At 51.3% G+C, this 272078-nt stretch overlaps 30 protein-coding genes across 37 annotated transcripts; 17 read left to right on the top strand and 13 right to left on the bottom strand.

Moving 5' to 3' along the window:
* Window positions 1-25258: 25258 nt before the first annotated feature.
* LOC128273534 (uncharacterized) lies at window positions 25259-26302 on the top strand. Its single transcript, XM_053011524.1, has 2 exons — window positions 25259-25351; window positions 25427-26302. Exons 1-2 carry the CDS (start codon window positions 25331-25333, stop codon window positions 26282-26284), a joined length of 879 nt encoding a protein of 292 aa, XP_052867484.1. The 5' UTR covers window positions 25259-25330; the 3' UTR covers window positions 26285-26302.
* Window positions 26303-26583: 281 nt separating this feature from the next.
* Window positions 26584-27855, top strand: LOC128272495 (cytoplasmic 60S subunit biogenesis factor ZNF622). The gene has a single exon (XM_053010317.1). The coding sequence runs from the start codon at window positions 26683-26685 to the stop codon at window positions 27841-27843; it is 1161 nt and encodes a 386-aa protein (XP_052866277.1). The 5' UTR covers window positions 26584-26682; the 3' UTR covers window positions 27844-27855.
* Window positions 27856-30092: 2237 nt separating this feature from the next.
* Window positions 30093-68412, bottom strand: LOC128269798 (serine/threonine-protein kinase minibrain). Its single transcript, XM_053007202.1, has 10 exons — window positions 67750-68412; window positions 66495-67659; window positions 47826-47947; window positions 47600-47731; window positions 40577-40745; window positions 40323-40490; window positions 39991-40164; window positions 39201-39313; window positions 38531-39110; window positions 30093-34408 (listed from the first exon to the last, which is right to left on the bottom strand). The coding sequence occupies exons 1-10, from the start codon at window positions 68410-68412 to the stop codon at window positions 33141-33143; spliced, it is 4554 nt and encodes a 1517-aa protein (XP_052863162.1). The 3' UTR covers window positions 30093-33140.
* A 10278-nt stretch (window positions 68413-78690) lies between these two features.
* On the top strand, window positions 78691-82046 carry LOC128269797 (small G protein signaling modulator 3 homolog). Its single transcript, XM_053007201.1, has 2 exons — window positions 78691-78747; window positions 78812-82046. The coding sequence occupies exons 1-2, from the start codon at window positions 78691-78693 to the stop codon at window positions 81161-81163; spliced, it is 2409 nt and encodes an 802-aa protein (XP_052863161.1). The 3' UTR covers window positions 81164-82046.
* A 290-nt stretch (window positions 82047-82336) lies between these two features.
* LOC128273371 (DNA-directed RNA polymerase II subunit RPB7) lies at window positions 82337-83157 on the top strand. Its single transcript, XM_053011316.1, has 3 exons — window positions 82337-82414; window positions 82484-82942; window positions 83016-83157. The coding sequence occupies exons 1-3, from the start codon at window positions 82403-82405 to the stop codon at window positions 83064-83066; spliced, it is 522 nt and encodes a 173-aa protein (XP_052867276.1). The 5' UTR covers window positions 82337-82402; the 3' UTR covers window positions 83067-83157.
* A 50-nt stretch (window positions 83158-83207) lies between these two features.
* LOC128272401 (60S ribosomal protein L32) lies at window positions 83208-84235 on the bottom strand. Its single transcript, XM_053010201.1, has 3 exons — window positions 84155-84235; window positions 83703-83806; window positions 83208-83623 (listed from the first exon to the last, which is right to left on the bottom strand). Exons 2-3 carry the CDS (start codon window positions 83793-83795, stop codon window positions 83312-83314), a joined length of 405 nt encoding a protein of 134 aa, XP_052866161.1. The 5' UTR covers window positions 83796-83806; window positions 84155-84235; the 3' UTR covers window positions 83208-83311.
* A 1480-nt stretch (window positions 84236-85715) lies between these two features.
* Window positions 85716-91119, bottom strand: LOC128271723 (axin). Its single transcript, XM_053009345.1, has 9 exons — window positions 91030-91119; window positions 88946-89982; window positions 87568-87702; window positions 87230-87341; window positions 87009-87143; window positions 86703-86925; window positions 86292-86619; window positions 85926-86219; window positions 85716-85854 (listed from the first exon to the last, which is right to left on the bottom strand). The coding sequence occupies exons 1-9, from the start codon at window positions 91117-91119 to the stop codon at window positions 85728-85730; spliced, it is 2481 nt and encodes an 826-aa protein (XP_052865305.1). The 3' UTR covers window positions 85716-85727.
* Window positions 91120-95832: 4713 nt separating this feature from the next.
* On the top strand, window positions 95833-117221 carry LOC128269796 (odorant receptor 94a-like). Its single transcript, XM_053007200.1, has 9 exons — window positions 95833-95839; window positions 108456-108718; window positions 110226-110396; window positions 110511-110675; window positions 113601-113958; window positions 115891-116611; window positions 116674-116776; window positions 116839-117099; window positions 117162-117221. Exons 1-9 carry the CDS (start codon window positions 95833-95835, stop codon window positions 117219-117221), a joined length of 2109 nt encoding a protein of 702 aa, XP_052863160.1.
* A 267-nt stretch (window positions 117222-117488) lies between these two features.
* On the top strand, window positions 117489-118205 carry LOC128274003 (uncharacterized). Its single transcript, XM_053012087.1, has one exon. The coding sequence runs from the start codon at window positions 117489-117491 to the stop codon at window positions 118203-118205; it is 717 nt and encodes a 238-aa protein (XP_052868047.1).
* Window positions 118206-118359: 154 nt separating this feature from the next.
* Window positions 118360-122006, bottom strand: LOC128271939 (actin-related protein 1). Its single transcript, XM_053009630.1, has 4 exons — window positions 121778-122006; window positions 120968-121032; window positions 120000-120873; window positions 118360-119938 (listed from the first exon to the last, which is right to left on the bottom strand). The coding sequence occupies exons 1-4, from the start codon at window positions 121823-121825 to the stop codon at window positions 119795-119797; spliced, it is 1131 nt and encodes a 376-aa protein (XP_052865590.1). The 5' UTR covers window positions 121826-122006; the 3' UTR covers window positions 118360-119794.
* Window positions 122007-122340: 334 nt separating this feature from the next.
* LOC128273620 (uncharacterized) lies at window positions 122341-123654 on the bottom strand. Its single transcript, XM_053011629.1, has 3 exons — window positions 123488-123654; window positions 123234-123406; window positions 122341-123144 (listed from the first exon to the last, which is right to left on the bottom strand). The coding sequence occupies exons 1-3, from the start codon at window positions 123563-123565 to the stop codon at window positions 122697-122699; spliced, it is 699 nt and encodes a 232-aa protein (XP_052867589.1). The 5' UTR covers window positions 123566-123654; the 3' UTR covers window positions 122341-122696.
* Window positions 123655-123887: 233 nt separating this feature from the next.
* On the top strand, window positions 123888-126285 carry LOC128271300 (BRCA1-associated protein). 3 transcript variants are annotated; one of them, XM_053008759.1, is made up of 4 exons: window positions 123888-124208; window positions 124304-124601; window positions 124677-125663; window positions 125747-126285. In XM_053008759.1, exons 1-4 carry the CDS (start codon window positions 124037-124039, stop codon window positions 126093-126095), a joined length of 1806 nt encoding a protein of 601 aa, XP_052864719.1. In that variant the 5' UTR covers window positions 123888-124036; the 3' UTR covers window positions 126096-126285. The 3 variants fall into 3 exon arrangements, with proteins under 3 accessions (XP_052864719.1, XP_052864721.1, XP_052864720.1); XM_053008761.1 differs by having other exon boundaries at window positions 123888-124217; window positions 124310-124601; XM_053008760.1 differs by having other exon boundaries at window positions 123888-124217.
* An 87-nt stretch (window positions 126286-126372) lies between these two features.
* On the bottom strand, window positions 126373-127296 carry LOC128273416 (deoxyhypusine hydroxylase). Its single transcript, XM_053011372.1, has one exon. It carries the CDS (start codon window positions 127294-127296, stop codon window positions 126373-126375), a length of 924 nt encoding a protein of 307 aa, XP_052867332.1.
* A 402-nt stretch (window positions 127297-127698) lies between these two features.
* Window positions 127699-128954, top strand: LOC128272079 (COP9 signalosome complex subunit 5). Its single transcript, XM_053009810.1, has 2 exons — window positions 127699-128335; window positions 128415-128954. Exons 1-2 carry the CDS (start codon window positions 127777-127779, stop codon window positions 128882-128884), a joined length of 1029 nt encoding a protein of 342 aa, XP_052865770.1. The 5' UTR covers window positions 127699-127776; the 3' UTR covers window positions 128885-128954.
* Window positions 128955-129253: 299 nt separating this feature from the next.
* Window positions 129254-129965, top strand: LOC128274765 (tubulin-specific chaperone A). The gene is made up of 2 exons (XM_053013067.1): window positions 129254-129619; window positions 129691-129965. The coding sequence occupies exons 1-2, from the start codon at window positions 129411-129413 to the stop codon at window positions 129824-129826; spliced, it is 345 nt and encodes a 114-aa protein (XP_052869027.1). The 5' UTR covers window positions 129254-129410; the 3' UTR covers window positions 129827-129965.
* Window positions 129825-131661, top strand: LOC128274764 (uncharacterized). The gene has a single exon (XM_053013065.1). The coding sequence runs from the start codon at window positions 129961-129963 to the stop codon at window positions 131113-131115; it is 1155 nt and encodes a 384-aa protein (XP_052869025.1). The 5' UTR covers window positions 129825-129960; the 3' UTR covers window positions 131116-131661.
* Window positions 131268-136291, bottom strand: LOC128269795 (protein AF-9). The gene is made up of 2 exons (XM_053007199.1): window positions 136111-136291; window positions 131268-136035 (listed from the first exon to the last, which is right to left on the bottom strand). The coding sequence occupies exons 1-2, from the start codon at window positions 136289-136291 to the stop codon at window positions 133175-133177; spliced, it is 3042 nt and encodes a 1013-aa protein (XP_052863159.1). The 3' UTR covers window positions 131268-133174.
* Window positions 136292-138589: 2298 nt separating this feature from the next.
* Window positions 138590-139114, top strand: LOC128271464 (cytochrome c oxidase assembly protein COX16 homolog, mitochondrial). Its single transcript, XM_053009000.1, has 2 exons — window positions 138590-138767; window positions 138846-139114. The coding sequence occupies exons 1-2, from the start codon at window positions 138646-138648 to the stop codon at window positions 139039-139041; spliced, it is 318 nt and encodes a 105-aa protein (XP_052864960.1). The 5' UTR covers window positions 138590-138645; the 3' UTR covers window positions 139042-139114.
* Window positions 139112-142566, bottom strand: LOC128271463 (BLOC-2 complex member HPS5 homolog). Its single transcript, XM_053008999.1, has 4 exons — window positions 142147-142566; window positions 141698-142072; window positions 141486-141632; window positions 139112-141411 (listed from the first exon to the last, which is right to left on the bottom strand). Exons 1-4 carry the CDS (start codon window positions 142237-142239, stop codon window positions 139447-139449), a joined length of 2580 nt encoding a protein of 859 aa, XP_052864959.1. The 5' UTR covers window positions 142240-142566; the 3' UTR covers window positions 139112-139446.
* A 791-nt stretch (window positions 142567-143357) lies between these two features.
* LOC128269794 (E3 SUMO-protein ligase RanBP2) lies at window positions 143358-152569 on the top strand. The gene is made up of 8 exons (XM_053007197.1): window positions 143358-143426; window positions 143843-145039; window positions 145107-147131; window positions 147177-149648; window positions 149724-149866; window positions 149936-150822; window positions 150885-151874; window positions 151939-152569. The coding sequence occupies exons 1-8, from the start codon at window positions 143358-143360 to the stop codon at window positions 152244-152246; spliced, it is 8091 nt and encodes a 2696-aa protein (XP_052863157.1). The 3' UTR covers window positions 152247-152569.
* Window positions 152570-155572: 3003 nt separating this feature from the next.
* LOC128269793 (uncharacterized) lies at window positions 155573-160646 on the top strand. The gene is made up of 6 exons (XM_053007196.1): window positions 155573-155671; window positions 155741-155851; window positions 156309-156483; window positions 156552-158926; window positions 159075-159941; window positions 160246-160646. The coding sequence occupies exons 1-6, from the start codon at window positions 155573-155575 to the stop codon at window positions 160408-160410; spliced, it is 3792 nt and encodes a 1263-aa protein (XP_052863156.1). The 3' UTR covers window positions 160411-160646.
* A 333-nt stretch (window positions 160647-160979) lies between these two features.
* LOC128273107 (thiamine transporter 1-like) lies at window positions 160980-163692 on the bottom strand. The gene is made up of 3 exons (XM_053011024.1): window positions 163553-163692; window positions 162331-162463; window positions 160980-162266 (listed from the first exon to the last, which is right to left on the bottom strand). The coding sequence occupies exons 2-3, from the start codon at window positions 162454-162456 to the stop codon at window positions 160980-160982; spliced, it is 1413 nt and encodes a 470-aa protein (XP_052866984.1). The 5' UTR covers window positions 162457-162463; window positions 163553-163692.
* Window positions 163693-164299: 607 nt separating this feature from the next.
* On the bottom strand, window positions 164300-167748 carry LOC128272232 (uncharacterized). 3 transcript variants are annotated; one of them, XM_053010003.1, is made up of 4 exons: window positions 167160-167748; window positions 166806-167090; window positions 165401-166448; window positions 164300-165314 (listed from the first exon to the last, which is right to left on the bottom strand). In XM_053010003.1, exons 1-4 carry the CDS (start codon window positions 167655-167657, stop codon window positions 165259-165261), a joined length of 1887 nt encoding a protein of 628 aa, XP_052865963.1. In that variant the 5' UTR covers window positions 167658-167748; the 3' UTR covers window positions 164300-165258. The 3 variants fall into 3 exon arrangements, with proteins under 3 accessions (XP_052865963.1, XP_052865964.1, XP_052865962.1); XM_053010004.1 differs by having other exon boundaries at window positions 166833-167090; XM_053010002.1 differs by having other exon boundaries at window positions 165401-167090.
* Window positions 167749-168279: 531 nt separating this feature from the next.
* Window positions 168280-174412, top strand: LOC128274980 (methionine-R-sulfoxide reductase B1). 3 transcript variants are annotated; one of them, XM_053013343.1, is made up of 4 exons: window positions 168280-168373; window positions 168544-168774; window positions 171374-171667; window positions 173765-174412. In XM_053013343.1, the coding sequence occupies exons 2-4, from the start codon at window positions 168564-168566 to the stop codon at window positions 173920-173922; spliced, it is 663 nt and encodes a 220-aa protein (XP_052869303.1). In that variant the 5' UTR covers window positions 168280-168373; window positions 168544-168563; the 3' UTR covers window positions 173923-174412. The 3 variants fall into 3 exon arrangements, with proteins under 3 accessions (XP_052869303.1, XP_052869301.1, XP_052869302.1); XM_053013341.1 differs by having other exon boundaries at window positions 173732-174412; XM_053013342.1 differs by lacking the exon at window positions 168280-168373 and having other exon boundaries at window positions 168513-168774; window positions 173732-174412.
* A 317-nt stretch (window positions 174413-174729) lies between these two features.
* LOC128269792 (structural maintenance of chromosomes protein 6) lies at window positions 174730-178546 on the top strand. Its single transcript, XM_053007195.1, has 6 exons — window positions 174730-175014; window positions 175089-175317; window positions 175387-176245; window positions 176317-177789; window positions 177854-178055; window positions 178145-178546. Exons 1-6 carry the CDS (start codon window positions 174730-174732, stop codon window positions 178544-178546), a joined length of 3450 nt encoding a protein of 1149 aa, XP_052863155.1.
* Window positions 178547-182283: 3737 nt separating this feature from the next.
* LOC128271915 (serine/threonine-protein kinase Pak) lies at window positions 182284-217337 on the bottom strand. The gene is made up of 8 exons (XM_053009598.1): window positions 217202-217337; window positions 216471-216625; window positions 191877-192048; window positions 186285-186556; window positions 184131-184368; window positions 182728-183584; window positions 182442-182660; window positions 182284-182367 (listed from the first exon to the last, which is right to left on the bottom strand). The coding sequence occupies exons 1-8, from the start codon at window positions 217335-217337 to the stop codon at window positions 182284-182286; spliced, it is 2133 nt and encodes a 710-aa protein (XP_052865558.1).
* Window positions 217338-225520: 8183 nt separating this feature from the next.
* On the bottom strand, window positions 225521-227337 carry LOC128272199 (GILT-like protein 1). The gene is made up of 5 exons (XM_053009959.1): window positions 227143-227337; window positions 226938-227069; window positions 226047-226208; window positions 225841-225981; window positions 225521-225766 (listed from the first exon to the last, which is right to left on the bottom strand). The coding sequence occupies exons 1-5, from the start codon at window positions 227218-227220 to the stop codon at window positions 225677-225679; spliced, it is 603 nt and encodes a 200-aa protein (XP_052865919.1). The 5' UTR covers window positions 227221-227337; the 3' UTR covers window positions 225521-225676.
* Window positions 227338-227785: 448 nt separating this feature from the next.
* Window positions 227786-228898, bottom strand: LOC128273601 (uncharacterized). Of its 2 annotated transcripts, none has more exons than XR_008269266.1 (3): window positions 228788-228898; window positions 228414-228725; window positions 227786-228343 (listed from the first exon to the last, which is right to left on the bottom strand). XR_008269266.1 is itself a non-coding variant. In XM_053011604.1 (3 exons), exons 1-3 carry the CDS (start codon window positions 228846-228848, stop codon window positions 228333-228335), a joined length of 378 nt encoding a protein of 125 aa, XP_052867564.1. In that variant the 5' UTR covers window positions 228849-228898; the 3' UTR covers window positions 227786-228332. The 2 variants fall into 2 exon arrangements, 1 of the variants encoding a protein (XP_052867564.1); XM_053011604.1 differs by having other exon boundaries at window positions 227786-228337.
* Window positions 228899-229189: 291 nt separating this feature from the next.
* LOC128275245 (ras-related GTP-binding protein A) lies at window positions 229190-231041 on the top strand. The gene is made up of 3 exons (XM_053013677.1): window positions 229190-229625; window positions 229720-229819; window positions 229902-231041. The coding sequence occupies exons 1-3, from the start codon at window positions 229614-229616 to the stop codon at window positions 230942-230944; spliced, it is 1155 nt and encodes a 384-aa protein (XP_052869637.1). The 5' UTR covers window positions 229190-229613; the 3' UTR covers window positions 230945-231041.
* A 2100-nt stretch (window positions 231042-233141) lies between these two features.
* On the top strand, window positions 233142-234524 carry LOC128272722 (beta carbonic anhydrase 1-like). The gene is made up of 3 exons (XM_053010589.1): window positions 233142-233234; window positions 233307-233579; window positions 233642-234524. The coding sequence occupies exons 1-3, from the start codon at window positions 233142-233144 to the stop codon at window positions 234041-234043; spliced, it is 768 nt and encodes a 255-aa protein (XP_052866549.1). The 3' UTR covers window positions 234044-234524.
* Window positions 234525-272078: the final 37554 nt, after the last annotated feature.

Genomic DNA, 272078 nt, shown 5'->3' with positions numbered 1-272078 from the left:
GACTTCAAGATACGGAACGGTCGCGGTGTTTGACTATTACCAACACTTACATTGGGCCAACAACAATATGGTGGCAAACGTCAGAATGGATTGGCGGCGTGTTTGGGGTGAGATTGTTTGAGAAGCGTCTACTATGAGCTCTATTTGTTTAGTTCGAAATTCTAGGACCTATGGGAAGTAATCGCCTAGCAACGGCTCGGTTGCTAGCTAGTGTCCTATTCTTAGACTCAAGGAATGGTTCGCCAGGGGCAGGTTGATTATAGGATTTTCTCATTGGCATAGGCCAGCCTTAAATGTACAACAAAATGGACTCCTTATGAAATGGACTAACAATAACGCACCAAAACTTGACCACCATTGGCCGCCATTCACCACTTAAAACTGAAACTATTTTTCCGTTGGACGTCAACGCACCAGATCGATACCTCGAACACACGGCCCCGTCGGGTACGATCGGATCCGCACCGTCATAACACTTATCTGACTTCTATCACCAATGCCCCGTTTCGCCATTAAGTTAGATTGTTCAATTAACATTCATCATCATTCGCCAACACAGAGAGATCAAGAGGGAGCCATTCAACGGTGGCCATTCGACGGCCACCTTTTCCCAAACTTTTCCATCGAAATCCAACCGTTTTTCTTTGCTTCTCGATTCCCAACGATTTGGCCCATTTTTTTTTTCTTACTTTCTGGCACCAAAATTTTTCATCTTCCTGCGCGCATCTTGGAGACCATTCCGGGCCCGGGGCTCCCTCCCCGGTCCGCTATCAATTCCCAGGCGCTGGATCGTTTGGATCGGTGGAAAACGTTGTCTTCGCTTCGCAGCTACCCGTCTCGGTCCAAGATCCGATTATGGCGGCGGGGGGAGCCGGGACGCAAAGCACGCGGCCGCGTGTTCCATTGTGAAGTTGCGTACAGCGCACAGGGAATCACGATTTTAGCATAAACTTTTCACTCACTCCCAAACCGCTTCCGCCGCCGCCGCCACGCTGGCCCTGCCCGAACGTCGAAGTGGTCTGTTGTTTTCCTCGGTTCGGTCCCCAATCACGGTACGGCGGGAGTCGCCAAGGCACGCTTTTCATCGACACGCTTGCATGACGATGAATATGATCCCGGGATTTCCTGCGCCACTTTCGTCGTCGCCCAACCGATTACGATTACTTTCCGTTTGCAGTGTGTAACGACCGGGCTTGGTGTGCCTCTGGGCGGTCTGCACGGCAAAGGGCCAGCCCGACTTCAGAGATTAACGGATTATGGGCGAAAACTTTCTCGCAAGATTCCGTTTTTTATTTCCCGGCCGGGGACTGCTTCTGGTTGGCAGCCGTGTGCTGAGGCGAGTGACTTCTGGGCGGGCGCCCATGATGCCGATTCCCGTGTGCCGTGTGCGCAATGTTTTATTATGTAATTTCCGCGACTTTCCGAGCGGAAGCCACTCGCAGGACGGTGGCGGCGCATTTATCTCTCTGGCGGTTTGTGATTACATTTGTGCTCAACCTTGGCCCAATGTTCTGGGGTCGGTTTATTACGTACCTGGCTGACGAAGCTAATTAGATCGTTCGCTCTCAAGGGCGCCCTCATTTCGCATCAGTTTGATGGCCACCCCACCGGAGGGATTGAACTGCAATCGGTGCGCGGTTGGGAATGGTTCCCAGCCCAGCACGGACACGGAGGCTCCATTAGGTCCGTTTTCGAATGAAATATGGTTTGCAAATTGTCGGATAGCTCCTTCCGGCTCCAAGGCTAAGGATCAGCCATCCGACGGGTTGCGGAAAACCTTTTCCGAAAATCGCACAGCATCGCATCAAACAATTGAATTTATGTTTGCCGTGGGCGTAGCGACGGTGAACCCATTTTTTTTTCTGCCCGCTCACAAGGCTCTGACCTCCTCGCCAGTGTCGACGGGGCGGGAAAGAACTTATCCCCGGATCCGGATCTCACTCAACCGTGCACGATGGCGGCCGCCCCGGGTGTACCTGGTGGTGGCTTTGATCTTCGGTACTCGGTGGCCACCGAATCTTCCGAGGAGCCCCGCGGAGAGCGGAAAAAAGCTTTTTCCTCAGCTGTCAGCAGCAGATGTAACGTGGTTCCGGCGCACCGTAGTGTGCCAAAAAGCGTCCGGTGGAGAGAGAAGAACTTGTTACGTTAATGACCATCTCAGTAATGACCACCGCACCCGCTTCCAGCCGGTGGACCGGTGGGACTGCAATAACTTTTTGGTCAAACTTTACCAATTTCGGCAGCCAATGGCCGCCCGAGTGGTAGAGTCAAGCCGGGGAGGAAATGGACAAGGTTTTAAAACGACACACAGTGGACAGACAGACACATTACGAGGGAGGGGGGCCACCACCGACCATTGTTTGCGACCAACAGCTTATCTGTTTTCTCGGTCTTCGGTTAGAGGGGGAACATTAAAAATCTAGAGACGGAATCTAGAAAGGGTCCAGAACTTTGTCAGAGGCAAGTCAGTGGTCGCTTGGGAGCGAGATGGAACGGATGGTACATACATCTTGGATTTGGCCGCCGGTACTCGTCGTGCGGTGCGGTCACAAACTTTGGCCGTCGGTGTTGTCCCCCGTTCTGACACCGGGGAACTGGCTTATACTGGTTTTATACACCGGGTTGCACAATGTATTCACTGTCCGGTCCACTCCGGGAGGATTGCCACACTAAAAAACTGGAGCCTGTGTCAATGTTTCATTTGGCATCCACCTATTTGGCTCTATTCGATCACTCTTCACATCAGTACGTGGTCCCCGGACGAGGCACTCCGACACCGTTTGACACCAGTTGCGCCTGTGATATGGCGCGGCCTGCTGCTGCTTTGTATTGTGCTTCTGTCAAGGTCTTTCTGACAGCCCGTAACGGGCCTACTTCGATCGAATATCGAGCTATCGGTTCACGCTTTCCAATCCAGTGCTCACTCACTCGCTCACTCGCTATCGGCTGTCACCTGTGAGGCGGTGAGGGTTAATGAATGTGGCTTCTCACTCGACACATTTTGCACTAACACGCATCACTAGCTGCTGTCCGATGGGGAACTATCTCACCGCCGCTAATCACGCCACGGTTACCCTAATATCTGCTTTTCGATTACACAACCACACACACACACGCGGGTGGTGACTTTTGGGCTTCGCGAGACTGGCGCGTGCTGGTGCCGGCTCAGGACCTTCGGACGGTCAGACGGCCTTCACGCGGCGGACAAAAGGGAACCCGAAGCCGCCGTGCTCACTCCGATTCGCCAACACCCGCACGGTACACGCGCACCTTCTTCGGGTTGGGTCTGGTGGTGTTCGGGTTGAGGTCCGCCGAGCGCTGTCCTCCGTACGCGACTGGGCTCGAGCGCGCCACATAATTTACTTTTATATCCTGGCCCGGTGGAAACGCGCAACAGGAAGCCCCCGACCGACCGACCGACCGACCGGGGACGACGCACGAGCGCACCGGATACGGTGCGGCCGCCGCCCCCGGAGAAGCGCACGCATTGCGCAACAGCCGCCGCAGCGCCCGCACACACACACACGCTCCCAGACTCGGATCGGGCGCAACAGGGTGATAATCGGGCGCACCTGTTGTGTGTGCTCGGTTCAGATTCGCCCCCCACACTCACACACACACACCCGGGCTCGTGTTTCGCGTGCTCACGTGTTGAGGCCGAGCGTGCGAACCGGGAGGCGATGAACTCGGCCCGAGTGTGGCCCGACGGAAGCGAGAACGCGGCCAGCACGCGGCGCACGCAACTGGTTGCTGGTTGGGAGAGCTTTCGCGTCAGCTTCGTGCCGTGGCTACGGGGAGCTTTGGCATCGTTCGATCGACGTCATCAGGACGACGACGTGCCGTGCAAAAGTCTCCCGGGAAAGTGCCGAACGGTGTGCTTCGGCTTTTCGGGCCGGGTTCGGGTTACGGTTCGGGCCACAAGGACGAAGCTCCGGACGGGCGTGCTACACGCACACACGCACACACCCATACGCCTGCCAGCCTGTTGAGCGTGGCGGAGATCAAGGTACTAAACCCGCGCCATTCTGCACACGGCTGCCTCTGCACACTCGCACGACGCGGGACGACCATGAACTAGTCAGCAGACGAACCCCGGGGCCCGCACCGCACAGACTCTGGCCGGTCCGGGAGTCCGGGCCGCCGCCGCCGGTAGGCTTGCACCGCGTCACGTGAACCGCGACCGCGCACCCACCATCGCCCACCCGGGGGACACACGGTGCAAGGACAATTTATCTTCGCATGACCTTCGGGTGCAACAGGACGCCGCTTTTAACTGGGCCATCAGCAGCTGCAGCAGCAGCGACCCCGGGATACCCATGCCGTTACGGTGTCCAGATTTTTCCAGGTCACTCGGACCCGGACGGAAGTTACAGTTACGTCCCCCATTTTGCGTGCGAACCCCGGCCAACGGTGGCCAAGTTGAACGCTGATTTCATTCCGGCCGCACTGTGACACATTGCTTGCAGCTGCTGTTCGTCAATTTATGGTTATTATGCACTGGCGAAAGGACGCAGAACCAATGGAAATCGGCCTATCGCTCGTTGTACGGCGTAATAAAGCAGCGCCCGGTTTAATGGACCACCGTTGTAGCGACTGACGAACGGGATTTTCCCAGATGCGAATGGAAATCATTTAATACTAATACTACACTAAATTGAAAGGGGACTTTTTGGTCCTTTTCCATCGTCGACAGGAACATTGCTGTGAGTGGAGTTTACTTGAATGAACTTCACAACACGTCCCCAAACTCAATCTGAAGCTTACCTGGTGCCTGGACCAGTAGAGTAGCAATTCATGAAAACAGTGAAGTGGAACACTCAAATCTGTACAAAACTATCCAAGTTTATTTTGTTACGTGGGTACACTCTTCATATGAACGCATGTGAAGTTTCATTTCAATCTGTCAATTCATTCTTTGTCAGCCACTTAGTATCGACATGTCACAGTATTTTTTACAATGGAAAAAGTTAAGTATCGTACAGCGATTGGGTTTTTATTTTTGGATGGTTTAAAAGCAAAGGAAATCGTCGCGTGACTGAAAGAGATTCAGCAGAAGCCCTAGGCATCTCATTGGGCAGGTGATGTTTTTCTTATCGTAGCGCAAAACTTATTGTAACGTTTTAACGTACGTTTAAGTGCCTTCCAAATTAGGATACATTTTTCTTAGTAATCCGTGTTATGATCAACTATACAACTACTACTACTATACCGCTACTACTACGAAGATGGCTATGACATTGATTTAGTAGAAGAAATAAACACTCTTTGAACAACAAACTCTCGTTCTATCTGAACGCAGTAGCGACATTTCAACAACCAAACCCTAAAAAATGTGTTGTGAGTTTTCGAGCAACTGAAGACTTGGCAATCTAGACAATTTTTGAAACTGAAAACAAAGTTTTGTTTTCGAGCTAAGTAAAGTGGAAAGCGAAAAATTTGTTCTTCAACCTACGAATCCAAAAGAAGTACACTTGTAAAATTGCCCACTGAAACGAGTAAATTCCTTGCGAATGATTGTCAAACTGATGGGTTGCGTTGAATCGACACGAAACTCACATCATTTGATCAGCCAACATTCAATCAAAGCCTTCGGCAATTGCTTCGACAAAGAAATTGAAGCACGACTGCCATGACAACGAGCTAGTTACCACCAACAACGGGCCCGCTCTGCGACGGGGACTACGGATGGCAGCACGAAGAAGGGCAACCCGAATTCAAATATCAGTCGATTTTCAATTCCGACGGAGTTTTGGTCCTTTTGCACCGGCTCACACATAGCCCGGGTGCAAAAGACCGAGCGATTTAGACTTGAGTGCCACAGCGTATTAACATCAATTGAATTAATATCAATAAAGTCGATTCGGATAAGAATGTTATCAAACAGAACGGCAGACTCTGCTTAAGACGTAGCAAAACTCCATTCAAACCAGACACCACCAGGCTCAGTCTACTGAAAATTTTACAGCTCCCCCTGCCTGCTTGCGGTGGGCGAGCCAACCGGCCGGGCCGGGCAACCTACCGACCCACCCACCGACCGGCTAATGTCAGTTCCATCATAGAAATATGAGTTTGCTCTTTGACACCGACGCGCAGCTGGTCTCGGGCGGAGCCGGCAACTTAATTCACGAACCCGGTGCCACCGGCAGATGGGATGCGCCCGCAACAAACCCACTGTCGGCCACCACCCGGCCAGTTGCTGGCCGTCTCGAGCCGAATTTTTATGGGCCACAAATTACGACACTGAAATCAAGTAAATTTGCGGTTTGCCGCACAAAAAAGGTGGACATTGTCAGCAGCGGACGTCGGTGAAAGTAGCGCCACACGCCGAGTTCCGGAAAACTCTCTGATTTGACGGCCCAACGCCGACGGCCACGCGCCATTTTGTTCGACATGACGACATTATTTGATTTTCGTTTCCGAGACCGGGAGCCTCAGGTGCGCCCGGGCCAGTGTGCGTATATAATGACTCGGTCGAGTCGCAGGAAAACTCCCAAAAGCGTCCCGAGAGTTCGGAAGCGACACCGAGGGGGGAAGCACGGGTGGGGTGTAGTAATTTCGCTACAATTACCGATCGGAATTAGATTAAAAACGCGTTTTTCCTCATTATTTTGATATCGTTGCGGTCGTGCGGGCGCTCCGCCCCGGTCCTGCCCGTCCACTTCCAGCAGGCCATCAATCTTGTCACGTTGTCCACCCTCTGTGCCCTGCCCGCCCGTGTCGGGACTCTATTATCCTGCGCGCTCGCCTGGCAAGCGAGGTTTGTCCCTTTTCCGTATCCGGTATGTCATCCATCAGCTTCAGCCGACGCGGACCCTTTTGATCTCGAACGATTGGCAAGGAGAACGGCGGACCGGAGGCGGCTCTACGGAGACTTCTCAGCGTCGGCGGTTGCGTCAAATGACGCAGCGTCACCCCCCGTTTGTAACGGGGACACGCATTCACGGGTCCCCCCGATGAGAGCGCAGTTATGTTCACTTTTATGTTGCGCGCCTTCGCAAATCCAAATTTTAGTCAAATCCGACCTCGGCTGGTTCATGCAATTTTGTGTCCGACCGGAACAGAAATCCCATAAAAAAATATTCCGTTTCCCGTGGGTCCCGTCGAGAACCGTCGAGTCGATCTCGCCAGTCACGCCGTGGATCCCGGTCCCGGATCATAATTCGGAAATAAGAATCACCCGGACAAACGGGGCCCAGTGGAGCCGGCGCTAAATCGAAGTAAAATGAACCTAACCCACCGACGGTGACACTACCGCTTCTTCCAGCGTCTCGCCCGGAAATCGGTGGTCCCTGCCCAGGTAATCATAATTATTTGTTGATTAAGTTAAAAATGAAAAACCTTTTCGGAAGCATCGACCGAGTCCCAATTGCGGCCGGCTAAGGACCGGAGTTCGGGGGGCCACCAGAAGAGTGGAATTTCATTCGAAACGATCTCTTAACCGACTTTATAATTTGTTTTTCGTTCTCGCTCGCTGCCCCGCGGAGCGTCTCGGAGGAGGATCGGCATAAATTCGGCGGACCGAAACGTTTCAGGTTACCGCCAAAAACCCCTGTGGGTGAGCCCCCCGCAACGAGGGTATCTTATAATTGTTCCTACGAAGCACGAGTGTGTCGTTGCCGCTGATGCGAATTTCATTCTGTTGGCGCAAGCCAGAACCACCATTTTCTTTTCTTCTGCCAGCATCGTCTTCTCAATCTTCTTTAATGGAAATTTTGTGCGTTTAAACGACACACCGCCATGTTGCCGAAATGTGTGCCTTCCCATGGGCCAATAAAGTCAACAGGTCTCGCCAGGTGTGTAGGTCTCGCCATTCCGCCGGCGGCCACTGTTACCAAATTGCGGATTGGAACACGATACGATTGGCCCACAGAGCACTAGTGACAACATTCAGCAACCATCCTTGTGATGGCCGTCGGTAGCCCATAAATAGATCATCCGGTGGCGGTATCGTTACGGCATCGACCTACGGATGTCGATTCGTATCCGAGCGCCCGAAACGATGTTTATATCAACCGCCGACCGGTTGGATCGTAGTTTACGTCCCACGGAAGTAATTAAAAGGATATTCTGCGAATGATGAGAGTTTCGATCGTATTGAAATGCGCAAAAACTTTTCCACTTTCCAGCTTTGCGCACCGATCCCGCCTTCCTGGGCGGGCGAGTCTAGAGCTGGTGCCTCTAATCTAAAACTTGCTGCGCCTTCTGCTGACGCGGTGTTCCCGTGGACGAAAATGTGTGACACATCACCCGGAGACAGAAAACCCGGCCAATGCAAAGTCGGGCAAGCCGGAGCGGCACACGGCTTGCCGTTAAAGGGGCAAGTTTTTAATTAACTTTCGCCACCGGACAAAACTCCGGCCCGGCAGCCATTCGAAAGTCGGCCGGGACAAAAACAGACCGATTTATCGTGGGCCAACGCAACTCCAACGGTAGGAATCATAATTAATAGCCGTTAGGAGCGGTAACCTCATCCGCGGAAACATAACGTTTCGCGCATAATTTCCGTGCTCCGGGCCACGGCGCCGTTAGGTCGATCGTTTATCGGTAGCTTCCCGTTTGCCAACAGTAGAAGCGAAGCGAGAACCGAAATTCGGTCAAATAAACTAAATCAAGCGGGCCGTAACCGGATCATAACCGGTGGAACCCGGGGCCAAACATCACTCATCCATCGATGCATCCCATCGGTTGCATTCCGCGGCTCCGAGGACCCTTGGGGCACTGCACTCCATCCGTTGGGAGTGGCCGATGCCATCATTACCACCACCAAAACCGAGCAACCCACAGGGACGCAGGCCGGAGTTGCTGTAGTTGCTGCACCACCGTACACATATTGACGACGATTATGGGGTTGTAAATTTAATACCTTCTCAGGTGAGCCCGCCCTATGGTCCCCCCGGGGAAATTGAACCGGTCCTGCTCGGTGGCTTCGGTCCCCCGTAACGGAGATTAAATGCCAAACGCATACGATACTGCGTGAACCGTTAGGCCTTTAATAAACACTAGCCCTCGTCCTTACTCGTTGCTCGGAGCGGATATTATTTCCGTGTTTTTTGTTGCTGTGTTCGTTTCGATGTGTTTTGCATTATTAAATCTGTACAAAAACAGTAACACATCAACGGGCGGGAACCTTTTACCGGGTGAACGTTCATCCCACCGAAAACTCGTTAGTGATCCGCAAACGCACCGAAAAAAAAGGAAAAAGTTAACGATACTGAAATTGCTCTGGCACACAGTGTTCCTGGGGCTCGCTCGGTGCAACTAAACCGGCAGCAACATCAAAGCACATCAAAGAACACATTAGCACTTGCGCAACGTTTGCATCGTCCGGAAAAACGGTGCCCGTGAAATCAATAATTGTCGCGCGTTCGTTCATCGACAAGCCAATGCGTGCCGAGCGCGGAACTGCGATAGCTACGTCCGGAAGCGGAATCGAAGGCCACCGTCCGGGCTCACCCGGGGCTCACCTTGCGTAGCATGCAGCGGTCGGTGCAACAACGATAACGACATGATGGAAGTGGTTTCTGTGGTTGTAATCATGCTGTCCGCCGGGCCCCGGCCGCAGCCTTCAGCAGTGCTGGAATGGAACCCACGGTTCCATTTCTCTACCCCTCGAAAGGGGTTGCAGATTCGGGTTTTTGTGTTAATAACCACTTTAACAAGCCAGCCACAAGTTATTCAAAAGCTTCCAATAAATTAGTAAGGCTAATGTAATTTATTAAAACAATGATGCGAAATGCGCGAAGAACAAAGGATTGTCGCATGAATTTTCATAACATTAGTATTTCGAAAAGGCAAAGTAAACTGTAAACATCTAGGACATCTCTTTCAGTCACTCGACGATTTTGCAACACAAAGTCCTGTATTTTTTCTACGATTTCGGTTGTTGTTGCTGTTTTTGGACGGCTGTCCTTTGACGTGAATCGTCTTCAAGGCTTGACCATGGGTAATTTCAGCAAGCCATTCTTTTGTATTAATCCTACGGTATCCTACTGTATTAATTGAAGGTGAAGAGTCCTTATACACTTTCAAAATTGGTTCATAAATTTCCTTCGCTTTTAAGTCTATTATTGAATCGCAAAACGTATTAAACAACACAGTATTTCACTAGTACAGATTCGAAACGCTGCAGAATGTCACAGAAATGTAGGGTGAAGCCAACGCCACCGTGAGGTTCAGTCCCGTCTGTCTTCCTATCGGCTACCAACTACCGAAACGCCCGGTCTCACTTTGCAACCAGCCAGACCTGTAGTGGCTTGCCGAGGTTTCATGTTATGCATGATGATATCGGTATTGGGGTGCGCGAAGAATTGACAAGCCATAAAACACATAGCGTGGGAACACACGCTTTTGAGTTCAATTGGAAGAAAACCAGGGATATTCCATTTGGCAGCCATTCGGAAAGGGAAGCCTCCAACAGAAGGAAGCATTAACTTACTCATCAGGAGAGCGACACGCTCAAAACACGCTAAACAAACCGACACAAACCCACAGGTGATTTACCTCCTTGATCAAAAAGTTCCCGGAATTTATTTAATGAATCTCGAACGGTCTCGGCTTATCGTTAAAAATCGATTGATCCAGTCTAGTCAAAACATTTCGGAAACTCAATGAAACTTGATTCGAGTAAACAGAAAGAAGTCACAGGGGGCTAAATCTGGTGAGCTGATATTCATGTTGTTTTCAGGCCAAAAACTGGCACCGTGGCACTAACGATGGAGAGCATTGCCCTCTGTTTTCGACTGGAAACGATGCGGTTTTCTTGATCTCGGCTCATCCGACGTCCACGTCTCATGTCCAGTAGTTGAGCGTGAGATGAAAGTTGTGCGTAGGATGGTCAGAATCAGCCATCTAAGTCATGTCCTTCTTTTGTATGAAATTCAAGTCTTTGGGCACCAACTTTGCAACAAAAACGACGGAGACCCGTCCCGTGGACACCAAAAGTCCGGATTTGATCCGGATCCGTAAAGTCCTCGTTTGTCTCTCCGATTGTTAACTTGCGGTTGTTGGTCAAGATTTCCTTTACTTTGTCAACGTTTTCTTCGGTTTTCGATATCATGAAAAATACTGTTTTGTTGTGGAAACACTTTCCCAACATTGTCAAGGTTTGCGACATTGGTCTGAAATAGTTTTTAACACAAACTCGTTATTGTTCAATCAAATCCATTCTTAAAATTCTAAAAAATCGTCGGCACGCTCAGAAACACAACTCGACGTAAGTTTTACAAATGATTATAAAATGTCGAGTGCTAGGAGCGCCGCACGGCGATCGTTCTGGCAACTTTTTGATCAAGATGGTAGCAAAACCAGGACCAACCGGCAATAATAACTCTTGATGTGATAATCCTTCACGTTTGTTTAATAATTGAACCATTGAGCATGTCAACAATCAACTAACAAATGTTCGACGTTGCATGGCGTAAGGATTGGGGCGTATGTTATGCTGCAAGCGCATCCAGCAGCATCCAGGCATATAATCAATGCAAATAGTAAACGCAACGTTAGAGGCCCATCAAAAGATCCGGCTACAGGCTGACAGGTACCATATTGTTTCCTGGTTCCCATCGCCGGAAGACGATGGATGTGAAAACAATTTATATCGGATTCCTGGCCGATATGAATCACTTATTTTCCCCCATCGAAATGAGTATGTGCTTCACGGATTCTTTGGAAAAGTACAAATCTGCTACGTGGCACCGGGACACAGTTTAAACGGCACCATAACAAAATGGGACGCAACGGTACCTGACATACCGTCCCGTGTTCCGTCGGTCGCTCCCTCAGTCGGTTTTACCGTCTTTGGCCCCCGATTGGCTACATAAATATTGTTGCATTCTGTTCGCTGTTTTCTTTTGTACAACTCCCTGCCATAGCGCGGCTACCACCGAAGACGAGTTGGGCAAGAAATTCCTGGCGATGCAACATGGAATGTAGTCGGAGCAAAATATTGTATCAATCGCATTGAGTAACCGGGTATTAGAGCCCCGGCTTCCCATCCCGGTTGATGGATTGTTGGAACGGGAAATGAAACAGGCCGGCGTCGTAACAAGATGCAGATTCCATTTTGGTCGCGGCATCCGGACGAAGGACAATCCGGTGACACAGTGGTGGTGGTAGGCAGGATAAAGTAGATTGAATCGCCAAGCCAGACACCGGCATCTGTCACCTGGCCTGGCCTGGGTTGATAATCCTGCCTATTCCCTAGTCCACCCGCCGGCCGGCCAAGTGCATTGGACTTCTTCTCGGTGGACCTTCGGAGGACCTCGGCAAATCACACACACACACACACGCATTAGCACCATATGGCTAATGAGTTTCGCAATCCGCCTTTCATTGTGCTTGATGGGGCCCTTCTTTTCGACCACCAGATCCACCACCCGACACCGATTTCTACGCTGGACGCTGCAAAGATCAAACGGAAACCATGGCACAGTACCACATCCTGTTTGAGTGCCTTCGACCCAAGAAGCTTTACGAAGTGACACATTTCTTGGCCCACAGAGTTGGCCCCCGAGGCAGCCGAGGCCTTGCCCCGCAGCAACAGTTACTTTTCCAGCAACAGAAAAGAAAGCAACCCCACCCTTGGCTACCCGTGGCTTCCGGTACGTCCAGCGCACGCTGGCCACACGCTTAATGAAGAGAGCTAATTTAAAACAGCGAGAAAGTGAAACCCTGGGTGAGTGCCGTACCATGGCACCCACCTTCCAAGTCCGCAGAAAGCGAACTTTGTAACCCCCCCGGAAGTCAAGAGTTAATTCTCGGGCCGTGCACCGGAAGCGGGGCTCGTGGTTGGAAATAATTTTACGTTTCACTAAATACACCCCGGCCGACCGGACCGGACGGGAATGATTGCGAGCTTTCGTGGAGCCGGATCCTCCCAGGAGCAGGATCATCAGCACTAGCTTTTCTTTTTTTCCTTGCCTTGGGTTTCGTTTCACCCAACACAGGCACCGACACACACACACACACACACAGAAGTACCAAGTGCACCGGCCTATCCGGGGAATCGGTGATGGCATTTTATGAAATTAAATTCCTGCCGCTGACCGAACAGAGGGAGCTGAGGGAATTTAATTAAATCAAAAAGGCGCTCGGGAGCCCGGGGTTCGACCGGAGATCGGAGGGTAACGTACTCTCCCCCGGAACCCCCACCCGGAAGGGGCGACCAGGCGATGGCGCTCGGCCATTTTTAGCCAATTTCAACCCACCCGGACCGAAACAGGGCCACCGGAGTGACGAATGTGCTGCACTGAATGGAGGCTGCACTGATGCACGGACCTTTTCGCCAGTCACCACCCTCGTTCGGCTCGTTGCGGCCGCTCGGAGTGCAACAACCGGGCGCACCAACCGCCCACAGGACCAGAACCGGCTGGGTGGCGAAACCCCCGGGTGGCGAAGGTATTCGAACCAGCAGTAAACTAATTGGGGTAGCCATTTCGATTGGCAATGCAGCCCGCTGGGGAGATGAGGGGGCGAAGACAGAGGTAGGCGGGTGCACAAAAATGTATGACCAAACAACTGGACCGGACACCGGCGTCATCCGATTACAACGGTGCTACCTGGAATGGATGAAATATTTCCACTGAATTGTTTCGATCGGTTGATGCTGGTGGGTCAAAAATTCGATTCCCTTTGTCCGAGTGGCACGGCCACAGCAGGCGTTGAACGATGTCATTCGTTACGTGCACATATTAGGTTCGTGTTCGGGGTGTGCTTTATAATTAAACGTAATATGGTGTTCCCGTTGTTCCGATGAAAACTGTCAAATTACCCGTTACAGGAGTCAAATCAGAGAAATCGGACAAACCGGAACTTGAAAAATAAGCAACTTTCAATCGATAATTGCCAGATAAGTTAATGTCACTAAGTTTCGATCCGTCGCCCTGACCGCCCTGAGTGTGCGTTACGCTTGCTAGATTGTAGCAGGCTAGGCCGACGTTTATAGAAACTAGTTCATTACTGCCACATTTAATACTTCCTTCGAAGGGTTGATGATGGATAATTGTTGATTGTGAACAGTGAGAATTATTACGCTATATTTGACAGATAGAAACACCTTTTCTTCTCACTGTTTGGCCTATCGCGACCAAGCAGCTTCTTGGGAACGTTCTATTTCTACAACGCAGCACATTCCTAACAACTATGCAGCGCATAAACGTTGACATTCACATCAAGGCACTCTTCAATTGCTTGGCAAACAATCGTCTACGCCTCTTTCGGAAGTTGTACTTTCATACTCTTAAAAAAAGACATCCAAACTCCATCCTGTATTCCCAATAGTTTTTTGGGAAGGACGCTCTGGTGAAAAGATGAAAAGTTTACTTTACATTACAAAGTTTTGACACGCTCTATGACCATTTCCACAAGCTACCAATTTCATCTCTTTCCCCAACTCCAGTCTCACTGTTTGCAGTAGCAAAAGCAAAACCGGTCCACCAAGCAGCGACTCCGACCGAGGAATTACACCCGAACATTCAACAGGTACCAGCCGACCCCAAGCTTGACTGATGTGTCGAAAGCCAACCAACCTACCGCAGCACGTTCGCAATACTATTTCCGTCGCCGCCGCCAGATAAAGATAAAAGCCTAGGACGGGGCCTGAATAATGAACGCGTCTTCGATGTGGCCCACGGTATCTGCCGGTGCCTCGGCTAGTTGCCAATTACTTTCGTCTTCCGCTCAAGCAAACAGCCGCGGGCCAACGCGCATCCTTGGGGTCGTGGAAAATCAATCGTCATGCTGCTGCCCGACAGGCTCGACCGGGCCAGCATCGCAATGGACGGCAGTAATTATAACCACTGCGGGCGGACCACACCGTTCCTTGCGCCGTGCAGCGCGAAACCAGATACCCTCTGCAGGGCCGCCGGTTTTGCAACGGCGGCCATCCGATACGTCGGCGTGGCCGGGCGGGCGTGTCTTCGTCCCGCGGGCGTAGCACAACATCGGGACATTGCTAAGAAACGGGACCCCAAAAAAGTCGCCGACCCGCGACGACGACGACGACGACGACAAATTAGCCGACGGGATTGTCAGTCACAACGATGACAGCGTAATTAAATTCACAGTCCCGTACGCCGACCGCCCCAAGGTGTTGGCCAGTTCCGATGGATGCCCCGACCGGGACAGCGACAGCAGCTGTTTCTTCAACGGCACCGCACCGCTTCACCGTCCAGGGCAGTAGGCCCGTCCCGACCGGCTCGAGTTGTCTTTGCAAGGTAGCGCCCCAAAGGGAAGCAATTTTTTTCTGTCCGCCACCATGCGCCTCCATTGCGTCGATTTCTTCGACGCAACGCTTCGCCGACCGAGTCGCTCTCGGTTCCGCGGAATGCAGGGGAAAATGGACAAAAAAACCCAATTAAATATGCTTTATGAAGCGCACTGAATCATTTATTGCGACTGCTGATGCGATTTTCGTATTTTTCTGCGGAAAAACGCAGTTTACGCGAATCACCATGCTACACCCGAACGTGCGCACGGCTGGAAATGTTTCAACGGCCCCCCTCCAATTAGATGACCTAGTTCTGGGTACCTCTTGAGTACAAAAAGAACATCGGGACGGAATCTTAAGTTGAACTTTTTACTAACCCTGCGAAGGTGCTGTGTTATCGATTAGTGGAACAGTGTCGAACGGAACAAAACGCTGGACCCGAAGTCCGTCCCAAAAGTTCCATACTTCATACGGTTAACTTAAAACTGCGGTGCACTCGAAACCCGATCGCAGCGAGTATATTAATCATTTCCGCTCTCGCCCCTTCCAGCCGGCCTACTGACAACCGATCATCTGATTACACGTATCAATTAAAACTTTCACTCGTTTTCCCACACGGCTTCGCCCTGGGGTGCACCAGCACCGCTTCTGCCAAACTGCAACCGTTCCACTGCAGGCTCACCGTCACTCGTAAGATGCATCCTCCGGATGGTGGCCGGATGCACCCGAAACCGGCAACAAACCGGCCTGCACTAATGGTACACGGAGTTTTGAAAACTTTACGGGGCCGGCCGAGGCCCGACCGGAGGGCTCCTTAAAGCCAAGTGGCTCGCCAACTTGCGCTTGCTGAACTTTGAAATTATACAGTCGCCATTTTTGTGCAAACACCAAGCACAAGTTTGTGGCCAATGCTTTCACCTTTTGCTACTCACCGTTGACTGGGGTTCACTCATTTCAATTCCAACCGGAAGACGGTTCGGAAGTTTCATCAATTTTCTTCTACTGCTATGTGATCGCTGTTTTTGCAGCTCGCTCGCAGACCTGATGCGTCTGATTAGTTGGTCAAATGGCCAAGTGACAAGTAACAAAGTAGCACCCCATTGGCTGGCCGCCGGCATTTGATTGCAATTCGAATGCAATCAACAAAATGGTGCTTCTCTGCTACTCTCTGCTTATTAAGCCCGCTCGCTCGCTCGCCATCTGCTTCGTATAAATCATGAAACTTTTCGAAAGCAAAAATAAAAACATTTGAAGACTCTCTCCTGTTGAAAAAAACGGGAACTTTCAAGGGCGCACCGGACAGTTTCAATCTTTCAACAGCGTTTCTACGCTGGCCAGTGCCACTGCAAACGGTCCGGCGAGGTTTATAACTTAAATCCGTGTACCCTGTGTGTGAATTGCGCAGCATGTCCCCTTTTCTGGCCCGGAGCCTAGTTGTTTTGCCCATGCTGTTACGCCTCCTCCAAAAATGTTGTTCCCACGATACGGCGCGAAACAGTCCGGCGAAACCGTGTTTGCACTTCATTCACCTGTCCCTTTTCTGGAACCGATCGGTTCGTTTCGGTTTCGTCGTGGGATTTTATCGGATCCTACGCCACCGAAATGGCGGAGAGTTTGTAAAATGGTGCGCCTCCACCTCGGTGCGCGGGTTGCCCACAAGCGATTGACTTTCTGCGCCGTGCTGTTGTATCCCGCCTAGTTACTACGCTTCTCGGTAGCCTCACCGGAACCTCCTGCAGCTCAACTACGCTGCGCACTGCGCTAATAATAGACGAGCCACGCGTACCGTCTTCTGTGGACACCGTGCAAGATCCGCATCAGTTATCTCGCCTTTGATGTTTCTTTCGGTTCGTTTTGGCGTTCGTTTTCTTATCATTTAAATTTCTTTATTAACGTCTACGGTTGCTGTTGTATCACCACCACAGGGATTACTTTTTGAGCGTCGGAAGTCCCGTTCCCGAGGTCACCATTAAAGGGCCTTTAAAATAACCATATCGTTGGCACGATGTGGTTGGCTTTATGTTCTTTATTGAAATGAAATACAAATAGTCATCACGACCATGTTTAAGGCGGTTATCAAATATTGTGGACGACACAGCCAACCGTAAGTCTCCCTCAGGTGACCCCAGTCATCGAACCAGTGTGTCCCTCGAATAGGCTCTAGCCAATGTGAGGCAAGGTGACGAGATCCCGGTTCCGGTTTCACCGCGCACCGCGAATTTGGTGAGCCGAGCGGTAGGCTACGCGTCGCTAGGATACCGTCCACCACCGGAGCACTATCTCGCGTCCGCGTCAGCCGGTTGGCGGTTTGCTCCGGTCGTTTGATCTTCCCCGGACACACACACACACGCGCACCCGGTCACGATTCTGGTGAATCCTTTTGATCGCTTACCGCGCGCTCGGGCTTCGGCACGACGTGGAATGAACGATTAATACGAAAATTGGCCAGGCGCACAGGGCTCGGGCTTCGAACTATCATCTCCACGCCGTTCATCCGTTATCGGCACCAGGTGATCCGTCAAAGTAACGGTGGCGAGCCAATGCACCACGAACACGAACGGGTGCACAAAATGGCGGCACCTGTCAAACGGCGGGTACGGAGAGCGCGCGAGGCGATGCAGCTCCCGGACACACGAACGCGCGCATAATTGCGAACCGAGCCGTAATGCAACGAGATACCCCGAGCACCGAGATCTGGGCGCGATATTGATGAATGGAGATGAATTGAGATCGATCGCCAACTGTGCCGAACGAACCCTTTTTGTGCTGTCACCAGGATGCTGCGTCGCCTGCTGTGGTGTAATTTAATATTTCAGTCCCCGTTTTTGCAATAATCTGTCGCTTTTCGACATTTCGAGCACATTAGCTCTGTTTGGTTGGTTGCTTGGTTGATTGAAGAGAGAGAGGAATTTTTTTTGTATTCATCATCACACAAAGCGAGGAAAATAATTAAAATAATTATTACGCGATCACGATATTAGACTGGAATTCGTGTCGATAATGTTGATGGGCGGCGCAACACAAATATCGTATTTACATTTCACCATGTTGGGTTTTTGATGGGCGATACAAAGGAAATTATAATGAAACCAATGGCTTTCATAGAAATATTCGAGCTACCGTTCGAGATAGATAAACTAAAAGCGGTCATAATCTGTTGTAAAAGCGGACGGATCGGCCAACTAGACACGTGGCCTACCAACCAGCCCAACCAACCATCAACCTGTCCGCCACAGTGGCTGTCAGTTCCGGTGAGCAATCAAGCCGCTATGTACTCTGGCAGTGCAGTGTAACCATGCAAGTATTGCTCGAACGAACGAGAGCTATATCGGAGAATGTTTTCCCTATCAAAAACTTTTCTCCTGCAAGCCTCGGTCCGCTATGATCCTGGGACGATCCAAGCATCCGACCCCGTAGCACGGAGACGGCCGGATCACCCGGGCTCCGACCGTTTGTTTGCTTATCCGATTTGAAGCTCTCAGCGCAAACGATGCAGCACGAAATTGACGAGACTGCCAACGGATTGTGGCCAAGGCCGAGCCAGACCGGCACAACGGATTGCAACGAAGGAAAATATTTCCCCCGACCCTGCACCGCGCCGCATCGTCGTTGCTAGATGTTACGATTTTGGGAAAATAATGGAACACTTACGTCGTTCACCGAGTTACTACTCCGGATCGCGTAAGCTTCTTCCGTTCGAAAACAAGCAAACGGGAGAGCGCGGCAGGAACATGGTTCGATCTTGTAATCTCCCACCGCACGTGAAGCTTTTCTATTCAGACCAAACGCACGGGCCACGACCGTAAGCGGCCGAAGATTTTTGGTTCACTGACGACGCAACGCAAATCGGCAAGAAAATCGTGCCACGCAAGAAGACGTTTATAAATAGATTCTTTTCCAGCAAGTTCCCGCGGCCAGAACTCTGATGTCAGCTGTGAGTTTATCAATATTGTTGAATATTATCCAGCATTTTTAGAGAACCGTTTTACGGCGCGACTAAGACGCTGTGTTGCTGGTTGAAGGATATGTTTTCCGTCGCCAAAAGAATTAGGATTGGGTATGACGTTTCGAGGTGAGTTCAATTAGGTAGTAGTTAGTCCGTGCCGTGTGCTGCGGTAGCAACCTTCCCAGATGCATGACATCATACGGGCGCGCTGCGGTTTCATCCATAATTCACTAATTATTTGGAGTCTCTCGGAAGTTATCCTGTTTATGAATCTCTCTCTATCACTGGGCTATACTCTCTGTCTTTTACTGTCGCTCTGTCTCTGTTGCTCTATTCCGGTGGTGATTATCGCAATTCACTAAACTGCCATTACTTTCAAGGGCCCTGGGATTTCCTGGGGTTTTGAGCAGTGCGTCGGAATTTAATTGAAATACTCTACCCTAGAACGAGGGCGCTGAGTTTTGTGGCAATCATTTGTGGCTTACACGCTCCTTTTCCACGCTCTGCTCGAAAAGATATCGCTACGACGAGGAGCTGAGTTTTTTTAACTTTGTAATTTATTTAGAGAACGAGCACTAAAACAGATGAGCACGGTGTAATCGGTTTCTATTCCTCGTATTGACTCGACTGTCACCGATGAACGACCAATAGTACTCGCCCGTATTCATGAACCAGCTAGCTACGTACCTGTAATAGGTTGTGTACCACATAAACAAGCCCATTTGCTGTTCCAAAACGGCAGTCTCAGGCTTGAGCTCACTTTTATGCTAAAATTGGGTACGTTGGGTCCCTTCCCAACGGTTGGTATTGGCACCACTTTCATCCGAACAATCAACCTCCGTAAACTGAAGCCATTTCTCACCCGAAAAGTGCTCCTTCCCCCCCGGCGCGCAAATCAACACCCGGAGCCGGTGTGGTCGAGTTTGGAACACGGACCAGCACACGGAACGCACCACCACGGTTCAACGGAGCGATCAAATTTCCAAAAAACCGTTGAAATCATGGTTTGCTTACTTTAAAAATTGCTCATCACAAGCGACCGAAGCGACCCGGGTGAACGGCGAACGGAACGGACGGAAGGCCAACAAACAGAGCAACCGAGCAACCCGAGCTGGGAAGCAAAATGAAAACAGTACAATGAAACCGAACGGGACGGAAAGACAAACAGTGGCCCGGAAACTAGGTGGTGGTCCGGCGAAAAATGGGAAGCAGCCCGAAAACGGAACGGCACGCTATCGCCCGAAAAGCGACCGCCGGAACTTTGGAGTGTACTTGATCTAATGGCTAGCGGAGTGGTGACAAAAAAAGGCAGCCTAAGCACACACACGCACCGCTCTTCTGGAGGAATGTCCTCGGACGGCAAATGGCGCACCAAATTGCTCCCCTCGTACGGGGCCCCCGAGAGAGAGAGAGTGTGGCCGGTCTAGCAACAAGTGCCGGTCTAGAAGGAAGGTGCGTTGGTCACATCTCAAACCCACATGCTGTGTGTGCGTGTCTGTGTGAAGTATTTGTTTTCTCGCGTCCCCCGGGCTTGTTGGGGAGAGAGCAGTTTGTTCAAACACACGGCACGCAACCGAACCGGTGGCCAACAACTCCCACGGGGACTGGTTGGTCCCCGGCTGCAGACGTCCGGCGATGCTGCGGTGACCCGTACGGGCCATCCTCAAAGGATTACCGGCCCCAAAAAGAAGCGAAACATTCCACCGGAACGCTCCGTCGTCGCAAATCTGACCACATACACACACACACAGGAAAATATCAATATCCGGCCGAGGGGCGGACAGACCAAACAGGAAATTCCGATTGGCAGCGGACGTAGTGCGTACGGCAGGCTACAAGGAACGGAAACCAACGAAAAAAGAAAGAAGCAAATCCCCCATCGGAATCGGAATCGATTATGGCTTAAGGTGACCCCGGAAGGTTGTCGGTGGACGGACCGAACCTGCATGGAATGGAATTCAAAAACCATCAGTTTAGCGGAAAGTATGTTAACCTGTGTACTGTGTAAAGCTAATATTTTGAAATTTAAAACAGTCCGCCTAGATGCAGGCAATCTGCATTCCACTATGGTTTCACGCAAACTACGCCTGAAGGTATGCAAACTGTAATCGCTGGTATTTGTTTTAAACAAAATTCAAACCCAGCGCATAAGCGATCTATGTTTTGCCGAGTTGCCACGGAACAAAAGGCGGTTGATGGTGTTTTTTCCCGATTGTTTTCTTTGCCTTTTGGCAACGTTCTGCAGCTGCAAATCAGGTCAAACTATCCTATCTCTATTTCTCCCACTGCACTGCTTTTGTGCCCGTTCGTTCCTTCGTTCACAACGGCCACCAACGACACACTCCAGCCATTTGCTGTTGCGCTTTTTGCTCGGGTTTGGTGGCCCAAAAAATAAATTTTATTCTCCCTGTTTTTTTTTGCCCTTACCGAAGATCAACTCCTTCGCTGCAGCGCCGCTCTGTTGTCGCGCCGGGTCCTTTGAGTCCCTTTGAAACCCGGAGTGAATGTTATTGTTTGTTGTCCTTCGGTCCTCCACCGGGCGGGCACCGAGCACCTGGATCCCGGGCCTGGGCGATGCTTTTCCTTCCAGCCGGAGACTCCGGTGACTCCTATGTCGGCTGCGAAACGAAGATGCCGCTTCGTTAAACAAGGACTTACAGGGTGGCCACCGCCAAGGATGCAACGACGAAATGGCACCAACAAACAGACAGCAACAACGATCCCTTCAAGTGTCCCAGTGGACAGCTCGCGAGACGCGGTTACTTTCAGAGACCGGGACAGTCGGATGGGGGGCAGTGTGACACTCAGCGGCTACGTTTCCGTCACGACCGTCAGTTGGGAAGCCATTTCAAGCGAGCCAGCGCACTGCGTGGCACCAGCCAATAGTGGAGAGGATTATAACCTCAAAGCTTTGTTTAGTTCCGTCCGTAGCGAATGTGGGGAACCATACTTTCACCGCCAGACGGCATCGCCTCAATATTTCATAGCCGGAGCGACTTTTTAAAACTTCCCAACGCCACACTAAAAGGCTAAAAGCTTCGTAATGAGCTTAACCCATTTTTGGGCGAAGAAACAGGCGGACAGCGGCGGGCTTCGAAGCCGGACCAGCGCAAGGAACCCGCCCGGTACGCCGGTTGCATCCTGAGGCCACGCCACTCAAGGTGGGCAATGATAATCTTATTTTTGCTTCATCCCCATCCGTCGGCGTTCCAATTTTCCGGGACCGTTTTACTTCACTGCAAGTGAAACCGCAAACGATGTCCGTACTCTCGATGCGGAGTGCCCTAATCAAATGAGATGCTGCTAATTTCGCGTACCGGACAATGTGATTATGTAAGGCTGTGCCAACGCAGGCCATCACGCAGGACGCAGAGCTCTAGGTGCTGGTAAAGCAGAGAACCGTTCTTTAACTAGCCAACAAGATTCAGTAAAGTTCGCATTACGCCACGGTATGAACCATTTTTTGTACGACAAACTCTTGGCTTGCTGCGCTTCTTTCAATTAAAGCCGCGCCAGGTGTGCACCATGGAGCAAGAGAGTAGCTTCAGGAGCAGAGTTAGCCTCACTTTATGTCTCCACCGGCCGCGTGCTTCTAATGGCTTAATTATCGTAGCAAGCTCACTTCCACTATCGCTTGATTAAGAATCATTAACAGTCCGTTTGCCGCGGGCCAAGGTTTTCCTCCGTGGACGGCCGTCCGGCCAAACGGACTGCAAAGTGAAACACGCTCATCATAACAAGATTCCTATTAAAAGCGTTCAGCAATTTAGAAGCAGCACGATGCTTGGTTTTCCACTGTCCACTCCACGGCTCAATTTACCACTTTCGCCAGAGCCGCGGTCAGGTCGACCGATTTTCCAGTTTGCCATCTTGCAGGCTCGGAAAATGGATGAGAAAAAATCGTTCATCACGGGGGCTTCTAATTTCAATCAATAATCTCCTTTTGTCGTAAATCTCTTGATCCTATTACGAGCGCTCGGGCATCGCGACCACCGTGGACCGTCGGCAATTACCAAAGTCCGAGCCACGCTACGGCGAAGCCACGTGCCGCAACGCAACAGCAGCAGCAAGTGTTTTGAAGGTGTACCCCGAAATAAGCGGCAGGACATTTGAAAGAACCGGATGGAACCTGGGGCAACAAAAAAACTCGAGCCACGAAAGCCATGGCTTAAAACCAGGAAGCTAATTTGGTTAACAAGATCCGCGCATCAGCGACCAGGAGAGTCATTAACGAAGTAGCAACGCGTGAGAAAAGGCCAATGCAAACAAAAAGGGGCAGAGCGAGAAATTGAAAGAGAGTTTTAAGTGAGTTTGGGTAGACTGTAGCGTAAGTAACTCTCTCATTAAGGACCACAATACGGCTCTATCGCTGCACACTAATACTGCAACTAATGCAATGGAACACAAGTAATTCATGGTGCTGGTGTCGAGAGTCGACCATGACCGCAGGGAAAACTAATTCTCCAATTACGCATTTTCAATTTTCCCAGTTGGCCGATAAGCATGGTCAACTAAACGTGGGAGCATGAATAAATTAAAGTGTTCGCTTTGGTTAGAGTTTCCGTATCCGACTGTTTCCGTTTTGGTGACAATTGCATGTGATTGAGTTGTACTCTTTGGCCCTGGAACAATGTGTACCTTTATTTTCAAAAATCAACTTAAATGCGGAACGAGCGAACAATTTGATTGTTACAGCAAATGTTATACCGTTTAAAGTATTACCATTTCATTGGGGCTTTGTTACCGATTCTAAAATAACCTCCTCGATGAGCCGAACCGATTCCTCCTCGATGAGCCGTTATGCATGACGCCTTGAACACTTCAAAAACACCTTAAAAATTCATTCCTTTTCCAGCGTAAAGCCAGCAGATGGGTTCCCCAATGTTTTTCCCATTCTCGACCCAAACTTGACGTAAGTCCGATCCGGAAAATCCCGGGCGGGCGGCCAAATCCGATATCGTACGCTGGGGTGTACTCTTCATTGAACACGATGTAGTCAAGCACAACGCAGCCGATAAGCCGTTCCGTATTTAGCACGGTCCCTTTACTTTTTTTACGATTTGCATGAGCAAAAAGCAATGGCCCTTTAATCCTTCGGCAGGCATCTTCGGAGAGTAATAATCCTTCATAATCCCCGGGCACCACCGACACAAAGTGTGGTAGTAATTAGCCAGCAAGGCAGCTGCACTGCTGGGCTAATGGTGCTGGGCCTTTCGGGTTGGCGGCAATGCCCCTGGAAACTGTTAAAGCTGAACAGTTTTACATGCAAATTGACACACACAATATTAGTGGCAAAGTCAATAATGAAGCATTTCGGTTGACACGGTCGGTTATTAGCGTAATACAACGGAACAGCATCGGATTCCGATTTGATCTCCGCAACGGACCGCGCCATTCCTATCCTCCCCCGGGAAGGTGGTTCATTTTCATTATTTAATTACAGATCCCAACCCGATGGATCCCGATGTCGTGCCCGTTGAATGATGGGCTGCTTTGTCGTCGTGCCCAAAAGTGCAACCAAAACAGGAACACGAAACCTTGAAACTCGAGTGTCGGACGAACGAACCACCATCAGAGCTCGCCACTTCAGTTCAGGTCTGCGCAAACTATTGCGCCTATGAATGGTTTTGTGTTCGTTTTGGAAAGAGGAGGTTTGTGGTCGTCGGGTTTTCCAAGCCCCACAAGTACGTTTAGAAAGGATTTCCGTTCCACATTCGAGACGCAGGACAAAAAAAGGTCTGGTTGGACATTTGGACATTTTTGCTCTATCTTTGTATCAACAGGTCACTTTTTTCTCAGATCAACGGTTACGCATAAAAATAGGCCAGGTTTTCAATCTTCGCATTATTCTTTGGCCGAGATTCATCAATGAGATCAGTGTTATAAGTACACTACAAATGTAATCATGATTTTAAGAAAAAACTGGGTTTATATTGGTGTTAAACAAAATACGCTTTTCGTCCAGCGGTAAATGTTTTTTCAAACGATCAAAAACATCGCCAGGGTTTATTTTAAAGCCGTGACGATGTTTTCGGTCTTTGAGGCAACCCTATGGAGCTGTCATTGGAGTTTGTTTACAGTTTGCGAAACATTCCGATGCGAAATTTGGTTCATGCGGCTTATTTACCACTTTCTCAAAAACGGTTGAATGCCTCCGTTTGTTTGCCCAATCGGACAGAATGGATAAAGCGTCACAGGCCGTAAGTTTGTTCAAGCCAGGCACACTCCACAACCGAATAATACAAAGCTCGTTTACTATTCTAATTACCCTGTAGGCAAAACGTAGGCAAGATAAGCACCACAAGAAGGTTCCACCACCGAAGCCGGCTAAGGCCAAACAGACGGAGAAACCGAAGGCACCGGATGTACAGCACACGGCCCCACTCGTTGTTGTCGAAGCTCGCTATTCGAAGCGCCAAATTGAGCAGAATTGGAACGAAAAGCGAGATTTACCTGCGGGCCACGACGACGGTTCCGACGACGAACAGCTCGGAGCGGCTGATTTCGAAAAATTGTTAGAACTGCCCGCCTCGTCCGGTGGTCACTTTCTGCTCAGCTCCGAAAAGCATTGGCTCGAGCCGGACTCTGGCCTGCCGGGGGCCGACGAGAAGAATCGCTTCGGTGAGTACTTTCACATCGACACCAAGCAGCTGAGAGCCAGCCTCGGTGCCATTCCCTTCTACCAGCGGTACGGATACGACGAAGCGCTCTTTGGTGCGCGGGATTTGAATTTAATGCGACAGAAGGCGGAAATGATAGCGCAAAAGTTGAAGCACACCAACACAAATACGAGCAGCTTCACGGATTCTCAAAAGGGCAAAGAAACTACGACCTTACTGGAGAAACCTCGACCAACACCATGTTTGGTGGGAAGCATGGCACTTCCGAAGGAAACAACCGAATCTTCCGAGCTGGGTAACGTGACACGGGAACTGGATGTAATCGTGGAGAAGAAATTTGACGCACTTACCATTGAACCCAAAGTAACACCAGTAACGACGGTGGAAACGGTACCTGAAACTTCTATCGCAAAATCAGAAACCAGTGGGAAGTCCGTGCCAACGAGTTCACCTTCATCGAATGACACGAAAGAAGATATTCAGCAATGGTTGGACGATATACTTGAACTGTAGGATGTGAAAGTAGATTCTGCATATACCTTATAAGTTGTTTAATGAATAAAAAATATCGCTACCGTAGTTGAACTATTCGCTAGAATTGCACTTATCAGCGAACCACATTTCAATTTTACTGATTTGAAAAACAAATGGTTCCATTTGACGTACAACGTAACGAAGAAAATTCGAAGCACTTGAACTGGATTCGAGTCAATTTCAAATATTCATCCAGATGTGTATTCTCTCTTTGACAACAGACCAAACGTCAAAGTGCACTGTGCACGATAATTTCACAACATTGGCGCCCGCGAACAGAAAGTGAAACACGTTTTAATATTTTGCCACAAAGCGAAAGAGAAACCATACTCCTAGAAACGGACATTGTTCGTCTACGCAAAAAGAGTTCCGTTGAAATGTCCAGCTTTACGTGCCTCAACTGCGGCGTACGCTTTGCCACGGCAGACATGCAGCGGGAACACTACAAAACGCACTGGCATCGGTACAACCTGAAACGCAAGCTGGCCGAGCTGCCTCCGGTGACGGTGGAGGAGTTCGAGAAGCGCCTGACCCAACAGAAGTCGGACGATGCGGCCGCCCAGGAAGATCAATCGCTCTACTGCAAGGCGTGCCGGAAGGTGTTCAAATCGAAAAACGCACACGACAGCCACCTGGACAGCCGGAAGCATCGGGAGAATTTGAAGAGCTTCCTCGAGGAGAAGACCGATGACTCACCGTCCACGGCAGCGGACGCGATGGAAGGGCAGACGGAGGAAGTGTCGGTCAAGTCGACCCGTGCATCAACGCGCGCCGCACAAGCCGAAGCGGAAGCAGAAGCCGACGAAGACATGGAGGACGTGGATTCGGACGAGTGGGAAGACGTGGAGTTTGAGAATCCGATCGAACGGAACGGTTGCATCTTTTGCCCGAAGCAAAGCGAGGATTTGCTGTCCAACATTAAGCACATGTCCGTGGCACACTCGTTCTTCATCCCGGACGCCGAGTACTGCGTCGATCTCGAGGGCCTGTTGGCGTACCTGGCCGAAAAGGTTTGCCGCGACTACATCTGCCTGTGGTGCAACGAGCGTGGTCGGACGTTCTACTCGACGGACGCCGTACGGCACCACATGACGGAGAAGGGCCACTGCAAGATGCTGCACGAGGGTGCCGCCCTGGCGGAGTACGTGGAGTTCTACGACTACAGCGCCAGCTACCCGGATCACGCGGACGGTATGGACGTGGACGCCGAACTGGACGCCCCGCAGGCGCTCGATGGCGACGAGTACCAGCTGGTGCTTCCGTCGGGCAACGTGATTGGCCACCGGTCGCTGCTGCGCTACTACAAGCAGCGGCTCAATCCCAACCGGGCCGTGGTGGTGAAAAAGTCAACGCAAAAGCTCCACAAAGTGCTGGCCCAGTACCGATCGTTGGGCTGGTCATCCACGCAGCAGGATGCGGCCGCCAGGAATGCACGCGACATGCACGTCATGAAACGGCAACAGGCCAAGCTGATGCAACAGGTTGGCGTGAAAGCGAACAAGCTCCAGCATCACTACCGGCCGCAAGTTAACTTCTAAGCCAACGTTCTGGTTGAGTTCCAATAAAATCGACCCCTTTTTTGATGTTGAAGTTGATTAAGGATTCAGTTTTTTTATCCGAATACGCCTAAGGCAAGTGTCATCAAACAAAGCCCTTTTCTGGCCAAGAAAATACGTGCGACGCCGCTGGATTATTTTTCAAAATTTCTTTACCATTGTTTTACTTCATTTTCCACTTTCATCCATCATCTAACGCGATCGCGTCCATTCCGTTCACGACTACCCGACACGACAGCGCAACAGGGTCTGTCTTCGTTTTTTGTCCTTGCTCACGTTTTTCCGCTTATTTTTTGACTCCGAGTACCGAGTGATCCTTTAACCGTTTCACGTATGTCTCACTTATCGTTTCTTTTTCTTTTTGCTGCACACATTGCATTCCTTTTTCGCATCTTCCTCTGGAGTTGCGTGCCGCTACCGTTAAAGTAGCGCCACGCCGTACCGCCCGCGACTGCGCGACAGGATTTGGTAGCTTACCGGCGCCATGCGCCGTGAAGAAGATCAACCCTTCGGTCGCTCCGTTTCGTTCACTTGTGGGTCGCTTGATCCAAAAAGCAGTGTTCGTTTCAGTTCGTTTTCCGATTCGGTTTCCGAGGGTACTTCAGTTTTGTATTCGCTTTCCCTAATCGCCGCACCGCACACCTTTGTCACTTTATTGCTCTACGCTTCGCACTGCTGGCGCTGCACAAATGAAGTTTGCAGTTTCCTTGAGTGGCAGATGCGTGTGTGTGTAATTCGAGGCCTTCCGGAGGCCCCTTGGATTTTCCCGCCAAGTGACCATCATGTAGACGTTTCGCTTACGTTTCTGTTTATTTTTTGCTGTTAGTAGCGAAAAAAGGGTTTTTGTCTTTTGCTTTTCATAGCTCCACACACACACACACCGTTTGTCGCCATTTTTGTACCACCGCCTACACTAGCATTCATTTCCGAAACGTGTGGCTGTTCTGGGCTCGCTTCCGGTTCAGGACACCCCGCGGGGGGCCTGTGCCAATTTAGGCTGCTCGAAACGGTTTGTTTTCGCGTGTCCACTTTGAAGTTGCTTCTTTTCTTTGCTTTTATTGGAAAATGTCTCTCCTGCTCCGTTCGTCGCCATTGTCTGCTTGAGTCAGTTTTCCTGTGTAGAGAGTATAAATATATTAATTCATGCCTTACCCTCGTTGACCGCCCTATTGTTTATCGGTTTTTCTTTTTGTTTCGTCTTACTTTTACTGTGTATGCAGATTTTTTGTGTTCTTTTTACGTTTTACTCTTTTGTTTTTTTGGTTTGCTGTTCGCTTCCGCTTAACACATTACTATTTAGCCCCCCCGTCTCAGAGCCGGGAGGCGGCCATCCACCGCCACCCAACCGAACGGGGGTCTGTTTCCTACGATTCTCCCTCGTGCATCCGGCAGTTATCATTTTCATGTGGGATTTTCTTGTTTGTTTTCGTTTGTTAGTTTTTTTTCACTTATTTGTTTATGTCTTCCTAATGTTTAAACAGTCCTGTCTCCAGTGATCACCTGCCCTTCGTCCTTTGTCCCTATTGGCGTGACGCACCGCCACGCGGCGCAGCGCATCACAAGTTCCTTCGGTGCGGAGTTGGTGAATTTACAAAAATGCTCATCAATGCACGCGAACGATCGACGCGATCACCACGCCGTAACTGTGCCGTAACCGTCGGTCGGACAAACCCGTACAATCGAGTGTTCCTGCACAGGGTGCTCAATCTTTCTCCGTTCCCATGCGTTTGCCGTCCCTGTTGGTGGCCGAATTCCGAATTGTGTCCCCAGCCTGTGCCCGATCGGTTGCGTGCTTCCTTGACAACCGCAATCCCTTGAACCGCCTCCATCATTTGGCGTATTCGATCTGTTCCGGATCGGGGATGCAAATGAAGTGGACAGCCAGCGAGAGACAGAAACACCTTTGGGGAAAACAACGAAGCAAATAACAAACTAAAACGCACTCTTCTTAAACGAAACACGAATCACAAACGAATCAACCATCCCAGTCGCATGTTAAACAGACGCCGAAACCGAAAAGAAACTGCAAATTAAAGCAATGAGTACCAAAACGGGTAGAACAACAAATTGACGACACCGGAACCGATCGTTGATCAACTTTACGGGACAAAAACCCAGCACAAAACAAGCTGCTACAACAAACACGCGACCGAGAACGATCAGAGCCCAACCAAAACGCGGGGAAATACAAGGATAGCGACGACACTTTCGGTGCACGCACGTTCCGGGGCCAACACCATCAAAGACACACACACACACAGTACCATTTCGCCCACACTGGCCCACACCCAATCTGAGGTTCCCAAAATGGAAAGGTGGAATTGTGTTTTCCTGTTTCTCTGTTTGTGTCTTTACTTCATCATCTATATTGTATTGTAGGTGTGGTATTTTTGCTGCTTCTTATTACACGGGTACAGTAAAGCGCTAGATTTACCATAGCTAAACACATTTTCACACCGTCCGGGGCCAGCCGGCACCGCGGCATCGTCGCGCCCCGTTATCGAACTTCACGCTAAGAGAGTTACTCGCTACGCTTACCATTTCACTATTATCAGTTGCGTTGGTTTGATCTACAATGTGTGTGTGTGTGTGTTTCTTTTTCCCTCTCTCAATGTTTCATTTGTGTCTAGTCTTCGTTTTTACCTGGCATTAGCATACCGATTGTTTTTGTGGTTTTTTTTCTCTCGTTCTTTTTGTTTTCACTCTTTGCGTCGCGCCGATTTGTTTTTTCAATGTTTTGAACCCTTTTTTTCTTCGTCTTTTTGCCTCTTTCACCTTTTCCCCATTTCTTTTCTCTACGCACGCACGCGCGCGCGCTTTGTTTGCGTACACAGTTTTTGTTTTTAGTTTCATTAATTTAATTAATTTATATTTCTTTAGTTATTGATCTATTACTTTTCACTTACTGTCCACGCCCTTTTTTTGTGTTAGTTTTCTGTCCCGTTTTTCTTACTTAAACGTATTGTTTTATTCTGCGGAGTCCTCTGCTAACCCTACACACCGCGCGCGGCACGCTGCAGCCGCGTTTCGTCGCTTGGCGCTTCACATTTTCTTCTCTCCGCCATATCAGTTGCCGCCATTGCGGGGTCGTTATTATTAATAATATTATTACTTTAGTTATTGATATATTATTATTATTATTAATATTAATATTATCATTATTTTTGCCATTAGCACTAATCAGTTAATATGTACAGGTTAATGTTCTTCGCGCCACACACCCAGCCACACACGTTCGCTTGCGCTCTCTTCCATTCATACGTATTCCCTAGGCCCAACGCGCGACATCGACGTCCACGAAAGTCATCCTTTTTTTTCGCCCCCCTTTGATCTCGTCGGTTCTCAATTTCTTTAGTACATCTTTGCTCGCATTTGCTCTAATCTTTTTTATTTTGTATACCGGTTCCCTCGCCCTTCCGAAGCCAGCTCGCCGAATCCATCCGCCAGCCTATGGCGCTCCACTAAGTGCGGCCTGTACTACGGCAGCCTATCATGTAGAATCATGCGCGTCATGCCACCTCACATTCGTGTTTTTTTTTTATTGAAACTATTGGTTTGGTTTGCTTTTCCTCTGAGTCCGACCAACACATCCTCTCCTCGTTTGTGGAAATTAATTTATTTAAATTAGCTTTACTTAACAGTCACTCTCTCCGTTCCAGTGCGTCGTCGTCATCTCCCCTACTGTCCCCCTACGGCTGTAGCTGCATCACCGATGACTTCTGCCGACGGATTTCAGTCCTTTCCCAAACTCTGGCACCGTCACGTCGGTTCGAAGCGATTGGATTGTTTAACAATTCCTCTGTATCTCCTCTCGGCAACGACTTGGTCCGATCCCAGAAACAGTCCGGGAGAGTATCAGATCTCGAAGGACCGCGTAAAGACGTATCACGCCGCCGTTCTGGAAAAGCGCAAAAAATGGGAAGCAAACCGCCATTACGCAAATTCGAAGCCAGATTACGAAGCATGATCCTCCCCGCCTTGTGACGGAATCGGTGACGGACATATCGGAGCGTGTTGTAACAGCGTGAGGTTGGTCGGATTTGTAGAAAAACCAATTGTTTGCCAACAAAAAATGTCCACACTCGGAACACAAAACACTATCCTCTCGGTCTCGCTCTCGCTCTCCGTTGCTTCGGTACGATTCGACAGACAATTCCATCAGTTACACTGCGTGCCCCTTTTGCTGGGACGAAAAGTGGACGATATAGCCACCCGAGGACCCGGAACGCGTCGCGCCACCATCACCATCTACGTCTACCATCGCGAAAAAACCAACAAAAACCCCGGTCGAAAGCGTGCGTAACAGAAGAAGTGGCCCAACGGCCAACTCCCGCAGTGCGCAGTGCGTAGTACACGATCGCCTCGCCGGAAGAACACGACACTGGTAGTAAGTTAGGAATTCTTAAACCCGCCCGCCACAACGGGGGCCGCCTGTCGGAACACATCTTACTCTCGGTTGCTGGACATTCTTGTTCCTGTTTGTTCGTCGCGGGTCACCCCCGTCACAAAAGCCCACCGTGCGACACACACACACACACTACTAAGCCCTTAAAAAATGTGTCTCAATTAATACCCTGTCCTAAGCGCGGTCACCACGGTTCTTACTTGAGTGCGTTGTAAGTGAGCGAGTGTCGTCCAAACGACCAAACCGATTGTGTTTCTTGGCAGTACCATTAGCAAAACGTCTTTTATGTGTGTGTGTGTTTCGTTTGTTTGTTTGTTTAGTTTGTATTGTTTTCTGAAAAACATTTGGTTTCTTGTTTATCTCTCTCTCTCGCTCGGGTTCTAGCACACAATTGTAAGTGATTTCTACGGAGTGCTGCTCAAAGGTCTCCGGAAGCATCTAAAAAAGGGCGCTTCCGCAAACCAACCGCAACACCAACCATCACGACACGCGGACACACATACGCACACACGCACACCTATCCGGTCGCAAAATGGAGGATTGGCCTCCACATTTGCACCCTCTCTCATTAAAAAAGCAGTCATTATTGTTTGCTACTCTCTTTTGGCTAATCGAATCGTATTTGCGGCTCACCGAGTGCGGAACCCGGAGTTACATAGGCAATCGGAACTGACTGACTTTTCTTTTTCCCCTTCCCTATTGGCTTATCCCCGGACCCAGACGGATCGCCAGGAGGAGGGAAATGAGGATGATCGATGTATGATGAGCGCGCCGCCGTGAGCCGTGGCCGCAAAAGGGCGATTGAACGAGCTGGTTTCAATCATAAAACGATCGAAAATGGGTACCATCATCAGCATCATCATCATCATCAGCGTCAGTGGATGATGACTGGACTTGGTTGGACACAAACGCCCACCATCGGTGAGGACTCGTCCCGTTCGTTCGTCGTCGTCGCGCCCCGTCCGTGGCCCTTCGAACTGCCGCCGCTCGACACGCCACCACCCGCTCCGCCGCCATTGCCCGACCCGGCCACTCCTCCGGTTCCTCCTGCACCGCCGTTCGTACTGCTACTGCTACTACTACCGCTACTAATGCTGCTACCCGTGCCGCCGATGAGATGATGGCTGCCAATTCCGCTGATACCGGTGGCTGCGGCTGGCGACGAACCGACCACAAGCGATGCTGGACCACCACCGGCCGAGATGCCGATCGGTCCGCCGATTACGCCGAGACTGTTGCTACTGATCAGGCCACCACCACCGGGGCCGACTCCGGCTGCACCGGCCGCTGCCATCAGCATGGCGTCGTTCATCGAGAACGGTGCGTACCCGCCACCGGACGAACCGGGCCCTCCGCCCATCGGAAGACTGTGCGCCAGGAAGCTGCCCGACATGGCGGCCGCGGCGGACAGTGCCGCGGCGTGGTGATCGGGCAGAATCAGGCCGCCGAGCGATGACGCCATGTGGCTGCCGAGGTCCAGTGGTAACGAAGCGGGTGCGTAACTTTTGTGACTGCTGCCAACCATCGCCATACCGGAGGTCCCGGTGACCAAGTGGGACGACGCTATGGAAGGTTGGTGATGCTGGCCCGGCTGCTGCTGCTGCTGCTGCTGCGCCAGGTACCGATTCCGATGGTAGTGCGAGGAACCGGTGGCTGCCGTCGATGAACCGCCTACCGTGGTGGTGGCGGCAGGATATCGAGCACCGGCCCCGCTGGATGATGACGGCTGGTGCTGTGACTGATGCGGCTGGTGTGACTGGTACGTGCTCGAACTCACCGGCGGATCACAGTCCATGGCCATGGGCGGGTAGGACAATGAGGTGAGGGAGGTAAGGGAACTGACATTGCTATTACTGCCACCAGCAACGATCCCACTACTGCTGCTGCTGCTCCCGACGTTACTTCCACCGTTCCCGCCGGTTCCACTGCCGGTGGCGGCGAGGGCGCCACTAGCGAGACCACCGCCGTTCGAACCAACGATCGCGGATGATGCTGCCGTCGTCGGTTGAGCCAGCAGCGCGATGTTTTGTGATTGTGACTTTGGTTGTGTTTGCTGCTGCTGCTGCTGCGCCTGTGGCTGTTGTTGTTGGTGACTGCTCTGTGATTGTGACGACTGTTGTTGCTGAAGTAATGATGGTAGACCTGCGGGAATGCGGAAAACCAATGGTTAATCGTTGCTATAGCAAATGCGCAAATAAAACACGAACGATGGCAGGCTATCGAAAGGTCATGCACAAAATATAACGGCGATCAATAGGGGCGGGGGGGGTCAATGCGGGTGGGTAAAGGAATCATAATGTAGGGGTCAAAACAAGGCAGTCAAAGTATGATAATCACATGGTGTTTAGAAACAATTAAAAGCAAAAAAACAAAACATAAAACAATAAACACATGAAAGGACTCGACCAAAAGCATGCAACAGACTCTATATAAGCACCTTTGTTAGTAAAGCGAGGACATTTACCTAAATATTAACTAGTAGAGTGCGGCCTTCTCCTACGTTCTCCTGCCTAACTGCATGCCTTCTCTTTTTCTTTCTCTTTCTCCCTCTCTCTCTCTTTCGCCTGCGCCATGCCAGAAAGCATGCAAACGTGTACGACACTTGAAGCTGGTTATTACAGAACTGGGTCTGGGGGTTTGAGTTTCGGTTTGCGTTTCGGTTTGGCATTTTGGTTTTCATTTGATTCTCCGCTATTGCTTCCATGGCCTACTGTCGAGCGTTTCTCGAACTGCTCCTGCTCTATGCGTTACCAACGCATTTTGTCGCCCAACACTTCCTGTGTTTACCTTCACTCTCTGCCTATACAGTTATGGTACTCTTATATCAGGTTTGGTTCTGTTAGTTTATCGCTTCAAGTCACTATAAATGTGAATGTGTGTGTATGGGATGATGTATTTCATCATGGAGATGTAATCATAACGGTAGGGATAGCTTTTCCATTCCGGGCAAAAATACTGATACCGAGACACACAGGCGCATCACACACTGCCCAAAGAGAACATGCTGCACACAAGGAGAACAGCTACTTTTAGCTACAGGTTTGGCCATCTGAGTCGAAAAAACGTATCGCATTCTCCGCCACAGCTTGTCTTTCATACTATTGTAAAGAAAATTAATGTGTGTGCTCGGCGCGCGTTACTTTGAACCTACCAGAGTTCCGTTCAGGATTCATTGTACTGTTTCGGGTTGTCGTACTCATAATTTACTAGTTATGCACATTCTGCACGACGTGGTTGTTTAAGAACTGTGTTACAAACAAACGATACATGGTTTTAGCTGGCATAGCTTTTAGTACAAGTGTACTAAAAACGACGAAAACAGAAACATTATGATCGTAGTAGCCAAAGCCTACGATTCATCGCAAACAAGGTTCGCCATTTTGTAAGAAACCAAATACTGAAAAATCGTTCACCAAAAACGTTTGTTTTTGGTTGTTGCACTTCTGCATCGTATGGCTCTGTTTTGCATTCTTTTGTCCTAATCTTACCGATCAGATTGCTGTCCCTAAATATATTTTGTGATGCTTTCACCTACTACAATCTAAGGTATTCTTCTGGTACTTGGGTCGGTTTGTATGCACCTTTTTTTTAATGTGTGTGATTCTGTGTTCCGCCAGTTCGGTTTCCATCTTTGTTGTTTGTATGATTGCCGAGTGTTGGAGTGTGTCGATATGGTATCGATTGCCCGTAACTCTGCTCGTTGTTCCGTGTCTCGTCTTGCGCATCAGCCATCCCATTTGCCCGTTTTCAAATCTTTCATACACGATGAACGATCGCAGCGGATGGCTGCTTTAAATTCCAATTTGGCCTGTGTCTCTGTTTCTGCTTTACTTTCTACGTTTTTGCACCCCGCAGTTTTCGCGGTTGTGTTTTGTGGTTGTGACTCTAAATATATGCTGACTTTCTATGCTGCTGCCGCACGATGACGCGCGCCCTTCCCTTTTTGTCCGTTCCGTATTATTACTATTGTGTTTTGTTTGTTTGTTATTTGTTTGTTTGTATGTACTTCTTTACTTTGTATTATATCGGTTCAAAAAAGATATCTTGACACCCATTCAGTTTTTTGCAGGTAAATTAGCTCTTCGTAGTTATTTAAATCGTACTCTTTCGTTCCATGCAAGTGTTGCCGCTGTGTACACAAGTTCCTTTTGACACCATAGGTTACCGTCAGGTTCATTTAGCTTTGTTTTGCTTACTTAATACTCTTCGAATGTAGCTCCCCTTTCTGCGGCTCAGTCAGCTACAATCCCTATCCCTACCTCTGCCTGCTGCTCTGTGGTAAACACAAAACCAAAATACTGTTCTGTGGTGTTTTAACTCAAAAACAAGAACCAAATAAACAACAATCGACACGAATACACAGTCACAATCACACACACACGTATGGAAGATCGGAATGAACGAACGAACGAATGAATGAATGGCGGCTGATGTGGTTGGTTGGAGGTCTAATGTCTATGTTGTTTTCTTTTCGCGTTTTACGGACCACACGGCCCCGGCTTGGCCCACACCAACACAGCAGCGTGTGTGTGCCATCAGCCGCTGTCTGTTTATTGCTCTGGCGCTTTTGCTTCTGATATCAAACTCGCCCATTCTTCCTACACTTCTACCGGTGATGGTTCACAAATTAGGCTGACGAGAGATTGGCCTCTATTGGTTTGGTAAGAAAAAAGAAACAAACGTCCTGTGCGTCCTCCCTACTACATACACTAGAACGCGAGATCGTGTGCTGATCGATGATGATCGTGTGAATCGTCGAATGATGATGATTTCCCGGCTTCCTATCCTATCCGGCGCTTAGAACGGTCAAAATTGTCGCATGCACAACACACTCACACACAGGACACAGACAAACACGCCGGTTGGCGGCGGTTCGGACCCGGGGGGCCGTGTTGCATGCTGCCGTCGTTCCTGACAACTCACGCAGGAGAGGGGCGCGCGGGTTAGTAGTAAACGTGTGCAAAAGTGGCGCAGCACAAGGTGTCCTCCTCTCTCTGTGTGTCCCGTCTATTTATTACTGTTATTACGGTGCACTACCGGAGGAGCCGTCGGTTGCGGTTGCGATTGCTGTTGCCGGCTGTGGTCCTCCGATTCGAGTCATCGACGCTCGTCGGTGGATGCGGCTGACGGTGATGTGATGTAAGTAGAGGGGTGGGTAGGCGCGCGCGCGTGTAGGCGGGCGATCGAGTAGAGTAGTGGCGGATGCATTGTTAATTGTTAGCAAGCAATCGAGGAAAGTGGTAAATGCAGATAAAAAGAGAAAGAGAGAGAGAGAAAGAAGAGAATAAAGAGAACCATAAGGCATCGGTGTGGTAAGGGGGTTACGGGGGTCCACAACACACGGGCTGGCAACTTCAAAAAGGGACCCAAAACAAGTTATTGCGGGAATGTAGGTTTCGGGGGCTGCCAACTGGCGAGCTGCTTCGGGTTTCTTTTTTCCCGTGGTGGCTCTCGCGATACTACGATCCGAAGGGGAACACAAACAACAAAAACACCGGTCAGTCGGTTAGTCGGTCGCAAGGCTCAAAAATCATCCGCAAGGTTACGATCGCGCATCACACGTAGGAACTCGCGGAACAGCAGTATCATCAGTACCTGCGCCATCAGCAGCATCGAATCGGTGCGCAGAGAGACCTAGGCGCCGTTTGTGCGGTGAGGGTTAGTGATTAAAACTACCGCCACCACCAGGGGGACCGGGCGACTACTACTTGCGCTGAGTAGTGGACGCAGCAAGCAGTGGCTTCCCATCGCCACGTGGCGGCACCGGCTGGTGGTGCACGATGTGTATCTTCTTCAAGCGATCGCCAAGCTCTGGATGGCAAAGATCGCTTGCCGAAGCCAGTGGAAAGCGCGAAACAAATGCTCCGCCGTGGCGGACGACGCCACCACCACCACCACCACCGGGAGCTGACGATGACGATGATGATGACGATGATGCTGTGGTAGTAGATGAACCCGATGCAGATGACGATGATGAGGATGACAGTGGAGACGATGAGTCTTTCGTCAGGGCGTGGATGGCGGCGTTTGGTTTCGGTTTAACGTGCGCTGGCGGCGGCGGGTGTTGGTGGTGGTGTTGGTGAATGCGATTAGCGTGCGGTGCGCTCGACGACACCGACACCGATGGGTGATGGGATGAATGGGAATGGGACGTGTTGGAGGAAGAGGCCACCTTGGGTGGTAGCTGCAAGCCGCGGTGGCGTGGCTGCTGCTGCTGCTGCTGGTGGGGCTGTTGCTGCTGTCGCAGGCCCCCCGCGTACTCACCGTGACTCGGTTGGTCCTGGGCGCCGACCGACGGGCTCGTGCTGAGCGAACTGATCGTGTTGGCCGTGTTCGTGCTCTCGTCCGACGTTCGCTTGAAGAAGTTGTGTTGCAAGGCATAGTATGGTGTGATCCGCGTCTTCGGGTCATAGTCCAGCATTCTCAGGATGAGGTCCTTAAACTTAAGATAGTCCGACACGCTGTGGCCGGGCTCACCGTGCCGCCGGCCACCCGGCCCACCCGTCTCGACGCCGAGGATGTCGTGGAGCTTCCGCGAGCCGGGCGGTTTGTATTTGCGCTGGTTCTGCGTTTTGCGCAGCACCCAGCTACCGTCCGACGGGAGCTTCTCGAAGAACTTGCGAGTTTTGTGGGCCTGATCGAGAATGTGCTTCGGCGGCATGCCGAGCACCTCCACGATCCGGTTGATCTGGTCGGTTTCGTTCGAGCCGGAAAACAGCGGCTCGCCGGTGTGCATCTCGACCAGAATGCACCCGAGCGACCACATGTCTATTGCTAAGTCGTACGGGATCCCCAGCAGTACCTCCGGCGATCGGTAGAAGCGTGATTGTATGTACTGATATATCTGCGGAAAAGAGAAGGCGACCGTCAGGCTAAGATTGATTGTGCGCGGCCCAGGTTATTCGAAGATTGCCACCCGACCCGACTGACTTACCCGCTGTCCCAGCTGACAGGAGCTGCCAAAATCTACTATCTTAATTGCTGATCGTTTTGGATTACATAGTAGAATATTTTCAGGTTTTAAATCACAGTGTATGATATTTAATTCTGCAACGAAACGAAACAGAGCGATATGAGGAGCGGATCTTCACCAAAACCCGAAAGCGATTAGCGACTCTGTTGGTCCTGTCCATAAACGTCCCGAAACTGCGGGCTCTCATTCCTACCGTTACAAGAAGCGCCAAGGGCACTGCAACGCGTATGTAAAATGCGCATATACACGCGGAAACCATGCGGACCCGGCACCGGGCGGCACTGCAATACGAAATTGGCGGTTTGGAAAACAAATAAAATGCACCTAAACTGTTGCCGCTCGGTGCGCTACAACAACACGGCTAACGGGTGGTCGGCTAATGGTATATTTTAAATTTCCCTGTCCGTCTCGGTATGGTAATAAAATGCAAATTAAAGAGCTATTTACGGGTACCGTGCACCGTGCCCAAGTTTAGCACAGAAGTGGTTCTGGTTCTCACGTCCTCGCTCGCCGTCCGAGGTACAAAAAATTAAGGACACCATTTGCAGAACAGGCGCGTACCAGGAGGAGCGCCAGTGCATCAAGGAATAGGAATATAATTAAAATTACACCATTTGCCAATTGCGCCAGACCGAGGCTAGTTTTGTTGAGTACAAACGTGCGAAGCTACGCAAGATGCAATGAATTTTAAGCGAAAATTCCCTCCTCCCGAGTGCCGCACAAACTGCACCAATTCCCAGCCCCAACTTACCTGGTGTACTTAAAAATAATAACGCCGTGCACAGCTGCTGGGCAAATTTCTTCGTCAGGTTCAGTGATACGCCGCGGAAGTTTGTATTGCGCAGTAGATCGAATAAATTATAGGATAACAGTTCGAATACTAAACATAGATGATTCCGCCACATAAAGTGCCGTTTTAGCTTAACTAAAAATGCAGAAGAGAAAAGAGGGAACGGAGAAAAGCCGGTCAGTGTGTCGATCGCAGTGTGTGGTTGACTCGGCCTCGCGGCGTGACACCCGGTGTTCCGAAAACAGGGCACCACGGGGAAGAGGTTGCCCCCACTGGTCGTTCGTTTTGCCTACCGATATAGTACTTATTTTCTGCATCCGCCCGGTTCATCATTTCCAGCAGCTTCACCTCGATTTGTGCTTGGTTTAGGAAGGGTTTCTTGTTCTTGATGATTTTGATTGCCACCTGGCAGTACTCCTCGTGGTCGAACGCTTTCACCACCTGCCCGAAGCTTCCCTTACCTGTCGTGTGTGATGGGAGAAAAAACGGAATATCATGTTAGTTAGCAGGTTTGCTATTATGCTGCTGCCGAAAACCGAAGAATTACCGATCAGTGAATCGATCTCGTATCGATCGAGAAACTTCTCGCCATTCTTAATGATATAGTCATGATTCTCGTCGTCGTAGCCGTCGTTGTACAGCTTCCGCTCCTTCTTGTGGGATGTGTCTTCGCCTTGCGTCTGTTGAGCTCTTCGTTTCTTTTTGGCATAGTAAACCTGGCACAGGGAAAAGAAATGGAACAGAGAGAACAAAAAAGTTACATTAGTCGACCGGCTGGCCCTAACTAAAATGCTGAAAGATCGGATCGCGTGGATGCATAAGTTTGTGGCATCGGCCATTTTGTAGTTTTTCAGTTCAGGCTATCCAGCCACCACACCAGCCGGTTTACGTTGCTGGGGTTGTGCCGGATTCTTGTTGACTGTCACTTGCATTATGTTGCAGAGCGATCGCGAACAAAAGAGCCAGTGGCCAGGGGGCGCGGCTGCTGTGCGGAAAAAGAAGCCGTCGCTGCCAGACATCCGGTGTGCCATGATACACCCTGCCATGGCCGCACCCCCCAAGCCATGAGTTGAGGCGAACAAAGAGCTTCTTTCTTTCGAAGCATCTGACACAATCTCTGACTGCGGCGTGTGCATAAGGAGAAGGAAGGAGCTCGCTCAGGACAGGGGAGGTCCTGGCGGCCATTACTGTATCTCCTCTCGCTGTTAGACGTTGTTATATTTTTTCCGTTCCGTTCCGTTCTTCCCCAACATCCGAGCGCTTCCGAGAGCGGTGTCGGTATTGGATGTGACAACACTCAACAGCTGAACCACTCCGTTGGGAAACTTAATTCATTTCGGATTAGACGTCCGTGCCAGCAACCCACCCCCGCCCGGCAGCAAAGCAAACACACGGCCAAGACGACCCAACCCGATGGGGCGTACTCGATTGGAGGAAGAAAGCTCAGGATCTCCTCGAGGTACTGTTTCAACGGAGTTTCTTTAAAATAAACAAACGGCCTGTATTCTTGCGGGCCAGAGTAACAGGAGAGCATACAAGACAAAAGCGATGCGCCAGCGATGTACATCCTGTAACGGAGTTAGGTGACCTACAAGGGCTGGTGTTTGGAAGCAGCAGCAGGTCCCCAAATGGATCCAAAAAAGCTGCCATTTTGGGGGTCCTAGCGCGCGCTACTTTTCGCTACAGACCCCCAGCGGAACAAGTCCCACTCCGACGGAATGGCACCAACACAGCCACACACAGCCACCGGCGGGCGGGCTTGTAGAGCAAAGCCCGGAAGGAACTGACCTGCTGCCAGTACTACTGCGGCGGGGCCTCTCTTTGGCTCTGGCTCTCTCTCTCTGTCGCTCAGACGAGGGATTCATTTGATGGCATTAAAAATCTCTCGACCGACCGCCTGTATTGGAAAGGCGTAAGTCGGTGAGTCCCGTAACCCGTCCGCCGGAACGATTAATCTCCGTAAACCGTACCGTCTGTCTGGAGACGGTTCTGGCTGACTTAATTTCCCTGGCATTGGCGGACACTCCCATCATCATCAACGACTTCTTCCTCCAGGGCCCCCGCGGGGAGCGCCCCGACCACGAGCGACTGCCGCCGTTGCCTGGGAAGCCTTTCTGACCTTTCCTAACCTAACCGACTGCTCTCGGGACTCTCTCGTTCGCTCTCTCGCTAGAGCGACAACGAACACCAACACCACCACCACGAAAAGAGTTGGGCGCTCCCGTCTGGAATAAAACGGGACACACGTCGGGATGGTGTGGTCTACGGATCCTGCCCCGGCCCCCAATGTTACCGTTGCCGCCGCTGCTGTGTCTCGGCAGGACCTATTGTCGCAGAGTCCTTTGCACCCGCCGTCTGGAATCGGCAGCGCTGTCAGTGTTGGTGCCACCGGGACGCTCTGCACGCACACCACGGCCGGGCAGCCAGACTGGGCGGGCAGACCGAGCTAGGGGGCGGGTGGACATGTCTGCGACAGCTTTTCGGGACGCTGTGTGACCGTTTGGGTGATGTGATGCCGATGGATACCGCCGAACGCCCGAACACGGGCACGACTCGGGTCTCGGAGCAGCCGCCAGGCAACGCGGCCAGCTGATGAGAGGTGGGTCTAATGCGTGTGTGTGTGTGTGTGCACCGGAGGGATTGGGGCACCGCATATCGATATGAAATGAATTAATTTAAAACACGCTCCACGTGAAATCGCACACTCGGGGCGCGTCGTTCCCAATGGTTGGTGGCGTGGTTTTGTTTCATCCCTTTTTTTTGTTTTAATCCGCTTTTTGTTTGCACCCAATTTCTTCTTCTTCGCCGCCGGCCGCACACTCATTTCGCGGCGCCCGCGTTCCGCTTCCTCGGAACTCGGTTGGTCCCCCGGATTTGCGACAAGCGGAGCGCGGGCGGACAGGTTGGGAGCCGGGATTTTCGCCGAATCGATTCGTACGAAGCGTGCCGTGCCAGACGACGGCACCACCGCCAAGGCATCCCATCACCTTTCCCATCTAAGCGCTGCTTCTGCGGATGCATCTTCCTGCACAGACACACACACCGCTTTCTCTCTCTCTCGCGCGTTGCTCTTCGACCAGAGCGCGACCCCGCAGCGAGCGAGAAGAAGGTGTGTCGGTCGAGTTTGTGGTCTTTTTTGTCCATTTTTTTGTTGCCCTCCGAACCATAAGACATCTCCCGCGCGACTGCCCTCCTGCACACCTCCATCCAAAGAGGATGCACTTTGCTGCCAGACGACGGCGCAGGGCGGTGCGGGGGGGACGGTGGCGTCCATTTCTGCGCAGTTCGTGGGCTAAAACTTAGATATTAGGAGAAAGAAAAACCCAGGTTTTTTGGAAAGGAAGCGAGCACCCCGAAGGATGGGGCATTTAACAATATGGTTGTACCCTCTGCGAAAGCGAAGCGAAGCACCAGTATTAGTTGGGTAAATGATGCAAAACACGGCCCCAAACGGGAAAGAAAACAGAAAACATTTACCGAATGGAGACGCCCAGTACTTGGTGCACTTTCCGGTAAACCTTTTGGGCGCCTCTCTCTCTCTCGCTCTGTGTTTAGAGAGGAACCGCCGACGAGGATGATGCTGACGACGACGATGGCAGCTTCATCGTCATATTAATTTGGAAAACTTTTCCAACCCTTCAACCCGTGGCCAAGTGCAGTGCAACGGCCGGTTGGGGTTAGGAAATGCACCAAAATCGGGCGATGATATTCCCCGATGGCCGCCGCCGACGGGATCGGATCTTGGCGCAAAAAAGTGCTTGGCGCTCGGAGGATCCTAGAATGGCGTGTGCGTGTGTGTGGGTCCCAAGCAGACACGGACACACACACGCGCCCGCACCACTACCAGCGCAAACGAAGTGGACGAAGAGGGCCTCTTCCACCAGACCGGATTTCACACAAGGAGGAACTCAGGCACACACACACGCGGGCGGCGTACAGAGATGGCGGCGGCGACACCACGACACAGACGCCGGCGTTGGGCGACGGTGTGTCGTACGGACGGACGGACGGACACGTCCACCATCACCACCGTCATCGTGGTCCTATCCGGCCACCCGCCGCCTTATGATGCTGATGCTGGCTGTGGCTGGCTGTGGCTGGCTGGCTGGCTGGCCCGTGGCTGGCGGCACTGCCGTCGCGCGGATGGAAGAAAATCGATATCCAGAGAGTGTGCACAGCCACCAAGTGCTCTGTGGAGCGCCGGCCACTACTAACTACACTGCCATGGCGCGACGCGCGGCGCTACCATCGCCAACGCCGGTGGGTCGTGGTAAAAAAAAAGTTCAATCGCCGTGACGCGACTCCTTCGCGATTTGGGGACGGAATCGGACGGATGATATTCGATCCGGAATCTTCTTACGTCAGAGGCCGATTGATCCCTACGCAGTAGGCAGCGCGCGCGTAGGGGCAAAGGAGTCCAGGGAATGGCTCGTTGGGTAAAAGAATGAAAACGGACTGTAATGTATCAGAAATGTGTTTCTGGACCCATACACAGTGTATGGGAAAACTCGGGGTCGAAGTCTGTTAAAAATGTGCATTCAAATTACAAGCATTTGTGGTTCGGGTGTTTTACGAATTCGAACCCCAAACGTGATTCCGACTCGAAGCAAGATCGGAGAGATGCAGGCTGCAGCAAAGATGCTGATTCGAATCCACCGATCGCTTCGCTCTTGCTTCGAGATCAGAAACCAATGTAAAAGACATCGAAGATCGAGAACGAATGGATACGTTCATATGAGGATGCATCTACAATCTACAAACAATTACAATTACAATCTATTAGTTTCTGTGACAATCTGCGTTTCCAGGATTTTAATTTGACACTCAACTTATTGACACTTCTGTCAATAAGCATCTGTCAGTTGACTTCTGTCAAACTGTGGTGCGGCGTTCGGTTTGTGTTCGGAGATCGTAGAAGCCACTGCTACTAATATCACATCTCAGTGACCTCAGTACTTTGGCCATCCGTTACTGTCACAAACAAATATCCTCTATTTTGTAGACGTTATTAGAAAAGCTGGAAACTTGACGAAACCCTGGACGAAGTGTATGCGAAGGAGCCAATGTTGGAAAATAAGATGATTGTCTAATTGAAGTCCTTTTCGAATTCGTCTTCGGCGCGCGCTTACGAAGCGACCTTTTGGCCTGAGGAAACGAAACGCTCCACGCACAGGAAACGCTCCTCGGTCAGTAATTGTTTTGGGTCCAATCCACGGTGGCCCACGATGGAGGCGCCTGGTTGGTTGGCGCACAAACCAAATAGTCGCTCCGCCTCCGACCGGCACCACCAAATGGCGATCGGCAATCGGGGAAAGGGCCGGCCGGTCGACCTCACCAATAGACCACAAGTGGTCAATAATTCGTCATCAATTCGTAGGAAACTGAATACGGACTCCGACCGACCGACAGAAGCGATAAAGGGAAACGAACGAAGAGACACCCGGAAGAATTCAGGCCGGCAAACGGTGCAAGTAAGGGTGAGTAATAACCGGAACGAACCAGCAATAAGCGAACCGGCGAATGATGCGGTGCGGATCGATTTGACGTGGGGCAGGCCCTACTTGAGCTTCTCATTAACTTCGAAACTCGTCCACTCCACTCGTCTGGCAGCACATCTCATATCTCCGTCGTCACCGTCGCCGCCGTTTGATGGAGTGAGCGTTTGTGTGTGTGTGTGCCTGGTGGTGGCCAGTAACGACCCGGACAAGTGTGCCGTGGCCAGGAAGTAACAGTTAATAATGGTCTTCCCCGCCTTCCGGCAGCCTCCGACGCCGAGAGCTGAACCAGATGGCCCACAGTTAAAAGCCAAGGTCCAAGGGCCGATCGATTCATCATCAGTTTTTCTAGCGTCCTCTGTCGGTCACCGGACAATTGCACGGCTCGGTACACGTTACGGGCGATTTACGGGCGGAGGGGTCACACACACAATTGGACACAGTTTTTTCTTCCGGACACTTCCCGACCCCTGGGAACCACACGCAGCACACGCACAGAAGAAAATCCTTTCGCCGGCGATGTGTCCCCGGGGCGACGTAATCGGATCCTTGTGCTGAGAAAATGCGGCGCAAGAATTTACATTAAAATTCCAATAATGAAAGGAGCCGCCCCTGCTGTCACAGTCCCGGACCGGGCCCCGGCACGGGTGGGATGGATCTGCTGCACGCACACCACCACCCCTCCGGAAGCGTGGTGAATTTCAATTTCTTCCGCCGTCACTTTGCGGTGATAAATTGTGCGCGGAATGCACGCGCACAGAATGTGGACCGCGCCGCTGAGGGAAAGCGCCGGCCAACGGTAAACCAATATGTTTCTAACCATTTGTTTGCTTCCGGGTTCCGGCTTCCGGCTGCTGTCAGTCGGCCCGACCCGTCCGGACCGGGGGAAGCGTCCGCCATATTGCTTTCTTCGAGAAGAGGGCGCGCTGCTTGTCATTTTGCAAAATTCACCAAAAAAAAAACAAGTGCGACAATACGGGGAACGACGACTTCGCCGAACTTTCGCTCCTCCGCCGGCGCAGCCTCTTGGCAAGGATCTTGCAAACGGCGCCCGCGTGTGCGAGGTTTTTTATTCTTTTCGAGCGACCAATAAAACAGCTGACCGGTGCTTGAAAATAATTGCATGCTGCTGCTGCTCTCGGAGGACACACGGAAGAAGAAGGTCCGCCGAAGAGCCGAGCCGAGAGATTCGCCCATCCCGAGTGCGACACCACTTGAGCCGAATGATTGGTGATTACTAAACTTTATGGTGCCCGCGCGGGCACTCTCTCTCGCTCTTTCTTTGGCTCCGTTCGTCCATGGTCCTCGTTGTGGGCACCTTTCGGAGCGTCCGTCCGTCCGTTGTGTTCCGGTCGCCATCGGTCGAGGAAGGGACGGACGGACGGACGGACCTCTCTCTAATGAACACGATTCGCCCATTGCTTGCCACGTTCGCTGGATCGTTCCGAGCGCCGGTCGAGCACCACCACCTCCTTAAGACCCGGGGACACAGTGGAAACATTTTTCATCGAAGGCTCCAGTCGGCTTGAAGAATGTCCACCCTTCCCATCAACCTCCCCGCCCAAGACACACGCAATAATCCTCGCGCGGCCTCGGCTCACGTTCGATTGCTGCTTTTAACTGCGTCATGTTGCCGCACCCGGCGTGCCCGGCCAAAACCTAAAACGATCCACTTCCTGGTGGACCCACGCTGGCGCCAACAAATCGGCCGTTGTCCGGTCTGGCCGGTCCGGCCGGCCCGGAGTGGTTCGTTTGTCGTCAAGTGGCAGCGAAGGTTTTTTTTTCGTTCCCCCGTTGGCACTTTTTCTACTTATCCTTGAAGCGAGAGCCTTGCCACCGGTTGACTCATCGCACCGTCCGCGTCCGCTTGGCAACCGATTTAAATGTACGGTACGTGCGAGATGGTTGGCACCATCCTTGGGACTTGCTCTTGCGCTAGCGAGTATTAAGCATTGTGTTCACGCACATTGGCGGCGTCGCGGTAAGACCCCATGGCCACCCTCCTCATGCTGAATGTGGCTGAAAAATATGGGGCCACACAGGAATTCCATCCATCCAGAAAGGATTTTACTCACCTCGTTAATGTGTTTGTAGGTTTTGATCAAATCGACGCTCAGCTTCCGCAGTGGGGCTGTCGCTGGGTCTCGAAAATGCGACGGTATCCGGGCTTGCATCGCCCGAATATCGGTCGATGGACTTATCGAACGCTGAACAAATAAGACGGAAAGAATATGGGTTCAAAAGGAGTTGCAAAGGAGTTTGGGTTGTGAACTCCCCACCGGGCCCGATCGGGCCACTCACCTGGTGTATATCACGATGTACGGCAGGTAAGTGTTCTTCTGTAACCAGTCTTCCGTAGAGCGGCGCATGATGCCTTTGCCGCGTTGAGTCAGGAACATTTCCGGATGCAAATTGTGCTGCTACTGTAAAGGAGAAATCAAAGAAAAGTTTGGTTTTAATAACTGTCAACTTGGTTGAAGACATGAAATTGAACAGACGACTGTGGCCCGCTCTTCTCGGCTTCATGAGACTCTCGGGCCGAGAGCTGACCTTTCGCAGAATCGACCTTTCAATCAAGCAGCTCCTTATACGATTCACTTCGGAGAAACCCACTGGCAACCCGGAGCAGAAGAAGCCAGAACCGCCAGAAGGCAGAGCCATGCATTCCTTTTCCCTCCAAAACATCGCGCCCAAAGTGTCTCGCGGCTTGAAAGATGCCGAACAACAACAACCGGGCAGCAATTAAGCCGGAAGCAAGGTGAACGAACCCCTCTCTGGCTCCTCGGTGTGTGCGCGGCCCGGGGCTTCATGCTTTTTTGCATATGTGCGTGACACACCATAGTGAGCGAGTGTGAGTTCCGCGAAAGCTCGCGAAGATCGAAAGATCTCGCGCAAGCAAGCTGAGCGCTGAGCGTGAGTGCGGCTCGAATCGGAACCCAACCCAGAAAGATTAAGAGGCGAGTTTATCCCGCGTCTTGAGCATCATCTGGCAGCATCTTAATAAAGGGGCTTTTCATTTATTTTTCCTAAAATGTTATGTTCATAAGGCTGCGGATAAAAAAAGGATATTCTGTGAAGGGTCGCCTTCCAATCAATCATAGCGATGCCAGTTGTCGTCCACGGAGCGTGAGTCATTCCTTGGCATGCTTGGCCCCAATGGAGGTACCACTTCCCCAACGGCCAAAGTCGAAACACTTCCACCGATCATCGTTAGCGTGAGAGCGTGAGATTCCCTTCTCACCGTAGCAGCGCTGTTCCATTCTCTCTCGGTTTCTCTCACCGGATCATGATTATCATCATCCGCTGGCGTCATCTCGATCGACCGCGTGGTTACTGATCGCTGCGCTCGCGCTCTCTCAACGGCAGTCGACGAAACGGAACCAGAAAAAAAGCCGCGCGCTTTCGGAGATCGATGATTGTTTCCCCTTTTTTGTTGCCCGTTGCGCCGGCGCAGGTGGGGATCTTTTCTTCCCCTTTTTTTTGTTGGCCTCTGATTTCTCTAATGCCGGGGGTTTGTTGCTAACGAGACACGCCGACCGGCCGGGAGATGACGATCGACAACCGGATCTTCCCCACAACAGAGAGCACACAAGCACACACAAACGTGTAGCCGCGCCGATAGAGATATTAGGCCGGACGGAACCTGCCACGGAACCTTCTCATGCTGCTCGGAGTTTTGTTTTTTTTTCGCTTTGGGTGATTCGGCTGAGACCCGAAGCGGATCAATACGATGATTTATGGTTTTAATTCAGTGCGGCGGTTCGTTTGATGTAAAAGATACAAATAAAATGTAAACGACGGATGTATCTTAGTCACCCGCAATGAAGTAGAGTAGAGTTTTGAGCTATCATCAAAAGTAATAAAGCCCTTTATTTTGTTAGTAAATTAAAGTAAAAAAAACTAAACACGAGAACTCAAAACCTTGCAGATCACATCCGTACGGTGAGAGGATTGTGTTCGCGACACAAACGTGTCAAACTGATTTGCAGAACCCGAAAATTGCCATCGCCGGAGAGACCGAACGCGCGGAAAGCGAATAAATGTTTGGGACAAAAACGAAACCAACGAAAACCAGCGACCCCAAAAACCCAGACCCCACGCGACGGCTGCAGCCCGCATGCCTTCGTCTTGGTGGTGGAGGGGTTCATCATAAGACCACATAAGGAAAGATTTAATACCAGCACGCCTAGCCCAAAACGAAGGCCCAGTTCTCGGCCCGGGGGCCGACGACGCGCGCAGCTGTTGACGTTAGATTGATTTTGGGACCACCCGGGGGACCCGAAACGGCACCCGGACCGCCCGAACGGGTGATTTGCACCGGAAGCCGGCCAGCTGTCGTGGCCAATTTCGCTAATCATTGCACCGAGGCCGCTCGGCGAAGATTTTTCAGCGCAGACGTCCAAGTGGCGGCGTGTGGATCGTGAGTCTTCTTGGGTCTTTTTTTGTTTCCTTACACGTGAGCCTCCCGGCAAACCAAAACAGGGCCACCAGAGGGCCGCTTCTTGTGCTTTCTGTGGGCTCCAAGGGGTCAACGTCGCTCGGGTGCAGCAGATGTCCGGAAGCGAACAAGGTCTAAGAATGGGACACGGGGATTTCTTGAGCGCCTACAGGTAAAGCCATCCAACATCTTAGCGTCCGGACGGGGTGCTTTAAACGTCTAAGCCAGAAGTGACTTTAATAGGAAGTTTTAGGAGTTTATGATCTGTTGATCGATGGTGCAGTTTGCGGAAATCGTCCGCACACAGGAAGAAGGTTCACGTTGTGCGCTGTCTGTGAGAAGGGAAGTCCTGGTGTTTGTGGCCACCTCTTTCTCTCTCTCAAGAGAGAGAGCCCGCGGACGGGCCGGCAAAACGATCGGATCGGATCTCGTTAGCCAAGAGTCACTACTTACTGTCACTCTGTACGGCTTTGCGTTCGCTTTTACCGTGCGGTGCGCGGCCAAGGCAAACCGGTTCCGTGGAATTTCCTTTCTTCCTAGCATCTCTTTCACGCGCTCTCTCTCTCTCTCTCTGTTCGCGGTTCGCGAACCGAACCGCTTCCACTTCCTTATGACCGTCGTCGTGTTCTGGTCGTTGTTGACAGCCAAGAAAAAAAACTGCATCACCTACGTCATCCAGCGCAAAGAAACGGTACATCAGCATGGAGCACGGAGCATGATGATGGTGTCAGCCTGTGCCACGGAGGCCCTCCCACGCCTGCCTGTCCACACCTACGCGCGCGCACCTACGTTTCCTATACCGTCCTCGGGCAGAGGCAAAGGTTTCCCAATGGTTCCCACCGCTCTCTTCGGGCACACAACGCCAGGCCTATTTATACCAGTTGGCCGGCCACGCAAAAAATGGTGTGCCCTTCCTTCCCCCTGGTTGGTCGGGTTTAGGGCGAGAGAGTTTCGCATAGATCGGTGGACCGGCGGTGGGTTGGGCTAAGCCCTCAACCGGCACACGTCATCCACACCACACACTCGGAGGAGAATAGCGAGAAAATGGCTGCTTTCTTTGGCGGCGAGCTAATCTCCGAAACCACCAACGGTCGCCAGACGACCGCGCGACGACACCGACGACAACCACCGGCCGCGGCTGCGACCGCCGGAACGCAACACGACGCAATGTTTGCTCTATTTTTATCCTCATACACCTTCGCGCCCGCTTTTTCGCAACGCACACACACAGACAGGGGACTTCCTATCCCATGCATCCGCCCACCGTCTGTCTGTTCTTCTTCGCTCCGGAAGATCCGACGGCTAGCCACCTCGGTACATTGACCATTTATCTTAAGCCTTGAATTGAATGGTTTTTTACGAATTCGCGAACCATTCACGTTCCACGAACCAAAATGCACCGAAACAGGCCTGCTGAGGTTGCCGACAGTTTCATTTGACAGTTCGTTCTCAGTAAGTGATGAGATGAGAGGCCGCTCACGCTGACTCACTATGGGACCGCCGTGGGGAGACCTTTCTCACTGTGGTGGTGCAAAGTTAGACTCTCCTCGGCGAATTTATGTTGCAAGCGAACTTTGTTACAATAAGTTTTGTCGAAGAAAAAAGGTTTTATATTTCAACAAACGAAATTGGGGTGGAAATGTGCAAAAAATTTCAGTCAATCTACGATCACGTAACTTCGTATCGTATCTCTACCGGAGACTCTTTTAAAATACTTGTAAAATTGTAATTTCAACCCGCCGATCGTATGCAACTCCATCTTCCGCTGCGCCCGACGCTCAACCCAAGAAAAACCCATCCGACTGTGGTCCAGAGACGCTGCCATATGGTAAAAAGCATGCTTGGTCAACATCGGCGGCAGCAGCGTGATGACTAGCAGCACCCTCGCAACCGCCAACTCATCCTGCGCTCGCCTACGCGCTCCAGACTGGGCCACAGACTTGGGCGCTAATGTTTACCAACCCGGACCCCGGACCAACCCCGTGGTGCAAACGCCAAACAATGATTTACCGAGTCTGTGTCCGAGTCTGGGGGCTACGAAAAACCTACTTGTGTCCCCCGCGCGTCACGGTTTCCCACCACTCCGCACGGAACACGCCAGCCAACATAAATCTCTTATCATGTGCGCGCTCTTCTCCGTGCCCGGGAAAATCCTACGAACCGTCACCCGATCGCGACACCCCACCAACATTTTAGCAAAATTCCAACAAAACATTAAAAATGATCGGATTACACAAACGATTTAAAAAAAAATAAGGTAAAAAAATATGGTTATTAAAATTGTAAAACAAACCCGAACCGATCTCAAATCTCTCGCCACCTACTGGGCATTTTCCAAATTAATTTGTCCACCAGTCCAAGCCCCCGCCTTGGGGCATGACGCCACATGGCGTGGTTCGGGGTTAGCGAGGAGAGACAACCAACGTGCGCGCGGTTCGGTGTGGGTGCCAGTGTATGAAGTCACGGGTTCAAAAATAGACTCATAACTCATTCCACTCTCAGCCGGCCAACCAACCGACCGACCGACCGGCCGCCGGCTGGCTGCCCACCACCGGTTCCGTTTCGGGCCAACAACCGAAACGCCGACGACGACACACGATCACGCCGGCTGATGTTGAAATCCATCCACACGATTTTCACGATCCGTCTTAACGGTGACGCGACCAGTGACCTCCAGACGTGGGCGGGTCGGTGCGCCCGTTTCTGTGCCCATTTCCTTCCGCAAGCAAGGATCATTGTCCTGTGCGGCAAATAAGAGACGTGATAAAACTTGGCACACAGAAAGAGGTTCGTAGAATTCAGTTCCCACCGGAAAACAAACGGAAACAGGAGGACCGAAGAATTCATCTCCAAAGAATGTGCCGCCGCCGCCGGCGCGAGTGGAGAGCGCGCTAATAATAAAGGCGAGTTAAAAATACGATGCTCCACACCAACGCGACACAAGAAAAGTGCAACAGCACACGCCGGAAATGCAACACGCCTTTAGTCGCTCTGATGGCCATATCCTTCTTTCTTACGATCGCACAACCCGGAGTAACCCCGGAAGCGGCAATGCTAGGCGAACTTAAAAATGGACCCGCACAGCACAGCACAGGTTGGGAAATCGAACCCAGACAAAGAACTACGACACCAAATCCGTTAGACACGGATCCGTGATTGTCAACGTCATATCCCCCGGGGAGAGGACGCCCAAAACGCTACTAGTCACCGAGTACTTACTGTTCCTAACCTTCAGTTAGCCCACACACATTGGCGGCCACTGACGGTAGCCTGAAACCGGCATCCTACGCGATCCCCACGTCGGACGGAAGTGACCCACGCGGACCTCTTCTGCTACGTGAAGTGTCTCCACCAACCCGAGCCGGTGCGTGGAGCGAAGAACCGATCCGCCGGATTCGGTGTAGGCAGGCGACAACATCACTTTGTCGAACGTTGGCGTAAATGCTTTCTTCCTTTAAATGACTAGGTTGCAGTGGCTTGAATGGCAAACCAAGGCCAACTGAGACTAAGTGAGGGCTTCAAATGATAATTCCACCAAGAAATAGTCATGGATGTCGATGGCTCTTTCGCTCAGAGGTTCTGAGGCCGCTGAGGCAACATCTCCTACTGGCCTACATCACCATCGTCTACTGTCAGTGGCTGTCAAACACAAACCAAACGACGCAACACAATTTGACAGGTGGACAGCTGACAGATGTTTGATCACAGACAGGCCCAGTCACGAGGCTGGAAATGCAGCCTATAGTCACGGACTTATGGATATAGAAGCTTCAATCTCTGGCCGTTTTTACCGCACAGTGCAAGTACATCGTGCAAGAGAAGCCAATGCACCCACAACGAGTGACTGTGTGGTGCGGATTTTGGCTGATTCGTTCTTCGGCTGAGAAGCTGAAGCTGAGAACTTGGACACCCTGTACAACGTGTAATACAAGCCGGATCGGCCGGCCACATTCCGGACCACCCGACGTACTGTACTCTGCTGCGTACGGTTTTTTTTCCCGCCATTCTCTCACGACCTAGCAACAACCAAGCCCCAAAATAGGGGCCGTGAAAGAAAGCGAGTGAGAGAGAGGGTGACAGAAAGGTGGTCGAAAACTTCCGCCCGCCATTGGGACGAATCGGGACGAGTTCCAGAAGAAAGAAATCACGACAAAGACAGGGGGCAAAAGCAAAAACAGACGACGACGACGACGACGACGACGAATGTAATTCAATCAAGTATTTCCGGTTCTCCGGTTTCTTTATCCGTCTAGACAACCGTCCCCCGTCACCCCGCCCCCGGGGATGGTTCATCCATTCCGTCTACAGCATCTTACCATCGTCGCCGCGGTAAGCATCCTCCCCCCGCAGCTAGCCACAACTCCTTCAAGCGGGGGGACGTCGTGCATCACTGAACGTCGACGACAGACGTCGGCAGCCGACGACGACGATCTGCAAACGCCGGATTTCGGTGCTCCCCGGCCGCTATACCTATCGTAGGGTGTTTCCTTTGATTCCCACCCAACAAACCTTTTTTCCCGGAAAATGTTTAGATGGTGATCCGCAATCGAATCTGCAAACCCCAAGCAAGCAAGCCAGCGCCGGCCGCCGGTGTGTGTGTTTTCCGATTCATTTTTCCCGCAAATTATCATCCCAAAGCGTCAAGGATTGGTGACGTCACAACTCCAGTGGAAGAAGGAAGGTGCATGGAATAATTGTTGCTAGACAAGGAGCTGGGAAGACAGCGAAAGGCAGACACCACAGTACTGAATGACCCAAATAAAGAGTAGAGGTGGTTCGTGTCCGCAGATGTAACTGGGAGCCTTGTAACTGATAACGCTGCCCAAGTAAAAGTAATAAAATTATCAAACTGTTGCAATTGATGACGATTATCGAATGGTTCTGTAACTTGGTGTGTTCAACTCAACTCCGACCTCCGTTCTCATAATCGTCACAGTAGCCTTCGCCTCTCGCTTGCCTATTTTCAGCTTCAACCCAACTGGTATTCGACACCGTGGTAAGATATTTTTTGGTACTCCAGCGGCGCATTACATCCTTTCGTCGTTCGTCTTGCCAACGTCATCATCATCAACGACAAGACGGCAATGAGGGAACCAGCGGGCGACACTACCGACACCCGCCACCGGGTGTCTCCATCACGAAGTCGCGAACCCGCGAATCGACAACAGACGGGCTCCGGAAAATACCCACATTGAATCGACCGAGCGACCGACGAGGTGGTACCACATAAATAGAGCCCTCCGTGGGTCTCCTGGTGGGCGCGAAAGTTGAAGACATCAAACCATCGGCCAGGTAGCAGCCTCGCAGGAAGCTCATTTCCGAGCGAAAAAAAACTCTCCGCCGCTCCGCTGAGATCCGAAATCCAAAGCATCCAACAACCTCTACTCTCTGTCGCGTAAGGCGACGTTGGGATCGTTTTACCGAAAGAAACATTGGCCAACAACCTCAGCACACGTGGCGGTGACTAATTTAAATCCTGAAACCGTTACACTTTACCGGGGGTCCAGCATAGTCAAGTCATCGCGCAGCCAAGAAAAACATGATTTCAGCGACACGTACTTACTGCCATGGCCATGGTCGCCGGCGCTGGACAGTCGCGTCAAGGGTCGTTTGATGCAACGAAACGATTTCGGGCAGGATCATTGCTCACGGTGGCTATCATTATGCGGACACCGCGCGCATCGAGCCATCATCATCATAATGTGGAACACAATCATAACGCTATCGATAACACCGACGGCTAACGGCCCCCCGAGAAGTGGACCGCCCGATTCGAAAAGTCGTAAAGTCTTTTTATTATTATTTCGCGCGCTCGCTTGGGAACAACGGAGCCACTCACTGGGTCCCTGTAGCGTCTGCAAACCATAGCTCCCGCTTTCTTATGGCCCCCTTCCCAACAACCCTAAAAGAGCCTCGGGTGGTATCGTGTAAAAATCTAAAACCCTGCGAACTCCCGTCGCAAGAAGTAGCACAGCAGACGTTGGCCGGGCGTTTGAAGGGTCGATGATGATGTCTTGGCCGATGTTCCAAATAAAAGATTCAACCCAGACACAACAACGACCACCGCCCGCGGCGGGCCGGCAGACGACGCTACGACGACGTTTTATGCTACAACAGTCTGTCCACCGTCCCCCGTCGAATCCTTTCCCCCGGCCGAGAGCGAGCACGTTGAAGCGAACCGAGGTCGTCAGAGGCCACCATTTGGGCCGCAGTCTTAGCAAGGTGGCAAAAGGATTGCTGCTGCTGGTCGAGTTTGAAGAAGTTGGAAGGTAAGAAGTTGCAGACGGTCAAACTTCGGTACTCCACTCCGCGCTCCATCTGCGTCGTCCGCAGATGGCCCCGTGGCTCCTAACAGTGACATCCTGAAAAACTATGTCCCAAGCGGGTTCGCGATACTGATATTTTTATTTTTCTAATATTTGTTTACTATAAATCACTCAACGAAATGCCAAACAATGTTTCATTTTGATCCTGTTGGCACAATCCGCCAAACACAATTTGAGCTCGATTCCTTCGAAGGAATTATCCACAGGACGACAAACAACTAACAGATTGTGGTCCTCCTCCAAACACAGGTGTTTTGTTCCGTCCTTCCGTCCACAAAACTACTCACCGTAATCGTCCTGCGACGGCCAGGATTGCGTGAGCGTCGAGGACGAAATGTAGCACAGCGCCGCACTAGTCATCTTTTTGGTTACTTTTTCCACGATTACTCTCTCCGGTGACGTCTGGTCTGCAGTCTCACTGAGGAAGATGATCGCGCACGATATCTCACACCGCAGATTGTGGGCCCCCCCCCGGGGACGGGCTGGACGCCCACCACGCTCACGCGCACGCACCACAGAGCCTGATGATGTTGCACACACAGCAGCGGCTGTCTATTATTATCATGACCCGTGGCACCAACGGAGTCAGCCCAACCAGCCCAGACACTATTGGTTGTTGCGGTTTTCGGTACCTGACCTGTACCGGGAAGGTTGCGATTGCGTTGTGCGTGCTCCTCTCGCGCTCTCTCTTGCTAAAGGTTGCGAAAGAAGGCAAAAACCGCGCGCGCAAGAATCGGCCGCACCACAAGACGCAGACTCCGCCGATGACGACGAGGAACCGAGACGGAGGAGGCGCGCGAGCGACTTCTAATCGCCCAAAGGCTGAGACGCTAAGATCTAGCGTTTATTTTTACTTTCTCACGCCCTCGACGACACGACCGCAGCAGACACACCGAGCCAACGCAATGACAGAAAATTATGCAACCCGCGCCCGCACGTCGGTCGGTCGGCCTCCGATTAAGTAATGCTCTCTCGAGTGGGACTCGCGGTGTAACTGCCACAGTCTGTGCTGTATCCGATTTCTGTATTTTCCGAGGATTTGGGAACCGTTAAGCGAACCGCGAACTCAGGACACTCTGCGATCGTCACAAACTCCAGACAGCGCTCTGGAAACACCCGTGGTTGGCCTCCTCTTGAGGGAAACTTCAACAGAATCCAAGACTTTCGTTCGCCGGCACCACAACACCACGCGGCACGCGATCAGCGATCATTCTGCAGCGCGACGACCGTTCCGTGTTGGACGCGAATCGCGACTGGTGGCCCCACAAAGAGCCTGCTCCACCGACACAACCGGCACCGACACTCGTGCTGCGACACAACCGCGACACCAACAACACGCGGCCCGACCAAGACTCGTTCAACCGTTTCGTTTCGTTGTAGGATTTATTTCGAGAGTGTCACGCGTTCATCGACGCACTCCCCGACCAACAACAAGGCCGAGAGAAAACACGGCCAGGACTGCATTCGTTCCCGGCGCAACGTCTTGAGTTTCCAATTTGTGGCCGCTGATGGGACGAATGGGACAAAGGAAACGCGCGCGCTCTCTCTCCCTCTCTCTGTGTCAATAAAATTGAAGAATTGATCCATGTCCAGACTGGACGACCCTCGTGACAACGCCCACCATAGTGCAGAGTCTGCAGTTTGGCCTCGACCTACCTCGGGCGGCGGGCTTCCTGATTCTTCGCCCCGACACCCCAACTGTCAAACCGATTAACACTCGTCCTTCGTCTTCTTCTTGGCCCTGTGTGCGAATTAGATCGGCGCAGCGCAGCCTCGGTAAGGCCGTTGACATCCGTTCAGGTTATCGGCCTACCCACCGCCAGGCGTGGTTGAAGAACGTTAGCCCTGGATGTCAGCTTTTTGTGTGGTGATCTCATCTCTCCGATCGCGTACTGTGGAACACTGCACATCCTCCTCCCCTTCGAAACAGGAAGTTGTCGGACGCCGTCGCAGTGGGCCGATCCGGTTCAACATCTGTTTGGCACTTGGGTGCACTTCTCGAGGTGCTTTCTTAACATGCGCCTTGTCGTCTTTCAAGGGGTTCTCCCCCTCCATTACAGGTTTGGCTCGCTGAATCACACACAAACCAGAAGGCGGACCGGGCGACCATTCATCACCATTCGGCGGTGATTCGGCCATTGGTGTGTCTACATCTTCCAAAAGCGCAACACACGCGACGCAATAAGCTAATCGATTCTGAGCCATACTAAAAAAAGGAGTGCTGGAATTAAATTGTACACGCAATTGTACAAAATGGCAAAGAGCGAACCAATTTTCCGACTTCCCCTGACCACAATCACACCGTCCGACGCGTGGAGATGCTGTCAAAATTTGAATCCATCGTGGTTCTTCTTCTTCTTCTTCTTTTGGCGCTACAACCGCTGAGCAGTCTTGGCCTGGCACCAGAGACAATGTTAATCTCTGATGCTCTTCTGTAACTTTTAATTTTTTACGGACGGGATTGTTAGCCCCGCGCCAACCCCCCTGTCACGCCGGTATCGGGAATCGAAACCATGACCGGTTGAGTTACAACCGATCCCGGGATTCGAACCACGGCCAGCTGCGCTGACAGCGAAGAGCGTTACCGACTGCTCTATCAGCGGGGGTAATCCATCGTGGTTACCGTGGATAAACACCGTTAATCGTAGCAACCAAAGCTAACCTAATGACATCGTTGTGCCACAATCCCCATCAGTGGGGTCCTTGAGTATTGAAGAAACCTTCTCACGTTTGCCGGTCTTGTTTTAACCTTCTTTAGTTGCCCAGAAAGGAGACAGCCTGGTCACTGGCTTTGAAGGTCGCTGGCCTTGTCGCGAAAGTTCGAGTTGGCACGGATCCGGCGGCGGCGACGGCCATCGATCATTTGCATCGACGCGACACTACATCGACAGCCGAAGAACACGCTCTACACATAATTTGGAAATTTCGCGAAGACACACAACATTAAATTAGATTGATTTTTTTTATTCCAGACGAACCATGGCCATTTGAATGCCCGTAGCAACAAGAAGCGCAGTCCACCAGCAGCACCAGCATCAGCGCAACTCTGGATGCGCTAAAAATCGAGCGTCCACAGCCAAAAATAGAGCATGAACGCGCGTCCGGCAACAGAGTCGCCGCCGCCGCCGCCGCCGCAGAAGACGGCGGAGATCCTGCGCCGGGGCCCGAGAAAAAGCAACACGTTTCCTACGTCATCGGCCTTTCGCGTGTCCGTCTCAAAAATCGCGACTCACTTCCGCGCTCCATTCGCGGGCGCGCACTCTGACTCTGACGCGTGACGGAAGACGAAAACGAGTGTCCGAAAAGGCCCCCCTCAACCAAACCCGGGGCTCCCGATCCCGATGTTCCACGATTAGACCGCCGCAACAACCCACTTTCTTATCTCGCGAAGACATGCATCGCCGTCGCCGCCGCCACCGACGCGAAATACCTGCCCGGAATCCCACCCGATTTAATTTCAGCGCACGTTCACGTGCTGTGCCGTTTGACGTATATGCCCAGCAGCAGCATTGCGGGTACGGACTTGCCCTCGCAACTTGTCATACTCGTGTTGTCATGGTGAACTAGAGAGAGCCGCCGGCAAGATACCGGACTACCGGACTTCAGCAGTACGTCACAGCAAGCCAAACGAAGCCAGATCACGCGCACGCGTTGATTTGTCTCTCAAGTGCCATGACGACGACGACGCGCGACATGACGACGGCTGTAACCAAGTGTCATCGTCGCATCATCATCATCCATCGTATCAGCTCAGTTTTAGGGGTTTTTTTGACCCGCGTAAAGTCTGGCCGTATATTACACAATATGTGCGCGAACCGATAAGAGAGGTGCGAGGCAGCAGCTCCTGATAGGTCCCCGTTATCGGCCGCAGCCGCAGTGTTCGGGTACGCACCTAACAACTACGGTCAGCGGTCAGTCAATGGTGCCCTGCTGCTGGATGCCTTCGCCTGGGCCTCAGCCTATCAACCGACTGAGCCCCGTTGACCTCATTAAATCACACTTTTGGTCGCCCAGTTTCCAAGGCATCATTTTTGGGGAGCTACCGAACGATAAACCGGCCCGGCAGGGGGCCAATAAATTGAACCCCCCGGTGGGGCACAGTCTTCGTGTATTGTGCATTTTGGGACTCTGTACATAAATTGTCTTTGAAGAATTTTGAAAATAATACAAATGTTTTGTACAAAATGCACAACGACTTGCCAAGAGCCGGCTGAGTTCACGAGACTTCGAAACAAAAAGTACGCCGTTTTCCTTATGGGGATATTGAGTGCAGGATTCCATTTTGTTCCGGATTCTTGTCAAAAAGTGTAGGACAGTCCAGTCGATCAATCTAAAAACACGAATTGTTTGCATAGAACTTTAAATGTTTGCTTTCAATTTTTTTTTTTTTTTTTCGAGAATAACCTACAAGAGACAAACTAATGATTAATTTTTCCGACTGATTCCATAACAAACTAACAAACAAATCAGTGGGGAGTGGCCCAAAGTGCGCATCGCTGTGGTCACGCGCATCGTGCAGCGCTGATCATCGAGCGAAACGGGTAAAGCAAACACATCTTCTACGCAACATCCTCCCTGGACCTGGACTACTACCGAAAATACACCGACACTGCGCGGCACGGCGTCCCACCAAGCGCGGTCATTTTGCGTCCAAATGATAACGGGAATGACACTGGGAATAGTGGACCAACCCACCCAACCCAAATAATGGTTATGAAATAAAGCTGCCCTCTTTTGCTTTGTGCGATGCGCCTTAGTACCGCGCGACCGGATCGTGTTTCAGGTCGGCCGAAACCGCGAAGGTGTGAACGAAAGGCGACGTTTGCTTATCCCATTGTAGCGTCAACCGAACGGTCAACTTTTGCCGGCCCGGTTTGACTGTACTTTGACCCGCAAAAACGGCGATCGCCGATCGAGGATCCGTCAATTGTTAATATATGGTGTAGTGTGTTGTTGTGCAATAAAATGGTGCAAATATGGCAAAACATCGAACAGCAAAACATAAAACCGTTTTTTACGATTCTTCTTTGCCGAAACGTTCGATCAACGGGATGCCAACTCGCGACACGAAAATCCTGCGGCGGGCGGGCAATCGGGGCGGTGTGCGAAATAATGTTGTAATTTGTATCACGTTACCCCATAAAAAGCTGGCCCACACCTTCCTGCAGCCACACGCACACGTGGGGCGCCATTAAAAATCGGCGATCAACGATCGCAGATCGTCAATCAATCGCCGGGCCGCCACCGTTAAAGGTTCGCGACAGTGTCGAGTGCTGCGCTGTGCCTCCGTCCCAAACATGGCGCGAGAGAAGAGCATGTTTCCGAATTTAACTCGAAACTGAAGCAGCACAACCGGGAAGCCGAAAAAAAACAGAGAATAGGGTCCCCCCGTTCGGTCTCCCCTCTACAAAGGTGTTGCACTTCCCAGTTTAATTATAGAGGAAGACGCCGCCGCCGCCGCCCGTTGGTTAGAGGCGAACGAACTATGCTTGCCATGCGATCTCCGACGTAATCGACGACGATCGGTCGGGAGTGCGATCGTTGCGATCTGGCGCGAAAAAAAAACAAAAAAAACAAAGAGGGAAACGAAAGAGTTGACCCATTAAGAGGGGGATTTATTTTTGGCCGCAAAGTCTTCTTAAATCGCGCAGAGAGCGCACGCAGCTGTGTTAAAATGGTGGCACTCAAGAAGGTACTTTCTCAAAGAATTGTTAAAGGAATTACTACTGTTTCACAATGCTTAGAGACAGAGAGAGGCACTCGATTGACAGCAGGCTTAGTTTCGGTTATACAGAAGGCACTCGAGAATTAGCCGCAGCCGTATCAGTGGGCTCGGCAAAGGATCCAACCAAATCTAACCCAGGAAGGGTTAGGACCATCGGTGGCAACACATTCCGGGGTGCTTACAGCCTCTCTCTGCTCTCTTCACAGCGACGGAAAACCCGACCTGAACCGGTTCTTCCGGGCATCTCAGTTGTATATCATATAAAAGAAGAAGAAAAAACCCAGACAGTACATTTATGACATCGTAAACTGTGCAAGTGACCGAACGGGGAGCGAGAGAGAGCGCCAGTTAAATTCTTTTCCACGCCGCGTGGCCCTCAAATTGTGTAAATATTTTGAAAGACATCAATCCCGGCCTTAATGGGCCCTTGTACGGAAGAATTAAAATAGCTTTTCCCACCCGTTGCAGTTGCACTTATCGACAATCGACGCGCATACCTTTCCTTGGTGGGCTGGCGGGGTTATTATGATGTCCACCGGTCGAAAATGTTTCCTAATATACTTGCCCGATTGAGCACTGGCTGCTGGCCGAGTTACTTCACACAGCACAGCGGGTAAAATTAGTCGCCGACATGAGGAACATTGCGCAACGTTCACGCTTCCCGACCGGCGAAGATAATGGGTCCGAACCGCCGCTTGTCGCATTGGCTTCGCGTCTTCGCTTTGACCATGACCGACATTTTCTTAGAACACCGCACGTCACTATCACCACGAGCAACCCGGGGCGGCATCGACGGATGATAAGACTTGGAGAGATTCCCCCGGGGCACCCGGCAGCAGCAGTAACGCGTCAGGCGTGCGACGAGGCGCGCTGCATCAGCAGCGCCGACGTACAAGTTGTTAAACATGACAAGGGCGCACTGGCGGGAAAAAATAACAACACCAACTGTTGCGGTCCCTTCCACTCCTTCAACAACATCAAACAGGCAGCGAGACGCAGTGCAACATTGCCACACAGGGTGGTGGCAGCCCTAGTGTGCTGTCACTATCTGATAACAACGTCGCGCACTACGTCACACCGGCGTTCGAACGGCGCCTCATGACCGATCGGCGCCGATCTGCGTATGCGTTGCGTTGCGATAAGCTTCGACATGAATTCCAGGAACAACTACCAGGATGTATTGTCCCCGTTCCCAGAAGGGGCGACTTTTAACACCTAGCAGTCGCAGGTGCTGTGTGGCTATCAAACACAAGAGGCGCCATGCTGCTGCTGCTGCCGCTAAAGCCGGTGAAAAACTGATAAATCTAAATCCGGTACCTGCGGTGCTACAATTGATGCGCCGAAGCTTCGGCGCAAAAGCTGATCTCTGAGAGTTTTCCTATAGGCCTACAGCAGTTTGAGTTGCTCAAAATCCGTATAATAATAAAAATGAACGTTTGTCCGTCTGTCGAACCAAATTCGGCAGGTGGAAGGTTTTGGGAAGGAAAAATATTCTGGCGAATGTTTGATGGTAAATTTCAGCAAAACTCGGATAGTTTTCAAGCAATTTGAGGCATATTCAGCTGGTGCGAGTTTTGGCATTTATCCAACGAGAAGCGAGAAGGGAAGCCGGTCGGATACGTCAATCGTCACGTCACCCGATCATCTCAAAAGGAAGACCAACGGGAAGCGAGAAGGTAAACCGATCGAATACTTCCCCAGGAAGTCCGATCCTCTGAAACGCTGGATAATCGAGGAATGAGGATGAAATGAGGCGTGGTGACGGGCGCCCGGAACAGCTAGTTCTTTATAATAAAAGCGTAATCGTGTCCGAGCGAATTAAATGCAGCAAACATATTCCTAAGCTCAAGCCCAATTTTTTTTCAAAGTTACAGAAAATCGTTCTCCAACATTGTCGCCCTCAAACCATAAAGTACGGCAGAAACTTGAGTTGAGCACTCTGCAATCGCGCAATTTGACTGCTTTAAACCGCCTTTTACAGCGGCTTTCGATTTTCCGATGGAACACCGCGGCGCGACCGACATGTTGTCTAAGTTCCCGGCAAGGTCAACCAGCAGACGCGGAAGCAAACCAGCGAGAGATAACGCAACCGCAGCCGGAATCCTTCAAACATCCGGCAACATATTAAATTATATGACCGCGGAGTACCGCGGATCGGACCGACCGCAACCACTTTTATTGCACACACCCGACTCCGGCCGCCTCACATAAAACGGTGCAGCGACATTGTAAGTGTCCACAGCGGACAGCACGGGCGAACGCGCTGCGTTATGCTGCCAACCCGTGACAAATTGCCAGAGACACGCGCGCCTCGCGTCGTCGAGTGAGTCTATTCTTTTTTCCTGAGCTCATGTGGTTTCTTTTCCCATCCCAGGGCCTCTTGCTTGCTGCACTTTTGGTTGAAGAGGTTGCGCACACAAGCGTTGGCATAAAACAGTTATGACACACCGGGGCAGCAGCATCCGTGGCAGGGCCCACCGAGCATCAACTGCAACACGTTAGGCGGATGCGCTGCCCCGCGGAAGTAGAACAAAAAAGTGACCCCCGAGCGGAGAGATTGCGAAGAAAGTTAAAAGCCCTCGGAAAGCTTCCATAATCTCTTCCCACGCCTTGCCCGAGGAGTTCGGGTCGTCCGGGAAAGTGCCAACCAACCCCGAGCACAGGAACACGGCATACCACGGCGGAGAGCAAGTAAAGCAAACGATCAACTTTGTTTGCAAAAACCGAAAGCAACAATGTTGCGGCGCACTGGGAAGGCCGGTCGGCCGGGGAATCAATCGGAGGAACGAAACAACTCAAACCCGAGACGGGGAACGGAGGGAACAGTCTCTTACCCCAAAAGCTAATGAATTCGACGAAAGTATCAAAACTCTTCTTTTCCGCTGAATTACCGAGCCGAATCATTTGTTTGTCCGAAGTAGTGGCCCCTCGATCGATGCCCGCGCACTTTCCATAGACTGCTCAAGCTCAAATCGTGCGTCAGTAATACTTCAAAGTGTAAGCGCACCAGGATCCGTGTTTGCTGGAACCCACCGCCACCGCCGCTGGGAAGCGTCAAGAAATAATTGATTTCGATCGCTCTTCAACACGGCGCCAAGCTGACAAATGGCCCCGGCGCACCCCCGGTCTTTGTTTCGCCGGAGACCGGAAATCGCGCAATCCCTGGGCAAATAAAGGCAACGAACAACGATGACCGGGCGCCTCCATTCGCCTAGGGATTTCCCTTCCCGGAAGACACTCACACACACCGGCACACACCGCCGTCGTAAGTGCGAATGACGGGGTCCGGGAAAATCGTCTTTTGATGGGGGGGCGGCTGGGAAAACGTCTTGTCCGCAGCATGGCGGCCTGCCTCCACGAAGGACAGCATTGGTGCAGGTTAGTAACCGGGAAAATCCGTCGGAATGACAGTGGCGGAAGCGACGGCCCACCAGCAACGTCGGCAACAAAGAAATGGCAATAAAAAGGGTCCTGGTGATGGGGCTGGGGCCCAACACCTTCCTGTACTACATCTCGATCGATTCGTCCGCCAGGCGGGTCGTGCCCGGGCCGTGCCGGAACAAAGAACGAACCGGGCGAAGATGATGCGTGCCTTTGTTGTTGGGTGGTAGTGGAGATGCCTGAGACGACCGGGGCCGGTACTCTTCTCTGCGTCGCAGGAATAACTCCAGTGACTCGCAGAGAACTCGAAAAGCAACTAAGTTGTAGTAATTTTATACAACTTTAAGTTCCTTTTCACACTGCCCTTTGCGTTACCCGTGGGCCAACCGGATGAGGCACATTACTCCTACTCGAACCTCCAGCCAGAACTGGAGAACTGACCTTTTGAAAAGTGTAACCCAAAAAGGTGCCTACACCTCGGGAAAACCCACGGAACACGGTCCCGTAGCATCTCGCGAGTGGCCGAGCGTGGAGGCGTCCCCCTTTTCAGTGTGCGTTTTAATTAGCATTTACGCGCCTCTTACGCGCGGGCGTAAATTCTCAGACGAGCGTGGGCCGCACTCACCGTTGTGTCCTTTTTTTCGGGGGCCACCCACAAACGGGACGGCCACGGAAGATGGTGGTGGGAACGGTTTCCGTCTCGACAAAGTTTAGTCCGATATCAGCCGACAGCAAGGCCGGCCGCTTTCGTTTTCGGGCCATCCGTAGCTCGAGGTTGTCTCCGGGGCAGATAGGCGACCCGCGAATCAATCCCCATCAACCATCGGGTTTATCAGATTTTCATATTAATTCCTTCCCAGACCCGGTTTGCGTTACTTAAAGGCGGAACACCATTGTTTCTTGAACACGGAGTGGCGCTTCCATCTAATCAGTTCGCACGTCATCTTCGTCACCCAGCCCACCGATCGGATTCGTCATTGCGATCGTTAGGGTTACAATCAAGGACAATCAAGGGTTACACATTCTTCTAGGTCCTCTTTCCGCAGGATCTACGGTGAAGTTTAAGAGAAGCTACGACGGTTAAACGCAAAGGTACTTACATTTCTGTTTTGCTTTGTCGGCCAACATTTTGCTGCTGCTGCTACTGCTGCTGCTTGCTATAATATCCGATTCGACCCAATGGCTGCCAATGTGTGGTTGCTGCTGCTGCAGGGGCTGATGCTGATACGGTTGATAGCCTAGTGACGGGAGGCCACTGCTGGCGGCAACCAGCGGTGATTGTTGCTGTGGCTGAGATTGTAGCGATAGTAAATGCTCCTTTTGCTGCTGTTGCTGCAACAAATGCAGCGAACTCGAGTGGTAATGATGATAAAACGGTAGCTGCTGCTGTTGCTGCTGCTGTTGCTGCTGCTGCTGTTGTTGCTGTTGCTGCTGTTGCTGCTGTTGCTGCTGCTGGAGCTGCTGGTGCAGCTGATAATCGAGCTGACTCTGCAGGTGCGCTTGGCTGACCTTTAGCGACTTGAAGCCATAGATGATGTTGTCGTTGATCAGCGAGTCCAGATCGCTGCCGAACAGCAGATCGTCGATGTTGCGGTTCACGGCAAGGATGCGCTTTCCGCTCCCTCCGCTACCGCTTGATCCACCCTCGTCCTCGGCCGGAAACTCGCCGCGTCCGCAGCCACACTCCGAGCCACCGGAAGACGAGTGTCCCGCAACGCCGGCCGCAACCACCGACGCAACGATGCCGTGGGCACTGCTGCTGGCGGTGCTGCTGCTGCTGCTGCTCGCACTGCTTCCTCCACCACCACCACCACCACCACGGTCACCAGCACCGCCGCCACCCCCTCGGATACCGACACTTTCGACGCTCCGCGAGTTGCTGCTGCTGCTGACGTTGCTGTCACTACTGCTGCAGCCGCCTCCTCCGCCGCTGCCGCCGCCGCCACCCGCCGCGAGGCCCAGTGGCAAGTTGTTGGTCGGAATCGGGATCGGGTTCGGTCGCTGTTCGGTGGTGTCTACGGCCAAGTGCCTACGGCGCCCACTACCCACCGCACCACCGACGTACGTCGTCGCCGGAAAGAACTCCACACCCGCCTCCTCCTCCTCCGCTTCTTCCTCTTCTTGGTCCACCCGCCTGGTACCGGTCCCTTCCCCTAGTAGCCGGTGAGTATTTTCTGCACCACCTCCACCGCCTCCTCCACCACCACCACCACCGCCGCCTGCTATGCCTTCTGCCTCGCCGCTCACGCGTATGAAGCTGGCCGTCTTCGGTGACGAGACGCGCCGCCGCCGCCGCTGCCGATGCCGCTCCTGTTGCTGCCGCTCCTGCCGCTGCTGCTGCTGGCCACTACTGACCCACGTCGACGTCGTGACGCCTGTTGCTGTACCACCACCACCGTCGCCGCCGCCGCAGCCTCCACCGGAACCCGCACTGCCGCCTTCAACCACACCACCTCCACCACCTGCCAATACTTCGGCGGGTGTCTCCGGGGACGCACCACCACCACAATTCAGTCGCGCCGCCGCAAACCACACTCTGCCTCTGGTACCGTTCGTGATGCTTCCGTTAATGTTCCTTCCCCTACCGGAACCGGAACCAGAACCGGCAGAACCGGCGCGGTTTCCGGGTGCGAAGTGATTGATTCGCCACTGGCTCGCAAAATGCCGATAGCCACCACCCGAGCCAAGTTCTGCCAACACACTACTCCGCTCTGCGTCTTCTTCTCCAAACAACGGCCTACTGTTGGGGTGGCTTTCGCTGGCAACGCTTTCGGTAACGTTGTTGTTGCTGCTGCTGCTGTTGATGATGTTTCGGTGGCCACCGATCAACAGGTTGCTGGTGTTGCTACGACTCCTTGTCGAAGCACAATCGATCCGCCCGCTGGTGCGGCCACAAACACCCACAACACGCCGGTGGTAATAAGCTGCACTACCGCCGTCGCCGTTTCCTTCGCCGCCGCCGCTTCCGTTAGTGTAGGTTAGTGTTGAAGGGAGCTGCTGAGGAACGGAAACTATCATGCCCCCGGCAGACACATGACACACCACCTGCTGCTGCCGCTGCTGCTGCCACGCGCCGTTTGCACATCAAATAATGCCGATTGCGGAACCCGGATCCGGGCGGACAACAAACGCACACTACCCTTCACATTCACGCACGCACGCACGGACCCTATACGCGTTCAACGCGTACACAAAACACACTGAAACACACTCTCTCTCTCTTTCTTTTTCTATCTTTCTCTTTGTGAGGAAGCTCCTCGTCGTAGTAGTCGTCGTCGGGTTACACGTTTCAAAAACAAATGGTACAATTTCACTCCGCTCACTACTTTTCACTTTGTGGGCTCCTGGTTGCCTGGTTACTTCTACACACCGCTTCCTTCCTTGGCAGGCCGCTAGCTTCGGCGCTAGGCTTCAGTCGCAATGAATCAAACGGAAAATCGAACACACAGCCGCGGTGCTTGAGGACCTAAAATTATACAAAACAAACACAACCATTAAAGAACACCGCGGAAAACACAGGGGGATGTCAGGAAAGTTTCGTGTCGTGTCTTCGTGAACGACAAAACCTTCCGCGGATCCAATTCCGAGATCCAATCTAACACACATTCGCGAATCGAAATCGGATGCGCTAACTGGCGGGTGGTGGGAACGTTTCCCGAGCACGCGAAGTCACCACAATGACCGTGCGCCGACGGACAAATCATTTCTGCGATGTCTTCCGGTTCCACTCAACGGCGGTCACTGCGATTACCACCGTCCGGAAGCGCATCGCACACACACCGCAAACACACACAGCACGCACGACGGGAAGCCCGATGCTAACGCGACCGCGCGAGTGTGTCACCAGTAATGTTAAGAACCATGTCTGGGGAGAGGAGACACATTTTCGCCACGTCCCCCGTGTGGATTACAGGCCAGTGCGCTCGGGGAACGCTGCTGAATCACACTCGCTACGGCGGCACTGCCAAAGGGGGTTTCCCTATCACTCGACTGGCAGCAAACTGGCCCGTGGCTCACGTGTTGCTGGTGGCGAACTTCCTTAGAAACTTTCGAAATCCCGGGGACGATTTGTGATTTTCTTTCTTCGTCACAAAGAGCGTGCGGTCGTTTGAATCCATTTAGGATCCCGGTGATGATGGCTTCCTCCGGACAAAAAATCGAAACCTGAAATTGGAAAGAAAAAGAGGGTTATTAGTATCGTGTGTTTGATGTGTGAAGTAGTTATTTGTAGGTTATTCAGAAAAGAAGCGAACTGAGAAACAATGAATGCTGCGATGCCAACAAGCTCGTCTCGCTAGGCTCACTTCGATGCTCACACTTGTCTCAGCTCGAACCGAACCATCGAAGGAGTCCGTGATGGACGACAATCAATCGCACCCAGACCCAGCCAAGTATAACGAGCTCAGTCGGATGATTCCGACAGAGTTTACATTCCACCGTTTTGACGCGCATTTAATGCAACCACAACGATTACTAACTACCGCGCCACACGACACTTTCACCCGCCCCCGCCCTCCGCGGGGGTGCCAAATGGCGTACGTGTTGGTGACCGGACACAATGGCGGGCATTGGCATCCTCGGTGTGGCCCAACGACACCACGGATCGGATCGGATCGGATCGACGTCAGCGTGTGTCCAGCGCAGCGAAGTAAACAAACCCCTCGTGGGGACGATCGCACAGAAACGTCAGCGGGAACAACAACAACAATGCCACTCAAACTCGGCGCGGTGAGCAAACAAAAACCCCGTGTCACTAACACACAGACACACACAGCGACTCAGCTACAGTGAAGCGACAAAGGTCACTGCGTTTTGCGAACGGTTATTGCGCCGGACCTTCCGGGGCCCTATCTCTCTCCCTTTCCATCGCAAAGTGTCTTTCTCTGTGTTTCACGATCGATCCTGATCGATGGGGTGCTCAGTCAATTCCAACAAATTCCGTTGTTTATCCGTTAGACAGTAGTGTGGCGTAGCTACCTTCTTTTAGTGTACTAGGTTGTTGTCAATAAGTTCTTGGCCGCTATATGAAAAACACATTTTTATGGTTTGAAATACACTTTATGTGTTCTATTTTTAGCGAATGAGGTACCCATTTGCACACAGTTTTTTGAAACCCAAGACTTTAGTTAAAATATTGGTTATATATGATGAGATGGCTAGGCCTTATGCTAAATCTCTTTCAGTGATTCGGCGATTTTCCAATACGACATCCTGTATGTTTTCTACGATTTCAGTTGTTTTGTCTCTTTTTTGACGTTTTTGACATGGTTCCGTGCTTCGATTCCGTGTAAAGGTTCGCGGAAAAAGACAGAGTCTGCTTCCCCATTCATTCATGGTTTATTCGCGAAATAACAAAAAACAAAACCCACGTCATTGGTAAAGCCACAAATGTCGTCCCAACGTCCCCACCCTGGGGCACTCGGGCGGGCGTATCGTGACCGAGTGTTCATGACGGGTCACCAGTTTTTCCCGTAATCGATCCCATTTTCCACCGATGAGTTTATCTTATCTTTGTCCGACCCCCTGTGCCATGGGCCCCTAGCTTCACCGCCACATTCGAACATTCGAATGCAACGAACAGGCTCGGGGTTTAGGTTGGAAATTGGGTCACCAGATTGCAAACGGACCACCAACCGGACCGGACCGAACCCCCGAGGCCTTCTCCTCTCGCCTCTCGAGACCGTTCCGACGCAACGAGTCGCCATTAATCTAAACCGAACCTTCCAAGGTGTGCAACGCCACTGGTGCTGGTGCTGGTGGTGGTGTCGTTTGCAAGAGATTCTCTCTCTCCCGCAACCCGACGAGAAGGACCAAAACTTTGGATGAATCAGGGTTTACGGAGCCAAAAAACGTCTTTTCCGTTCCGTCCACCGCCATCGAAAATGCACTACGATTTTCTGTCGCCATAGAGCAAAAGAGAGAGAGCGAGAGGACACAATAGAAGTGATCGAGGAACGAAGTTCTACACACATGTCGAAGCCACAGAATGCGATCCGAATCTTGCACCGATACACCGTAATCGATACCCGGCCGGGGGGGGGTTTGTTCATTTTTCATCCCACCAAACGATGTCAGAGAAACATGGTGTGAATTGTACACGTTCACAGCCCAGGACCCACCACGTATCTCGCGCGCGTACTACTTGCGCCACACGATGGTGATGCCGCCGAGGCAATGAATGAATTTCCATGAGCGGCGTCCGAAAGGGGGTTTAGCGAAACGATCCCGCGGATATAATGCGCATGCACTCAAATGCAGCTCTTTAATGTGTGTCCGAAGCGAAAAACGGACCATGCCTGACCAGGATCTGATCACAGGTCGGCCAGGCCAAATGGCACCAAAATGTGTTCAACATCATGAGCACTTTATTCACTGCTTTCCAATTAAAAATACCGTCTGCGGGATCTTGCAGGGAAAAGCAACATTTTCCCGACCTTCTAATGGAGGCGCCCGGTCGTTCGTGAATCGCGCATAAAGGATCCGCTCTGGTACGGTGTGACCGTGAACCGTTCGATCGTGGCGGACGGTGCCGTCACGAGCCACGAGGATTCGGCCGACAGTTGGTGACGCCTAATCTAGCGTAAAACAGTCCCGAATGACCTGTTACATGGATCGTTTGGAACGGAGCCATCAGCGCCAGCAACTGTTGAAAGAAAGACCTTCGCCTGCCCGGAAGGATGAGCAGCGCGTGCCGGGCGACCATTACGGTGGTGCTGCTTCGTTGGCGCGGAGGACGACGTCGTTTTGGAACACAGTTTACACAATAAAACTCAAAACCCCGTAACGGAAGCCCCGTTTTGTTGGTGTCGTTTTGAGCCATTTTTTTCTAATTCTTCCCATTCGGACGAGGAGCGTCACTTGAGGTCCCGTTTCCCGTGCCGACACAGAAGGCGATGTTGTTTCTTTCCGGCTCCGGGTCAGTAAGCAGTCGCGTCCCTTTTTGCGCTATTTCGGAGCTGTAAGCATACAACCTAAACGATCACGACAAATGACGCAGATGGTTTTTTAAATTGTTGTATCTCATACCGGATACCAGAATACCGGTAAAACAATTAGAGAAAATGCTACCGGCGTGGCGAGAGGGGAAAGTCGACAAATCGACCAAAGCGACCAAAGCGAGCACATGGACGGCGGCGGCTCGAGGGCCAAAGGTGAGTCTGGCTCGGTTGGTGATTTATGGTTCCAGACTAGACCGCCACCCGCCGCAAAGGAACGCCACTACCCACCCCGGTGGCACCACACGGCCGGCGGTTGAAGCCGGCAGAATAGAAACAGGAGAGTTGCAGTGGAACCGCAAAAGTCCGTATCTAACCGCCATTCATCTCTCACTGCGCTCACACTCTTTAGTATGCCGAAAAACTTGTGGTACTTCCGCTTGCATCTTTTACAGAAACTGTGAGCGAGAGAGGGACAAACGTTGAGAGAAATGCACGGTAAGGTCAAATGAACCACCGGAGAGCAAGTTGCAAGTTGTAGTGCCGTAGTTGCGTGAGAGATGAGCCGTAGTTGCGTGAGAGTTCGATTCTGAAGCACCCCGTTCCGGGACCTTATTTTTGGCAGCACCAACATCGGCAATAAAACTATTGTTGAACGCACTACTTTTTGCCTCCAAAGATTCTAAATGTGTAGAATCTTCAAATTTAACCTAAAGCCCGGATTTTACACCGGAACAGCGATCGGGAGGACCAAGGATCTCCGGCAGATCTTACACAAACATCCCCGTAAGTTGTGAGCAAAATTGGCCAATTTTTCTCACGCCCTTGAGTTTAATTGCAAAAAAGCGATCATCAATTTCGTCATCGTAATCCAATATTTGTGATTACAACCCGTGATCATAAAGATACAAACGCCAGCAACGGCCAGCCCAGGCCAGCGCCCCCAGCAACAGTAATGGCCCGTTGGCCAGCTTTCTTCGAACATCTCACAACCCAGCCGCTGCTTGGGAGATGGTTTGCCGCTTTCCACACACCATTCGCCTCACAGAGCTTGGGCAGCGCGATAATTAATGGCCGCGCTGGCGGCAAATAATAGACGATTTGTAAATGACCTTGGGAAAAAGGTGTTTGCTTGGCCCGTTTTGGGGCCGCTGGTGTGCAGACAACCCGTGGGAAGTGGGCCACCTACTTTCACACCCAATGCGCATTCAAAGGTGGCCAAAAACCCCCACACCGGGGCTGTGCTGTCGGGGAAAATCATTTCAATTTCATTGCCTACGCCGCCTTCCGTTGCGGGATTTGTGTTTGGTGTGTGATCGTTGGCCGGACGCGATCGCTGGAAACTACGGCTTCGGTGTTCGGTGCTCAGGGGGCAGGCACAACAATAACAACATACGGCCATCATTCCCGGCGCCCTATGACCCCCCGCCGGCACCAGACGGTAGCTCTCACCCGCCGAGTCTCGGTGAGTGCGTTTCGTTCGCGAATCCAGTCATTGCAAATTGGACAAGCGTGCGCACTTGACACTCTCGCCGAAGGTTCTGCTGGTGGCGGGTGGCAAGTGCGATTTCGTTTCCCTTCCGCGCGTGAGTTCTCCTGCAGACGCACATCATCACAAACCATAACCGTGACGATGGTGTGTCGGTTGGTTTGGATTCAAAGGGGTTTCGTACGATCGATCTCACACGAGCTTCCACGCCGCAGGAGGATAGGGCAAGGGAACGGGCCACGGTGGGACAGCATAAACCCATTCGCATACGATCGCACTTGGCCAGCGACATGTATTCTCGTCGTTCGCTCTCACTCCGAGCGTTGATGACCGCGGTCACTATCCGTCTCACTGGAACACGAGGAACTGACAGTGGGTTTGGAGTAAAATTGCTTTAGATCTTCTATTAGTGCCGATCTTCCGATTGCTTCCACGGTATTCCCGAATTCCTAAACAAACAGAAACTGGTAACGATAATTAAACTACTCAATATGGTGCTACCTACCTAATTGCTCTCGTTTGATGGGACGAAACTCCGGTACAACCATCACCATCATCAGGTTCGTTCTTTCGCCATCACTCCCGAAACTCACTTCATTGATTTCGCGTATGACTGGGAAGAACACTCCCGGAAACTTGTTAGCCGAACCGGAGAAGGGTTTCTTCGTTCCCGATAATCCGTGGCTTCGGGTGTCCCGAAAACCCATGCAAATATCCACCAGGAAGCGTTCAGAACCAGGGCCGAATCGTGTAAAAAATGACGGTGAATCCCGACTGTCGATTTTCTTTTCTCCCGCTTTCACTGCGCGGCCATGTTGTTGTGTTTCGGCAATCCCCCTGGCCCCCCGGGCCTTTCCCAATTAAATCTTTCTATCGTAATCCATTCTATGGTACCGCCGCCTGCCAAGTTTGAAATTGAACACAAATCAGGCAGCGCACACTGCAATTTCATCATGGATGACGACGGGTCGTGACGTGATGAACACCATTCTTCACCATTCGGAGCGGACAACGCAGCAGCTCACTTCTCACTGCTCACACCGCACCCGTTTGCATTCGCCCCTCACATCTCACGCGACTGCACTTCACACAGCGCACTGTGGCGATATTTTGCCTCTTTCTTTGAAAAACCAGACACACACACACGCGCGCGCGCGCGCACAGGCAATTAACATGCACCTCCGCCTTCCTGCTGGGGCTTTCTTTTCTTTGCTTCACAAATCACGAAACGCAGCCGATGCACTAACCGATCCCAACATTCCAGAGTCATTCCGTCCTTTCGCTGCACGGCCTGCTTCGTTGCTCACGTAGTCTCAATACCTGTGTCCGGCGTCAACCAGTGCTGGTGGTGACTAGCAACTGTGAAAGTACCAGTTTTTTAGTGTTATTAAATTGCACTCGATCCACACCTCAGGCTTCACTTTCTCACTCTTCCACGCGCGCGCACACACACCAACACACACGGCGGGCGCGCACCATGAAGTTGTGCATTGAGATTAGTTGTCAAGAAGCGAGAAGGGTTTTTTCTTCACCCGACACCGAACCACCGAACGTCCCGTTTGCCCCTCCTGGGGTAGACTATTTCCGCCACCGTCCCTAACCACCCCACTAGCTCGAAACATATACACGCGCGCCTGAAGCGATGAAAGGTGTTTCACCACTTTACTTCCGTTCTGCCAATTTACTAAACACACGTCACCGACACACACACACACACGTCAACGGCGGCGGACGGACGGACGTGTGTGCCCGCTGTGATGCGTGTACACAAAACAACATACGGCACAACACACAGCACAGCACGGATCCGCATCTCACCACAGCTCACGCGAGACGCCCCAAAGTGAGTATAGCCGCTCACTCTCGCGGCCCACAGCGAGTGAGTCACGCTCGCCGCGGGAACAACTCCAGCCTCGGAGCAGTTCAACGACACAACCACCACGTCCCGCCGCGAGAAGGGCCGCACACCAACACACCGCACACCACAAGATCACCTCGCGCGCGGTGGCGTTTGGTTGTTGCTGGGTGCCCCTGTGTGTGCCAAATTCACAACACACTTCGCAACAATTGGCGAGCCAGGGCAAAAAGCTGTGCGAACCGCATCTCCGCCGCACGGCTGTGTGCTGTTTCATTTATCACTGAGGGGTGGGCGCCATTGCCAAACTCGGACAGTGCGCACCTGCCTCCCCCCGAGGAGAAAACACCCCGTCACAACACTATCATATCGCATCAGCTGTGCGCGCTGCAACGCACCATCTGCAGCGCAATAGCGGAATCGATCCGATATCTGTCGGAGCTCTAGAGCGAGCGACACGGCACCATCAAATTATCCCTTTCCGTGCTGTCCAAAACAATATGTCTTTGCGAGTCCAAAGCACAACGGACACACGGCTAGTAGGCGATGCCATCGAGTTTAACCATTCATTGCACATTTTAGAACTTTCATCGAAGCCGAAACTGTGTCTCAGTAGCCACCGCCAGAAAATGTGCGTGAAAGTTTGCTGAACCACCAGAAACAGTAGCGCGAACGTGCGACGACGGTTGGTGTTGCCCCGTTCTTCAACAAAACCTGTACCGTATGGCGACACGGTGCGCTACGCCATCGTCAGCAGAAATGGCGAATGTTCTAATTCACTGTCAACACCAAACAACAATAGGAAAACACTGCGCTGATGCCACCGTGCTTCGTTTACATTCGCGAATTCCTTCCTATACGCTGTTTGGGTCACTCACGGTTCTCGCACACGACGACGGCGATGGCGCGACAACATCGCGGATCGGCGGCGCGGAGCGGACACCCATTTGCAATTCCAATATGCGTGTGCACACACGACGGTCTACCACCACCACCACACGACGGTCTGCCCCACACACATCGACGCGCCGCTGGAAATAAACCACCACCACCATCATGCTGTCTCCGTTCCACACGCGTCCCGTACGCTCATTTCTCTTTCGCCCGCTTCACGCTCGCTCTCTCTTTGCTCGCAGCTCGCAACACACCACGAAAACGCACGCACTCACGCACACTCGCGATACCAATACGCACCGAACGGAGCAGCAGTGAGGCGGAAAAAGGCTTCAACAAATCCAAGAGTGTATTCACCTTTGGCTGCGTTTCGTTGGTCGCTTTGCGCCGTCTCACTCTGTTGGCGGAGATTTGCCGGTGCCCCCCCGCCATAACCGCACTCATTCTCTCGCACGGGGCAACAAGCGCGAGTCTCGTTCGCCGGACCAAAAAAAACGTAAAACAAGGAGTCTGAAAAACTTCTACCACGGCGCGACAACCATTCGCTCGTTCCGTTTAGTTAGTCCAGAATTGGGGAATGCGGTGCCAAAAGGGGGCCAAAACCGATCGTGCTGCTTCACCGAAATTACACTTTCTTCTCCACCGCCAGAGATCCGCACACATCACGCAAACTAACCAGCAATCCGTTGCTCATCTGCGACAATGCAGCACACGCACTGCGACCACCATCTGGTGTTCCGGACCGGAAATTGATCTTGTTTTTGTTTTACTGTCAGCGCGTCGCGCACACTGCACCGCTGCACCGCCGCACCCTGCGTGTGTACATCGCTCGCTTGCGTGTCTCGTCCTGCCGCGGCCTTGCTCACAATCATCCATCGATCCTTTCACTCCGTCGCCTTCTCACCAACTCACTCACTCACGGGTGTTTTTTTTCTGCTGTACCTTTCTCACGCCAGCCTAGCACCGTCGTGTATCCGCGTGTGCATGTGTGCATGTGTGCGCGTGTGTGTGTTTGTGTGTCTGGGCGAGGAGCACCGATAGGAACACCGTTTTTTCTTCTTCTTCTCCACTCCGCCGCCACCGCCGCCGGGTTGAATTTAGCTGATTGGTGCCGGGTTCTTTGCCACAGTTTATGTTTTTCTGTCACATTTCCGATTCGCGCGGCGTTAATCGATCGAAAAAATCTGCTTTCACAGGCACGCGCACACACGATGGTGGTGAGGGGATGATGATAATGAGCAGCGAGTCGAGGGTTCGCCGCCACCGGGAAGCACACACGCACGTACTATAGCAGAGAACCCTGCTACGTACCCCCGCCCTATAAGCCCCGTCTCCGGTCGTACCTGCTGGGTATCTACTACCGCTTTTCGGATGTCCAAAAAGGGTTTTTTCCACGGTTCGCGGTTTGCGTCGAACTCTCCCCGATTCACGCGAGTTGCCGGACCAAAATTCACTAACGCACGCACCGCGCACTAACGCAACGCACCAGCGAATCCGCACACCGCACCGAGGAAGTGAGAAGTGAGCGTTTCGTTTTTTTCGTTTGCTCTTTTCGCTCTGGTGATCCGAGAGAGAGAGATTCACCAATACCAACATGGTTCGGAGAGGAAATCGAATTCGATTCGATGTCTCGGCCCCTTTTTTGCTGCATCGGCCGCTGGGGCGTGGGGCGAAAACGATAAGTGAAATAGCCGTTGGTTTTGGCACTGCGAGTGGTAAATTTAGCCTCTCCGAATCAATTGGTAAATTTTTGGCGATTTTTCTCTCCCTTATTGCCCACAAATCCGTTACTTTTTACGCAATCTTTTCTCTATCCACTGCGCGAGTGAGAAAATGCACTGAGCTGCGAGAAAAATTTCTCCCCACTCATCTCATTTGGTCAAAATGTCAAAACATATGGAACAACACACACACACACACACACACTGCGAGTGGGTGAAGAATTTTGTTTTGATTCACCATCGTCACCGCGACCGTTCCGTTTCAGGGTGTGCAGAAAGTGATTTGTGGGCCGCTGGCGTGGCGTATGCCGTTTCTGCGTCCTTCGAAACGGTCGCCACTTTGCTGCGTCGAAAGTAGCCAATAGCCGCAGCAACAGCAGCAGCATTTCCCGTCAAACGAATATGTCTTTCTTTGGCTCACGCGACCATGAAGGCTACGTTGGCAGAGAGGAACATATGGTAGGCTATGGGTTTTGATTTTGCAACGCTTGCCTCGATGCTTTCATCCGGTACGCTTTCGTAGAGAAAACTGGAATCGGCCAACTCGGAGGACGATGGTGAACTGGTGGAGCTTCCGCTCGGTGGTCTGCATATCGCCGAAGGGGTCCGACCGACGGCCGGTGGACCCTTCTCGGCACTCACACCGTCGATGTGGCCACAGGACATACTGACCCAGCTCGGCCAGCCGGATCCGGACGAACCACCCAGCAATCAGCACCATCAGCTGGACTTCGACGAGTTTGGCTTTCGCGTCGAGGAGGAGGACGGCCCGGAGCCGAGCCCCAACAACAAGCCGCTCAGCACCCCGTTCATCATCGAAGATCCGGGCCCGTGGATCGCACATCTTGAGTTTTCGCACAGCAAAGAAGCGACCGCACTGACATGGGAAGCCGTGGACGTGGTGCTACCGCGCACCGAAAAACTGCGCACCATGGTCCGGGCCGGCATTCCACACTCGCTGCGGCCCCAGATCTGGATGCGGCTGTCGGGCGCACTGCAGAAGAAGCTCAAGTCCGAAACGAGCTACCAGGAGATTGTGAAAGCGTCCACCAACGATCAGCTCATGACGTCGAAGCAGATCGAGAAGGATCTGCTGCGCATCATGCCGACGAACGCGTGCTTCAGTTCGCTTAGCAGCACCGGCGTGCCCCGGTTGAGGCGCATTCTGCGTGGTATCGCTTGGCTGTACCCGGACATTGGCTACTGTCAAGGGACGGGTGTGATTGCGGCCTCGTTGTTGCTGCTGCTGGAGGAGGAGGACGCCTTCTGGATGATGGCCACGATTGTGGAGGACCTGCTTCCCGCCTCGTACTACTCCTCGACCCTGCTGGGCATCCAGGCCGACCAGCGCGTTATGCAAACGCTGATCGGCAACTACCTCACGGCCGTCGACGATACACTCAAGAGCCACGACATCGAACTGTCGCTCATCACGCTCCACTGGTTTCTGACGCTCTTCGCCAGCGTCGTGCCCATGAAAATCTTGCTCCGCATCTGGGACTGGTTCTTCTACGACGGATCGATCGTCCTGTTTCAGCTGACGCTCGGGCTGCTCAAGATCAAAGAGCCGACGGTGAAGCATCTGGAGAATTCGGCCCAAATTTTCAACTCACTTTCCGATCTGCCCGGCGACATAGACAATGTGGAGGCCCTGTTCGAGGTGTCGCTCGAAGTGGCCGGTTCCCTGTCGTCGATGATCATCGAAACGCACCGGCGGCGCCATCTCGCGTATCTGATGGCGGACCAGGGTGGGCTGGTGGGTAACCCGGAGGCGGCCTCGAACCTACCGAAGCAACAGTTGGCCCGGCGGCAGATGAAAAAATCCAAATCCATGCTCCAGACGATCCTGTTCGGGGCGGGCGGGGAGGGCGGCGAGGAACTGAAGTGCAAAAACATTCGCATCACCGAGCAGCTGGTCGATTTGCGGGACGCGATTCTGAAGGTTTCGCGCCACTTTCTAGCGATCGAGCCGAAACTGGCGGCCCACATCGCGCTGGTGGCCGACTACGGGATGGACAGTCACGCCAAAGATCACGAGCGGTACATCAATGTGTCGAGAACGCGCAGTCGGAGGGCGAAAGCGTTGCACGACTTCGAGCGGCACGATGACGACGAGCTCGGTTTCCGGAAGAACGACATCATCACGATCGTGAGCCAAAAAGACGAACACTGCTGGGTCGGCGAGTTGAACGGGCTGCGGGGTTGGTTTCCGGCCAAGTTTGTTGAGCTGCTCGACGAACGGAGCAAGCAGTACAGTTGCGCCGGCGATGATGCCATCTCGGAGACGGTGACCGATCTGGTGCGGGGCACACTGGCCCCCACCATCAAACAGGTGCTGGAGCATGGTATGAAGCAACCCTCGTTCCTGGGTGGGCCCTGCCATCCGTGGCTGTTCATCGAGGAAGCGGCCACGCGCGAGGTGGAGAAAGACTTCGAGTCGGTCTACTCGCGGTTGGTGCTGTGCAAAACGTACCGACTGGACGAGGACGGAAAGGTGCTGACGCCGGAGGAGCTGCTGTACCGTTGTGTGCAATCGGTGAACCAGAGCCACGATGCGGCCCACGCACCGATGGACGTTAAGCTGCGATCCCTGATCTGTCTGGGGCTGAACGAACAGGTTTTGCACCTGTGGCTCGAAACACTGGCCGGCTGCACCGAGGTCGTCCAAAAATGGTATCAACCGTGGAGCTTCGTCTATTCGCCCGGCTGGGTGCAAATCAAGTGCGAACTCCGGCTCCTGTCTCAGTTTGCCTTCAATCTCAACCCAAACTGGGAGCTGCCGGCCAAACGGGAAGCGGGCACGGGAAGCCAGCCGCTAAAGGATGGCGTGCGCGATATGCTCGTCAAGCACCACCTGTTCTCGTGGGATCTTTAATAGTTTGCCAGTCGCTGGTGCCCTGTTTTTAGTTGCAATCGCGCTCTGAGCGTGTCCGAGCGTGTTGTTCCACGATGTGTTTTTCGTTCCATGCACCGTTCCTTTACTTTGTTTTGTTAACATATTCATACTTGAGTGACGATCGTTTTAATTATTTTAGTAGAATTGATTTTACCCTATCCGGCCCAACAGCCGTGTGTGACACGATTTTAAGACTAGAGAAACGTTACGTTTTATTGTGCGCGGTCAACTTAAGACAACCCGTTTATTTTTTACTACTACTACCGTGTTCCGCGTCCTTGCGTGCTGCAGTATTAACCTCGACCCTCGGTTCCTTGCTGGGCGCGCGGGAAGATGTGGAATTTTGCACTCGATGGCACTTCATTCGCTCCTCATTCGCTTAATTTTGTTTTAGAAACGAGCAGCTTCGGCAAACAATTTTAGACATTACGCCATCGCGAGTGTAGAAAGGAAAAGATAAACCAGGGTCAATCATGTGCTCGCCGTCTTTGTGTCGCCAAAAACTATTCCATTACCGTTGCGTACCGTGTGTACGTGTAATCGTGTTCCGCCGGATCATTCCGCGTGTGTTCCGCACACTTTTACTCCACTGTGGGGGGTTTTGCGATGTCGAAAGGATGTGTATGGCGGCCGATCTTAGATAGAATTATGTACAATATTAGGTGGCAAAAGAAGAAACCTCCTTCGCCCGAAAGCCACCGTGGGGGGGAGGCAAGAGACGAAACATTAAACTGATGAGTGCAAAAGTAAACGCTTTACCGCCTTTAACCAAAAGAAACCGCGTGTAGGAGGACAAATCAAATATAGATCATAAATCGCCTCCGCCGCTCTATGCACTACTAAAATAAATAAATACTATCACTACTACTACTGCTGGTTGAGACGTGTGCAGCTTCTTTGGAAAAATGGGCGGAAAACCCCGACACTTGAGTCAGTTTGGTTTGATTCATTTGTTTAAATTTCAAACAGCAAAAGAACAACTCTGCAGTGAGATGACCGTCATGGTGAGAAAAGCGTACCATTTTTCTCACATCTCACGGAGCTCACTGTTTACGTTCCGTTTGGCAGCACTGCCAACGCAAGCGGGCGGCATTTTTTGCGGTCGCTTGTCACATCGTTTGTTGTTCAAAATATTAACGTGAAGCAAGTATTGGACAGCTTGGCGTACCCGAAGTGGATTGGAACTTGGAAATTACTCGCTTGTAAATCACCAGCACCATGTTTTACCACGTAAGCACCGTTTATGGCGAACTCGTTTATGCCTCAAAATGGCGCTACTTACATCTTCCTTCCGTGTAGATATCGCTCGAGCACGAGATTCTGCTCCATCCGCGATACTTTGGACCGCAGCTCATCGAGACGGTTAAGCAGAAACTGTACACCGAAGTCGAAGGCACGTGCACCGGCAAGTACGGGTTCGTCATTGCCGTCACAACGATAGACGATATCGGCTCCGGCACGATACAGCCGGGCCAAGGATTCGTGGTGTATCCCGTCAAGTACAAAGCGATCGTCTTCCGACCCTTCAAGGGCGAGGTGCTGGACGCGACCGTCAAACAGGTCAACAAAGTGGGCATGTTTGCCGAAATCGGCCCGCTCTCGTGCTTCATCTCGCACCACTCCATTCCGGCCGATATGCAGTTCTGTCCGAACGGTGCGCCGCCGTGCTATCGGGCGATGAATGGCGAGAGCGTGATAGCGGCGGAAGACAAGATTCGGCTTAAGATTGTCGGTACGCGTGTCGATGCGACCGGTATTGTGAGTATTCGCGGAACGACGGTGGCCAATGGGCGAGTCGGGCTAACGTAATTCCTCTTAATTTCCCCTCCAGTTCGCTATCGGAACCCTGATGGACGATTATCTCGGGCTAGTGGGCAGTTAGTGCTCTGGTACCATGGAGCACGCTACTTATTTAAGATTTCCTACTTTACGTATCTTTATCGATGAAATATAAACAATGGTTTGCTAGCGTCACAGAAATATGGCCTTTTTGATCCCAACCCGTCAATGAAACACCGGAACACATGATAGCTTTAGCTGTTGTATCTCTTATTATTACTTAAACGGACCGCATCGCCTACTACAGGCGAAAAAGATACGCAAACCATAACCGAGCCCGTACGAGCCTTACTCGAGCTCCTGGGCACGCAGGCGACCGTTCGGGTTCGTCACTTTAACGGCCAGTTGCTTGGCCCGCTCCACGATCGCCTTGCGCTTCTTCGACGACACGGCGTGAGCGATCTCCGCGCAGTACACACGGTTCTGCATCATCAGCACCTCCAGCTCGCGCACGTTGTGGACGAGGAACTTCTTGAAGCCGCACGGCAGCATATGACGGGTGCGCTTGTTCGAGCCGTAACCGATGTTGGGCATCAGGTACTGTCCCTTGAAACGACGACGCACCCGATTGTCGATACCTTTCGGCCGACGCCATGCAGGCTGTAAGGGGAATAAGAATGCAAAGCAACCGGTCAACAAACTTCGCCAGACCTCAAGCCTCAATGCGGCGAACACTTACTGCAAGCTTGTCATAGCGATCCGACTGGTGGCGAATAAACTTCTTCGTCCGCTTCTTGACGATCTTCGGTTTGTATGCCGGACGAATGGCCATCTTTGCGGCTTCTGTGGAGTCACAACGGAGAAGCACAGATTGAGGTTAGAAATCAACTTGATACACACAACAACCGGAACTTCGGTGGCCTTTAGGAACTGTGGCGCGAGTGGTTGTTTGAACTACTTCCGGAATCCATAGACCGTACAACCACCACCGCACCATCCCACCGACCGACCACCACCCGCAGCCATCCGTCGTCGATGGAGTAAACAGGCAACAAGAGATTCGAACCAAACGCAATGTAGCAACCACGTAACGGGATGCCGTTGGTAAATTCTCTTTGCCCATTCTCAAAATACCGCGCACAACACGAAAGGCCACCAAAAGCGTCGACATAAAGTGCAAATATTCCTTACATTTTATCGGAGCACAACACGCGGCAGATCGTTCAATGTGGAAGAACAATCCAAAAGAAGGCTCTTTGACAGTTCGGTTCATGACGGCCGACGGAGGCGATGCTGTCGGTTTGGGTTGGTAGCACTGCGATGTTCGACTGACAGCAGCAACTGGCAGTATGCTTTCGCGGAGAAAATAGGGTCGCATCTTTTCAAATAAGAAACTAGTCGTTTTTGCGCAAAAAGGATTAGGCGACCCGGTAAAGATTCCAAACAAATGTGGTAATTCTTGTTCATTCATCGGTTCGCACAGTTGCAAACGAAAAGAATAAACTTCAATAAAACAAGCTGCGCCGTGGTTTACTTTGTTCGTCAAATAAGCAATTTTATTTCAATTGTTTTCCCTAGCGGTTGCTTTCCCCCTTGTTTTGATGCCGTGTATAACTTACAAATATACATGAATGTATATGTACCTCTCTCTTTATTTTTCCGGTGCTCCACGTTCAATTTCACTTTCGTTGGCGCCATTTTATGATTCCTACGCTTTTATTAACTGCACCAGGCCGGGCTGAATCCTATACGACTATAAGGCTAATCCGAGCAGGCGAGATGGTGTGCGGTTGTTGTGTTTCGATGGTAAACCACCGTAAGCCACAAATAACTCTAATCAACGGGCTATCCGGGTGAAGAAGATGATGAACTAAACGGGAACCGGGTAACAAAAATGGCCATTAGGCAGTACTACCGAGGTGGGCTACTTTAAGTGGCGATTGCCAGGGGCTGAAACCTCGCGCATTGGAAGAACTTGGCGGATAACCCGAAGTGTCCCAATGGGGCCTGGTTATTAAACTTTCCGCGAGGTGGTAGTAAACAGTAAGTGTGTGTGTGTGTCTCAAGTTGGTTGTAAATCAGTAGATGACAGGCTTTCTAAAAAAATCGTACTTATTTGCCACTTTTAGGCCCGGTCGCCACTGTCGGCTTCAATTCATTAAGTTTAAATCAAATCTTGTCCTGAACACACTGAACACCGAGGAAAGCAGAAGAACTAACCGATAAAATATTAATACTTTTGATTTGATTACATTTGCTCCTTTTCTACCTTTTTCTTTTTATTGCTGCCGCCGTGCGTTCCGATTGCCATCACAATACGACACACACAGAGTGTGTGTGGTGATACGTGGGGGCCACCGTTTCGTAACGATTGCTTTCCAAACGGTTCCGTAACGGACTAAGAATTATTTTGACCCCTATCTCTCCGTTGGGGCTTCTATAAAAGGCACTTTTTCATGGTTTCTTTTCTCAAGCAATGATCATTATACGCGATGTTGTCGTGTGTCTGTGGTTTATCCTTAATTTTCTATACAATTTTAACCTTTTCTATCTCTCTCTCTTTCTCACGCTGTACATGCTACCCACAAAGCGGCGAGCACCTTCTTACATACAGACTAACGGAAGCCACATTATTACTTTTCATTTGCGTCCCTTTGCTACGGAAAGTTTGTGTAACACTTTCGCTCTCGTGTTCACTGGCCACGCTCGTGCAGAAAGTGTTCAGCCCTCTGCCTCTCTCTCGTCCATTCATGCCCGTGGTACACTACTCCGACGGTTTCACCGTGCCCATGACTTTGCCCTCAAACAGCGGCAGTGGTTCACTGTCACTGTTGACTTCCTCCTGTATGACCGGATTGTCCATATCTTCGCAGCGCGTTTTGAAGAAGAACCTTTGGAAGGGCGACAAAACATAGGTTAGGTTAAAGCCAGAGCACCCAACGAAACGGGCCAACGCACTTACCGGTAGTTGCCCTTCTTGGGCAGATAGTCCTTAAACTGGCGCAAGGTGGGCGGTTGCGTGCCGGGGATCTTTATCCGATACGGAACCTCCTCGTCGCAGAACGAGTACACAACGATCGTGAACTCGTTCGGTGCCTGGTGCGGTTTGGCCGGAATCGGTGGCGGTGGCATGGTCGGTGGCATGAAACCGAGCCCCCCGAAACCGATGCCCGATGACGACATCGACGATGGTGGCAGCGGTGGTAGCGGCATGTTTTGTATTCCACTCGCCGGCGGATGTTGGTAGCGTTTTGATCTAAGAAAAAAATAACAAATAAAAACGCTGCTGCGCCATCTCCCGACTGCCGGTTGGTTGGGGCATTCTTACCGTCGCGTTTCGTCCTCCAGGCGGCGGCTAGATTCTTGCAGTAACGTTGCCGTGTGCATATCCGCGTGCATGTTGCGCGACAGTGGCCGCGAGCTGCTGCCCATGTTCAGCTCTCCGCGGCTACTGCTGCTGCCTCCGCTGCTGCTGTGCTTCGTGAGCGTGTCGGTCGAAAACAGACTGATGCCACTGTCCGTGTTAACCGAGGGCCACTTGTGGTTCAGCTTGCGCGTCCCGGAAGCCGACACGAGCGAAGCCGGCACCAGTGGCGGGCCCATCGGAGGATAGCCCTCCGGCATCGACTTGGAATGGCGCATCGACGCCGATTGAGCTGTAGGCGGAACAACGTAGAGGAAGTGCACACATTAATGGGTAACGTGCGCGCTAATCTCTCCTCTTGCAATGTCACCTTACCTCCCACTTGCAAGAATCCGGACAGCTCGTGGCGCCGGGTGCGAGAAACTAGGTTCGCCGGACAGGGCGACATCGTGCCCGGTGATAGGCTAGGCGTCAGGTCGGACCACACGCGCGAAACGTGCTGGTCCAGGATGTCCTGATCGTTGTCATCGTCCATCTGCAGCTTCTGCCGGAGAGCGTCGGCCAGCACTGCGTTCTGCGATCGGTCGGACAGTTCTACCTGTGATTTTTGTTTTCGGTAACAGTGTTTAGTCAATTCCACTCTTTCCATTCTTTGTCACTGTCCACTGCACGACCTCTTACCTCCTGTAGCTTTTTACACAGCAACTCGTCCTTTTCCTGGTCCCGAGCGACGGCGTCCAGCTTGGTGATCAGTATTTTAGCAAACTCCGTCGGTGGAAGCGGTTTTTGTGTGTGTCTATGCGTACGAGGAATAATCTAAAAGCACAGGGGAGCACGTTATCAAAACGCATTCTTGGTCGCCACAAATGCCCATTCGCCCTGGGCCATTCTGTTTTACCAACCGAAAAGTGGTCCACTTCCTCGTTGGTTAGGGCGTTTTCACGCATCAATCTTCGCTCGATCGACGAATGGTGATGGTGATGGTGCTTGCGCTGCGAGTGTGGCCTTCCGTCGCTAAAACGAAACACAGAGGCAACGGAACACGTGCTTTACTACATTTGCTCGCAAAAGTGTTGATTCATTCAAGTGTGAAGCACGACACAGTGTGAAAGTTGATGTGAAAATAAAACAAAAATTAAATGTACATAAATACATACATAAAATCATAACAACTGGATGTGGTGAATGGGGAAAACGGGGAACATGTAAATGAAACAAAATAAAACAAATCATAACTTACGTGGAGATGCTCGAGAGTGACATCGTGTCGGAATCGGTACGGCCGGAGCTCAGACTGGCCAGTTCTGAGTCGCGCCGCGATACCGGATTGTAGGGTGCATAGGCGGTGTAAACATAGGCGGAGGTTCCGCGTGTTCTGCATGCGTGTGCAACAAAAAATGGTGGACAGGATAATGGTTGAGGATATTGTTTGGTCGCATTTTTTGTTTGTTTGTTTGAGAAAGGAACATTTTGATTGTGCGGGAAGAAAACACAAACACAAAGTAAGAGATTGTTTGAAAGAAAAACACCAACGAAACGAAACAAACCAAAGTAAAACATTTTTAGAACAAAACCAGTAAAAGAAATGAAAGGTACAATCGAAAGCGGTATATGAGTTACATTTAACATAGTACACAGTGACGAAAGTTGTTGTTTAAAGTTTAACGGAGCACCCAGCGGTATATAGCAACCGGGACCGGGAAGAAGGATGCGCCATCGTCCCCGGCACAGTGGAACGACAGGGATGGCACGAAGTGTAGAACACATTAAAAAATGGGAGGACCGCCCCGTCCCGTGGTTCCGCGGGCACAGGACGTGATTATGACAGACAAGCAACAGGATGGATGGATGGATGATGGACGCGTGAAATGTACGATGATGATGATGATGATGACGATGGCAATGATGGCAATGATGAAGGAACAAGGATAAACGGTATCGTTCAATGATTGGCAAATGGCGTGGACGGTCAGTGGCGCATGCGCAGGATTTTATACACAGTCGGCAGCAGGACGAATGCCGGTAGCGGCGAGACACACAACACAAACGACACAGCGGAGCACGCATCACACGCACACAAGCGCACGCGAGGCGGAGACCGGCAAAAGGTGTGATTTGCATGCCAGCCCCGGTGGTTGCACAGGACCAACAGGCGGTGCGCATCGAAAGTACGAAATCAAAGGAGCACATCGAAGGAGGCCACAAAGATAGAAACGGGAGGAGACACGCAGTGCGCGAATGGAAAGAAAAGAAAAAAAAGGAAAAAGAAAGAAATAGAGAAAAAACATAAGTAAATCACCAAACGAGGGTTAATGAAATGGTTCTGTGAACAAACATTTAGTAAAAGCTAGGCTCGTTTCGGAAGGCTTTTGAATGCGAAGAAGACACCGCGCAGAAAGGGATGCATCAAGCCGCGCGCTTCATGACGGTTACGGTTCAATGGCGATTATTATTCACAAGAGAATGCCATTGTTTCCAATGGCAGATTGGATGCTTTGGTACGCAGTTTGTTAGGGAATCGGGAACTGCTCGAAACTCCTCGATCCTCAACTCCACTTGAAAAGCGGCGGGCGAGTTCGGCACACTCTAGACGCGGGTCAAGCGGATCGCACACTTACCCAGGGGGCCGCATTTCGAGGCGCCGTTTCTGCGTGGCCATCAGTGCGTCCTTCGTGAGCATCATCGGGGTCTTCGAGGGGCCCCCTGCGGGCGGGGGACCCATAGGACCGATCGCACCCGGTGGCAGCTGGCTGGCGAGACTGGCAGCGATAGCAACGCTGTCCAACCCAGGGCCCACGGCACCGTACAGTTCCTCGATCGAATCGGCGTTGACTAGTTCCGAGTCTTCGTGGAGCGTCGGCAGGGCGTAGGAGCAATGTGAGAGTAGTTCCGACGTCGAACTGCTGCTCGTCAACGAACAGGAGGCCGCTGGGCCGACGGAGCCTGCACCGCCGCCGCCGCTCGTTGAAGGGCCAGCACTGGCACCGGCTAGATCCACCGCAGTGTCCGAGGCGGACGCGCTTGAGGCAGTGTCGATGGAAGTACCGATACCGGAAGTGCTTGGTCCGGCCATAGCACTACCCGGTACGGCGATTGACGTGGTGGTGGTGCTAGACGACATAACAACACAAACGCCGCCACCGCCACCGCCACCGCCGGTGGAACTGGCACTGCCGAAACCGATCACACTGCTACTGCTGCTCGAGCTTTGCATGTTCTGCACATACTGTAGGTAGAGGTCGGACTGTAGAAAGTGCGGATAGGTCGTCTCGCCGATGATTTTCATCACATGCGACTGCATCTGGTCGAAGATGTCCGCCGTCAGAATCAGGTCCTTCTTCAGGCCCGCCTTAATGTAGTTGCGCATTGGCTCGTTCACGTACAGCTCCGAGCCCGGCTGGGCCTTCTTCAGGAACCGCCGGTAGATGGCACCGATCAGTTGCGTGATCCGGTCCGGGTCCTTCTGTTGCTTGAGGCCCTCGCAGGCAAAGTAGAACTTGAGCCGATTCGCCGGCACCTCGCCCTCCAGCTCGACGTACCGCTTGAACAGTTCGGCACCGTCGCCATCTTCCAGCAGCTGCGATAGCTTCTGCGCCCACCGGACGTACGAGGGAGGCGAGTCTCGGGTCCGGTCCGAGTGTGCCGCTTCCGTCATCTGTGGGGGCGAGAAGGCAATAAAAATCGAGTTTGTAGTAAAACATTGTTTACAGGCCAGGCAAGAACGGTCTGTTCGCGTCGAGGCGTTTTGATCGGTATCAAAAGGAGTCAAGTAGATGGCGCCATTCTTATGGCATTCACAGCTTTTTCAGGTAATGTTTTAATTTTACACTGCTTCCTGATGGGACAAAATACCGTTCAAGCGAAGCAATGGCTTGAAAAGTGTTATAAGGATTCCGCACCCTCCAAAGTAATAATAAAACGCTGGTGGTTTGGTGACTTCAAACGGGGTCGTAGAGACACCGATGATGCAGAACGCAGTGGACTTCCAAATGAGGCGATAACATCAGGAAACATTAAAAAAAAACCCACAAAATCTTTTTGAATGATCGAAAAGTTAAATTGTGTGAATTAGTTGACATTGTAAAGATATCAAAAGAACGCGTTGGCTTTATGTTGCAAGAGCATTTGACTATGAGAAAGCTCTGTTCAAAGTGGGTGTCGCGTTTAGTCACTGTTGATCAAAAACAAGAACGTGTTGATGATTCTGAGCCGTGTTTAGAGGGGAAATACCATCAACAGTGAATGTTTTAAAGCGTTATTGGAGTGTTTGAAGGACGAAATTGCATAAAACGACCGCATATGGCCAAGAAAATCCATATTCATTGCATTACTGCGTCCGATGGTTGCTAGATGGTTAGGAGCTATAGGGCAACGATTGCTAGAAGAACACAACAGACAGCCAAGGGACCCACCGAAGACGAATGAAGAACTTGAATAGCTTCAAACACTTCCGCCAAGCCACTTTCCAATGTTCGATGACGCATAACTGCACACAAAACGCCCGAAATGAAAAGCGGCAAAGATTCAAAGTCAAGCCCTAAGCAGTCTAGACGAGCGGACCACAAACAGAACGGCACACAGGGGGCCGCCGGTTTTTGGAAAGATTTTGTGACACTATACGAAACTGCAGCCGGGCTACTGAGACGACTCTAAAAGATTATCCTTCGAATGGGCTGCTGCTGCAGAGAGCTTATATGCCTACCTTCCGACGGCTTTCCTCTCCGGGAACGGGTGGTCTGGGTCCACTGCAGGTAAAGTCATCAATCTTATAGGTGGAATACTGCAGATTCATCGATAATCCGTTGTCGCCCGTGGTTCGCTCTACCCGTCGCCAATATATCGTTTCAGGGGTGGTCCAAGTCGTGTCGCGTTCTTTTTAGCCGTCGATGATCCACAGCCACCGCTAAATTTTGAATAAACGCGCCGCTAGGTATGCTTTCTGCTGTTCCGGTTGTTCTAATTGGTCAGCTACCCGGCGTTAGGAGCGCACATTTGCTGGGTTTGTCACATGTATCCACTTATCCAGCGGCCAAAGCTAGTCTCGTTCCTCTCTCAAAGGCAGTCGTCCTGTGTGCCCCTCGTTGGCACCGGTCAAATGTAAAGCACGCTTCTGGAAGACAAGAGATTTAAAACAAATTATTCAAATGTAGCTTAACGTAGGCCAACATAATAAGTCTCCTCATCCGGTGCATTGAAATCATCGATTCCCGTTCAATAGTAATTGAATTCTCAATCAACGGCAGGGGGCGCCCAGAAGTTTTTGGCGCGCTTCTGCGCTACGCACAGCGCACAATCCTATTAAAACGTCAATCATTTTTCGGGACCAAACACGGAATATTCCACGGTTCCGTGCACACGAGTTTCTAGCCCTGCTGCTGAGGTGCCCTCTGAGCCTGAGCCCTTTTGCAGACAGGCACAGCACAAATGCTCAGACAACGGACCGGTGGCCTCGGAGGACGCGTCCTTTTCGATGCTGGGAGCGCTCCCTGGACAAGAATAATAACTTTCATCGAACCGATATTTGTGTCGGACGGGGACTGTCCGCCGCAGATGAGCGAGCGCACAGCCGGACCCGGCCCATTTCAACCCGCTCCGGGGGGGTTGTTAAAATTACTCTAATGAATTTTGCTTATACTTTTTTATGGATAATAGAAATTTCCCTTCACTTCATCGTAAAACTCATGCTCCCAGATATTTGCTCTCCAATCAAAGAATTCAGCTTCGCATATTGCGAAACTCAGGGGCGCAGGAATCAAGACAGAAGCAGCAAATCCATCTTATGCGAGAAATGGCAAAATGGTCGGAGGACCTGTGCCATGTACAAACTAAAAAAAAAAGGGAGAACACAAACACGAAAAGGGATTTAAAAACCGATGCGGTGCGCCAGCAGAGAGCAAGAGCCAACTTTAAAGGGTAGCGCCTGGCCACCCTATGTAGAGAATGTGCGCGGCGCACGTCCCTTCCTATTTCTACGGGGAATCCGAGCCAAAAACGAAACCCGCACTACTCTACTCTCCGCTGCTCTCCGTCTCCGTGAGGGAAACCCAAAGGCGACCTCTTTTTACGCACGCAAGAGGTGGTACAGCCAGCAACCGGGGATTGGACGGTGGAACGAATCGGAATCGGCAGAAACGGTACCTCCTAAAATGGCTGCCAAAGCCCAACAACGAGAACAATCCGTGTGCGCGTTCGCGCTCCTTCCATTCAAGCCACCCCGTCGACATGATGGCGGATCAAGGGCCACCAGGACCTGCCAGCCGCCTGGCCGTCAAGTAGACGTCCTTAAGGGCAACAGCGTCGGCAACGCAGCGCACTAGAGAGCGCGCCCCCGTTCACGGGGCGGATAAATGTTAATGCTTCCATAATTAACATGGCGGATCATCCTGCCATGCTAAATACCGAGGGCTCTCTCCTAAATTCGATTTGCAAACGCTGCAGGATTTGCAACATCACAAATTGCATTACAGTACGGGTAGTACATTACATGCAGTAGTTTAATTTATTACGTCACAAATATATTCTAATGAAAGTTAATACAGATGGGATACAGATGGGAATCCTCACAAACCAGGCCACCAGGCCAAACCCGTTTCTTCAACATAATACAATCGTTGTGCCATTCGTGCTGCGATGTACTGAGTTGAAGGCATTAAACACGGAACACAAAATCGTAACCCTGGCCCCCAGGACAGTGTGCATGCTGTGTGTTTGTGTGGTTATTGTGTTGGAGGCTGGACGCAGGACACGAGGTGGCCACCCAACAAACAGCAAGCTTGCGGCGACGTGGCGTTCTCTTGCGTTGTTGTGTGTGGTAATAAAAATTGGCCCATAAAAATACATTCCCTAGCAACTAGCTCCGTTTTCTGCTTCTTTTATTAGTGCGTCGGGTGGCCAAAAACTTTACATCCGAACCTCTGCATACCATATTCCTACGCCAACTGTGATCGATGTCGACTCGCATCAGTCTTTTTCCTCGCTATTCATTCGTGATCTTCTCGGTCAACGAGCAATCGTGGTACGTGGGGCGGAGTGCAGCGTTAATCGTGATCGGTGGCGGCTTCGACAAAAAGAAAGCTTCGAAGAAGTGCAATAAATAGTACCACCGACACCGGCTCGGAGCACATTCAGTCCGCCGCACTAATCCCGTCCATCAATATTATTTATGATCCTTTTCTGCGCCCTCTCTCTCTCTTGCATCTTCGTCCGGCGTTATGAATATCGATGCTAAAGGCACTGCGTTCTGCACCTTTTTATTACACCGAAGAGATCCAAACGAGGTCCTAAGTGGCCGAACCCTGTCTGGATTGCAGCACAGCTTGTAGGATGTTCGCGCTCGATTTCTCTTTTCCATTGCGAAAGGATTTCTTCGTTGGGACAAGAAACGAAATCGTGGCAAAACTCAATCTTTCTACCAATTTCTAAAATGGTATAACATTTTTAATCGATTTTTGTTAGTAAATTACCGCTGCACGTTCATCAAAAGTCACCCCCTTGTCAGCGGCAACCGAGGGCCCTCGTCAGCGGCGCTAAGGAGTCGTGTGCAGTGATCAAATTATAATTTAGTTGACTTTAATTTGCTTCTCAGCTGGAAGGACGCACATCGGCGGCCATCGTCCCGAGCAACAAGCATAAGCAGCGAGACGGAGCGAGCGTGCGCAATTAGCCACTGAGCGAATTACAAAAAGCGTCAGAGCCCTCAGGGCAGAGACGTAGCACGGTGCCTCGGGCTGGCGGCGTTCGAGTTATGGTGGTGGTTCCTTCGCATTGTGAAACAGTTTTCTCCTTTTTTCCCCGTTCACCCAATCGTACCTCCAAAAATCAATCCGAACCGAAGGATTATGTTTCCACTCGAAGTGCAAACGAACAGGCACAGCACATAACACACCCGTTTCGGCAGCATCGTTCGGTTTCCAAGTCCGCAATCTACTCTGACTTTCTTGAAAACTTCGAAGGACGAATTCACCACCGCTTGCATGTGACAAAGAAAATGGCCGTAGCCGATTTTCATCACTTTCTTAGTGCTCATACTACATCAATGAATCATCGGGCGCTTCGGTTGATGCTTCGCTCGCGGAGCAATATCCTGAAGAGCGTAAAGGAAGTTGAGGGGTGCACGGAACGCGGAGCAGACCCACATATCCGCCGCCTATCTGAAGGTATACACAGATCATAATTTTTATGAAAAGAAAAAGCTGCAACCCTCGCGGCCTTAACCGTAGCCCCCCCCGTGTAGTTCCCGATGCTTCGATCCGTAACCACCGTTAGGTTCGGAGTTGGAAACCCAAAAAGGAGGAAGCAATGTTGCAGAGTCTAACACACAGCGTCAGCGCTGCGCAGAATGGGAAGCAACGAAAAATTAATATGCCAACTGATGGCTCTCCTTGCTTGCTTTATACCTGGTGCGAAGCGTTCCAGGAGCTCTTCTTTTAGTGCAATAATTTTTGGACCCTCGGTGAGCCGTGAGCATCCAGCAGACGGAAGCCTCGTAAGCCTGGTAGTCCCTTCCGCAAGCACAATAATAATAGAAATCGAAAGAGTCTGTATAACTACGATGCTAAGGGGGAAAATATCCGCTGAACGTTTGGACGGTAAGTTCTAACCCTCAGCAGTGTAATAATGTGGTGTCTTCGGCGCGACCAACATACGAAAGGTGCATCCGAGCGCATCGCTTCGATGGGTTTATGATTCACAATCTTCAGAGCGTTTTGGGTAGAGAGAAACGATATTAACAGCGATATTTAATTATTGCACTTCTTATCGGCGGTACGTGCGTCGGAAGGCGTGCAGCGGCAGAAGCCCCGACAAAGCTGGTTGGTGAAAAAATCCAAATTATCGTTGTTGACCGAACGTCCGTCCGGCTTGCTACTGGTTAGTTAGGCAAACTGTAACGATTTGAGATGTGCACAAGCTTTATAGTACTTATATTGTAGGGGACAGATGAATTATCAGTTAACAGTTTTCCATACAGGGAGGCTGTCCTGTCCGTGAAACCATCCCCCAATCAATCTCATTTACCAAATTTCATTCAAAACCATCTTCTATTACCTCGCTTCGACATGCGTGAAACTAAACTTAGAACGATTCCACACCTTTGACGCCCTAGCCGTTGCTATGGGAATTGCCGCAGATGACTTGACGCTGCTCTGATGGAATGGATGAAATGAAGTGAGCCCAAGACTACTCGATTGTACTCGATTTAACATTGAATTACGGTGATTGATTATCTGTTTTCAACGTTCACAAGACACTTTCCTTAAAAAAACAACTGCAGAAGCTCTGCAGAATGATGATTGTCATAACTCAACTTCTGACCGGTTCTGAAAATGGCAAAATATACTAAAAACACTTACTATGATCTGATCAATATGCGAAATCTATTACTTCAATCTATAAACAACGATTTTTTGCATTAAACTCAAATGCAATACTTAAATGAAGCCTTCATTTCTACCAAGGAATTTTTCAACTGTTATCGTCACTCGCCTTTTGTTTTATCATACTGGATATGATAGGTAAGAGATAGGTACGCAAAGCCGTTATATATGAAACATCACCGAAAGAGGCACATTTAACTTTCTTTCGTCCGTTTCATCTTGAATTCTATTCTCATGGTGTTCCTTAATCTTTCAACCTCAATAATAACAAGGAAACCCAATGTTGAACGCAATTGAAACCTCATTAACTGATCATTTTGATCTACAGGTTCTTCGCTAGCCTTTCGGGGCGGACACTACGCGGTGTGACCTTCGCACGATCCGCAACGCGGATTCGAAATGTTGGCACACATGCTGGTAGTGGCAAAAAAAAGAGTTGATAACAACGGTGTGTTTAGGCCATTAACGGAAAATATTTCGTTTCGCATCGCTTCGTTTGAATCGCAAGCAGTTGGAGCAGCGCTAGACAGGCCGAGTTCCGCACACAAAGCCGGACACTGGACCGAAAATGCCGCCGCCGCCGCCGAGATGGTGTTAATGGCACAGTACAACAACATTTTATGATAAGCAACCGTAATCATGCACGCCGTAAGTGCACTACCGAGCCGAGACCGCGAGACCGCAAGTGTGTGGCACATAAATCATAGTAAAAAAACGATGCATATTCCATGCGGCGATAACGGCGGCGGCTACAAACAGACGATTGTCAAGCGAAGACACCGGCACCAGAGACACCGGCCGCCGGTTTTCAGGACTGCCTCAACTGGCCGGACAAGATCACACTTCAAGGGGGTCCTTCTCGTTAACATTACACGAGAACGAGCTCACTAGAAGCGATTACATTTTTAGAGTTTTTCGAAAGCAGCGGTACATGTTCGAAATTATTTTATGTTTCAAACACGTGCGGCAGAAATGGGAACGCGTTGTGGTCGTTGGTTTCTTTATTCTAATTTTAAATTCTCGGTCATGTTTTTCTCAATGAAGAAAGGCTCAATGAATCGTCGGAATTGATTTAAAAAACGCGGAAGAATCTCAACAACACTGCCCCCAGTGAGTTGCCTTTTTACGAACCAATTAAACCCGTTTGAAGATCTTTTCACAAAATTAGGGAAATGTTCGCGGAACGGAATCGCTATCCAATGGGATAGCTGACCATTAGCGCTGACCGAGTCGACATTTTTGCGTGCGACAAGCAGTGCTTCCTTGTGACACACACGACGGCCAACGGCGGGGCCGTGACGGCTAGGGCGCGCGTGTGTGGCGAAATGACTGTCGGAGACGATCTGTCACCGCGGTTTCGACACCGATCGCGCAGCTCTCCCGCACGCGGGGCTGCCAATTTGCACAAGAAAATTGACCAAAGCAAACCTGCGGCCAGCGCGGTCTGAGCCGGACTGGAAGATGCTGTGCCCGCGCCTTGGGTGCGGTGGTCCCGAGCGTACATAAATGTTTCGTTTTTTTCTCCTTTCTCTCCCTCTCTCTCTCTCTCTGTGTCTCCCCTCGATGGAAGGTTAGACAAGCGAAAGAGAGAGAGAGGCACGAGAGATCGCTTTGATCTTTTGTCGGCACAACAAAACCATCTTCGTGCGCCGCGCGGTTGAGAAGCTCGAAGAGCAACTCTTATTGAGAAACCTTTGATGTCGCGACGAGACATCTTGTTTCTTCCCTGTCTCGCCGGTCGGGGGCTGTAGACTATTATTCTTTTTTTTACGACTACTTCTTGTTCCATCCTTCCTGCCTTTCCCTTGTGCCGGAGCGCAGAGAAGTCTCACCGGCAAAAGGTTCCGACCTCGTCGCGGGCGCGCGCTCGTCGCTGATTGCTTAAAGATGCATTCGATTTTTCATACCGATCATCATCAACGGCAGCACCGGCGATCGCTGATCTCACGGATCGCGTTTACGCCGATCCGTTGTGACCGGCTGCGGCGACGGAGATTAAGACCGTGCGTGTGGCCAATGGCAGTGTCGGCTTCTTCCAAGCCAGGGCACACTTCAGGGCACGGGTGCGTGTGGTGGGATCGAAACACGTCGCCAGAAGCAGTAGAGGTGACCGACGTCGGTGGCACACATGTCGACGGCGGCAACGGCCATCCTTTTACGGAGGGTGCGCCGTAAAACATATTTTATAGAAAAATCTGTTCCATTTCTAGCGCCTATTCCGGAGGTTGCAGTCTAGAAGAAGAAGCACAGATCAGAAAAGGCCGACACTGCAGCTACTTTCACACGTCACCTTCTCATTAGTGACACGACGAATCTATTCCACCAAAAGCGGAACATTCAATAAACCGGAGGTTGATGGAAAAACAGAAAAAACTAACGGTGCACTCGAGCTCTCGTAAAGTGTTCTCGTCCGAGGGAACGAGTGTTGGTAGCGACACTTAACGAGTGTCACCGGCAACCTTTCTTCGGTTCCTTCTCTTGCATTCTTCTTCGCAAACGATCCACAATGATCTTTGACACTACAAAGCCCATTCCTCGGTTCCTCCATTCAAGGTCCTTACCGATCGTATCCTTACCGTCACCAAAAAGGACAGCGACAGAAACACAAAAAAGTGTCGCACCCAAAAAGACCGTTCTTCCATGTCCGCATATTGGCTGTGTAATCCGAAGCACGCACGTCACCGTCTCGGTAATGCACCGTTGCATAAGATGATCTCCGAAAGCAAGGCCCACCGGGGATCGGGGTTCAATGACGCGCGACAATCGACCAACAACGAGTGGCCGGGGTTTTAACTTTTAACACGGCACGGCTTCGCCATTTAAACGCAGCACCATTTTCCGGCGACACTCACTTTCCGTTGGTAATCCGATCCGATCGGTTTCGGTCGACAAACTCTTACAGACAAACACACGGCTAAACTGGACGCCGGGGCGGCCAATGTTGTTACGAACTTTCCAGTGTAAGAAAGAATGATTGCCAAAAGAAAAGAGCCAAGACTTGCACAGCAAATGGACGCCGAAATGATCGATGACGCTGCCGGGTGCCCCGGTCAGCATAGGGATAGAATTTGCGAACGAAAGCTCCCATTGCGCTAGGAGGAAGAACGCGGCCACATAGTAGCTGGTCGCCGGAAGGTCGCCAAAGACCCTTTACAAACGGTGTCTTACCTTCGAAGACGTAGTCCTGCGCCGGGCGGACACGTTTTAGCGAACCGATGTGTGTACTACTTCCTCCTGCGTGGTGTGGATAAATTGTCTTCTTTTCTTTTTTCGCGATACCGCGACAACGGGAAACACACTACGTAACAAACACACTAGACCGCCGTGCTGGTCAGCATTCGTCTGCTGGGTGGTCTCCGGTTCGTCCACAAAAACCGCGCATCCGAGGGGCGACCCCTTGCTGATGGTTTACCGCCCGCTCCGCGAAGGCACATAAACATATCGCAGCGCGATCGATCCCACCTCGCGGGGCGGGAGAGCAAGCGAGATGATGTTGTTGCTTAGACTCGGGCAAGATGCGCTCCGGCCCGGGGAAGAATGGAACGAACGAAAAGCATCGCACGTTCGGCACGTTGTGGCACATGCGCACTCACTCGACGGCTGAACTCCCGAGACCCGCCGACCGATGTGGTGCGGTGCGGAGGAGGAAAAGTGCATCTTTCGGGCTCTCGCAGCAGGTTCGACGTTTATGTACGGAGCGCCCTAAACATCTGGCCTGCACGAGCATAGAAGGGGACACGCGCCCCGCGCTGGGTGGTGTTGGTGGGTGGACGCGGGAAGCTGTACTGACGGTATGGCTTATGGTTTGGGGAGGTTTCTGGGGAAAGAGGCTCACTGCGTACCCAATGGGCAACAATCATCGATCCGTTTGTTATCGTAGCTAATCGGAATCAGTCGTTTTGTTTATGATTTTTTTCCATACTTCAAGCAGCGAATTAATTCTTCTCCAATTCATCTCCTAAAAAATAAATATAACAATTACCGAGTGATGAGACTTCTTTTGGGACGAAGAGAATCGATTCGGAACCGCGATCGATAGGCAATCTATTTCCGCCGTAGCACGGAACAAACAGCACAGCGCCTGCTATGAAGCAACAACCACTACAGCTGCATGCAAACTGTGGTTACTGCGATTGAAGAAATGGCAGGAGATTATCCTTCTTCGGCGACGCGTCTGTCTTTGACGGACGCCAAAGGAAACGGAAAAAAAGGATTCGCACGACAAACACGAGAGCCCCATCAAACCTCGCCACTCGATTATCCATCTATTGGGTTCTATTGTCGGATCCGTCGTCTCCAGCAGAGCAACGCAGTAACATTATCTTGATACTCCACCACCCCCGACCGACCGGTCGACCGACAGCGAGCGAAATTTGTGTCCTTCACATCCTGATTCTGCCCCCCGCTGCTAGTTCGTTCATTTTCGGCATATTCCACGGCGAAAGAGTGTGAGAAACGAAGGAAAGCCAACCGAGGCCTGATTGAGTCGCATTCGATTCTGGCCGTTTCTGCACCCCCACCCCTTCTAACCTTTGTATCCATCGCTTCCTCGTGCCCTCTGCCGGGCAAGATGATTTTCTTTTCCTTTGAGTCCTTTCTACTGTCGCCCCAGTGCGGCGCGCATTCTTTCTCCGCACACGCATTCGTGTATAATCGTCTGCCACACTGATTGCCATTGCCGGAACTCGCCCGCGGGGCCAACGGGCGGAGGCGCGTTGATTCAATCATGTCGCCACGGTCCAGTGATCGGTGCAATCTTTGCATGGCTTCCATCGGCGGTAGCGTGGCGGCGGCCACCGGAAGGAAATTCAATTTTCGTCCACCGTACACACACCTGAGTACTTCGTGCGACTGCTACTCCCGTCCCGTAGCTTGCTTCTATCTTTCTTGCCGATAAATAAAATGCTTCCTAAAGAACTCTCATACTTCTTCACAGTATTTCGACTACATCGTTGTCGGTTTGCCGAAAGGAACCAAGCTCCGAAAACGGTCAGGGAGAACGAGCAATTCAGTGGGTGGATAATCCGGAAAGGAAAGCTATTTATTTATCTGCTGTGGACAAAAAAAGACTTCCTGCCGAGCGGTGGTACACCACGGAGGAGTAAATCCGAGCCCAAAACCTCACGTGTCCTTGACCGTCGCCGTAAGTAAGAAATTAATGTAGGGCTACCGGCCATCACAACCATCAGGTCATCGGGGCCAGAGAATATAATCCTTCGCAGGAGCAGGTCATTTTCATACCGATTCCCTTTCTTGGGACAGATCCCGGACGTAGGATTAGGCAGAACGGATAAAATACCGCATACCAATCGGAACCTTCAATGGAAGGAACAATGGGACCACGCCAGATAACCGTACCCTAATAGCAAAGTGCAAATATTGCCGTGCAATGTTTATTTTTCGTTGTCTGTACAAAATATTGTTGAAACCATTTGCAAACCGAACGACTGTAGGAAAAAAGTTACGCGCAATTCCACGCCAGAAAGTGTAAAAATAATCTAGTTTTCTGAGCAGCCAAAAAGTGGGACACGAATTCAGACATCGTATTGGAGAAGGCCCTGATTGGTACTAAAAAGGAATGTCAAATGGGAGAGAACGGTTCTCAGATTAAGCTTAATTTATTTCTTAAAAATACTTACCTCGATGTGATGCCTGTTTCCGTTAAAGCCGTTACAATTGTAACTAATGACACTTATTTGTATACTTCAACAGCGACTACTGTAAACAATTAGCGATTAGTCTTGTGGCACAGAGTGGTTCTGCCGTCTGCTTCTTCACATGTCAACATTGAACACCGCCCGCAGACTTCTAAACCATTTGATTGACACTACAGTCGTTCACAATTGCAATCTGGCGGGTTGCTGATTGTTGACACCGTTTCACTGGCGAGAGGAGTTCACATGATCTTCTAGGCACGTAACTATTGACAACCCAATAGGTCGTTGGTTCGGAATGTCTTCCGTCCGTGTGATGTAGTCTACCGATAACCTGGTTAGGGGCGCTATCCGGCCGCCAACATTGTTTAGCACTGGATCTGGTGACATTCGGAGCAGCGTGCCTGCTAACAGCGACGTGAATGACTCACTGGCTTCATCGCGTAGCGAAACATAATCGGCGTTAGATAATTTAGTGGCGCCAAATCCAACCAAAGCCTTCGGGGGGCCAACGGTCCACGTCCACGGGGGCGTCAAATGCGCGTGTTTACGTTGGTTAAGCTCCGCATCCGGGGCCAAAGATTGAAGCAACCACTGCCACTGCAAGAAACCAAAAAAAGAAGGAAATTAGAATCATACGCAACGATATCGAGTCTTTTCGCAGAAACGATGAGCAAATCGTACCCTGAACCACGGAGCAACAGGCCGTGCATTATTCCCACATTAAAACACCCGTTTTACACTCTACCAATCGCTCGGCCATGGATCGAAGGAAAATCGAAAATCAATTGATACACCGATGCGCGTCGATCTATCCCACCGGCTCCGGGCCCAGGGGGGCATCCAGCAAACGGGTTGCAGAGCGATGGTGCAACACCGCCACGGCGTGGTCCGATATATTTTTAGTTTTAACGATAATCAATTACCGCCCCGCACCGTTCGGTCCGTGGGCAGGGCCGTCTGCTGTAATAGACATTTTCCCGGAATGGGAAATGCCTAAGGAAATTTGGAAACGATTCGAACGAACCACTAGAATCGTCCAAGCGACCTTTGACTGTGCGTGCGTGCAGATACAACAAATTAGTGACATTTGTTGCCATTTGACATTGTTTACTACCCCTCGTTGACAGATGAGCGTGCCGTGTAGCGTCGGTCAAAACAGTTACTAGCAGACTCCACTTAAGAAAAACCTCCCCGTCACAGAGTCAGTAGTAGCTTAAGCACCGTTTTTTAGCCAAACTTCCTGTGAACACATTCTCACCTTGTACATACCTTTGCTTTCGACCTAGCGAATACACTTCCAGCATCATGTTCCTCAATGTTGGCAACGTGGAACCAAGGGATGTTGTGTGTCGGATGCTCTGCCCCGCGATGGTCACCGAAACCGAATCATTTGCTACTCCAGGCGTATTCACTATGTCGAACTGTTGATCGCTGTGTACGATTTGCCGATCATTAACCGACTAATTGGAGGGCACTTGAAGTAAGAAAGCCGCGCTTGTGTTTACACTTTTAGCTGAAATTAGTACACAAAAAAAATTCAAAACACTACTCACAACCGGACCCGTTGGCCACGATATCGGACCGCTAACTGTGGACAACGCACACGGTCGAACTATGCTACTAAGGAAAACTTGTCCAACTGGCGGTTGCTATGTTTCGGGCAACCCTTTCGGCGTCAACAGGCTTAAGCGGTTGCGGGATTCATACAGCAGTTGGCTGGCTTTGCTGGCGCTGGTGAGCCGGACTGTACGGAACCAACACAGAGCCGGGCCTCGCGGTCGCGCTCTCGCTTTCCTTGCCGCAGCAGCCGACGACGTCGTCGGGCAAATATGTTGATGATGATATTGACGGAAAAAACGGAAAAGACGGTTCGCGCTCCTTCTTCTTCTTGGCTGGCACGGTCCGGCGTACGTTTTCTGCTCGATTGTCCACCACCACACTCGGTTCGAGCGACGACGGGTGGCGGGCACATACAGCCGCAACAGTGCTACACTAGCGCGCGCATACGTCTTCGGAGCGGCCCGTCGGTAAACACGCACAGGGCTTAGAGCAGCACACCGCTACACACTCGCTACACATAATCATAGCAAGCCAGCCGCCGCCGCCGTGTGAGCGAGCAGGATGCAGGGGCCCCGTCTCGAGCAGGCGGCAAAAAAGAAACAATGTAACCGCCAGCGGGTCACATCGATATAAAAAAACCTTAAGACAGAAAGAGGGAGGAAGAGGCGCGCAGTCAAAAATTCCTTCGGACACATGAGTGCCTCACGCACACACCACCTGAGCGCAAACGCACACACACACACGCCTCCTCCCGCGCTCGCACGCCACGCACACACGGCGCGGCGACCGTGCAGCGCACTGTGCCACTCTTTCACTCGCACTCGCTTTCTCTCCGTCACACACGCACACACACTGTGGATGGCTACGTTTTTCGTTCCTTTCCTGCGCGCTCTTTACTGGGAAGGTTTCTTTCCTTTTTTTTGATTTCGTGTCGGTTTACTTTTGAACCGATTTCTTCCCACTATTGTGGGTCTTCTTTTTCTGTTGTTTTTCTTTCGCCTCACTTAAGACTCTTGGTGGTATTTTTTCTCTCAAATATTTCCAATGCCCTTTCGGAACAAACTATATCGGTCACCGTACCATTATTATTGGGGGTAATGTTGTTGCTCTCCCAAAAGTTCCGGTTGCCGGACACGGACACACAACAGAGTAGGCACGTACGCACGACAGAGCCAAAGAAAAGCTCACGCTCGCGGTCGGTTCCGAAACCACGGCGACGACGACGAAGAGCAGCCAACCAACGTTCAAAGCCCTTCTTCCACACTGACAGAACCAGTCTTTTGCGCTCGTCACACGGCGGCTGCGATGGCACGCAAGTGTGACAGAGACAAGGCAGCGCGCGCGATGCAAGCTCACTCGCTCTGCTCTGACCGCTCGATGATCAGCGTGTTCCATCAGCCAGAGGCAACGACTACGGTCCGGTTGCTGGCATCTTGTTCTATCTTGCTTACAACAAACGCCTTCCCAACCTGTCAAATTGTCGATTCCGTCGCCCCCACGCACACACTTGTAGCCAAAAAGAACGAATAAATATCAAAAAAGCAAGACGACAACCTGATGGAGTTGAATGATTTTCGTTTGATTTCAAACCCGTCGTTAACGATCAGTTCAGTTACAATGGGAACAAAGGAATTCACCCATTGTTTGTGGGCTGACACTATGAACTTCCTACTCCCAACGCAACAAGTCCGCGTGTGGCAAACTTTAATGGACACGTAGTAATCGTGAATGTTTAAAAAGGATGCGCCTGCGGAAAATGTTTTAAAAGGATGGAAAGGAAAGGATGATCTGGTGGCTGGGCATCCGAAATGGAAATGAGCCTATCGCATACGAACGAAACGTAACATTCCGTTAACGGGTTTGCCGAACGGACGCTTAATCGATTGCCCCTTCCGATCGCAACATCGGCCGCAAGGGTCCTTATTAGTAAACCGCAACGCACCCTCTAAAAGGACGTTTTTCGCATTAGCAATGCACCGGCCCTAACGCAACCGTGTAGAAGGCGCGCATTCTCGGTCTCGGGGCGACTCTGCCGTTCCCTGCGTACGACCTGGAGGCAAACCGGTGGATGAAAAAGGAAAGAGGTCTTGGGTCTACAGTTCCCCTGTTCAAGGGGTCGCCGTGTGGCGTTTCCAATTTGAATACGGCAGTACGCGCGCGCTTCGAAAGGACTCATGCTTGCTTTGTTTTATTGCCACTCGCTGCCATGGCAACGGAAGCGAGGACCACCGGTTTGTTTGGACAGTGCCACCGCGGCGGGGGGGCTCAGTAGAGTCCTTCGCCGTAAAAGGGATACTACGTACAGCGAAGGGCCCAGCGGATAAAAGGTGCCCCGCCGTGGGGCCATCGGTTTAGTTGAACAATATTCGCACGGCCTCTGGCACGCGTGTCGCGCGCAAGTGAAACGGTGGTGCATTTGGTGCAGTAGACATTGACGGCTACCAGACTCATCACACCGAGGGAAAACCATGGCCATGGCTTCGATTCTACCCGCCTCGACCAATGTCGGCGAAAGCGATCGTGTCGTAAGTCTCGTTCTGTGGTTCCGATTTCAACTCCAACGTGCGTGAGATTGCAAAGCTCCGAGTCCGATCGATTCGCCGCGAAAATCGATAAGAAATCAACAGACACACTTTGCGCGTATGGATGTGGCCTTTAATCCTATGCACAGACATAAGACGTTCGCGGGCGACCCTCAGTTTTTGTTGCTTCTGCCACCAAAGAAATGCATATCGCACATTTGCATCGACACGTGGGGCACGTTTTAATTGACGCCCGCCACCGGTTTACACCTATCGATTGTTTTGCACTCATCAATAATTATGCTCGCTCGTCATCGTTTGCCTTCTGTCTCGCCCACCGTTTCCCGGTGGCGAAGAAACATGCAATTACCTTTGCTTGTTACTGTTGCTTCCGATGTCGTCCATGTCCATGTGGGGTGTAATTTGTGGACAACTATCACTCACCGAAAAGGGCGCGCTCCCGGGTGTTTGCGGTTTTCGTTGGCGTACTTGCACTCGGAATCATCAAAACCGCCCATCGGAAAGCGAACCGATGGGTCAGACAGCGCTTTGTCAGGATTAATCAGAAACTAACCGAACCGTTTCACGCACAATTAACGCGAGGTCCTGTTCCGTGTCGTCAGCGTTCACCTGGGTGTGTGACTACGTAGTTCGGTGGCCAGTAGCAGGGCCCAGCATTGGTGCAAGGATATAAACAAACACAACCACAGAGGCCATTCCGTTCGTTTTTTCTCTGTTGCCCCTTCACTTAATGTTACTAAACATTGGCACCCTTCTCGATCGGCCTCGGAAAACCTCAAAATCTCGATTAATTCACACCGTACGCGCCACGTGGAAGGGAATCGCCGAGGCGAACGCCATGTGCACGCCAGCGCGCCATGTGACAATTTTCGCTTTTCCCCTTTTGCGGCCGCCGAATGCTAATGCCCCTCGAGCGCAGCGGCCGATTCGGGCCCTCCGATCCCTTGGGCCGCTTTTGATGTTTGATGACAACGTGCCCTGCCAGGGCCCAAAGCCAGGCCAGTCAGCCAAGCCAGTCAGCCGACGCACCCATTTGGTCCAATGTAACTGGGGGTCGCTTTGCCGTTCCGATTCGTCGACGGTTTCTAAGGTCCGCAGGCCCGAGTCGGTTTCTTCCGAATAGGGCCTCCCAGCAGAAACAGATCAACGGCTCGTATTTCTCGATTAGGCTACCAGCGGTGTGCGCCGCCTCGGGCACCGCCATCCGACACCAACATCCGTGGCTGGCCGAGGCAGCTTGGGCGCCAGATCGGTGTTTTGATCTAATTTGTGTGCTCAATTTTTCGAACTGAAATATGCAATGAAGTGAGTGGGAAATGTTGCCAACCAAACCAGCACCCTACAAATCGCCGATCGCTAATATCGAAATCACGTCCTTCAAAACGAAGATGCAAAAGTTATGAATCGCCCAATATTGAAAGGGGTAAAATAGGTTCTCTTGCTCTTCCGTCCGTAGGCCGTGGGACAAAGTAGGGGTGAAGTAGATTCGGGTTCTTCCTACTCCCGGGGCGGTGTAAGCCAGTTTTTGTCAACCGTGATAGGAAATCTATAATCTGGCGCAATAATTGCATTATGACGGTGTTGAACGTTGGGGAAACAGTTATTACAAGACGTGGCCGCCCTAGGCTGAAGGGTTGCGCCGAAGGGTCGGTATCGATTCACCTAGAGAACTCCTCGTGCTTCGTTCGTGATTCCTGCAGAGCTCGGTTTTGCAAGCTTTACGATTGATACGACCAGCCAACTGAGGAAATGCCTTTTGTTGCCGTCGATTGTTTCTCATCCACCGAACTGATAACTTATGCATGCCCTTTATCCATAACGCATAGTGTCTGAAATCCAATCCACCTCCGTACATTGGCCTGGTAATTGAGTAACTGTAGCGTGTGGGTGATAGGTGGTGGACTGGACTCAATAGGCGATAGACTGAGGTGTTTGGAAGAACAGTTCTTCGTACTGTTTCCCCTTAAACAAAAATATAGTCTTCTGTGATACTTCATTAATTTTACCGCTTTTTCATTTCGTTACATAACATTCTGCTTTGCTAAGGAGAAAGAGCATGGCCTGGTCCGTTTCTCACTTAAAGAATGCTGTCAGTCGCGTTAAACCAGCTGTTCTACTGTGCTGTCAGTGCTGCACGATGCTAAATTTATTTATCTTCCCTGTTTCAGCTACGAACACAATACTTTTCTGTCCTATAAAGCAGCATAAAGATCAGGTTCCCTTCGACTTCTCGCAATTTTGTCACAGAACGTGCAATTGAACACCCAGCCCAACAACCCAACGTGCGTTGCCGAATGCCCTACTCTCGTGTGTTGTTTACCAAAAATACGAAGAAAAAAAGAATCTAAAAAATGTAGTACGACGCCAGGAGGAAGGACACCGCTTCCCGGGGCACAAAAGGACGTCACCCTCCGTTGGCGAGAACCGAAATCGTTAGCGTGCAATTTTTGCGTTTTGCGTTCTCTCGCCTCAACGAGCACCCCACAGAGTGTCGTCGGTTCCGGATTAGAAGTTCCCCTCGCTCTTTCTCTACCTCTCTCGCTCTCCCTTTCTGGAGTTTTGTTGTCACCAACGGAAGTGACGGTAATCCCTGCGACGTTTACTGTTTTCCTGCTCGACCGAAACGGGTCCACACTTTTTAGGTGTCCTCGTTCCCTTCAAAAGAGCCTTGACGATTTTGGCTTTTGCACCCTAGTTTGCCAGACTGTCACCGTTGGCCGATACCACGATAAGGCGCTACCGTTTTTAATTGGCCACCGATCTCCGGTGGCCACCAGCCGGCTCCGGAGGCAGTTCTGCACGATCCCGTAATGAAATTAGCATTAAATTTGGACTTCGACAGCCCGAAGGGCGCCGTGCCCCCAAAGCAGTTGCTGGACCTCCTATGCGTCTGTGTGTGCGAGGCGCAGCAATTGGAAGCTCATGAATTCGTAATTTGATTGACTTGGCACAACTCGTGTTGCCACCACGATCTGCTCGCAAATGCGATCTAAGGATTAGAGGGAACAGCGGGATGCGCATCACTGGGCTGTGGCAATATCCATCCCTTCATTAATACCATCGCCGTCGCTTACTTACAGCTCAAGTCCATGGATGCGAACCGCTACGCAACGAAGAAAACCATCGCCCAGGGCATGCTGGACATAGCGCTTCTGACGGCCAACGCGTCTCAGCTGAAGTACATTTTGCAGGTCGGCGAAAAGCACGAATTCTACGCTCTAATGCTGACGCTAATCAGCATCAGCATCATACTGCAGGTGAGTGCGGGGTGGATAATCTGGAGCAGATTATCGGTCGGCGGGTGGCGAACACCGTTTACTTTCATGTTGCTAACACGGACCATAACTCCTTTTCCCCGTCCCAAACTAACGTTCCCGGGTCGGTTGGCGGATGGTGCTGGTGCTGTGTGGCGCTGATGGTGTTGGCGTCCGTTTCTGTAGGTTGCGATGGGAGTGCTAAATTTAAGCCTGAGCCTGCTGCGGGACTGCCGGCTGCATCTGCCCGAGTACCACCGGTCGGCGAACGTAATCAATTACATCGTCACCGGAACAGCGGTCCTCGTGGCCATGATAAACCTCCTCATATCCGCCTTCGATCCAAAGATTCTGAGCTACACGCTCGAGTAGGGCATCCGGCTGCCCTTCCTGGGCCCTGTTTGGGGTGGGATGGAAAAAATCGATTTTCTCTTACGACGCCGCCATTCAATCTTACCGCCGTACCGAGCGTATCATTATTAGCCGGGGTATTGATGATGGCCAGCGTCGGTTCCGGTTGCCCGACGCCTGGACGGCGTCCACCGAGCTAAGACACACAAATAAAGTTCCTTTCGCCCGAGAGTTCCGCGTTCCTTTGCGTTCTGGTCCAACTGCTAAGCTGCTAATGATCCTTAGGTGGGACTATTGATTTCATTGGTCCGATACGCTGTGTAATTAGGAATTCCATTCACGACCCTCTTTCTTATCGATTGCTTGACCACACGAAGCGCGGAGAGGACTGGGGAGCTGCGCTGGGACTTACTAGGTCGTCCGGTCTTCGCTCTCGGTGTGCAACAGCCGACCCGAAGCCGGAAAAAACCGAAGCTCTTTGCCAGAGCATTTTGGCCATCGGGGTAATCAAATTGCTACCTGTCACTTTGGATCACAGTGTGTCCGGGCCACGTGTCGAAACGAGGTCCCGACACCCGGGTGTCATTCCGCTATCCGCCGCCGGTTCCGATTCCGATCCTTCCCACAGACTCTGCCTCCCTGTCGGTCCGGCCGGGGCCCGTTGGTGTCCATCGAGGTGTCATTTTTCTATTCATCTCCCTGTGCCACCCCTAGATGCTGGTCGGTATTTTGTTTGTGGTGATCGGTAGCTTGAACATCAACCGCAAACCGGACCAAACGGCCGCAATCATATTGAACGATGTAATTCTGGTTCTCATATTCGTCATCTCCTTGCTGAACGTCATCATCTCCGGGTTCGGGATCGAATACGCTTCCCAGCCGTTGCGGCGGCTCGAACGAATAGACCCGACGACACGCGAGGTTGACATCACATCGAGGCAGACTCAGCATAACAATTAACCAGAAGGCCTGTCGCAGCACCGCACTGCACCATCCGCTCGGCTCGCCTTTTCACTCAACTCATCTACAACCTTCTGCCTAGCGTACAGTAGTGTTACCATACCTTGCCACTAACCAGCGCTACTAACCATCAAATCACGCGTCTAATCCTTACCTCCACGGGCGGTGACGGACAATCTCGGACTTGGAATGCTGCAAGGTTTCGGCCGCGATGCTAGCAGTCATTCTGACGCTGGTCAACCTACACGCCGGCACCGTACAGCGGAAAGTGGCCAACATACTGAACCACTTCTCGCTCGGGTTCGTTGTCGTGGCGCTATTTTGCGACGTCATCAAGATGAACTTCGGGCTCGATCCGGCCGTACCATCGGTTCACAACTGAAAACATCTCTGGGGCCTGGCCTAATAGAACTAAACCACCGGTGGTTCCACATTCACCGTCTTATCGAACTGCACTGAAATGCGCTTTTCCAACAATCGCCAGATTGCACAGGGGATCTCCTGCATCCTGCTGGCCAACTACAACATCAACAAAGAGCACTCGCGCGATACGGCCAACGCGGTGCAAAACTTTTCGCTCGGTCTCAACATGGCCACCGTCGTGGTGAACGTCCTAATCAGCGGCATGGAAGTGAAACACATGGACGACGTTGGCCCCGCACTGGGGGCCACCGTCGAGCGCACGACAAAGCCTTTCTGAGCCGCTGCTTGGCTGGCAATGGTTCTAGTTGCAGTCAGGTGGCCGTTTAAGTAACGGGTACCCGGGTTTGGCCTAAGTAGAAAAAACGGTGACAGACAACCAATTATACACAATATAGGGGTTTCAAAACAATTGTTTGTACTTGCGTACTTGTTGTTGAGAAAAGTTCTAAAACATTGAAAAGGTGAGTTGCAACACGCAGGTGAGTTATTATGAATGCCTTCGTCCCAAATCGTCCATACGCCCCAGTTTGCACTAACCGTGATCTAAAGCTAATAAAGCAGCTCTAAGTACTTCGAAAAGAGTCCAGCACAGTTGGATTCTAATAACATAGATCGACCGACACACGTGTTAATTAAAAACGGCCTCCTCCGATGGGAAATTTATCACGCGTCGACGAAACTTTTGCCTCGTGTGTAATTTTTTAGCTTTTCGTCAACCGAATTATATGCGTTGGGGTTTAATTACAAACGGAGACGATGTTGATCTATAGGACGCACTAATTGTCACCCAAGTTCCCATTTCTACATTTATTGACCCAATTTCAGGCGAGTTTCAAATGTTTGTCATATATTGGCCTATCTCTCACAACATACGCGAATCGTGCCGTAGACATTTGATGCACTAAATGTTAGAAGATGCTTTACGCTGCAGGACACAGTATACCGAGTAGGCCATGTTGAGAATCTAGAAAATGGATGGAACAAGCTCAGTGATTGACCCGCGGGGAGTGATTCCCAGAACCACAACGGGCTTACCTTCATAAATGCTGGCAGATTGAAGTGTAAGTAACCATACGTCGTTACCGCAAACGGCTTGTTGGTACGAATCAGAAAGAGTTGAATCTTTTTCCTGTTGCTCCGCTTCAGGTGATACCAGTCGGAGGAATAAATTGCATTCGTTAGCGCGTAGCTTTTCAGTGCCACTTCGTTGCCGTAGTAACAAGGAAGTCCGATTTGTATGATCATAGACATCATGTAGAACACATTCATGAGCTTGCTGAAATCGTTGAGATTGAGCTAAAAAAGGACAACGATACAGGGTTCAGTCCGATTAGGTTCGTTTCAGTATTGCTTCGCGCTACATACCATCGATGCCACCTGATATGCCGAGGCACAGATTGCGAGACCACTCACGCTGAACTGCACAAAGTAGGCAAAGGAAAACAGGTGCACTACACGCTGTAACATCCTGTTGGGGTCACATCGAAAGAATCTTCATATTTCGCTTCGTATACTAAACGGTTTTTATCTTTGTTACCTACCTACGAACCTTTTCATAGTGCAGCACCAACGGAACGAAGGATCTGGCAAACTTTTCGTCCGTGCTCAGATGGTTAAACCGATTTGCCAACAGGTCTAGCTGAAGACCGATCATCTGCAGCCAGTAACATAGCTGCGTATCACTGGCCACATTTAGTAACATGTGAAAGAACATTCCAAAGGTCTGGTAGATAAAAATGGCGTAGTACGCAACTTGGGCTTCTGGGCCGTACGGAACGCCGAAGAACCAGGGAAAGAACGGCAGCCCATATTCGGCACTGAACAACTGAGAGAAAACACCTAAAGCAGCCAGGTGGCTAACGAAGATGTAAAAGTAGAACCACAGCGTAAAAAGACGAAGTGTGCGATCCCGTACGTCCTTCTCGTGTCGGTCCAGTGGTTGAAACGTTTGGCCGATCATCGTCTCGTGCAAACTCCAGACGACCGCAAACTGACGGTAGACGGTCCAGGATTTAAGAGCCATTGAGCACTCAGTCAGAACGATATACATGGTGTAGAACACAAGTTTTTCAAAGGATTGCGAAACGAACAGGTTGAGGGCTAGCGCACAGAGATAAAGTCCCATCACGAAGCTGTAGAACAAGTAACAGTAGACACGATAGGGGATCGACCTCTTAACTGGCGCGTTGAAAATGCCACACCACTTCCACGTGTTCATGGCAAAGCGTATCGGAAAGATGAATCGATTGGTATCGTACATTCTGTTTGCTTGACCAATGCTCTTGCAGTTTGGACAATCGAACTAGAACTGATGGAGCGATCAAGCGGTCACTGATTTTTTGGCAGGACCAGTTGACGCCTTTTTATTCTCTTTCTCGTCTTTGGAAAGCCCCTCAAGGAAGGTGTTAATTATTAGCTTCACCTTAATCATTGATCTATAACCTACCATCAAGGCATCACTGCACGGACGTGAGTAGACCGTGAAGATGCCAAGGTATTTCAACATATATGTTGAACTTTTCTTAAATAGCATAAACTCAATCCAATTTAATGTGGAAGCACACCAGCGCTTTTCAGATGATTAGAAGTTTACAATGCTCCTTCTTTTATGTTATAAGTATTTTAGGTTTACAAGAAAACATGATAACTGGTGATGGTGGAGCTGAAATGGTCGTTTCTCTTTCATCCAAGATTTTCTACAGGTAAAACAATCTTTGTTGACTTCATTTCAAATGCAAGATCCAAGGTTTTCCCTATGAATTCGAATACCTGTGCTCTTGGTGTATAATTTTGTCAACCTGACTGTTAAAATGGTTGGGTTTTACTATAAGAGTGGAAAGAGTTTCACGCACGCATGTATAGAAACTGCATAGAAGGTGTTCTCCCGTCCTTACGACCTACTTCGGGTCAACCCTTCGTTTAGGGGAATTAAACATGAAACATAAACTATAATTAAAAATGCTTCCTTCACACTCGAAGGCTTCAAGTCAAGTGCTACGCGTCCTGCAATTTTAGTTCAATTCTTGACTTGCACTGGCAATAAACAATGGTAGCAAAAGCTAAACGGCTTGGAGAACATTCGTCGGGAGCGGAGGACCTATGTTGGAAAGACTTCATTCTTCCAGTTCGGTTAACCATGTGGACTTGGAAGATCTGTGGCTTGTACAACGAACGCTCAGAATCTCACCTCTATCGGATGTATCGGTACACGTTCAACTTTACAATGGTGGCCGCGTATCTGTTCACGATGACGCTTAACATTTTTGTGATGCAAACATTCGAACAATTGGTGCTCTTTATCATGTACATTTTGTTTACCGAGATCGTGATGCTGCTGAAGGCGTTCATCACATACTACAAGTTTGATCAGATCCGTCGTCTTTACCGCCAGACCGTTGATGAAAGCTTCGAACCGCAGGACGATCTCGAAGCCTCTCTCCATCGCAAAGGTGTCGAATTCATCAAGTACTACTACTATATCTACATTGTGTTGGCCAACGTAGCTCTGGGTACTGCGTTATTGCCTCTGCTACAAAAGAAACGTTTGCCCTATTTTCCCTGGATGCTTGGCGTAGAATATGGACCAGAAAATCTCATTACCTACGGTGTATTCTTTGCTTATCAGTATATCGGCATGTACTTCCACATGCTAGTTAATGTGTCGGGAGATGCACAGTTATGCTATTTCCTAGGCATGGTAAGCACGCAGCTAAACATACTGGCCAAGCGCTTCCAACAACTTCGAACCTCCGGAGACCTTGAGCACTCCTTCGTGGGACTGGTAGAGCGCTATGAAACCGTTCACCGGTAAGAGTTTGCACACGCGTGATGTTTCAAATTTCATCTCAGCTCCTTGCCTCCATTATGCAGAATGGTTCGCGATGTGGAGCAGTTGTACTCGCCAGCATTTTTCGCACAGTTTGTGGTTAGTGGTTTGGTCATTTGTGCAACGGCTGTAAAGGCTGCATCAATGGTAAGGAATTAAATATCCGTGATGATCTTTAACTTCTGATATTTTTGCTATTCAGTACAATACGGGTTTAGAAAATGCACTTCAACATTTGCTCTACATGCTGACGATGATGTACCAAATGTTTCTGCCATGTCTCTTCGGAAATGAGGTCACTCGCAAAAGCAACGATCTCAAAACCGCCGTCTACAGCTCCCAGTGGTACCGAATGAAAGTGAAGGATCGCAAAATGATAATTATGTTGCTGCAGCGTTTAAATAAACCCCTCGCGGTAAAGGCGTATCATTTCTTCAATTACAATCTGCAGGCCTACACCACGGTTAGTCTGGTCGATTGGATTTATGAATCAATTTTCAGGCACATTGGGATTTATGTTACAACTATCATTCTCTCGTTTCGCAGACATTAAACATGGCCTATTCGGTTTACGCCGTGCTGCAACGGAGTACAGAGAAGAAAAATGAGTGAATGATGCATCGAAATCGATGCACACCGAATAAAATCATCTATTATCGCAGTGTTGACTATGATAATCCGAATTTTAAATGTTCATCGTTCCGTGCCGCGTTACGTTTACTATCATCATCTCTTATCAACTTTTCACTCCTATCGGAAGCTGTTCTCAATACCGGGACCCTGCCGCAGCTAGTGTTCTACGGTTCGTCAGTTCGTTTTAATACGCAACGAAGACACTACGGGAAGATTGGCACAGCACAGAGCACAGTAGCCACTTCAAAATGCCAGGACACCATCGCAGATCCCTCCTAGTGGCACAGATTCACCGACGACGTATTTACACAAGTCAATTTTATGCTAACTAATCTTTCATTCGGTACGTCGGTAAACAACAAATGTGTGTATTTTGCAATTCAATTATTATGCTTCCGAGAGATTCATTTCCGTTTCTCTTCTGCACGGCATAACACGCATACGAACATTTGTGTCCTGTTGAATTTGCCTAACGCACTGAACCGCGGGATTGTTGAGAATAAATTTCTGTACAATTGTGATCCATGTTTGAAAGTACATTAGCCCAATTGCTTACATTTTTCGTACACACAAAATCACAATACAAGAAAGACGTCCGAAGTCCGAGATGAAGCAGAATTAATAGCACCATTCAATGGATGCTATTTTTAAATTTGATAAATATTTGATTCAAATAAATGTCGCTGGCTACTATGTAATTTTCTTAACCTATGTTAAAAATATTCATTCTCTAACCCCTTTTCCTTGTCTCTATGGAAAAAGGGGGCTTGGGTGCACGCATGTATAGGACCAGGCGCCTGGGAGACCCGCCACCGTTTAAATGGATTGAACATGTAACAAAAACTGTAATTAAAATGATTTAATCCAAACCCCAAAGCTTCAAGTAAAGTGTCGCAGCTGCTTCGACATCAGTTCCACCGTTGGCCTGCGCCAAGATACACAATGGTGCTAAAAGTTGCGTGGTTTGAGGAAAATAAATCAGAAACTGAGAATGTCGGTTGGAAAAACTTCATTTTGCCAGTTCGGCTAACCGTGTGGACCTGGAAGATCTGTGGCCTGTACGCCGAACGCCCAGAGTCTCGTCTCTATCGGATGTATCGTTACACGTTCAATTTTACGATGGTGGCCGTGTATCTGTTCACGATGACGCTTAACATTTTTGTGATGCAAACATTCGAACAGTTGGTGCTCTTTATCATGTACATTTTGTTTACCGAGATCGTGATGCTGCTGAAGGCGTTGATCACATACTACAAGTTTGATCAGATCCGTCGTCTTTACCACCAGACCGTTGATGAAAGCTTCGAACCGCAGGACGATCTCGAAGCCTCTCTCCATCGCAAAGGTGTCGGATTCATCAAGTACTACTACTATATCTTCTTTGTGATGGGCCACATAGCTATGGGTAGTACGTTATTGCTTCTGCTGCAAAAGAAACGTTTGCCCTATTTTCCCTGGATGCTTGGCGTAGAATATGGACCAGAAAATCTCATTACCTACGGTGTATTCTTTGCTTATCAGTATATTGGCATGTACTTCCACATGCTAGTTAATGTGTCGGGTGATGCACAGTTATGCTATTTCCTAGGCATGGTAAGCACGCAGTTAGACATACTGGCCAAGCGCTTCCGACAACTTCGAACCTCCGAAGATCTTGAGCGCTCCTTCGCAGGGCTGATAGATCACTACGAAAAAGTTTACCGGTAAGAGCGTCCACGCGCGTTAAGATTTTTGCTTAAGGCCCTGAATGTCCAACATCCTACAGAATGGTCCACGAAGTGCAGCAACTGTACGCTCCTGCGTTTTTCGCTCAGTTCGGCGTTAGTAGTGTGGTTATTTGTGCTGCAGCTGTGAATGTTGCATCAAATGTAAGTAAAAGTGTCTCTGTGCTAGTTTGTAGGCGAGATTCACACTATTTTCTCTCGTTCAGTTCAATCTAGCCGAGCCCGGCGTTCTCCAGCACTTGCTGTACATGCTATCGATGATGTTCCAAATGTTTCTGCCATGTCTCTTCGGTAATGAGGTCACGCGCAAGAGCAATGATCTGAAAACCGCTGTCTACAGCTCCCAGTGGTACCGAATGAAAGTGAAGGATCGCAAAATGATAATTATGTTGATGCAGCGTTTAAACAAACCGCTTACGGTAAAGGCGTATCATTTCTTCAACTACAATCTGCAAGCCTTTACTACGGTTAGTTTGAAGATCCGATTTTCCGACGGTGTTTTTCTTCAGTCATTTATTTCTTTTCGCAGACGTTAAATATGGCTTACAGGGTTTACGCCGTTCTGCAACGGAATGCATTGAAAAACTAAGAATGAAACATGCGAAATGATTGAACTTTCACACAACAGATTATTTTGAAAATTGTAATACGAATGATGATAGTTCTAAATGTTCACGGTTTCGTAACCCACATTAGTGCAAACAACTTGTCATGAGCACTTGTCTCTTATCAATGTTCCACGCACATCTCAAGATGCTCCCAAGACCGGTTCCATATGCCTGCCAGCGTTCCACGGTCATCAGTTTGTTTCGATACGTTGTGAAGGCAGCAAGAAAATCACGTCCAACCATCTGTAATGAGTAGTTGGAAGCGCCCGGACACAATTCCGTATCCTTCGGTGTGGCACAGATTCACTGCTCAAACTCCCGACCCAACCAACCAGCCTGTGACATATCTGGTGCAGGATGTTCCCGTGGACCGGTTCGAAGATTGCATCCAGCACATGTGCTCCTACTTCTTGCGAGATGAACCTACGTGCCGCAGCCTTCGCATAGCAAGTGATCCCGCTGCCGTCGAAGAGTTCAGTGCCCTATGGCGCATGGTGCTTTTGCAACGCTGTGCGGTCGTTTGCCTGCGCGAAGATAGTGATGAGATCGTCGGAGTGAACATGCTGCATGTTGCTTCGCGGAACGATTCCAACGCAAATGCTCGCATCCGAAGCCCGGCAATGAAAACTATGGTTGATTGTACACTGTACATGACAGAAAAGGGAAACCTATTCGAACGCTACCCGGTGGAGTGCTTTCTGTCCGCCTGGGGACTATCAGTGCACCCCCGGTATCGTGGACTGGGTTTGGCGAAAGAAATTCTTTACACACGCATTCCACTCGGCCAGGCGCTGGGTCTAAAACTATCGGCGACCGTGTTCTCACACCCCGGCTCGCAAATACCGGCCAGCAAGGTCGGGTTTAGGGACGCCGTGGTAGAGAAGTTCGTCGACCTAGCCGAGAAAGGATTCATACTTCCGGACATTAACGTGGAGTACAACAAGTTGATGGTGCTGGAACTGTGAGGAAAATCATCAAGAGCACAACTCCCACACTGTCACTTCTCTACTGTTTTCACCTATCCATTAGTTTACAACGCATAAGGATATTTCGATAAATTACAGCACTGCATAAGTAGGGAAAAATTTAATAAATCACCAAAGGTTTTGTGGTTTTTTACTTGTTCGATATATTTCTCTTACGCCTTACGCCGTTATCGTTCTCTCGAGGTCTAGTTTCGGTTGGCCTCTGCTCCGTAAAACGGTTCCTTCAGTTTCACGAAATATTCCATTGTGGTTGTCCACTCGGTCCCTTTGTTCGGCTTCTTACTGTGCCAGTACAAGAAAAACGTTGCCCAAGCCACACACCGGGAGCTGTGGCGGTCATAATTACATAATATCTAATCATATTTTGAGAGAGAAAGCGAGTTAAGTTCACTATGTCTCGCTAGTCATACATTGCCTCGGTCGCTATTTTGCAGGGTTCCATTATTTTATTTTCCACTTAATCGTGTTGTGCTGCCATTTCGATGCACTTTTGAGCAGCAGCCCGTACAACGCCTGTGATTCTGTCTTGTTGCTTCCTCTCTAATTACTTTTAGTTATTGAGTATAAATTACTAGATACTAACTTAAGGTGTTAGCGTGAAAGGGTCCCCCTATCTGGAAGAAGCGTTAGAGCCGACCGACTGACGAAAGCGTCGCTCGGCGACGATCTCATTTTACGGGATCAAAAAGCTAGTACACGTTAAAGTTAACACAAGGCCTCTGGGCTTTCCAATGGCGCCATACAGTTAGCAATGGAATGAAGGTTCCTTTCGGCCACCGCAGTGCGGCGGGACAACATACGAAGTGGGGAAAGCTTGATGAAGGAAGCGATGTTAAAAAAGAGGCCATTCATCCTCTAACACAGTGGAACGCAGAACACAAAGACCAACTAGAAACACAAACAAACGATATCGACACAGTAACAATCGAGCTAAATAAGTAACTGTTCTCTGTAAAAAGTGATTAAATATCTCCTTCAAAAGCCACCGCAAGCAACGGACACAGCTAGGGTAAAACATGCATATGTAACCTTGTCCACACAAAGCTATCGAATCCCTATCATCCCTAGCAAATAGTTCGCTTATGCAATGGTATGTTTTTGCTGTGCGTGCGCATTACACGTTACTCAGAACGCCTTTCTACTCTTAGCTGAACACATTGCTTCATTGTTTTCTGCCTATTATTTACCTTAGAAGAACCATCCTCTTGCTCCAAAGCTACAACTAGCGCTGGACCCTAACACGAATAGCGTGTCGATATTTCTCGGAAACAACGCGAAAAGTGTCCCTCAAAGTAGACAACGAAAAACCAACGGAAATCTAGGGTCAGCTCTCCCGGAGCACCTACAGGCCGTACAAGGCGCGGCTTTAACCTGAGAAGAGTGTTTCGCCGGTGTGCTCACGATCATTCTAAAACCCTCCGTTTCACCTCTACCCAGACGCGCGTACTTGTTCGTTTTTGCTTCTTTCGATCTCCCTCCGATCGTTCGTTCGTTCGAACTGATTCTCCGAATCCACAAGACACATTTACACGCAAGGCTCAGCGCAAAGAGAGAAAGGAATACCGCACTTAGAACGTTTTCCGATGGATTGCCCGCTGACCGTCTTCGTCGAACTCTCGCTTCGAGACCCACATCTTTTTGAATGTGTCGAGCGAGGCCAGAATCGAACCACCCATCCACGTTGAGTAGATACGTTCCTGGGGGGCTGCAATCTGCAAAGAAATAGACGTGTCATCCAGCGTGTACAATGATGACGAATGATGCCGCTCTTACTCTGATCTTCATGTCCTTCGCCACATGCTTCCGTATTTCGGACAGCAGTCGATCACCGAACCCCTTGAACAGTGTCGAACCGCCCGACAACACGATGTTCTGGTACAGCATCTTTCGCAGGTCCATGTCCGACTTTTGGATCGAATATATCAGCACCTCGTGGATGCCTTCGCACTCCTCGCCGAGCATGTGAGGGCGGAACAGGACCTCCGGTGCCCGGTAGCAGGCCGGCCCTATCTCGAGCACGTTGCCATCCGGCAGCACGTACTTTGTCTTCTCCGTGTCGACCGTTTCCTCCTTCAGTGGATTCGTCGCGAGCGAGCAGACCTTCTCCTTGATCGAGCGCACTATCTCGAACTCGGCCGTCGTGCGGAAACTGAAACCCTCCTTGCGGATCAAGGTTTTCAGGTAGCGCGTTACATCGCGACCGGCAATGTCCACACGCATGATGCTGTGCGGCATTGCAAACCCTTCGAAGATCGGTACGGCGTGCGTGACACCATCGCCCGAGTCCAGCACCACACCCGTCACGCGCCCCGTCGCGTACAGGCTCAGCACGGCCTGCATCGACACGAACAGTGCGGGCACATTGAACGTTTCGAAGAAGATTTCGGCCGCCTTCTCGCGGTTTTTGCGCGGATTAAGTGGTGCCTCGGTCAGCAGCACCGGGTGCTCTTCGGCAAACGTAGACAGCTCGTCTTTGCTGTAGATGTACGTCCAGATCTTTTCCATGTCGTTCCAATCGGTCACGATACCGTGCTCCATCGGGTACCGGATGCTCAGCAACCCCCGGTAGTCTTCCGCCTTGGGACCGACAAACATGTCCCCTTCGAGGGCACCGGCCATCACACGGACGTGCTTCGGACGCCCCATACTACGGATTGCACAGAAAAATGGAAGCCATTAACAATCGTACCATCGAAGCAGCCTGCGCCCAAACGGACGGACGAAAGCAAAGCAACACTTACTAGTTGGGGAAACGACACTTTGGTATGTGATCGCCTGCGAAGCCCGCCTTAATCATTCCGGAACCCTGCAAAAAAGAAGAACAGATCGGTGTCGGTGCAGATTGGCGTCGTACGGAAAGGATCTTGCACCGGAAGCAAAGAACAAAGCAGAGGACACGATCGAAGATGTACTCCGAGCGTGTGAAACAAATTCGTCGTACGCTGGCGGCGCTGGTGCCTCCGAATCCGCATTTGACCGTTTTCGATCGCGCAAGGATGGCTCAGGTGGACGAGTTTTATCTGCGCTGTCAACAGCAGCGTGACTACTATCGCGACCGCAAGGGGTTGTTGGTGGCGTTGCCCGAATTTCAGCGACCGTTGAAACGAAGCTTCTCTCAACTAACGAACCCGACCGAGGAATACCTTCGCCGGCACCGATGCTCGGCTGACTGAGATCGGAGCAGAACGGAGCGGTTCCATCTTTTTTTCATCTCGTCGGACACAATAAATTGGATTTGTTTTCACTTAAAAAAAAAACAGGGATACGGTGGTTTTTCCTGCCCGTAGACAAGGAAGCTTTCCAACCGGTGATGTCATTGATTCTTTCGAATGTGCTCATCGCGCACACAGTCATGGAGAGGGTGGTAGTGATCGGTTGTCAACGATTTTGTGCACTGTCTGCGACAAGCAGCACCACTTTAACCCGCACTAACAATGCGCCAGGAACATTCAAGCAAGCGGCGAGAGTTATCCTTCCTGTCTCGTACCGCTTGGTAACGAAGTGTCCGGGTGGATGGACCATGGATCCTCCGTCTTCCGTCATCAACTTACATTATCGATGACGACCGGTTGATTCACAATCACATCGTAGGGTTCCATGATGCTGCTGGCGATTATCGACGCAGACGCTGCCGGGGGTGGTGTTGATCAAACTGAACACCGGTGCGCGAGCAGGAAATGGAACTACACCGTAAATACCCACGGAGTGCCCACGTTGCAAACGATCGGAAAGGTTTTGTTTTCACCAATTCGCGTTTGCACCAATAGCCGCAGCAGAAGGCAGCCGTTCTTTTCGGTGCCGTTTTCGACGACCACGACGATGACAGCTCGTACGTGGGAGCGTCCGTCTTTTTCCAACGCTTTCGCCCCAATCTGTCAGTGGTCGGAGTTTTGGCCGGCGTTTTGTAGAGATCCTGAATATGCGAATATGCGTTTCAAATTGGCCCCGATTTGCCAGATGGCCGTTACATTTCGTACACCATCACGAGTAACTCCGTTAATCGATATAAATAAATGTTTTCAATATACTTTTTATTTGTATAATTAGCTAGGGTGGCGACATCGAAGGCCATCGTTATCGCAAATATTTATATACCCGTTACCGGATCCTTTTTAACTTTCGTTGCTGCGTTTTTACTTCCATCAGCAAACGCTACCAGAAATGTTCACAGCGTTTAATTTCTCCATTCTTGCCGAATGTCGAAAGTATAGGGCTTTGAAATGCTACAGCTTCGCAGTGAGTAAAAGTAAAATTCACATAACATTTTTTTGGAACTAGTCGAATTCCACATCTGCTGCTGGAAACATTCTTTGATCCAGCTCAAACTTACTAACCCTTTGCTACGTGTCTTCTATGTCGTACTTTCACCTAAGACCTTAAATAGAATAATTATTTAAATCGATCGTCCTGTTACGGATTATTAAATACGAAGGAAATAGAAAACTAAGAAATTATTGCAATTCTCCTCTCTCAAGCAAACAAGCGACGCATAAATATATACAGAACGACCACCAAAAACAGGGTCAGTCCAAGCCCAAAGAGCACCTTGTCGGTGCAGTTGCGCCGGTTAAGCTTGTCCAGTAGCCAGGCGGACTTTTGAATGTTGCCGGCCGCTTTGAGCAGTTCGTCGCGCGTACTATTCACCGAGGCACTGGTCGCGTGAAGCACGTCGAGCGATGAGGCCGATTTTTGCGTGGCATCGTTCAGTTGCTGTGTAATCGTTAGCATCCGCTGAGTGATTTGCTCTTGCTGCATCATTAGCAAACCCGATTCGTTACCCTTTGCGCGACTCCGTGAAGCTATTGACCGGGCGCGGACTTCGTTTTCATGTGGGCTTAACATGAACAGCTCTTCCCTGTTATCACTTTCGATCTCCCGCATCTTGATAACGTTTGTGCGCCGAAAATCCAGCATTGCGCTGTTGATGAAGCAAAGAAGAATGTGCCACAGCGAGACAAGAGTAAGTAGCGGACACTATCGCACCATGGTTAGGCCCTTTACGCTCACCGGTGGACCATGCTTCGATGCTCTGTGGCCTCGCGGAGCAACGACGCATCGGCGTGAACCTCTGCATATTCGTCCAGCTTCGCGATGCATTGCTGCAGGGCACCCAACTTCTTTCGACCCTCTTCGTTCAGCACTTCCAGTTCCTTCAGTGTGCCGTGGAACTCTTTGATGTCCTGTGGTTTGGGAAAACGATAAAACAACGATTTAGTGTGAAAGTGTTCAGACTTCTAGTCCAGTTTGCGTTCGTTACAAACATTGGTGATTGCATTAAAACGTAGCGTTGCATCGACTATCTCATGCCGTATTCTGGCTAGTGTATCGGCAGAAGCCATTGTCAGTATCCGGAACGAAACGCACTTTCCCGTCGATCTACCGGAATCGCAAAACCCCCAATGGCCAATGGATTTACGATATCTCCGGGACTCGATGATACACGGGCCAGAATTTCACCGATGACGATGACGGAAATGTGTACAGGACTGGCCGCAACGATTCTGTCATTCGTCGCCGAATGGTTTGTTTACTTTCCGAGAGGGAAATTCGCCCGAAGTTGAAACCTACAATCCTGGGTTATAAACGGAAGGACGTTTCTTTGTTTTGATCAGCTGTCACAGTCTGCACCTTCGGAGCTTTGGCGAAGCATTGTTCGTAGTCCCGTCGATTGAGGATTTCATCGGGGCAAATCGCTCGCAACGCAAAACGGACGCAAACATTGTGCAACGCGCCAGCTCTTTTCTTCCGGCCCTTTTTGTGTTTCGCTTTTCGGTGTAATTAGATTATGACCGTGGGTGGTGAGGACATAAATGTCTGTGCTGGTTTCTTTATGCTTGCTCAAGATTGAACTCGTCGTAGCCGACGGAAGCAACAGCCATCATCAGTCGCCTCAGAGTACGATGCTCGGCCCGACGGAATCCGACGCATCCGCCTGCGGCGATGACGCAGCAGCAGCTGCAGGCGGCAGCATTGCTGGCGACGGTAAGGACCGCATTTTAATTATAGCATCACCGTTCGGGAACTCATTTGTCGCTAACTGACGAACAACAAACGATGATTTGCTGTCGCCGAAACAGAGGCAGTTGGCGCAGTATCGACGGAACATCCGAACAATCCGCGGTTACAGCGCGAAATGAGGGGCCAGCGTAAGCCGAAGAAGATTACTATTGAAAGCTACCGGAACCGACTGTTGGATGGACCTGCATCGGCCACCGATGACTATCGTGGCATTCTGCCGAAAAGTTCACGCGAGCCGACCCCGATGGACGGGGTGCTGCCGTCCGGAAAGCAGGAGTTTTCGGGCGAGATAAACTTCTTCTCCGGCAACCCATTCGTCGAGGTTACGAAAGGCATACTGCATCTGTTCAAGAGAAAGTGAGTGTAGCGAGGGTTACGTAAAATCCCAAGAACGCAGCCGTTGGCTAACGACGTTGCACTGCGTCTTTACAGCGAACGTGCCAATATTACGGAAGGTGGTGTTTCGAAGACGATCTGCCTCATAGCCGTGCCGTCGTCGCTGAATTGTCACGACATTCTCAACTTTATCGCACCGTGCCACCAGGAGATCCAGCACGTGCGCATCCTGCGCGATGGATCGCCGAACCAGTTCATGGTGCTGCTCGAGTTCCGGTGCGATGAAGGAGCGACCGAGTTTTACAAAACTTTCAACGGTGTCCCGTACAACAGTCTCGAACCGGACTCGCTCTGTCACGCCGTTTGGGTGTCGAGCGTCGAGTGGGGTCTCGATGGGTGCTGTGCCGCGCCCCAGGGCCACACCGAGCTTCCCATGTGCCCCGTGTGTCTCGAGCGGATGGACGAAAGTGTCGACGGCGTCCTGACGATCCTCTGCAACCATGCATTCCACGCCGGGTGTTTGATTAAGTGGGGCGATTCGACGTGTCCCGTTTGCCGGTGTATTCAAACGCCCGAACTATCCGAACCATCGGTATGCATGGAGTGCGAAGGTACGGAAGCGTTGTGGATTTGTCTTATCTGTGGCCACATCGGTTGCGGACGATACCAGGGCGGACACGCCGCTTCCCACTATCGTGCCACCAACCACACGTACGCGCTGCAACTCGGCACAAACCGTGTGTGGGATTACGCCGGCGACAACTTTGTCCATCGGTTGCTGCAGAGCAAATCGGACGGCAAACTGGTGGCCACGCAATCACCGGGCGGTGCAGATGGCGAGGAAAAGATTGACTCGATGCAGCTCGAGTTCACCTATCTGCTGACGTCGCAACTGGACGCGCAGCGTGATTACTACGAGGAGCGATTGTCGCGACTGGAAGGGGCCCTCGGCGGCGAACGGCAGAAACTGCAGCAGGACAATGAGCAGGCGAAGAAGAAGTACGCCACGCTCGAGACGAAACTTCAAGCGTTGACGAAGGAGAAGAATGGTTTGGAGAAAAAAATCACACAACTGACTAGCAAGTAAGTACGGTGCAGGATGACGGAAATTTGCATTCGAAAACAGGCACGCCGATGGCTAACACAGAGTTCTCGTTGTTCCACAGAATGAACACCGTGACAAAGGAGCTGGCGGAGGAGAAACAGTTCGGCAAAACGCTGCAATCGAACCAAACGTCGTGGCAAACCAAGTTCAGTGAGCTGGAGAAAAAGTGCACCGAAAAGGAGCAGGAAATAGTCGATCTGAAGGAACAGGTGCGCGATCTGATGTTCTACATGGAGGCCCAAAACACGATCGCCGGTTCCGAGCTGAAGCACGAACTCGTCGACGGTACGGTCATTCTGCCGGGCGACGACAGTGCCACGCTGCTGGCCGCGGCTGCCGGCAGTTCCGGAGCCACTGGTGGGAGCGGGGCCAACAAAGCGTCCGCTAGGCGCCGTCAGCGGAAAAAGTAAAGATCTCTCAAAGCTACTCGCCCCGTGTGGTTCCGATCTGCGCGCACAGTTTCAATCTTTCGAGCACACAATTGTTTTTTAAACGATAAACATGTTTGTTTCGCCAATTGTGATACCCCTTCGTAGTCGTTCCGTGCTTTATTTTTGTCTTGCCAACTTTACCGATAAATACATAGCAGTTCCAACGATCCGATGATCGCCCAGGCCGTTGAATGGAAGCACGCGATGTGTATGGGCTTTCGATTCTCTGTTCGCTTTTTTTTATTTACAAATACTTTCAGTGTCCCAACTTCACCAACCCGTCGGCGTACTGGAATTCGGGACTATTTTCGTACTCGCACATGTCCAACGCTACTTCACAGCTTTCCTTCACCACGCGTTTGTCGTCTTTCAAGTACTCGGTAAGCACTCGCGTGCACTCTTCCGTGGCAATGGCCCCGAGAGCTTCCGCACACTCGTGCCGTACCATTTCGTTCTCCAGCGGATCGCGTAGATTTTCAACCAGAAACGGCACACTACATTCTTCCTGCAGCTGGCCAAGTACGAAAGCGACTTCGTGCCGGAACAGGGCGCTCTTGTCCTTCAGCCCACAGGCCAGGGCCAGTGTGGCGTCTTTCGTTTGAAGATTGCGCAGTGCAAACATTGCCCGGTAACGATTGTAAAGGGTGTCCGTTTCGTCCATCAGAATTCGTCGCAAGTCGTCTACGCTGTGACCTCCGGTGGTGGGCGGTGTCGGATCGACTGAAGCGTATGGATTGCAATCCTTTGCGGCGACCGTGCCTGGAGTGGCCGTTTGTTTTAACCATCGTACACGCTCAAGGGCAATTTCGCACGTCTCCGCCACCTCGACCACGGGATCGGTGGCGTACTGCTGGAGGATTTCTTCCACCGAACTGTCGCCGATCGCTCCGAGTGCTTCGGCGGCTTCGTGGCGTACCATCGGTTCTTGGGTCGTATCTGCCAGTACTTTCGTTAGCAGCGGAATGGCCCGGCTGTCTTGCATTTGCCCTAGGCAGTACGCTAGCTCGTGCTTGAGGAGGGCCGAATCGTCGGTGAAACAGCGGCCGATCGACTCGAGTGCCCGCTCACCGCCAATGTTCCGCAGCGTGAACAAGGCCCGAAATCGTTCCTTCAATGGCCGTTCCCGGCTGTTCAACACGTCGCCGATGGCGGCCACTTTGCTTTCTTCTATTTGAACCATGGTTTTCTGTAATACAACGCGCCGGTTTATCACGACAGAAAATAATATCGCACACGCGACCGTGACTCAGACCGCAATTTCGAATCCAATGTTGATGTTTCGCACGCCAAAATGACAATAGGAATTGGACAAGAAAGTCAATTGTTTGTTAGTTTCAATCAAGTGAGTTTTGTTTACGTTTTTTCACAAATTAAGGAAAAAAATAATTCATTATATTTATCATTTAATCAATAAATAGGTTGTAATACACATTAAATGGCACAACTTTAAATAACGTTTGGGTAGGTTGTGGAATTTTCATTTTACCTGGCGAATCACAATACTTTTCACGATTTCACGTGTCAAGATGAAGGCAGAAAACCTCCTGTTGTTGACGTTTATTTCCGTTCTCCAGTCGGCAACTACTAGGAGCGTTTGTACACAAAATAAAATCACGATAAAGCAAAAGTAAGTTCGTACGACCAATAATTGCACGCGACAATGGAAATGGCAAAGAAGAATTGGGAGTTGGAGAACAACATCGTGACGCTCCCGGCAAGTGACGAAATCTTTCGGTACGATGCGGAACAGCAGCAGCGCATCCTGACTGCGCGGCCTTGGGAAAAGGATCCACACTTTTTTAAGGACATCAAAATTTCGGCCCTGGCCCTGCTGAAAATGGTCATGCACTCGCGCTCGGGAGGCCCACTCGAGGTTATGGGTTTGCTGTTGGGAAAGGTCGATCAAGACGCGATGGTGGTGATGGATGCGTTCGCGCTGCCCGTCGAAGGTACGGAAACCCGCGTCAATGCGCAGTCCCAGGCGTACGAATACATGACGGCGTACATCGAATCGGCAAAGGAAGTGGGTCGTTGCGAGAACGCCATCGGTTGGTACCACAGCCACCCAGGATACGGGTGCTGGTTGTCCGGAATTGACGTCAACACGCAGATGCTCAACCAAAACTACCAGGAACCGTTTGTGGCGATCGTTGTCGATCCGGTTAGAACCGTGTCGGCCGGCAAGGTGTGCCTCGGTGCGTTCAGAACCTATCCCAAAGGTGAGAATCTAGGGTGAACTGCAAGCTGCTGCACGCCAATGGATATTAATTAATGGTTGATGTTTATTATTTCGCCCAGGGTACAAGCCGCCGAACGAAGAACCGTCCGAGTATCAAACGATTCCATTGAACAAAATCGAAGATTTTGGGGTACATTGCAAACAATACTATCAGCTCGATGTGACGTACTTCAAGTCGGCCCTCGATCGCAAGCTGCTCGATTCACTCTGGAACAAGTACTGGATGAACACGCTGGGCAGCTCGGGTATTTTGAGCAACCCGGATTACACGACGGGCCAGATTTTGGACCTCTCGGAGAAGCTCGAACTGAGCGAAGCCAGTCTTGGCCGGGGTCAGTTCATGGCCAGCGGTACGACGGACCCGAACGAAAAGCGCACCGAAGACAAACTTTCGAAGGCAACGCGTGACTGTAGCCGCGCTTCTATCGAGCTGATCCACGGGCTGATGGCGCAGATAGCGAAGCACAAGCTGTTCAATACGGTCAATACCGGGAATAGCAGCAAGCCAGAGCCGATGAACGCAAATTAATCTTTAGTTGTAGTAATACCGGAAACAATTTGAATAAATTTATGCTTCACTTCTTACGAATTTCATACGAATAAAAGCGCAAAACGAGATTTTTTGTTTGTATTTTAACAAAACAACGGAACGAAAGATATCTTGAATAAATTCTAGTCTCAAATCCTGTTTCAATATTTTTCCATCTTGCAAAATTCGAAGCATTCTAAACGATAAAATTAACATTCAGATTGAAACCCTGCTGCGGCGAAACCGAAACGTCAAATACGCCAGACTCTGCTCAGCCGACAGGGCAATGTTTTCATGGTGTTTTCTTGCTTGCTCTCCAATGGCCAACCACGATGCTCTTCTTCGCTGCGCGTTGTGTAGATTTGACGCGCGACGATGAGTAATTCACCGTTGAACCGGCTTTGTTGAAGTTCTCTTCGCATTGTTGTAAAATATACTGCAGTGTGTCACCGTTCGTCCCGTGCCGTGCCGATAGTAGTTAGTTTCCGATTCACAAGATCCGATTCGACCGGTCTACACGTTCGCCATGTCCGATCCTCGCTTGCGCCAGCTGACGATTAAAACAGGTGTAGTGAAGCGCCTCTCGAAGGAAAAGGTTGTCTACGAAAAGGAGGTTGTTACGCAGCAGAACCGGATCGAGAAACTAAAGGCAGGCGGTTCCGATGACTATGTGCTACGGAAGCAGGACGAAGTACTGCAGGAATCGATGATGATGATACCGGACTGCCAGCGGCGGTAAGTGACCCGATACCCGATTCGGTTGTCGACCACAAACACGATGCATTAAGAGACACCTCGATTCACAGATTGGCCAAAGCACACCAGGAGCTGTCCGAGATGATACGCGACGAAGAGGAGCTAAAAGAGACGCAACAGTACCAAGCAGCAGTAGCGGTGCTAGAGGAATCGAAAGTGAATCTACCGCAGAAAGTAACGGGTTAGGTGGAGCAGTTGGAACAGATGAAATGCTTAAGAACTTAGTTTTAAGAATACCAGCGCATTAATTAAGCTACCAATAGGAACGATAGCATCGTCGTTTTTTACAGTTCTTTCAGTAAGGAACGAGTGTCATCGATATGCAGACCGAATTTCAAGTTGATGTGACCTGTCCACCTCCTCCGTTGGATGATTCCTTTCCTCATCTCAGATTACTTGAACAGATAACAGCTTCCGATAAATTGCTGGTAAAGCACTTCCTTTCCAAACGATCCGAAGCCGTTGGAACGAAATCAGCCCAAAATGCCTCAAAAACTGACCGTTGCACCGATATACCGCAATATCGTACGGAACTTTGTGCGGCCTTGCTACTGTTGGAGCGTTTGAACCGTTCCATGATTGATCTGGAGAATATGCTTCAACCCGCTGGTGACGGCTCCGAACAGGACCAAGATTGGACCACTGAGCTCGATCAGACCGTGCAGCTTGAGGAAGCACTTCGCAATAAATTAGACTTTCTGCAAGATCCCGCACGATTGCAAACCCTTAATCGCAAGTTGGCCACGCGACGCAAAAAGCGTGCATGGCAAAGGCGTCGCAACACGCGTCTAGCCGAAGAGTCCAAACAACTACAAAAGAAGCGCGAGAAACGGCTAGAGGAAATTGCCCTTTGGGAGGCCGATTGGCAGGAGCGATTGAACCGGGAGCGTGCGGCACGGGATGAGCTGCTGGCAAAGTCCGCTTTTTTGGCCGATGTACGACGACGCAAAGCCCGGGCCAAACGAAACCTGCGAACGTTCGAAAAGACGGTTTATCTTCGCAGCCAACAACGTCCAGCCGATGCTAGCGCGCTGGAAGGCAAACAGCAGAGGCCGTCGGACGTTTCTGAGGAACGGTTTCGGCGTGATATCGACCATTTAATCACCGAGTGGAAGGCTAAACTGAGCGAGTGCGTTAAGGAGGAGAAGCGACTGAAGGACGAACTTGCACGCCGTTCTATGGGAAACGAAAGTCGACGTCGTGAGAATCGCTGGCGAAAGGCTCTCTTTGGTGACGCGGCTTCCGGTCCGATTAATCGAAAACTTATCCACGATCCGGATGAACTTATCGCCATACGCCGAGCGTGGGACGTGTACGCATTGTCACATAGCTATGGTTCCGATGAGCGTACTTCCGGCTGCAGCGCTGTTCCTTTCGGGTGGGTAAAACCGCCGGAAAATGCGCTTCCTGAATGGCAGACGTACAGAGAGAACCACAAAACCAAGGAAAACGGTAACACCGCACCCGAGACATGATTTAAACTCCGAAACACGTCGGCTCGCCCTGCAATTGATTTTCCATCTTTTGAAATAAACTGTTAATTACACCTACATTGTGCCTTTGCGGTTTATGTTTCGAACGGAACGCGCTGACCCAAGAAACACAGGAAGGCTAAGCACCAGAGCATTGGTTTTATTATGATTTCTTCCATCACCTGCTTCTCCACTACACCTGGGAAAGGCCCCATTCACGTTATGTGTATGTCTCATGCTACTCGGTGTAAGATAAGGTACATATCAATAAACAACTGTTACATGATGTCCTGTAGTCCTGTGGTTAGGTCGCGACAGCCTAAAACACTGCGTTGCGTCTGCGTGATCTGCGTGTTAGCATATTTCTCCTGCGCGCTCCATGCGCGATCGTGATCTTTCGAAGCCTGCCAACTCCAACTCTGTAACTAAACACGCTTTCTGTGCTGTGGCTCCTCCAATCGCTCGTCCACACTACCCATTTTGCTGGCGTGTAATGTAATTGTTATATTCATAAATACTTTTTTACGAACGTAAGAAAACACTCTAATCTTTCCCCTGAAGCCGTTCTAGCCCGGGAGTGCTGTATTGTGATTCATAGTGGCGCAAAATAAGCTGTGTAACTGTACGTCTCTATAGGTTTACAAGTGGGTATCTCCATTCCTTGCGCGTGATCATTAATCGGCTTGGAATCGGCTAATTCACGATATTTTTTTCATTACAATGTATTTTACATTTTCAGTGCTATGTACAACGTTTATCAACGTACACCGAGATAAGAGTTCAGTTCTTTCGGCCCCTTCCGTTGTTTTTCTGTTAGCAACAGATGGCCCTTCGCTCCACAAGAAGCTTGCCAGTGGTGCCGGTCTAATTCTGCGCAGTGCAAGTCCCTTCTGGTAACGGTCAAAGAAAAATCGTTGTGCAAACGAGAGACGAATGATTAATCGCTATCTTAACCGCTGGATGCTACAGGGTCCTACAAACTAATTGTGACTTTCGCCTGTCTTGCTCCGTCGTCCTGTTCTGTGGCGTCCTTCTCCTTAGGATGAGAGGAAAGAGTATTGCATCGTGATAGTTTCTGCGTGTGGCAGGGAAGAGATTATAGCATCGAACAAGGATTTATAAATAAGGATTGGCAAAATCGGCCGTACGCAATTATCGTGATGCCACTGTGACTTGTGTGTCTTATCTATGTTTGCTTCATAATTAACTGGTTCTTTTCGGCCATTTTTAAGGTTCTGCTGTTAGTGATTGCATAAAGGGACAAGGCAGCCACAGGCTCCTTCCGTGTGGAGCTATGGTTTACGTATTTCTTTTCTTTTTATCTTTCAAGTGAAGGCCAAATTGTTACTGTGTTACATATAAAAGAAATGGGAGAAAAAGCCAAGACTGCTGCCAGCCATTTGCCGCGAAGGTTGATATGCCTCGGTATAAACAGGATCGCCTCTAACAACGAGACTCGCCTTTTTTTGTCGATTTATGAGTGCCCACGGGCTTACTGTTGCTGTCCAATAATAATTGTCCAACGAAAATACAAAACTAGTCACAAACTAAAAGATTCCTGTCGCCTCGAATCGAATGAATTAATACAATAATACGTAATCAAAGCAGTCAAAATTCGTCGCGGATTTCCGAGGAGGTTGTTTTTCAGAATACTTGATCGAATCCTTGGTGGCGGGCTCACGACACAAACGACTTGGCTTTGCTTACTGTGATCGGGTTTTGTTTCTAGAATTACCTAGCCTACTAGCGAAGAAACGAAAAAAATCTCTGAATCAACCTCTCTTTCTGTCTCTCTCTCTCTCTATCATTCATTTTTTTGTGTAATTTCGACAGGAAAAGTATACAAATATTTGTATAAATTTGTAAGCCCGACCGTTTTAACCAAATAATATAAATATATCTACAGCAAAACGTGCACAAATTGTAGAGTACTTCAAAACTGAATACTAAATTCAACACCGTTCTATCAGTAATTCTGTCTCGACCCTTGACTCTTAATCTAAATTGCGTTTACTTCGCAGTTTTGTTCCGTTTGTTCGAAAAGGATCGCTACGCTCTAGCATCAAGTTCTGGCGAAAAATTCCTGCAACCGCTGCACGGTCGGCCGATCCAGGGCGCACAGATCGAAGTCGAACGTATACTTCGTGATTTCGTAGCACCCGGTAGCGGCAATCATTTCCACTACGCGCTGCAGCTCATTGTTATCCTTCAGGGTCATGATTTTGTGCTGCAAGTCCTTCAGCTCCGACATGTAGTCCCCTGTCAGTGCGGTGTTGTTGGCAGTGGTGGTGGAGTTGCTTAGTTCGCTGGCACCGCTTCCTGGCGCTCCACTGCCCTGGCCAGTTCCTGCCGTTCCACTGGACCATGAGCTGCCACCATTATCACCACCACTGCCACCACCACTAGCGACGGTGCCCGCAGTGCCAACCGATTGCTTCGTGATAATGTTATTGTTATTGGCAGAGTCGACACCGATACCACTGTCGAACAGATGGTCGTCCTTTTTCGGTATTTTAGCCGGCGGTTCCATCAGACTGCCGGTCGAAGCGGGCGGTGACGGTGGCGAGGGGCTACGCCGACCAGTCGCCACCGACGGTTCAGTAGTGGCCGTTCCGTCTTTCGGTCCCTTTTCGGATGCCAGATCATTGTCTTTAGTTTTTCGCTTGCGCTTCTTGCTCGATTCCTTGGACGCACTGTCCTTCGCATCTGGCACCGGAGGAGGTGTTGCCGTGGCCGCCGAACTTCCGCCTGCTTTGGGTGGTTTCTCTTTTTTCCACTTGTGATGATGCCGTTCCGACGAGTTCTGAGCTGGCTCTCGCCGTGTGGATCCGGTCGTGCTGGTGGAAGTTGTCGACGAGGATCGGGGCTGCTGTTGCTGTGCCTGTTGTTGCTGGTGATGCGGGCCATTACCACCGATCAGATCCGCTATGCTGCTGTTCGATGCTTCCGAATCTTTTTCGTTGGCTACTGTCGACGGCGGCCGACTGTCGGGAGTATCGGAGCCGTCTGAATGTTCCCCTTCACTGATATCACCAATCAGTGGTGCGGTCATCGGTGTGGTGGACGTCTTCACGACGCCGTGATGCTTTTGCTGCGCCCCACTGGCACCATAGCTTGGAGTGGGCTGCTGCCGATCGTGACCGGTTGGTTTGGTGGTTGGATCGACGCTGGTTGGGGCGTGCTTTGCTTTCGATGGCACGGTAGCGCTACCCTCGTTCGCTTCCCGCGTTGGAGTTGAGAACGAGCCGGTGGCGGCTGCTTTGTGGTCACCAGCCGCCTTTTCCTTCTGGCGATCCTTCTTGTCCTTCCCACTCGACGGTCGATCCTTTTCCTTGTCCTTCGATTTATCCTTTTTCTTGTGCTTATGTCTCCGTTCGTCCTTTTCCCGATCTTTCGAGTCTTGCGGTTTTTCGGTCACTTTCGACGACGCCGGTCCAGTGTTTTGATCCGATTTCGTAGCTCCGGACCCCGGATCACCCTTCTTTTCTTTCGTGAAACCACCGGCTGCTGGTCCCGCGGTGTTTCCGATGGCATTATTTGTCGGGACGCCAGATGACGACTTGCTGCCGGTACTTTCCTTGTTCCCTAGGGCACCGTCGGTGGAGTGATGTGAGGAGTTGGTTTTACTGGCCGATCCCACGGGACCGGGGGCTGATTTTGATGTATCCTTCGACAAGATAGCACCGCCCGCCGAAGAGCTCGATTTTTGATCCGTTTTCCGTACGCCGGATGAATCAGTCCGATCTTTATCCTTGTCGTAGCTTTTTTTATCCTTCTTGCTGCTCTTCTTTTCCTTCTCGTTACCAGCACCAGTATTGCCAGCGCTTCGTTTGCCGTCCGATCCTTTGGCCCCGCCGAGGGGGCCACCGGAAGCCGAGGCGCTAGTACTGCTCGTACCACTAGTAGGAACTGTAGGATTATTACTATTATTACTAACACTACCGTTTGAATTCGAACTGACAGCAGGCGTGGTGCTGTTGCGCTTGGGACTGGCCGTTACGGGTCGTTTCACGGACGCGACGGATGACGATGCCAGCACTGGCACGCCTCCACCAGCGGCGTTGTTACTGCTGGAGTTCTTTTCCTTGCCATTGGCTTTGTCTCGCTCCTTCGAGTGGGTTTTGTCCTTCTTGTCTTTACTGTGCTTTTCCTCCATCATGCCGGACGACGGGACCGGCACGGTGCCCGCGCTGGAAGAGGACTTTTTGCTTTCCTTGTTCGGGCTCGAGTGCTTGTGGCGGGAGGAAGATTTGTCCTTCTCCTTCGACGACGAAATCGATGACGATGAGCCAGGCACATTGCTGATGCTGCTGCTGTTGCGGTCGTTCGACGATTTCTGACTCACTTGGCCCTTGCCACTGGCACTGGAGTTGTTGCTAATGCTGGCCGGTGCGCCGCCACCACCACCACCAGGCGACGTCTTACTGCCAGCACCAGCGGATGATCCGGCTGATTGTTGTTGCTTTGGATCCGGCGACACCTTACTACCGCCGCCGCTGCCCGGTTTATGGGAAATGTAGCCCGGTGGACCAAATAGATTCGCAAACGATCCTTTCGAGTCGTCCGTCGAGGATTTGGATTTCAATTTTTTCTCTTGCGACGTGCCCGATCGGTCCCCACCGATATGGCCACGGTTGGCTTTATAATCAGTGCTGGCACTGCTGCTACTGCCGCCGGTTCCGGTCCCAGCTGCACCACCGCCTGCCACTGGAAAACCGCCGCCCTTCAGGAGCTTCCGCCGGAACTCATCCGAAGGGTTGAGAAAGACATACTCCTCACGCTGGCTTTTGACTGGTGTAAGATCGAGATCGTAGTTGAACAGGGCTTTCTTCGGATCGTCACGATTTTTAAAGTACACCTCAACCGGCAACATAAATCCTGCGTAGCCGGCTTCCTTCACACGATAGGGCGGTTCTTTGAAAACTGTGAAACGTAAGAACCGGTAAGACAGAACGTGAACACAAGAAGGGGCGTGCCAATGGCTCCCCACAAACCTACCTCGCTTCGGTCGTGGGAACGAATCGTGCAAATTGAAGACCACCTTGTCGACAAAGTGGCTGATGTCGGCCCCGTCCGGACCGCGCACAAACAGCTCCCAGTCGTGCGTGTAGCCCTCGGCCGTAGGCCGGCTCTTGACGGTGGCCACGTGACCGATTTCTACAAATATTTTCACCGACATCTCTGCCGTCCGCTTCTAGATTTCCGGTTTTCCCAAACACCGCATACAACGGGAAGATTTGACGCTATGAAAACAAACATGAAAGACAAAAATTGACATATATATATTGGCATGGTGCGGAGTTTTCCTGAAACACTTTCACTCCGTTTCGAATTCGACGAAGAGAAGTGTTTTTATTTTGTTCTCTTCCGATTTCTTCTTTATGTTCTCTCCAACACCTTTGGTTAGTTTGCTTCTTCCGCGCAAAGCCATGGCACACTGTGCCACCAGCGTACAGGAAAATCGATATTTCCGAAACGCTTCCATCGGCAGAGCATCGCCAACGCCTGCCCTGGCGAATCCGTTTTCAAGCGGCACATAGTCCGGGAGGACTGGGCCGAGATAAAATGCTAATTAATGTCGCCCCAGTGGCAAACAGACCACGGTGAGTGCGCCCGCCCGTAATGGGCTCATTATGTTGACATGCCAACCTTGCCAACTGCTTCCTGTTACGGAAGGCAAATTTTAGCCCGCCGGAGCACAGGTACTGCGCCAGACTGTAGGTACTTTTTATTACATCACATTGTACCCTTTGTGGTTCACCTTCAGATAATGCACATCATTGCGGGGAAAAAGAAATCTTGCTCGGACCGCGATACGGTTTGAACTAAATAGTTGCACCCGAAGCATGTAGAATGTTGCCGACAAAACGATTCAAAGAAGCGCCTCGCAGGTGCACCGAATGCTGTATCATCACCGCAGTGGCTTCAGGACCCCTGAGAGTAGCATCGTGCTTAGCCGCGATGGAACCACACGCGAGGCTCGGAAGGCAAGTCTGGATTTACGATGTGTAAATTGCAGCATTGTTGATTGCGTATCGCTGGGAAAGGTACCATATGCTTCGATGCAAATGCAAAAACATCTATTTTCTCTTTCTTCCGGCGGTGCACTGCTCTCGATCAGGCACCTGCATTTGAACCGATACGTGTGTCGCGTTCCGGAGATATGAGTCGTAAAATCCAATGCAAATACCCAGCCCGACCCATAAATTATGCCAAGCCACGAAACCGGTGTAGCGTTGCTGATGCGAATTAGAAAAAAGCGAGAAATATAACGACTAAGAGCATCGTCATCCCCTCAATATTCGCCATCGTTTCGGGGCGAGTGGTCAATCGGCGCTGTCTTTGGTTGTGTTTATTGACCGAAACATACGCACTCTTTGATTGTTTATGGTAAAAGCTTCAACCCAACATCGTACTCACCTCACTTCTGCACCGCACTGCACTCGTTTTCCGATGTGTCCACTACATCCGGAAAGAGTTCTACGCAAGAGACCAGCGTTTTTCCTTGCGCGGTTGCGGTGCGTTTGTTTTGCTTGCAGCTTTGCTCCGCTCGGTTTGCGCTGTTCCGCTACGATGCGACACGGGCAATTTTTGGGAACCAGTTTTTATTGCAACGCTTTTGGTGTACCTCGAAAGTAGCAGTATTTACAAAACAGCCCTCCTCCGCCGCCGCCGCCGTCACCGTCAATAGAGATACTTTTGGGCCAAAAAATTCTTGGAAGCAGCATTCGGTTTGATTTGGTTTCGGGTGCGAACACAAACCGAGCCTGCTTTTGTCGGTCGCGACGGGTTTACACACTCCACGGAGAGAAGTGCCTCTGAGCGCGCGCACACACGCATGCACGCCCGCACGCCCAATCCCAAACACGGCCGCGAGATGCGATGGCGATTATTTTTGGGGAAAAAGGCTCCACTTGTCGCGCGTCAAACTCCGCGGTTTGATTGTTCAAACTTGTGTGCACTGTGATCACCGAGATGTTTGGGCGCTTGATTGAAGGGAAATTAGTCGCGTCCTATTTCGCACTGCATACACACGGTGAGTTTTCGTACCGTTCGTTTTCCTTTCGTTCTCTGCACTGGCGGACAGATTCGGAGCAGCTTGCTCTTTCTCTACGGGGACTGTTATCGGGGGTGGTGAGGAGGGGTGGGTGGCCAGAGTGCGCAGGGGATGCTCTGACAGTCAGTGTGACATTTTGTGGATCAAAACAACTTTTCGAATCCGGATCAAAACTCGTCCAGTAGTTTTTCTTTAAATTCACCCCTTTACGATATGGTCATTCCTTATAATTTTTTCGTTTGTTTTCGTTATCGTTTTTTGATTGTTGACAATACCACTGCTATCACAAAGTGCTGCATTTGGTTTGATGCACAATTTGAGATTGTTTTTGACACAGTGTGTAGAACTAAACAAGAAGTGGTAAACGCATTCGTTCAATGACACCTGGAAATCATCGTGATTTTCAACGCGCAATGATTACAAAATAATCAAAAGGGGTTTAGTAACCCGGCCGCGAATCAATTTACCACCCAAAAATGGAAACCCTACAGAAAAAGTTTATTTACTACAGCCGACGAAAATCCTTCCGCTACGGAGTACCGTTTCTGCTGCTCATGGTCGGCGGCTCCTTCGGATTACAACAGTTCGCGCAGATAAGGTGAGGGGCTCGATAGGAGAGTTGCCGGCATTTCATGGCACTAACCCTTCAGTTTGCCGTTCTTGCTTGCCGTTTCAGATATGCCGTATCGAAGAAAGGTTCGCTTACGAGAGAAGAAGCGAATAAGGTTGGCGTGAACATGAAAAAGCAGGAAGATGTAACGCTCGAAGGTGAATACGAGAAAATTAAGACGCTTGACATAGACCACTGGGAGAACGTGCGGGGACCACGGCCGTGGGAAGAGTCAGCACCTGCGAAGGAGACTAACAAATGATGGACAACAGTGATAATGGTTAGGATAGTAGGGTTTCGCTAGAAAATACATTTCTTTATTTGCTTCAGCGTGAGTTCGCCTTCACTTTCAATACAGTATTTGCGGTTGCCATCTTTTGCGGTAATGACTCTTGGCCTAGCGTGTGTAGTAACTGGTTCCGGCCGTCCGGTGTTACCATCGACAGAAGCAGTGCAGCATTCTAACATCGAACGAACGTTAATGGGCAAGCGGCCGGCCGATCCGGCGCTAGAAAGCGGCAGAATTTTCTTTTCGTTACCTTCGAATGTACGAATAACGCCAGCGCTAAGCGTACAATATGCCGGGGGTGGTGTTACGGTCCACATCTCAAGACACTTCCCCTTTCGCAAGCGTTTATAGCACGTTTTGTAGGCCGATGGGAACCTCTTACTTGGCCTGCAGCAACAGACAGCGAACGTAGAAACTGGTACTTATTGCACCGCTGGGAATGTGTTTGGTATAGTTACTGAGCAATTGCAACAATTCCACCGGTTCCAGGTGTTCAAGGGCAATCTCCAGCAGATAGTTCCACTGGCGGAAGCTGAATTCTTCGTGCGCCCGTCGATCGTCGTTTATTGCACTATTGTCGTTATTGGGGGGCTGCCCGGTAACGCTGCACCGTTTGCCGCAGTTCAGGCAGACCAGTTCATTGTGCTGATAGAAGGCAAGCACAAGCTCGAACAGCTCCTTCCAATGGCGCCCTTCGAACATTTCTCCTGCGGCTCGCTCAAACAGTTCGCGATCGGCGAGGTTCCACACGCAAGCGACCACTTTATCCCGGCGTCGGTCCTGGATGTAGTAGCGTGTCACGGTGCGCCACAGATGCGGTACTTGCTTCACCAGCTCGAAACACTCTTCGTACTCCTTGCGCGACCAAAAGTACCGCATTAGGCTTATTCCGATCTCGCGGTAATGGCACGTGCTGGTTGCACGCAAGTAAAACCCACATGCGTTACAGCATTCTAGGCGATTTAAAATTGTGCAGGTCTCCTCGTCCATCGTGTTACACACGATAAATCCTTCCTTGATGAACTGTCGCGAATCGAGATCGATCTCCCAGAGCAGCTCCGGTTTCAGATAGTCAAAATATATGCGCGTACACTTGAGCCGTGCGTCTGGTTCCTCGTTTTCGGCCATCAACTTCTCAAGTTTGCGCAGCAAACGCACGATCGTTTCCGTACCATAGTCGTCGAATATTTTGGCGTAACGATCGGCAAAGTTCAGATTACTAATGATCGACGATCGGTAGATGAGATAAAGGTTTCTCACCGTCGCATCGTCTTCCGTCGTTTCGTACCCTTCGAGTAGCGAGGTTGAAAACTTTTTCTTTCCACCCATCGTCGGTGTTGCGCCGTTCGCTGCGGACGTCGTCTTGCTGGCGGTGCGCGTGCGTACCAGTTCCTCGTCGGGGGTTATCTTACCAGTTGGAGTGTCGCACCCTCCATCGTCGGCTTCGATGCCCAGTTCGGCCAGTAAAGCATGGGCTCCATTGCTGTACCCGGTATTGTTGCGACTGGGTTCGTAGATTTTTGTTAAATGCAACGTTTTCGGACGCTCCGGAACGTTGAGCGTATTCCGTTGAGCCTGCTGCTCGTATCCCATAAACATTTGCTTAATGTTGCGGCCATATTTACCCCGCACCACCGACACCAGGGCCTCCTTAATGGTCGCCTCGGTAGAAAGCAACAAAGGGGATTCCTTCCCATTCATCTGTTTACCGTTGTTGTTGAGCATACTCTCCAGTATATAGACGCCCTGTTGCTTTGGCTGCTTTTCCACCCGGTGGTTCAATGTCGGTTGAGGTGATGACTCATGCGAAATACTGTCATCATCTGCCAGCACTGGTGACGCATCATCGTCGTCTCCCGCAATCTCAACGCGTACTTGAAAAAGCCGATTGGCTCCCGTGAGCAGATAGATCCATTCGTGGACCACTGCCACGTGCGTGATGTCGGAAAATTCGTCTGTACGCAGGACGATCTTGGAGTGCAGCGGATCGATTATGAGCAACTGGGTGCGATCATGTACCAGTAGCAGCTGGCGGCGAATGGAGTACAGCACTTGAAACGGAACAACCATCATTGTGCTATCCACGCCGGGTGGTAGATCAAGATCAGTTTCCTGTAAGCGCTTGAGCTGGTGATCGCCGGGCCGCCGTTTGAACTGGTGCGTGCGAATTACGTTCCCCTCGAGATCGGCCTCCCAAAGACGGCTTCCCGGTCGGGAACAGAAAATGCGAACATCTTCCTCGTCGACGATCATAAGCGGCGGCGACGGTGTTGTGGCAGTGCTGTTCGGTTGAGCGATTACGAACGACGCCCCGTACTGGCCGTCCCTTGGGCGATTGCCAATCTGTAAAGATCGTGCATACAATACCGACGTTCCGGAGCAGATTGCGCAGTGCAGTAGGACTGCAGTGGACTTACTTGCTTGAATTCCTCGCGGGCCGTATTGCAAAGCACACACTTTGAGAGCGTGGACACGAGTAGTAAATCTTTGTAGCGATCAATTTGTACAATACGAGTTTCGAGCAATAGCACAGGATGTAGGCTGATGTTGAGTATATTGCGACCCTGCAATGTGTGGACCGATTAGTGTGGCCATTCCCGTTGCTTTCCTATCCATGCTGCTTGCTTACCATAAACAGCGAGAACTGTATTAATGAGACGATTCCCCTGGAGTCGCCGCAGTACAGCTCTTTGTCGTCCTCCGTCCAACAAAAGCTCGTCACGAAAGCCGACGCAGGAAAGTCCCGGTCACCGGTCGGCGTTAGGTCCGTGCTCAGGATTTCCCGCACGTTGGGCGGTTCCAACTCTAGCAGTACTCCGATTGAGCCGGCCTGGTTGCCGATGGCGATCTGTTTTTCATTGTGCGAAATGGAAACTTTCCCGATCACGCCTAGCTGGCTGGGAACGAGGGCCAGGAAGGTAGTGGTCGACCGTTCGTATAAGTACAGGCTTCCCGAGTTGGCCCCAAAGACAAGATACTTAGGAGAGCAGTCGAAACAGGTGAACTGTGGAAAGAGGAAGTCCAAGCATTAGTGGTCAAAGTAGCCAAACAAAAGCGGATTTAACTTCAGCCTTGCACCTTTATGCGTTTATTATCACGCAGAGGTTGATTAACGGCAACGGAGAGTTCAGCCCTGTCTCGCAGGGCGTATTGCTTATTCGTTGCATCCATCGTAGTTGGCTGCTTTACGCCTCAAACCGTAGCGACGACTCGTACGTTTTAGCAATCTTCTGATAACAGCGAAGGCCGTTTCGGTTCAACTTCATGATCGTGGAGCGTTACCTTCAACAACCTACATTAATGGATCATCCCTGGAAGACTGTATTTCGCGTTCCATCATCTTGTGTGCCGTGGTTTCTATACGCAACGAGACTTAATTTGCTTTCCATACATAGGGTGACTGCAAACAAATTTACAAACGGATACACATTCACCAAGTGATGGCAAACAAAATGTGTAGTTTCAACAATCGGCAACTATTAACTGCAACATTAAACCAGTTATTTGCTTCTTTGAAGGGCCCACAGTTCTAAAAAAACTATTGATATCAGTAATTACTGTGGATATAAATAATTTAAAAGGGGAGGAAAAATTATGTTCCCAGAACAGCAGCAACTTTACGATTGTCAAACTGATATCATGTGTCATACCGAATAACCAAGGTTGACACAGTTTGGTTAGTTATTGACAGTTTGGTTGACCAAGGTTAACAAAACTGTACCAGCCGATACGATTATCAGCCGTCCAAAAGGGTTCCAAGACGCTTTAAAATGTTAACAACTTGATCAAAGATATGTAACAATTAAAAACTTCGCGTGAATTGCGTTCTGTTTCTGTTTTTGCTTTTACGTTATGCCCGACGATTCGAATACCAACCGTCAATAGACGCAGCCTTCCTATGATGCGCTATAGAGTTTTCACCGGACCACAACCGGCGGCAAAGTTCTGGTCTTTCAGTGCAAAGTGTTGGGATAGTGTTGCAAGAGGCGGAAAGAAACTTCAATATCCTCGTAAAATTGTGTTAATCATCCACCGCGGGCAGGTTTTTGCATACGTTAAGTGAATAGGTTGGACTTGCAGGAGATATACAAAAATAAACTCCGTGTACAGAACAGGAAACACTGATAGCAACACTGAGCGACAGCGAAGCAAAAGCAAGCTTGGCTCAGCTGCTGCTGATTTGCGTCGTACCCGCAGCACCGGAGCGTTGTCGAGGATTTCCGTTTTGTTTTAATTGATGTGGCCCCGCTGAGTGGAAGCAAAAGGAATAGTAGTACAACGCTAGCGACATGTTTTCATCCAAAAAAGATATTGATCGCCACGTGAAAACGTCGCTAAACAAGCTGCCGGAAAATGAGGTAAGAGTCCTTGACGCCGAGAAGCCCTTTTCCTGTGCCTTCTTTTTTCGTCGCGTCACAAACACATTCGAGAAGGTTCAGGATTTTGTGTTGTCGCGAAAGAAACATATGAGCGCTACGTAAAGGAATGTGAGCCGCAAAATCGGTTATCGCATGGTTTTCGGCCAAAGCGTTGTGAGAGTGGTGCTGAAGTCGTCTTCTATTGCTCGTAGCGTCTCGAACCGACATTGAGGTTAGGCTTCGCTGCGTGAGTTGATTTGCCGCGAGAATGCGTCGAGATCTCTGATCTGTCAATTAGTTACCGGACTTTCAACTCATCCTAATGAATTCCCCCCCCTTTTCCACTACCCTTATGGGCAGAAAGTGTTAACTCATTTACAAATATCTTTCCTATTTGTTTGCTCGCCATTCTGCAGCGCTATCTCCGGGGACTGGTAATTGCAAGACAGTACTTTAAGCTGAATGAATATGCGAGCGCCGAGCATTGGCTGTCCTGTTACTTGTCGGTGCAGGAGGACAGTGCCCCGGCACACAAGCTGCTGGGTCAGTGCTACGAGAAACAGCGCAAGTATGACCGGGCCGTCACGTCCTACCAGCGCTCGTTGCAGCTCGACTCCAAGCAAACCGGGCTGATCACCGACGTCTGCAAGCTGCTGCTGGCGGATGACAATCTAAGCAAGAACTTGGCCAAGGCAAAGCATTGGTGCGATCTGGCCGAGTCCGAGCGCATCAACCACGAGGCCGTGTTGAATCTAAAGTTGAAGGTGGCCAACAAAGATACCAACGGCACCGATCAGCCGCTGGTCAAGGACATCATACTGCGGGAAATAATCGCCCGGCCGCTCGAGCCGGCGCTGCGTGTTCGGCTGGTCGACCACTTCCTCGAGGAGCGCAAGCTGGACGAAGCTTTCAAGTACTGTTTCGATTTGGAGATGAAATTTTCCGAAACCTTTCTCCAGTCGACAGAGTGGACCAATGGCGTCGCCAAGATGCTGTCCAAGTACACGGAATCAGGAATGGCCGGTGGTGGTGTGGCGCCCAAAAATTGGCACTACTATCTGTTACAGGCGATCGTGCTCGATCGGCAAATCTATCTCAGCCTACTGGCCGACTCGACCATGGAATCGATCAAGCGAAGCAACCTGAAGGAAATCGCGCACAGGCTGTACGACCTCGATCAGACGCTGCGCCAAGTGGCGGACAAGGGACGGAACGCTGCGCCCCAGGCGCAGTTGGCCGATGAGTACCTGCGCCACTATCGCGGCCAGCTGCTGCTCTATTCGGCTTCACTGTTGTTCAAGGGTGCGCAGGATGCGGCCACCGGTTCCGGTTCGGTGCGTGCCCGAGATACGACGCGAAAGTGTCTCGCGTTGCTACTGCTGGCCTATCAGTGCAGCGTACCGAACCCGGACGAGGTGTGGCTGAAGCAGAGCAACGAGGTAGCGCGCCAGGTGATGGCTTTCTGGAACAAACAGGCCGCCTTTCGGTGTTGCCAAGCCGGTGCTACGGTGCTGTCGTGCGTCGACGAAAGTATGGACGCATCGGTGCTGGCCCAAATACAGAGCGTCACCGAGTCGAAAGTCTGGACGACGGTCGATGATCTCATGAATCAGGTGAGTTTGGACGGAAGGGTCGTGTGCTGCCGACAGCTACGAAACTAAACGATCTCCTTCGTTCCAGATCCGACAACTGTGTTCCGATTCGGGCTGGAGAAAAACCGTATTTCGTTCGCTGCATCCATCGGGCGATTCCGGTTCGAAGGCATCGGCCGCTTCCTACTTTGTGCAGAACGGAACCGCGTTTGGTGAACCGCAGTACGTGCTGCCGAAACGGGAGGAACTCGACCTGTACCTCGAGCTCGCCCAGTCCCTGTTTCCCTCGTCGTTGCCGTACCTCGTGTATCTGGGGCTTGCGATGGGTACGGAAAACTTGGCCGATCTGCGCTGCCGAGCGTTTCCGAGGCTGAACTTTTCCACCAACAACCTGGACAACTGCAACCTGGAAACACTGAACCAGCTCGATATGGATTCGTTCCTGTACTGCTCCATTTTGGTGGCGCGCAGCAACCTGGACAGCGAGCGTCACCATCAGCAGCAGCACCGCTTGGGCAGTGGGACCGAGCGGCCCGCTTTCCTGCCGGCGGCCAATCTCATACCGTTGCTGTGCGAAGAAAACAAAATCGACTGGTGGAGCACGGCGTACCATCTGATCCGCAGCAGCACGGCGAAGGATGCGGCCCTGAGCGTGGCCGAGCAGAAGCAGCTGCTGCAGCACGGTCTGCAGGCGGTTCGCGGAACCGGCGCGCCACTCAGCGATGCGATTGTGTTGCTTCAGTTAGGGCAAATTCTTGCCAAACGCGCGACCGCTGGCGGATCGTTACTCGCGCCCGAGGAACGGCGCCACGTTGAGGGTCGGGCCGAGGCCTGCTACCGTGCCGGGGTGCTCCTGTGGAAGATCCGGACGGAATCGAGTGCTCCTCCGGCGTCGACCATGTTCTTCCGCTATGGGTTCGAGTCGTACGAGTGCCAACAGGAGACGGTAAAGCTGGCCGAAACCGCGGTCACCTTTCTGGCCGGCAGCTACTTCAAGCACGGCCGGCACCTAGAGTTTACGCAAGATTTTGCCGGTATTGCGCTCCCGTTTGCGGCCTACTTCCGGGCGGAAGCGTTCAAGAAGCTGGACGAATCGAACCATACGCCGCTGAAAGTGAAGAAAATGTACGCCGAGCGGGCCCGGGAGTGCATCCGGCAGACCCAGCAGTACCTTGGGCTGCCGTACGTTGACCGCAACCATCCGCTTAACCACGTGGTGGCGAGCGAAATGAAGCGTTTGTGCTTCGCCAACGATTCGTTGGATGGCACACTCAACACATCGGCCAACGGTGCCGGGGGAGCTGGAGACGAAAGTGACCACTTCCAGTCGTTCACCTCCGCGATGACGGTCGGTGGCAACGGTAGCAGTGTGATCCGTTCCGAGCGGGAAACGGTGACGGCGGTGGCGACGGCCGCCGCAACCGCGTGTCTCTCGAAGACCAGTGAACTGGAGTCACTCATCCGGCAGATGATGGAGACGCTTACGTTCGTGAAGGAGGACGTGCTAAGCATTCGCAACGACATGGGCGACATGCAGGATCGGTTGGTCAAAATCGAGGAGAACATCTACCGCAAACCGACCGAAGCGGGGACAACCAAAGTGGGCGGCGGTGGGTCTGGCACCGTCACTGGCGGCGATGATCCGGCGACCGTAAGTGCGACGGCAGCAGCGGCCGCCGCAGCACTGCAAGCCATGAACGAAATGTATCTGATGGATGAGCTGCAGAACTCGGCCGCGGCCGCAGCCGTCTACCACCATCAGGTGCAGGCAGCGGCGGCAGGTCGTACACCCGGAATGGGATTATCACCGCAGCCAGCACTACCGTACGCGGCCCTCTATGGAGCAGCGGCCTATCCGGCGTACTTGGCGCAACAGACGCCGCCATCGCATCAGGTTCAGTCGCAACACCAGCAGTCCCCGGCGCAACAGCAGCAAATGCTAACCGCTCGTGGTCCTCTTGGAGTGCCCGTTGGAGCTTCGCCGCTACACGGCTATCAGCAGTCGGAACAGTTGCTGGCAGCGGCCAATTCGCAGGCAGCCGCTGTGGCCTACCATTCGCTTCCACCGAACTATCCGCAACCGCCATTGGTCGTTCCACCGGTGATGGCGCCGGTAGGCGTGGCGCAAACCTCCACACCGATCGCCTCGCTCCAGAAGGGTGCCGGGGGCACTGGCACTGGTTTGTCGATCGAACAGTCTCTGCAAACACCGTCACTGCTAACGAGCTGGAACAGCGCGTACAACGGGGCACCGGCGACCTTTACAAACCCGTCGGTGGCGGGCCCAATCACACCACCGGCCACTGTTTCTTCCCATCATGCCAGCCATCATGCGCCGGCAGAGAAGGGTGGCGCTCCGGTGAATGTGGTCATCACCAGCTCGGACCCATTGCCACCGCGGGGTCCACCGGCACACAGCTCTTCATTCGCAGCCGGCGGCTCAGTCACGCAACCGACGTACAGTGTGACGATTCCGCCACAGCACATCAAACACAGTGCCACGGGTGGAAGCATCGGACAGGGCACGACGGCGGCCTCCACTGCAAAGCTGGAAGCGATCTCACCTCCGATGGCGAAGCCTCTAGCGGCCACCGCCGTTGTCGCTGCCGCCAACAACAACACATCTTCTCCATCGTTCTTTGCACAGGCCGTGAGTTCTTCGCCGACGGTTAAATCCTTGCTGGCCGGAGGTGGCACTGGGAACGCGGGAGCCAACAATAACGACGATGAGGATGATGATGTAAAAAATATTTCCGGCAGTGTCGAGTATGATCCGCGGCCCGATTTCCAGCCCATCATTCCGCTTCCGGATGAGATCGTGGTGCGGACGGGTGAGGAGGACGAGGAACAGATTTTCAGCGGCCGCTCCAAGTTGCTCCGTCTGGTCGACCGGGAGTGGAAAGAGCGGGGCTTGGGAGAGCTTAAGATTCTCCGCTCGAAGGCCGACGCGGCCAAGTACCGGATCGTGATGCGCCGGGAGCAGATTCACAAGATTTGCGCCAACCACTACATCACGCCCGAGCTCATCATCAAGCCGATGGAGAAGCGCAAGGAGTGCTACATCTGGGCGGCGATGGACTTTGCCGACGAGGCGCCCCGGAAGGAATCGTTCTGTGCCCGGTTCGGTACGGCCGAGCTCGCGAAACAGTTTCACGACGCGTTCGTCGCGGCTCGCGATGAGGTTGCCCGTTTGAGGGCGAGTGACCCCGGTACTGCGGCAGCACAACCACCACCGGCGACCGTTCCCACAGGCTTTGCTTTCAGTGCACCCAAGGCGACCGCAGCGACCACGGCCACGACGGTAGTCACGCCAAAGAAGGACCCCGTCGCTCCGTTCGGAGAGTTTACCTTCGCGAAGAACTACACACCGCCAACCGTCGTCACGGGAGCGGGGAAAGGAACTGGAGTGAGCGAACCGGCGGCCACTCAAGGTGCTGCCAGCAGCAAACCGAGCCCGTTTGCATCGTTCACGTTCAAGGCCCAGACGGCGGGCGCTCCGACCGTCGAGGGCATTTCGTTTGGCGCTGTGGGAGCTGCGGCCAGCAAACCGGCCGCCAGTGGGTTCGGCGATGCTTTCAAACCCAAATCGGGTACCTGGGACTGTAGCGGGTGCTACGTAAACAACAAAGCGGACGCCAGCCACTGTCTGGCCTGTAACGGACCAAGGGATCCTTCCAAGCCGGACGAGGGTTCCGCAGGGAAACCGAAGGCTGGAGGCTTGTTTGACAATCTGGCCACGGCGGGAGGAGGCAACAAGTTCACGTTCGGTATGCCACAGTCAGCGCTGGGTACGCCACCGGCACCGATTACCTTCGGTGTCGCTCCCGCGGTCGCCGTCACCAAGAAGCCACCGGTCGAGCCGGATTCGGCAAAGACAACCACCGGATTTGGTGATAAGTTTAAACCGAAACCCGGCGCATGGACCTGCGGCGGTTGCTATCTCTCGAACGGGGCCGACGTACTGTACTGCGCCAGTTGCGAAAGCCCGAAAGACGACACGGTGCCGAAAAAGTCCGCCTCCGGTGGCGGCGATGTTGGCGGTTTACTGAAGGCAGCCGACACGATGCCCAAGTTTAACTTTACCGCTGGCGGTGGCTTTACGTTCGGTGTTCCTACCGCACCCGCCCTAGTCGCCACTGGCACATCGAACGTTCCCTCGAGTACGACCACTTCTTCGGCGCAACCCCCCGCACCGGCCGTCTTCGGGTCTGCGGCCGGTTCCGAAGGGTTCACGTTCGGGGCAAGTCCTCTGAAACCACCGCGTGGCTCGCAACCATCGGCGGAACCGGTCGCGAAACCGGTGTTCAAGTTCGAGCTTCCCACACCGGCCGGTGGACTGTCGTTCGGTTCGAAGCTGACCGCTCCGACCGTCGCCGTCGCGGAAAAGGCATCAACAACGGGGACGGGCGTGGAAACGATGAGCCCGGCGTCGAAGGTGGAACCACCGGAGAAGGCCACCTTTGGGTTTGTGTTTAAACCGAAATCGCCCGGTCGTACACTGAGCACCAGCTCGGGCGGTGCTGCCGATGGTGCCGATGATGATGGCACCGGTGTTGCAGGAGGTGACAGTAGCATTACAGAGGAGGAAAACAACACCTACTTCGCGCCGGTCATTGCGCTGCCGGATAAGGTATGTGTGCATTGCCTCTATGTGCAAATTCAGGTAGTTGTGTTACTCATTCCGATCCCATCGCCTTCACTGTAGGTCGACGTGAAGACGGGCGAAGAGGACGAGGATGTCCTGTACTCGCACCGGGCCAAGTTGTACCGATTCGTCAGCTCGGAGTGGAAAGAGCGCGGTATTGGCGATGTGAAAATATTGAAGCACAAAACGACGGGAAAACTGAGGTACACGTCTGGTGCTATGGTCCTCTGGAGGTTTGGGTTTAACCGTGTCTCCCTGTTGTTTGCTTTCAGGATGATCATGCGGCGTGAGCAGGTGCTAAAGATCTGCCTGAACCACGCGCTGACCGAGGACGTGTGCTACTCGAAGAAGGACGACAAATCGTGGCAGTTTGTGGCGAACGATTTCTCCGAGGGCACGTTCGAGTTGATGAACTTTTGTTTGCGCTTCAAATCCGTAGACATTGCGCAGGAGTTCCGCGATGCGATCACCGATGCGCTGAGCGGAAAGCTCACCCCGAGCGGCGGTGCCGATGGGTCGCCCGGCACGGTGCCGGTACCTGGCGAGCCGCGGGATAGCACAATAAACAGCACCACGTCCCCGTCGGGTGAATTCAATTTCTCCAAACTGAGCGACATATCGTTGAACGAACGCGAAACGCTCGAGAAGCTGAAGCTACCGGCCAACTTTCTGGACGCTCCGACCGTCGCTTGCAGCGGTTGCCGGGGCTGTAATGTAGAGGCGTTCACGTTTCCGGTCGTCGACGGTAACAAGCTGACAGGCGAATCCCCGGATGATAGTCCGCTACCGATCGACATCCGGAACGTGGTGCCGCTTCCGTCGCAACACTCGACACCGAAGAAAACCGTGAGCTTTGGGGCCACTCCCGTCGGCCCCGGTGTCGGTAATCTGTTTGGTAGTTTGACGTTTGGAGTGCCACCGGCAACAACTGGAGGGGTCACCGGAGGATTCCAGCTTCCAGCCAGCACCACCACGATGACGACGACGACGAGCAGCTTCCTAGCGGCAGAGCAGAAAGTATCGGGCACCATGAAACCTGCACTGACACCATTCCTTGCACCGAATACGATCTTTGGTGGTGGACAACCGGCTGCTGCTGGTGCTGCACCGACCACCGGCGAAGCACAAGCCGCAGGAGGTAATAAGCTGATTTTCGGAAGTAAGTGAGAGCGATCGTGAGAAGCGCGCGATGATACTTAACCCGGATGATACTACTTTCAGGTTCCCAAAGTGGCGTTGGCTCTGCCTCGGGTGGTGCTGGTGGTGGTTCCATCTTTTCTGCCTCCCTGAACACCACACCAAAGACATCGTTCGTGCCAGCACCGCCATCGTCTACCGCCGCCGCCGCCACTGTGCCGCCTACCGAAACGAGTTCCACCACGACGGAGGACGATAAGAGCGCTTCCGATGTGGGTGCCACAACGAACACCCCGACACCGTTGATACAGCAGGGCTCCCTAAGCACACCCTCGCCGGCTGAAGCGGGGGGCAAGCTATTCGGCGCCATCAGCTTCGGAGGTGGTGGTACGATGACGACGCCGCCGGCACCGTTCGGATCCGTCGGCAGCACAAAGAGCATCTTCGGGGGTACCACAACCAGTGCTCCGTCTACCGGTACTCCTCCGTCGAACCTTTTCGGCAGTGTGGCCTTCGGTGGCTCTGGTGGCGATTCGACGCCAAAGTCCATTTTCGGTGGCACCGTTGGTACTAACGCGTTCTCGTTCGGCGGTCCTGCCAAGCTGCCCGAGGGAAAGGTAGCGCCTACGTTTATAACCCCCACGGCAAAGGACGCTCCGCCAGTGCTCACGATGGACGGCGGTGTGAGCTTTGCCGATCTGGCCAGCAGTAGCCCTGCGGGTAGCTTTGGTAGTTTCAAAAAGTTCGACGACACCAAACCCGGCACTGGTGGTGCCGGCTTCGTGGGGCTAACGGTGAAGGAAGATTACTTTTCCCGTTCGGCCGCCAGCAAACTCAACAGCAGCGCGGACGGTGCCCGCAATAATGGCAACGCGAACGCGGACGGTACCGGTGCCGGTGGCGGCGTCGGAGAAACGGCAGGGGATGAAAACTACGACCCGTACTACGCACCGGTGATACAGCTGCCGGATGAGATTGAGGTGCGCACGGGCGAAGAGGAAGAGACCAAACTGTTCGGCGACCGTGCCAGGCTGTATCGATACGATTCCGACACGAAGGAATGGAAAGAGCGAGGTAAGTGAAGGGGACCCAGGCGGTGCAGTCTCGTGTCGATTTTCACGCTTCTCTTTCGTCGCAGGTGTTGGCGAGCTCAAAATTCTGCACCACCCGGTGCGCAACACGTACCGGTTGCTGTTGCGTCGCGAGCAAATCTTCAAGCTCGTCCTCAATCACGCCATCAGCGCCGAGCTGGCCGTGACGCCGATGAACAACTCGGGCAAAGCGTTCGTATGGGGCGCACTGAACCATGCCGATGGTGCCGCCCAGCTGGAGAAGCTGGCTGTGCGCTTCAAGAACGAAACGATCGCCGACGAGTTCCGGCGAACGCTGGAGAGCTGCCAGGAGAAGCTGCGTTCCCGGCCCGATCTCGAGCCGGATCAGGACTAATAGTGGGCGCATAATGGACGATGAGAGAGAGCGAGGACCGTTGTTGGGACCCTTATGCTACGCACTCAACCCCCCGGACAGAGGAATCTATCACACCCGTTTAGCGTGCGTTTTATTTATAAGCTTGTTTGGTGGGCCCTATCGCCACGCTCTGTGCGTCGTGCGCTGCACCCGTTATTTTGCTAAGCCGCCGCCGCCGTATCAAGAAGACAACTTAGCGTAGAAGGTGCGATCCAGTTACAATTTCCGGTTGCCGTTCTAGGGTAGCAACGGGGGTCGTGCAGCGCTCGACGGGCGTTTCTTACATTGATCAATAAGACATTATAACGAATAACAGAATAACGTGCTGTGGTGTCATGTTTCTTTATTTGCGTTTATGATCAACGTAGGCTGAGCGTTCATGGCCTACCATGAAATGGTAGCGGATCGGGCTCCAAAGACAGTTTCTAGGCTCATCCTGAAGGAAATCTGTAAACAAAAATGCAAAAATGGTTACACTTGGTGTGGTTGTGTTTGTGTTCCTTCATTTTGCTTCACGCACACACACTCACTCGTGGAGATGTGTTTTGCGTCCAAAAAGGAAAGTCAAAACACAACCACACGCTCGCGTACGCCCTCTCATTCTGCCCGGTACACCGCATAGGCAAAGAAGTGCAGCATCGACTCAGTCGAGCCGTCGTCGTGAACTGTTTTCCGATCCAATGTGTGTTATTTCTCTGTGGCAGACCGTGTAGACGCCAGACCTACTTGATTGCGCTTTGTGCCGACGACGGATCAGAAGCATCCTTTAGCAGCGCACACGACGGAGCGAACTTTCGCGAAGGGTTTCAACAGGCTTTGCATCGTTTCCGGAACGTACGCCACTGTGGCGACTGGCCTAGCGCTCAAATCTGTAATCAGCGACACAAGCACCAAATGTGAGCAAACTGTGTGTAAGCAGCGCTACCACCCAGCGATTTTAGTTGGCAGGTAAGAACCCCGTTCAATTCTACAGCATTTCTCGACCACGGTATACTAGAGAACGGATTGTGGCCGCTTTGCTGCCTCGGGGAGGGGGCTGCGGCTGGGAAAAGCGGTCCTTTTGCCTTCCACCGCTGACATTCCCGTCAGGAACACTGGAGCGGCGGAGAGGTTGAGAGCGCGCAAAAGAGTTGCCCATCAATACGACGGAGGAGAAAGAACAAGCAATCGGAAGCTTCCACCGTAGTAAGCCGGCGTCCGGAAAGCAGGGGACAGCCGAGAAAAAGGGTTACTTGCACGAGAGGAGCTTTCTTTCACCATACGCGCCGCCCGATAACCTGGGTGTCAGGTCGCGTACGCGAGGCCGCAGGTTGCGACGGTGGCCCGCAAAACAGCCCTCCTGTACGCGTCAGGAGAAAGATAGACAGAGAGCGCGCGAGTGAAAGAGCGCAGCTCGCATGCGTATTTGGTAGTGGTGTGTGGTGGTAGCGAAAAATAGATGCTACAAGCCAGTTTCTGCTACACAAAACATCCATCCCCGGTAGCACCCCACAAAACGAGCGCTTCCGCTGGCGCTCCGCCTTGAACCGAGATCGGTTCCTTTCTTTTAATTCCCGTGCAACGGGGGGTTGCGCCATTTCCAGGAGTAGCGCTAAAACGCGTGGTCGAGTTAACCGTGCTTTCCCCCGTAATATCATCGACTGAACCCTGAAACAATGCATTTCTCATTTTAGATCTTAAATTACGACGTCACAAACGCATCACGCAGGCTGTGCCACGGGCCTTGATAAGTGTCACGAGGCGTGCCACTGGAAGCGTGTGTTGAACCTGCTTGTGCCACCTGGTGATTGGCCAAAAGAAACGCATCGAGCAAATTAAACTGCGTGCGATTCGGCTTTTTTTCGCCAGCGGCGGCGAGCTCCTTTTCACGCTCCGTCATAGCACAAACACACGCACACATCGCCATACGTGGCGCGCATACGTGTACTTTACGCATCGAGTTCAGCCTGTGTGGGTAGCTTATTCCGCCGTCCGGGATGCAGGAAAATGTACGGTTTCAGTTCGAGAACAATTTCTTCTCTTTTGCGCGCCAGATTGTGTCTTTTCCTTTCACCACTAAACCCTTCCGCCGTTCTGCCAGTTTGTTTGTACCAACAACTTAGTGGTTCTTTATTGGATTTTCTTTTTTAGTTGAAAGGAGGGACTCCCACATTTGGTGTGCGAGTTTTGCCACACGTCCGGGCATGTCGTCCCGAGACAACCTTGGTAACGCCGAACTAGCTCCAGCTGCTCGTGCTGCGGTTGCTACGACATCGTCAAAGAAATACGACAAACCAATCAGCACATCGTCTGCTGCCAAGCTAAGCAACGACTCCAACAACAATAGCAAGCGTAGCCCGGCTGGCACGATGCGTGTGAAGGTTACGGGAGACGATGGAAGTCGTAATGGACCGCCATCATCCGGAGGACCATCGACGGCAGTAAGATCGGTTGCTGCCGCTGGTAACATCATGAGCACATCGCCGCAGGAGAATGTCATAATACCAGAAAAGCCGTTGGTCAGATCAAAATTTCTCGGAGGAACGCCCGATGGTCGGGTTATAGTGCAACCAATGGACGGGTTGTCCAAAAACGCGAATGGCGGCCCCTTGCCAAAACCAACCGGTGAGCAGCAACGCACCGAGGCTGGTCCGGTGGTCGCCCAGGCTGTTCAATCGGTTGTGTTGTATCGCGGTACAAACGCGAGTAATGGCAGCGGTGCAAATCTGAGCACCACCAAACAACCGTTAACCATAAAAATAGTGGTTTCGAAGGAAAGTGTTATCCCTGATAAGGCGCCCATTTCGGTTGCCACTGTCAGGAAAACGACCGCAGTCAGCGACAGTGTTCTCTCCAACGGAAATGCTCCCGGCGACATTGGTGGCGCGTGTGTGGCTCCGCCTGCTGAGACAGCAAGCACAAAAACGCCAGCAGCGAGCGCACTTCCGAAGCAATCGACGTTGCCTGGAGACGACAGTACAAGCGCAGATGGGGAACAAAGCGGTAGTCCGATTGTTGCTACCGCCGGTGGTGACAGCGCACAAGAGGAACCCTTTCAGCTCGGGTCGGAATTTGTGTCAAAGATGCCACGGGAAATGAAGCAACTGGAGATCGCAACGAAAGCTTCAAAATTTTTCTCCAACGATTCCGCGAACCAGAGTTTGCCTTCGCCACACGCTCTACGCTTGAGAGATCGAAGTCGGACCAAATCGCCTTCCAACCAGCGACTGTCGACGGCGGCTTCCCTAACGCCAGCGCACTCAGATGACGTCTCTGAAGAAGAATCGTCTACAAACAGCACCGATCTATCGTCAATATCAACGACCATGGGGAGCAGCGTATCGAGCTTAATGAAACGTTACAGCATTGGATCATCGGCCAGTGCCACTCAGCTCGTTCTGGGTCCTGAAGCCCCGCCGCCGAAGGTAAGCATTGGCGACATTGCTGTTTAAAACGCCCTGAAATATTTTTAACTGTCTATTATTTTTTGGTAGCCCGGTTCCGATCGATATTGTTGGAAGTGTAAAAAGCCCAATTTCCTTCTAAGTCTAAGTCCAAAAAGTGGAATGGTCTCATGCTCGACTTGTCCGCGTAGTTTCCACGCGGCATGTATCAAAGCATACTACGCAACAGCAGTCTGGCGATGCAACGAATGCTTCAAAGTGGATTCGCTAGGTCCTAGTGCTGCCACCAGTGGCGTTGTTGATCCTATAAAGATGGCGAATTTACAGAAATGTTTGGATTATGCGTTGACACACATTTTGGACACCACAAATGGGGTGAGTAATTTTCTTCAAAATAAAGAAAAAGTCCGATCCATGAAAGACGCAGCAACAGTGTGGTGTGCACATAAAAACACTGCTCTGCACAGTTGTATGTCATCGTAGTTGGCCTTGCTCGTAGCTATTTTTGCGGCAACCACCGTCGGCGGCCATTTTAGTTTTCTCATATGTGCGTCGTTCGCTGCTTCGGCTTTCGGAAACTGTTGCAACGTATATTAGTTCGTTATTAAACGTTAAGGTGGTTTCTCCGCTGTCCATTTTTCCCCATTTCCCATTACAGAAACTTTTGTTCAATCCATTCGACAAATCAGCGTGCAGTGGGTATGACGAAAAGGTTTCGCACCATGTCGATTTATGCGTATTGCGCGAGCGTAACGACAAACAGCAATATGCCTCGACTGAAGCATTTTTGTCGGACCTAAGCTGGATACAGCACAATATGCAAATCGTTGAAGGTAAGTTCCACACTACACTTCATTTTACTGGTTTGGGACTTGGGTTTTGATAATGATTTTTATTTTAGCTGAAGATCCGAACTTGATCCAGTGCGCGAAGCAGATTTACAAGAAGGCGAAAAAACAAATGAGTGAGATTGATCTCTGCTACGAATGTTATATAAACATTCAGTTCAACGAGAAGTGGTTCGAGCTGGCCTGCTCCAAGCCTCATCTACTGGTGTGGGCCAAACTGAAAGGGTATCCCTACTGGCCGGCCAAGGTGTTTGCAAATGCAAGTCTCCTTAACCAGGTGCTGGTACTGTTCTTCGGAGCACACGATCGGGCCACGATAGCACCCAAGGATTGCTTCCTGTTTTCGGAACAAGACCCGAACAACAAACCCGCGAAACGGCCTACATGGGACACCAGCATGAACGAGGCACGTGCACATATTTCACGCTTAATCGAACGTTTTGGTACGTTCCGATACGCCCAGAACCACACGCAGCTGGATGTGCGCCGAGTCGACGAGTACACGAAAAATATGATTCCCGGCGCGTTCGCTTCCCTTCATTCGACCGTGGAAAGGATTGGAGCGATTGATGCGCCAATCGCACGGCCACCAGCGGGCAGCGGCGATGGAAGTGAGCCGCATTCCGGTACCGACTGCGCGGCCAAGACTAAATTAACGATGAAAATTTTGAAAAATTCCGGCAAAGTAGTAGCCATTTCTTCGCTAACAACACCGGAAGCAAGTGGCCCGGCCACGAATATTGAGTTCCCAACTGGGGGAGGAACATCGACGACCGGTGAGAAACTTTCCGACGATACGGCTGGTGGTGGTGCCAGCGGATCTCTCCACTCTCAGCCCGCACCACCCGAAGTACCTTCGATCAAACGAATAACGCGACGAATGTCACGGAAGAGTGTGTCTGCCAAGGAATACGACAGTGCAGTGGAAGACCAATCGGTCCGAGGTACCGGAAGCTTCGCTGAATTGAGAAAGAAAAGGAAGAGCGTTGGCATGATGGACACGGAGAAGCGTTTGGAGCAGCAGCAGCATCAACAGCAGCAGTCGCAGCCCCGCGAAAGTGACAAAGTAGAATCGCTGTTGATACGACGAAATTCCGCCACCTGGGAAACGGAACCGATTTCAAAGCGCCGTAAATCGACGGCCAAAAATCGCGGTCGGCCGAAGACACCTTCTGCCTCCGGTGCTAATCATGCAGAAGGTGGCAGGGAAACATCTGAGCACGAGGCGGCGTCGCAGGAGACGCGTTTGATGACAACCGGGAAAGAGCCAGAATGTGTCTCCATTCCAATTAGAAAACTCTTATTGCGTCGTAAATCGGTAGCTCACTGTCTGCGTCCTTCGCCTGACACAGAATCTCTTCCGGTTGAAGCTGCACCGAGCCTTCCCGTGGACAACGGGTCGACGATGCCAAGCGCAGTAGATGAGCCACCACTCCAAGGCCCGAGCACCGTTACACCACCACAACCTGGCACCAGCGATTTGGCTTCTTTGTTAACAGTTGAAACTGATGAGTCACTAAATGTGACCGCTGAAACAGCACTACTAGACCCGAATATGATCATTCCGGCCGAAATCAAACAGGAGCCCGTTTCAGAATCCGAGGATAATTTATCGACGACTGAAGAACTGTCGTCTGTGCAGCTGGCAGCAACTGTGGCGGAACCAAGGAACACACGTCAGAGCATTTCGACAGACACCTCCAACGGTGCCCAACAGTGCGCTGTCGATCAGGGCCTGGCGAGCGGCAAAGACGACACGCCGGTGCCGCAGTCCCGAAACAAGTCCAAGGAGACGGACGCCGAATCGTCGTTCCAACAGAGTGTGGTTGGCCAGCGGGCACGCAAAACGTTTCCTGCTGGTAACAAAAACGCACCGAAGCACGTTGGCAGCAGCGCCACTTCCACCGGAGGTTCCACTGACCCTAAACAGACTCCAGTTCCCCATATGGTGAACATTCCCAACCCGTTGCCTACTTCTCTTGGCAATGGATTTAAACCGGAGTTCACGATCACCGGTTCAAGGGCCGCTATGGCGGAATCCGGTATCGTTGGTCCTGCGGTTTCCATTTTGATGGTATCCAACACCGGCGGCAACAGCAGCAACGGGTGCGCAGTAACACCCGTACCAACGCCAACGACGTCCGCAGTTCCGACATCAACACCGGTGCCGCCAGCTACTGGTGCCCTTAGTTCGCCGATCGCCACCACCAAGATTGAGAAACAGTACGGTGCCTCATCGGAGTGTTTACCAAGTAGTGCTACGGATGTCCACGGAGAAGCGGATGTCGAATCATTGGCCACTTTGCGGCCTCCTCCACTGCAGGCCAAACCCACGGGGGCTCCGATCCCCGGTAACACGGGCGAGGCCGTTTCGCAATCTCGATCGCCACCGATGGTTTCGGATTTGGTGGTCCAGGCCTCTGGTCGGGTGAGTAGAGCGCTTTGTGAAGCGCGAAAATTCACTACAGTCGGCCAACATTTCGAAATGTAGTTTTGTCTTCGACAGTTCGGATTGTTTTCGTAGACGTTGTCTCAAAAGAGCTACCATAATTGACCGTTTTTATCCCCCTCCGTAGATGGCCGATTACTGTCAGCGGTTGTTGGAAGAAATGCTGACCAAGTTCACGTCGCAGGGTTCACTGGAGGCAAAGTTGGCACAGCTTCATTTGGAGCTGGAAAACGCCGAAAAACGGCACCAACTGGAGCGGGCAAGGTTAACCCAGGAGCACGCCAAGAAGCTGGCAGACGAGCGGCTGAAACTGGAGCAAGAAAAGGACGCTGCTATTCGCGAGGTGCGCCAGATCGCTGCCACGGAGAAGGATCGGGCCGTGGCGCTGGCAAAGAAAACACAATGGTGCAAGCGGTGCCCGAAGGAGGCGATGTACTACTGCTGCTGGAACACGTCCTACTGTGACCCCAACTGCCAGCAGAGCGATTGGTCTTCGCACCAGAAAGTGTGTACCCAGGTACAGAACCGTGCCGAGAGACCGTTGGTGGCTGGCGGTGGCAGTACGGTGGGCTCTGGTTCGCCCGACAACTTGGGCGCTGCGTCGGCCGATGTGATCGTGTTGGACGATTCACCCGTGCGCGCTGGAAGCGCCGGTCGAAAGCGACCTTCAGCGCGAATTTCGCCGTCGTCGGGAGCCAAAGCACGCCTCATACCACGATGCTCGTTGAATGGCACCATCACATTCACGAAAGCGATGCAGATTTCCGATGTGGTCGGCAACGCGACCGAAATGCATGGCGAACGCAGGCATGTGTCTTCCGGCGTTGTGTTGCCGAGCAGCTCCGCAGGGCCAGTAAATGCGACGGCAGTACGCATCACAATGCCAGCGAATCGACCAACACCGCCAGTGATTGCGCCGAGACGGTCGACCAGTCAACAAACGGCCGAACGGCCCAAGTCGAACAGCAGCACCACACAGAATAACCCCTATATGGTAAGTTGGTCACCCGGTTCAGTTTGTTTTATTTTATTGATGTATTTTTTTCTGTTTTGTTTCTTTTTCTACATTTTCTTTTGCTTTTTATGTACCACCCCGTCATGTTGTGTGCATTCCTCACCATAGCCTATTTAAGTTCTTTAATGGCCAGACTCGATGTCGACGTCGAAACTGTATCCATCTAAAGTACCTTTCATCATTCTTTTCCTGCTATCTTACCGTACGCGGTTGGAATTGGCCGCGGTTGGTTTCTCATCAATCTCGACAACCGCCCGGGGTTTTTTTTTCTTTATATTCTTAGAGAGAACGGTTGTTCAACAACAATTCGATCGCATCGCTAGACAGTGGGCCATCGAGACTGACGGCTTACACTGTGCTAAGCGCGAACCATACCGGTGCTACCACCGGTGCAGGACCCAGGGTTTGGAATCAGTTCTACTTGCCCTCGACATCCGACTACACATGAAATGATGCCACCCGGCGGGCTGCCCTTCCCAACGGCACGTGAAGGACGACGTTTCGCACTGATCATCACAATAATTAGAAAACACGAAGTCCAGCGAGCATGAAGTGGTGCAATACAGGGGCCGAAAAGGAAGGAAACTAGTTTTACTATCTTTACTATTAGTTTACTCTCACAAACTGTACACTGTAATTGGTTCGAAATAATTTATAAAAAAATATCTCCAATAAAACCTAGAAGAACAATCTGTGTATTCTCGTTAATGTAGTAACCGAAGCGAGTAAAACGTATCTTTTGATTGCAATGGTTCGAAAACATCTGCTTTATTTGCCTTAATATTTACTATTGCAAAAGTGCCACGAAAAACTGCAAAATCTTACTCTTATTAAACTGATAACTTGCACGATCCTTTTTGGTTCGAATTCGAGTTGCTCATTTTTTGAGATGCGGGGTTGAGGGTCTTTATTCATAAGTACCGATTTGCATGCAGTCTTTTCGCCCTAATGACCTACCTACGGCAAGTTTTGTACTACTAGTCATCTGCTGTCCGAGTGGATTCTCTCTTCGTTTCGCTACGTCTTGTAGCGTCGCACCAGCGCGATGGCGATCTCGGCGATCAGGAATGCGGCGTAAATGGCACCGAGTGCAATGAAATAGTAGCTGAAGACGGTAAACTGTCCGAACACGTCCAGCGCAAACCATCCGTCGGCGTCGGTCACCGCGAACGTAAGCAGTGTCTGCAGCGAGAGCGCCACAAGCGTGTTGAATCCAAACACGAGCCCGAAACAATCGTCCGCAATGTTTTTCGCAATTTCCGCACTGACGACGGTGATGGCGAACGCATACAGCACTCCGAAGACCATGTACGCGACATACGACACGACGAGATCGCCGGTTTCGGTGGCCAGCAGCATCGCACCACCGGCGCCCACCGATACGAGCGCTAGCGCGAACAGACTGGTGCGGGGTTGCAGGAACCCACCGTGCAGATAGCCGGCCAGCAGCGATACGATCGCACCGAGCAGGGTGAGGGCAGCCTCGACCGCCCCGTTCCAGATCGCCGGCTGGCTTTCGTCAATCGACTGCCAGAGGGCTTGCACGTAGGCAATGATCTGTATGTAGCCAGCCATGGCCAGCGCGTACCAGAGGCTCCACTGCAGCACGCTACGGTTCGTGAAGGATGTCCGAAAGTGGACCCACAGCAGGACGAACGCTCCGCGCAGCTGGCGGGTTCGGGTGCGAACGGCGCGACCATCGTCGGAACGATCGTCGGCGATCGTCGGCTGACGGCTACCGGTGCTGGTTTTGTCACCATTTTCCGCAGAATGCTCATTAGGCCACTCCGCTAGCTGATCGTTTGTCCCCATGGCACCACCGTCGTCGGCCGTCGGTGCGAGCGGACGGCGCCGGTGAAAGTACATACTAGTTTTGACCGCCGGCAGGAACAGTGCCCACAGCGTGGCACTGATTTGGGCCGCCAGGGACAGGTAGTTGAGCTGCCGGTAGTCCATCGCTTCGAAGTAAACGAGTAGCTGCGCGAGAGTGGCGGCGAAAAAGCGTCCCGAGTAGATGGCGGCCCGTGTGTGCGAGGTCACCTTCTGGAAGTGCTCCCGGTCGACCTTGGCGTAGATGTAGCTAAAGTAAGCCACCTCGGCCGCACAGTATGTGCCGTAGAACAATTCCAGCACCTTCAGTCCGGTCAGCGTGGAGGTCCAGGTGAGCATACTCCACACGATGATTCCCGCAACACCGTTCACGACGATGATCGGTTTGTAGCGTAGTAGATCGGTCACCAGAAAGATGACTCCCAGTTGGGCCAGGTACGAGTACGTTCCGATTGGAAACGCTTCCTGGACGATCTGTTTTGGGTGTGAGAAGCGTCTTATGAATTGGATAATGTCCGGGCGGGCTCCTGAGGCTCACCTGGTTCATCGTGAAATTGCGCCATGGTCCTTCGAGGTAGTTAACGATGAACGGTTCGCTGGGCCGGATTTCTTTCAGGAACCCGAACGTGCATAGCAGCAGCGATATTTTCAACCATTCTTGCATCGTCAAGCTGTGGAGAAGAAACGTACTGAGCTCTTATCTGGAAAAAACTGGATCTGGCAAGACTGGATGATAAGCGCATGTCTGGGGCAAACATTGTAGTCTCCGTGGTTGCTTATCGTCACTCGTCGTTACTACATTATCAGGTTATTAAATTATCACAAATTATCACTATTAGACACATTTGACTGATGAAGCAGACGTTGTAGGTACCGATGGCTTCTATTTGTAGATCATGCAATTGATCATTTTCCCATGATCATTCAATCACGAGGCCGACAACACCAGTACCGGGCAGGTACGGCGTGGCTCCTCAATGCGACAGGTTTGTGGCAAAAGCATTCCCTTACAGACTATGCCATGATAAAGGTTAGCGCCTATCGTGGAGTGAACAACGGCGACACGTGCGGAGTTCACACTCCACTATGGGAGAGATATTTAAAAATAACCATTTCAATCTTAATTTGCCCGCTTCTTCCAGAAGTTGGAGTTGGCCGTAAGTTGCGTAAGTGAACAATTAGTTCACAGTGCCTTCTCTGTCACGATGATACGATGGTGCCAGTATCTGGGCGGCCACTTGTGTGATTTATGGGGAGTTGGCTGATTGATTGTGAACTACAATCGAAAACAATCGTGGCCGCGCGATGTACAAAGGCAAATATCTAATAAGGCAATCGAGCGTACATTCGAATCCGCAAATCGGCATCAGTCGATGGAGCGCTTGCCAACACGTGGGTTCGGGCATCGTTTTGGGGGGCTACGAGATACTGAGTTATCTTTACGCTAGCATCTGCCTCGATTGATTAGCCGAACAACGGGAAGGTCACGGTCATACGGCTGGCACATGCTCCGAATGGCACCGCCAATTAAACCGTTCCACCGTTGCTTTGATCTTCATTTCGCGTATCCATGGCAAACCGTTGTTGACAAGTATGCAAATCGCAGTCGCCGCCGATGCTATCATATAACGCTCACTTGGCGTTGCAACATTGTGGCCGCCCCAAGCGTCTGGGGCCCGTCTGGCACGAAAGGGACGACGAGTCGTTCTTCTCGCGGCGTGCGCCTAAACCACGCACGGTGATGATAACGAGATACTCACGGGTCGGCGGGCTCGCAATGCAACTCAGTGATGCAGCGATCGTAGAAGGCTTGCACTTTTTACCGGTGCACTCTAATCACACTGGCGCGTTGTAAGTGCGTGTGCCGATGAAAGCCAGTCCACGTGACACGAACGAATTGGTGTTCCCCAGGCCCATAAAAGGGACACGCAACACTTGCGCTGCGTTGTTTTGGGGTCGACCTCACGAGAGAACACCGTAAAACCGCACACCGCACCAGCTGAGCGACGAGGAACGACTTGTGAATGGGTTGCGCTCTCTCGGAGGAAGGCCATTTGACAGTTCGCAAGTGTGGTGCAATCATTGGCGCTGGTGGCGGTCATCAGCGGTCAGCGGTCGGCTCCCCCGTCGCCCATCGCTTCCGTCCCTTCGTCACTGCACAACTGCACCCACGTGCACAGTCTACTTGTTTACGTTTGCTCTTTCTCTTGCGGCGCGAGAGGACGCTGCGACGTCACCGGCACACACGTTGCCGGTCCGCCGCGTTTGTTTGGGTTTGCGGCTATTCTGCCCAATATGCTACTGGAATAACGATAACGGAACACGCTAGGACTGTGGCTTCACGTCACGCGGTAGATAACACTGATTACTCAGTGGCTTATTTACCTTTCATTGATGACGAAGTGAGTGTGGTTCAAATAAGGAAGAACATTTTTAAGCCGTCACAGTATTTACTGATTTGATTCGATTTATTACATTTCACCACAGGATACGTAAGAACCTACCAATATATATATATATATATGTGTGTGTGAGAGAGAGAGGGAAGGGCCATTTCGTAAATGTGCGCTTACAGATTCCCCTCACAACAAGCCATTGCCACTGTGGAACCTGGCCATCACATAATGTACATATGCGCGCAGGGCGCACTGGGAACGGTGTGAGCTGCGGTCATTCTTTTTCGGTCGTTCACCGAGTCCTTCTACTACGCTAGGCCTACTTTGCCTACTTTGCATATTTTTCCTTAACTTTAAACGCGATGCTGGCTGCCTAAAACTTAACTTTAACATAGTTTAACGGTGTTTCGAAATTGTAGTGCATTCAAATTGCGACATATTTTGCGTTTTTGTTTTCTATGTTTTTCGAATAAATTTCCTGTTGCGATTCGAGAATCACGGGCTCACACAATCACTGGTATCTGTTTCGTTTCTGCATCACTCGTTTGGAGTACGCAAACGTACGTGTGCGCCGCTTCCGATACCCGAAGAGACAGAGAGATAGAGAGAGAGTGGTTTAGCTTTTTAAGTAAATAAGTTTAAGAATTCAATATGGCAAATTCGTCAATGGTCACTTTGTGGTGGTGGTAGATAAATAGGCGAGTGTTGAACACGAGAGATGATAGCAATGAGTAACGAGAGATGATAAATAATAGAACTACAACTGTATGCACAGAAAGTATCGGTAACGTAGCTCTATGCAGACGGCGGGACAGAGAGATTGCCATGAGTGGATCCATTGCAGTGTGCAGTGTCGATCATCTGTACCCGCAAACAAAAAACAGTAGAATAGGACAGTCTTTTACGACACACCGAAACCGAAAGGGGCAACAACACGAAGCCGCAATGCTGTTGCGTTCTAATCTCACACGGCACGGCAAACTATAATCGTTCAGCGCATCTCAGTTCGTGGTCAGTCAGTCAGTCAGGTTGTGTGCGTCTCCCACTCCGCCACTCCGGTGCACCGCCGCTCAGTGACGCTCCGCGTGTCCCTGCTTCAGTGCCGTCGGGTCATCGTAGTCACTTACTGCAAGAGAGAACGGAATCGAAACAAGCGGGGGGTGAATGACCATTAGGGGACCGCTTCGGAGGTTTAGTTACGATCTACGGTACCGTCCTCTTCCTCGGCCTCGTTTCCGACCAAATGCAAGTCTTCCATCTCGTTCGGATAGTTGTCCCCTTCCTTCCCGTGATCGTGGGCAATCTCGTTGATCAGCTTGTCGCCCATCCGATCGATGATGGCCGCTTTGCTTTGGTCGGCCCCGGCACCGCCAACGTGCTTCGGCCTTCCGCGGTGTGCGGCGGCTCCCGGGATGACGTCGTTGTACTCGAGCTGCTGATCCAGCAACGGGTTGCCACCGAACGGGGCTTTGATGCCATTATTGTTTCCATTATCGTACAGATTGGTGTCCTCCTCGGCAGCATTCACATTTTCGTTGCCCGCCTCATCGTTGGCCGCCCCCGGGGCCATCCGATCGGCCGCAGCACCATCGGGTGCATCTCCTTCCTCGCGCCTTACACCACCCTCGTTATCGTGCTCCTCGTGGGCTCCGTTATCCGCCTCCGGGTTGCCGCCGGCTCCGTTCATAAAGTTGAGATCACCATGCCGACCGTCGGACGGACCATGCCGAGCATCGGATTTTCCCTTCTTCTTCCCCGTACCGCCACCACCCGTCGCCGGGGCGGCAACCGCTGCGGCCACATTGGCGTACCGATTGTCGAGCACGTTTTCGCTCCGGTTTTCGTCCAGCTCGGGCATCATTTCCGGAAAGGGTACGATCCCCTCCGGGACGGGTTTCGTGTGGCGATTGGCGAGCGGTTTCCGGACGACCGAGCCGGACCCACGCGTAGCACTCCGATTGGGAGCCGCTCCGGCTCGCGAAGCCACGGTTGTCGTGGTGGAGGTGCTGTTATTTGTGCCCCTGGCCACCACCGCCATGGTTCCGCCACCACCAGCTGGTGGACCACCGCTTCGCTTGCTGGAATGTTCCGCCGCCTGCAGCACGGTCGGCGCGGCCAGTATCGGCAACTGTAGATTACGGTCCGAGGACGATCGCTGGCCGGCGCCACCGGGCACGGATGTGGAAGTTTTCATCAACCGTGGCTCCTGCAACACATTGGCACTATCGGCCGCGACCGCCGGTAGCGGTTTCGGTATGATCTGAAAGTTTTCCACAGAATTAATGATCCCACCATCGAGCGCCGGCTGCCGCTGGCCTCCAGCATGGCCGCCCGCGGGGTTCACATCCGGCGGTTCCCTCCGGGTACCGGTGTGCCACCGCGAACTGCGAGCTTTCGCCCGCACCTCCGGCACGGGCACTTCGAACGGGTTGGCGATGACGCGCGTTTCCTGTTCTTCGGAAGCCTGCGCCGCGGCACGGTTGTTAGTACCGAGGGGAGAGGAAGAAGTTGAGAGAGAGCTACCCGACACCGTGGACCCCGAAGAAAATGTGGTGGTGGTGGTGGTAGTGGTGCTGGGAGGGCCAGCTGGGCCGGAAGTACGGTTTCTTAACGCTACCGGGATGCGATAACGGTCGTCACTCACTGGTCGCTGCTCGTTGAAGCTGTGCGCCGGAGCAGCCATTCGGGCGGAGAGCGCTTCAAGTACATCGCGGTAGCGATGGTGTTGCTTTGGCAACTGATCGGCTGACAGTTTGCACCGCTCGAAGTAGTGCGTGTTTTCCTTCTCCATTTTGGTGGCCAGATCGCGCAGCTTTTCGATAATCTGATCCTTGTAGGACAGCTGTTGCCGGAGCGTTGCTTCGAGATTAATTTTGTCGTTCTTTAGCTGCTCCAGTTGTGCCTTGGGTCGAAAGAGAAGAAAAAAGGTGAAAGGCCAGTAACGCACACAAGCGGATCCGATGCTCCCTACCTTCAGGTGTTCTACGTCGTTGGCCGACTCGTGCTGGTAACGGTGCACCTTGCCCTGCAGCTCGGATACTTTCAATCGCAGCGAGTTGATTTCCTCCGACTGCCGCTTTTTGCTGTTGCTACATTCTTCCGTCAGATCGCCCAATTGGCTCTTGACCAGATTGCACTGCTGCTGAAGCGACGCGTACCGGATGTTTGCTTCCATGGACGTCTTACTGTGTTCTTCCTTCTCTTCCTTCGCCCTCTGCTTCAGCTCCTTCCGGTTGGCCTCGTTGATCATGCGCTCGGAGGCGAGCGAGTTCTCCAGCCGCAGCTTTTGGTCGACGACCACTTCCATCTGCGCTTGAACGGATTTTTGCTGCTGCTCGCATCGCAATCCAAGTTGGCGCAACTCATCAAGCTGCTGCTGGGAGTTGTGGAATACCGTCAAAAAGCCCACCATCAGTAGCAGCAGCCCGAGGCAAATCAGCAAACGGCTCCGTCCTGCACGGGCCACCATTGTTGCTGGCTTTCGAAACCTGGGAACCTCCTCGGGCTCGGTCACGCTACCGTGTACGGCAGTGCAGTTGTTTGCGCTGTTTCCGGTTCGCAATTCTTCGCAACCTTTTGTTCACTTCATGAGGAAAGGCTTTCTTTTACGTGAGTGTCTCGTGTTTGTTGCAGACGACGCCAACTTGCTACACTATCATTTTCCCAGTGCGCGTATGATTATAGTGCGTTCCGTTTCTTCGTTTTCCTCAGTGATTTTGTTTGCGATGTTGTTGAAATTGTTGAACGCAACTAGGAACTGTCATCCGAACTCAGTGGCGTGCGGATCCCGAAGGGGTTGCTTTGATAGTTTTATTTAAACTAAGAAGTCAAAGCAAAATCTACATTACAACAATACGAAAAGGTGTAGGGGATGATTTATCTGCCTTGTGTATGAAAATGGCTTAGAATAATGCAAAATTAGCCCGATCAGCACGTTTGCATGCAATAGACGCACACCGATGAAACTCACACAGCCACACTCGCTGCATTGACGCTTATCAGCTGTCAAAACATCGGCAATCGTTGAATGCAGAGCCGGAAAAAAGTGCAGAAGTTTGTTCGCTCGTCTGGTGCTTTTCTTCCTAAATGGCCGTTTATCTGCGCCCGGTTTAGTGCTGTGCAAATGACAAACTAATTGCGGGTGGCTTGCCGGTTATCGCGATATAGACAACTCCGCGGCCTAAGGTAACTCTACGGAGCCTACTATAACCATCCTTTCTAGGAACATCCCCCCAGAGCAACGCGGGGTGGATTTGTCACCCATCGCCCTTGTGTTTGTTTACCAACACAGCTAGCCCCGCCGTAGAGGAAGCACTTTCTGCGACACTTTCGTAACAGTGTTTATTTGGTGAAAGTTTTACCACTTCCACAGAGTATGGTCGGAATTATTAGTTCCGGTGTTAGGCTTGCCGGGTTCCGCCTTGGCTTGGCACATCTCTTCCGACGATCGGTGCTAAAAGCGAAAGTGGCACCTTATTCGATCCGATCACCCTCTAGTATCGGTACCGCGATAGCAATCCGTAGTACCACGATGGGTTCTACCGGTAGTGTGCTGCCCGGAATTCTTCACTCAAACTCCAAACGAGGTATGTTTTTGATTGAGAAAGGTATCTGATGAGAAAGGACCATCTATTGCGGAGACAATAATTAAGCGCTGCACCATGGACTAAAATAGTGGCACGCACATTAATGATGCATTTGTATATGTGCTCTGAGATTGAATACTAAAATAGTAAACGTTTCCACTGCGGTTGCTATGGCATCACTTGTTTGGGTCGAAGATCCAATCGAAGCAAGCGGCAATCAATTTGCGCGGCAACTTCAGCGAACCGCTAAAGTGAGTTTCGCAGGTGTCTGCGGCTGCGATGCTCTTGGCCGCCGCTTGTTCGGTCAGTCGAGCGCTACAATCGCAACGGATCGCGCGCACAATCGGGTGTTCCGAGAGGCGAAGTGAACGACACATCTCGCGGTGCGCGCGCGCACAGCACGTTTTCGGAACGAACGGACGGGGCGCAGCTTCTAGTCGCCGCACGCCACGTTCAATCCAGTGCTGCGGTCAACGGCGACGACGACGACGACGATCAGCGACCATATAAAGTGTTTTCCGTCGTGGTCTACAAGTGTCTCGTCCCGTGTATCGCTGATTGACCATTTCTAGACCGATCTCTGGTGCTGTTCGCGTATCATTCGCGTACAGCAAAGTGCACACATTGCGGGCAGGGTTGAGTGAGTATGAAAATACTAACCAGCTTTGCGGTGACTTTCAGCTAACAAAGTGTGTTCCATTCAAATCCCCCCGGGCGGAAATCCTGGATATCCGGTGACTGGCGGCTAGCCTCTTTCGCTTGTGGTCCGCACCGCTGCGTCACCGAGAAAACAACATAACGCCGCGATGGTGAAAAGTGTGTCGAAAATATAATGCTGTTCTCTGCTAAAAATACCGTCCCTTTCGCCCGAGACGTTCTACTGCGGCGATGCGATTCAATTCGGTGGGCGGGCGTTCAGAGAAGGGCGGCCAAGATTTGGGGATCGATATCGGTTTAACATTGAAACCACCGTTGCGTTGCGTTGCGTGCAGCACCACAGTCTGCGCTTCGGTTGGCGCCAAAGCAACGAGAGTAAGGTGTTTCGGGCACAAGTTGGGCCGTTCAGGGTTAGTGTGCTAAGTCAGATGTCTCGTTCGTTCAGCCAGTTCAGCGTAGCGTAGCTTCAGCGAAATTGGCGTCTGGCTTAAGCCCCCCTTCGCATCAAGTACGCCTGGCAGGTGTGAATTGAAATGTTGGAATGTGGAATGAATGTTTTGCGAGGAGAATTTTATCACTGCACAGCGGTAATGCAATTCAACAAACAAACAATTCACGAAAGTAATGGTGTAATTTATGGTTTATTCTTTAATTGCGGTCAACAACAAATATGCCTATCAATTTGCAATCGAAATCGACTGGCGAAAGTAACGAGCAGACCGTAATTAAAGTAGACGACGACAATTAAGACGGTGATGATTTGCGTGTTCAAAAGAAAAGTAGACTGGGCATAAATTAATTTGTGCCACACAGAGCCTTGTGCCTGAGATCACCTCAAGTGGGGCCGATTCTGTGTCCAACGCTAGATCGTGTGAGGTGTCCGAAACAATAAGAAAAGACTAATCGATCAATCGAACGACACGCTACCGGTGACAGCATTCCGAATGTACATGTCGGGCCTTGCCTTCTGGTGGGCCGCTAGCTAAACACTAATGATGCGACGCTTCTCGGCCGCCTCGCGAGTAATCGACCACGGTGTGACCTCTTCAACCTACTTTTCGGAAAAACATGTACTCCACCCCACACAGGAATGTTCGCCGTTCCCTATTAATTACCGGCCCGATCGGTTGGTCTAGCCCACACAGCTGGGTGGGGCCGCTCGGTTTCGGAACGGAAGTCAACGAATTAATGGCAAGCACGCGAGTCGGAATCTTCTTCGACAATTTATTGGAGGATTAACAGCCTGTGGGGGCCTGTGTAGGTTGATGTTTTTTCTTCGCCAACCAGCCGCGTGGCGACCAAACGAACCGCGCGTGGTCAGATAGGAATTTTGGGTCAGATAAGTAGGGGCGGAATGGTCCTTCGCCCGCGATAAGATTGGGAGGTGAAATGGTAAAAAATAACAACGTCCGTGGCCATAATTCACGCGTTTAGTGGATCAAAAGCGGTAGCGATATTATTCGATTATTTATTTAAACCCTTCACAAGTCCAGTTTAATGCTACTTTAATCTCAACACCAGCGAGGCACCAGCGAGGTTGGGTGCGTTTTCCTCTGCAAAGAATACACTTTGTTCGGTTGTTCTCCGGACCGAGCCAGTGAGGCGGAACGTTCGAGTTTGAGCATTGACCGGCTTGAGCTGTTCCGGCGGCCCCACAATCCATAGGTGGCCGACTTCGGCGATTTTACCGACTCAATCGTGCGCTATTGACCATGACCGTTTATGCATTGTTTTGCGCATCACCGCGTGGCATGTAGGCTGCGCGCAACGCAAGTGCGCCCGTTTTCCGATGGCAGTTTTTGCTTCCCCTCTGAGAATCGGCGTTGGCATAGCTAGCGCATGCCAGCGCCATGCTTCGCTTATAGAGATTACGTTTTTGTTTTCTATTATCAGCGGAATGCGAGCATAGAATTCGTAATTTTTTTTGTGTGTCTTATTTTAGGCAAATCTTCCTCCAGCAGCGACCGCCCGGAGTCACTAACGATGGAAAAAAAGGAAGAGCTGGTCGCAAAGTTGACGCCGCTGCAGTACCACGTGACGCAGGAAGCCGGCACCGAGCGTCCATTCACCGGAAAGTACAATAAATTCTACGAGAAAGGTACCTACATCTGTGTGGTGTGTAGCCAGGAGTTGTTTAGCTCTGAGACGAAGTACGACTCCGGGTGTGGTTGGCCAGCGTTCAACGATGTGCTCGACCGGGGCAAGGTGACGCTGCACACCGATCCCAGCATTCCCGGTAAGTTGGTGAAAATCCGTGGTGCACTGGTGGAGCCGCGGCCACGGAAAGGGCCGTGGATTGACCGAGAATGGTGCGCCAGAGTGGAGTTTTTATGTTTGCGTGCTCATAATTTGTTCTTCGGTAGTTTGGGTTTGGGTGCCCAGAATCTAGTTGTTGTGGATGCTGTGCACCACAACTTTTACGCTGTTTAATGTTAGATTTCTTGTAATTATTCTTTTGAAACAGTGTTTTAATTTGTATGCAATGCATTCCGCAGCTTTATGGTTTGCAAGAATTTATTTTCCCTGTAACTACTCTCTGTCCAAGCACGTGGCATGTGAAGAACCAACATGATGGTTGCAAATTGTGACTACTCTAAAGTCTTATAAAAATAGGTGTCTTACTAATCAATTCTTAATGGTAATATGTTTCTAACGAGACTTGCTTTATTAGAATTACACAATGGCCAGCTTTCTGCGCAAAGGCGGGCTGTTTGGTTTGGTTATAAAAAATACCTTTTTGACCCAATTTTTGTGCCTTCCCAATCACGGTTTCTTTGGTTTATTCTCTGCACGTTCTTTCTTTAACAAATTCTCCTAATAATTTTCCTTGACCAAAAAAAATTACATAATATCAAATCGTGCTCATAATCCATCGTGATCATGCTCATTACATTCGGGTGTCATAATCATTTTGATAATCATTCATTCGGATTAGGCAAAAGAGGTCACATAGCTTTTCGCTCGCGTAATCCCGTTCATATTAAGTGGTGGTGGTTGACTAAAGTTAATGTTTAGCACTAGCAGGGACTGATTGATTTTCGTCTGCCATTTGAACAATAAAAACCGAATTAATTATTAACTTTAAAAGAAAAATCAACAATTTACTGTCTCATCACACTCGACACGTTTTACATCTTCAAGAGTTGACTATGTTCACTATTTTTGCTAATTGTGCTCAATGTTGTTTATTCGGACAATCCACTCGCTCCACTCGGTTTAGTGATATTTTTGTTTCGCTTTCTTCGCCGATTCGCGTATCGCCATTTGCGTTTGCTTTCGCTTCTCACTTCTGTTGGCAACGGTGTGCAATTTTTAGATTCAGTTTCCTTGTCGTTCGGCTCATTTGCTTTATATTGTGTTCTGGTGGCTTCTGCTTAGTTTTTATTTGTTGGGACCTTGTTCGAACGCACCAACTCGTTTTTGCTCGCTTTTGGGCGCCCAAACAGAAGCTTTGTGCGCGTTGCTGTCGCGGCAAACGATCATAGCCGGAACTCGCGGTGATGGTTCTAATAGCATATATTTGTTCTCTCTTCTCTTCCTTTTTTCTCTCTTTCTTTATATATATTCCGTTCTTCACTTCTGCAAACTTCGAACTGCAACCGTTCACTACGGGACACGTTCACTTTCGTTTCGTTGTTGGGTCAACTTCACCACTTTGCTGTCGCTGTCTGGTCACATACGATCTCACACGTTCACACGTTCCATACACTCCAACACGTCACACGCTCAATCTCACGATCATTTGCACGGACACGGACTCGGACTGCGATCGTTCGTCATTTCATGTTGATGCTGGTTGATCCTGCGGACCCATGCCCATGGTTCAATTTGGGCCGCACTTTCTTATCTTCTTCTTCCGTTCCATTGATTACTGGCTGGTGGTTGCCATCTGCTACACGTTCGGTTGTATCATCTCATATTCGGTTGCGTTTCGTTATCGGTTGATTTATCTTATTCTTTTCTTCTGTTCGCCCATTTGGTCATGTTTCATTCACTCACTTACTTATGTTTACTCATCTTTTCTTTCGTTTGTTTTGGGTTGCATTCACGCATTTACATGTTGGTTTTTCATTGTCATTTCGAATCGTTTTTTTGTTGCAAAATTCCAAAAAACAATTGGTACATGTGTCCCGATTTCCGATCCCATCGATTTCTATCGTTTTCTTTTTGTGTAACTAAACGAACACCCGGTTCATCCCCTCACCTCACCCGAATTCCACGAGAACATACCCTGTCCAAAAAAAACAACAACAACAACACATATCCACCACACTCACACACGGCGCAAAACAACTAAAAGGGGGCAATATCCTATTGTTAATCACACAACCAGGCCGGATGCGGACGGAGGTACGGTGCGCGAAGTGCAGCGCCCACATGGGCCACGTGTTCGAGGATGGGCCGCCACCGACCCGAAAGCGTTACTGCATCAATTCGGCCGCGATCGAGTTCATGGCCGCCGGTTCCGAGCGAAAGGATGGATCGAGCTAGGAAGGAGGTTCGAAGAAAGATTCTCATTGATTGACGAGACGCCAAAGGAGAAACCGGACACAGCGCAGACGATGGAGGGGGTGTTTGGCTTGAAAATAAAAGTGCCACGAGGAAGCGGTCCCGGTTCCGATCTGATACCGTGTGCCAGAGAAACAAAGATACCGAGAGATGGTGAACAACGGAATTGACGGAAAACCTGTGTCCCAACGTGCCGCCGCCGTTGGAAGCGAATGGGGTTTCCTAGGACGAAAAATCTCGACAACGATGTGCTGCTTTTCCATTCGTGCTTCGTTTTTCTTTCCTTTGTACATCATACATGCATCGTAGGGTTAGGGGTTGATTGCCCAAAAATTGTGAGGCGCGTCGTAGCGTGAAACTGCTTGCGAGTTCCAAAGAAACACGTGGAAGGAATATTGGAACGAACTGAACCGAATTGACAGCCATTATTTTCGGGGAAAAATAAATAACCTGATATTTGGGTACGGGTAGCCCACTTAAAAGTGTGTATATTTTTTCTGTTGTTATCATTTTTCGGGCTGTCGGTTACGATTTGAACCAACGGTACTTGCGATATTCTCACCTAGGTGTCGCACCGGGTGCAGCAACGAAGTAACGAAGTAGGCATTGTAACCACAGCCCAAGCTGTCAAGTTTGTATCGTAAACGAAAAATTCCGCTCACAATTCAACATTGCTCCGTGCGTTTCCGCGAATTCCTTTGTGTTTTTTGTGATACAAAAGGCCAAAAGGCCTATTCTCGGTTCCGGGACTTCCGGCGTCCGGCGTACTGTCGACGGATTCGCAACGGAATGAGTACGACACGTAAGAGAAGCCATCGAACAGGTGATGGTGGCGTCGGCCCTGTCCCTTCCCGGGCCAAGCGGACGCGCACGGAGGAGTCTCACGGCGATGAAACCGAGGGCCTGCTCAGCGGCAACACGGAGTCGTGCGAAACTACCGGCGTGCTGCTCAACGGAAGCACCGAATCGTGCGATGAAACCGACGTGGTGGTCAACGGAAGCACGGAATCGTTCGATGAAACCGACGGGCTGGCCAACGGCAGCACGGAATCGAGCGAACCGGTCAACGGCAAAGTAAGTCTTGAGGCGCTTGAGGCGCGCGTTTTGCTATCCCGATCGGACTTCAACGTTTACACACGGATTTCTAGGATGCGGAAGATGCGGATGAGAAGCACTTGGATCTGATTAACAACGGCAAGGTGCTCCAGATAGTGCTGCAGAATTTTATGTGCCACAAGTATTTGGCGGTCACGTTTAACCAGCACGTCAATCTGCTCGTCGGTAAGAATGGTAGCGGGAAAAGTGCGGTCCTAACCGCCATTACCGTCGGGCTCGGGTGTACTGCTCTGCAAACGAACCGGTGCAGCAATGTCAAAGGTAGGCCACGAATGCAGCGCTTCCTTTGTTGCTCCTCTAACCTTTCTCTGATCCACTCGCCAATGCTAGATCTAATCAAACAAGGCGAGTCGCAGGCGGTGATCGCGATCACGCTCGAGAACAGCTTGGCCGGTGCGTTCCAGCCGGAGCGGTACGGAAAACAGATTATCTGTGAGCGAACGATCAGTGCGACGGGCAGCGGATCGTACAAGCTGAAGAACGAACATGGCATTGTGGTGTCGACCAGTCGCAACGAGCTGGAGAAGATACTGATGGCGTTCAACATCCAGGTGGACAATCCGATCTGTGTGCTGAACCAGGATTCGGCTCGCTCGCTGTTGAAAGATGCGGACGAAACGAAGCACTACCAGCTCTTCCTCCGGGCGACGCGGGTCGAGTCGATCATCAACAAGCTGGACTCGTGCTCCTCGGTCGCCACCCAGATGGCCCGGGTTCTGGCGGTGAAGGAGCGAAGCTTGGAATACATGGCCCACGAGCTGGAGGTGCTGGAGGAGAAAAAGCGGGCGCTCGAATCGGTGGAACGATTGGCGGAACACCTCACCGTACTGCGGACGCAACTGGTGTGGCGCACCGTTGCCGACCAGGAACAGCAGCTGGGCGCGGCGGATGACGAGCTCCGGCAGCTCCGGCAGTCGATCGAAGAGCAGGAGCGCCAAATTCGGGACCGTGCGTCACTGATCGCGGCGACCGATCGTTCGATCAACGAGCACCGGGCGGCCATCGAGGCCAAGAAGACGGAGTACGTGACGCTGAAGGAAACATATGCGGCCGTGCGGCGGACGGCGCAGGAAACGGAAACACGCCAGGCCCAGATTGAGCGCACCATAAGGAAGACCACCGATCGGTTGGCGCGCGTCCAAGAGGAAGTGGCCGACATCGAACGGGAGCTTGGCGAGCGTACCAAAAGGTAAGACGAAGGGACGCGTTCGGCACGCGCATGGCACGACGGCGTTTAACCTTCGCCCTCCCCCTTTTCAGCGGCTTGAGCCAGGTGGAGCAGGACAAGCTGCAGAATGCGGCGGAACAGGCGGAACTGGGCAAGAGGAAGAGTGAGCTGCAGGCAACGGTAGCGAGTGCTCAGCGCGAGGTCGAGGCGATGCACAACAAGCTGGCGCAGCTCAAGGATAGCCGCGAGGAGCGGCACCATGCGCGGGTCGCGAAGCATCACGAAGCGTCACGCGTTGAGCAGCAGCTGGAGCGGTTTGCGGCGGCGCCGCGCAGCAAGCTGGCCATCTACGGTACGCAGATGCCGGCCCTGGACGCCCGCATCCGGCAGCTGTACCGGGAGGGCAAGTTTTCCGAGCTGCCGCGTGGCCCGCTCGGTCAGTACATCGAGGTGCGCGACAAGAAGTGGAGCGCCACCGTGGAGATGGCGCTGGGAGCCTGTCTGTCGGCGTTCTTCGTCTCGTCCCAAGACGACTGGTGTACGCTCGATGCGCTGTTGCGCCGCGAGTTCCCGGAGCTGAACAATCGGACCATCTTTACCGGGCGCTTCGTAAAGGAGCTGTACGACGTGAGCGAAGAGTGCGTGCAGGAGCTGGACGGGACGTACCGGCTGATGAACCTGATCCGGGTGCACGATCCGGTCGTGATGAACCGGCTGATCGACAGTGTGGCGATCGACACGATCCTCGTGACCGAGCAGCAGACTGTCGCGATCCAGCTGACGAGCGAGATCGAGAATGTGCCCGAAAACCTGGTGAAGGTGATCGTCACCGAGCCGTGTTCGGAGTTCTATCCACAGCCGAAGTACCGCAGTTACGCCGTGCACACGAAACCGGTGCGCTACCTGCAGGTCAGTCTGGACGAGCTGAAGCGCCAGACGCAGCACCGCAAGGACCAGTTGCAGCGCGAGCTGCTCGACCTGAACCGTTCGGTCGACGAGGCCCAGGCGGCCCAGAGGGAGCAAGCCGAGGCGCTCCACGAGCGGCAGCAGCAGCTGAAGTGCTTCAAGCAGGAGCTCCACACGATCGAGCAGCGTTTGGGCCAGCTGACGACGGTGGTGTTTGTGGAGGAAACCGAGGAAACAACGCTACGCAACGAGTTGCTACAGCTGACCGCGCAACACACGCAGCTGCAGGAAGGAATGGAAGAGGAGCGGCAGGCACTGGGCGCCATCGAGGTGACGGTGCGCGCGGCGGAACTGGCGGTGCGCGAGAAGAAGGGCGCAATGACCGCGGTCGAGCGAGAGATCGCACGGTTGCAAGCGGCGATCGATGCGGACCAAACGAAGCGTCACGAGCTGCAGACGAACGACAAGGACAAGGTTCAAGCGCTGCAGCGTATGGAGGGCACGGCGAAGGAGCGTCAAACGGCACGCACCGCTCTCTCGGAGGTCGTCGACCGTGCGCGGCAAGAGGCCCTGGCCGCGGGCGACCGGGTCGAACTGCACGGTGACACGACGGTGGACAGCTTGAAGCAGCAAATCCATTCCACTGAAAAGCGCATTCGGTAAGCTCGCCCGGGGTGTGGTGTGTTTCGATCCCTCAATGGCCCATTTTCTGTCCTCCCGCAGGCACGTGAACGCCACGGTGGAAAACATCGGCGACGTCGAGCACGATTTGGATGCCAAGAGGCGCGAGCGGGACGAAACGGCACACTACTGGAAGGCACTGTCGAATGTGTCGACGTTGCTGACCAACACGCGCCAAACGCGCTTTAGTGGCCTGCACAAAATGATCGCGGCCGCTGGCATAGCCCTGAAACATAACTTCACGGTGGGTAACGAGCAAAAAGGATCCGAGAGCCGGCCGAGGCACACTCACAAGTCCCAAGTCACACGTTCGTTCTTTCTTCCGTCCCACAGGTCGTCATGAATTTGCGCAACTACGAAGGAACGATCGTGCTTAACCAAAGCGAGCAGCGGCTGATAATGGCGACCAAGGTTAGGAATGCGGTCACGACACCGAAATCACTGTCCGGAGGCGAACGGTCGTACGCAACGGTGGCCCTGCTGATCGCGCTCTGGTCGTGTGTCAGCACGCCGTTTATCTTTCTGGACGAGTACGACGTGTTCACCGATCAGGTGAACCGGCACACCATCACCCGGGTGCTCCTGCACGAGGCCCAAAGGCGCGGCAAGCGCCAGTTCTGCTTTCTTACGCCGCAGGACATGAGCGAGATCAAGGCGACACCCAACCTCACCATCCACAGGATGAGAGACCCGGAACAGTGCTCTTCGACGGTTGCCACCGAGGAGACGTTATAAAAGCTGTTAAGTGTGTTGTCATCGAATGTTTCGCCATTGTTTTGTGTGTCCATTCGCCGTCGCTTGGGAGCGTCCTCCCCCCGTATATACGATGGAGATAGAAAGCTATTTAATCGACGCATCCGAAGATGTTGGCGAATGTTACGTGTGCGATCCTTCGGCGTTTTTACATGTCTTTGTTACGAACACGCGGCACGAAAGATCGGGTTACCAGGAGCGTCGGTACTAGAACAATATTTATGTTTGGCGTTAAGCGTTACGTTAAGGAGGAGGTTGGTTGGTAATTTATTTGGCCAAACAGCCCAGACACACACACACCGGAAAATAAAGCAAGAACAAACCGACGATAAAGGATGTCCTGTATTACTTGAGACCGCACCGCACCTAGCGCTAACCATGGCGTTGAAAGTGGCTGGTGGCCAAAAGGTCCAAAAGAACACATTGGAACGCTGAAATGTCGTATAAAATGTTTTCTTTATTTTGCATTGCCTTGCCGCGGTTTACACATAGTAATTTTCCATCCATTGTCCCACGTTCCGTTCCGTTCCGTGCGCCCATTTTACAATTTTACAATGTTACGAGTTAACGATCCGGGTTTGTTTGTGTTCTTTGGCCTGCGCATCGGGCCTACTTGAGTGGTTGGTGTCGTTTCGCTCGACGGGGAACGGATGCGCGGTTTCCGCCTTAAGCATCGAGAGTACGCACCCTCAACCAGCCGGGTTCTCTGTCTACGTGTCACGCGAACAATCATTCATTTATAGTGTTTCTTCTATATACTTTCTTCTTCTGTTTTCGTCTATTTACGCATCGAAAGAGGATTATACGCGTCTTTTAAATGAAAGGTTTGGGATAAATATTTTTAATTTAATGTTCTCTTTATCGTTCCCATCATTCACACACACACAAACACACGCGCACGCATGCACACACGACGATGATTGTGTGTGATAGAGCAGCGGCCAAGCATGGAATCGCCAACTCTTTTTCGTCCACCGTTCATGTCGTTTCCGAGCCCCGCGTAGACATAATCTTTTAACGACGAACGTCGAATTCCGGCAACGGACGACGGAAACTAAATGGTGGAACCAGAAATCAGGACTTTCATGAAAGGGATGGCGTAAAGTTAGTGAATAAATAGAGGTAATGTATGTACATATGCGGGGAAAAGCTTGACCAGCACCCAGCAAGGCAAGGCACACAATGCTGGCGCACAAACCGAAAGCATTTCTAGCCCTGCTCCGGATTGAAGCTTGGTGCCCGCATCAGAAGGAGGGAAAAAGGACAAAAAAAAGGCCCAATTTATCGATAGCAAACTTTACATGAAATCGCAACAAAGCACAATACGTTTTCAGTACGGATATGTTGGGTTTAAAAAAAGCTAATCGACTGGTCACGTGTATTGGATGGAGAAATTAGGCATGAAACCAATCGGGGGGGCATCAGACGGCAATCGAGTGTACAAAGGACGAATCACTTACAGCGGACCCGGACATGGAAGGGCGAAGAAAAAGACCATAATTTGACCACGGAAATACAACATCGTTTCGGAACCGTTTGAAAAAAGGGACCCAAACGACTTGCCCCAAATAATTCTCAGATTGGCCCGTGGTTACTGTGATGGTCAAAAAGACGACCCAAGGCGTTGCCACCCAAAATCAAACCGTCAGCCCACAGTAGCTGCTGTCAATGCTGTCACTGCACGCCCAAACGACAGACAGCATTAGAAAGGCTCTGTAGCCTGGCAACCACAAACCATCATCAGGCTACTAATCTTTTATGTGGTTTTTCTTTCGATCCACGCCGGGGGACACTTGGGATATATTGGTCGACAACTAATGGTGTTTTTCGATATGCACTCGTCCGCTGCGTGGTCTCTATCTGTTTCTCAGGGGGTCCTATTATCTCGCTTACCCCCGAGCGGGGTACATTTAATACTTTCGCGATCGTTTCCGTTTTGTTTCCGTTTATATTTCGCTCAACTGTGCAGAATGGATCAAGTGTTTAAACATAAAAAGGTGACCACCGCACGGGGCACAAATCTTCGAACCCAATTGCGTGGGTGAGAGAGGGGAGAGGGCGGTAAGTAAGAATTCGTCTTGCATTTCGTCTGAGGCCACGCGTGCGTTCTTATTCTCCCGTTTGGGGTCCATCCATTGGAACGTTCGGCGTGCCACTCCGGCGTTTGTTTGATGAGGCCATCGGAAGCTGGCGCGCGCGGCTTACATCCTCACCCGGTACGCTTCACTTGTAGGCACTTTCACATTGTTTTGTTGTGTTGAGTTATCTGTTTTGGGTTTTATGGTTTTGCGTGTTAAATGCTGTGTGTGTGTGTGAGTGTGTGGTGTCTGTGTTGTGGTGTTTTTCGTTTAGCCTCACTTAAGTGCTACGCCATCCTTTCCACTGCTCGTCAGCGCCGTGTTTCGGTTAACAGTCTGTTGTTGTGCCCCCCATTTCTTCTAATCAGTCCATATTTTCATGCTCGTGCGCCATCTGCTTGCTGCTGCTGCTGCGGCCCGTTATCGACACGATCGCTCGCGCTCTAATATGTAGCTCTGGTTTATAGTATTGATTTGTTTTCTCTTTCATTAAATTATATGTTAAGCCTTTTTAATTCTGTTATCGGACACTCGTGTTTTGTACTATTTATATACAACTATACAATTCAAATGGGGTTCTCCTTTATACACTCCCGCTCGGTCCGCGGTCACCGGCCCGGATACGCGGGAGGGGATTGTTTCAATTAGTAACGGCTACTTTCTACACCTCTCGTGCGCTCTCGTTATATATATGCAACAGAGTTCCGAATCGTTTTGCGGATGGCTTCCTCCACTCAAAAGCATTGCCGGCCAGCATTTGCCAACACTGCCTTTTAACTATCACCGTACTTCCGTTGCTATCTCTTTCTCGGTTGTGTGGTTTTACATTTATTATTGTTGTTGCTATTTGTTATCATTCTTTAGTTCCCGCGCGCCTTCTCCCAGACACACACACACGCATTCGGCACTGCCTGGGACCCATTACTAACTTATCGCCTAGCAATTATTATCATGATGATGATCGTTCGCCCTTCTTATCATCTTATTGTGATCCACGGGCGCGGCGGCCACCAGCTCGATCGATCCGGCTCGATTCGTTGGCCCGATGTACGAACATTAGTCGCGCCTTAAACTCTAACGCCAACCCTAAAACACTTCAAGGTTATGTTTGCTTGACTATGCAATTCTTACACTTCCTCTGCTTACTCTCCCTTACGCCCTTTCGGCGGGGCTCGCGCTTGTAATGTGCTGCCTTATTTAGCCTATTGTTCTCCCAAAGACCCGCGGTTCAACACGGGTGGTTCCGTCGGTTTTCCCATACTCCCGCTTCATGTCCCCACTGCGTGTCGCCGTGCGGGGACGGCAGCCTCCCTCTCGCGCGCGAGAGAGAGAGTTTCTTGCGCACACGACTGTGACCAGCTCTGGTTTCGTTTCCTTCTTTAAGAAGCAAAGCTAAGGAACCGGTGGATGGTGGGCCCGTCCGCCAATTGCTTAGCGGCTGTTGTCGATGGACGGCGGCGACGGCGACGACGACGGCGACGACGACGACGGCACCACGATGGCTATACTGGGTTTATCACGTGTTTCTTTGCGACGCTGGCTGGTGCTGGCGCTGGCGCTGGTGATCACCACCGCTGCAGCCTCTTTGTCGTCGGTCCCAACGGTGGCCGGTCCCGATGGTGGCACGACGTCCTCCCGCTTTCAGTGGCCCTTCGTCGCTTCCTTGGCGGCCATGATGAGCGGCGTAAGGCTGGCGAGTGGTCGCGCCAGCTTCAGGAACGGATGCTGCCGATGAGAGAGAGAGAGAGATCGATTAGCTTTTCCACCAGCAGCACGATCGATCGATGAGTAGCACTTACCCGCAGCAGCTCGTAGGCCGTGGCCCGCTGGTCGACGTCCACCTCGAGGCACTGGTCGAGAAAGTCCTGAAAGACGGTGCTCAGCTTTTCCTTCTCCTTGATCTCGGGCTTGCCGTGGGTCGCGATCAGATACAGTGCCCGCAGCGGGTTCTCGTTGAGGTACGGCGGTTCACCCTCGATCATCTCGATCGCCATGATACCGAGCGACCACAGGTCAACCTACGAGAACACGGACGGGGATCAGTTACAACTAAGGGCACTCGAAAAAAACCCGATCGATGCTTACCTTCGGCCCGTACTGCTTCCGGGTGACCACCTCCGGGGCCATCCAGTACGGTGTGCCGACCATCGTGGTGCGCTTCGACTGCTCGGGTGAGATCTGGGCACAGAACCCGAAGTCGGTCAGCTTGACGCTCCCGTCCATACCGAGCAGTATGTTGTCGCTCTTGATGTCCCGGTGGATGACCTGGTTGCTGTGCAGGAACTCGAGCGCCTGCAGCACCTCCCGGCAGACGGCCGCTATCTGGCCCTCGTCCATGCACGTCTCGGTGACGACGTCCGTGAGCGAACCACCCGGCAGGTACTCCATCACGACCCACAGCTCCTCGGAGACCAGGTAGCTGTCGAGATAGTTGACCACGTTCGGGTGCTTGTTCTCCCGCATCACCAGGATCTCGTTGATGATCAGCTCCTTCTTCGGCTGCTGGCTCAGGTTCATCTGCTTGATCGCCACCTCCATGCCGGTCGAGCTCTCGATCGCCGTGTACACCGTCCCCGAGGCACCCTGGCCGATCTTCTCCATCTTGTTGTACTTCCGCTTCGGGTCGCCCACGCTCACGATCGTGCGCAGCTTCTCCAGTATCTCTTCGTCGGACATTTTCTTCTTCTTCAGGTTGGCCGCCCGCTGCTGGGCCGCCGCCGTCGCCGCCACCGTCGTCGTCGTCGTGGTGTTGCTGTTGCTGAGGTTGGTGGTGCCACCACCGGCCATGCCCCCGGGTGCCGCTGCTGGTCCGGTGTCCGGTGGCGGTCCGATCGTACCATTGTTGGCGGCACCGGGAGGAGCCGCCGCCGCCGCCGACACCACCACATTAACATTGACACCGTTGTTGCCGGGCCCGACCACCAGAGGGCTCGCGGCGCTCCCTGTTGAAGTAGCAGCGGAAGGCGGTGTAGTTACGGTTGCGGAACAACAATGGCTATTGCTAGCGAAGGTCACAACGGAAGTAGCGGTAGCGGTATTGATATTGGTAGCAGTCAGATTAGTAGCGGTCCTAGTAGTAGTAGCGGTAGTGGTAGTTGGAGAATCACTGGAGCTCGGTTCCTTGCCTTCCGTCGCAGCCGGAGGTTCGCCGGCGGCGGGTTGCACCGGGCGTGGTTCCAGAAGCCGATGGTCATCGGTTGGGGCGTCGTTAATCGTAGCGTACTCGTCGTGGCACTCGGCGAGATCGTCCAAGTCGTCGGGATCGTCGTCGGACCGTGCCAGTGGAGCAACGATCGCAGGACGCACGATGGTGGTGGTGGTGTTGTTGGAAGTCGTCGTTTGGTTGGTTGTTACTGTTAGCGTTATTGTTGTTATTGTTGTTAGTTGGGGTTGCAATGACGGTTGCGGTTGTTGTTGTTGTATTAGTGATTCGGTTAGTTGTGAGAAAGCGTGGTCGGTGGTAGAAGCGCAAGCGGAGGAGGCGTTACCTTGGTGTTGGTGGTGGTGGTGTTGGTGCAGATGGTGGCCACCCGACGGAGTTTGAGCCGCCGCTAGGCCGCTGATTGTTTGTGCCGCCGAGTTGACCGAGTTCTTGTTCTTGTCGAACTGCGTCGGACTGCGGATCGCACCGGGAGGTGCCGCCACCGACGACGAGTGTGTGACCGCTCCTGCACTCAGGTGTGGCGGGATGGGCGGTGAGATCGGATCATCGATTGGCCGCGTGTACTGTGAAGGAGAGTGTGAAGGAATTAGAAACCTGGGTAGCGATCGGATAAAAAGGGGTTCTCTGATCCGCTTTCGGCAACTGACAGACTGACTGACAGTTGAGGAAGCATTTAAGAAAGGCTGGTAGGTCTACTTAGATGACAGCAACGCGATTAGTTACCAGCAGCAACAGCGACAGTCGATCGAAGAGACCGGAAACCGTTCGGTGGAACGTTACGTGATAGATATTGTAGATCTCCTGAAACATTATGGGCTCTGTCTCTCGCTCTCGTGGACGAATACATTCAGTTCCTATCCGACTGCTAATCGCATAGAACACACTCATTACCCTGCGAAGGTTGAACACTGACTGATCGACCGACAATTTTGGCAATGCAAAAAGGGCATGCAACGCCAGTACCGTACCTCACACGGGAGGGCACGGGTTTTACAACCTTGCCCATTGCCTACCCGCGGGAACACTCTGTCGCCAGCATTCCTAGGTGCTGGGTAAATTTGTCACACTGCGGTCTGACTGGAAGGGGGATTGGCCAGACGGGAACCATGGGCGCCTTGCCCTGCTGCTGCTGCTGAATGGGTGCAGGAAATTCCCAGGGAAACATTTCATGACACGACGACCGGCGCCCACCCGACGACGCCCGGGGTACATTCCATTCCGGAACACTAACCGGAACCGGCCCTAGGCCGAGGAAGCGGGGTCAGAACTGGGATTGGGAGTGCTTCCGGTGGGTTTAAAAAATTACGCATTTATGCGTCGTGTAGCTTTTGTCGCATTTTTGTAACAGTCCTCTAAACTGGTCTGGTCCAACACGGATTTTCCTTATCCGTGGAAAGAAACGGACCAATAAAGCCAATACCGAGAACACAGGCACCCCGATCTAGCTTAGAGCCCACCGGGGAAAGGACAGCGACACGATCAGGTAAAGCAACCGTACCTCTAGAGCGGCTAGACGCGAGAGCGATGGCGGCGACGCACGCACGTGTGTTGGAAAATTACTGTCCCCGAGCGGAGTTTTACCGAAGGTCAACCCGTCCGTGGTCGGGACCGCGCTCTGCGCTTTTGGTGGCACTCCCGGTGGGTATACAACTTATAGTGACAGTGTGCTGCTGCTGTCCCTTTTTCTCCCACAACGGCTTCGCCAATGCGGCAGCTCTAATGGCCGGTGTGAAATAATCCTTAGCCGGGGCTTTCGGCGGGAACAGAGACTCGGCTAATCTTTTACTGCCATCGAGGAGCTACAAAATTGGCCAGGGCCAAGGTTGCGAAGCAAATTTGCCCATTATTCAAATTGTATCTCGGTGGTTCGGGAGCGTTACACTCTGTTGGTTGGTTGGGAGTTTTGAGCGTTTTATTACAGGGTCTCTATTGGGTCCTGTTTCAAACGGTGCAAACGTCCAAAATAAATGAACAGATCAGAACGAGAGAGAGCGAGGGAGATGTTGTACAGTGTGTTCCATCACGACCCATACTATTGCAATGTTAAATAACTCCGCCATTTTTCAGCTGATTTTTACAAATCAGTCCAACTCTGAAACTTCAATCTATGGCGAAGAACTGAAAGCTAACATCACAGCGGAAATTGATGCTATTATGCCCAAAATCTTGTCAAATACAATAGAAAATGCCCAAAAAAGGGACGCTTTCTGTGTGTTTAATGGAGACGGTAATTTGATCGATATCGCATTCTGAGTGAATTGTTAATAAACGGCATTCTATACTCTAAATAAATCTTGTTTATTCGTCAAAATCGACCGACAAATAGCGGAGTTATTTAACATTTAAATAGTATGGGTCGTGATGGAACACCCTGTACATGGGGACGAAAATCGACGGTTGACTTCGGGATATCTTCGGTTCGCGATAGGACAAGGATTTGGCCGTCAGGGCAAGGCCTCTTCGTGAGAGGAATACTTACGATCGATTTGGTCCGCTCGGGGCGGCTGGCGATGGGCGGTGGAATGCCGTTGTTGCCGCTGATGCTGCCGCTCGCGCTGCCACTGAGGATGCCCAGCTCGTCGCTGTCGTGGTCCCCGGCGGAGTTGTGCGACGACAGCCCAAGGCTGTAGGCCTGCGAGTGGCTGCTGGAGATGATCTGCGCCCCGGGGCCACCGTGGGACTCCGAGTCGGTCGGCGTACTGCTCGGACTGCTGCTGCTCACCCGGCTCAGCGACGACCCTATGGACGATGCTACGGTTGAGAATTAATAACGCACTGCCAGCGCCACCACCGCCGCCGCCGATCTCAAGATAAATATTTGGAGGAAAAGCCGCCACACAACATCGATGCTCTTCCGTCAATAGGTCACCGATACGGGGTCACCCGTTCCGGTCCGGTTGACTGGCCACCGGCAATCTAAGCTTTCCCTTTCTGTCCCGGTTGCACAATTTGGATTTTACTGTCACTGTCAATTTGACCTCAATTGTAATGATGACCAATGGCCACTGTCACTTCCTCTGCCGCAGACGCTTCGTGTCACACACAAGCTCTTAACGAACTATTTTTTCCATTTTGCGGAAGACACTTTGGGGAAGTCCCCGGGATTCTCGGTTCTGGGTTGAACACCCTTCTGTATTGGGTGTAGAGAGTCTTGGAATTTGATCACAATTAGGTTCGATCGCAACCAGCACCAACAACCGGGTGCCGGTTTATGTAACCAATCGCTTTCGGTCTGCCCCTTGCCCCAAGAGTCCAAGGGTTATGCTACACAGACCGGCAACACCTTTCGCATCTCCGGTGTATCGGCCAATTGCAGCGGAAACCCAGCGAGCACAGTGGATAGATGGGCTCCGGCCGAAAAGTGATGGAACCCGAGAGGTGCAACGGAGTGCGGCGACGGCGGCGATTGTCCGTCTTAATTGAGTAAAAATCCCATTCATTCCCCCCCTCGGGCGAGTGTTTCTGTCGGTTGAATAACTCAATTAATTTAACTGACCCTCTCGTGGCGCGCGCTTGCTGGCGGCAACCCGCTCTCATCTTGTGGGACTCCATGCAGAGGGGTGGTTGCTTGTGGACAATGGAGTCTGCAAACCACCCAGGGTCCCCGCCAAGGCACCGAACACCTTTCTCAGCCTTTCTCTCTCGCTCTCTCTCTTTGAACAGTGGTTAATTGGGGGGTTGCGGCGCTTCATGTTTCTCGAACCCGGCGGAAGTGACACTTCAATTGTCAAAATGACATTAGCGTGTCAAATCGATCGAAGCCTCGAAGTGGCTGGGTGAGCGTGTGTAAACTTTTGCCCAAGGACTTACTTAATTGAAGATTACTGGTAGCACTCCCAACCAGGATATTACGACAACAGAACCAAGTGTCAGTTCCGGAGGGATCTCACTTTGACGAAGGACGTTCCGGAAAGTGTTGACATTTCTTATTCCGTGGCTTAGGGCACACTTTAATTCCACAAAAATCTATTGCTTCATCTAGTCGGGTAATTTGTTAATCTTTCCACAGGAACTACAACATCCCGAGGATGAGAGAAGATCGCATCTTGATCGCATCTCCGAAAACGAACCTTTCTCCTGGTGGAGCTCCCTATTTAACGTTCATTCGAACCATAAAACCCATCTGTTATCGGGACCTTCTCTCCTTAACGGTCCGGTTCGCTGTCCGCTTCTGAACGCGCGTCCCAACCAAAAACCGTGCGATGTGCAAGTCATTAAAATGTCTCATTTTAACACTCGCCACGCAACACGCAATCATTACTCACACACACACACACAGACACAGGCGGTTCGGTCCGGTCCGTGCCCGGTTCGGGGGGTTCGTTGGACCAATTCCAATAATCCTTCGCACCACACGCCGGGTACCGCGGGGCTTTGATGGAGTAATCTTTCATCTTCAGCAACGTCGGCGGCAAAATATTACATTTTATCGGCTCCGTTTGTCTGGCCGGGGCCACGACATTAATCTTTCGGTTTTTTTCCATGCCAGAGACCCTCATTTTATTGTGGACCACGGGTCTATCGTGAGAATTTGCATGTCCGTCCGCCCGCCTGACAGTCGACGACCGACGGCTGGGGCATCGTCGCTAGGCCAAGAAATGGAAGAGAAACCCTGGGAGCTGCTGCTGATGCTGCCGCGGCATCCCGATTCCCGGACAGTGCACGAAAGTGAAATCACTTTCACTTCAAATTTGCGAACAAAAAATCGCCCGCCACCGCCGGGGGGGGGGTGTGCTTTTCTCATCTCCTGGTCGAAAAAATGGGGAAAACAATATTCCCAAAACACTGGCACTGGGGGGAATACAACGGTGGCCCCGTCGGAAACGTGTGCGACCGCGCGGGGGACATGCGGCACACAATGTCTCAATAAATGGCACAACACAAAACCCAAGGAGGCACCACTCCCGGGCCAATCACCACCCACAATGCTTCATTATGCTCTCCCCGCTGGCGCTCGCGGCGGTGCGCGGGGTGGTCATGCTTCGAGTGTCGCCTTTACGCATTGTTTTGAACGGCGTTTGACGAGGTCGCTTGCGGTTTGGACGCGTATTTCGCGGCGATTTGGGAACATAAAACCCGGCACACAGCTGTCGCGTTGCTAGCGAGATAAAATGGATTGAACATAGCAACCATAGGAGAAGTGCAACATCCATATTGCTTCCAGCTCTGCCAGTGGCCAACTGTGAGTGAGGGAGCTGTTTTTCATCCATTTTGGAACACTAATGTAGATGCCATTTTCCGTTTGCGTTTCCTAAACTAAGATACTGATTTAAGCAATAACGCAGATGGATTGTCTCTATTGGAATATTGGCCTTGACAGTACTTCCCGCTCTCGTATATCATCCGGTTGTCTTAATATTCGCTTTTCAACCGCTTCTGACGAGGTTCTCTGGTGCACTGTGACATCCTGGGTTGCTACGATCGAGCATTTGAAGGCACCACTCCAAATGCTTGTCAACGAAAGCCATACTTAAGGGCCGTTTACACGTTGCGATATATCGCAGCAATCCCTTGTATGAAACCAATTGCCACGATATATCGCTACGTGTAGACAGGAAAAAAGGAACAAATTGCTTGTATACGACCAGATCGGCAGATCAAAAAAATTGAATGCGCCGAGCATCAATTTCGGTCCAATCTCCATACATGTGTGCGTGTGCTGACGGTGGATAGACATGTGCGCGTGTGTTGATGGCGGTTTGACATGTTGTTTTGAATGTTTTTAAAGCAAAAGTTTAACGTGAGAATAATGGCTTCGCTTTAAAAGCCATTTCCTCGACCACCGTGACCGATTAGTACTCTTGGTACGTTCTATTTTTTGCTTTGTAACCGAAACGCACAATCCAAAGGCAGACAAACACAGTGTTTCTTCCATGGCTGTTTCCATGACACCGAGATCTGCGATTGCAAATCGCAACGAATACATCGTGGCGTGTAGACGCTCCACCTTGGCTGCGATATATCGCTACGAATAATGGATACAAGGGATTGCTGCGATATATCGCAACGTGTAAACGGCCCTTTAACCATCTCAGGGGCTCGATGGTAAATTTTGAACACTTTTCATCGATAAAAATGAACATCTTTTTTGGAAAAGACTGAAAACTTAGTACGACTCTGCCCGTTTTAGTAAAAAATAAAACAATTATGGAGATATTACCTTCTTCCATAAATCATTCATCTACGTTGCACCTAATCATTAGTAAGTAGGCAAGTATGACATTTTTGGTCGAAGGCTCTACAATGTGCCTTTAACCTACCAAGGGAACTGTAGGGAATCTTGGTCTGCAGATGAACGAATACAAGACCAAAACCATGATGGTATCACCGTTAACAGAACCTTCATAAGCCGAACCCACCCGAAAGGAAGATGTTCAGAAAGATACTTGGCCCCGTATGTGCGGAGGGACAATGGAGAAGCCGCTACCACAGCGAGTGCGCCCTATACTCCTCGCCAGGCTCCGGTGGGCTGAGCGTGTCATGAGAATAACGGACAACGAACCAACACGTGAAGACTTCTTCACTTCACTCAGTGGACAGCCAAGTCCAGCTCTCCAGGAGTTATGAGCGAAGGCTCAACAGACTAGGCAGACCTTACAACCCAGAGTTTCCAACTGAGGCTTTTTGTGTCTGGATCTAATCAAAGTCAAAGCATTTTGTGGATGCAAAACAGCACCCAAACGCTGTAGTCATCCTTCGTGATCTTTCGCAATCGATCATCGCGATCGTGAAGGAGGCGCGCGGGACGTGCGCTGTCGATGGGGTGCTTCAGTTTAATCTCGCCACAGGATACTGCTGACAGGCGCGACAAGACAGCAATATGTAATGTTGCACAAATTATGCAACATCTATCGCGACGGGGGGGGGGGTGGCTACGCTAAACGAAGGAAGCTCAAGTGCCGTTGGCAAACAACAACACGTGAGAGTGGACTGACCGCACCGCATTTCGTCACACCAGTGGCCAAGCAACAAAGTGGCAAAGCAACGAAACCACGCCATTTTCACACTTCCTTCGCTCGAGGGTTCCTCCTGTCAGTCGTCGACCATTTTTTATTTTGTCTATATTTGACACGTAAATATGCGCGCCAACGGGCGGTCTGTAGTAAGTCGCGGTCGCCGCCGTCTATCGGTCGGTCCATGGGTCGTGAAAGGTGAGCATGAATTGGCAAAAATATGATCTCCGCAGCATTGCGGACGTGCGAAAATATGCTGCGGTCCGCCGGCTAGCCGCCAGTGTTGTAGATGGCGCTGGCACGATAAAAATGGGACCTCCTTTCGGGGATGACGGGGGCCGGCCGGGGTTTTTTTTTTGGAAAGGCCGCCACGCGAGTGGAATTAACGGGACGGACGTGTTTAAATAAGTGAAAATTTTCACCAGCGAGAGGCCGGCGAATTACTTTTAACTGTTGTTTGGTGGTTGAAATGTCAACCGAGAGAGACATGCCCTAAGTGCTTTCGAGTGGCCCACCATTGCGAAATGGCTCCTGGCGGAGGCTCCCCGTCCGTGATTTAATCGTTTCGCCAGTCGCACGAAACACGAAACAAATTATTTCTCCATTCTCGCCGCCTCTTGGGATGGAACACCCGCGATGCTGTAACCGAATGCCTCGCTCGTCGAGGCAGGAGTACCGACGGACGGAGCCACAATATTTCATTGGCCATTTTAATTGATCCATTCCGTTGCGCGGCGAACGCAGATAATAGCACCACAGTAGTGGAGCTGCATTTTTCGGCCGAAAACAAAAATTGCACTCAGTCGATCTCGAGGGCGGCCGGGTTCATGTTTTAGTCCACCCCGCCGTGTAAAAGCATTATGCTGCCGATGAGCAAAACAAAACGTGCACGAAAACGGGATCGACTACGGGTATTAAGAGCCCCCCAATTTCTTTCGATCAGCCGCCGGGAGGAAAAGGACCGTGATTTTACTTCGTCGTCATTGCAGCACAGTGGCGACTCGGCGAAGAAAATGGCACAGATTTCACCGCGCATCGGATGACTCACAACGAAACTGACGAAATATGTGACGCAATCGGTAGGATTTGGCGATGTACAGTACAGTAAAGTAGCTTACCCGAGTGCGTTGTCGTGTGCAGCCCATGGGTCATATATTTCGAGCTCGGCCGCTGCTTGCTGCTGTTGTCGAAGAAGTTCAGCACGTCCAGCACGGCCTGCGGGTTTTTCTTCTGCTCCTGCTTGCTAATGTTCGAGTTCTTCAGCATCAGCGCCCATTGCTCTGGCATACCCTGTTGGCAGGACGAAAATAGGAAGCAAATAGTGGTCGGTTAGCTTTGGATCGCTGGAACGCACCGCGATGTTGCTCTACGCGTAGCGGAAGTAAAACATTGATACGAACGAACGATTGACTACGTAATAAAGTGGAACTAGCTAGCGCTTGATGGGCTACAGTGAGAGATGAAATGGTACCCGCATGACATGTGAGCGACATTAAGAGTTGTAAACGAGTTGCGGACGGACACAATCTGGAACATTACGAACGGAACCAACATTGAACATTTACTGCTTTCTGTGGGCAGAAGAAAAAACGAGGTCCTCGATTATCGTTGTGTCTCCAAACCAGAACTTTTTGGACCCTTTAGGAAAATGGGAACAAATATAGAGATAGGTGTATTGTGTAGAGTAGTCAGGCGCTTACGTGTAGTATTAGGTGTTGGATTTAATTTGTGATGGAAAGTGGATTTATTAAGAGAATCCTAATCTTTTTGCGTGGTTACTGCCTGATGAACCAGGTCCATCGCAATCAAAGCGAAATATTCACTGCGCAAAGCTTATACCGAGCATATGGTGAGATACGAAAGGTGTGGTGCACTATGAGCTTTCAGAACCTAATGGAATTATTGTAGGACAATCTCATCAACAACAAGCAATGCGTTTGAAGCAAGCTTTGGCAATAAAACGATCAGAATGGGATAAAAGACATGATGAGGTTGATTTTTCCAAATGACAACGCTCGACCCCACATCGCAAAACCGGTCAAAACCTGTCCCGAAAATGTCGGATGGGAACTGTCAAATTCACCAGATGGTGCTCTTTCGGACTACTATTTGTTCCGTTGCATGAGTAACGATTTGGCAGCACAGCGGTTCACTTCTTATGAACGTATAGAAAAATAGGTCTCTAATTGGATCGCTCCTAAAGATAAGAAGTTCTATCGACACGGTATCGAGGAACTACCTAAACGATGGTAGAAAGTAGTAGCTAACGACGAACAATACAATACAAATGTCGGATAAAAACGGCAAGAATTAAGTCCTACACCTTATACAATTTACTCAACCGGACTTCGGACAACCGGTCCACGGCTCAAGAGGATCCGTTTCGTAACACACTGAAGCATTCCCCGTTTCCATGTTTCAACAACACGTGGGAATCCGACTTCAAACCGATAACGAGCGCACACGCAACCGATCGGAACCGAACCGGTGTGTTGTGATTTTCAGAAGGACGACGATCGAACAACCCCCTATATTTCACGCGGTCATGCCCCCCCCTTCAGCCTCTCCCACTCTTTCGGGGCCAGAGAGCTGAGCTGTACAAAGTTCGCTATCCGTGTCGCTATCGAGCCCGTCGACGGTGGTGGCGACGGTGCCATATCTTGCAGTGGCACGAGATCCTGAAATTTAACTTTACGCAGGGCGGGCGCCCGTGCACGACTTCCACGATTCTCTCCGCGCGAGGCCCGTGGGCGGAAGCAGTGCGCTTTCCGGACAACCGTGAAAGTAAACAAAACAGAGAGCCGCACCACCGAGGGAAAAGTGAATATTTATCACCGATCACTCTGTGCCGTTGGGAAAATTTAATTCCTCCCATTTCGCCGATCCAAAGGCCGTGCCAAAGCCTGATATCGGCTGGCGGAGTGGGTTGGTCGTTGGGGTTAAGTTTCCTCCCACGGAAACGGGCGGACAGAGCGCACCAGATCGGGGGGCCCGTGTAAGACCCAACGGAACGCTCGTGTAATAACGAAAGTGATATAATTTAGCCTGCAGCATTGCACGTTACTGGCACCGGCTTTTTCGTCTCTCACTCCGGTCGGGAAGTTCCGGTCTACAATGTGTAAGTGATCAGTAACCGGCCGCGGTAAGGAAGTCTTAATCTTACGCTGCTTTACGACACACTTCTCAAGGCTGTGCCGCACACTTCTCCCACGGGGTCAGTTCGTTTCGTGCTGCGAGCTTTTCTCCGCCCAGACCGTCCCCCTTCACATTCCCGGGGCGCGAGCTTTCCTGTCCGTAAGTTTTATTCGTTTTTATTCTTTCTTTTCCGGTTACTTTCTTACTTGGGGCGGCAGCTGGAGTTATATGAAAGGCTGAAATGAAATGGTGATATCCCTGCAAGACTCTGTGGGGATCCCTTCTCGGTGGTGGGACATTCAACTCGCATCTCAACGCCCGTCTAACGCAGGCCCTACCTCACCCGCGAGCAGGAGAATAAATTAGTTTACAATAGTAAATAGCAATCACCGCCAGCCGGGCACCGGTCCCGGAGCACGGAGCTTGAACTCACCGGGTTCAGTTCACCGGGATTCGCAAATTGGTTTTTGGGGAGCTCGCAAATTGGTGACGAAAAATGAAAATTACCACCACCCGCTGCGCGAGGCTACGAGGGTTGTGTAGAAGAGCAAAGTGAAAACCTGTCCGCTTCGTACGGCCAAAGAGACCTAGACCAAGACGACCAGCAAGACGACTTAATTTGTTTGAGTCCGCACACTTCCCGAGGCCCGAGCTAGCAGCAGCCCAACGGGTGGTCCAAACGTTCGCTTGTTGCTGTTGTTGTTGCTGGATTATCCTTTCACCTCGAACCAGTTCAGGTTCAGGCGGCGGCGGCGGCGGCGGCGCCTAGGAACGGCGCCGGCTGGAGGGTTTGCAGTTTGCAACATTCCACATGTTGTGCTTGTTTGGCAGACCCCAGCCCCAACAGCCGCGGGAAGCTCTCAATGGCTGTCCACAGCTATCCGGGTGCTGGAACATAGATTAATGTTTTGCATAGTGACTTCGAGAAAGTGCTCCAATATGAGAGGCCCCAGGTTTTGACAGGTGTCCGGGACAGCATTAAATCTTCCTTCGGCTAAGCTCCCCAGCGATCTCCTTGGGCTGACAAAAAAGGGCCAATGGATTAGATGCTGATCATCATCATCGAAACACTGTCCATCAGAAATTTGTTACGCCACACAAGTGAACGCAAAAGTGAAGATAGCCACGGGATGATGCGTCGTTGCGTTACCGAACGACAGACGACGGCATTATGCTGCTTCGCCTTCGGAGTTTGTCGCTAATTTCGAAAGCACGCACGGTTCCCGCAGAGCACCGCGTGTCACTGCGTGTGTCATCGTTGCAGAGTGTGTGTGTGCCCCGTCCCGTAATTGACCCCCGTGATTGGTCTGTGAAATTTCCCGCCGACACTCGATCTCTGGTGGAGGACGTTGCTCGATCGTAACACCCGCGGTGCGGCTGTTAATCAAATCAAACCACCTGGCAGGAGGCAATGAAGAGGAGCCCACCAAACCGGAACACCCGGAGCGGATGGTCCGTCTCGAATCAATCACGAATTATGCAACGCCAGCGAACGATTGAGATCTAATTTTTGGGGCCCCAAAAGTGGTTTCCGGTACAAAGTGGTACACCGAGGATTGAGCTTAATCTCTGCGCCGTGGAGCCCCTTTAATCGCGTCTCCGTAAGACAGCCCCAGAAAAAGGGCCTGTTCAAAATAAACCACCCGTCGCCGGACACTAGCAAAAGGGCAGCACAGCCAACAATCGGGGCCCTTCTCATCCGCGGCGTCTACCCGGTTCGTCCGTGCCGTGGAAGGAAGCATTACCGAGGCGAGGAAAGGTAGGGAAAAATTATGAAACTACAAATGGCTGCTCGGGCGCGCGCGTTATTGGTTAATGCGCTCTCGTTAGGTTTCACGCCCTATAATTTTCGGTGGGCCAGCCACTGGCCAGCCTGACTTGGGCACCGGTAGCACGTAGCACTGCACACTGGGTTTGACCCTCCGACTGAGGTCGACATTTCGTAAGGGAACGCGCGGGCCAACATGTTTGCATCACACGCACGCACGACTCTGGAGCCTTCTGCGGGAGAGTTTCTGTGGGAGAATATGGCTCCGGTTTTCAACGCACGCGAAGGCCATTAATTGGGTGTCCAGCGAGACGGCCCCAGCAGCCTTTCGTCTGTCGTCCCATTTTTGGCGCTTGGCCACGGGTTTTCCTGGACCCACACCACATATAATTCACCACGGACTGACACCATCCATTTACGTCCACTTAGCAGCAGCAGCCCCAGCAGTAGCAATCAACCAACGTATCGCTGCCGGTTGCTGGTTCTACCTTCGGTGGGCCATTCCTCCGAGAGGTGGCCGATCTCGATAAGCCATCTGGACTGGATTTGGACTGGCGTCGACTGGAGTTAGCTTTCCATTTCATTTTTCAACCACTTTACGCACTAAGGCAACTTTCGTGGTGATAGACGAGCGTTTCGAGTCGGTAAGATGAGAGCATTCTCGCACTGTAAGGGCTTCTCACCATAAGCTGAGGCTGCTTTGGGGATCATAGCCTTAGGACGAGCTTAGTTGCACCCTTAAAATTGATTGTTTAAAAATGAAGTACCCCGGGTGAAGTAGTACAGCGTTATACATTTTGTAGTTTCGAAATTATAGCGCTGGCACTTTACAGTTTTTGAATATAACCAAACTTTTAGATGAATGTCTGCCATTTTCGAAAATTAACCGCTTGACAATAGAACAACGCGTTAAAATTATTGCAACTTTTGTTCTTGCGTGACAGAATCGATCGAACTCAATCGATTGAAGAGAGGCCATCATGTCCAGAAAGGGTGACTGTACGGTGCGGATTATACGGGCTGACAGCGTAAAAGGACCCTATTTTTTCGAAAACGAGGGAGGACCAGTACCGTCAATTCTTAGGGATACCACCAGACGATTTCGCGTTTTGATAATGTCAATTGACCACCAAGATCATGCGATTTGGACACCGTTGGACTTTTTCTTGTTGGGGGCTGTGCTGTGCAAATGGGCAAAATAGTCATTGAAAACTCTTTTATCAGTACCGACTGTTGCCATAGATCTCGAGACGGCCATCTGAACGATTTTGTATTTAAGGGCATAAGGGCGTTCCACAGGGAAGCACTTTCGGTCCGTTTTTGTTATTCACCAATGACGTAACTCTTCGACTGCCTTCTGAGTGTCGTTTATTGTACGATGACGATCCAACGATCGTTCTTGCCTATTAGTGATCTGTCCGACTGTGAGGTTCTGTGGGCTTGATGCTTGATCGTCTAGTATTTTGGTGGGTGTGTGCAGTGGCATGTCCCTTAATGTCAGCAAGTGTTATGTCTTTTACTGAGAAATTCGTTCCGTGTTCGTCAGCTGTTCCGTGAATTGACGTGATTCGCGATTTAGGTATAACTTTGAACGCGAAACCGTACATTGGGCTTTTGTTACAAGCATGTCTTCGGAGTTCTGTGGTGTTACTTGCCTTAAGGCTTTGTACTATTTTCTTGGTCATCCGATTCTTGAGTTCGCTTGCGTTATGTGGCGCTCACCCACACATTACCGGTGTTGGTGTGATCGCATTGAGGCGTAGGTTTACTAAGGCAGCTGTGCCGGTGGAACTAACGGAGATCCTAACTGTGACACAATTGATTGACTCGCTTTGGGCGCTTTGGCTTGCTTTACTTGACAGAACCATGATGCAATGCTTATTTTTAATCGTTCTAATCGTATGGAACCTTCAGGTGGGCAGGATCCAACCGTGCCCCTGTGACCTTTCTCCGACGCCAAAAAAATCCTCGTATGCCAAATTTCACAATGATCGAGTCCGGCAGTTTCCGACTATTTTAATTTAAAAAAATCAAGTTTAATTTATAAAACACGAATTGAGGCATGAAATTAGGCCTTGATTAGGGCGCGGCCCAGAAAGGCACGATCGTGGCTTGGGCATAAATCAGCAGTAGATAATTCACCTAAACGTGGACTTAGTCGTTACTTGCGTTACCCGGCTTAACCCGCAGAGTAGAAAGTGGGATCCGCGGCCAACGAACGGTTCAAGTGGAAAATCGTCACCGACCGAGCCCCGGCCAAAGGGCTGTGTCGGCCGGGCTGACAGTTGAGAGCAGGTTAAGCCGGGTCTTTCCGCGTTCCGCAAAGGGAACCACCGCCCCGACACGGTGCAGCAAAAAGTGCAAGTGTCGCGCACACACGCCCCCGCCGGGAGACTCTAGTTATGCGGCGATGCTGCGCGACCCTTCCCACGCGACTGTTTGAAAAATGCGGGGTACCGTTGTAATCCCCGGTTCTTGTTCTTCGGTGGGCTTCCGCTCCGTTCCGGAACAGGTTGTAACACACACACACACAGGCGTGCTGGCGTGTGTTTCGATTAATATTAATATCGGTACTTATATTTTTATGAATTCCATAATTCATTTGCACACACACAGGCACACCAACGTTCGAACAATTCGAGGTAGGGGCCATCGGCGGGGAGCACAGGTTGGGGCGCGCGAAGGAGAAAACGATTTACAGGATTTGCCGACCCGTCGCAGCGGGCAGTGTGGGTCACCGGAGTCAGACCTGAAGTCACAGTCTCGGTGGCCACGACGGCATTAACCACTTCTATTCCACCCCACACAGAGCAACGGGGAAGGAAACGGTACAGGCCGCCTCCCGAGAGGTCGCTGAAAGGGCGGTGAGACTTTGGGTTAAGTGTCCGGGCTGCTGCTGCGCCGTGACTTTCGCCAAATGAATTGATGTCGATATTTACCAACCGATCCCTCATCTCCCGGTTGCTAATGCCAGCGGCAGGAATCAGGTTTAATGGGGGCGGGTTAAACACACACAAAGGCACAACCCTATTGATTATGCTGTTAGAGAGAGGGTTTTTCTTTTCGCAACAATACACTGACCCAGTTGACATTTTATGCGCCCGACGCTCGCCCGCCGGGTTGAATTATGCAGCGAAGCGTTCACTCTAAAGAGAGTGAAAGAGAGAGAGCAAAGCCTTACCAAGTCCCCTAAAGAAGATGCCGGTCGACTCGTGGCTTGTTGGGCTACAGCAACCCTTTGCTCAAATCTTGTATGCATGAAGGATTACTAAAAAAGGATGACTTATGATTGAAAGGAAAACAAAAGACACAAAATGTCACCAGACGCAGTGGGAAAAGCTCGGCAAACGAGACAGAGATAGGGTGAAAGAGAAAGAGAGTGACAGTGAGCGAGACTGTTTTGACGTTCGTCGCTTGATCTCGAGAAAGGCAAGTCTTTCGAATGAAAGTGAAATCAAAGCAGGCGGCGTGTGGGATGAACTCGTTCGGAAATGTAACTGCGTCTCTCTATGATCATATTAAATAATTGTCTTATTAAAGCATACTCATCAAATTAGACGCCGTATGACTCATAACAAATTCATAAACGGATTTGTTTGCTTTTATTTGTGGCTTACCATCAAAACCTAAGTTACTGAAGAGTTTGTTTGACTTGTTTAAAATTATAAAATTTCAGACCACCCTCGTAATCATGACCTACACGAGTATTTTTCCCTTAAGACCTCGTATTACACGGTTTGTCTTTAGTATGTTAAATGACTTTTTTTCACATAGCAGAACTCGTGGGAGGAACAAACTGATTCCCGTTGCCACATCTTGTGAACATTGTGTGTTAGATACGCTCCTTTCAATTCCCATTCGGGCTTCCGTGCCCCACTAGTCACCATTTGTTATACCTCCTCCTCAATGGAGTGGCAACGTTTTATTCACATCATTTACCTCCCAAGGCGCGCACGAGCCCAATGTACCCGCCATTCTATAATGAGGGCTCCAATTCGGAGTAGTGGCACACAAGAATGCAAAAAATGCAAACCGAACGGTTTTGTGGTGCATATTCTCGTTGTTACAATTACAGCTCTGCTTACATTTTCTTACATTCATTTTCCCAACATGCACCGTAACCATGCACCGACCCCTACCCTGTCCAGTCAGTTCTCGATGAAAAGAAAAAGAATTGTTAATGTTTGGTTCAGTTATGACTCGCAGCTAAACCCTTCCCCGGGAGGGAATTGATTGAAAGCATGAGTCCCCCCTAATGAGTGTTTATCGTGACAATCGCCAACACACAGATAGAATCTAATGGATGAAACGTTCCCATCGGTTTTTTTCGTAATTTATGTCGCACGTTAGGGCACAAATATTTTGAAGAGAAGCCACACTAATCGTTCCAATTAGCAACAGCAGCAGAGGATGCACAACTTTGGAGCTCTCCGCTGGAGTTCTGTAATCAAATATCGTTTATTTCCACACCAGCCAAGGCGGCCCAACAGGGAGGCATCCCAACACAACCCTTGCCCCCTGCGTTTCCGTTATCTCATCGTTCGCGTTGTTTTATTCTTTCCGCCGTAGCGCTCCAAAACATTGCCACGGACGCAACATGACGCATGAAGATAAAAATCTAACCAAAATTAAGACAAACCCTCACACAGGACACGGGTCACCGCCGCCGTCGTCACGGTGGTCACAGCATTCTGAGACCCCCGAACGATCGATTCGGGCGGGGGACCTTGATTCCCATCAAACACACACGTCAGAGGGGGGCCTAAACCAAAGCACCGTTAGATCGCGTCGCGCGTCTAGATTTTCACGCATCGGTGGCTGCCGTCAACAGCATGAGGGGGGATCCGGCCGCAGTCGATTGAGGGCTTACTGCGAAGGGAAGATTTTTTCGAACGTACACACCCGGTGGGTGGTGGACAAAAGAATACAAAGGTCGAATTTCGATTCGCCGATGTTGCTTGGGTTGCTGTCTCGGCTCTCGATCTGCCCTTGACCGGAGCGAAGCCAATGGAGTGTCACCAATTCGAGCGCCTGGCAAGGGGGGCGGCCGAAGCCAGATTGTGTTACACCAGAGGCCTGTGGGGGGAACTCGCTCTCAACACGTGTACGTAGTAGGACACTAATTTCTCGAAACTTCATGAAAATTTAAATATTGTTTAACGCGTGCGATGCGGCGAAAAAACCGGGTCACATGCATCGTTGCGGCGGATCGTTGTGAGTTGAGTTACGCGACGTTTAATGGTCCGACACCACGCCAAGCCAACGTGGCCAAGTGTGCGAGAAATTAAAAATGGGAAGCACCAGCACTTCCCCCTCGGCATTGATTAGACTTTCGGTCGTGGGCAGAAGCGATTGTGGTCGATGTTTTTAGCGGGTCAAACACAGGCACAGCACGGGAGGTGTTGATGCCAGGCCGAAAAAGGGGTGCGTGAAATTCGATGCTGTCACAAACGGACGATGGCGGTGCATGACATAATAATTCATTTGAAAGTGTGTTAAACATGGCGCGGGGGTGCCGGGCCAATTTATGGTACACCAAGGTACCGGTTGGTCGCCGATTAATAGCGCACCCGTGCGCAACTCATCTGCGCTAGATTCAGGTGTCCGTGTGAAAAGTGGTGGCCAACCAGCAACAATGTGGTGGCGTGGTAAGCGCACTAAGCGGGAAAGCGGCACACGTCTTGGGCGGTTCGTTCGTTCGAAGGCTCTTGGTTTCCAAGTTCAAGAGAAAGAGGACCGTAAGTCAGCGCCATGATAGATGCAGCTATAAACGAGTACAATTTATAGTAACACCACCATTATTAGGGTTTGTAAAAATAGAATTACACTGCCGAAGGCCGTGGCTCAATGTTAATGTTTCCGCTGCGCGTCGAACAGTTTAATGGCCGAAGAAACGGAGCCCCTCCCGGGGGACAACCATTCAGCCGTGAAAGGTTCTCTATCGGGTGCTAATATCGGAATACGAACGCGGCACCCAGCGGTCTCGTTTTCTAGAGGACCGGCCGGATGAATTACATGTCAAGAAATTTGATTCATTTCAGAGCAGCCGTCAGCAGCAGCAGCCATCGGCATCATTCGACCGCCGCCACTTGACGCTCGATGTGGACGACGACACCGCGTATCCGTTACAGACCGACCGCGTTTCGAAACGGAACCGTTTGCTCAACCTGCCGTCGATGTTTGGCCATCGTCGGCAGAGACGGCAGAAGATGACGCAAAAAAGGACGCGGACATGATGCGTGCGCGCGTAGAAGGTTTTTGAAACGTTTGCGAAACCAGAAGATGAGATTAGAATTTCAATAAAAACAAACAGAACTGGTGGTTGATGCCGTAAACGAACTATCCGTGTGCGGTAGGAATGTTGCAACAAACCGATTGCGGTTGGTTGGAAGCCCCAAAAGAGTTGTTTTAGGGTGGTTCGCCGGATCGTGCTGATCGTTTGGTCTTCCTTGAGCAGCCTTAGGAGCTTGACAAAAAAAAAACGGCAACGGCTCTGTGCAAACAAATTGTTGGCGGGCAGCAGCCAGCGAGCTTGTCCTTGGGAGCATAAACCGCAAAACTACGCGCCACATAAGCAGCGTTCGGGGCCGTATTTGGGAGCAGCAGCCACTTGCGTGCGTTACGGAGTTCAGCTCGGAGTCGGTCGATAACTTTCAACACCCTAGCGAAGCGGCAAGCGGATGCCGTAACATGTGCCCCGGTGATGCTAAGGAATCAACGCACTTTACTTAACTTGGCCCATTTCGACACACTGCCGCTTGCGAATGGTTGGCATGTTCTAGCGGGCATCATAAAATATGTTGTTGAGCGCGATCGACATGCCCAATCTAAAAAAAGTGGGAGCTTGTGGGACAAGATAAATCATGATGTTGCAGATGATGTGACTTGTTCGCCGAGACTTTCCCAAAAGTGTCGAAATGGAACGCGCTTCATCAACACTGCCGTAAATTAGCCCAATCGATTGGGACCCCTAGAAAGTACTGTTTGAGCTTGCATAAGCATCCACAGCATAGCCACAAAGGCTCGCGTCCGTTATCGAGTGGTGTCAGTTGACCGTTATCGGGCACATGTAAATAGTAAAACGGTTGGCTAGTGGCCGTTAAAAGCTCGAACAGGCTCGTCGTCGAGTGGCTAATGGGACTGGTTTCGGGGTCGATCACGCGTGAGTGCGATCATTAGGACCTCATTAAACGCACCATTAGGCGTGTCGATTGAGCTGTCGGTTGAGCCCTTTAGCCCCGAGCTCAAAGGCCCATCACCGTAGGCTGGAGTGTGCGCTTTGGCCACCTCTCGTGATCGTTATTATTATTTACTTCCCAGGTGCGGCAGGTGCGTGCCTTCACGTGCGCCGGTTTTGGGAACACCAACTATTTAGCTATGTTTACGTACCTCAACATAGTACAAAATCAACATCGGTTCTTCCGTTTCGGCTGTGCTGCCACCCGGTCACCGATTTAGTTTCAATTCAAATTCCGAACCCACTCGGGTCTCTGCCTGCCTTTTTGTTTGCTTCTTCGGATCACAAGCCGCAACACATCACAAGATTGAATCAGACGCAAGCAGCTCGCTCGCCTTTTCTCAGTTTCCACTCGAGGTTCGCTCGGAATTATGTCAACGAAGGTTGGAACGCATCCGCGGCGTACTTGGCGCACATCCACCGGAGAGGTCTTCGACCGGAAATCGCTCGTTTGTAGCCACTGGCAGGTGGCTTTTCCTGCAGGCCCAACGATTATATTCAACCACTAACTGCACACCGCCTGAGGGATCACATAGTGACGATCACAAAGCTCCAACCGTTGATCGAGACCTTTTTCACTTCACAAAACACATCCCAAACATGCCGATGCTTGACGTGATGGCCGCGTTCAGGCTGATCGTTAACCAACTGGTGCTCCGCGCGATTTATTGCACACGATCACAACGAGATCAGCTTTGATGCTTTGCGGTAGAAAACCAAAAAAACGTGCGAATCGCGTCGTTGCAGACACCGAACTAAAGGGAGCTTTGGATGAACATCAGCGAAACAAACAACAATTCACGCACCGGACACAAACTCTGCCGACGACGACAGCGAAGGAACCACCAATACCATCACCAGCACGACGACAGGCGACCATCGCGACGCGATGGGAGGGAAAACCGTTCCAAAATGCACGGCGCAAAAGACACACTAAAACCCGGCCTCGGCCAGGCCTGGTCTGGGCCGGCGGCATCATCATGCTCTTTCCGTTCCCAGGTCTCAGTCGCGCGCGTGTGTGTCTGTGTGTGTCTCGTTGGGAGATAGTGGGGGTCCATTTTTCTCCTACTTCCCACCTTTAACTCGTTTTAAGACTCCCCGACGCTCCAGACTCCAGACTTTACGCTCAAGGCGACGCACACCATTGCGCGTGCTTCTCTCGGTGGAAAGCAATAGGAGCTGCCGCCAATAGGGGGCCACCACTCTCACGATTGGCCCTTTTCCCACTCTTCGGCCGGTGTGCAGTGCTCTCTAGCTCTCCTGGTCGCTCTGGAGGGTCTTGTAATTTTTTCTGTTCAATTTTCCCACCCCGTGTGAACATAAATGTATGTCCACCCTACCACCGGCGGGGGGTCCACACACTTTGAACGCACTCCCGATCAGACCCCGATCCGGGGTGAGCATTGTGAAACACTGTGTTGTTGGGAAAACCTGGCCCAACCCGCTCGCTCGGTGGTGGCATGTCGGTACCTTATTATGAATGCTGAAGAACAATCGCTCACGGATCGGGATCGGGAAGTGAAAACGTGCACGAAAAGTGCGTAGTGTAATTAAAGAGGAAATATAAAAAACACTGAATATTTGATAAGATTACCTTCTGATCTTACATCAAACAGGCTACTTAAGCTCAACAGGCTACTCAATAGTGGGGCGCCGTTGCAGATCATCAGCCTTTATTTTGTTGGAAAATCTTTCGAAACCGAGAGGGTCGCATAGAACCCTAATTGTTGTGATCTTCTACGCCTTCACAACAACACAACTTCAAAATCATGTCAATCAATCCTCATCATGAGTGACAAAATTGTTGGTTTTCCGCTACCGAAAACCTTCAATCAATTCAAATTCAGTGCGGTATTGGCGTGGAAATGATCATCGAGCTGCATTTTTTTAAGACGATGATGAAGCTAAGGTTACCGTCGATAGTGAGCGTTATCGGGCCATGATAACTGATTTTGTGATGCCAATTCGTGAAAATAATATGGATGGCCAACAATCTATTCATTGCGGCCATTGTTCCCTGAACTGGACTGATATCGAAAAATGATGATTTTGTCTGACCACCGAGTTCAGCAGACTTTTGTTTGTGGGACTATTTGAAATCTAAGCCACGCGGCTAACAAACGAAGGTCGCTAGCTGCCCTTAAGAAGGATATTCGCCCAGCAATTGCCGCCATATCCGTTGGAACATTGGCCAAGGTGATGGAAAATGCCGAAAAAGGGTACATTGGGCACCTTTAAAATTCCATTTACCAACCTTCTGCTTAAAGGCTGTACTAAACAGTAAGGTTGATTTGATTTGATGGTGGCAAAAAGAGCGTAAAATTTTATTAACGCGTAAGACCAATCGAGAGAAGAGCCCCAGAGCACGTGTGGCAACGCACGATGGACAGCACTCCGCGGTCCGAACCCTCTCTGAGAGATTGCCGCGCTGGGTGGTTGTAACGGTCTTTTTCCCACCCCACGGCACAACGACCAAACGATCAAGGAGACGATCGACTTCGGAGGAGAGCTGTTGGGCAATGCTTTAAATTATTCCAAGACGATCGAGAAAAGGGAGAGCATTACCACAACAAAAATGCCGTTCCAAATGCGGGGATTGTGTGTTTGTTTTCCCAGTGGTCAGTGTTTACAAACATAGAACGGGCCGCAGGGACCGCACCCACTTTTAATGGTGGTTAATTTCATAATTGATTACCACCACCATCGACGTGGCCCTCATTTTGTTGCATTTAATAAATAGTGCATTTAATTACATTTAATTTGTGGCGACGCGGCACATCGAAGCCACTTCAAAGGGATTGCTTATCGATTGTCCACTTCGCGAAACACCGCACATCTGTCAGTCTCCGTTATTCGTCGGTGTGACAGCCAGGGGCGTCCGGCACGATCAACCTCTCTCCATCATCCAATCAGGACTCCGGCGGGTTTTAGTTTGTTTACACGATGCGAAGCGGTGATCGGATCAGTAATGGACACCTGTTGATTGAATCGATTACATAGCCGAACCGCCGTCGCCGGCGTCGTGGTGATCACTGAGACTAACCCATTAGCCCTCGGTCAATTACCGTCTCATTGCGGGGGCGAGTGTATGAAAACTGAAAGTTTATGCGTCACCAATTGATACGAGAGCGAAACAGATCCCAACCTCATTTGAATACCGAAAAAGTGAAAACCCTTTTTGGGTGGTGCTTTGTGGTGAAACAATGGGAAACTTTCGGATGAGCGGAAGTGCGGCGAGTTTGACAGCCCTTGGCCAGGTTGGGCTGTGAGTAGGTTGCGGGAAAAACAACCCTCCTCCGTAATGTGACAAAACTGTGCATGAGAACGATCGATCGTGAAAAGGGTGCAAAAGATTCTAAGCCTAAAAGAGTAACAACGAGCGTGCGGAAAAGGAAATAAAAGCGGAATATAGCCGGGGGATTATCTGAACACAGCGCAAGCAGTACGTAATCAAAAGTGTAAAGTGGCCGAAAAAAAATACTATCAAACACCAATAAAAACGGATTCCAATTCCGGGTACGGAGGAAGAAGCGCAAATATAATACTTACTCTCAAAGGCAGCTTGTGAAATGAAAGAAACATGTGAAACCATAAGATTGGTAAAATTAAAACGTTCAATTTCGCAGCACAAATAACACACACGCACATACGCGCGGCACACATACAAATACTAGGGCATTCGCAAAACAGTGGTGGACGCACACAGCTCGGAACTGAAAACCAAAACAAAAGCCGAAAGAAAGAAGAAAAACCAACGCTAGGAGAGAAGCTTGCGGTGAGAGAGTAGCCGGCGGCAGCCGGCGATCCCGCGGTTTTCCAGCCGTCGTAAAGTGGTTCTGAAAATTAAATAAAATCCCACCGAATGTTTTGAGCGGAGACCGAGCCCCCCGGGGGGCCGCGGAAAACGTGCGCTTCTTCCTGTGCGGCCGAACAGACCTTCAGCAGCTTTCCCGAGCGGTGCGAAAACTCGCTCCAGTGACACACCACACGCAACGCAGTCGGCAAATAATAAGCGAAAATATGTCCAACCAGCGAAAGCAACCGAAGAACACTTTGGCCATTTTGTGGCAAGGGAGGAATACGAAAAACTTTTTCCTTGCAGCACTTTCCAACCATTTTTCTTTCCTTCCAGTTTCGCCAGGAGGAATGTCAAAACATTATCATCATCATCATCGGCAGCATCATCGACGAAATACGTTTTGCCAAGTGCTCCAAATCCTAGTTTTCCGTTTTCACACATCTTACACTCGCGAGAGAGACACAGAGAGACAGCAAGCAGAGGAAAGCACTTCATTTCCCGAAGTGTGTTCTTTGGGACACACTTTCAAAAGAAAATCGTTCGCCAGGTTTTCCGTGCCAACCGACAAAAGGGTGGACGACAGTGTGTGTGTGTGAAAATGGGCCAGCTCGGGAAGGACCGTAGTATTCAAGCGCACTCTCCTTGGAAAAGCTTGCCAAGTAATCGGCCAGAAGATTTTTTTTGTACGATTTTAAAGCACATTGAAATATTTCAAGTATGAACATTGGAAATTCTGGAGTTGTCTGAGCCACCTCTGTCAACGCGCTATGGCGGCGCAGGAGCGCAAAGCCCAACCGTCGAGAGCCTCGAATGAAACGTCAGGAAACGTCAGAATGAACTTCAGGAACCGGGTGTGCTCGAGCGGCGGAAATAAGTGTACCGTTCAGCTGCTACCTCCACCCTTCGGTGGGTAACCTTGACGAAGAGCGCCCGAGAGTGGGCCAATGATTTTCGGTGGAAAACCGGCCCCTGTTGCCCGTGCTGTTCGTAAGAAAGAAGGTCTTTGAACTGGCAACTGACAGCATCAGGCTGCTCTAATCCTCAACCACAGAACGCCTGCCACACAACATCCGTTAAATGAAGTGTGACGAGCACGCATTCACGCCCGTTCCAGAAAGTGGTTCCCTTACTTTTCCGCGGAAAAATCATCAATTCCCCCACCAGCCCAGAGAGCGGGGTTAGAGGATTTACGTATTCTACCCGCTACCAGCGACGCCAGCTGGCGATATGGGGGGCCGTGACCAAACAGGAAACGGACAGAAGAGAAAAAAACCCCTTACTTGCAGCCACCAACCCAGCCGTAGAACGCTGCCACGGACGATTTTCATCTCATCTTTAATTCAATAGCAGCAGACGAGCACTACTCGCGCTGCGTGTGTGTGTGTGGTAAGTAGAGCAATAGAACCCGGAACGACCGACCTAACGGGTGCTGGTGAGCCCTTTTGTGGTTTTTATTGTCAAAGGCTGCCGGCTAAACGACGGTGCCCGAAACGGGGACAGCATTACTCGGGAGGGGAGGGATGATGGGCGCCAAAAGTCAATGAAGGGCCCCCCCCACAAAACACGATGCTCTGCGATGTGCGGTCGTCTTCAACCCGGGGTCTTGGGTGCATAAATTTATTCATTTTCTACTTGCCAAACATACGCGCCTGGCGAACTGTGGAGGTCTCCACGGTGTCGATCGGCGATGATGGCAAGGGCGAAAGGTGCCATTGTTTTGGGGATTAATCCATTAATGAAAATGCGGAAGAGTCAATGGAAGTAATTGAAAATATCCCCGGATTTTGGGGCCCCTTTTTTCCGGGGTATGCGGCAGGGCAGGCGCAGCAGTGTTGGGGTGCCTTCTTTTATCGCCTGCAGATTAGATCACAGCGCTCAAGAAGAGCTGGGGATCTCGGATTCAGTGTTGTCCTTCTTTTTTTGCTGGCTAGACAGTGCGGCAAGTGTGCAACGACACTGAGTCCGTATCTGAATAGCGAAGCGAAAAAGATGCTTAAGAAGTTGAGCGTGAGTGTTGATCCTGGTCAAGCACTTAAGAGAGCAAGGAGCGCCATCCATTAGATGGTGGGGCCAAAAACAGTCTCAAACACAGTACATGATGCAACTCCTTACGGGCGTACTTCGCCTTAGGCATCTAGAGAGTCATGGGAAGAGTTGTCTTCAATCGGTGCCGTAGGATTTTTGTTTACAGTCTCACAGGATCCTTTTCCAGCTGCCGCCGTCAAAATCCTCGAAATGAACAAACGAGAGCTACTCTCGAGGCCTACTGAGCATATCCAGTGTAAAGCTCGAAGCGAACTTGAAATTACTCCCTCCATGCGATTGCAGCGCCATCGTGCGTACGTGAAAGTAACGAAAAATACACTTAGAGCGCCTTTTCCGGTATTAAATTATTCTGAAAATGATTTTCCGGAGAATAAAGAATGTTGAAGCAATCGCCTGACCCTGAGGTCTGGTGCCTTTGCAGGGATCAATCTTGGCGTAGCGTTTAACTAATCAGATCGCTGTTCTTTCGAACGTCGTCACATAAGAGTTTCAGTGTGAAGGATCAGTATTTTGACAAACGGATCAAACCAACAGGGAAACCCTGTACACTACTATTCGACTTCCTACGGGCTCCCGAGGCGGAGTAGCGCAATAAGAACTCCACGGGTCAGTGGAATCGCAGCGAGTAAGTAGCGGCACACTTTCAATAAAGGTACCAAAGGTTTAAGAGCGATTGCTTCGTGTCCATTTTTATCTACCTCCATTTCGAAACACACTTGCCGCACTGTGCGGTGAAGAGATTTTTTGGCAAAACCTGACGAGACTCCGGGGACCGCCCTAATGTCACGTACCGACGAGGGGGGGCATCTGGGCGCCGCTTCGAAAAAGCTCCAATTGCACCCGTTTGGCAAACATTCATAAAAATTCATCCGTCGACACGCTTTGGAAAAATTTATGACACAATGTTCCGCAGCGCCTAACACAATCATTTACATCGTGTGACGAGGCGGCGGCCCCTATGCCCCGCGCGTGCGTGTAAATTGATCGTAAACCTACCGGGCGCGACAAAAGGGGTGACGACGTTTGCATCCCCCCTTCTGAAAAGTTCTTGGCCGCCTCCAGCTTCACAATGTGTTTATTTGGCTTATTTCGGGCTCGAGAAAGCCTTGAAGAACGCCGGCTGTGCACACCGAGATCGTGTGTTTCGACGAGACGTGCTGTGTAATAAAATTGTAAATACCGTCGTTGGTGTCATTCGCGAGACGCCCGAAGAACTGGTAACAAACGACTGGAAATGTGCTGGAAATTGCTGGGCACATTTTTCTCACGATCTTCTTCGACCGGAGAAAACACCCTTTAAAGTCGAAGATGCCGCTGTGTTGTTGCCACCTCTAGAACATTCTCCGCGGTGCACCGGCACCCGGCATCCATCAGCACCGGCGGAGTGTTGTTTCCACCAAAAACCTTATATCAATAAAACTTATGCTGCCTCCGTGTCGCGCACAAATGTCGGCTGGCTGGAGCGTTTGATGAAATTAGGAGATACAAAATTGGACCACTTCTGGGGGCTGGTGGCGATTGCGAGTGCCAACGACTTTCACACGCTGGCGGCTCTAATTTTATTGCCCTTCGGCGGTGCCGCAGATTTACTGCTGCTGATGCTGCTCCGCGGCACTAAATCGCAGCCCAAACGCGGCGAAACCCCTACTAGGGGGGTGTGTATTTCATCATTCTGTGGAAGTCGTTCCTTTTCCCTTTTTTCCGGTGCTTCCGGTGACAGTTTTCAGCCAGACGTTCGTTGGTTCGCGCACAAGACGCTGCGCGGTCTTTGTTTCTTGCGATGGTACACCAATTAAAAATCGTCGTCACTGCGGCGTTTGGCGTTTCGTGTGTCCGACATTCGCTCTAGCGAAGGTGTAAGGGAAATGGGACGACACAATTCACAAAACCGATGGGTAAGGGCAACAAACACGCGAGAACGGAAGTCGTATACCCTCGGCAGCTCAAGATGTCCCACCGCGATCACAACGGGCCCACAAATGAAGATAATATAATATCTTTACGTTTTCGGTGGAAAACTCATCAAAATGGCCTCAAAATATGATGCTTAGTGTGAAAAGTAATTCAATCGCTTGTTATTGCCCTAGAATGCCTTAAGATTTCAATCGAAAGCCCGATTTCAAAACAAGGCCACTGAAAATCTGAAAAACATTTATGATCCTGACAGATGGTGCAAAATCCGGTGCCCTTTTATGGTGCTTCCGTCACCCGTTATTTCCCAGGTTGAAGACGGTCTACTTTCCGGACGACCAACCAAAACGGTTGAGTTCAATCGAGTTTGATCACCAGCAGCACATGGAATGGTCAATCGATTTAGGAATCACAAAAACCTGATTATTTTCTGTTGTGCCAAGTGAAGCCTCCAATCTTATTCTAATCTTGATAAAATAAAGTCTTATTTTATGAATTCTCATAACAGTTTCTCACGATTATCCGCGGAAGAGGTAGTGCCGCCGGACCGCTGAAAAGAAACTCCATCCTCTGTGGCGGCATTCCAATCCAGCGCGAAGGACTCCGAAAGCTCGAAAGCGATTATGATGATGGCATTAAATGTATCCACCGGAAAGAAGGGTTAGCCTCTAAAACGCATTCATTAGAAACCTTTAGGTCGCGATCGCCGTCGCCATCGGCCCAACCGTGACCCCACCCCGGAACGCAACGCAGCTGTTCCGCGCCACGGACGCATCGGGAGAAGATGAGTTATTTACTTTCTTTGATCACACAGATTATGGTGCCGATTAGGCCGATCCCCTGCCCCACCATCACCTGGTGAAGGAATGGAACCACACCGGGGGGGAATGGGTCACCGGTGAAAAATGCGATAAAACTTCACGCCGTACAACAACGCCGTTAGGTCCGACATCTTCCGCAGCCCGGTTTTTGGGGCACCGTGGGCGTCCAACCCGAACCGTCATTTCCCGCCCCCGGTCCCGGGCGGGACGAAGTGGCCGTGTGAAGGAGTGTGGTTTTTATCTAGAAAAATGATGCCGCTGATCCCATTTGGCAGCGCAGCGTCGGCACTCCCACATACGTGGTGCGTCGGGAAGCTGGCAGTCAGCCAGCCAGGCAGACTGAGCGGGTTTCGGGACCAAAATATTCCCCGTTCGGGGGGACGAATATTGTGAAGTTCATGCTGGGGAAAATGAATGATTTTATTAGGAGGATTAGAAAAAAAAAGAAAAGGCACTGGACAAAATGAAGTGAAAACTGTCCATTACAGATATTGCTGTGAAATTCGCCAAACAGTAGTCCGCCCGGAACTTCCGACGAACATGAATCTAGACCACAAGATACTTGATGATTTCATGCACGCTTTTGCTCCGGAGAGTTCATTTCGTTCTACGGGGCATCGGTTCCAAAACATGCTTCCCAAGCGGAACCCACAACAAGACCATGGGACGCTGGTGTCCTCATTAGAATCACGCCACTGCACGCCAAGAAAACGCGTAGGCGCACGGCACACGCAAGCAACGTCGTCTGCGCGTGGCTGCAACACTCAACCATTGCAGGTGGGAGACGGATCCGAGAGCCCTAGTTCCAGTGGTGCCGGACCATCATCATTCCTATTTCGCCGATCGACGAGATAGTTAGCCCGGGGCAGCATTGTGGCCCCGCGGTGTGGGCGGCGGTGAAGCACGAGCACGTCGATAGCGCTCGAAAGAAAGTGTGAAGTTTATTTTTGGGATGGCCTCTGACACACGGCCACGGAGAAGAACACGACCGCAGGCCGCACCCACCGCAGTGCAATTGGGTTGGGTCAATTTTTGGCGTCTGTTCGATTCGAAGACGATTCATGGCTCGGCGAAGGCAAAAAATATGGCCGCCGCCACCGTCGTTTGATGGAGATCGGCGGATTAGCGGACGAAGCGCGCGCTGCGTCCGTCAGCGTCTCATTTTGGGATCGTATTTTTCATTCTCCATCGTGCCGTGTGTCATGTTTCATTCAACCGATGTAAGTACCGAACATTAATCGGCTTTTCGTCGCTGAGCATGTTCTGTTCGGCGTCGTGTTTTCGGCGTTTTATAGCCTCATCATTAAACGGTTGAAGTGTACAGCAAACTGCCAACATTTGGAGCTGCGTTTTAATCAAAGTTCCTCACCGACTCAATCACAATTCGGGCATTGGGGAAGTTTTAAATTAGCCCCCCAAAGGGACCACCAACATTTGACACCACACTGCCGCTAGCTGCCGGCCAATCTCCGGCCGGCAGCCGATCTTCATTTGAAATGCAAACGATTTGGGCGATAATTTCCTGCTTTTCGCGACCGCATTGGCCAGCATAATTGGCCGGCGATTAACTGATTTGCGTACAGATTCGTCCCGCTTGAGCCAATTTGAATATTATATTTGGCCCCCGGGCGCAGGAGAGGTTGAACGGTGCAAATTTTGAACGTAATTCTCGTGTCATCGTGTGGCTTTGGTGACTACCTGTTGCGGTTTGCCCCACCGGCACTTGTCGAAAGAATTTATTACACGAAATAACTTAATCGTGGTCTACTCGTGGCTCAGCTAATGGCAGCACGATTGAGTGACGACGGAGCTCAGGACACCGATTCACGGTTCCTCGTTCAAACGAGGTGGGAGCTTAGTTATGGGTGGTTCGGCCATTTCGGACCGCAATCTGCACTCGAGCCGGACATTCCACAAATTCCACAAGGATCATAGTTTCTGATAAGTTTAATTGGTGTACCCGGAAACAAAAACTCAAACAGTGTCAGACCGCAATTAATTGCCGTTTAGGTCGGTACACTATTCCAAGGGACCCACAGGAAAAAATCGAAGATCGGAAAACAATTTGCCACAGTCCGAACCCAAACGCGCGCGCTGCTGCCGATTTACATTTTTAGATCGATATTCGATTCGACGGAATGCGGCCCTCTGTAAACAGTACAGTACACGGCCCAATAGGGCCCACCCGGTCGGTTGTTAGGTTACACTAGTGACCGGACCAAAACAAAAAAAAAACATCGGCCCAACCACCGCGTGGTGGAAAATAATCACAAAACCGGAAAAACGGCATTTTTTTCGCGCTCCCCGAGGTTGGGCAACCCAACCCGCGGAATGTTTGAGCTCCTTTCGAATGGACCGAATCGAAGACACGAACAAAAAAAAAACGCGGTAATGAGGATTTGCTGGCGCGAGAGTATCGACATGATGCCGATCAGATAAACAAACCCTTAGCGCACCGCGCCCTGCCACCCAGACAGACAGTGAAGTAAAACTAACGACTGCAAACGTTGCCAACGGCCGGTGCGCGATTTGGTAGAAACATTTTACCAAACTCTTCCGCACACGGCAGTTTCGGGACAACTATGCACTGGGTGCGCACTGCGGCGTGGCAACCCGAGAAAAACGCTAGATACATATTTACGAAACCGACCCGACCGTGCTGGCGGCGGCCGATGCCAAGTGCCAGTCTGGAGAGGTGTGTTCGGTTCGCCTTTAAGGTCCGCGGGAAGATTGGTAGTGTTCCAGCTGCTCGCTCGCCGGTGGGTTGCGAAACCGGGGAGCGAGCGGTCTGTGCCTGTGTGCCGAGAGAGGAACAGCCAAACAAGCATCGCACGCGGACCACTAATTGCAGGGGGCAACAGTCCAGCTGGCACAGATGATGCGGCCTGGCCTGGCGCTGGAATCATAAGTTATGCGCCCCCGATGATGCACAGTTGCATCCTATTTTTGATGCAAAAACCGAACTAATTTTAGAACTCTTCTGGGGGAGTCTTTGGGGTCGCGCTACGCAGTGAATTATGGCACAGCCAAAAAGCCGCAAGCAATTCGCTTCACATTAGCACAATTTAATGCGCACCGCGATAAATATAGCCAATTGGCATTCTACTACTAAAATGAATGGGGTACCAACATAAGCTTTTGAGCAGCCTCTTTGCCGAAGAAGACGGCCAGCAGCCCAGGCAGAAAGAATTTACGATCGAGTTCGCCACGCGATTCGTCGCCGAGGTTCCTGGGGGGGGAACAATCGATTAAATTCGCGCATTGGCGGTGGCGTTCTCGCCGAGTGTTTTATTTCCACCGCCATCAATCGACTCGCAGTTCATTAGCGCCGAGAGCGCCAAGGGACAGCTGACATGTGGCTGTCGTCGTGTCGTGGCTTCGACGACTGCTTGCAGTATAGTTCATTTTATCATTATGTTTTATCACCCGTTGAGATTTTATGCTCCGGCGTTGGCGCTCGATGCATACTACTGAAGTGACTGAAGTGTGGCCGCAAAAGGAGCATCGGTTTTTGGGAGGGTCGCAAAAAAAAACTCCAATTTTTTTGGCGAGAGGGCTATCGCTGCGGTGTGGGAAAATCGTGATGAATCAATTCATCGTCAATCGTTTCTCGGGCTGACCGATTGCAGATCGGGATAATCGGGCCGTTGTTGTGTTTGTAAAATCTGGTCATCAGCAACGGGGCTTGACTACGGTCACGATCAGCAAAACGCGCGGCACCGCAGCACCGCGATTTTCCATCGTCAATAAATTCCCATCTGGAATGGCGGGAATTCTATCATGGAAGGAAAAGCAAAAGTCGAAATAAAATTCGGTTTCCAAACCGTGTTCGTCGATGGCTCGATGGAAGTGCAGGAGACGCCGGTTTTATCGATGTTGTTTCGCAAATCCGATTTCGATGGGACTCCGCGTGCTGTTTGTGTATCTCTTCCGTGTCGTGGGGTTTATGAGGGGAAGTTTTTTTGCCGAAAGTTGGTTTGTACGCAACCACCCCGCTTTACGTTCATTAGTCTGAATCGCTAGAAACAAGCATTAAAAGGGCGATGTAAGGAGGGCGAAGTCTCCACCTGGCCAAGGCCCAAGGCATACCGATATGTAGCTGTTGGCCCGGGCTCATAAATTGTTTCGTCGTGACATGTTTTTCGCTTTCCGCTCAAGTCACTGCACGCCTACAAATTGGCTAATCCCACCGGACCCGGTGAGCAAGCTGGCCATTTATCAGACCCCGCCTGTCGGAACCTCGGGGAAGGTCTCAAAAATCGGCCCAAAAAGGGTTTCTCAAGCGTGGCGCACGTGGCGGCGCATATTTTCTCTTCGCTTTCCTTTATACAGCTAATTATGCTAGCGCGGGTTTGCAGCGATAAAAAGCCGAGCCGGGCCTCAGACTCGGACCCTGGGTTGCCATTGAAAAATCGCACTCCGAAATGAATCCAAAGAGTGAAAGTCTAGCATTGTTTCAGTCCGCATGGCATCTCCAGGACAACGTGGGTTCCGACTCCGATGCGAGTCTATCCAAACCGCAAAAGATTTGGTGCTCCCTTTCTTGTCTCTTGCAAAGAAATATTGGTTTGGTTTGCAACTAGAAAGGTGTGTCACGATTTGGGTGGGACTCTTACCTCAACAAAGTGTACCGGGTACAACACACAAAAACTTTCGGAAAACATTTTAACATTTGTCGCTACATACATTCGGAGACAGTTGATTCATCATCCTTTTCGATTCAATGCGGCCATTTATCAAAGCGCAAAACACACACACAACCTGTACTGTACAGAATTGCTTGACGCACAGCCCCTAATCCTTCGAGCAGAGGACACACCGGCACCGGTTAAGGTTTGGTGGCCTACGATAACTACTTTTACATGGTGGGCTATCGTACCCGCTAAAATTAAGTTTTGTTCGGCTTTTGAAACCAACGGAGGAAAAAAGGGACAGACAACAGACAACAGCAGTACGCCAATCATTCTGGGTCGACATCAACATCAGCACACTTACCGTAAATTCACCGGTAATGGCGTCGAAGCCCACGTGGACCGTGTGCTCGAAGTTGGTCGGATAGGATATATTCGGCTTCGAATCGTTGTGCGACGCCTTCGAAACTTTGATCTTGCTCTTGAGCGTTTTCTTCTTCCGGTCTGCATCGTCCGGTTCTGCGGGAAGATTGAAGGGTTGAAATGGGGGTTTACGTATATTATTAGATGTCCATTTTCTGTTTACTCTAGCAAACAATGTTATACGATTACGCTGAATCCCAAGGCTGGAACGATGAAATTGATTGAAAACACGCAAAATCTAATATTTACACACACAAAACAAGAAGGAAAATCGAAGTTCGAAGGACGGTTTGGCCGACGACGAAAGGACAGGTTTCGAGCTCGGGGAAGAGGATGCCTAGTGACAGGTGACACTTGCGGTGAATCTTTCTTTTATGAAGAAGCTTGCTATGATGCAGAATCATTACACGGATGGATAGAAGAAAATCAGTTGACAATAGGTGACAATTCTTATCAGCGGGTGCTACGAGAAGAAATAAAACCAAAATCTAAAAACGTTTGCTTTTTTAACATTTCCAGGTAGGAACAAATGTGGCCCCCGGTTTTTTGCTCAATTTGTCCATTTATTTTGCAGGGTGCTTTCAACAACGCGATAAAGATAACGCTACCGAGGGTCAATCAATTTCATCGTCCAAAAGTGACAGCAATTTCCTGTGCAACCACCTAGCCTACCTTTTGGCAATGGTTTCATATCAACCGGAGCCACTCCGTCGATCCGGTCGCCACCGCCCGGACCCCCGGCTCCGCCACCCCGGTTGCTCGTCAACCGGACCGGCGGTGCCGGAGGTTTATCCTCTTCGCTGGACATTCTTCAGGTTCGGCTTGGCTTACGAGAACGTACGGACGCGACGACGGTGCCGCGATCGTTGCGATAAGCTTCGGGGAAGATTTCGGCACCGCACCGTCTTCACCACAGGATATACGTCAGTTGACACTGCAGATAACTGGCTGCCAGACAATTAGACTCTCCCTCTCCGGGTGGGACTGTTGGTGCGGCTGACGTACGCGGGCAACTTTATCACACCGAGCGTTACAATTTATCTCTTCCACACACTGCGCTAACCGCGAACCAATGAACCAGCACAATATATTGTGTTTTCTTTCACGAAAACTTTTGCCACATTTTCTCCCGTTGACTTCTCACTTGTACGACACGAACACGCGCACCTTTGGAGTGCTGATATCGGTGGAAAATGCCCGCAACTAATACTTCACATTTTTCGCCTGATTGCCGATCAATCAACTAAAGAGGACATCGATCGATTTTTCCATCTAAATGCTTACGGAATCATACACCGAAATGCACGGACACAGGACAGACACACACACACGGAAGCAACATTTAAAGGAGAAAATGAAGAGACATTCCTTCTTTCGCACATATATCACGGGAACACCCTTGGGTACGGGCACACCACCTCAAGGGCCACAGGAAACAGAAAGCCGTTGATTAAACACTCTAATCCGACGCGATCATGGCGTACTGCTTGATCGTTGATGGTTCCGCTCATTTGGTTGACTAAAAGCGAGACAGTCCATCATTTGCGTACACTGCTACTACACCACACACTGCATTTGTTTGAACCAAGTTAGATGGAACTGAGAAATCACCTAAAAAGACATGAAAAATTGTTAAGTAATTAAGTTAATACTACTAAATTTTGGCGACAATAACAGTTACAACAGTCCTATAATTATCTAGCTTTCCGGCTGCATAATTGTGCAACTTTGGTTTCTGGCAGTTTGTACAGATCTGAAAGGACAAAAAGAAAAGAAAAATTATTAGTACGACGAAGCACAATGAAGTCTACGAAGAATTGCTGAAGAAAACAATCAAAAACGTGTCTATGGTTTCTGCTATTAAAACCTGCCTTATCGCGAATGTTCTGATTTCTCTCCAATTAAGAGTTGAACTCTAAACACCTAACACCGGAAGCGAACTGATTTACGGAAGGTCGTAATCCGTCGTCGGACGATTTCACTTGGAGGAAGATAGAAGGAAACTACAAAGCCGTCAATCAAATGGACAAATCCAATTTATACAACATGGCTTGGGCGAACAACGGTTTCGATAGCCCCTTACGAAACAGTTGCGACGCGACGGAGCCAGTTCCGTTCTGCTTCCGTTGTCACAGGATGTGCCGAAGAAGGACACCGGGGATCGTCAATAAAAAATCGGTCTCTACTTGACCGCTTGCTTTCTCACTTTCGTACGGGCCGGTCAATTAATTTGCTACTACCATAAAAAAAGCACCGGAACTGTTACCACGCTTTGTGCCGAAAAAGGGGTCCAAGCCCTTTCCCGGGGCAACTTCGGAACTTACGAGAAAAGGCCGTAAGTTAGACGGAATGAAAAAAAACAACGCATACCTTGCTTACTGCTGGAAATGGCCGTAAGGCTATATAAAGCGCGGCAAAGCCACGCAACCGAATCGATAATAATTAAGAAGTCGAATATTGAAGCTTTTCTTTATTTAGCAACAAGAATATTCCGGTGCCGGTTGACGGGAATGCAAATTGCTTGTTCCGTTTCTGACCGTCCGTCTCCACAGCCGGATACACGTTCTGAGTTCAACGCAATGATGGTTAGAAATCTAAAATTAATAATCGTATGGGGAGGAATGAAATCGATCGATTCGAAATAATTTGCGTTTTACGCTTTCAATAAACAAGTTGTAACATCAAATTGGCAAACTGATATTGTTTACCCAATGCTGTGGTATGCTAGACCGAACCATTTGCTGCCTGCCTTGTGTGTGGAAAGTGAATGCTTGGCTCAATTTCTCCCCCAACCGGTGGGTGTCCTTTATTTCCGCGTTTCTATCATTAATCCATTTGTGTTGCCACACGATCCGATTCATCATCCATCTACACATGTCGCCCATATGAAAACCCACAAACGCACAACGCGGGGAAGATCGAAGCGGGTCGATAGCATAACTCATTACATCCCATCGGGCTGCGTTAGATATTATCTAACCGGGGAGTCGCGAAACCGATCACGGGAAACCGAGAACGCGGGAAAATCGAAAGCTCGCGACGTTCACATTTGTCATCGAAACTACTCAAACAATCCCCGGCGTGTCTCCGGCGGGTCGGTCGGTGTTGTATTTTACTTTTATGCGCCATTTTCAACAACCGCTCGATCTTTGGCGAATCTTTTGCACCGACGACGACGACAACGACGATGAATGATGATCGTTGGCGTCAGTGGTGCGCGTCGTCCGCGATCGGATCCCCGGCGATCGGCGAAAGATGATAGGCGGCCCCGCAAGTTTTCTCCCAAGGCGATATTATTGCTGTCGAAGGCACTTGGCTTCGCTTTCGACGAACCCTTGAGGGCTGCGGGTGACTGAGATTTCAGATGTTTTTGAGCGGAACGATCATTAGCGGTTACTAATGTACTAATCAAATAGCAATTAAAGCGCCATTTTTTCAACAATACCAAAATAAAGAAAAAAGGACAAATGGGACTTTACTTGAGCTAAGGTTGACATTAAAATAGGCTTCCGATCGGTCGTGTCGCAATGCATTCAAGGGTTTACTTCAAACCTGAACCATGAAATGCATAAAACGGACACGTTTTCAGGGACCTTCGGATTGGATCTGCGTTATGAAACTGTATAAACACAATAGCGACAGGACTTTGCTTGCTTTCCATTTCATTCTTCTCATTTCCTTTAATTTCTTGCAACCCGCACACGGCCCGTCTTATGGCACAAACGAAGCCGTCACAACGTCGTCGCCACAAAATGGACCATTGATTGCATTTTTGTAATTAATGATAAGAACAGGAGATATTGTTTCGTTTCGTCTTGCCATCGATATTCCCAGTCGCTAAACAAAGACATTTAAGTCAATACCACGGGCACCCATTGAGTTGACTTCCACAGCTCAGCGCTGGGTCTAATGGCGTTTGCGCGCATTAGCTAAAAACTATCGCTGGGCGAAAGGAATGCATTTTATGGCAGGGTCGTAAAAAGGGGAAGTAAAATAAGTTTCCAATCTGTTTCCCGACCGCTGCCTTCAATGTGGGGCGACCGAACAACGGGTTTATCTTTCAGGGACCCACCGGCGACGACGGTGGGAAAAGTAATGAAATTCTCGTTGCACACTTTCATTTCGCCAGACGGAAAATGTCTAATCGCCGTAAATCCTCTCCCGTTGGGCAGGACCCCGCGAGGAGGAGGATATGGGACCGCCGTTCATTAGACCCCATCCATCCGGGCGGGAGTCCCCGGGTGGAAGGTGCCCTAATTAACCTTCCGAACGGTGCTTACCGAAGAAAAACGGTCACAATCCGGCTACCGAGTTCGCCGTTCCTGGGGACGCTGTTGAAAATCGATCGCGTCTCACGAACAGACTCAAAGCGACCTGTACAGCGGCGTCGCTCCTGGGGAACACAATCTTTCGTCGATTCGTTCTTCAACACTAGATTTTAGGTTTGCCGTTGCCGCGCACGTGGCAAAATATTAGTGTCGCCGACTGACTGACTCTGCGGGTTCCAGCGGTCTATTTGTGGAACTTCTGCCCGACTTCGTGGAAAGCCGTGGTGGACAAGAAAAGTCATAGGGAATCGGAAAGCCCCCATTATCAGCCCATGGTGGGTTTCGTGGCGGAAGCGGACCCAAATCGATGCGATGTCCTGCGGCGCAGACTGCACACACAGTCAACGACCATCGCGAATCACAATGACATCAACAACGGAGAGAGAAAAAACGACAAAAACGCTGTCTTATTTCCGACCACCAAGTGAAAAGAGAAACGCCGTCCGCACGCCGACCTTCAAACCAGAGAACTGGGGGCCACCACAACCAGCCAGAATCACTCCTTTTGCTTCGCTTCTACATAGTGTCCTTTGGTGTGGCGTTTTGGCACAGCCCGTCGCCTCCGGAAGACGACGGCCGTGTCTCCGGATCGATCGAGAGCGGGCACAATCAGCGTCGCGCGGTGCGTCGCCACCGCGACGGCAGTATTATTGACCTGAGAGCTAGAGAGCGTGTGCGGTCTATGGTGCCAATCATTATGCAAACTTATGCCGGGTGCTTTTAGTGCCAGCACGCGCCCCACGACGGACGGCAAGCAATGGCAGCAATGGCAAAAGAATCTCAGACATTCGGGATACTTTTGCCAACGTCCTAAAAAAAGAACAAAAGAAATTTAACTCCAAGTTGCTTCATTTACGGGAACGCCGTCATTGAATCATCGTTTTAGTCACCATCCCTTCTGCCGGTACGGCGTTGTGGCCACAAAGTGAAGAGGGGTGACTATTCGAGAGCCGCCGCCCTATCTATCCCAAGAATGGCAAATTGTAATCTGTGGACTATGGCTGCAAAACGTGCATACATTGTGCAATCGGGAGTTGTGTTCGAGCCTTTTTCAGCCCCGCTGAGGCCCTGGTTCCTATCTTGCAAAAATGATAAAAGCCAGTCACCGGTCCCAGGAGTCAATCGGGTTACAGAGTAATACCGAGATAAGCGGCCACGGAACACACACTGGTGCGCTGTCTGGTTGCCTGCTTGTGTGTCCGTCCGGTCTGGCCGTGCCAAGTTTTCGCGAAACGGCGCCCAGAGCGCGATCGTTCGCTGCACCACACATCGCGCCACGGATTTTGTGCTCCATATTCCATCACAAAATTGCTTTCCATAATCTCTCGGATTATTCGTGGCCAGCCCCGTGGCTAGTTGTAGCATTCCGTCGCTACCTACCTGCGCTTCGCTTGCGGCCCCCGGAAGAGTTGGGCCAACAAGTCCATTTTACAATATTAATTTCATCAGCCAGAAGTGCACCCTAGTGCAGTGCTTGGGACTGGGCAGCTAAACTAACATCATCATCATCATCATCATCGTTAGGAGTGTCGTGGAGATGCCATGAGTGACAACGTCACCAAAGAAGCCGGAGCCGCGGAGGGTTCACCGTGGGTGCAACACCTAGGGTCCACTGCCGACTGCACCGCAGCGTCAGTGTGTGTGTGTGTGTGGGAAAGAGCCAGGAATAGCGGCGCACTCCTTGGTTGCACTCCTCCACCGTCGAAACGCCGTCTGCGCCATGGTGTGCACCGTGGGGCGAGCAGCGTGTTCCGTTCTGTGGTGAAGCACTTAAGAGATTTATTTATATTTATAAGATGCTTGTTTTCTTTACGTCGCGGGTTCTTCCCACCGCGGCTCTCGGCGGCTCAGGCGGTTCACGCACCTCCAAACGGAGCATTCAACCCACTTCCCGGAGGAAAAGTCGCGCTCCGCGTTTAGGTTTTATTGTTCCGCTTTCTGTCTGCATTTGGACCGTGCTTTGGAGGGATACCTTTTTTGAAGGGACATTTCGTTCGGGGAGAAGACCAATAAGTTAGCGCCGTATGCATCCCATCATCTCAGGTCTCCGGGCGAGGAGCATGAGCGGCTTAGAAAATTGGAACAAAAAACATTTTCACGTTGGTAGAAAGGACGATGAGTTAGGCAAGACTCAGGAGGTGCAAGGTCGTGTGGACGCCTAATTGCTTTCGGGCGATAGCCAGAGTGACGAGAGTTCCTTCCCTCGGTCGTTATGTGGGTACGTCACATTGCACAATGACCCCTCCAGAAGGATCTTTCCTACGGCAATGAAACCACACTGGGGCCTATTGCTTTAAGTAATAAAAAAATGCAGTGGAGAACTAAGCCATTTTCCTGTCGCCAGCGTACTGCTCTGGCATCATTGGCGCTGGCTGGCCCTGGAACCTGCGTAGAGTGCAAACAGCATACGGTGCCAAGCGAACGAACCGATGACTCATGACGCTACCGCACACAATTGCACTTACCAGCACTGTGTGGACGACGTGGAGCAGCAGCTGCAGTGGACCAAGTACGGCAACAGGATGTCGGAACCGTACGTAGTGCCGGATGTGGAGTTTAATGCCGATGGCAAAAAAATTACAACCAGCGAGGGGTCGATTGCCACCAGCCAACCTGCCCCGGCCAGTGAGCCGCGGGTGTTGATTGCTCGCGTGATAATCCGTGATTTTTTTAAGCTGCGGCTCACCGGCGGATAATGTCACCGCTTGCTACTCTGGAAAAAACCGTTTCAACTCTCACGGTTGGGCGCAGTTTAGGCAGATAAATCCAAGCAACCATTGCACCGGCAACCCAGCACTCTAATGACAGCTTTGCCGATAACGATTTGCGCGACGTTTAGCACTCTGGCGATAAAAGCCACACACACACGCCGGGTGGCGGCACTTTCCAAGGCAGTTTGAAATGCAGCCCTTCCGCTCCGCGCGCTCCGTGGACTGCCACGGCGCTAATGACAAGCTCTGAGATGCACACAACCACGCGTACATGGCGCGACACGGAAACCGCACATGGTCCCCGCCGCCGTCGCCGCCGCAGGAGTTGCTTCCAGCTTCATTCTTTATTCCGCGACCGTCTTGTCCTGCGGCGGCCCATCTACCCATACGGACTCGCGAAGGGGCAACATTCTCCTGCAGTTTGCGTGTTTCTTTCTCTCACTCCCGGGGCGCCAGAGCCACAAATCGTTGCCTTCAACAAACGGGGTTGCCCGCGTGGAATGCAAACGCGGTGATTTCATGTCACGGCGCGCGCGTCTACACTCAGCGCGGATTGACGACCAATCCTTGTGGAACGGAACGGGACAGACGGACGGCTATATATGGCACTCGTATTCCATAATGTTTGCTCGAAGTGCTGCGAAGACATCCGCCGCAGACGGTCGCCCCGTCGGTCGGCTCCAAATCGATACCCATTCTTCTTCTTGCGCGACACACAGTCGGTCTTCGGTCGGCGGCACGTTCTCTCGAGTGGCACGCACGAACGCACGCACGCACATAGCTGCACATGCACGCTTGCGCCCGCTTCTTCGGCTGGCTGGCTGGCTGGGGGCTGGTGTGGCCGTGGGTGGAGAGGGACAGTCCGTGGAGTGACTGAAGAATCATTCGCTTTTTTCGGGCACACTGCGATTCCGCTCCGCTCGGTGCCGGAAGAAGGAAACTCATCAACGGGATATTGGCCTTTTCGCTCTGCAAACAGGAATACTGCCGAAGCGGACACATCCACATTTGCACAACGCGTACACACTTGACACTTGGCAATAATGCACGTTTGGAGCAATAAACGGAGAGAACTTGTGCTGACGCAAACACTCTTCCTTGGATCCGAAGAAAGTGATTGATTTAGAACATTTACCATGCGATGGTCGGTCGGCGGACGATAGTAGCGAGTTTAGGCTCACACTGCCGCAGACACTTTCGGCGAAAACCTAAGCGCTGGACACACTATTTTCACAGTTTCGCACGCACAAGAACCACGACCATTTCACCCCGACACACCGATTTGGAACATTGAGGACTTTTTCACGCTCGCGTTTCGATTCTTCGCCGTGCTAGCCTCTGCGTACACTACGCACACGGGATGGAAGAAGAAACACCAGCCATTTGTCGTGAACGCCAGAAATCCGTGCAACTGTCAAAGTGCGCTGAACAGTGCTGAAGAAAATTTTTCTGACATTTCGGCCCAGTGCTGCCCTCTGGGCTGTGCATGCGGCTGCCGCGCGAAGCTGGTCACTTTTATACTATACTGTTATACAGAGCGGTCAAGGTTTGTAGATGAATATGTTTTCGAGAAATTCCAGAGTAAACAAAAACAAAAATTGGGAAATGAATTCGTTGCTCATGACAAAATTTGACTTGTGAATAATTCATTGGATTGGCGAAATAGATGAAAAACGAATAATTTACTTTTCGAGGGAACTGTGAAGTCAATTGGGGGAGACAATTAACTGGGCACGAGGCAGGAGAAGGTATTGAAAGTAATCGTTGGGCAAGCGTTTCAAAGCTAACCACAAACAAAATAGATTATCCGATTTCTTATCAATAGTACCGCCCGACGGAAATTACTGTTTCGATGGTCATTTAACTTTGGTCCATTGTGATAAGATTTGGGCAAATTACAACGCACCTGTGGAAGATAATGATCGAATTTTAAACTAGATTATGTTGGGTTTTTTTTAAAGCGCGCTTGCAAAATTTATTGACTGCTCTCGGAGGGTTGTCTATAGCTTAAACTGCGTCGCGATCGTAGAATCTTAGTCATTTCTACTCGTCTACACGAACTTTGCACAGGGCGGGCGGATGGCCGGCTGCGTCTCTTCCGGTTCCCTCTAGCAACCCACCCCGGTGAGACCGGTCAGTTCGCACAAGATTCCGGCGAAATCGGACTGGGCACGGTCCTGCAGACCCTGGTCAAATTGCTGCAGGAAGAAAGAGAAAATAAAAGGCGTAAAATGTAAGCCGCTGATCGAAACGAACAAGAAAGTAGACTTACTCCATTGAAAACGATGGTCGGAACAAACGCAGGATTAATCAGATTCGTTCGTCGTTCAGCTTCCAGTTGCAGTTGGGTACCGAGAGGACCTTCAACGCAGGACTCGGCGGCGTTAAGATTCACGCCTGATCGGAAGGCACACTGTAACGAACAAATTGATTTAAATCGATCGTGGCCCATAAATTTCCTCTACTTCCTCTACTTACTTCCCATCCACGCGGATCGGCGGTAAAGCTCATTTGGCACCCGACGTAGTTGATCCGAGTTTGCTGCGTGGGAAGCATGCTGAGAATGCACGATTGAATCCGGTTACCTTCGCATTCGGCGGGACCATGTTGGCAGACGAAACTCTGGCCATTGTTGACGCTCTAAAAATGGTGAGGCAATGTTTCAGTTTTGGTTCTCCCCAGTACCAACCGTATTTGGAAGTGGCGTAATTCAGATTTTCAAAACTAGATCGGATTGCACGCGTTGGTTACGCAGCTGCGGCTATTGTGCGTTGGGAGAGTTTTGCGTTTGACCTTTGGCGCGACTGGCGCGTGGGAATAAAAGTGAAACATTCGCACGTGGTTCCATCACCGATCAACATTCGTATGCGGTGGTAGTGACGGCAACCTTAGTGTGCAACTTGCCACGGATGTATTTAACGGGCAGCAAAGTTGTAAAGTTAAGAATCGCAGGAAAACACACTAAACATGTAGAAACACTTGAACACACTTTGTGCTGCCACAGAGCAAACAAATACAGATGTCCTATATGGCCAATGGGTTTTATGCGCCACAGCGTACCAAGCCGTATAAAGAATGCGTACCTGTGCAAGTTTGAAAGCCAATGCAGAGTGCCAATGCTGTAGAAAAAACTCCCACACTATGATCTATGTTTCTCGCCCGAAAGACAAGATACAAAGCAAAGAAAAACAGGTTTCCTACCCGAGAATATTGCACAAAGTGGCCACAAACCCAACCCGCGACTGCTGTCATTTACTATGGGCTCCGCAAAACAACTTCTGGCTTTCTTCTCAACACAGAATCACGGCCATTTTTCTAACTCCCAACGGCGCGTTCCTAAAAGATGCCGATTGTGCTACGAATACTTACATGGGCCTTGCCGAATGGGACAAAATCGATCGTGACGCTGTTGAGCAGATTCTGGTTCAATGTCATCAGCTGATCCGACACAAAACGCACACTATCCGGGCAGAGATGGGCATAATAAACGTCCACCGTAACCTGCAACAAGCACAAGAACCATTCCCTTAGAGATATTGTTTCACTCTTTTCGAACGGTCTGAAGGGGCTTTACCGGAGTCTGTGCGTGGAGTGGTCCCACATTCACCGCTAGCGTAGCCAGCAATAAACTCGCCAGGATCGTTTGCTTCATGGTCACACCGATCGGATTAGGGGCACGACACACGCTCTGGAAACGCACCGTTCGACTTGAAGGTACTTCGTCAACTGCATTCGTGCGCAGAGGTTTATATTTGTCTAGCCCGCGGTCTCGCCTCGCGACCCACTCGCGCCACTCGTGATCGAGCCACTATTCTGGCCCCAGTTGGACTGCCAATTTTTTTTCCGTATCGCTGGCCACCGGCAAGACCAATCGTTGTCCGTCGTGCCCTACCTACCACAAGCCTAGCGGTGGAGCCGGTTTTTGGGGGGCGCCGTTGGACGCCGAGATTGTGATCACGCCTATCGGGGCGCTAAAAGCCATGACTCTGTGGATGCTTATCCATAGGCCCATTCGCAGGTGTTGGTGGTTGAAGCTGTTGAACCCAAAGCCAGATAAGCTAGAAAAAACCCAAGCCGTGCGAATGGTGCAACGGATGGCCTTCTGTGACGATACTTGTGCATACGATCGTCAAGTTCAATGTTTAATTTTTGTTTTCTTATCAAAAGCTCCAAACGCGTTAAGGCAGAATTTACAACGAAGCAAAGAAATTCGGTCGGTCATTGCACAATCACGTTTATTGAAGGGAGAGATGTCCTGTATTACATGCCATGCCCTGCATTACATAAAGCTGCCAAATTAGTGTCACAGCCTCGGTTCTATTATATTCTGCAATCATATTTGCAACAATCGATGCATCTGCAAGTGATGATGGATCGTCGATGGTGTCTAAGTGATAAGCGATATCGCGTATCATTAGGTTGTCGCGTGGTAATTTTGGGGTAGGTAAGCGAAATTACGTTGATGTTTCGGTAGCTGCCGGTTGCCGGAGAGATACAATGGAAATAATAATTATAAGATACAATTGCCCGGCCACTATCTTGAGATACTCCGTGACGTTAGAGCACCGAATCGAAGACCTGATAAGCGAAGCGTGTTCGGTACAATGTTCAATCATATCAAGTAAGATGCGCCATCCAGACCGAAGCTCGTAGGTCGCCGTACCCGGTCGATGATGTAGATTGCTTTGCTACTGGATGTGAGACTCCCGGAAATGGTTCCTTATTTACTTTCCCCGTAGTTTTCCCGCAGTCGATGTCGATGCTTTATGCTGTGACTTACAAGCGTTCATTAGTATCGGTTACAAATCGCAACACTGTTGCGCAATCGACAAGCGGTATACTTACTGGTCTGGTTCAATTCGCGCAATACATATTCAACGGCAGAGATCACAGTCATAATGACACGGTTTGCCATTTCTTGATGCGTTTCGTGTGACTCCGATGACCCGTTCGAAACGGAACCGTGATGCGCCGGACCGAACAGGAGTTGTTGGGCATTTGTTAAGTGCTCGTGTAACTGCACCATCACGGCGGCCACAGTTTCAGTCATCCCGCGCGTGGAACAACATTTGAGGAACGATTCGTTCAACACTCCACTTAGTTCCTTGAAACATTGCAAGGTATCTTCCAACGCGGATTCCCTGGGTTCGCTCTTCGCTAGGATGGTTCGCACAATACAATTTGTAGCTCTTTGGGGAGTACTATATTCGCCAACTTACCCAAAACAGTGAGCGTGCTGATTAGAACAACCAGAAACAGCTTTCTTACCAGTAGGGCCATTTTACTGGAGCACCCTTACCGGAAGATGCTGTAGATTATATAGAAGAAAATCATGCGGCACGAGCACTCTTCACGTGTTGTTTCGGGAGCCTCGCTACGCAGCAGTAAATCACTTTTCCACCCAATAAATCATACAAATTCCCGGCTTTATGGACCATAAATTCTAACGCTCGATTCAAACATTCCTCCGCTCGTTACGTCATTGACGTATAACAGTTGCTGAGTGACGGACTTCAGCTAGGCATGCGAGCACCACTAGGCACCGTCAAGGTTGTCTACCGACTAGAAAAAACTCAAACAAAAATCGACCATCTCGCGGACAGACTCTTTACTGTCTGACCGTAGTGTTGTAATTCCCGTGGTTTCCATTGTAGTACGTAGTAGTAAACTGAGTAAACGGGTTGAAAGTGAAATAGTAGGCACCAGTGACCAGACCGTAAAGCTGCGCCGCCGATCAAAACACGAATGAAAACAAAGAACTGTTTCTGTCCCTTTCCCTGCACAGATCGGACACGTGCGCGACGTGGGTGTGAGTGCGCTGCGCTGGTGTGTGCGTACGTTTGTTGCCTTTCGGTATCAGCAGACAATTGAAAAAAGAAACCAAACGAGAACAGTGACATTTGAGGATCGGGAGGGCTTTAATCACTGAATCGCAGTTCCATTTTGCAGTGGTGCAGAACCTTTGCGAGTTTCAGCGCTCGGTTGTATCGCTTGATTGCGCAGTGTGGGCTACTGGAGGGCGGAAAACAGACAAGGATCGTCACAATGAAGAAAAAGGTAGGTTTTCGGGTCACACCGACGGGTTGCGACTTCCAAGGATAACGATGACTAACGCACAAACAATGCTTACGACACGCTGTTTCGATTGCAGGTGCTGCTGATGGGCAAGAGTGGCTCGGGGAAGACCAGCATGCGGTCGATCATCTTTGCCAACTACATCGCCAGAGACACCCGGAGGCTGGGCGCTACAAGTGAGCATCCTTCCGAGGGCTGCGGGATGTGAGACTCCCGGAAATGGTTCCTTATTTGCTTTCCCCGTTTGTTTTCCCGCAGTCGATGTTGAACATTCGCATGTCCGGTTCCTCGGCAATCTCGTCCTGAATCTGTGGGACTGTGGTGGTCAGGAGTCGTTCATGGAGCAGTACTTTGCCTCACAGAAAGACAACATCTTCCGCAATGTGGAGGTGTTGATCTACGTGTTCGACGTGGAGAGCCGCGAGCTGGAGAAGGACATGCATTACTATCAATCCTGCCTGGAGGCCCTGCTGGCGAACTCGCGGTACGCGAAGGTCTTTTGCCTCGTGCACAAGATGGACCTGGTGGCGGAGGAACAGCGGGATGTCATCTTTAAGGAGCGCGAGCACGATCTGACGCGTTGCTCGCTGCCGCTGGAATGTACCGTCTTCCGGACCAGTATCTGGGACGAGACGCTGTACCGGGCGTGGAGCAACATCGTGTACCAGCTGATACCGAACGTGAAGGCACTCGAGCACTCGCTCAACTACTTCGCCAACGTGGTCGACGCGGACGAGGTGCTGCTGTTCGAACGGGCAACGTTCCTGGTGATTTCCCACTGCCAGCGGACGCAGCACCGCGATAGCCACCGGTTCGAGAAGGTGTCGAACATTATCAAGCAGTTTAAACTGTCGTGCTCGAAGCTGGGTGCAAAGTTTTCATCGATGGAGGTAAGGAATAGTGCTTTCGCGGCGTTCATTGATACTTTTACGAGTAACACGTATGTGATGGTGGTGATGTCGGACCCGTCAATACCGTCCGAGGCGACGCTGATCAATATCCGGAACGCGCGCAAGTACTTCGAGGAGCTTGAGAACCCGAACAGCAACCTGGACACGAGTGGCAGCCATTCGAGCAACCAGCATCTGCATCACTCCGTCGCCGGGCACACTGGCCATGGTATGGTGAACGGAAGTGCCCATCCAAATCAGTACGCCGGCAGCGGCGGTGGCTACCACCAGTACGCGATCGCTGGTCACGCGCAGCAACAGCAACACCCGCCGCAGCAAGCGCAGCATCACCTGGCGCAGTATCAGGGCTATCATCAAAACAGCAATGCCACATCGAATGCCTATCACTGATACCTGTACCGGAAGAAGTATTACTACTTCCGGTGAAACCTCTAACCTGAATGGACGTGATCTTCCAGACGAGATAAAAAGAGAGACAGAGAGAGACAGAGAGAGAGAGAGAAAGTGGAATAACTAACCTTGTACCGTGCGTTCCATTGGCGCTTCCTTCCTTCACTAATGGCTACTCGGTACCGGGCGCGGCGGCCGTTGGAGGAACGCGAGAAAGGAATCCTATTGACCGGCCGATGGAAAAAATTGGAAGAGCACAGTCGAACAGATCAGTCAATAAGTTGCTAAGTCAGTGGTTGCTTTGGGAATCGATAGAAAAGCGAGGCGCCCGCCTACTGCGCCGATAGTCCTCACTGTTGTTACTCGTTTGTTTTCAAGAGTTTTGTTCACGCCTTCTCGATCGAAAAGCGAGCCACGTTGCCGTTGTCGTCGGTGTTTGTTGTTGATCGTGTGTTATGAGCTCCCGAAATTGTTTTCTAGCGATTAGATTTTCTGTTTATCCCTCTTTTTTATATGAATAAGATTTATTGTCAAAGAATCGCTTTTATAATGCGCTGCCGCAGCCCAACCCGCCATATATTACTTCCGCTTTTCCCCGACGGTGCCAGCGCACGGCGAGTGGGCAGAAACCTTCTTCATATCCTCTCCGTAGTTCCCCGTAACAAAGCGGCGTATCGGGGCAAGACTAAGTCGGACCAACCGGACAATGCTATACCTCCATGCTCCTCATCCTATCGTGCAATCCTAGCGGGTGTGTAACGGGAAGGGACAACAAGCTGTGACTTGTGGTGGGGGAAAATTAAGTCACAGCTCAATCTAACGGATCAAAACCTGTAAACTGATTAGGGAACACAAATGAAATGCAGACATCAAACTTTATATGTAATAGAAGATACACAATGAACGGTCAGCGCGTGGAACGGATGAACTGAAGGGAAAGCCAAACTACAGACAAATACAAAATATATGCAAAACTTACAATAATCGACACTGGGAATCGTTCTTTGTTGTGCCCTTTTCAAGTGCAATTTCGAGTTCGCGAAACCGGAAAAATAAAACAAAATGGGTCGTACCTCTGGCTGAATTAACTCTTTCTAGCATTTTTTATAATATAAAAATCTTGTAATGTCGGTAACGATTGAAATGGTTTCGGTTCGCTTCGGCCCCGGTTTGCCTCTCCTTCGCAAACAAAGCGTAACGAAGGAATAGGCTTTCATGCGCATCAAATCACAGCCAAACTCGCACCCCGCTATCAAATCTTATCAGTGTGGTGCCTCTCTCGACCACTATCGCCGAGCCGTCGTCGGCAGACTCATTGCGTCAGGCCGCGGGTTCGGGTCGAACTCCGGTGTAGCTCGAGGGTCCGCAGTCCAGCGTGAAGCTCATCCTCGTCGGTGTTGTTACGAACCGTGATCCGGGAGTGATTGGCAAAGTGCAAATTTTCGATCGTATGTTACAAGTTTTCGTCCCGCATTCTGCGAGCGTTCGGAACAAGTTTCTAGAACAGTTTAATTTGTGCCTGTGCAAATTAATAAGCATTGCACGTGCTTGTTATGAACCTCGAATTTGGTTGCCCAGAAAGTTCTAAAACGTTGTCTTATGATTGCTAATGTTTGGAATCAAAATCGTGAATGAAAACATGAAAACGAGAGTGACCTTCTAATAGCCGCGTCGCGATTCCATCGTTCCGCCTGATTTTATCCATTCGTCTACCACTGTCCGTCAAACGGGTTAACTTTATACGGTTTCCCTCCGAGCCACGTGCGAGCCAATGTGTGCGTAAGCGTGTGGAGCAGCATGGTTGTTTACTAGAGACTCCTCTCGGATTCGTGACGTAATGTGGCGTGGCACCCGTGTGCGTTTCGGATCATACCATGCGGAGTGTGTGCGTGTGGAGCTTGATTTGGAGCTGTCGAGGTGGTGGATGGCCGCCCTTCGGCCGCCAACAAACGATGACGCTGTTTACGATCGCGATCTTGTGTTTGCAGTGTGGCCGAAAGAGCTGCTCCTATTAGTAGCTTTAGTGTCAATTTTGGGTGTTAATTTTGTATTTTTTTTATATTAAGTGTCTATCAGCCGGTTGCCGAGTGCAGCGTGTGGTTAGTTGAGTGAAAATGAAACTCGTCGGACGGTAATACGGTGCATTGTGCTGCGTCAGCCTCAGCGATCGTGCGATCGAACTGCACAAAGTCGAGTCATGGAGCGCATTCTGCGAGGTGTGATGCGATACCGGCACTCCACCCGGGAACAGATGGTACAGGAGTTCCGGAAAGTTCGGGACAACCCACAGGTATGATGCCACTTTCGTCCAATCCATCAATGGCAATGACCTTTCGAACCCTTTTCTGTCTTTCCTGCGTAGCCCAAAGCCGTATTCTTCACCTGTATGGACAGCAGGATGATTCCGACTCGGTTCACCGAGACACACGTTGGCGACATGTTTGTGGTGCGAAACGCCGGCAATCTGGTGCCGCACGCTGAACACTTTCAGGACGAGTATTTTAGCTGCGAGCCGGCGGCTCTCGAATTGGGCTGCGTGGTCAACAACATCAAACACATAATCGTGTGCGGCCACAGCGATTGCAAAGCAATGAATCTTCTGTACCAGCTTAAAGATCCCGAGTTTGCATCACTGGTAAGTAGCGAGTAGTAGCGAATGTGCGATCCTGCTCTACTGATCGGCTTCTCTGTCGCCAGGACAATCGCCGGATATCGCCGTTGCGGGCGTGGCTCTGCGAGCACGCCAACACCAGCTTGGATAAGTTTCAAAACCTGAAGCAGATTGGGCTCGATAAACCGCTGATCTTTTCGTCCGAGACGCCGCTGCGCAAGTTTGTGGCGTACATCGATCCGGAGAACAATTTCGCGATAGAGGACAAGCTGTCGCAGGTGAACACGCTGCAGCAGATCGAGAACATTGCTTCGTACGGGTTCCTGAAGCGGCGGCTCGAATCGCACGATCTGCACATTCACGCCCTCTGGTTCGACATCTACACCGGGGACATTTACTTTTTCAGCCGCAACTCGAAGCGATTCATTGCAATCGACGAAAGTTCCATCGAGCGATTGCAGGACGAGGTACGGCGGTACTATTCGTGATTCTGTGTTAGACAGTGGGAAGATAAGGCGCTTATAAAGTTGCTTCCGGGCACGGGTTTTATGATTTGTAACAGAGTTAGTGTCGATTGTTATCAGCTTGTTGGCTGGAGGGAGAGAGAAAGAGAAAGGAAAGTTACACAATGCGTCGTAAGCGGTTAAAGGTGTTCAAAGGCCTTAGAAACTGTGCAAAAGTGATCGTTCTGTGGCTTACAGATGTTTATGCTATTGTTGCTTTTTACGCTGACTAGAATGCTTTTTCTACATACTGTTATGAGTTATATTTTTATAATCAATACACCTTGTTGACACGTGTGGCGTTGGAAGAAGGATAAAGAAAATAATTACTTTTCCATTTTAAGGTTAGGGAACGCGACAGGAACTAGTTCGCTTTACACAAGATTGGTGCAATCATGAAACAACATTGCCACACAGCATGACCGGTCTAATGCTCTGAGATTTTAAGCTCCATTGCTAAACCAAAGCACAAATGCAATGAATAATAAAACAATGCATTTAAAGCAAAACTTTAATCGTATTGCTGTTAGCGTATTAATTACTTAAGAAATTTGGGAGGTTTTGGGGATTGGCCAAACAGGGGGTTGGCGCGTGGTCAGTTACAAAAAATAGCTGAATTTTTCGGGTGTAGTGTGTTGCATACTTTCAGGCGCAACGCCAAACGCTTCAGCCAGGACACACCTAACGAATCAACGGATGCCTCGTGGTTATGGCTCTCTGTGGTGATCTTAATACCGATCTAAATTTGGTGCTTCATTTGTGTTCGCTTAAAATCCGTTTTTAACACGGAACAAAAAACCCACTAATCGTGAAGCGTAACTCACTCCCCGTTCTGAGTGGGAGATCGCGAAACCACCCACACGCCCTTCGTTCTCGATCATGCGCAGATTCCTTTTTGCGGCAGATTGGTTTCATGCGAAAAAAACCCATAAAAACCCAATGCTCCGATGGTTGGCCTTGGATTGGGTGGGAAAAACGGAGGCCTCCCGGAGTATCGGTCGAAGGCACGACGGTTTCGCCACTGGGCGGGGGTTGCAAATAATACGGAAATTGAAAATGTTTAAAAATAGAACAATCACTCCGTTCATGGCAATACACATGTGGCACGCGGTTATCGCGCACACCGCACACAAACACACAGTCTGGCCTATTCGGTGCCGGTGCCGGTGCCTGAGCACAGATCGGTCCGTAGCATGAAATTTTCGCAAGATCATTTTCAAACTTTCATTTCCTCCGCCGCACCACGATCGCTCGGCGAAACTCGATCCTCCTAATGCGCGGCCGCCGCCGAAGGGGCATCAAATGGCTTCGAGCGAGCAATTCGTGGGCTAAAGCAAAGCACAAAAAAATCTGCCAAATACTTGGATTGGTCACAGACCGACCAAAAAAACCGGCCCCGGAGCGGATTAATGAGTGGAACGGCCAATTGCTGGTGAAACGCAATTGTGGGAAGCACAACATAAAAACAATTGCTAGCAAAAGTAATTTAGAAAGTTGACTAATGATGTCCAGCCGACACCGGGGACACCGACCACACCACCGCGCCGCCACCGCGTGGTCGGTGATCGCGACACAACCCACACACTGAAACCAACAAAAAAAACGGCAAATCCATTTGCGTCACGTCGGTGTGGGTGGCAGACGCGACGTGACAAAAAATGCGCACCAAAATCAAACCCCAAGACGGCCGAGAATGGCCAAATCCGTCTTCCGACCTTCTTTTGGCGTCCGAAAGCGTTCGACTTCGTTTCCCTCTTGCTGCTTGATTTAGATTTTCTCGGCAAGCCCTTCGGCGCGGAACAATAGACGAGGGAAGGTCGACGGACGATCGAACACACACACACACGCGGCCAAAGAATGTTGTGTCACCGAAGAAGCCACGCTGCTTGGGATTGGCCGTAGAAAAACTAGATTTGGCTTCAGGTTCAGGGTGGATGCAAGGATACGAGGGTCCGGCTGCTGTGGGTCCACCAGGTTGATGACCCCCTCGACACGGTGGCGCACTGGAGTGGCTACCATCCGTTCCGTTGGCCAACATTCCTATCCGGGTGCCGTCGGGCGTCGCGCCCCGGAACTGGGTCACGGTGGCCACGGTGTCTGCCCTACCCCCTTCCCCCGCCGAGTGCATAATTAAAATTATCAGTCACTGCACGCCCCATCGGCCGTCCGGAAGCGACTGAAACGAGTCTCAATTAGAACCGGAACTGCCCCCAGACAGGACAGGAAGCCGGACCGGTACTGGCCGTACCGAAAGAAGCAGAGGGCCAGTGAATGAAACGGAGTCCGAGAGAGGCAGAGGGAGAGCGCGATGGGCCACGTTGTTGCGCTGATTCCTATCACCCGGTCCGAGAGAGACCGGTAATTAGAACCCCGGGCCCGGAAGTGGTTGCACATGGAGACTACGTGCACCGCGCCCGGCGTGGCGATCTTATCACGGAGCTGCGGAAGCTGCAACAGTTATCCACTGCCCACTGGAGCATGCCGTGCCGTCCATCCGGCTCGGGGTTCCGGGAGGGAACAGACGGGTACAAGATTCCTGTCATCTTCCCGTTACCTGCGACACTGGGATGGCGATGATTAACAGAGGGTCCGAGATTGATAGGCCGAGCGTACTGATTGTCCGTTAGGCGACGGAAGGATGTTATCACCTCAAAGTCGGCCGAAGGTCTTGCGGTGTCCGCGAAAGCGACAGCGCGGAAGTCCCCGTGCCCGATCCGGTCCGGGGAGTGACCAACCAACGACATCCGGCCGATTACTTCATCTATTCGGTCGCTTTATTTGCTTTCGTGCGAACCACGCCGCCGGGGCCGAGTTTATTGCTCTCATGTGTCTCAAAAATAAACATGTGCACAGCGCGGCGTCCCACTCGCGAATCGCGCAGCGCGAACCGTGCGCGTGTGCGCGCGGGATTCGGGGACGTCTGCTTCCTGAGTCGGCGGCGGCGTCATCGCCATCGTCTGGTGTCTGGTTTTCGGTGCGCCCCAACTAGGGAAAGAAACCCCTAGACGAGAGGCGGTTTATGTGCGTGTCTGAGGCGACAGTTTTAATTTGGAACCCACGGCACGGTACCGTTTTCGCAGGCGGGGAACGGACTAGCGCGGCCGTTCTCATCAACGTGTGGGCACAGGGGGCGTTGGTATTATTGGTCCGCAGTGCTTTCGAGGGTCAATCTTTTTCGTCAAGGTTGTCCGGGTCGGAATCGTATTCAATTTGAAGCTCAATTGCTTCGGCGCAGTGATCGGGAGTGATCGCCGGCACTTCTAAGAATCCTGATAAATGACAAAGTAACAGCAGAGCATAGCCGCTATTCGATTTGTTGCCTACCTTCAGGCGTTTGCCACGAGGAACTGTAATCACCAATCAGCGCAGTTGGTTGATTCAAGTTCACGAAAGGGGTAGCTTTTTCGGTAATGTTCGAGTGAATGCTTTCTGGAAGTGGAACCAGGAAGCAGCTGCGTTGCCCACCAGAGTCACATTGGGTACTTCGCGGGATGTTTCTTCCCTGCTAACCAGTGTGATAGTTGCCGTTTCTATTACCACCCCGCCGGGTTCCCTCGTGTGTGCTATTTGCTGAAAGCGCCGCGAATGTGGAACATAACTGTTGTTTGCTTACGTCAAACACCATATGCCATAGTGCGCCGCTATGGCCCTTGCCTTGCCGCTGCGCTGGCTGGCTGCCCGGTAACGAACGTCTTCTAGCGGCCAACGCCAACCAAAAAAGCAAAAAACAACCGCGTACCGTGCAAGGGTTTCGCACACAACATCCGCTCGCGCGGTGCCAGATATCTTCGACACCAGTGTGATAATTTCGCTGTAAATGTCGGACGCCCATGGCTGGCAGTGTGAGTGTCCGCCAGCGAGTTGATAACAGATGATCGCGAGAAGATCGTCTGCGCCGCACGCACACCGCAGCATCATCCGCACGCTCTCGCACACACCTAAGGTCGGGACCGCCAGCGCAGCTGACAGCAGTACGTCAGTCCGCGCTCTTAAAGGGTCTGCGTTCTGACTGCGATGACGTAAGCAGTCAGCGATCGTCGGCGGTTGATCGTCGGCAGGAGGTGGTAGTTGAGCCCCGCCACCCGTCTGCGGTCTCCATGTATTGGGGAAACGTACCAACGCACATACACAGCGATCGTGGGCTTTGCAGAGTCGGCAGATCGCTACCAGGGGCCCGTTCTGATAACTTCCTTCGAATATCTGACTCTCTCTCGCTAGCGCAACGTCGCTATTTTCGCTTTGTAGCGAAACCTCCGCATCGCAAGAGTACATTTAAAATTTAAATACCCGCGGCTGCCGCGAGAGCTGCCGATAATAGCACGGATTCACCCACTGAACTCCCGCTCGACATAGGAAGGATGGACGCGAAGCTAAATACTTCCGCCGCGCGGTGCGCTACGGAAGCGGGCTGCACGAAACAACGCGTCCGAAACGGGGTACGGCAGAGAGCCAAGCGGTTGTGCGGACCGCGAAACCGAATAAGAAAACAACACATGGGTGAGCAGAATTTGAATAATCAAAGCGTGGTCGCCCCGCCGTGGCCTTGGCTGGGTGCGCGCTTCTCGGCGATCGCCGACACCCAACTTCAAGAGGGCCGGAGTTGCAAACCGGGCACGATCACTCGCCCGGTCCACCCAGCCTGTTGGTCAGTCGGAGTGATGATCGATTCGTTCATCTTCCAGTTCACGTACAGTACAGAACCGGGCCAGGCCAATTGCTGCCTGGCTGGCAAGGGTGCTACTTTTTGCGCTTCCGTGCGAACGTTTTCGAACTGACGACGGACACCCAAGTTACGTTTGTTTCGAAGATCATGTCCAAAGGGCACTCCTATGATGCGCTACCATCGTACGCCCATAGCCGAAACTACTACTAGCGGAGGTCAGAAATAAAGCCTGAATTCTCGAGCCTCAGAGGTCAATCGAATTATTACGAGACCGTATCCGGGGGCGGGAGTAACAACTGTCGATTTCGAAAATGTGTTCCATATATAATTCCAATTTTCGAAAAAGCCCGCAGTTGAAGCTTTCAATCTTGGAAGCTTCCTTTGGAGCTTTGTACCTTTCGAAAAGCTCATCGAACTCGTGTGGCTAAAGCGGTAAGTGCGAACTATGCGATCCTATTATTATTATGCGATTGTTTATGAATGATCTTGTGAGTTATGTGTAATCGCCAAAGACCATCATCAAAAATGTTTGGCACGTGGCAAATCTATTGTTCGTAGCTGGTTTCTTACTCTATTACCATTGCCGTATTGCACCACCCCAGATCCCACAGTATTTTTAAGCTTTTCGACCCCTTTTTGTCCTCTTCCGGGGCGATTGATGTGAAAATCGAACCGCAAAACCGACCGGACTTGGGTGCAGGCGAAAAGTGCCACAGAATCTCAGAATCCTTCACCGAAATCCATCCCCTGGGTCAGTTTGGCCGCGAAAGTCCACGCGGCCGCGGCTGATTTATTGGCCGGCGTTTTGCCGCTCTTGGCGACCCCCGACACCGACCGTTCGTCAGGCCGGTCCAGTCCAGTAATTTTATTCAAATTTCAAGTTCAACACACAAACCGTCCCCGACAGAGAGAGCGAGCGAGAGAATCCTGGCCGTGGCCGATGCATTCCCAGCGTGCAATGGCCCCGCAGGATGAAAATGTGGCTCGACGACGGGATAGCCGGGACACCGGGTACGGCCGCAGGAACCGGAATGGCGGGTGAATGGCCCACCGAGGCGGTCGACCTACCCGAATGCTGCGGCTTCCATTCGGGAAAAGCGCCCCCCGATCATTTCTGGATTTTGCACAAACACACACACGGGCACACACAGTCAGGGAGGAAACGGCGAACACGATCGACCGCCCAGAACGATCCTTAAACACACCGCTTTCTCTCGTGCTCTTTCCGCGCCCCTCTTTGCCGAGCCCTCACGCACGCAACGGCTCGACGCGGCCGACCTTTCTTCGCTCTCACACATGCGCACGGCGCACGCACACCGGCGTGCGAGAAAGAGTGTGCAAAAACGGCTCCCACAAGCCGAAAGCGACGCCCGAAAGTCCCGAACGAAAGCAAACCAAAAAGGAAAGAACAGAAAGAAAAACCGGGAATCCCGCGGAAAAGGCGGTGGAAAAAAGAAACCCCCTCACGTCAGCCGCGATTCGCGAGAAGCAATGGGCCAAACAAAAACAAAATTAACAACAGCGAGCCAGCGGCGGCCAAACCAAACAACGCCGAACCGAAGCCCTAATATAGGGAAGAAGGCGCATCAGATGTTGCTGGCCTGGCCGGCCCCAAATAAAAGGAGAAACGAAGCAACAGCAGAAGCAGCATCAGGCAACAGGAACACAAAACGAAACAGCATAAGAAAAGGGAAGAAAAGAGCAGAAAAGAGGCGAACCGAAAGCAAGAAGGCAAGAAACCCAAACTCCACACACAATGAGACGAGACCAAAGCGAAACAGCGCCGATCCGAGCCCCGCCGAGCCCGAAATGAAAGGAGTGAAAAGATCGCCCATAGCCTTTTCCGGGCACAGAGCAACGCCGCATTCCTTTCTCGAAAAATTCCCACACATTCCAGCGCCATAGCCTTTTTCTGCTGACTGGCTCCCCGGGTCGGCGGCACGTGGTGGGTCGCCGGGTGGGTGGTGGTGGTGGTGATCGTCTTGGTTGCCCATTTCTTTTTCGCCTTGTTCCGTCGCACTCTTCGCGCCGACCAGCGCCGGTCGGCCGTGCCGCTCGCCGCACTCTCAGCATCCGAATTCGGGGCCCCCGGGGCCGGGGCAGGTTGTTGGACCGATCGCCATGGGGACGGCGGGGCGGCTGTGGTCGCTGCGGGCGGGGCTTTGATGAAGATAAGATGAAGGAGCTGAAGCGGCGAAGCCGCTAAAAACCGGCGAGCGCCACCACGGCGAGCGACGGGCCCCACCGCGGGGAGTAGGTAACGGGGGGCCGCTTAATGCCGCTATCTGGCAAAGGGCGGCCTCCAGAATGGGGAAACGGCGAAACGACCAACAAGTCGCCCGTGCGCGTGTGCCCGTGTGTGTGTGCGCTCAAACCGGTAGAATGCAAAGACCCCGACGAGAAGCCTCTTGGCGGCCCTCGATTTGGCATTGAAGTGTCTGATCTTTTTCCTTTTAAATTGAACATTCCTTCGGCGAGAGAAAGAGAGGGAGAGAGAGAGAGAGCGGGAGAGACAGAAAGAGATGCGTCGCCCTGCAGGTTGGGACCGAACGGCACCAAAGTTCTAGGCAACGTCGCGGCGCGATCCACTGCGAAGATCCAGCAGTCCAGCGGTCTAGCGAAACCGGAACGCTACCGTTAGTTGCGGGGGGTTCCGTGGAGATGGTTGACAAGTTTGGGCCGACACCAAATAAACCCCCAGCCCACCTACCGGCAATGGGACCGTTGTCGCCAAACGGTGAAGGTACTTGGTACTTCGGTTTGCATATTCCCGCGTTTTGCCGGCCCCCAACCGTACGGCCACCGGCGCCAGTATCGCTGCTGGCTTGGCCTCCGCACGAGAGATCCTGCACGCTACAGGGTAAATTACAGGGCCCAACTCGAAAAACCCTTTATTTGTGCGGCCGACGCGCCCCGTGTTCGGAGCGAGGCGCCAACCGTTAATAAAGGGCGAGTCCGAGTCCGGCTGGGAAGATCCTCCTCGGTCTGGTGATGAGTTGCTGCGGGCTGCTGGCAATTCGCTTTGGCTTTCTAATGGCGATGATGCCCGCCGTTGGTATCTGAATGGGCGATGTATCTTCCGTTTTTTGTTGCTTCTCATTTTATTGAAATATTGTTATTTATTGTTACTTATTTTCTTATTCATACGATCTGCTTCAACCGTTTGAATCAAGTACGCACTCTTGGCAATGCGCAAGGTTCAGTGATCTCAGCAGGCGTGACCGTTACTCCAACATACACTGACGCTTCTTCACACTGTATTAGTTTGAAGTAGATCTCTACGCAAAGTACCATCAGGAATGTTTCCTTGTTGAGATGCACCTTAACCGGAAATACACCTTCGGCGTCGAACTGCGAAATTTCGTATAATACCTTATCAATGTTATCCTTCATAGTTTGAGGATTAAACAGTAAAATATGGTGCAGAAAAAGTCCTTCTGGAGAGCTTTACAGCAAACTTTGCTTCGATATTTGATGAGTCATTGTTGCATTTTTAGCACCAACAAACCTGACAACCCCTTTTCTACAAACCATAACCTAATTCTTACCTTTTACTAAGCCGTAACCTTAATCTCGGCCTAACCATGCTCGCACCGCATTCTTCTCGTTCTCATTCTCATTCAACATAGTTTGTAAAGTGGTTCCAATATTCTTGTTTCATGGACTTCGGTAATTTGACGTTTCTTTCTGTGTGTCAACTGGTGACAGTTTTGTTGTGTGTAGGGTTCGAAAGCAATTGGGCTAAGTGAACTTTAATCCACTGCAATGTTAACTGCAACTTTAATCCACTGCATCTTTAACACTGGGGGTGTTTCAATATTATTACTACGTGAATGTTGAGAAACTTTTGATAGATCCTGAAACGGCTTCTCTGTTTTTTATTCATTTGTTCTAATTTTCCACTTATTATTCTGAGTATGTAGTGTTTGTAAGTTTGTTCCAATGCGATCAGGATCAGATAGGTAGATGTTGAAGAGATTTGAGGAAAGAACGCTACCTTGGGGGTCAACGAAACAGGTCATCCTTGGCGGCCAAGCGAATCCTTCCGCAAAATTGGGATTACTAGAGACCATAGACCAGAAAAACCGTAAGCAAAATGTTGCAAAAAAACATCCACAAAGATTCGATAAGAATCGCCGCCAAACCGCTTAAATATTCAATCACCTTTTAAGCGAAATTCGAAAAAAAAAACGGAACACAACACTACGGGGCCGAGTCCGAGGTTGTTGTTCCGCAGGGTTTTTTTTGTGGTCTCTCTATTTCACCATTTTGGAAACCGTTTGTTTTCGCCGGGTCTTTGGCCTGGGACACCCTGGGAGGCCTTTGTTTATTTTCTCCGATTATTCGTCACTCGCCGTCGAGTTGCGCGTTTGCGACGGCGGCCGAGAGTCGCGCGGATAGACGGAAAACCAATAAAAAAGACAAAACACATACACACACACGCAAACGCACAAATTCCTTCATTTGGGGTTCCGCCGTTTGAAACTGTGAATGATTATTCAAATGACTCCGGCGACACACGAACAGCTTGACCTTTCTCTCGTGCTCTCTCTGTCTCGCTCTCTGGGCTCTGTTTTTAATGCTTAATCTCTGTCCTTCTCACTTTCTTCATTATTGCGTTTTACATCCTTCTTTCTCTCTCTCTATCTTTCTTCTTCTCTTTCCGGTGTGCTTCTTGGCATTCCCGTTGTTTGCCGTCTCTTTCGCGGCTACTAACTTCGACTGCATTCCAGCCGTACGGCGCAGACCCACGGAATACAACAAAAAAAAAAACGCCAGGGGAAAAGCCTCGGCCTCGTCCTGAGAGACTTTCATTCAACAAAACAACGCACTCGGTGTGGCCTTGTCTTGTTCGCAGCGAAAGAATGTCACATCCCGTTAGAAAGTCGTTTGTGGGGCGCAGGCCACCCCGATGACGATGGGCGGCCTGAATGATGGCCGTGGCACCCAAGTGACACTCAAGTGATGCATGGGAAAATCAAGCGTCTCGGATCCGGAAACCAGCAAAACACCGGCCGCCACCGCAATTCTAAAAGTCTACCAAAGGATGCAGCCCGCCAACGGCTCCGAAAGCCCAGCCAGCCAGCAAGGGGAACTGTGATGTCAGCTGAAGTTGAAACGTACCAAATTCCAACCGACAATCGGCACTCTACAATGTATTTTCAAGCGCACACTCATGTTGTTGTTTCGCGCCCAAAAGGGACAACAGCAAAGGCGAGACAATGAAATTGACCCACAGGGTGGTTGAAACGGGGCGGCACATAACATGCTCGCTTGTTTACCTCCGTTTCTCCACGTTCGGGCATCCGGGACCCGGAACCGGTCGCGCCAATTCCTAGAAGTCTGCACGTGCGCGTAATCTGACGCAGAAGATGTCGCGCAAGGCGCCCCTTTTTCTCGACCCGAGATGACAAAATCCGGCGCGTCTAACGATCCGGCGCGTCGGCCGGCAGGCAAGAAGGAAAAGGCAGCAAAACAATAAAAACTCACTCACAATTGGTGGGTTCTTGAGCTGGTGCAAGAAATAATAATGCCCAATCCTCATAATGATGGCCGCGGAACGGTGCGAAGATGGCGTGAAGCAAGACGAGCCACTCCACAAGCGACCAAACGGGGGAGACCTCAGGTATTGGCCCCGCCGCCTGGACTCCAAAGCCGGGCCGGGACGGTTTGGAATGTCGGGGTGTAGTATCCACAGCCTGACGCTGCCGCTACTGCCGCCACTGCTGAATACAAATGCGAATGCGATGCGCTTCTTCGGCTGGATCCGGAATAGGCCCTTGCATAAGTAGCACCGGGCAGCGCGACGCGGTGCGGCGGGGACGCGCCTCACCTCAGGTGGCGGAGGTGGCGGAATGGCAGGCGATAGAGAACGAAGAGCGTTTCTCAGGTTTCAGCAACCACTGCAACATTCCTGACGATATATTCCTAAAACAGCGCGCCGACCACGTTCCCTCGATTCGATTGCCTGCCAGATTCCTGGAGGCATCCCCGCTCGCCGCTCGCCGGGTCCAACAATACCTGAACATTGATTGTCCCTCTCTCTCTCTCTGTCTCTCTTTTACCCTTTCTCTCTGTCTCTCTCTATGCTTGGTAGCACTTGCCGCGCGTGTGTTTCTTGCTGTCTTTCTCCATTCGATTGGCTGTCGGCTCCATGTTACTCCAGGACCGCCGCAGAGACCGCTCCCAAAGAGGGCTCCCGAAATGGTCACAACACAGCGGAGGACACTACCAACACACACACACAAACGCCGGACACTGGCCGCATTGGAATGTATCGGCTCCCGGACCGCCGCCGGTGGGTACCTTTCGCCCGGGTTCCAGGAGCGGCCGCCGGAGAGCTTTCTAAAACAAAATTGACCGCGTCTGCGAAAGCACCGAAAAGTGTGCCCAGCTCAGCCGAGGAGGTGTCGGGAGTGTGCGCCATCGAGGAATGCACTTCTCGGCCGGGCGCGGACCGCGACCCGGGACGATTTGACAGAGGTTTTTGACCTTGAGGAAAGGGTTGCCCGGCGAATGTTTAGAGCGTAGCGCCTCCAGGAAGGCTCTGGTCGTGAGCGTGTGGTTGTGTGCCGAAGACGGATCTTGGACTAGCCAGGCCGCTCGTGACCCGGCACGGAATTTAGCATCATGTAACGGGCGCTTGCTCAGAGTCGAGCGCCGCGGCCTCCAGGGATGTGGTGTGTTGCCAATTCTTCGTTTCACCCGATCCGAGGGGTCTTTTCGCGAAAGGTCTGCGCTCTATGCGCAACCCCTGGATCGCTGGTTCCGTTCGCTTCTTCATTTAAATCCTCTGCCTCACACCATTTCCGACATACGCGCACACGGTAAGGTCCAATTTGATGCGAAGAACCGACAAGAAGCGGGTACGGCACCCGGTTCTTGTCGCGGAAATCGCAAATCTTCCCTGATGGCGGCTCTGGTCCGCAAGCGGAACTATCCCTGGCCTTTTTTCTAGCCTCGCAAAATTCAAGTCGGAAAGGGTCGTTTTGCAGAATGGGAACTAAGGGGGATCGGCAATCACGGAACCTATCGGCGGAACCATAGAAACCACCCAAACCGGCTAGCCGAAAATACCGGCAATCTAATTTACGTAACGGTACTTTCATTCCCTCAGCGGTCAGTAGTCCCTCAGCGGTCACCACGACGCGCGCGAGGGACTGCTCTGCTCTAGTCTCGAGGGTCCTGCTGAATGCTCGATGATGCACGGTTAGCGATTAGACTTTCGACGGCACCACGGTCCAGGGGCACACCGTGCTCATTCATGGACGTCATTGGGTCTTTCGGATCTTGGTTTTGTTGCTGTTATTCGTCTCCTCGCTGTTTACCGACGCCCCATTACCGAGAAGTAACACTAAACCCACGAAGCCTCGAGAGCCCAGAGACCCCCTTCCCGTCCGATCTCGGTTCGCGCTAATGGCGTTAGGTGCCTTTTTGGCGGCGACCGACGTCCGATTCCGTTCCGATCGGAGATCAGCGCACCCTCCGAGATCGCGCCGCCCCACGGCCGGCCAGAGGAAACCTTACACCTCGCCCAATCGGTAATTAATTAGGCAGAAAATTGCCTCCCGCGGTGAGCCCCGAAAACCGAAAGGCCACTCTCGGACGCGGACGGACCGCAGCCAAACAGGATGCTGTTGTGGGGCCCGAGGATGGGGCCCATGACCAGCGATCGTGTTTCGGGCGGCAGACCTCGCTACGATCGCTTCAAAGCGTCCCGGCGCGGCGCTCATTCATTCAAGAAACGAAAAAAAAGGCTCCACAAAACATATATTTATGGAGCTTTGGGACCTCTCGTCGTCTTCGTTCCGGCAGATATTGCAGATAAGCGCGCCGCGCCGGTGGGAAACTATGCGGAGAATGTCATTCGGACCGGGCCGGACGATTGCGATAAGCCAGGGCGAGAATTGTCCGCCCGATAGGGCCAACCCCGGGGGCCACCGTTCAATCACTTCATTACGTCCACTCGGACTTTGTTAGGTGATCTCTACTGGACAAGAACACGGGACCGCGGGTGCAACTTATCGTAGATACTTCTTCGCTACCTACAAGACACGCCACAGTCGGACAGGCCACAGTCGGTGGGGCCCCGGGATGGCCCCCTCTTCGGCTGATCACGCCGGCTGGAATGTCTAGGCCGTTACAGTGTGCAGCTTATGTAACGATGCGGCTGATAAGATAGCATTCGAATGGCAGGAATGTGTGATGACCATGCCGCGGAATGTGTGCTCGTTTGTGCGTTTTCCGTGTTTTTTTTCGTCTGTTGGTCCGCCACACTTGACTTCTGGGCGGCTGCTGATAGCGTCGGAATGACGGAAATCAGCACCCCAGGCCACCAAGTACCACCACGGGCGTGTGAACTGACCAAATATTGGACCCCGGAGGATGTGTGCACTGAGAAGTGGCACTCGACACCGTTCGAAGCGGCGACGAAGTGAAAGAGTCATGCGCCTCGGATGCCTCATTTAGTGGATTCCGCCATTCGCCCAAACGGCGGTGCGTTAGGCAGACGGACAGGTTACAGCAAATAAACGTCCGCTTCGAGAAAGTTCCGATGCAGGCAGGGAATGTCTGGTGAAAGGTCTGAGAAAACCTCTGCCAGGTCCAGGGAAAAGGGCGAGATTCGCGCCGGCCCTAGCCAGCTGATCAGCGCCGCAACGGCCTGAAACTGCAATCACCACGCGCTTTCTCTCGCTCTATCCTCTGAGACCTCTGATTCCCGCACCCGCTGTCTCGTTCTTTCCTTAGCACGGAACGGCCAGATCCTTCTCCTTACAGTTTTGCGCCTGGTATTTCGCGTTCGCGGTTCGCGGTCCCAACTCATTCATGCCGAGCCGGGAGAGCAGTAGGCTTTGAAGTTGAAGCTTCACGCCTAGCGCGGTGGTGGTAAGGGCAAGCCTGTGCGCTTGGTAGTGTTCGTGCACACACACACACACGCACGCGCGCATACTCGGTCCGAGTCCGGTGGTGACCTCAAAAAACTGGAAACAGCATTCCTGCCAACCAGTTCATGTAGCGCAATGTCAGCGCGTTCGACTGCGCGGCGCACGGAACTCGCGAGAGAGCGAGAGAGGCAGCGAGAGAGGAGGAAAAAGGAGGCAAGACACGACATACCATCTTCGCGCCCGTGTTCCGTACGCAAATGATGATGCTTGTGGCACATGATCAAGCCCTGGACATGGAATGCACAGACCGCTCTAGAGGGTTGCGACACTGGAAATAAATTAGAAACGATCTGGATTGTTGGCGCGCGCGCGATAAAACAAATCAACTCGGCGCTGGCCCCGGCAGTTGCATGGAAAGACGGACCAGATACCTCCCAGATCAATCCCATCGCCCGGTTATCACGCCGAACGAGGGAACGTCTCAGGCACGTCAAGCAATAAACTTCTTCTTGGGCTTTTCGCGGAGTTGGTGACTATTTGGTGAGCGAGTGAGACAAAACAGTCAAAACGGCGAAAGAGCGAGAGAGCTTCAGCGCGGAAAGTGCGTGCGTTTCGGTGGTAGTGTCAAAACCATCCACATCGCAATGTGTGTGTGGATATTGCTCAAGTTGTCAGCCATGCGTTGTGTGTGCGCCCTGGAACAATGGACATTGGTGGCCGCGGAAAGGGGCACGTCGTCAGCAAAATCTTGGGCACGGTGGCGCTGACGCTGATGACACTTTGCTCCCTATCTGCATGATGATGACGGCTCGACCGGGTGATAATTCCGCTTCAGAAGTGTCACATGATCACGTGTACGTTGCCCAACACGCCCCACAAGGTTTCACGAGCCTGCCGGAAGTTCACCACTATTTTCCTGGAAACTCCTCCTACGGTGTCTGAATAGCGACCGACTTTTCGGTCGGACGAAAAACCCTTCCAGTGGAAACGTTTAGGTTACGTGATAATACGACCATGAGCGTTCTAACAGATACAATAAATAAGCCATCGCTCGAACGGTCCACGCGGTCCGGTCGCGGCAACAAATTAAAAGTCCATGAATTTGAATTCGTGCTCTGTGTGCGTGCTCCCCGTGGCAACCCACAGAAACCTTCCCCTCTCGTAAATGCTGGAGGCATTGCACCGAAATAATGCCCGCATTATTGTTGGGGTGCCCTCGGAGTGGCCTATTTTTCCGATCGCACCCCCCCTGCAATTGGATCCCCGGAACGCGTCACCCGGATTAGGCATTCCAGCTGCCTATAATTAGAACATTTTCACTCGTTAGCGCCGCGCTACACTACGGGGAATTTGTATGGGATAGGCGGACACATTGGGTTGTAGGGTGGAATCTACGGACTTTTTCCAACGATTTTGTGATTAAATTGATTGATTGATTAAGCTCAACACTTTATGTGTACCAGCCGTCTGAAGTACAATAAATAACCTGTTTTTATTATTGATCCTCGAAAGCATTATTTGAAATCACACCAACTTTTGGTACAGCCTGATACGGAATTTTTCTTATGTAAAGCCGAACGCAAAAGCCGAACGCATCCCGAACCGGTCCGACAGCGCTTCGCTCGGTCGACTATCTCGCTCTAGCGTCAGCTATCTCTTTCCCGTTCGTAAGTAATTTTTGCTTCGGGTCCCCTTCGTAAGTAAGGTTTAGACTTCGGGTCCCCTTCGTAAGTCACTTTTGGACTTCGGGTCCCCTTCGTAAGTATTTGTATGTATGCGGCACAAACGCTGCTGTTTCATTCCCCAACGGACTAGGCAATTCAACCCGTTATTGAATTCACAGTTCAAAAAACAATTCACAGTGCTTGTGACCGGGAACCGCGTTCGGCATTTTCTTAGGTGGTCCGTACGGAAATTAACAACAGTTAAGATAGAATATACTTTAGAGATAGTTAGTTCAGTATATAAAAGAGACGAATGTTAGGCCTAGGGTTAGGTTTAGGTTCGCGATCGGTTGCGGCAAAGAGCGCAACCTATTTCAACAACATCGCATTTCATGGTGCCCCTCGGGATTAGGCGTTCTGCGCGGCCATGTGCGTCACCAGAGAGTGTGTGTCACCAGATTAGATTCCTTTAGAACCCCGAAACTAGACCCCGTTCTGTTCGTGCGTTGCGTGCGTGTCCGTGTGAGAACGAACAGTTTCCGAACGAGAGAGAGCGAGGTATTACCGGAAGCATGTGGTGCTGCTGCTGGATTCGGTGTGCTCTGGACTTTGGACTGCGCTGATCATCATCACTACGAAGGAAGTGTGTGCTGCTGCACACTACATAAAACTCTCCGCCCAAGTAGTGCGATCGCGGAGTGTTTTTCGCGATCCGCGATTGTGCCGTGCGTGATGGAAAGTTCCGGAACGTGCGGGCGCTGGAAATGGACTTCGTTTCGTGGCCCCAGCGGAAAAAGTGTCCCAAATCCAGTGCGCGTGTGTGTGTGGAGAACGGCGGATCTTCTCCATCTCTGGCTTGCTGGCTGGCAGGTAAAATACTTCACAACTTCCAACCCGACAGGATTCATTTCCGGGCAAAGACAGTCACTAAAACGTCAGGCGCAGAACATCTTTTCACGACACGCACACCCACGACACACGGGTTGCGACGACGGGCCACCGTCTCTCTAAACGGCGCAGCGCCAGCATTTTTGTGAGGGGGGAATTGTTCGAATCTAATTGAAGTTAATTGAAAGCTTGACTTCTCTCTCTTCGTGGGGGCGCCGTCGCCGTTCCACTTCTAGTTTCCACGCACAGCGCAGAGCACAGCATATTTTGGTTGGCCGCCGTGGTGTGTCACAATAGGAGAATACGGCGGCGGCGGCGGACACGATTGACGCACGCATAGACGATCATCATCAGCATCATCATCATCATTCGTATGCAGATACCGAGCGGCGTCGGAAGGAGAATGCTTTTTTCTTCTACTTCTTGCGACACATACGCACACACACACACACACACCGACGCGTTCCGACGTGGGCCAGTGGTGGAGCGCATCCAGCACCACACTGCTGCTGAAACCAGAGAGCGTGGATTAGAGTTAGATTTGTTCGATCTCGAGTGGGTTCCTGTTTGGTCGGGGTTTTGTTTGTTGCCTCGAAAACAGACCTTAAAACACTCCGCACTCCGTGTGTGTCGCTCTCTCTCTCTCTCTCGCGCTGGTCGGAATTAAAAGGAAAATCTACGGTTCTCGGCCTCGGCCAGAAGTCGCGCGACAACGTACTCTGGGCCGTACTGCGCAGCGTTTATTAGCTCTCCACAATAGAGCTGCGCAGAAACCTCTACTCCGTTTTAGGGGCACATTGGCGGCCCCGCATCTTACACAAAGGAAAGGTGACACACAAATACACGTCCACGTTCAAGCGTTCTCTTACGCGGTACGACGGGTTCTGATTCGCAACCAACCCTAATCGAACGTATGATCGACGGCGTCGGTCCAATTTAAAGTCTCTCGAAAACTGTGGCCACGACGGCCATCTGCTGCCCAGTAACACAGTCGGCCAGCCATCTTGCTTGGCCCGTCTTCCGCCATAAAAACGTAACCACACGTCGGCTGAATGCTGGATGACCAGCGGCGCATTAAATCTTTCAAGCCCCCGTTCGGTCCTCGACACGGAGGGCCGGGGGTTTGTCCACTCGGTGGGGCACGTTCAATCGTTAAAAGCGAAGCCATCGTTTTGCCGGAACACGTGCTCTGCCTGCAACGGGCTACGTGACAGACGGCTGGCGCTAACCTAGAAACGCTGATTATGACAGCAGCCGCAGCAGCAGCAGCGCGTGGTGGTGACAGCATCCTCCCGCGGGCGGTCATCGAGAGATCAATTCAGGCCGCCATCGCTGTCAAAGTAACGCCCGAACGGGATCGGTGTGTGTGATGTAAATCGGTTCTGAAGTGTGGGTTCTGGTGCTGATGAAGTTTATTATGTAAGTAGCGTTTAGAGTGTGTGGTGCGCACTCTTTTGCCCTATAGTTTCGATAAGAAAACTAACACACAGCGAGCAAGAATGACATGTCGTACCTGGTGAAAATTGTAGTAGGTAATCCGAAGTAGGGCCTGCTTCAATCGCCAGCGTTCGAAAGGATTCCATCGCTGTTCACTCCTTCATTGCTGCTGCTGTGTACTTTGGCCCATTGGCACCAATTCTCTCTCGGTGTGGCTGATAAGAGCGTGCCGAGCGTCGACCGAAGATGATATTTTTAGATTTACTTGTGTGTACTTTTGTGCCACTAGCGCCCCGGTTAGCAACACACATCCCTAAAAGCTCTTAGATAAGCACCTGACCATCTCTCGCTCGCTCACACTTTCGTTCTTGCTGCTGCTGTCCTCTTAATGAAGGCGTCTGGATTTTAGGAACTTTCTCGAGGTAGTGTCTCAGAATTTTGGGACAGTCTGCAGACTCTGGGATCACCCGGTGAGGATCGCGTTTCATGTTCATGTTCGAGATCGATGAAAGATCTGTTCGCTCCGAGGGTGCTGCTATTTTTGTGACCAGAACTGTGCCTTCGAGTGTGTGCTGGCCACTACCTACACATTGGGGGGCCAGCTAGCTTTTGCCAGATTAGTGTCAGTGTTGGTAGTATCGGTCGTCTGCGCCGCGCACAGAAGCGCAGACACTCTGCGAATGTGCTCTGCCACCAGAATCTGACGTCCCCCGATCTCGGGGGCGATCTCCCAATGGAGTGGACCACAAACTACAAAAGACACGGCGCGCAGTAGATAGCGAGAGTAGGTCTCGTGGGTGCGCAGAACCAGAGATTCCACGGAGGGACCTTGTGGCGGCGCCAGTAACACACAGTCGTGGACCGTCAAGATTGTGTGGCCCCCAAAATGGATAATGGAGATTGTGGCCCAGATCTCCCGAGCCCCAAGAAACGCGGCGCGCACCGTATGGAGGAGGAGCACAAATCTCGGCCACTTCGCGTCTCGTTTATTGGCCACAAAAGCACACAACAGTAAAGCAAAAAAAAAACAACCGACCTACAGCCTTGAAACCCGCCGCGACATCATGGTTTGCGCACGAATTAGAGCGGGTTGCTTACAAAAAAAAACTAAACACACACACAACAAACAATCATAAAACAGCAAAATAACGTCATTCCACACGAGAGAAGGAACGACGAACCCTGGGACCCAATCCTGCTGACTGGGGGCGGGCGGCGGTGGCGGCGTACACATTCATCTTCAATCTCGCCTTCACAAATGCCAAATCCACGTCCCCGACGGCGCATTTGTACCACCGAAACCCACACACATACCCAGACACAGTGAGCAGATAGTGTTTCCGTGAGAAACGACACTTCAAAACGGGCGACTTCGGATCCGACGCGCCGCCGGCACCATCACCACCAGCACCACCGTGCCGTGCCGTGTGGTGTGTGAATCTTCCCTCGCTTCCCGCGGGCCGCGCACGTCTGCTGGGATCATGTGTCGCGCCTGGACCAACAAAATCCCATCCGCTCTACCGAGAAGGTTGTGCCGCAGCGCTGAGGGCTTAGGACCACACCAGTCCCTGGGAAAGCCCCTGGAAGCGAGGGGCGAGGGTGCGCAGACCTGGCGTGGCCTGGCGTGGCGGCGTTGGTGGCCGCCGCCGCCGCCGCACCAAAAGATGATGCGGGGTGAAGGTGAAGAGAACAAAAACGCCGGGCCAAAACCGGAGAGGGACGACGACGACGAAGGCTGACAAGAGAAAGAGAGAGGAACCGTTTTAACAGAAAAACACAACAGAACCGTGCAGAACTACTCGCCACACCCCCCACACGCCGCACCAAAGAACGGCGGGCCCCCGAGAGGTTCTCACGAGAAAATGTACAACATTCTGGGAACGAAAAACTCAATTCCACTTTTCGTTTCATGTGCCCACTGGTCTGGCTCTGGCTCCGTAATGCGCGCCTTCGGTCTCTCCGGCGAAGTCCCGACGGAAGCCATCGGCCATGGTGCGCGGTCCACACAACAGCAGAAGACCGGCCCGGACCGGCCATTATGATGCCGTTACGTGAGATCGGTGCGTGGCGTGCCCTCGTAGTTCCGCCACACATTCCTGCTGGAAAACCAGGGGTTCCGACACCATCACACTCGGAGCGGCAGATCTCCGTTCTGCACTTGATCATGATCGTGTCATGAAGATCCGGGCTTTTCTGCGATCCTACCCCCGACTGTGCCAGGGCGTGGAAGTTTGGAAAGTAGAATTAAGAACCTCTAATCTTCTGCCCTACAAAAGTCACGCAAAGTTGTGGAAATCTCGGGTCTCGGGGAGTCAAACGGGGTTGGTGAATTTCGCCCACTTTGCGCAACTGTGAAGAGTGTCAGGGATGATTGCACAAGCTCTGGATCTGGAAGCTCTGTTCAAAAAACCCGAAACCCTCTTAGTTGCGACGGAATGAAGACTGACATCGAAGACCCTTTTAGTTGCGTCCTAGAGGAAGATGCTCAGATTGATATTTGGCCCCGTAGGTTGGAGATATTTGGCTCCGTAGGTTGGAGATCAGATTGATATTTGGCGAGGGACAATAGAGAAGCTGCTACAACAGCGAGCTCTGTACGACGATCTCACTGTCGTGCAGCGCATATGCTTCACCAGACTCTGGTGGGCTGGTCGTGTCGTGAGCATGGCGGACGACGAATCAGCGTCTGCTGTGGCCATCCAAGAGAGCTCGTAGCCAAGACCGCCCGTAGGAAGTAGTAGCTGGATAAGTAAGAAGTAAGTAATGTCTATTTGGTTTGAAGGACCATTTTACCAAAGAAATATGAACCAAAAAACCACCTCAATAATTATTCAGATGGGAAAAACGAAACAAGAATTAAAGCACTTGTTTCGGTCTGCTGAAAGTAGCCATCCGCTAACCATGCATTCCTTTCACCAGCCTCAACTCGTACGTATCATCCGTTGTTGTAAAAGCCACATCCAGCCGTTGTGTCCAGCGCAATTTAGCTTTCTTCTGAACTGAACTGTTTTTATTTCCTTTCCAACTGCACCAATCATCAAAGCAACCAACGTCGGGGTTGTCACTTCCACCGAAATCCTCACAAACACAGGTAATCTCCCCGGACATCAAAACGATTCCGTGTGAAGGTGGATTATTTAGGGCCACAGTCCTTCCGATTGGTTCCGGATTGTTGTATATTTGTGAACCCGTTTTTGGTATTGAGCTTTCGGTTATTATTTATCTTCTATAATCGCTCACTCATCCGAGTTTTACTATCGTTCGAGGTTGGGTCGTGGCAGGAAATAGAGATCTTCTTCAGAGTAAAAGGAATCACGAGACACGGGCAGGCCGTAGTGTTACTGGACGGCGCGACCCCGAAACACGGCATTCCAACGCCGGATCCGGAACCATGTATTTAGAGGTGTCTGGGAGCGAGAGCGAGGCTGCTCTCCGTTGTCTTCCAAGTCTGGGGTTGCTTGGGGCAACTTCTCGATACAACCACCAGTCAAGCCAGCCAGCCAGGCCGCCGGCGGGAATGCGCTTGCAACAAGTAAAAGACACGGGACGAAACTCGCGTGAGGCTCTCGCAAGACGAAGAAGTCACATGCGAAAATATTTGCCCCACACCACCACCGCTTAACTCCGGATCCGATGAGACTTTTTCACGGTTTCTTTCGCGACGACGACCGAGCGCGCGTTTCGTGGCATTTTTCTTTGCGCGCCCGCGGGCCACATCATCTCTTATTCTTTCGCTCGCTCCGTCTCCGTCTTCGTTCGGTTGATGGTTGTTCGAGAATGTACCCCGAAAGCGAAGAATGTTGCCGCCTCTCTTCGGCGACCCCGTTGCCGTGCCGTGCCGCGCCGCGTGCCGTGCTTCTTCGAGCCCGGGGAATGTTCTTCTTGCTCTGGGCGGTCTCTTAACCCTCTCGGTGTCTCTCTATCTTTCTCTTTTTTTCTAACGATCGCGCAGTTATGTTCTCGATCGTCGCACGGTGGTGGTGGGCCCCGTTTTCGTCCCTCCATCCGTCTATCCGTCCGCCGGTCGGTCGGTGGTTGTTGGTGTTAAAAGGAAATTTATGAATGAACTCAATCCACACCGCCGCCGCGTGCGCGCGCCAGGGTTCAATGAACTTTTGTGTGTGTGCCTCTGCCCACCACCACACGCCCCGCCAGGATGAGGTGGAGACCGCGACCGAGGCCCATTGACAACACACGCGTTAAGGACCACGGAACCAGAAGGAACGCGGCATGATGATGGGTGATGATGGCGCGCTTAGTGTGTGTACGTCAACGTGGCCGTTTTGGGTGGTTGCGTCTTGGAAAGAGTACGTCGCGAAGCTCACGGAAAAGTGGACTTTTTTTTTGTTTGTTCCACGGATTGTGCTTCCCAGCGCGGTTCGGTTTATTTGCCGCGCCCGTTTATCGCCCGTGTTCGATTTTCTTCTCTCTGGGAGTCGTCTTGTTGGGATTGTCAGCTGCGCTTCAGCGTGACAGATAAACCGCGTGAGCAAAAGAGTATGTTGCAATCGCGATCGCGTCTCACACGAACACCTTATCGAGCTCCGTCAAATATTCGTCATTTCGGTTTAGTTTGGTTTGGGTTTTCCGTTCGGTTTTGGGTGAGATTTTTTCCAGCGCACGCGCAACTTCATTATTCCAACCACATTGAACACATTGTAAACACCCGACACATGCTGCCCGTGGATCGGGGGCGGTTTGTTTGCATTCAGAGTATGTTGGCGTTGGTCGGTCGAATGACGGTCCCGTCGATGGTGGGTGTCGGCGTTGCGCTGGTGTTGAAATGAAGTCAAATTAATTTGTCGCATGACATCATGCCCCGCTGCTGCTGGTGCTACTGGCTTGACGGACCACTTGCACACACACGCACACGCCAGTCCGCGATGGTGTCACTGGCAAACCGCGGACAATGAGACCAAGTCTTCGTCGCGGGCTCTCGAAGATCTCGGAGCGAACGAGAAAAGGCACCGAGAAGATGTAGGCTGTGTGGAGGGGGTTGAAGTCTGGCTCGTGGCGCACATTCCTTGCGCTTCCACACTCCACCGTCTGCCGCCGCCGGATGTGGGTACATCGATTGGGTATCGCGCTTCGGAATGTTCAGCTCCTAGCGCGCAGAGCAGAGCTCCTGCGGTTCTACACCCCAGCCGGAGAAGGGGTGGCCCCAGGTGTCGGCCACACGCAATTGCCTGTAGCACGCAACAACATATCCCTCGTCTCAGCCCCGCGTGTCGGGAATGCGATGAATGACATAGTTAATAAAGTTATTAATGAATTGCAGTCAGAGTCAGGCAGCATTTTTTTATCGCCGAGTCGCCCTCTCTCTCTCTCTCCGACCCACTTTGCTGAGGCGTGTGTGGTGTAACCCGGTTTTATGCTGCACCAGAAGGGGGGCCACTTCCGATAGCATGCGCAAACACACCACATCCGTTGACGGATCCGCCGACCGGCCGTGTTCGCCTCTTTTTTGCTGCTCAGCCAACCGCGCATATGTTTCACGCGCGCGCGGCACCACCACGCACGCAGGAAGGAAGGAAATGCTATGTGGTTCCAGTGGCCGTTTTATTATGCTTCACTTTGAAGTCGATTTTGTAGCCAATTTATGTTTTGTCTGTGGTTCATAAATGATGTTTTAAGCCGTTTGCATCAGGTGTATAAGTTGATAAACTCTATCGGGCTGATGTTTTAGATGTGGTCAGCAACAATATTTAAACTCCAAAAACATGTTAATTATTCGTTCAGCAAAAAAACGAGTGACATGGTTGTTCAGCTTATCAGCAAAATGTGGAGTTCCGAATAAAGGGCAAATGGAGAATTTGTTCGAAGCAGAACCACTGAATGTGTCTCAATACGATGTATCGGAATGAGCTCGAAGACACGGTGTTAAGTCACCTTACAGCATGACAACAGCTCAATAAAACTCCTTAATGGTGGAGCGTTATCGTCCCTGGTATGTTCTCTAGACTCTGACCCCGTCAGATGATTGCCGTTTTACTTCAGTGGGACATGGACTTGCAAAGCTGCAATTTGGTGGTTTTGAAGAAGTTGAAAAATGGGAAAACAAAGGCTGTTTTATTGAAAAGGAATCCATAGTTTGCCTGATGTATTTGAGAGTTGGATTTTTTTTACATATTTTGAGATTCCCGTGAAAATGATGTACTTTCTTCGTCGAACAATTGTTCAACTGATAATTGTTTTCTGTACATATTTTGTATCGATACTTTCAGTGTACGTTTCGCATCATTCCAACCCGAGAGGCTAACGGAAAACTCTATCATCGTCAACGGAAAAGACGGTCCAACATTCAAACACGCTCCGCAACGCAACTGGTACATGACTGCCAATCGCCTTTTTTCTCGTTTTTAGCTAGAAACACAATCGATCGGACTCGAGAGTCTCGGAACTCCTCCACCGGTGCAAAAGTGTACTGTGTGCTGCGCTGTTCAAAAAGCGCGAAAACTCTAACGTCCGCCTGTGGTGTGCGAAACCGAACGAAACTCCATCTTAAAAACCGTCCACACGCATCCAAGCGAATCGTGAAACCCCCTGCCCGCCTGCCTGCTGCCTGCCTAGCGGTCCAAACCGGGTTTTCCTCTTTTCCGCTTTTCTCTCGTTAGCCAATTCCCAAATCTCTTGTTTTTCTTCTGCATCTGCTGTGTGTGGCCTCTGTGAAAGAAAGAAACACAAAAAATGCTAACTGAACAACACACACACACACACACACCGACCACGCAAGCAAGCAATAGAGAGGTAGAGGGAGAGAGAATAAACAGCAGGGAAAATAGGAAAAGTGGAACAAGAAAATAAATTAATAGAAAAACTCGCGTTACAAGATTAGATTCTCAGGCAATTGCCTGGGCTGGGGCGGCTGCTCTGTGTGAACGGAAGTGGTGCGCGATCACACCACAGCACACCGAAGAAGCGATCGTTTCATGCCCTCTGCTCCTGTTTCTGCGCCCGCCCTTTAGTGTGTCCCTGTCCCTGGGAGAGGGAACGGCGGAAAACCGGGTGGTGGGCCATGCGAATTTCGGCTACGACGGACCCCGGGCGCAATGGCTCGCAATGGAAATCGGTATGAGATCCGATGCTTTCCAAACGGCGGGGTATCCCCTCCGAGAGAGAGGGCCATTCGTCTCGTCATGTGGTTCGCAATTTACTACTCCGTTTGTTTCATTCGCTTTTTGCCTTGCCAAAATCTACGCAAAACCTGCTGCCTTCTACCAGTGATGATGGTGACAGCGGACGAAAAAGAACACGAACCGCGCAAGAAAAGCCAAACAGAAGGGAGCAAAAGGCGGCGGCGGCGGCTCCGTTTCGTTTCCGTGGTTCCGCGTCGCGTGAGAGAAATCCGCACGGCGCGGCGGCGGCGGCAGCGGCCATCAACCACCATCAGCCAGCAGCAGCAGCATCTGGTGGCCAGTTGTTGTGTAGCACGGTGGTGCTATTTATAGCTGCACACCCGTGTCCTGAGCCGAAATTTCTCAATCACACTTTGCGCGAAACCCAAAGGGGCAGCCGCCAAGTCATTTGTACGACCTGACGACAGCCCCCAGACACACACGGGTAGTAGTGAGTCATCGCCCTCCCCGAAGTGGCAATTTACCCAATCGATGATCCGTGCGGTCCCCGCGATCAATCGGCGCGATCAGGTTCTTGGCTGCCCCATTCCCAGCAATACGTTGTACGTTAATCATCATCCGCCCGTCGCAGAAGTTCTTGGATTCCGCGCTCAGTCATCAATACACTTCATTTGGTCATAAACCGGGCGCATGACGCATCATGGCACTGGAATGCGCGCAGTACGAACGGCGGCTAGTTGGTGGCAATTATGATGCAACGCACATGCGGCTTCGTCATCACGCGACATTGTCGACTCAGAATGTGTCAGAATCGCGGTAAGCGTTTAACCGCGCGCTTTGATTGCCAGCCCGCCCGTTCGTAAAGTAATCCCTCTGTTGTTTGTGCTGTCAGATCACTCCTAGAAGCGATTATAAAGTAGGCGCCCCTGGCTCTATGTTGCTGATACCGCCGCAGGCCACCCTCGTTTCCAAAGGTTATGGTTCCACCACGGGGCGCTCACATTTGCATTGAATGTCCGAGCAAATGCGCCTCATCATCTCAGGAACCTCTGCTTCTTGTGCTCCTTCGTGTACTCCATTGTGTTGTCAGTGTGGCGGAGGACAAAACAACCATAAACGTGGATGTACTTGAAGTGTGATTAGGGCAAACTACTTACAAACAAAAAGGGCGAATCGAGAGCGACTGCTACATAATCGACATCAATTAAAAAACATTGATTTTTCTCCATCACACGCCTGCTTGGTGTTCTGTCAACGGATTGTTGGTGTCGTAAGTAAATTGTTGTCAGAGGAAATTGCTTTCCTTGCGTGCCTGTGTGTGTGTGTGTGCTATTGTCTATAAGCTCTATAAGCGATCGTTTCCTTCTCATCAACGCCGGGTCCCAGGGAATTATAATTTTTTTCACCTCTCCGGTCTAAGTAGGCCCTGGGAGAAACGAAGGTAATGAACTTCCCATGGCGTGTGTGTGTCAGTGGAACTATTTCCTGATGCACGGTCTCATAACACGGTCTCATGTCTGAGGAAAAGGTGCACATGCTAAGAATCGTCAAGTCTATCGGATAGAAGAGAAGTTTCCCGTGATCATCACCTCCAGGCCTAAAGAGGGAAACGTTGGCCACGCAAAGGTGTACTGTTTAACAACACACCGTGTAATGAGGTTGATGGGTTGACAGACAAGGCAATTGGTGGAAGCCAAGCGCCCCCACAAAGACCCACCGTAGTAGTAGGCAGCAGGGTTGCTGGATTTCCATGGGTTTTGGGGCACACTGCAGAGTACATCAGGAGTCCAATCATCTAGCTGACCTTCTTCGGCGTGGTGTGGGGGACCTCTTCCTTGGCCGGCGGCTAGTTGGCTGGCTGGCGCCATTCAATTCACCCGACACCACTTTTCGCTGCCATTTTAGGACGGGGACCCCAAGAATGCGAAACACAGCAGGCCTACGCCCCAGACTATAGAGCATCAAATATGGCCAGTCGGTGCCGTGTGTGTGGGACCAATGACTCCCGCCACCCCCTATACTACCTGTTGTCACGACGCGGCGCACTAGGCGCAGAGAAGTCCAGGGCCTCCGAAAGATCGTTAGCCAAATACAGAGCATCCCGCTCGATGTAGGAGTCGCCAGCGTTTCAATTTTAACACCCCCAACCCACCCTGATTGACGATTTAAACGCGCCGTGTCCGGCACGAGATGGCCGCCACTACTTCCCGGGTAACAAATTAGTTCCCGAAATCGCCCCCAGAGTATCGGGTGTGTGTGTGTGTAGTACGTGCTCGCGGAGGACACGCCGATTTACGACGCAAACACGATGCTGCTCCCGTCCACGAACCATTAGCGCCGTACTCCTTGGAAGTCGCCTCCGGACGACTTGCCCAAGTGATGAATTCTTCGATCTCCCTCTCTGATAATATGGCGATTGTGTGTGGCAGTTGGCTGGCGCCGCCGTTTCCTGCCCATTATATCCAGACTCCAGACCCCCTCGGTCATAGCTGGCCGTCGTCGTCGTCATCGTCGGTGACTCAACTTTTTAATATCAGGCCCTCTTCCTCGTAGCGTGCACAAAGTGGATGTGTGTTCTTTCGGTTCCTGTTTCTCCGTAAGGCCCCCCCGGGCTGCCCAGAATTGATCGTGACGACGTTTTGTGGTGTGGTGTGGAGTACTCGGGAACACGTCGAAGTCGCGCGTCCATTGTATACTAATTTGGACATTTTCCAACGAATTCCGTTTTCCATCAAAATGATGGCGTCGACGACTGGCACGACTTGGCACCACATCGCATCAGTAGCATCATGGCGCGGTGTCGTGTTCGTTCGGAGGAACTGAACTACTCATTTCCGACGAAATCTATCAAGTCCCCGCTCTAGAAAGGAACGAGAGCGAGAGAGGTTATCTCGTCGGTTCGCAGGCACGCGGCTTTTTGCTCTTTCCGCGCCGGGTTCGCCCTATAAATGAGGTCACACAACACCAAACACAGCACAGTCCACGGTCTTCTAATCTTCGTCTCACTACTGGTGCCGGATGTTTTGAAATTTTTGGCCCCCTTAATCATCCATCGTCGAGTGTGTGTTTCGTGTGTGTGTGTGTGTGTGTGTGGGCAGGCAACTCCGGATGTGTACCAGGGGGCATTCTTGGCCATTTTGCGATTGATGCAGCGCGATAACCACAGTATGGAGTTTCTAATCACAGACCTTTGAGAAGGGTGGGTCCTTTCTCGATCGGGGTGAATAGTGTTGTTGTGGGCCTTTTTGGTCGGTAAGCGCAGCCTCTTACTAGTCGTCATCATCAGCGCCGCTCTCCCGTCTAATCGGACCTCGCGGATGCCGACCTTTGAAACCTGCTGCTGCACCCCGAGTCCCGAGCCCCGCGAGATTGCATCTCTCCGGCGCAGCAGCAGCAACGTTAGGTGCAGTTGCACCAACACACGCGCACATCACTCCCAATCATAGTGTGCCTGGTGTGTGCGTGCCCGTGCGTGCGTGCGTGTGTGTGCTGTATCGCTATCAACCCACGAGAAGCGAGTGTATGCGTGTGTGCAGCCGCAACAGCAGGCGTTGATTTCATTCATTCTCCCGCCACCGCCACCGCCGCCGTCGTCATTCATCCGAGAGAGAACGATGGTTGCTGGCTGGCAGTGGCCCAGCAGAGCCCCGCGTGGCCCACCACCACCACCACCACCAACATAGAAAAGGCTTGTGCGCTGGTGTGGTCCCGCCAGAGTGTGTCCCATTCATAATTTGTTTCATTCATGATGATGTGATGTTGCGGAGCGGCAACGGAGAACGGAGTGTGCGGGGAGCGCCCTCCGTCTGTCTCTCTCATACACTCTCACACAGACACCACAGTGTGTACGGTTTTATGCTGCGGGGCCTACTGCGTCGCATATTTTTGTAGCTGACATCCTTACGCGAGAAACAGAGAGAGCGCCAACTTTGTTGTGTGGTGTGGTGGTGGCGGGAGACTAGGATTTTTATTGCTTCTTCGTGACCGACCGCGCAGAGCAAGGAGAGAGATCCTTCGCGGGCCCCCACCTAATGATTCCACCGAGATTCTCAAGCCCCCCTCGCGGAGTAGGCTATAATTTTTGTTATTTTCTTCGATCACGTTCAACGTGTCCCGGCGGCGGCCCCTGTAGTTGGCGCTCGCATCGATCGATCGCCTCCTAGGGACCCGGATCACCACCCCGTGTTAACTCTCAAGCTTCAAGCGCCTTTTTTTACAGCACATTTTTATTAAAACAGCGCGGCCGCACCACCCATCCGATCATTATCATCTCCCTCCCTGGTGGACTCTCCGAAGTGATAATTTAGTTCTCAACACTCTGGCGGCGCCCCAAGAAGTGGCTGCTGGTTGGTGGCCCCTTTCTGTGGCTTATGGCCCGAAGGAGGAGGAGACCAACGAGAAGAGGCCACTTCGGGACATGATTCATCCGCGACGGCGACCTCGCGCCACGATCCACGCGATGTGGGGACGACGAAAGACCGGACAATAATCAGAGTGTTTGCGGGGAGGGAAACGAATCCAGTTTCCTCCACCCTTGAGGCGAAGGGAAACTGCATTCCACACCGTGCGCTGGCCGCGATGGAGAGGGCTTCCGTCTTCCGTTGTGTGTTGCGCTGTTGTACTCCTCTCGCGGGGGGAGATCCGGTCACGTAGTTGCCGATCAGGTTTGCGATGGGTTTTACCCAGCGGCGGGCGGGGTGATGGCGGCCACTTCAGTCACACTCATTAAGTGGTATGCAAATTCCTGTTTTGTTGCCTCCTCTCTCTCTGTGGTGTCACTTTTTGTCGACCAGAGTCTCAGAGTCTCTCGCTATCAGCGCGAGTATGAGCCGTGCGCTCTGCTCAATTCTTGGGAACCTAGGAAACTAATCACAGCAGCACAGGGCCCGAGAAGGAAGAGGGTGGTCGAGAGGATCAACCGAGTGACCCACAACAGGCCCTGGTGCTGCCGGAGGTCCATAAATCAGAGACCATTTCCTTCGGCATGCGGCGGCGGCGGCGACGACGGCAGTGTGTGTCCTAGAAAATATTGCCTCACCCCGATTCTCAGGGCGCCGGGGGTTGGAAACGATTTACCCGCGCGCACTGTTGTGTCCGGTAATGTCTCGCTTAGTCATGCCCGATCCGTGTACATCACCGCCACCACCCCGGGGCTCGGCAACGAGTTTTCTAATGGCTTAAGCTGAAGGCGGCAGGCAGAGTAAGTGTTTGCTTGATGAGTATTGTGGCGTGTGGAGTCAAACTGAACAAAAAATCTAGTTACATTACGTAACCGCTGGCGGCGGGACTGGTTCTGAGCGGCGAAGATAACCACTTTTTTGCTGCATTTTCTTCCTATAATTAATAAAGGCCCCTCCGCGGGGACAAATGGTAAAGGTCTCCGGTCAGGTGTGTGCTGGTGGTGATCGTCCGGTCAACACAGTTTTGCGAGAGTCAGTTTCCTCTATACCTGAAGCCCAAGTCTCCAAGTCTGGTCCTCCCGTTACCGGGGACACCAAATAAAGGAGTCTCCGAGTTATGGGTTGTGTTTTTGTTGCTTTCGGTGACCGTGGAGTGAAGAATGATGATTTGCCTTGGCTGATGAGAATGATTGATCCCGGGAGTATCGACAAAAAATGTCTAAGTTTCTATTCTTCATCCCTTTTTGTTTTTTCTACAGACTTGAAGCAGCTCAATGAATTATCACAGACTTCGGGACAGACTTGTTCTCCTGGATGATGAATGGAGCACAACGACCGAGTGGACACCTAATCTGAATGGATCCGGTGGTGATGGACCGTTAAGAAGATAACCTTCGCGCGACGCTGGCCACCGATCGCGCGTGCTCTATGCTTCCCAACACACGCACACTTCCGGTGGGTTGAAGTTCTTGTGGTGCGTCGTGAGGTTCCAACCTGAAAAAACATGATGTCTAGAGAGCGAAGGTCAGAGGCCTGTTCCGCTTGGAGCGCAGTTATAGGCGCAGAGGCACACACACACGTGGGTCCAATATTTTTTAGGTCTGCTACTTTTTCCACAACCCAAGGGCCTCTCTCTCTCGCTCTCGGGTGTGCTGCGCTCCCACTTTCGTGGTCGCGGACGCAACTCTAACGCCACACGGCCAGCCATCTAACGGGGGGTTGTAAGCGTCGTCGTGCGCGTTACTCATCGTTAGTTTGCCAACGAACATCAGGCCGGTAACTTCTCGATTCCGCGGGCCGTCTCCGGGAATCTTCCTGATGTTCGTCCTCTGGTTTTCGCGGCGCGGTGATAACAAAATCCGGTGCAAAGTGGCCCAGCAGCAGCAGGAACGGAAATCAGGACGCACGGCGCGCACAGGAGCGAGCAAAAGGTACACCACCGGCACCAGCACCAGCACGTCAGAAATCGGGACTGGTCAATTATCGATCCAGGGAACACACACCTCCCTCGGCCCGAGCAAGATTGGCTCTCTCTGCCGCCGCCGCCCGAGGTTGTTAATAAGATCGCGAAGAAAAGAGGGCAGCAGCAAGGACCACCGTGGTGGTGGTGGCGCAGAGTGGGGAACGATAATATATAAGGCGCATACCGTCCCGGCGTGGACCGTACCCTTCCCTCCCCCGGGCACGATCATACGCCGTGGAGTATGACGGGCGAGAGGGCTGCGCGCCATCCAAAAGCAGGTCGTGAATGGATTATCAACGGAGGGAACCACACGGGGCGGAGATCGAGTTCAATGCTTTATCGAAGTTGACGATCAGAGACCGCACGGGCACACACACACACACGCACGGCCCATCATAATCATCGACGTAGCTGCCTTTCCCACCGCACATTATCTTGTCGCTTTTGGGATCTCTCTCCGCTGACTCCTCTATCTCTCTGTCCGGGTGGTTGCCCTCGGTGTCGCAACGACCACCCGGCCGGCCGGCCGGCCACCATCACCACCACCACCGAAAACACAGTCATTCATAAAAGTCACCCCGTTAACGAAGCGGGGCGGCCCCAAGGCGCCCGCAGTCGCCGCGGGGCCTAGTTTACTCTTTGGCGGCGGCGAGCAGTGTAGTGATGTGCTTGTGCGTGTGTGTTTCAGGAGAAAACGGAGAAAAAGAAGCCCACACGACGGTGTGATGTTGGGTGGGCCCCACGAGGAGGACCACCCCGCGATCCGAAGACGGTGGGGAGCATAGTTTATTTGGAGCGCGCGCGGATAGTGTTCGAACCCCGCGCGGATGCCGGATGTTTGCCAAAGGCGGATAGTGAGGGGAGAGAGCGCGGACCACCGAGGAGGATCACCACCCGTGTATATAACGGGTCCCCACGGTGAATTCGTCGTGACCGCGTGTAAAGCCCTCTGAGAGGGTGCCGTTGGACAGAAAGAAGAAAGGCCTCTCCGCAATTTCTCTCTGGTGGGGCTTGGCAACACGTTGGCACGTCGCATCCATTCACAGGTTTGTGAAACTCCAGATCCCACCCCAGACAGAGCGAGAGACGCAACAGTTCCGGGAGAGCAAAATGCGGAGGCCACCAATCATAATTTTGACACATTTTTAACAAGCTCTCTGGATGTGGGGCACCCTTCCGAATGGTAGTAGTGGGGTTAGCATAAATTCACGCTAATTGTCCGTCGATTACATTTTAATTCACGGCAACCGGCGGCCGGCAACTCGAATGGAACGCCGGAGCCTGAGAAAGCTTCTCCCTCAGGGGTCGGCTTTCTTCGGTTTCGCTTTTCTTCGCCTCTAATTAATGGTTCAATTTTGCGTTCCGAAACTTAGTGGTGGCTTAGTCGGCTGTGTCCGGGGGCCATTCGGGAAATTATTATTACATTTGTTTATTTATTTATTTATTTATTCATTTATTTGGAGCGTTTGTCTAATTTCCTTTCTTTCTCTTTGATTTGTTCTTTCTTTCTTTCTATGCTCGCCTGCTGCAACTCTCCACGCAACCTGCGAGCCGCAAACGATCGGGCCCCATCGGCCGATCATTGCCACCACCACCACCAGCACCATCGTTATCGTGATCATCATCATCATCATCGGCGGTATTTCTTCATCAATTATCTCTCCCTTTGGTGTGTGCGTGTGTGTGTGTGGAAAAGGGAAAACATAACCGCATTCCACAGTCGCGTCGCGTTTGCCACATCATGATGCTCCTCTCCTCTCGTCCGACTCTTCCTCCGCCGGTACAAAAGTCGTTCACCGACCCGTCGTCGTTGTCGTTTGGTGGTGGCCTTCTTTCGCGCTTCGTTCCGTGCCATGCTTCGCTCTGGACGTGTGGCGCTCGTGGTTGGGCAAGAGAAGAACTTCACATTGATTTTCCCCCCTCGGATTTATGCCCCGATTCCGAACGTCCTCCAACATCCGTTCTCTTCGATTCCGGCTCTTTCGGATCGCTTTATTCACTTCCCTGCTTTTGCTGTGATTCCACAGGGTGAGTGAGAGAGAGAGAGGCACACATAAATCGCACACCATCAGCGAGCCAAGGGAAGGCACTACCAAATTCACCCGGAGCCTCTGACCTCGCAAAGGATCCGTATGCCGCCGTCGGGGGGGACAAATGTGATCACAGAACCGGTTTTCATTTTCGATCTGACTTATTTATTTTCAAAAACGAGTGAGATCACTTTGAAAGCTGATTTTGTACAGTTAACTCAACGAGCCCCCCCACCACACTCGGTGGCCAACGCATACACCGTCCGTCCGGCCCAGTCCGGCCAAGTGGAAGTGGCCAGTGAAAAGAATGATAAAAGAAACCGTGACCACCAGCAAAGCGGACAAATGGGACAAAGTGACAGAAAAAAGGAAACCTCCGGGCTCAGGTGCGCGCCGTGACACAACTCCAGCAAATTCGTAAATAAACATAAAGTTGTTCAAAAAAGAGCTATCGAATGTGTGTTTTAATGCGTCAGAGCGGATCCGGAAAGAAACGCCGCTCCGAAGGTGCGCGGGCCTACAAATATTCACGCGAAACGGTAGTGATCGTCACGAGCAGCAGCCCCCCTTTCGAGTGTGCACCCAAGACATTGTCTCTGAATCACATTCCACACTGCTGATGATGCTGCAGTTCTCTTATCGCGCCACACGGTAATCGCGCGCGTTGATATACCACCGCGGCCACGTGATCGTCAACGCCGCGGCGCCCGCGATCGCCCAAACTCCCTTGCCGTTAGGGTTTTCCCCGATCTCCCCGGTGAGATGTTGTTGCATTGGTACCACACGGGGCACTATGACTAAAAGGCCCTTTAGAGTCCGCTGATCGCCGGTGTCCGATTGGTGGTGCCACAGAGCGCGTGAATGAATGATGATTTTCTGCTGCTTCGTGAATGTACCGGCGGGGATGGCGAACAGTGTAGCCGTGAAGTGCACCAACTCATCGATGCTTGTAAACCCTCAAATGTCTCATTTCTTGTCCGACGGAAATGAACGAAATTTGGAATCGGAATGAAAGCTGCATATTTTTGCTCTACAAGCGTTGCTTAGAAGATGTGGGGATAGTGGTCAAAGCATGCCGTGCGGTGCTTCTGGCGAGGTACTAGAGGAGCATCAGCTGGCCAAAGGTAGCTATGGCCAGCGACGAGTGTGTTCGTCGTTTGATGTAGCGATGTAGTCTTCCGATTGTAACTCGCCTAAACGCCTAAATGTCTGCAAGACGACAGTCAATCTCTCCTCTGAGACGATAATGCTTACCTTTTATAGGTTTCTTCGGGTTCAACATTTGTGAACTTCACAGGGACACTGCAAATATCAAGAAGTAGGCTAAAGAAGAGAAGGAAGATAAGGGAAATCAGTCAAGTTACGAGCGAAATTAGGAAACAATATATGGATGCTCGCTATGGCTGGGCCTCTCCCAGCTGGGGGTGCAATATTTCACGCTCGCATCCATCGGAAGGCATTTTTGTCGTGTCAGAAACTGCTGCCAACCTGGCGCTGACGGACTGTAGCCGCGAGCTCCGAATGCCAACCATTTATCAATCAAAGTGAAAACGCGCATTCCCTGTGGCCGTGTGCCTGCGGTGTGGAATGCGGTGCGAAAAGAGGCCAATGGAGAGCAAGGAAGTGGACAAGGAGCATAAAACAGACGGAGACGGAGAGAGAGAGAAGGTTGGATTGGCGAAAATCGGTCCGTCTGACGAACGGACGGAAATCGAGACACGGATTAGGCGCACAGGAGTGCGCCTGTGCTAGAAGTGGCCCCAAATGAGGGCGCGCTCCATTCAAGTGACGTCCTCCTCGAAGAGGCCCTTCTGGCTACGGCGGCTACGACCTCCGGAGTGTGCTTAGGTATTCCAACTATGCACTAAACGGTTATATCACGGCAGCGCGATCGTATGCCTGGGCTGGGTGGAAGCGGCCAGCAGCAGGAGGCTTCCGGGGAAGGCTTTTGGACCTCCGAACGGACCACAAATGGCCGACAGAGTCGAACGAGGCCGAATACGGACGGATCAACGGTTGATGACGACGACGACCGACGGCGTTCGGCGTGAACGGAACGTGTGAAGCAAAACCGGTTCGCTTTTTTATGGGCGCATTGATCATTTCCAGTGAATTTGCGCCCGTGCTGAGTGAGGGTCGCCGCCGCCGCCGAGGATGGACAAGAAATATGGAATCTCGCTCTCTCTCGCTCTGGTTTTGAGACGGTCCAAGTCTTTTGCCCGGTCCCGGCGCATTCTCAACACTCATCCGGCCCACGGGGGGGAAGTGAGTCGAAGGCATTTTTCAAAGAACTTACCGAACACAAAACTGTTTTGAGCAAAATTTGGCGTTGCAAAAGCCCAGGACACGTATGCATCTGCAACAAACGACATAAACTAATAGAGGAATTAAAACATTAAAATCATTAAGACAAGGGGATAGTGAAGTGTGAATGCGAAAACCGCTTAAATTGGAAACTCGAATCGCGGTCAAGAGATACCCTGGTTTACTGGTAGCAAGGGGGATCGTGAAGCCCGCTCCTGAGGGTTTCCCACTGCTCACCACAATGTAACGGGTTACAATAAGCCAGCGTAGTGAGTTGGCCCATCGTTTTCGGACAACGGATTTACACGATTGAGAAGCCTTCGGTTGTTTCGTTTGTTGCCGTTGTTATCTGCTTCGTCTGAAAGCACCGCACCGATAACCTCTTTGAAAGAAACTCATATTTTAGGGACGATGGAAAGGTGTGATGGATGCCGACGGCGGCAGGAGGGCAAGGAACTGTCATGTTCACCACACCACGAAGAGCTGCGTTATTTAAAGGGTTTAAAAACATTAGCATTCCAGTTAGCACCGGCTGGCTGGTAGGTTGGACAGTAATAATTTGTGGTGAACATAAGTACATTCTTTTAAACTCTTTTTGCATTCTGGCTGCGCGTGTTTGCATTTGAAGACAGTGTTGGAAACGAATATGAGATTGGATTGTTATTTGTTAACTTGATAATCTCTAAACTAAACTAAACTTTCTAATTTCTTCTTTTCAGGTAATCGCTCCTTTTTTTTTATTTTTTTTTTATTTTTTATTATTATTTTTTATTATTATTATTAATATTATTATTTAAAGCATTTTGCATTTTTAAATTTAACGTCACAATTTGTTAACGGTTAACGTCATAACGGTTTAAGTGACTTGGATTTGATTGGATTATTTGGATTGATTGAACTATTTCATTCATGAAATTTAATCGCTTCTTGCCGACAGGAGCGACATCTAGCGTGAAGTAGCGTAAGCTCGGTAAGCTGTGCGTAAGCCCGGCCTTGAGCTTTTGGTCACCAGAGCAAGCTTTCGCCGCTTACAAAGCTCATACGCACTTCCAGTCAAAAGTATCGTTACAGACATTGGTCGACGATCACCGTCGAATGTAGAAATAGCCACACAACCAAGGAAAGGTACCGGTGAAATAAGTCCACAGAATGAGAAACGAGAAGGTCTCAATGTTTAAAACCAAAAAGGATCCAAATTAATTATCTAGAGGCACAATGTGGAAGACAAAAATATCCTTCTAGAGATTGTTCTCTTGTCTCATTCCGCTACGCATCTAGTTCAAATCTTACCTTTCAGATGAAAAAGTGAACGACAATTTCTTTCGCATAACTTTGCTCTCGAAAGGCCAACGAAAGAAAAAAAAAAAAGAAACAGTAAAGTAAGACCAACATTTCCAAACATTTTGTAAGTATATTTTTTGCCTTTAGCCTTAGATACAAATTACATTACATACATTTGTCATAGAATATTAAATATAGTTTTATTTTTGTTTTTGTTTTCCATACTGCACGCCGGGTTGTGTCCGTCTACGCCGGCCGGCCAAACTGCCATTCTGAGACTTGCCGAACTTGATTTTGTGACCGATTTGTGAGCTCGAGCTCGAGCCGTTTGCTGTGGTTTTAGTTGAACTGCTGTTTTCTTACCCAAAGCTTTAGCTATAGTCTGTTGTTATTGGGTCAAAAATTAACTGCAAAGTGGGAAATGTGTGCCGGGGACGAGGTGTCGGTCAAACAATAGTTTGAACAGGGAAACGAACGTTTGTTTGGGTGTGTGTGAGTGAGAGAGAGAGAGGAAAAACGTACCAGTTGTAATTTTAGCACCCTTCAATGACTGTAGTAACGTTTTCCTCTGTCGTCTCCGGCGAGCCCGACTGCACTAGTCCGTTTAAAACATACATTTAACATTACGCTTGCTCGATCCGATTTTTCCCATTCAATTTGTATTTGATTTCTTTTCTGTGTGTTTTGTTTTGTGATTATTTCGGTAACATTTGTTGGATCTGTGGTGGAAAGCAGTGAAATGCATTCAGTCGTACGTATTGAATCGTTTTTTTTCTTCCATTCATTTCTTCTCATATTTGCGATTGGTTGCGAGGTTTGTCGAAGTAACAACGGAGGTAGATGCTGGGAGGTAGGTGGTGCACCGGCTCTGCAAAGCCCTGCCCTGTCTGGCAGGCCACGTGTCGAGAATGGCGGGAAACGAAGAAAAGGACGGAGGAGCCCAATTTCACCTGCGGTCCCCGTTCCGTTCGGTGCGAATCGAAAAATTCCGGCGCATTTCATTTCTATTTTTATTGTGGTTCGGTACGGGTACCCCAACAACGGGCCACGCCGCTGGCCGGCACATCCGGCCGCCCACGTTCCGCCCCAAAGCCTGCCCACCTGTCTGTAGGCCTGTAGCCCGAAAGCTGGGGCTATTTTGACGAATATATATTTTATTTTTATTAAACGCGTTCCCGAAAAGCGGTCTCCCGGCGGTCGGTCGCCTGGCCCGGGGTTGCCAACCAACGAGACGACGCCGCCGCCGCCGCCGCCGACGACAAATGGCAGGACTGGTGGGAGCATCATGGCGCGCCCTGGGCCCACTTACCGACGCCCATCACGGTGAAGGATGGCGGGCCTCTCGAAACGGTGCCGCTTGATGCGAAAGAAGAATCTTTCGTGAGGAATTTAATAAATTTCCATTTCCATCGGAACGCGTTCCCGGTTT

This window comes from Anopheles cruzii, chromosome 3, assembly GCF_943734635.1.
Source record: "Anopheles cruzii chromosome 3, idAnoCruzAS_RS32_06, whole genome shotgun sequence".
NCBI classification, from domain to species: Eukaryota; Metazoa; Arthropoda; class Insecta; order Diptera; family Culicidae; genus Anopheles; species Anopheles cruzii.
This window is presented reverse-complemented; position numbering and strand designations above follow the sequence as displayed.

What these genes read in the sequence shown, in the direction of transcription:
- LOC128273534 (XM_053011524.1), top strand. Translation starts at nt 25,331, where the DNA reads ATGGATAAAGCGTCACAGGCC. An exon ending in TGGATAAAGCGTCACAGGCC is followed by an intron (nt 25,352 to 25,426) that starts GTAAGTTTGTTC and finishes ATTACCCTGTAG; the next exon opens with GCAAAACGTAGGCAAGATAA.
- LOC128272495 (XM_053010317.1), top strand. Translation starts at nt 26,683, where the DNA reads ATGTCCAGCTTTACGTGCCTCAACTGCGGCGTACGCTTTGCCACGGCA.
- LOC128269798 (XM_053007202.1), bottom strand. Translation starts at nt 68,412, where the DNA reads ATGATAGTTTCCGTTCCTCAGCAGCTCCCTTCAACACTAACCTACACT. An exon ending in CCTACAAACACATTAACGAG is followed by an intron (nt 40,746 to 47,599) that starts GTGAGTAAAATC and finishes TCCCTGTGCCAG; the next exon opens with GTTTACTATGCCAAAAAGAA. An exon ending in CCTGTCAGCTGGGACAGCGG is followed by an intron (nt 39,111 to 39,200) that starts GTAAGTCAGTCG and finishes TCTTTTCCGCAG; the next exon opens with ATATATCAGTACATACAATC.
- LOC128269797 (XM_053007201.1), top strand. Translation starts at nt 78,691, where the DNA reads ATGTCTTTCTTTGGCTCACGCGACCATGAAGGCTACGTTGGCAGAGAG. An exon ending in TTGGCAGAGAGGAACATATG is followed by an intron (nt 78,748 to 78,811) that starts GTAGGCTATGGG and finishes ACGCTTTCGTAG; the next exon opens with AGAAAACTGGAATCGGCCAA.
- LOC128273371 (XM_053011316.1), top strand. An exon ending in GTGTCGATGCGACCGGTATT is followed by an intron (nt 82,943 to 83,015) that starts GTGAGTATTCGC and finishes TTTCCCCTCCAG; the next exon opens with TTCGCTATCGGAACCCTGAT.
- LOC128272401 (XM_053010201.1), bottom strand. Translation starts at nt 83,795, where the DNA reads ATGGCCATTCGTCCGGCATACAAACCGAAGATCGTCAAGAAGCGGACG. An exon ending in ATCGCTATGACAAGCTTGCA is followed by an intron (nt 83,624 to 83,702) that starts GTAAGTGTTCGC and finishes TTCCCCTTACAG; the next exon opens with CCTGCATGGCGTCGGCCGAA.
- LOC128271723 (XM_053009345.1), bottom strand. Translation starts at nt 91,119, where the DNA reads ATGAATCTGCAGTATTCCACCTATAAGATTGATGACTTTACCTGCAGT. An exon ending in GAGAGGAAAGCCGTCGGAAG is followed by an intron (nt 89,983 to 91,029) that starts GTAGGCATATAA and finishes TCGCCCCCACAG; the next exon opens with ATGACGGAAGCGGCACACTC. An exon ending in AGGAAGTGGACCACTTTTCG is followed by an intron (nt 87,144 to 87,229) that starts GTTGGTAAAACA and finishes CTGTGCTTTTAG; the next exon opens with ATTATTCCTCGTACGCATAG.
- LOC128269796 (XM_053007200.1), top strand. An exon ending in AAGTGAAACACATGGACGAC is followed by an intron (nt 110,676 to 113,600) that starts GTTGGCCCCGCA and finishes TGGACTTGGAAG; the next exon opens with ATCTGTGGCTTGTACAACGA. An exon ending in GTTGGCCAACGTAGCTCTGG is followed by an intron (nt 113,959 to 115,890) that starts GTACTGCGTTAT and finishes AAAATAAATCAG; the next exon opens with AAACTGAGAATGTCGGTTGG.
- LOC128274003 (XM_053012087.1), top strand. Translation starts at nt 117,489, where the DNA reads ATGAGTAGTTGGAAGCGCCCGGACACAATTCCGTATCCTTCGGTGTGG.
- LOC128271939 (XM_053009630.1), bottom strand. Translation starts at nt 121,825, where the DNA reads ATGGAACCCTACGATGTGATTGTGAATCAACCGGTCGTCATCGATAAT. An exon ending in AAGTGTCGTTTCCCCAACTA is followed by an intron (nt 120,874 to 120,967) that starts GTAAGTGTTGCT and finishes TGCAATCCGTAG; the next exon opens with TATGGGGCGTCCGAAGCACG. An exon ending in CGAAGGACATGAAGATCAGA is followed by an intron (nt 119,939 to 119,999) that starts GTAAGAGCGGCA and finishes ATTTCTTTGCAG; the next exon opens with ATTGCAGCCCCCCAGGAACG.
- LOC128273620 (XM_053011629.1), bottom strand. Translation starts at nt 123,565, where the DNA reads ATGGCTTCTGCCGATACACTAGCCAGAATACGGCATGAGATAGTCGAT. An exon ending in GTTTTAATGCAATCACCAAT is followed by an intron (nt 123,407 to 123,487) that starts GTTTGTAACGAA and finishes CCCAAACCACAG; the next exon opens with GACATCAAAGAGTTCCACGG. An exon ending in CATCGAAGCATGGTCCACCG is followed by an intron (nt 123,145 to 123,233) that starts GTGAGCGTAAAG and finishes CTTCATCAACAG; the next exon opens with CGCAATGCTGGATTTTCGGC.
- LOC128271300 (XM_053008760.1), top strand. Translation starts at nt 124,037, where the DNA reads ATGTCTGTGCTGGTTTCTTTATGCTTGCTCAAGATTGAACTCGTCGTA. An exon ending in TGCTGGCGACGGTAAGGACC is followed by an intron (nt 124,218 to 124,303) that starts GCATTTTAATTA and finishes TCGCCGAAACAG; the next exon opens with AGGCAGTTGGCGCAGTATCG. An exon ending in CTGCATCTGTTCAAGAGAAA is followed by an intron (nt 124,602 to 124,676) that starts GTGAGTGTAGCG and finishes GCGTCTTTACAG; the next exon opens with CGAACGTGCCAATATTACGG.
- LOC128273416 (XM_053011372.1), bottom strand. Translation starts at nt 127,296, where the DNA reads ATGGTTCAAATAGAAGAAAGCAAAGTGGCCGCCATCGGCGACGTGTTG.
- LOC128272079 (XM_053009810.1), top strand. Translation starts at nt 127,777, where the DNA reads ATGGAAATGGCAAAGAAGAATTGGGAGTTGGAGAACAACATCGTGACG. An exon ending in GTTCAGAACCTATCCCAAAG is followed by an intron (nt 128,336 to 128,414) that starts GTGAGAATCTAG and finishes TATTTCGCCCAG; the next exon opens with GGTACAAGCCGCCGAACGAA.
- LOC128274765 (XM_053013067.1), top strand. Translation starts at nt 129,411, where the DNA reads ATGTCCGATCCTCGCTTGCGCCAGCTGACGATTAAAACAGGTGTAGTG. An exon ending in ATACCGGACTGCCAGCGGCG is followed by an intron (nt 129,620 to 129,690) that starts GTAAGTGACCCG and finishes CTCGATTCACAG; the next exon opens with ATTGGCCAAAGCACACCAGG.
- LOC128274764 (XM_053013065.1), top strand. Translation starts at nt 129,961, where the DNA reads ATGCAGACCGAATTTCAAGTTGATGTGACCTGTCCACCTCCTCCGTTG.
- LOC128269795 (XM_053007199.1), bottom strand. Translation starts at nt 136,291, where the DNA reads ATGTCGGTGAAAATATTTGTAGAAATCGGTCACGTGGCCACCGTCAAG. An exon ending in GTTCCCACGACCGAAGCGAG is followed by an intron (nt 136,036 to 136,110) that starts GTAGGTTTGTGG and finishes TACGTTTCACAG; the next exon opens with TTTTCAAAGAACCGCCCTAT.
- LOC128271464 (XM_053009000.1), top strand. Translation starts at nt 138,646, where the DNA reads ATGGAAACCCTACAGAAAAAGTTTATTTACTACAGCCGACGAAAATCC. An exon ending in CAACAGTTCGCGCAGATAAG is followed by an intron (nt 138,768 to 138,845) that starts GTGAGGGGCTCG and finishes TTGCCGTTTCAG; the next exon opens with ATATGCCGTATCGAAGAAAG.
- LOC128271463 (XM_053008999.1), bottom strand. Translation starts at nt 142,239, where the DNA reads ATGGATGCAACGAATAAGCAATACGCCCTGCGAGACAGGGCTGAACTC. An exon ending in GTGATAATAAACGCATAAAG is followed by an intron (nt 142,073 to 142,146) that starts GTGCAAGGCTGA and finishes CTCTTTCCACAG; the next exon opens with TTCACCTGTTTCGACTGCTC. An exon ending in CCCGCGAGGAATTCAAGCAA is followed by an intron (nt 141,412 to 141,485) that starts GTAAGTCCACTG and finishes CGATCTTTACAG; the next exon opens with ATTGGCAATCGCCCAAGGGA.
- LOC128269794 (XM_053007197.1), top strand. Translation starts at nt 143,358, where the DNA reads ATGTTTTCATCCAAAAAAGATATTGATCGCCACGTGAAAACGTCGCTA. An exon ending in TTCCACCGGTGATGGCGCCG is followed by an intron (nt 147,132 to 147,176) that starts GTAGGCGTGGCG and finishes TCGCTCCAGAAG; the next exon opens with GGTGCCGGGGGCACTGGCAC. An exon ending in AAAACGACGGGAAAACTGAG is followed by an intron (nt 149,867 to 149,935) that starts GTACACGTCTGG and finishes GTTTGCTTTCAG; the next exon opens with GATGATCATGCGGCGTGAGC.
- LOC128269793 (XM_053007196.1), top strand. Translation starts at nt 155,573, where the DNA reads ATGGGGAGCAGCGTATCGAGCTTAATGAAACGTTACAGCATTGGATCA. An exon ending in CAATATGCAAATCGTTGAAG is followed by an intron (nt 156,484 to 156,551) that starts GTAAGTTCCACA and finishes TTTTTATTTTAG; the next exon opens with CTGAAGATCCGAACTTGATC. An exon ending in CACAGAATAACCCCTATATG is followed by an intron (nt 159,942 to 160,245) that starts GTAAGTTGGTCA and finishes TTATATTCTTAG; the next exon opens with AGAGAACGGTTGTTCAACAA.
- LOC128273107 (XM_053011024.1), bottom strand. Translation starts at nt 162,456, where the DNA reads ATGCAAGAATGGTTGAAAATATCGCTGCTGCTATGCACGTTCGGGTTC. An exon ending in GCAATTTCACGATGAACCAG is followed by an intron (nt 162,267 to 162,330) that starts GTGAGCCTCAGG and finishes CACCCAAAACAG; the next exon opens with ATCGTCCAGGAAGCGTTTCC.
- LOC128272232 (XM_053010002.1), bottom strand. Translation starts at nt 167,657, where the DNA reads ATGGTGGCCCGTGCAGGACGGAGCCGTTTGCTGATTTGCCTCGGGCTG. An exon ending in ACGACGTAGAACACCTGAAG is followed by an intron (nt 167,091 to 167,159) that starts GTAGGGAGCATC and finishes TTTCGACCCAAG; the next exon opens with GCACAACTGGAGCAGCTAAA. An exon ending in CGAGGCCGAGGAAGAGGACG is followed by an intron (nt 165,315 to 165,400) that starts GTACCGTAGATC and finishes TCTCTCTTGCAG; the next exon opens with TAAGTGACTACGATGACCCG.
- LOC128274980 (XM_053013341.1), top strand. Translation starts at nt 168,564, where the DNA reads ATGGTCGGAATTATTAGTTCCGGTGTTAGGCTTGCCGGGTTCCGCCTT. An exon ending in TCACTCAAACTCCAAACGAG is followed by an intron (nt 168,775 to 171,373) that starts GTATGTTTTTGA and finishes GTCTTATTTTAG; the next exon opens with GCAAATCTTCCTCCAGCAGC. An exon ending in CACCGATCCCAGCATTCCCG is followed by an intron (nt 171,668 to 173,731) that starts GTAAGTTGGTGA and finishes AACAACTAAAAG; the next exon opens with GGGGCAATATCCTATTGTTA.
- LOC128269792 (XM_053007195.1), top strand. Translation starts at nt 174,730, where the DNA reads ATGAGTACGACACGTAAGAGAAGCCATCGAACAGGTGATGGTGGCGTC. An exon ending in TCCACTGAAAAGCGCATTCG is followed by an intron (nt 177,790 to 177,853) that starts GTAAGCTCGCCC and finishes GTCCTCCCGCAG; the next exon opens with GCACGTGAACGCCACGGTGG. An exon ending in CCCTGAAACATAACTTCACG is followed by an intron (nt 178,056 to 178,144) that starts GTGGGTAACGAG and finishes TCCGTCCCACAG; the next exon opens with GTCGTCATGAATTTGCGCAA.
- LOC128271915 (XM_053009598.1), bottom strand. Translation starts at nt 217,337, where the DNA reads ATGTCCAGCGAAGAGGATAAACCTCCGGCACCGCCGGTCCGGTTGACG. An exon ending in CCGAGCGGACCAAATCGATC is followed by an intron (nt 184,369 to 186,284) that starts GTAAGTATTCCT and finishes TCTCCTTCACAG; the next exon opens with TACACGCGGCCAATCGATGA. An exon ending in CGGCCTACGAGCTGCTGCGG is followed by an intron (nt 182,368 to 182,441) that starts GTAAGTGCTACT and finishes TCTCATCGGCAG; the next exon opens with CATCCGTTCCTGAAGCTGGC.
- LOC128272199 (XM_053009959.1), bottom strand. Translation starts at nt 227,220, where the DNA reads ATGAAGCAAACGATCCTGGCGAGTTTATTGCTGGCTACGCTAGCGGTG. An exon ending in CACTCCACGCACAGACTCCG is followed by an intron (nt 227,070 to 227,142) that starts GTAAAGCCCCTT and finishes TGCTTGTTGCAG; the next exon opens with GTTACGGTGGACGTTTATTA. An exon ending in CCGATCCGCGTGGATGGGAA is followed by an intron (nt 225,982 to 226,046) that starts GTAAGTAGAGGA and finishes TGTTCGTTACAG; the next exon opens with TGTGCCTTCCGATCAGGCGT.
- LOC128273601 (XM_053011604.1), bottom strand. Translation starts at nt 228,848, where the DNA reads ATGGCCCTACTGGTAAGAAAGCTGTTTCTGGTTGTTCTAATCAGCACG. An exon ending in CAGCACGCTCACTGTTTTGG is followed by an intron (nt 228,726 to 228,787) that starts GTAAGTTGGCGA and finishes GAACCATCCTAG; the next exon opens with CGAAGAGCGAACCCAGGGAA.
- LOC128275245 (XM_053013677.1), top strand. An exon ending in CCGGAGGCTGGGCGCTACAA is followed by an intron (nt 229,820 to 229,901) that starts GTGAGCATCCTT and finishes GTTTTCCCGCAG; the next exon opens with TCGATGTTGAACATTCGCAT.
- LOC128272722 (XM_053010589.1), top strand. Translation starts at nt 233,142, where the DNA reads ATGGAGCGCATTCTGCGAGGTGTGATGCGATACCGGCACTCCACCCGG. An exon ending in AAGTTCGGGACAACCCACAG is followed by an intron (nt 233,235 to 233,306) that starts GTATGATGCCAC and finishes TTTCCTGCGTAG; the next exon opens with CCCAAAGCCGTATTCTTCAC. An exon ending in ATCCCGAGTTTGCATCACTG is followed by an intron (nt 233,580 to 233,641) that starts GTAAGTAGCGAG and finishes CTCTGTCGCCAG; the next exon opens with GACAATCGCCGGATATCGCC.